The 285,865-nt window shown below is 45.4% G+C and overlaps 5 protein-coding genes across 19 annotated transcripts; 3 read left to right on the forward strand and 2 right to left on the reverse strand.

Annotated features, from left to right (window-relative positions):
• The first annotated feature begins 42,631 nt into the window (after positions 1 to 42,631).
• LARP1 (La ribonucleoprotein 1, translational regulator) lies at positions 42,632 to 121,597 on the forward strand. Of its 4 annotated transcripts, none has more exons than XM_081134369.1 (19): positions 42,632 to 42,763; positions 100,142 to 100,203; positions 100,437 to 100,502; positions 101,435 to 101,609; positions 102,512 to 102,640; positions 102,715 to 102,921; positions 103,021 to 103,183; positions 103,998 to 104,142; positions 106,486 to 106,660; positions 106,784 to 106,953; positions 108,416 to 108,808; positions 109,604 to 109,727; positions 109,844 to 110,049; positions 110,516 to 110,622; positions 111,407 to 111,558; positions 114,179 to 114,323; positions 116,451 to 116,560; positions 116,715 to 116,842; positions 118,600 to 121,597. In XM_081134369.1, the coding sequence occupies exons 4-19, from the start codon at positions 101,486 to 101,488 to the stop codon at positions 118,807 to 118,809; spliced, it is 2,688 nt and encodes an 895-aa protein (XP_080990495.1). In that variant the 5' UTR covers positions 42,632 to 42,763; positions 100,142 to 100,203; positions 100,437 to 100,502; positions 101,435 to 101,485; the 3' UTR covers positions 118,810 to 121,597. The 4 variants fall into 4 exon arrangements, with proteins under 4 accessions (XP_080990495.1, XP_080990493.1, XP_080990494.1 ...); XM_081134367.1 differs by lacking the exon at positions 42,632 to 42,763 and adding an exon at positions 69,069 to 69,915 and having other exon boundaries at positions 102,545 to 102,640; XM_081134368.1 differs by lacking the exon at positions 42,632 to 42,763 and adding an exon at positions 69,072 to 69,915 and having other exon boundaries at positions 102,715 to 102,822.
• A 1,515-nt stretch (positions 121,598 to 123,112) lies between these two features.
• FAXDC2 (fatty acid hydroxylase domain containing 2) lies at positions 123,113 to 151,457 on the reverse strand. Of its 3 annotated transcripts, none has more exons than XM_081136233.1 (9): positions 145,254 to 145,557; positions 134,836 to 134,883; positions 132,766 to 132,857; positions 132,569 to 132,672; positions 130,976 to 131,097; positions 127,475 to 127,680; positions 126,701 to 126,806; positions 126,147 to 126,313; positions 123,113 to 125,375 (listed from the first exon to the last, which is right to left on the reverse strand). In XM_081136233.1, exons 2-9 carry the CDS (start codon positions 134,881 to 134,883, stop codon positions 125,222 to 125,224), a joined length of 999 nt encoding a protein of 332 aa, XP_080992359.1. In that variant the 5' UTR covers positions 145,254 to 145,557; the 3' UTR covers positions 123,113 to 125,221. The 3 variants fall into 3 exon arrangements, with proteins under 3 accessions (XP_080992359.1, XP_080992360.1, XP_080992361.1); XM_081136234.1 differs by lacking the exon at positions 145,254 to 145,557 and adding an exon at positions 151,256 to 151,457 and having other exon boundaries at positions 123,427 to 125,375; XM_081136235.1 differs by lacking the exon at positions 145,254 to 145,557 and adding an exon at positions 150,934 to 151,035 and having other exon boundaries at positions 123,427 to 125,375.
• Positions 151,074 to 172,304, forward strand: CNOT8 (CCR4-NOT transcription complex subunit 8). 3 transcript variants are annotated; one of them, XM_081136237.1, is made up of 8 exons: positions 151,074 to 151,352; positions 151,466 to 151,574; positions 162,175 to 162,358; positions 163,354 to 163,547; positions 166,840 to 167,001; positions 167,733 to 167,877; positions 169,014 to 169,124; positions 170,850 to 172,304. In XM_081136237.1, exons 3-8 carry the CDS (start codon positions 162,242 to 162,244, stop codon positions 170,997 to 170,999), a joined length of 879 nt encoding a protein of 292 aa, XP_080992363.1. In that variant the 5' UTR covers positions 151,074 to 151,352; positions 151,466 to 151,574; positions 162,175 to 162,241; the 3' UTR covers positions 171,000 to 172,304. The 3 variants fall into 3 exon arrangements, with proteins under 3 accessions (XP_080992363.1, XP_080992362.1, XP_080992364.1); XM_081136236.1 differs by lacking the exon at positions 151,074 to 151,352 and having other exon boundaries at positions 151,385 to 151,574; XM_081136238.1 differs by lacking the exon at positions 151,074 to 151,352 and having other exon boundaries at positions 151,476 to 151,751.
• A 1,839-nt stretch (positions 172,305 to 174,143) lies between these two features.
• Positions 174,144 to 208,404, reverse strand: GEMIN5 (gem nuclear organelle associated protein 5). Of its 2 annotated transcripts, none has more exons than XM_081137019.1 (28): positions 208,133 to 208,404; positions 207,209 to 207,369; positions 206,346 to 206,527; positions 203,528 to 203,679; positions 203,192 to 203,311; positions 201,204 to 201,333; positions 199,877 to 200,042; positions 198,791 to 199,003; positions 197,604 to 197,689; positions 196,567 to 196,649; positions 195,502 to 195,638; positions 193,897 to 193,970; positions 192,877 to 193,058; positions 192,082 to 192,221; positions 191,007 to 191,178; positions 188,812 to 189,042; positions 187,502 to 187,615; positions 186,791 to 186,913; positions 185,664 to 185,759; positions 185,113 to 185,250; positions 183,985 to 184,132; positions 183,608 to 183,727; positions 182,871 to 183,081; positions 181,076 to 181,330; positions 179,425 to 179,587; positions 178,108 to 178,612; positions 176,727 to 176,823; positions 174,144 to 175,853 (listed from the first exon to the last, which is right to left on the reverse strand). In XM_081137019.1, exons 1-28 carry the CDS (start codon positions 208,296 to 208,298, stop codon positions 175,686 to 175,688), a joined length of 4,533 nt encoding a protein of 1,510 aa, XP_080993145.1. In that variant the 5' UTR covers positions 208,299 to 208,404; the 3' UTR covers positions 174,144 to 175,685. The 2 variants fall into 2 exon arrangements, with proteins under 2 accessions (XP_080993145.1, XP_080993144.1); XM_081137018.1 differs by having other exon boundaries at positions 185,664 to 185,762.
• Positions 208,405 to 208,424: 20 nt separating this feature from the next.
• Positions 208,425 to 231,268, forward strand: MRPL22 (mitochondrial ribosomal protein L22). 7 transcript variants are annotated; one of them, XM_081137020.1, is made up of 7 exons: positions 209,903 to 209,965; positions 210,044 to 210,086; positions 218,304 to 218,439; positions 222,281 to 222,346; positions 223,137 to 223,214; positions 224,985 to 225,054; positions 230,972 to 231,268. In XM_081137020.1, the coding sequence occupies exons 1-7, from the start codon at positions 209,938 to 209,940 to the stop codon at positions 231,181 to 231,183; spliced, it is 633 nt and encodes a 210-aa protein (XP_080993146.1). In that variant the 5' UTR covers positions 209,903 to 209,937; the 3' UTR covers positions 231,184 to 231,268. The 7 variants fall into 7 exon arrangements, with proteins under 7 accessions (XP_080993150.1, XP_080993146.1, XP_080993147.1 ...); XM_081137021.1 differs by having other exon boundaries at positions 209,906 to 209,965; positions 218,322 to 218,439; XM_081137024.1 differs by lacking the exons at positions 209,903 to 209,965; positions 210,044 to 210,086 and adding an exon at positions 208,425 to 208,587.
• Positions 231,269 to 285,865: the final 54,597 nt, after the last annotated feature.

Raw genomic sequence — 285,865 nt, forward strand, 5'->3', positions numbered from 1 at the left:
TACCCATCACCCCCTGTTTACCACACGGCGTACCCCAGCTGACCTCCCCATCCCTCTGTTGATGAATGTTTCCCCTTCTCACTATATTATCAGCTTTTTGAACAGAATACGCAGACACTGGAATCAGATTGCCTGGGTTCAAACTGCACTTCTGCCAGTTCCCTACTCCTCTGTCTCATCTGTAAGATGGGGACAATGATAGTTGAGACCCCATAGGGCTGATCTGAGTTACAGCATAAAAAGCACAGGAGCCTGGTACACGGTAGGTGCTCCATAAATGTTTGTGAGCTGAATCAGCAGATGAAGGTAGGCAAACTGCAGGCCCCAAAACATAGTGCCCCTAAAGAACAATCAAAAGTGCCATGGTTAGCAGAGGTTAGGAAACAGCTGGCATTAGAAGGCCTGTTTTCCACAGGCTGGGGCACAGAAGCTGGACTAGGAGGGAGCTCCCGCAGTCAGCATCTAGATTGAGCGAGCCTTGCCGTGGGCCTTTTAGTGCCCCTGGGACAGTCACCAGGACTTGCATAAGTCAGGGAGCCAAGGTTTGCCTGGTAGCAAAGGTCCAGCCTCAGAATCAGACAAATCCCAGACAGAACTAGGTTCAAGTCCTACTTCTGCCACTTGCTAGCTGCATTGACATTGGGGAAGTCACTTAACCTCCCTGAGCCTCAGCTTCTTCAACTGTAGAGTGGTAAAGTGATGTTGCTTGTTTGGAAGGATGTTATGAGGATCATGTGTAAAGAGCTTGCCTTGGTGCCTGGTATACTGATGATGTTCAATTTGTTGGGCCCCTGGATCCAGCTGTGCCTGAAGCTGTAGCCCCCTCAGCGTTTTAGTTAACAGAGCCAGTAGATATTTGCTTAAGCCCATTGGAGTTGGCTTTCTGTCCTTTGCGTCTCAAAGAGTGTAGCTAACCTAGAGTCAATTTTTGTTGTAAAGTTTCATATTCTGACCCACTATCCAAATCCCAGCTTCCACATGAAATGAATAAAACAGATATATACATACAGGTGGTCACTTCTGAACAAAATGAGTTCAGTGTTTCGTCTTTCCCATCTATCTCTTTCGTTTAAACTCCATTTCACATGGTCAGGGGAAGCAGAAATTATTCCTTCTAATCACGGTAAAGGCATAATCTTTCACTGAGCTTTCACCCTGGCCCTGGAGTGAAGGGCCAAAAGAAGGTCCTTTTCATGATCCCTTCTCCACAAAGCACCCTCCCCACTGCCTTCCACCTGAGGATCTGTCTGTGTCTCTCTGCTTCTAGAGGCATCACAGAAAGCAGGGGAAAGGGGAACTCTGAAGGCAACAGTGCTTGGTTTAAAACTCAGTGCTGCTGCTTACTAGCTGTGTGACCTTGAGCAAGTTACTTGCCTCTCTGCTCTACATGACTCTAACTACCAAAAAAAAAGAGAGAGACAATAATGCCTATCTCAGGATTTTGACACAAAATACATGTAATGCTAACACAGATCCTGGCAAATAGTAAGTTCTCAAGAAAGGGTAGTTGTTATTGTTAATAACAACAAAACATTGAGCACAGAGCAGTCAGGCACTCAATAAATATTTATCAAAGTGAGTTAACTTCAAATCAATGTGAAAATTGGGTGGTGTATTTTTAAAGACTATTCTTTTTTATTATAATTTTTTAGACTTTATATTTTTAGAAATTAAAAAATATTTAAGAGAAATAAGTATGATGAATAGACTTCATGAAAGACATGATATCTGAGATTCCAAAAATAATTAAAGGTGGAAAAGGTAAAACAAATATGGCAAGTGTAGATGGCCGTTAGAGCTGCATACTGGGTACATGGATGTTGGTTGCTCTCTGCTTTTGTGTATATTTGCGAATTTTCATCATTTAAAAAAAAACACCCTTAAAAACAAAGAAATAAGTTAAATTGACGGGTATCTGTCGGAGGGAAAGATGGTGTCTTCAGCTGGTCCAGGAGCCTGGTCTTGCTCAGCGTGAGGCTTGAGGCCAGTTCAATGTCATACACTATAGCCGGGAAAGGCCAGGAAAGGCAGACAAGGGGCACTCAGCCTCCTGGGAGCTGGGGTTCCCTGTGGGGACGTTTCTCATCTGGGAGCCACATGGGCCAACGCAACACCCACAGATCCTCTACCTGACTCACTCACACACACACAAAACCGGCCCAGGACTAGTGGAAATCAGGGCTGCTTCTGATGAGACCCCTAATTAGATGGGGGCTGATTTTAATTAAGCTTCCTAAGCAAATTCTTATTCAGGCTGGAAACCTGTGTAATGCCGCTATTTATGGCATTGTCTAGAATTTGTGGTCAGGTAAGAAGCACCTGATGTTCGAGAAGTTTGCCATGGACTCCAGAGGCTCCTGTGGGTCACAGGGGTCCCTGAACTGCCCCCGGCTATATCATGAGGAGGAAGCACAGTACTGGGTAGAGAGTCAGGGGCTGGAGCCCATTCAGACTCTGCAGCCTCCTTGTGAGTGACAAGGTGAGGCACTCAGCATAGGGATAGAGGGGACCTCCAGGGTCCCTCAGACCTGGGGCAGAGCAGAAGTGCCAACTACTGGGGAACAAAAGTGATGTCCAGGCTTCTCCACTCACTAGATGGGTGACCCTCAGACACCTGCTTTGCCTGTCTGAGCCTCAGTTTCCTCATCTGTCAAATGGGGAGACAGATCTTCTGGGTCCAATCCAGTGCCACTTCCCTGACCTCTCAAAAGAGGGCCCTGCTTGGCCTCTGTTTCTTGCCCAGTTTGCAATCACACATTGATTTGACTGCTTACTTACCTATTCCCTGTGTCCCTCCCTAGCCCACCCCCAACTCTAAGCTCCTGGTGGTTGTGCTCTGTTTAGTCTGCCATTCTACCCAGCACCCAGCCAGTGCCTGACATGATAAATATATCCGGATGGATCATGAAAAGGGCTTGACCCTGGGTCTGATACTTAGTAAGTGCTCAATAAAGTATAGCCACTACAATTATTACTGTAAGTCCTGAGCTTCTGCTACTTCTCCAGAGCATGAAGATACTCCTATTTACACCCCCAGAAGTGTTCTGGGGGCTGACAGGATTGGTGCTGGACTTTGATTAGCCCAAGTTAGTGCAGACTGCTAGCAAGTATCTGGAATGTGAAGCCAAGGCCTCCGAGGTGCAGGGCCACGGGCACCAGGGCACAGCAGGGTAGACATCTCTGTGAGATGGAGGGCATGGTCTTTCTTTGCTTTTCATTCTTGATGCAAGCGTTCTCATTTTTATACTTCGCACAGCAACTAAAAGTGATTTTTATATCACAATTTTTAAGTGTCTTTTAACCGTTCCAGCGTGTCTGACAGTTGCGGTTTCCTCCTCTAGAACATGACACGAAGGGGAGACTTCAGCTGTGCTTTCTGGGGGACCTGTCCATTCCCAGGGAAGGTAGAGGAAACAAAGGGTTCCCAAGGTTGTAGGAGGTGAAGGTCATGAGAATAGTGGAACAAACTTCTTAAGTCCTACCTCCATTATCTGTTCTCCCTTTCTCCTTAATAGCAGAACCCCAATTTTCATTGTGCCCCTTTGAAAAACTGAATTTTCTAGCCTGCTCTGCAGACAGAAGAGACCATTAATATCTAAGCATAAGTCATTGGGCGGGACTTATAGGAAACCTCTTCAAAGACAACTGGCTGGGCTGAGAAGTGTCCCGTTTCCCCTTCTCCTTTCTCTTGCACAGAGCTCTAGAACTCTGATGTGATGGCTGGAGCTCCAACAGCCATCTTGGACCATGGGGTGACCTCAAGGATGGAAGCCCCACGCTAAAGACGGCAAAACAGACAGACCTACGTTCTGGATGATAGGGAGGGCCGTCCCAGTCCTCGACTGCTGCACCCTAGGTGTCTCATTATGTGGCTCAGCGGATGACCATTGGTCTAGGATCCAGGAGATGGCGGTTCGATTCCCGGTCAGGGCACATGCCCGGGCTGTGGGCTCGATCCCCAGTCGGGGGTGTGCAGGAGGCAGCCGATCAGTGACTTTCATCATTGATGTTTCTCTCTCTCTCTCTCCCTCCCTCTCTCTGAAATTGGTAAAGATATATTAAAAAACAGAACAAAAACCTTTAGTCAGACTTTTGTAATAAGAAGCTCAACACAATTCTTTACAGGCAGAGAAATGATGAAGGAAAGGGCCGAGCTCAGCATCCAATATGTAGCGAGTGGCTGGATGAAATAAATTAGTGAGTAAGCCAGGGAAGGAAGTGGGAGGGAGGAAGGGGGAAGGAAAAGGACAGGAGGAGGGAAGGAAGGGGGGGCGGAGGGGAGGAAGGCGGCCGTCTGTGCGGCAGGACAGTGTCTCTCTGACCTGGAAGTGGGTTGAGGGTTTGAAATGAGGAATCTTGTCGGAAAATTCAATCCCAGACCCTCTCCATACCTCCCCCTTGGATCCCCCTCTTGGGAGAAGCCAGTGATGCCATCTTGTCAGTGCGACCCCCCAGGTTCTGGGCTCTGACTCCCTCGGGCTCACGTGAACAAGGAGCGGAGCCCAGACTAGGAAAGGCCTGGCCCTAGCTCGTGTCTGCCACAGAGAGACCCTGCGCACGTCTCCTTCCCTGTCTGAGTAGCTTCTCCACCTGGATGGTGAGGCAGGTGCTCTGGAAGGGCCTGTAGAGCTGTCACTCACCCAGGAAGATGTCCTCAAACTTGCCCCAGAGGCGGCCTTTCCTGTGATAACTGTCACCCTAAGTGCTGAATGGGCACGTTCTCTCCTCTCCTCCTCAGGGCAGTGTGGAGAGGCTGCCATTATTATAGCAGACATGGCAGCCCCAGCTCGGACCCCGGCTGCACTTCCCGCAGGGCAGCCCCAGCTCGGACCCTGGCTGCACTTCCCGGGGCCACACAGCCAAGGAGGGCAAAGCTGGCTTTGTCCCTTGATGGTCTGACACCAAAGCGATGCTGTATCCTCTGCATTTGACTCCCTTTCCAGAACTTTCTCTTCACTCCCGCCCCAAGTTGAGACCTCAGCAAAAGGAAGAAGCTGGGTGGGAGTCAGGGACAAGTTGAGGGTCCTCTGTGCCCTGTCACCCCCCACCCCCCTTTCCATCTCTGGCTCCAGTGGGGAGAGGGGGCCAAGCCGCTCAGCCCAACCCAGGCGCCTCTGGGGGAAAACAAATAAAAATAAAACAGTAATAACTCGGGCTGAGCAGGGACACGGCAACAGCTTTAGCCAATTAACATTCCTTCGGGGTTTGGGACGCCCCCCCCTTCAGCAGCACCTCATAAATGTCAGGAGGGGATTGGCAGCGGCCAGGATTTCTCTGTGGCCTGGCCGAGGCTGGCACCCTGAGCTGGGTCTGCCCAGGCAGCTTCTCCGAGAGGAGAGGGGCGAGCACAGCCCTCTCGGGGCTGAAAGGAAACCAGGGTGAATGCCCTGCCTGGCAGCGCTAATCAGCGTCACAGGGTCAGGGAGAGATTTATGGGGAAAACCAGAGAACCTGCCTAATCACGGCCTGGTGTGTGTTAATCCTTTCCAGGAAAGAGGGGGAAAGGCCCAGAGCCTGCCCCTCCCCAGCTTGACTCCCTCCCTATGTGAATACGAGATAACAAAGCCTCGCCCTGTCCATTCTCCTCACGTTGCCCAATGCACCCATTTCACAGATGCGCACTGCGAGGCCCAGAGACTGGACATGACTCACTCAAGGTGTCTGAAAGCCAGGTGTAAATGACAGGACAAACCATCCTCTGTGCCCTCCTTCCCTCTACTCCAAATGTCCACGCACCTTAGCTTGTGGAGAGGGGCTCCCCCGCTCCTCCTTCTCTTCCCTCTGAGCTCAGCTTCCCTGATGCCCCAGAAGAATCTGGACCCCCTGACTCCCTCCTGTTCTTCTCTGTATTTCTCTTTCACAGTACATCTTGCCTGGTATATTGGTTACTTTCTGACTCCCTCCCTAAGCTCTAAGGTACCAAGGCAGGGCAGGGTCTGATCTGCTCACTGTTGAGTGCCTGCATGGTGCCTTGTGAATGGATGAACAAATGTGGACAGATGTCCCACCTCTGCCTAAAGGTTCCCAGGTGCCTGGTGGGATGAGGGTTTCCTGAGGCCCCTGTTTGGGCCCTTTAGGGCAGCCCTTCTCACAGGCCAGGATCCCAGACCTACAGGTACATCAGAATCTCCTGGGACTGCTTATGGAAATGCAGTTTCCCAGGGTCCTCAGCCAGAAATCCTAAAGCAGGAGAACTGGGAAGCTGCACTTCAGCAAGGCCTTGTGAGATTCCCATGCGGAAGAAAAACAGTGCCCCCTGGAGGGGAGGAGCCTTTTCTGAACCCTCTCACCTGCCACAGGGCCTACCCCAGTGCACTCCCAGGCAGAGGGTCCCCTAAGGTGTGTGTAGATGGACTGGAAGTGAATGGAGGCGTCTGGACCGACCATAGACAGAGAGATGAGTGGAAACAATGGGACCGGATGTTACACGGGTCTGAGGCCCAGCTCCAGTTCTGCCCCGCGGGAGCTGCATAATCCCTCGGCAAACGGCTTCACCTTGCTAAGTTTTGGTTTCCTCATTTGTGAAATGGAAGGAAATAAAACAGATCCCAGAGGGCTGCTGACAGGAGTAAATGAGATTCCACAAAGGGCTACAAAGTCCTACCCGGTGTGTTACTGTTGCACTTGCCATTGTCGTCACGGTCATCGCTGCTGGTAGTTTTGGACAGAATGGAGGAGGCTTTGAATGCCAGGGTGAAAGATGCAAATTTAGATTTAATGTCAAAAACATATTTTTATTCATTCATTTATTCACCTAATGCTTAGTGAGTTCCTACCATGCTCCAGGCCCAGTGCTGGGCCCTGGGGACACAGACGCTGCCTCCGCCTTCAAGAAGTCTCTTGCTCAGACCAGGGGGCCACAGTGCTCCAGGGCCAGGCGGGTCTTGCGGGTAGGTGTCCAGGGCTGGATGGGGTGAGCAGCAAGCCAGGGCCAGAGCCCCCATCTGCGGAGGACTGCCACTCCTTAGCCCCACCCCTGGGAAGCCAGGGGGCGGAGCCTCCAATTTCACAAAAGAAGCTGGAAATTTGTGACTTTCCTTGTTTTTAAATGCTGACCTCCAACTCAGAAAATTAGTTGAAGCTGAGAACTGAAGAAGTGAGTAAGAATTATGCAGGGTCTGAGAGGGAAGCTGATCAACCTGGAGGGGTGTGGGGGTACCCTGCCCACAGGAGTGGCCTGGCCCAGGCTCCTGCCTACCGCTGGGAGCAGCAGGGGCGCAGGCCCTGGCAGTCCCTCCCTCCACCCCTCCCTGGACAGAGGCCCACGGGGACCAGAAGCCAGTCCTGGCCCAGCTTTGATGGTGCACCAGAAGAACACTGAGTTTCAGGAGGGACAGCAGGGACTTCCAGGCTGATCATCCAGGTGAGAGGTGACTTGAGGGTGTGAGCTTGAGGGGACCTCCAAGGGAGGCAGAGCCGGAGGTCCACTTAGGGCCAGACCACAGCAAGCGCCCCCAGGAAGGAACTGCCAGGCTGGGGGCAGAACCAGCCTGCGGGCTCCCTGTCCAGTGCTCGTCCCACTCTGCAGGAAACCTCGCAGACGACGCGCCACTGCGGTCTGTCCCCATCCTGGGGGGTGCTGGGATTAGCCAGGCCTGGTCAGAGGGCAGAGAGCAGGTATTGATCAGCACGGCGTGGGGGGAGTGGAATGGGTAACCGGTCAAAATACAAAAAAACTGTTGAGTTCCAGAAGCCACTGGAGGACGGGTGGAGTCTGATCTTATTTTTACTTCCCTCACCTACAGACACGCTCATGAACAGCGGGGAGCTGGGCACTGAGAGTCTCGGAAATGGAGCGCACGCTGTCAGACTTGCTCTCTGCCTCCGCGGCGCTTGGTGGGTGGGGTTTGGCATCTCCTCCGTCCCAGCACATCCACTCTGGGGAGCCCTGGAAAGGGGGTGGGGCTTTCTCCCAGCCGGTGTGTTTGGGGCACCACGGTCACCACCCCCTCAGTTGCTCTCGGGCCGGGGGCGCCTGCGGACCAGCCCCCCTGCGGCGAGGGTGTGACCCGCGCGCGTTCATCAGTCCCGCCAGGAGGGGGCGACAAGCACCAAGGCCGAGGCCGGGCCGGGAGGCCGGGAGCCTTGGGATTTGCCTGGTTCACCACTAGAGGGCAGCGCACCTGCTCAGCGCCTCGAGGCTCTCCCCGGGCGCCCCAGAGTGTGGGTAGAGGGGGGTGAATGGGGTGAATGGGGTGAATGGCCGGCGAAGCTCGTAGTCCCGAATTCTGAGAAAGGGGTGTAGCTTTTGAAAAGCTGGCCTGGCGGGAGGAGGTGCGTAGAAAGCGATGGAATGGGGGGGGCGGCTGCTGGTTTCCACCCTTCTCGCCCGTGTTTCTTTGTCGCCCCCTTGTGGAAATCAAGGGAGCTAAGATTCCTTTTTTGTTTTCCGTTTCTGTCCCTCCCTCCCTCCTTTGCTGCTTTACTGTTGCTTTATGCTTTGTTTGTTTGTTTTTTCTTTTTTTACTATTAAATGGCCACCAATGAAGACATGAAACAACAAATAAAATACCAAAATTTATCTAGTTCCTGGCCAAGTTCCAAGTCATACTGTTAATTTATAAAACCAAGTTACAGAATCATATAAACACATAACTCCACATGCATGCACAATTGTGTGCATGTACATACATATGAGTGTAAATGGCCTGAAAGTTTGGGGAAAGATCTGAAAGGATGCACACCCAGTAAACGTGGCGACTTCTGGGGAGGGAGAGGCAAAGAGACTTCAGCTTTACCTGTTATGTTTCCAATGTTAGATGAGAATGCGCTGTGTGAAATTGAAAATAATAGTAGCTGTTTTAGCATACAACTAATTTATGCTTCTTGAAAAAATTACAGCGTTCAATAGATAGTAAGTAAATGTTAGTTATGGAGTAATACATACGGTATGATTCGTTTCTTAAAATACTGTGTGTATGTGCACAGAAAAAAACACTGCAAAAATATAAACAAAATGTTCACCAGTAGTTATTTCTGAGAAGCAGAGTTAAGGCAATCTTGATTATTTACTCAATAATATATGACAGTGCTATAGGTCTATGCTATAATTTTTTTCCCCACATATATCTTTATTGATTTCAGAGAGAAGGGAAAGGGGGAGAGAGAAACATCAATGAGAGAGTCATCATTGATCAGCTGCCTCCTGCACACCCCCAACTGGGGGATCAAGCCCACAACCCGGGCATGTGTCCTGACCAGGAATGGAACTGCGATCTCCTGGATCCTAGGCCGACGCTCAACCGCTGAGCCACACCTGGCTGAGCATATGCTATCATTTTTAATAGTTTATGATGTTCTGTTGTATAGACTGACCATAATTTATTTAACCATTCCCTTATTGATGGACATTTAAGCAGCTCCCAATATTTTCTTATTATAAATGATGCTGTGATAAACACCTCTTATTACATGGGGATAAATACTACAGGGGCAACCTCTGGGTCAATAAGTACGGCTCATTATATTTTGATATATACTATTACCAGGCTGCTGCCCAGGAGAGTTTAACTCATTTCCACTTCCTATATCAGCGCACCTCCCCCCTCCACCCCCACCCACCATCACCATCCCCCCAGTGGTGTCAAGAGTCTGTTTTCCCACTGGAAATGTCATTTTAAGTTTTACACATCTGATAGCTATAAAAAGCTATCTCATTTTAATTTGTGAGGATTTTTTTTCATGACCAAAGTAGTAAAATAGGAAGACAGGTCTTCCTTATGCTTTGCTTTTTCTTAGTATGTATTCCTGGCGCAGTACTCTCTTAATTATATATAACAAATCTTTATTCTGAGTCTCGCTGTTTGATAGAAGTGTTCTAGGTCTTCCTGTTTCACAGATTTCTGTTGTTTACTCTTCCATTTCACTCTAGAATGAGTGCATTAAATTCTGCAAAAGACCTTGGTGGTGTTTTGATGGTATTGCCTTGCACTTACAGATTAAACTGGGAAAAACTGTAATTGGGATATATCTCGCCATAATTCAGATTTATTTTTTTACATCCCTCAGTAAAATTTTATAATTGCTCTCGTAAAGATGTTTTTTAGGCAGGTTATTTCTAGATGTGTAGTTTTGTTTTGTTTTGGGTTTTTGTTGTTGTTTGGGTTTGGTTTGCTTTTGAGAATGTGGTTTCTTTTCCGTTACATATTTATGGTTGATTGTTGTTGCTGGGTTTCAACAAGGCTACTGATTTTTCCAGATTGATCTCATATCTTGCATTCAGGAATAAGGATTTTATTTTATTTTTTTCATTATTATTTTTTCAATCCTCACCTGAGGATATTTTTTCCATTGCTTTTCAGAGAGAGAGAGAAAAACATCAACATGATAGAGTCACATCGATGGGTTGGTTGAGCCCAGACCAGGGCCAGGGATCAAGCCTGCAACCGACACTCTAACCACCGAGCCAAACCTGCTTTCCTTTTAAACCTGCCGGGGCCTCCTCTGGGTGCATGTCCCCACAGTCACACTGAATCACTCTGTGCAGGTTGCTTAACCTCTCTGGACCTGTTTGCTCAGTGCTAAAATGGGAAATGGCAGCCTTCTCCCTCAGCCCAGGGCTGTTGAGACTAAGGGTTTAGCTAATGAATGTGGAAGCGATTTGTGGCGAATAAAGTACCCTGCAAACATTAATCTCCATTCTAGCCCTGAAACCTACACCTATCACTTAGCCTCACCGGCCCAGACGCCTTCTCTGAGAGTTGGAGGTAAATGTGGCCCTTCTGCGTGAAGGTTTTCACTCATGTATTCATTCATTCAGCGGGTGTATTTTGGGGTACCAGCCACTGTGAGGGCTCCAGACACCCCATCCTCTCTGTTTCCCTCCTAGCTGGTGTGCATCCCACTCCAGGTGGGAGCTTCCCAGTCCTGGGCCAGGAGGCAGCGCACAGCCGTGTGAGAAAACTCAGGACCTTGTGGGGCATTCCCCATACAGCTATATTTATTCAACCACAGGGGACTATCCTTTATTCTGAGATTATCCCTTTGTATCTAGTTGTAAAAAGGTCCATTTCTTTTGAGAAATGATAGTGACTAGACGTGGGAGTTGATTTTTCTAAATGTTCTTCTTTGACGAAATGAAAACTCAGCAAACTCTGGTGTGTCCAGAAGGCTCTAGAATGGGCCCCTGTGTTCCTGTCTTCCTGACATTCAAGCCCTTGTGCAATCCCCTCCCTTGGACAATGTGCTGGGCCTGGTGACTTAGATTCTAGAATAGAATTCAGCAATAATCACTTCTGGGGCTAGGTTACACAAGACCATGACTTCCATCTTGCCAGGCAACGCCTGCTCTTGCCTTCTTGCCTTGCACACATGCTCTGATGAAGCAAACTGCCATGTGAGAGACACTGACCACGTGACAGCCGGGAGACTGGGACTCCAGCAGTCCTCAGGAATTGAACCCTGCTGGCGGCCACATGACCTTGAAGATAGTTCCCCAGTGGAGCCTTAAGGTTACTACAGCCCAGCTGCAGAGCCCAGACTAGAGAGGTCATCGGGGCACTTCGGACACAAAATAGGTTTAGGGTAATTTGTTATGCAGCAATAGATAACCAATACATTTGGGTATTTTTTAATGTTCCTGGTCTGTAAGATCCAAAATTCAGATGTCATGTGATGGTTAAAACAGCTCCTTACAACTCCTTTGCAGATAAGCATGTGAGATGGTATCTGTAAAGGTGAGGAGGCAGCCCCCCAGGGCAGACCTGATCCTCAGCTCAGCCCTTCCTCTCCAAGGTTAATAGCTTTGGGCAAGTTACTTCTCTGAGCCTCAAGTTCCTCATCCCTGAATGGGCTGCCACACAGCTTTCCTAAAGGGGATAATGTGTGTAAATACCAATAATTACTATTCCTAGAACATTCTTTTGTGTCAGGGCCAGTGTTCAATGCTTTATGGGCGTTATTGCATTTTGCCCCTGCAAATGAGGTGAGTTGTTATCACCCGCCTTCTTGAGATGAGAAAACTGAGACTCACAGAAACCTGGGACGGTACTGAAATCAGCCAGACTCCAACTGGAAGTCACAGGGCCTGTGTGAGGCTTTCTTTGAAGGCCTTCCGTCAATTGCTACTTGAATAAAATGCAAAAAGGGGGCAGAAGAAGTATGCTTTCTCACTCCTGACCACTAGGTGGCAGCAAAGACGGGCAGACGGGCCTCCCCCACCTACAGCTTAGCTAAAAATTGATTCCTGTATTTCCCTAAATATTTGTAGAATGCTTGCTATATGCCAAATGATTTTCAATAATTATAGTAACGCTCATCACAACCCTATGAGGTGTGTCATTACCAACTTACAAAACAGGAAGCTGAAGCCAAGAGTTAAGTCACTCCCCAGCCCGCTAGAAAATGGTGTGAATTAAGTTAATCGTTTGTCATGAGTTTTTCCAGAACTTCCCCATGCCAGTATACCTGAGTTGCTATATAATTTGTCAAGAAAGAAAGAGTAGTTGTGTGTGTGTGTGTGTGTGTTACATATTATCCTTCACGCTCCTCTTTGACCTGCTAGTGACTCTTGGAAACATTTCTGCAGGAGTCTGTGTCTTCTAGCAGCTGTATAATATTTCATAGTGTGGTTGGATCACAGAATGTCTAGGCACTCAACCCTCTGTGGGTACTCATTTGAAATTACTCCAATACTGTTATGCTTTTACAAAAAGAAGTGCTTTCACAAGCATCCGTTTGCAGCTGCCTCTGTGGTAGCATTTCTTCCCTGTATTCCCAGGAGTGCAATCCCTGGGCTGTGGGCTGTGTGTGGCTGTGTGTTGGCAGAGATGCTAATCGCCCGCAGGTGGGTTGTGCCCATTTCCATCCGCACCCTCAGTGTGGGAGGGAGCCTGGCTTCCGTGGCACTGCTAACCCTGGTGGTTATCGACGTTCACTTTTTGCCGGTTTAAAGACATTTTTGCTATTTTTGTAATTGACTGAGCTACCTTCAGCTTTCCCCTTCCTTGCAGGAGAATGGTCAGAGCTTGCCTGACCAAGAGTGTCCTGGCAGGAGAGACGAGAGAAGAGAATGTCTCCCGTCTTCTCCCAGGCAGAGACTCCAGCTGGTGCACCCGCCCGGTGGCCGCACACACATTGAAAAGTGCCACTTTTTTAAGTTTCGATGTACAGATCCCATCAGCACAACCAGACTGGAAGCCCCTAGGTTACATTTGTGCTTCCACTGACATAAGAAGTGTGAGTGATTCATTATATGGGACAAGTGGGGATTAGAGGTGGTGGTGAATGGTTGTGGGGGGAAGAGGGAATTTGAAAGCAGTCAGGAAATACCACACGGGGGAAGCCAAGGGGACAGGTGGGACTTCTGGGCCCCACCCATGACTATGAGGCTCAGATGGAAAGTCTCAAAGCCTCCTTACAGCTTACTGTGGGCTCCCAGCACGTGGAGCTATCACTAAAATTACAGACTCCTATATGAGGTCCTTTTCACTCACCTGACACCCCGCCCTGCCTTAGCTTCCTCATTTTTCTCTGCACCTTGTCAGGTAAGAGCTGTGATTTTCCCCATTTTACAAATGAGGAAACTGAAGCTGAGGAGGTGAAAGTACCCTGTGGCATAAAAGAAGTGGTGGGCAGGATAGAGCAGACATAGGCTCAGTAAAACAGCTAAGTGGCCCTGGGGGTGCTCCTAGACCTGCAGGGGAGGTAGAAACTCCCCAGGCAGGGCCCACAGCAGTGGAGCTGGCCCGGGCTCTACCAGAGAGGGCAACCTGGGAGTCATTCTCACCCGCCCTCTCCTGGGGCTGCCCTTCCCTTCCCCGGGCACAAGTTATCTGCATTCTGGACACACAGCTGCAGGCTCTCACCAGCTGAGGCCCTCCCCTAACAGATGGCATCTGACCTTTAGACGTGTAAACATGGCCTGGCCCAGGATGGCCTGGCTCGTCCTTGGGCCTGCAGGCATGACCATGCCCAGGAGGGCATGTGCGCATGTGCTCAGGGCCAAGAGAGTGGCTTTGGGCCTCCACATATCCATCTGGAGTTGCACCTGGAGGCCGAGAGCATCCCGTTGTCTGTTCATACACCGTGTACTGTCAAGGATGGTTTCAGGGCCCAAGTTACTTCCAAAAAAAGGACCAGGCTGCAGCTAAAGAATCCCAGGAGACTCTGAAAATCACAGAGGGGAGTTTGTGCCCAGAGCCACCCAGCAGACAGAGCCAGATCCACCAATATAGACTGAACAGGTCACACCTCCTCTGGGTCTCAGCCGCCTCCTCTGTCCGCTAGGGAAAGGCCTGCCAAGGTCCCTGGCTCACCACCCCACCTCCTTGCTGCAGACCCTGGCCCCACTGGTCCCCCCAATCTACCCCCAGCAGTCCTGTTATCTCCAAGTCCCTGGATCCTGCTGATTCTTGGGACAGGGCCCACCCTCCCTGGGGGGACCAGATGGGATGGGACTGCAGGGGCTGCTTGGACCTGATACGGGCGGGCCCGGCCTTTATCAGTGGCGCTTGGGGCTCTCTGCAGGCACGTGGCCCCGTCTGGGAGACAGAGCAATGAGAGAGGGTGCCCAGGTCCTGGGCAAATGAGATACAAAACAGAGACTTTTTTAGTAATTTAAAAAAAAAAAAAATCTATTTTGCTTTCTCTGATTAGCAAGGTAATTCAGGCATGTTACAAAAAATTAAACATAACAAAAATAGATGGTATTGAAAGTGAAAGTGCCTATCGTGATGTGGAAAAGAAAAGAAAAAAAAGAAAGTGAAAGCACCTATAAATCCATCCAGACGTAACCCTGGGCCCAGTCCGGGCTCCTCTCCCCAGATTTGCTCCTGCCCGTAAACGAACACTGCCATGCATTCACTGGATTGGGCCATACAGTAGAGCACAGTGTGGTGGCTCAGAGCCTGTCCCAAGTCCCGACCCTGTGGCTCCCTGGCTTTGTACCCAGGCATGCAGCTTCATCGCCCTGAGCCTTGGTTTTCTTATCTGTAAAACCTCACGTGGATATTGCCCAAATTTAAGCTAAATAATGCAGGTGAGGCACGTAGCCTGGGCCCAGCCCACAGTGAGCTCTCGATAACCATCAGTGTCACCGGTGTTGATCATTAAAAGTAACATGGACTCTTCATATTGATGCAAAAGAAGTAGCCCACTCCTTTCGACAAATTCACAGCCTTCCTTGTATGGATGAATTGTCGTTTATTTTTCAGTCAATTTGATGGTGGTATAATTGGCATACAATAAAACACACCCATGTTAAGAGTCCAGTTCAGTGACTTTCAAAAAAAATCATAGTGATGTAACCTCCACCATAATGAAGATCTACACCACTTCGGTCACCCCCAAAATTCCCTCACGCCCCTTGGTAATCAATCCCTCGTCCCCACATCCAGCCCAGGCAGCCACTGAACTGCTTGCTGTCCCTGCAGCGTAGATTCCCCTTTCCCAGGACGTCGTCTGAGCGGACCCTGCAGTCGGCAGTCGTCGGGGGAAGGCTTCTCTGCTCAGCATTCTAGCTTTGAGACTCGCCGCCGGTTGTGTTGCCATAGTCAGTTGCTTTCTTTGCTGAGGAATGCCCATCGCATGGAGGTACCAGTTTGTGTCTCCCTCCACCTGTTGTTGGACTTTTGGATTATTTCCAGTTTGGGGCTGTTAATCCCTTATTTTTAAAACTCCAATGAGAAAAGACATTGAGATTGTTTCCCAGTGTTTACTGTGACCTTATAAAGGAAACTGCGGTGAGGAGCTGTGCACATTTCTATGGTCATTATTGCCAGAGTAATATCAAACACTTGAAGTGCCTGATTAAAAAAAAAATAGATCCCCCTTGTTCCATCTGGGGACCCAGAGGCCCAGACATGGAATCATGCAGAGCCCAGAATACAGCTCTGCCTTTAACCAGCTCTCCCCAGGGCCTTGCACAAAGCAAGGAGGGCACTCTACAAGAACACCCCCGTGTATCCCCTAAGGGTGTTCAAGGCCTCCATGATGACAGTGAAGATGATAATGGTGGTGTGGTCACAGTGTTAACTACCAGCACTGAATCTGAATACTAAGCAGTGCTCTAAGTGCTTTGTGGGGATCAACTCACTTTTATCCACACAATAGCCCAATGAAGGAGATAAAACTATTATAAGCAATCTATGCATAATAAACTGAGGCACAGAGAGGTTCAGCATCTTGACTGAGGTCACACAGGCAGGAAGTGGCAGAGCCCAGACTCACTCCAGGCAGTCAGGCTCCGGAGCTGCTGCCCTCAGAAGCACGAGGCCATGAGTCCCTGCTGAGCAGGAAAGGTGACGTGGCACTGTGGATACTGCCTGAATCAGATACCAGGCAGCCTGGGCCTTCTGTCCCAGCTTGCTGTGCAATGTGGGCAGTCCATTCCATCTCTGGACTTAGAGAAAGGGGGCAGTTTGGCAAGATGTTCTCAGAACCCTTTGGTAATGTGGTTCTAGAGGGGTTTCTAGAGCTGGGCTGACAGGAGAAAGGGGGAGCTTGAGCTTTGTGACTTGACTCCCTGAACAGGGTCAGGAGAGGCAGGTGGTCTGGTGGTTTTGGAAACTGGAGGCCAGGTTTTGGTCTCCAGTGGCTAGGCTGGTGACCCTGAGCAAGGGATTTGGCTTCTGTCCCCAGGGCAGGCAAGGCTGGCCTACCTGTCACACCCCATCTCACTGCTGGCTTGGACACCTGAAGTCCATGGAGTCGAGCATCTCTGCCTCCCTGAAAGCAACATGTTCCCAGTCTCACAGCGCCTCCTTCACCCTGCCTTCAGGACCCATGTTATAGGTACCCTCTGCCTCTCTCCAGCCTGTTCTCAAATTTATACCAGCTAAAATGTATACTTTATACAACATTTATTGAGCACTGTTATAACTTACATGAATTAACATTTAACCTTTTTAAAGGCCCTATGATATAAAGATCATATCACATATTACAGAGAGAATATCTGAGGCTCAGAGGGGCTGAGTGCCTTGTCCCAGCTCACACAGCATGTAGGGGTAGAGCCAGGATGTGGGTCTAGGCAGACTGTTTCTGAGTTTACACCTTAACCACCACACTATATCTCCCTCCCCTCTTTAGGGTACCCCAGAACCTTTGGCTCCTTCCTCATCCCATCCCTCCTGTCCAGCCAGAAGCTGGAGTCCACAGTTGCTATTAAGAAAACAGTTCCCCAGAGTTGATGGTCTTGGATTCAAATCCTGACACAACTCAACTGGCTCTGTGTCTTTGAGCAAGCCTCATGACCTCTCTGAACCTCACTTTGCTCACCTATGAAATGGGAATGACAACAGGATCCACCTCACAGAGTTGCTGTGAAGATTAAATCAATAGTGTAGACCAGTGGTTCTTTGAGTATGGTCTGGGGACCTCCGAGGATCCCCAAGACCTTTTCAGGGGACCCATGAAGTCAAACTTGTTTCCACTGTAAGACTAAGATGCTGTTTGCTTTTTTTACTCTCCTTCTGTCATGAGTGTACAGTGGAGTTTTCCAGAGGCTACGTGTCATGATAGCTCACAGCAGGTTGAGCACAGAGCAGATAGGAAATCCAAACATCCTCTACTAGGTCACACATTAAAGACATTTGGGAAAATGTAAAAGTATACTACTCTTCACGCTAATTTTTGTTTCAAAAGTTATGGTTATTTTTCATAAAATAGATTACGTTAGAGTGTTATTTTTACATTCATGAGTTAATATTTATTAAACATCTTAGTTTCAATTTCTAATACAGTAAATGTTGATAGCTCTAACCACCATAAACAAAGATCTCGGGGTCATCAATAATATTTGAGAGTATATAGGGGTCCGGAGACCAAACACTTTGAGATGGGCTAGGTGAGCGCCAGGCGCTGGCTACACTTGTGGAAGGAGGCGCCCTTGACCTTGGGCTCTCAGATGCATCATCTTTCTCCAGGGCTGCATCTCCCTCCTCTGCCTGCCCTGCTGGAGGTCATTGCTAAACCACAGGTGGTTGATCACCCGCCAAGAGACACATGTCTGACCTTGGCCCCGTTTCCACCATGGTTGACGGCTATGTGACCCTGGACTAGTTCCGGGGGTGCTCTGGGCTTCCCCTTTCTTCCACCTGAGCTGAGGATAGGCATGGTCAGTGAAGCAGATTTCTGGGGCACCTTGAACTGCTCACCTGTGGAGAAAGTATGAATACACCCGAAATCTGCCAGCCTCAAGGCTGGAGCCTTAGAACGCGGCGAGGAACGCAGCTTAGGGAGGTGGGGTTGGCTCTTCGCTGGTGCAGTGGCAGGACATGAATGTAGGAGGAGCCTGCAGTGGTGTCACTGTGTCTGGGTTTCCAGTCCTGCAGCTCTCTGTGTATTTCAGTGATGACATCTGTGAAATGGTAAGGCTGAACTCTTGCAGGCCAATGTCTAGCTGGAACTTAGAGAGCCCTTAGTGACCCAGTCCTCGCTCCCTGTGTCTTCTCCTCTAGTAGGCAGCAGGGTGCAGTGAGGAGAACACTGAACAGGGGAAGGGGCCTTATCCTGGCTCTATGCACAGCCCTGGTGGCCTCAGGCAAGTCTCTGTCCCTCTCTAAATTTAAATTCTCTCCCAGGAATTTAAAATGGGCACAGCCTGTTTGAACTCAGAGTTGGATTCTACCTGCCCTGCAAGTCTAATGGCTGGTTGGGGGTTCAATTCAAGGTGAAATGAGAAAAATGAATATGGGAGGAAAATCTCAACTTATTAATAATCTCCATTTTCTTCTGTTTATCTTTTTTTCTAAATCCCCATTAATATATTACTTTTACAATAAGAAAAAAGGAACAGTAGTCATGTATAAGTTAGAAATACACCATGTATATAAAAATATAAAATAGCTGAAATGTTAAGAGTCATTACCCTTCTGGGTGGTGAGAATAGGGGTGGGTAATTTTTATTCTGTTCTCGATAAATTTTCCAAATGGTTTGCAATGAGTATGTGTTTATTTTACTAAATAAGTTATTGGAAAACAAGAACAAAGTTTTATTTTACTCTTTTCTGAGATTGTGTCCTTCCCACTAATTTCATGTTAAAACGTTTCTTTTTATGAAATCAGGATCAGAAGAGATGGCAATTATTTTTTTTAAAAACCCATTCTGGGAAAAACTTTAAAGAGACATCTCTCTCAGTTCCCAAGTTTTTCCCCTCCCCAAATGTCATTGGTCTGTAAAGTCTGTTGTCTGATAATCACTCACGGTTCTAGATCTACTGCCTTATTTTAGAGATGGGAAAACTGAGACCTCTTTTTCATTCTAAAAACTTAAAAAATACAAACAATAATATCATGTGCATCCAAGTTCTACTACTCAGAATTGACAGCTGTTAAAAGTTTGTTACATTTGCTTACTCTTTTGTGTTTACTCTTTTTAGTTACAAATAGAGTAGAGACCCCACTGGTCCCCCCATTCTCTGCCCCAGCCCCTCCTCCCCACTCACCCGTCCACTGTCATGTAGCATATGCATCAAGAACAATACGTGTAGTATTTATTGTTCAGTGTGTGTGTTACCAAATTTCATAAACGGTATCAAAGTGCATGCATCACTTTTTTCCCCTCTCAACATTGTATTTTTGAGGTGTATCTGTTTAAGCCCGCGATCATTTCTCTTTAGTATTTAGTATTCCGGCTGGTATATTAAATCCCCTTTGAGGTACATTTAGGTTGCTTCCAGATGACTTTTCCAAGTTTTGACACTGACTAGAGTCAGATGTCCTTTCCACTGCCCAAGGTCACAGACGCATAGTCAATCTGTGGCCAGAATTCAGAGCTCCACCCACACTCACCCACATCAAGGCAGAATCCAACCATTTCCCTGGGCCCACGTCCTCTGTTCTCCTTACTTCCTGGAGCCGCAGGGATTCAGGGACGTGGCCTTCACCTTATGGACAAGAGAGGGTTTAGAAGCAACAGGCTTTCCTCCAGGGCAGAATTCTCAGAGTCCCCCAGGCACTTGTGGCCTGGACTTAATTGTTCCAAAATGTGGTTAGGATCATCAGGCGTTTTTTTCTAACCGATCAGCAGGAGACAAGGCCTGTGGTGGCCATCAGCACTGTTCACCAAATATTCCAGGGCTCTCCACTCTGGCACAGGATGGGATGCTCATCCCTGCCCTGGAGAGTTAAGAGTGCCTGTGGGACTTGCTTTGTCAAAAAAAAAAAAAAAAGGTGAGAGGAAGTAATGAGTCACTTCAGGGTGAAGTTTTAAGAGCCAGTTGACTACATTCTCTCTTATCCCCTGGAATGGCCATTGGTAGTGTTCCCGTTGGTGACTGCTCTGCCAACTTGGGGCCTGGAGTAAGGGCAACACACAACAGAGTCCATCACAGTCCCACATGGATGTTTTAAGCCCCTATCTTGGGGTTGTTTGTCACTGGAGCATAACCTGGCCTATACTGACTGATATAGAGCCGTGTCTGGTGAGCCCAAGCTGTTGTGAGCCTGGTGATAACCCACCGAGAGCTGTCCGAGTCTGCAGACTCCAAGCCCTCCATTCTTTCAGTGAACCTGCTGCAGAGGAGTAACAGGCACTCACTCCTTGGGGGCCCTGCTGGGATGAAGAGCTTCGGGACTGAGAAAGCAAAGGGACTGTCAATCCTTAAAAGGCAGTCTGTGTTAGACAAGAGCCTGAAAGGGCCATGGCCTGGCTGAGTGTCCTTGGGCTTGTGGAAGATTAAACGAGGTACAAACGTCAAATGTCCAGCACAGCCCCTGGCACATGGTGAGATCTGGGCAAATGCCTGGCCAGCAGATGCTCCCTGAGGCCTCATTGCTAATGGCAGAGAATTAAAAACTAGTATCAACAGTAGGAAGAATAGTTAACTAATGATGATGGTATGTCCATATACTACTGAGCAGCCAAAAAAGAGGGGAGGAAGGAGGTAGAACCCTGTAACGCGTGGATCATTACAGACTGTGAAGTGAAAAGAGAAAGTTATCCAACAGTTTAGCTCTGAAGACAGGCAGACCTGGGTTCAGGTCCCAGCCCTCCCAGCCCTCCCAGCCGTGTGCCTTAGGCACGGAGCTTAATTGCTCTAAGCTTCAGAGACTGACAATAATAGTTGCTCAATAAATGTGAGCTGTTATTATTACTTTATTGTTATCACTATTAATAACAAACCTATGAGTCAGTACTGGCAGAGCAGAGCCTAGGAAGCAAAACCACTCCTGAATTCCTGAGTCACGGGAACTGTGAGATAGTAAATACTTGTTTTAAGCCACTAAGCTGTGGGGTAATTTGCTACATAGCAATAACTAACTAATACAACTACGCAATCACAGTACAAGGAAAAAGGTCTTGAATTTCTTTAAAAATAAAACCGTTATCATATGGCTCTCTGTGTCCTTTTTGGCACACGTGTTGGAAGAACTAACCATTCCACACATATGTACTCACCTGGCCAAGTTCTTGCATATGTACTCACCTGGCCAAGTTCTCATGACTCCTGGTGAAACACCATCTTTTTCTTTCATTAACTCTCAAGTGTTGATTCCTCTGACTTACAGCAAGTTAAATGCCTTTTGGCAGCTTTCTTAAAATCCAATTCAAACATAAAGCTCTGGAACACCATACGCCCTGGCTTGTAATAAAAATAAAAGTTATGCACTAGTAAAAACCTGGAGACACCTCTTGGAGGTCATGAGACCACGGCCCACTGTGGTAGGTGGTTTCATCAACAGCTGAACAAGGGAGACTTCACAGTCTTTGAGCACAAACCCCTCCTTCTTCCCAGCCCCTCACTGCCGTCTTCTGCTGTGGGCCTCTCAGATTTCCCTGGGACACACCAGCAGGAGAGGAGCCCCCCTTCCTCTGTGAAATCTGTTTGTGGTGGGGATCAGGGAAGTTAGGCTTTCAAGTGACAACACACTTTGGCTCAGATTCTTCTTGGTTCTGTCACCCTGGGTAAATTACTTAACATCAGTGTGCCTGACTTTCCTCTTCTCTGCTGTGGGCCAAATAGTAGTGTTTTTTCATAGAGCTGTTAACGAGATGGAATGAGAAAGCTGTCAGGGGCTTAGCACCGTGCTGGCAATTAGAAAGCTGGGGGTGGTGAAGCAAGGAAGGGCTTCGGGTAGGAGAGACACTAGGCGGGGCTCTCTAGATACGCTATGGGAAAGAAGTGAGCCAAGGCAGGGCTGCTGTCAGCTCACTGGAGAGTCAGAGAAAGGGGGCCCTTGGGGACAGGGTCAGGGGTTTAGCCCTGGATTAGCTGCCACTGCCCACTGCTCCCCTGGTTGCAAGTTCCGTGGGGTCCCTTACAGTTTAGGGGGTGCACTCCTGCGGGGGAAGGAGAGGAGGAAGGGAAAGGGAAGGGCAAGGGAGTGCTCCTCAGAGGGAGAGCGCGCTGGACTGTGCCATTTAATCCTGCCAGGCAGAGCCCTCGGTTTGCCCACTTCAGAAGTGAAGAAGTCAGGGCACAGAGAGGTTAAATGCCCTGCCCAAGGTCCCACACTGCAGTGATGAGGCCCCAGAATCCTCCCCCTTAGCTATTCTGCTCGGCAGCCCCACAGCAGGAATGAAGGGAGGCCTCTGCCAGCATCAGGGGCACTGCAGGGACTGCAGGAAAGCAGAAGCGGGGATGGAGAAGAGCAGCGAAGGAACACACAGTCAAGAGAAGAGCTCCCCAGAGGCAGAGGGGTGGCATGGAAGTCCTCCATGGGCACGGTCGCCTGTCTTGTCTGTAGCAGGAGTCTCAGGCCCCTGCATGTGGTCGAGCTACTGTGCTCCTCAGGCCCTACGGAGCCAAGGTGGCCAGCCCCACGGCAGTATGGACACCCTGAGGGGGCCTGGATGTGCTGAGAGCCCTGCGCCTTGCCCTTCTGAGCACCTGCTCTGGCTACGAGGCTGCAGTTGCTCATTACAATCCGGCTCTGTGGGTGGGGAAAGTCTGGCTGTTTCATTTGCAAAGATGACACAGCATAAGATACAATAGCGTCAAATGGGACCAGCTTTGGCTCAGCACTGAAGCATTCTCTTCTCACTGAAAGCAAATTCGCAGAACCTGCAGTGTCCACAGATCTGGACCAGAGGAGGTCTGCTGGCTCGGGGCCTTCCCTCCTGGCTCTGACCTCAGGGAACCCCTGTGACTCAAAGGATAATAATAAGAGCTGTAAAGGTGTCTATGAGGTGCCGAGCCCTGTGCTTTGCTTGGCTGAGGCTCAGAGAAGTTGAGTTTCTGGTCAAGGGGGCCCAGCTGGTAACCCTTTTGTTTGTGGCAAAGTCAAGGAGCCACCCGCATGGAAGTAGGGATCACTGTGAAAGAAAAGGGATGGCCAAAGCCCTTGGGCAACGTGGAGATTGTACAGCCCCTCTGAAAACATTTCTCCAGGGAGGCAGTCAGTCCTGGGCAATTTTGTCTCCAGGGGACATTTGAAAATGTCTGGATACGTTTGGTTGTCACAACTGGGGAGGGAGGTGCTACTGGCATCTAGTGGGTAGAGGCCAGGCATGCTGCTGAACATCCTGCAGTGTGCAAGACAGGCCCCACAATGCTGAGTTCCCCGGACCCAAGCGTCAGTAATGCCGAGGTTGGGAGACTGAGACTGGGCCTAGCTGCTGAGAAGGCTCGCCGCTGCTGGAGTCTGAGGCACCCTTACTAGCCCTGTAACCAGGAATGGACACTTTACTTCCTCACCTCCCCCTCTGTAAAATTGGGGGTACTAAGTTTCTGGCTCTTAGAGCTGAACCACTGCTGGTTAAGTGCTTTTCAGGGGTAGGCATACAGTAAGTGCTCCATAAGTTTCTACTGTTAATTGCCAAGGACATGTGCTCTGCAGAGGAGCACTGACAAGGTAGGTGAGCTGGCCCACGAGAGAAGCCAACCAAGTGCTTGAGAGGGCAGAGGGGTCCAGAGGAGGCCAAGATGAAGGTGTCTGGCCTTTAAGGCCTGCCCTGGTCTTGCTTCAGTCTACATTGCTCTCCCCACCTTCCACTGCTCTGGATGGTCACTGGGCCAGCACACAGTGGACTTTTTCCTACCTCCACAGTCCCCATCCCCACAAGGATCTCCTCCTCTAAGAAATGCCTTGGCCAGCCCAACCTTTAAGGATCATGTGGTCCTCATGACAGATCAATAGGATGGTTACAAATATATATCTAGATACATACAATGCTATCCACATGATATCATTTATACACACACACAGACAACCTCAAGGCACACTCCAACCCTGGTCAGACTCATAAATGTATCCCCCCCACCCCCCACACAAACACACACAACCAAAAAAAAAACCCTAAGGGAGGTTAACCTTGCCTGAAACAATCCTTTCTTTTTGCTAACTTTCTTGTTCAGCTCAGTTTCTACCCATAAAAACCTGTTCCACATTGTACAGCTTCTCCAGGCTCCTCTCTATTTGCCAGAGGGGATGCTGCCCAATTCATGAGTAGATCAAGAAAGCCAATTAGGTCTTCAATAAACATACATATCGGACATACGTGTTCAAGACATACAAATGCACTCCAATACATCATCCCAAACAGACATTCAAAACTACATTTTAAAAAGCCCCAGCTGTCCGCTCACAGACATTCACATGCTCCCATAGCACATTGCATTCATTTATCGATTCATTTATAACACAAAAGCATTGCTAAGGAAACTTCCTAGGGGCACCTTCCAAATTCAGCCTTGTGTTATCACTACTCACGGAGCCCGACAAAATGCGCCAGTGGATCATTTCTGCCTTTAAATTTCCACTTGGGGCTACGCCTGTGGGTTTTCTCCCTCCCCGCGAGCCCCCCACCCCCAAGTAGGGCTCGGCCTCACTCGCCTCTGTCGCTTCCTAACGCCCAGTCCAGTCCCCAAGGCCTCCACCCGGAGGTGCTCCCTAAAATCCGTGTCTAAAGGTGCGTCCCCAGTTTGGCTCAAATGAATTATTTAAAATTTTTCTTTAAATAAATAAATGAAGGTGCGTTTCCCCAGCACTAACCCAACAAGGGCAGGGTGGGCCTGTGGGTGTGGCTAGAAACCACGTGCTCACTCGGGAACTCGGAGATGCGGGGCGAATGGAGTCTCGGCACCCCGCCCGCCCTTCTCCGCCCCAGCCCCACCCCCAGCCCCACCCCCACCCCCACCCCCCCTGCGGTTCTGCGTCCCGCTTCCCCTCCCTCTATCCCCTCACCCCTCCGCCCTCTCCGCGCCCCCAACCCCCAACCAAGGCAGCGGGCCGGGGCAGGCGGCGGGGGCTGGGGCTTCGGGCTCCCAAGAGCCTCCCCCTCCCCTCCCCCGCCCCCTCCCCCGCTCCCCCGCCCCCCTCTCTCCTTTCCCCCTCCCCTCCCCCCTCCCCTCGTTCCAGGTCCCCGACGAAGCCCCGCCCCGCCCCTTCCTCTCGCCCCGCCCACCCCTCTCCTCTCGCCCCGCCCCGCCCCTTGCGCCGGAGGCTGAGTCATCCCCGCGTTGCAGCCGGGGAGCCCGCCCGCAGGTAGGGAGGGTGTGAGGAAAGCGACGCCGAGAAACCCGGCTCCGCCGCCGCGGCTCGCGCTCGGCCTCCCTCCCCAGGGCAGGCCTGGGAGCGGGCGCGGATGAGGCCAGGCCCGCGCGGGGAGGGGTCCTGCCCCCCCGCTGCGGCGGCTTTGCGGCGCTCTCAGGGCTTCACCTAGGGCGGCCTCATGCACACATAACATTAGGGGGACCCCTGGGCCAGGCATCCTAAAGAGCGGCCCACGGGCAGGTCTGGCCTACACCTGATCTTCATCTGGCCCACAGGGTGTTTTTGGTTTTGCTTTTTAAAGTTTTAGCCAGATGCCAGTATTTAAATACCATAGGCTGTTTCATAGGGGAAGTCAGATTCCCAGCTCTGTTAAAGAGTGTATGCCAGCCCTGGACCCGCACTACCCATGACAGCAGCCCCGTGCTGCCCGGGCTGCCTTCTTAGCCAGGGCTTTGCATCCTCTTGTTTGCCATAGGTCTCCACTACTTCCCATTCGCCCAGGTCGCTGAATTTCCTTTATGCTACCTGCCAAGCCCTTGAGCTAGTGGTCCTAATGTAATCCATCCTATCATTTTTTTCAGGTGGAGATGGGGAAGTGGAGGTGGGTGTTTCCCAAAGTCACACAACGTGTGGCCTTAGAAAAACAAAAATACTGAAGGAGAACCCGGCATTTCCTCATCTACTAATCTTTTCTACCAAGGCATTCTGCCTCCTTTGGTATGCAACTAAGAAAGGGGATTGTCTTGTGAAGGTGAGTCCCAGAAAATGATCTGGTGATCAGAGTGGGCCCCAAATGGAAGATGATTTGGAGCAGTAATTAACCAGGAGAAGCTCTGACCCTTAGGTGAGGGCAGATTGAAACTAAGAAATTGAGCAGAAAGAGTGTACAGCAGCCCTCCTCTGGAGTTGATAGTAGCTTCTCACAGCCTTACCCTTGGAGTTGCAATAGAAGACAGAACTGGGGCAGGTGGATAGATAGGACTGTTGGCATATCTGGCAAATTGAGCTATAAGTTGTTTTCAAGCCACTGGAGACCTGGCCTTTGAGACACTAGACTGTTGTATAAGGGCTGCAAAGGCAGTGACCGCTTGACTTACTCTCTGCCACAGTGCTTCTCAGCCTGTAGTGCATAGAGAATTCCTGTGAAGTGCAGATTCTGACTCAGTAGAATTCTCAGTAGGTTCTGGGGTGGAATCAGAGATCCTGCATTTCTGACAAGCTTCCAGGTGATACCAGTGCCAGAAGCCCTCAGACCCCACTTGGAGCAGCAAGGCTCTGGACTCCTACCTTCTGTTTATTCATGAGGGTCATTGCTACTTGGCAACCAAGAGGAGGGGCTCAGATCCCACAGACCTGGGCATGGTTCCCAGCCTACCCCTTGATACCCGGGAAACCTTGGGCAGGCTGCTCATCCTCTGTGCCTTAATTTTCTCGCTGTTCACTTGGAATCAAAGAATACTCACTTCCTTAGTAGGACATGGAAGGAAGAATGAACGGCTTGTGGGCCCAGTGAAGTGTGTGACTCATGGTAGGTGCTCTGTAAAGGTAGTTTCAGTCATGCACTCTGGGAGTGTCCATGGGCAGTGACATCCGTAAGCAGCATGGTTAGGAAGGGGAAAATTTAAGACATTTCAGGATAAGAATTGAACCCTTTCGTGGCCATACGTGGCCTTCCAGGTCATGTATGATATGGTCACTACCCAGCACAACCCATTGCCACTCTCTCTGTCTACACTTCATCCACACTGGCCACTTACTAGCTCCTTCGGCCATGGTACTTGCCTCAGATACCTGGCCCATGCTGTTCCTCATACTCCTGCCTGCCTCGCCCCTTCTTATCCTTCAGTCTCAGCTCCTATGTCACTTCCTCAGAGATGCCTTCCTTGATCCCCAAAGTCTCTGAGGATTTAGTGGGTATATTCTGGTAGGGAGAGCACTAGACATCTGCTCATTTTGGGGGGACCTGGGGGATCGGAGGAACTAAACACTGCCCCTGCCACGCTACAGATTAGAAAACTGTTTTTCTGCAAATCAGAAAAAGGCGCAGCTTGGGCCAGCAAGCAAGGCCTGGATTTTAGGTCTCGTCTGCCCTCTCAGCTGGTTACCTTTGTGCAGTATACAAACTATGCAACCTTATGTGGCTGCCCTAGAGCTAATGCTTCCCCAAGTTGCCTCGTGGGCTGCTTAATCCTGCCTGGATTAAGCTCCTTTTATAATCCTTCTTAACTCCGTAAAACTCATCACAATTGGAATTATTATATCTTGGGAGTGATGTATTTAAAATCAGTCCCCTACACTAGCTCTATATGACATCAAGGCAAAAACTATTCATCTTGTTCTAGGCTGTTTCCCCAGTACCTAGCCTGGTGCCTGCAACAAAGCAGGTGCTCCACAAATATTTGTTGCATGTTTCAGGAGCTCCTGATCTTATCAGTGGAGATAGGACTCGTGACTATGGCATGAGATGGACAGGATCAAAGCTGAAAGATTGGTGCTGCCCCAAGGAGGAAGGTGTCGTTTCTAGCCAAGGTCATCCAGGGATGCCCACGAAAGAGGTGGTGTTTGGACTGGGCCTGACAGAATAGGTGGAGTTTATTAGACCCAGATGAGTGGGAGGGTGTTTTTGGCAGTGGGAACAGCAAAAGCAGAGGTACACAGGGAAACAAGTTCAGTGTGTTCCTATGGCAAGTCACAAATTGTGATCAGCAGACTGGCCAAATGTCTTTGGTGAATTAGCTACCAGTATTTGAAAATCAGGAGAGTTTACATAAAGATCCAGATTTCCTAATTCTCTTGCAAAAATTGGAAGATTCCACCAGGCAGCAACTGACTGGCACTGAGAAGTGATGGTCCCTTTAGAAAGTCTGTGGTTGCTCCACTTTGCCACAGCCCCCACCTTTCCCCATTGCATTCTTCCACCAAGCTCTCTTCACTCATTATTGTCCCTTCCATCCTGGCTGTGCAGCTAGCTAGCAAACTGGTTGACACATGGGAGTTGTCAGGAAAGTTGGTTCAAATCCTATAGGCTGGTCGTTAAATGCTAGACTAAGGAAGGTGGCCAATACCCAAGCTGAAGGAAATGAGCCATTGAAGGTTTTTGAGCCTCTAGTTTCAGTAAGGCTGTGGGGGACTCTAAGAAGGTCCTCATGGATTATAGAGAACATACAGCAAAGGTAGATAACTCAAAGCCAGGGAGCACGAATGCCACAGCTTGTTTTTAGACTGGCAGATAATAGGCCTCCTCAGCTGACTAAGCAAGCTGGTAATGACAGGGACTTCAAGGGTCCTCTCCAGCTCCACAGAGCACTGCCCACTGCTCCGCTGGCCCAGCCAGACCTGACTTCAAATGAGGAACTTCAGGCCAAGGAGACTGGTGATGTTCTGGAAGCTGGAGGAGTGGGGAGTTGTGCATGAGGCTTTCAAAGAGAAAAATTCACGGACTGACCCATGTTTGGGGAACAGGGTGCTTCTGAAAGGCAGAATTGTAATCTTAACCTTTAAAAGACGGCATTTAAAAGACAGCATCATACAAACTCCATATATTTTCCAGGATCAACTGTACAAATAATGGTTTCTTTCCTTTTGCCTGTAAAGAAGAACATATATGCTTAGGTTTCTGAGTATTTAACCTTTAAAAGAAGGCATTTAAATTCCATCAGCATTTAAATTTGGCCAGCAGGACCCACTCCTTGCCGGGAACTAAAGTTCCCTTTCATCGGATAAAGGTTAAAGGTTTATTACTCACACATAGGTGACATCTACATTGCTTTGGCTGAGCCTTGAATGTTTTCAAAGACATTATTTTTCTTTAAAAATAATAATTTCCTCCTTGGATCTGTGTTCTTGGGGTCCCCTCACCAGAAGGGGAGCCCAGTCTTCCACCTGCTGGGGTAAGCAGTGAGAGTTGTTGACTCCAGCAGCTCTCCACTCATTCTTCCCCTGGTAGCCATTGAACATTCTCAGGCACACCCTGCCCACCCCTAGTGCCACGGGAATAGCACCCAAACTCAGAATGGCTAAGGCTTGCCTCCACCTACACCCAAGCTGCGTTTCCAACTTATTTGCCGTTACCTTTACGTAGACATCTGTGATCTTCAAGGCAGAGGCTCGGGAGTCAGGCACTCAGATTCAAATCCTGAGTCTTACCGTTTCTAGCAGTATGACCTTAGGCAAGTTACCACATATCACTAAACCTTGATTCCCACACCCTTAAAACGGGGGTGGTAGCACCCACTCCACAGATCCACTTGGGGAACCAAATGAATCATTTAGCATAGTTCCTGGAACATAGTAAATCCACCCCAAGTGCCTATTAGTATAACAATTCTCAACCACATTTGCCTACCACCTCCTAGTTCCTCAAGCTCATTACTCTCTTTCCCAGCACCAGCTCCATGCATACCTAGAAAACCCTTCCTCTACCTCTTTCTCCACCCGAAGGCTCCTACACACCCTGGAAAGCCCTATTCAAACACCACTGCCTATGAGGACTTCCCCGTCACGCCCAGTTCCTTCCTCCTCTATCTGCCCATCTCCACCTTAACCCAGGGACTGTACTTAGCATTCCCAAAGTTGGGACAGACAACCAAGCATTATGTGCCTCCCGATAGGATGCAGTAGACTATACAGGTTCACCTATTTTGGCTTCTGCCAAAACTGTTGAGTCTGAATCTAAGCAGGCCATCAGAGGAATTTGAGAGGGTAGAGCAACATGTTAAATAACGAGCAATCAGGCAAATCCAGAACGTGGGGCAGTTTATAAGACAAGTGACATAATCTCTTAAAAGTCAATGTCATCAAAACAAAAGCAAAAGCAATGAGGCAGTTCTAGATGGAAGAGATCTAAGAGTCTAACACTAAATGTAAGATGTGATTTTTACCCTGGCTGGTTTGGCTCGGTTAGAGCACTGGACTGAGGACTGAAGGGTCCTGGGTTTGATTCCAGCCAGGGGCACGTACCTTGATTGCAAACTCGATCCCCAGCCCCTGTCAGGGTACGTGTGGGAGGCAACCAGTCAATGTGTCTCTCACATCAATGTTTCTCTCTCTCTTTCTCTCTCTTTCCCTCCCCCGCCTCCTTCCCTCCCTTCTACTCTCTCTAAAAATCAATGGAAAAAATATCCTCTAGTGAAGATTAACAAAACCAAAAAAAAAGATTATAGGTTATGAACTCCTGAGAGTAGGATTCAGGTCTGTACTTCTCTTACAGTGCCAAGTTCATAATAGATACTCAATAAACATTTGTTGAATGAATGATGACTTTACTATTGCTACAGTGCGTGGTTTATTAGTAAACCTACTCACTCTTAGTAATCTCCAGAATGGAAATGATAATGGCAAACTTTCATCAAGCACTTAGTATGTGCCAGGGTTGGTGCTAAACCCTGGACGCGCGTTGTGTCATGTAATCCTCACAGCAGCCCTATAAGGTAAGGAAAATAGTGATCCCCTTTTACCTTTGAGAAGATGGACACACAGAAAGGTGAAGAAACTCGCCCCCAGGATCATTCAGTTAGTAAAGGCAGAATCCATGGTTTTAACCATCGCACTCTGCTCCCCGTTCTTCTCTTGCAGCATCCTATCAGCACAGGTAATTATGCGGGTACCTGTTTCGGTACCTGTTTCAGTACCTGTATCCGCTAGACTAGGAGCCCTTCAAAAGCAGAGGAAGGAAAACATGTCCACTCACACAAAAACTTGTACACAAATGTTATAACAGCATTATTCAGAATAGCCAAAAAGTGGAAACAACCCAAATGTCCATGACCTTGATAAATAAATAAATTGTGTTATATCCACACAATGTAATATTATTCAGCCATAAAAAGGAAGGCAGTACATAGTCCTGCTCATCTGTGGTTTCACTTTCCATGGTTTAAGTTACCTGTGGTCCAAAAATATTAAATGAAAAATTCCAGAAATAAACAGTTTATAAGTTTGCACACCATTCTGAGTAATGTGATGAAATCTCCAGACATCCCACCCAAGATATGAATCATCCCTTTGTCCATCACCTCCACCTTGTAGATGCACCCCACCTGTTAGTCACTTAGTAGCCATCTGGATTATCAGATTGACTGTCATAGTATCGAAGTGCCTGTGTTCAAGTCACCCTTGTAGTACCTAATGCTATGTCACAATGCCTGTGTCATTAACCTCACTCCAACTCATCACGCAGGCATTGTATCATCTCACATCATCACAAGAAGAGGGGTGAATACAGTATAATAAGATATTTTGAGATAGAGAGGGAGACCACATTCACATGACTTTTAGTATAGTATATTGTTATAATTGTTCTATTTTATTATTGTTATTAATCTCTCACTGCATCTAACTTAGAAATTAAACATGTAAAAAATCGTTATTGTTGCCGTAGCCGGTTTGGCTTAGTTGTTAGAGCGTCAGTCTGTGGACTGAAGGGTCCCCTGTTCAATTCTAGCCAAGGGCACGTACCTTGGTTGCAGGCTTGGCCCCGTTCAGGGTGCATGTGGGAGGCAATCAGTCAATGTGTCTCACATCAATGTTTCTCTCTCTACCCCTCTCTCCCTTCCACTATCTCTGAAAAACAATGGAAAAAATATCTTCAGGTGAGGATTAAAAAAAAAACTTTATTATTGAGAGTATTACAGGTGTCCCCCATTTCCCCCCCCCCATTGCCCCTCGCTCCCAGGCTCCTGTCCCACCCCAGGCCTTCACTGCCCTATTGTCTTTGTCCCTGGGCTATGCATATAAGTTCTTTGGTTACTCTCTTCCCACCCCACTCCCCCCTTCCCTCTGAGATCCATCAGTCTGTGCCATACTTCCATGTCTCAGTAACTATTTTGCCCATCAATTTATTTTGTTCATTAGATTTCACATATAAGTGAGATACTTATCTTTCTCTGGTTTGTTTCGCTGAGCCACACCAGCTAGGAGTGTATTCTCTTTCTTTTTTAAAAAAATAATATTTTTATTGATTTCAGAGGGAGTGTATTTTCAATCTGTGGTTGGAAATCCAAGAATGCAGACGCCCAACTTAAGTTATACTTGGATTTTCAACTGTGCAGGTGGTTGACACGCATAACCCCCACGTTGGTCAAGGGTCGGCTGTATATAGGATTCAGTACTACTGTGGTCTCAGCAACCGCTGGGGGTCTTGGAACATATCTCCTGCAGATAAGAGGGGACTAGTATACCCATACATGCTATAACATGGATAAACCCCGAAAACATTATGCTACCTGAGTTAAATGAAATGTCTAGAATAGACTAACCCATAGAGATAGAAAGATTAGTAGTTGTTCAGGGCTGAGGAGATGGAAGATTGGAGAGTGATAGCTAAAGGGTATAAGGATTCTTTTTGAGGTGATAAAAATATTCTAAAATTGATCATGGTGAAGGTTGCACATTCTTAATATACTAAAAACAATTGAATTTACATTTTAAATGGGTGCATTGTATGGTGTGTGAATTATATCTCAATAAAGCTGGGGGAGAAAGCGGAGGAAGTATCTTATGCACCCATGAATCTGTCAGGCTAGTTGAATGGCAAAAAAATGAGTGAATGAATGAATGGCTCTTTCCCTTACTGTTGACAAGAATCTACCATATTTCCAAAGTCGAAAATGAATTCTCTTGACAGTTTTATGGGCGTGCTCACTCCTAGCTCCCAGGAACCCATTAATGTACTAATAAGAAACCTGATAATTCAATAAATAATCCCTGAGGTTTCGAGTGCCACTTCAGAAGAAAACAAAATGCACAGATAATTTCTTTTGGATACAAATTATGGGATTGCAGAACAAGGGGCTGCCAGGATGTTCTGTTTAGGAAAGGGTTCCTGGAGATCTCACTGTGATCTGTCTCTGCTTAGCAAACCTTGATTCATTTATTTGGGCTTATCTGACTATTCCTGTGTTTGTTTTTTCTCTCCCCTCACCCTGATCATTCAGAAGGACAGTTGTAATGAAAGCTCCAGAATAACTCATGAGGTTCTGTGGAAATAATTGGGGAGGACTCAAACATTTCAATGGACGTCCATCAACTGCCAGGGAAGGTGCTTGTTCATAATGCTGAATCCTAGCCTGGGCCCTGGAAATTCTGACTCAGGAGGACCAGAGTGGGGCCATGGGAACAGCATTGTAAATAAAATAGCTGCGGTGTCCCTGATACAGGCAACTATTGGCAGTTTGAGAAACATCTAAATGAAGAATAGACAGGAGGCATTGAAATGTAGAAAAACGGGTTTGCTTAGGGATCTTAGAGATCATTGAATTTAATGGTTTTCATACTGTACCCCCGTGGAACTCCTTAGGGCTCCATGGGACACTTGGAGGGGGCTGTTGAGTGGGTGGAGGGACAGAGGTGTGGATGGGTCTACCCCAGCGCACATGGCCTTCAACAGCTTCACTTAAATTTGATTTCTAATTGGGGAATTGAGTTTTGTCGCTTGCAAACATCTAATTGTGCCCGGGCCCTCCTATGCAAGTGGAAAAACTGAGGACTAGAGAGGAAAACATTTTCCCAGGGTAACAGAGCTACGGCACTGGGACGGCAGAACCGGGCTGATTCCAGGGCTACTCTTCCCACCCAGAGCCCCTCCCACAAGGGAAGGCCAGTTTTGGATTCACCCATTCATTTCAGGGTGGTTCTTCCTCTGCCTCCAGCAAAATCCCACCTAAGAAAGCTGGCCCGAGACAAGGGTGAGGGGAGTGAAACATCCACCTCAGGCACAACATTTAGGGAGGTGCCAAAAATTCAGTAATCAAGATAACATTTTTAATGCAACACTTTAAAAATCAAAATTAATGCCAAAAAATTCAGCGTGAACAAAATACCAAAGTTTTAAAGAAAAGTGGCATCAGGAATTCTGATTTTCCATTTTGCTCCAAGCTCCAGTGTGGCTCTCCGTGGCGTTCTTCCTCAAACCGCTTTCATTTCAAGTTTTGGTATTTTGTGTATCATCGAGTTTTTGCGTTAGTTTTGACTTTTTAGAATATTGCATTCAAGTATTCTCTCTCTAGGGTACTAAGTTTTGTGTGCCTCCCTCCATGTAGTGCCTGGGCCCTACGAAGCGGGGTTTTGGGCTGAGTAACGCCCCGTTGCCCTCGGGGAATCCCTCCAGATCCTGTCCCATCATTTGCCTGACAGAACTGGTATTTGTTTGGGCTTACTGTGACACTGCCCTTTCCACCTCACCTGCAGAGAGGTCTGCAATCTGCAGTGGAGCTTTGCTTTGCTGACCCAGCAACATCCTCCCTTCTGCGGAGACCGCAGCCTCCCATCGCCTGGGGAACCTTCTTCCCGCCCAGTCTGTGGAGCGGATTCCAGCCCAGATGCTGGAGGTGGGCATGTGACTGGGCTCTCTGCCAATCAGAGCCTCGCATCCCCTGGCCATATGATTGGTCCAGGCGTGATCATGTGACTCAGTGACAGCCAATGAGGCTGAACCCTGGGGTTGTGGCCTGAACTTGGGAGAAGGGAAGCGCCCTGTTTTCTGTGGTAGGTCGCTGAGAGGGTGGGCGTCAGCCGCGTGCCGGGTGCTGGGCCTCTCGGGATCAGGACGGCAGTGTGGGTGATGGAGGCAGGGAAGAGACATCGCGATGACGTTGCTTGAGGTCCTGGATCCAGCTGAGCAAAAAGCAAGTCTACTCTCCAGACTTAAGGGGCTTTTGCCTCAGACAGTTTGAGTAGCGTCCCTGACACTGAGGTGATTGGCTCCCTGTTGCCTGCAGCCTGGCCGTGTTGGCCCCAGGAGATGCCTTGCTGAAGCCGAGCACCTATCGGCAGACTTCCACCCTGAAGGTGGTCGTCGAAGTGGCGGTCTCCAGGGTGCCCTTCATCCAAGGGCAGCCTTCGAAGGCAGAGCATTGATAGCAACGACAACTCCAGGCAGCATTACTGAGCATCAGCGCCATTGTCAGGCCCTGCAGTAAATATTTGCACGTCTACTAACAACTCTGTACAGAGTAGATTCTATTATTAACTTCAGGCTGAAAGTCAGGACATCTCCCCCGAGGCCAAACATCCCAAATCACCAACTAGAGGCAAAGGGAAGGCCCTGGCTATCTAGCAGGTGAGGCCGCTCTCCGCTGCACGTTGTCCCTCTTGTAAACCAACAGACTTCCTAGGAGGCAGACTCACTGTAAGAACAGCTGAGACCCGGCATTACCAAACACCCATTCCTCCGCTTTCTTATTTTTTAATATATCTTTATTGATTTCAGAGAGAGGAAGGGAGAGTGAGAGAGAGAGAGAAACGTCAATGATGAGAGATTTGTCTTTGATTGGCTTCCTTCTGTACACCCCAGTCGGGGATTGAGCCTGCAACCCGGGCATGTGCCCCGACCCGGAATTGAACCCCGATCTCCTGGATCCTAGGTGGATGCTCAACACCTGAGCCACGCCCGGCTGGGCTCCTCCACTTTCTGATGACACTGTTGACATCTTGAAGTAAACAGCCTTAGGCCTGCTTCCTTTGGCCTGGTAGTGGGGCCCAGCACTTAGGGCAGAGCAGACCTTCAGGATTGGCAGGTGGGTTGGCCCACTGACCATCCATGCTCATTTATTCATTCAACAAACATTTATTAGAGTGCCAGCTATATGCCAAATCCCATTCTAAGCACTGGGGATACAACTAGGGAACAATACTGGAGGTCATCCTTGCCCGTAGGGGGCTGACTGTAGTGTCAGGGAGGCACATATTAAACAAATAATTACATGCGAAGTTATTTAATTATAAGTATGATAAGAACCGAGAAGGGAAAGTACAGGCTGTTATGAGAATGTGCAATAGAAGCATCTAAACCCGTTGGCTGACTAACTAAGCAACTTGATTCATTTGGCAGATATGTTTGGAGTGACCACTCAGTGCTAGGTGCTGTGTTTGGTGCTGAGTGCTGGGCCGAATGGGGAACAAAGCATAGTCCTGCCCACAAGGAGTTCACTGTACACAACAAATAAACCATCTGACCAGCTGTCCCTGCTGCCTGCATCCTGTAAGCAGCTGCCCGTTTTACAGCTTTGACATCCGCTTGAAAGAACAGCTGTATTCCTGCCTCCACAGGTGAAATATACAGGGGTGGACAAAAGTAGGTTTACAGTTATGAGTACGTGAAAGTTTATTCTTGTATTGTTATTTATTGATAAATTGATTTTATTTTAAAAGTATATCTTTATTGATTTCAGAGGGAAGGAGGGAGAGGGGGGGAGAGAGAGAGAGAAAGAGAAAAGCATCAATGATGACAGAATCATTGATCGGTTGCCTCCTCCTGCATGCCCCCCAACTGGGGATCAAGCCTGCAACCCAGGCATGTGTCCTGACCAGGAATCAAACTGCAGTCTCCTGGATCCTAGGTCTATGCTCAGCCGCTAAGCTATGCCCAGCCTGGCTTGTATTATTATTTATTGATTATTGTATTATTTTCCATAGGAACAACTGTAAACCTACTTTTGCCCCACCCTGTATTTAACTGGTTCCATTTGCTCAGATTGTCTTACCATGTCTTTTCTCTGACCCTCAGTGGCTTTTGCTCTCTGTGGTGGGGAGAATTGGTACAAATGGTCACTGGACCTACTGAGAATGTTTTGTTAGGCTCTGTAAAAATGCTCTCATTGGAAGAAGGCATTAGTAAAGGGAAGGAACTGGGTATTGACCTTCCCTGGGCCCAATGGTTTCAGTGTCCTGGGGACAGGAGCCTGGCTTTGATGGCAGACCTTTTGTGATATTTCTGGCTGCCTGGCCCCCAGGGAACTTTCTAGATGGCTTTATTATTCAGAGCATATGATGCTTTGGCTTCAGCAGCCAGAGACATCTAGCACTTCTGCAGAGCTGGGAATGGGGTTCTCACCAGCAGAGGTGAGCATGTGGGTGGTTTCAGACAGAACGTTTGGCTCGGTCCTTCTTAGAGCCAGCCTCCCTGCAGAATAAAGCAGCCAGAATCATTTGGGCCCCTGGTCCCTGACCCCTGCCTGAAACATGACAGCATGGGGTGAAATGGGAAGGATGGAGTGGCTTCTGACTGTATCCCCACTGGACTGAAGCACTCTGAGGGTAGGGTGTGTGGTTGACCCTTTTCTGTATCTCCGGAGGCTGATACCTTGGGACAGGTGTCTTGCATCATCAGCATCATAGCTCCAATATATTGAGGGCTTAGTATATACTAAGCATTAGTTCTTTAAAACCTCACAACAATCTTATGAGGTAGGTTTTATTATCCTCACTCTAAAGGGAGCTGAGGCTCAGGATGGTAGAGCAGAATCCATACAAATTACAGAGCTGTGCTTTCCTTTCATTTCTTAGCAAGGGCCTCAGAGAGCAGTCAGAGCTGAGTGGGCGAGTGGTGAGGAGTCCCTTACACGTGCCTGCTTGGGGAAGGGCTGGGATAGACAGCAGCTCACTGACCTGGTACAGAGCCTTGGCCATCCTGGTTCTAAAGAGTGGGGTTAACTATTTTAAGAGCAACATAGAATGTAGCAGTTTATCCTTTTGCTAAAGACCTGATTCTGTATTAATAAATAATAATAAGAGTAAGTAACTTATCCACTGAGGTCTTATTCCTTTTCTGTCACAACGTCAAGGGCTTTATTTCATCCTTAAATTTCATTCAATCCTCACATCAGCCTAAGAAGTAGGTGTTATTATCCTTCTTAGGAAAGAGACTTAAAAAACTTGGCCATGGTCACAGCTAGTGAGATACAGAGCCAGGATTCAGCTTAAGAATGTGTAGCTTCAAGATCTGCCAATTCTCTGAGCATCAGAAACCTAGCTCAATTTTTGGTTCAGTTCCTCCACAAACCAAATGTGTGCCTTGGCAAGTCATTTAACTTCTCTGGACCTCATTTTCCATGTCTGTAAAATGGGTAGCTTGGGCTAGATGGTGCGTCAGGCCCCCTCCAGCTCTGATATCTAGACTTTGAACCCCATGAGGGACATCACCTCTGTATCCCCAGCACTTAGCAGAAGGTCTGGCCCAGAATGGACACCAGGTCAACATCTGTTGAGCTAAATCTATCCTCATGGGGCTCCAGCTCGTACTTCCACATGTAGTTGCCATTTCCAAGTGTCTGCATTTTAAAGCCTCTCTTCACCCCTGTAGTTCAAAGTGCAAATGCACTACAATTTATCCATTTTGGTATTTTCAGTTCCAATTAAACAACGCTTCTCTCTGTCTCTCAATGGACTAAAGTTTCTCTTGAGTATATATTCAGATGCGGAATTTTTGGAACATGAGGTGTACACAGATTGATCTCAAAAGTTGTTTTAGGAATTAACATTCCCCCCAGGTGTGAGAGCAACCCTTTCCCCATATCCTTTCCAAAATTCGAGTTTGTCATATTTTCAAAATTTTATTAATTGGCTGATATTTTAACTTTTCATGGTGGACATTTTCATGTATTTACACAGTAGAAGAGAAAATAGTATAATGAACTTCTCTGCACCTATCATTCACCTTCACAATTACCAGTCCTTTCCAATTTGTTCCCTTTATATCCCATCATCCATTATTTTTAACCAAATTCCAGTCATCACACCATTTTATCTATAAATATTTTAGCATATATCTCTAAAAGATAAGGATTCCCCTTTTTAAAACATAACCACAATACATCATCAAACACCTCCAAATGTCAATAATTCCTCAACATTATAAAATACTTGAGTCAGTGGCCACATTTCTCCAATTACCATACACACACACACACACACACACACACACACAGATATATATTTATATTTGTTTGAGTTAGGATTCAAAAAGGTCCATACATTGTGATTGGTCAATATTGAAGGGTCTTTTAATCTACCCCTTCCATCTTTCTCTCTCTTCTTTTAATATCTTGACATTCATTTGTTAAAGAAATCAGGTTGGCTTTCTTGTTAGGCTTTCCCCCGGTTTGGCTTTTGCTTATTTCATCCCTGCGGTGTCATTTCACTCCTCAGTCCCTGTATTTCCTGTAAACTGGTAGTGAGATCAAACTATGGTCCACGGGCCAAATCCAGCCCCACCCTTTCTGTATATAGGATTTTATTGGAACACAGATATGCCCATTTGTTTAGCTATTGTCTGTGGCTGTTTTCTATGCTACAACATCAAGTTGAATAGTTGCAACAGAGACTGTGTAGCCTGTGAAGTTTAAAATACTTATTACCCAGCCGTTAGTGAGAAAGTTTGTCAACCGCTGCTCTCAAGGCTTGATCAGATTCTGGCTTGATTTGTGGGACATGATTTTTCCCCAGGAGGTAGTGTTTAATTCCATCAAGAGGACTATTATGTCTAATGTTTTCTCTTTTTGTAATATCGTCAGTTAGATCAGCCATTTCATAAGGAGTTGCAAAATGGTGATATTCCGAGTCAGTCCTCCTTCATTCCTGTTTCATTTCATTGGTTGGAAGGCTTATGTAAAGAGCAGCCTCCTCTTATCTACTGTTTGGTTGCCTGAGGCACAGTTTTTATAGGAAAGACAATAAATGCTCAATTGTTTCCCTTTATTACCAGTTTTCAAAATAATAAGTTGATTTCCTAATATCTTCCAAGATGATCACTGAGGTTTTGTTTATTTTTAAAGTATCATTTTGAACTCGTGGCTTTAAATATATTTGATGTTTTTCAACTCATTACAGTTATTTTCTTTACTGATGCTCAAATTATCCTGACTTTGGCCAATGAGAGTCTGTTCGGGTTGTTTTTCGAGCCCCTTTGCCATGACTCTAACTTCCTGGGTTTGTGGCATTAAAAGATAGTCTAAGTATATATACATTTTCTGCACCAAAGCTGGAATCAGCTATTGTTGTTTTTTTGGGCTTTTTTTTAGGAGCCCTGGTTCCTTTAAGTGGGAAGTCATTTAGAGACCACAGTCTGGGCATTAAAGGTGCTCACCAAAGTGTTGGTCATTATGTCTAGGCCTGAAACCAGTAGGCAGAGCTAGGTTTTAAGGTTTGTTTGTTTGTTTGTTTGTTTTCAGATCAGCTACATTAAAAATTCATACTGAAATTTCCAATTCAAATTCAGAATTATAAGGTTTTTACTTAATTCCTTTCATCTTTCATCTGTATCTCCTTTCTCCCACACCAAAAGTCATGGTTCTCAACACTACCAACTCATTGCTTTATCCCACACTACCTACTCAACAGTTGCAGAATAACAATCCCAATGCTACCACCAGTAATATGATGACTGAAAACAGGCCGCCCTTTTGAAAGCTCAAAGTAAAAAAATTTTGAAAATGAAAGTGGGAAGGAAACTCAGCAGGAAGGGCCTGTGCCAACCCCATGTGACCACCAGCAGTTTTCATTACTGTTGGAATTTTTAATACTATATTCTGTTGGTCAGGACTTTGTTCTTCAATGTGATAAACTCTTAAAATCATAGCTCTTATCCTCTTGGAATTTGTACATGTCTGCAGAGTGGAGAAGTATAAGGTTATGGCATTGTAGGCTCATGGAATGATTGTTGGGTCGGCAACCCAAGGATGCCAGTGAGCTCCAGATTTCAGTCTCCCTCCCTAATTCAAAAGATAGATAAAGGAAGGGGGTAGGAGGAGGAAGAAGAGGGTAAAGGGGGGAAAAATGGTGATGGAAGGAGACTTGACTTATGTGGTGAACACATAATACAATATGCAGATGATGGATTATAGAATTGTACACCTGAAACCTATGTAATTAATCAATGTCACCCCAATAAATTCAATTTTTAAAAAAGAAAGGAAGGGGAAATTTATAAGAGGGTGTCTTGGGTGAGTCAACTCATCTCTCTGAATCACTTCTTTATATATTAAAAAAGTGGTGCAGGACCCTGGCAGGTGCAGCTCAGTTGGTGGGACATCATCCCAAGCACTGAGGGGTTGCCAGTACAATTCCCAGTCAGGACATGTGCCTGGGTTGCGGGCTCGATCCCCGGTAGGGAGCGTGCAGAAGGCAGTTGATTAATGTTATTCTTTCACATCGATGTTTCTCCCTTCATCTCTCTCTAAAAATCAATAAAAATATTTAAATAAATAAATAATGGGTGCAGGGATTGGACTACACTGTAGCCACAGCAGTTTTCTTTCTGTTCTCCAAATATACCTGCCCCAGGGCCTTTGCACTTCCAGTTCCCAGTACTTAAAACACTTTTGCTCCAGTTCTTCCAGTGGTTGGTTCCTTATCATGATTCATCTCAGCTTCAAGATTACCTCCTCAGAGAGAGTGTCCCAGACCACATAATCTAAAATAGTCACCTCCCCCCATTACTTTGTCATATCAGCTCATTTCGTTTTTTCAGGGTGCTATTACCTATCTAATCTGTTTACTTGTTTAGGTCTATCTCCCCTTTCTCCAGAGTGCAAACTCAGTAAGAGTAGTGTCTTTGACTTTCTTGTTCATTGATATATGTATCCCTCGGACCTAAAATAGGCTGGACACATAGTATTTGCTGAGTAACAATGCCTGCTGAATGAAAGAATGCCTACTAAATGAATGGGTGGACTAGATAATCTCCAATTCCTTTTTAGCTCTGAGTCCAACAAGATACACTCAATACTGTGAGTGTAGACTCACATACAAGCATGACTATAACACTTTACAGATGTGGAAACTGAGGCGTGAGTCATGGCCAAAGGCTTCACAGAAAGGAAGGTGGTGTGGTCCAGTAGCACTGTTTAGGAAGTCAAAAGTAGGAGACTTTGGTTTGGATCCTCACACCATCCTACTCTGTCCACCTTCCTTCCTAGAGCTGTGTGAACTGGACAAGGCATTTTACCCCTCCAAGGACAGTTTCTCCATCCCAAAGAGAAGGCATGCTAATAGCTCTGGTGTAGGGTTACTATGAGATAATGAAGCTTTGTGAACTGAGCAACACTAGGCACTTTGCAGAATGTTTTGCCTTTTCTTTACCCCCAGATTGTCTCTGGGGTTGCTGGTGGGGGCAAGGAAGGAAGCAGAGGACCAGGGCATGGAGGAGGGGAGAGCCAGCAGGTTACCATGGTTTGTTTACTCACCTGAGTCCCTGGCCTGCCCCTAGCCTAGCTGCTTTCACTTGCTCAGGTAAAGAGGTAGGGGGAGCCTGGCTCAGCCAATGAACTGTGATCATTCTCTTAAAGGCACCCAGCAGCTGGCACGAAAACCAGCCGTGCAACCTGGAGAGCTCCCTGAATGCCAGGAAGCAGCTGTGCAAGCTTGAGTAACTAAGCCCTCCATGGCCACACTGTGACCCCAGGGCCTGGCCACTCCAGACCTCACAGGGTGCTTGCTCAGAGAGGCCTTCACCTCACCCAGAGCTGGTTTTCCAGGAGGCTCCCAGGCCTAGCTGCCCTGGCAGACACCCAGGGAGGAAAGACAACGTGGCCTTGGCAACTGCCCGCCAGGAAAGAACCCACAGGTGCCAGGGAGAAGACGTTTCCCTGTCCTGACCCCCTCTGCAGCCCTGGTGAGTCTTGATGCTCTGGCTTCTTGAACCTCAGCATAGCAGGGTGTGGTGTGCAGATGCCTCTCCCGAGGGACAGACACTTTGGGTGCTGATTCCAGCCCTGCTGTGTGACCTTGTAGGTCACTCCAGCTCTCTGAGCTTCATGGTCCCCATGTGGGAAAATTAGGAGCTCAAACTTCCACTTCAGCTTTCTCTCTTATTATTTTCCCCTGTCACACCCCCTTGTTTTGAAAGATTTTTGACTGCCAAGCTGTACCTGTTACATAATAAGTTGTTAATTGGTTTCCCCCCTTATATGTTAATTGGGGCCCTGTGATAGCCAATCAGTGGTTTCTGGTCAGCAGGAACAACCATGCTAATGCTACTGAGCTGCTGTAAGTTTAACCAAAAGCAAAGAAATGTTGAGTTTTAATCTGTCTGTGAGATCTTATCTAGAGTCAATGTTTGGTTTTCATTTGGCTTTTTGAAATATGAGAAATAGGGCAGTTGTGGGTAATTTCCAGAGAATGGGGACCCTAGGTGTGGGAACCCTAGATCTAGCTTGCATGGTTTATGGGGGCACTGGGCAGAAATACTTCCTTCACACCCCAAACCCAGCTTTGGTCTCTATAATGCTGCCTCATACATGAGATGTATTCTTGAAAGTGGAAGCCTTTGGCCTGAAAACTTCCCATATGGGTCTGGAGTCTCCACACTGGATTCCTCCCACCTCTGACTGAGGCTGGGGAGCCTGGGTGAGGGATCTGCTGTCTCCCTCAGGCCTCTGCTGGAGAGTGGCCAGGGGCGATGAGAACAGGTAGCTGTGAGTGCAGGGCCTGGAAGCCAGGAGTATATGGTGAACATAGCTTGTGTTGGGAAGCAGGAGACAGGACTTGACCTCAGGCAAGTTGCCTAACCTCTTTGAACCTCAGTTTTCCCAGCTGTAAAAGCGGGGGATGTCATCTTGGCAATGCTTGTCTACCAAAATTATTCTTAGGGCCAAATAAAACAGTGTATTGCATGGAAACTTAAGATTCCACATATTTTCAGATGCATCCAGATTCAAATTTTTTAAAACTTACAAACATGCCTTGCCCAGTGTGGTTCAGTGGTTAGAGCATTGGCCAGTGCACTGAAGGGTCTCAGGTTTGCTTCCTGCCCCCCAGTCAGGGTGTGTGCGGGAGGCAACCAGTCAATGTGTCTCTCTCACATCAATGTTTCTCTCTCCCTTCCACTCTCTCTGAAAAGCAATGGAAAAAAATATCCTCAGGTAAGGATTAACAAAAAAGAATTTTTTAAAAAATTCACAAACATGCATTTTAGAATTGATGAAATAGAGTAATGGATGTTTTGTAAAATGTGACCTCCATGATAAAGAATTATTCAGATTATGCTGGAATCACAGCTGCTTAAGTTCTTTTACTTTTGAAATACAACTTCTTGGGACTTTTTGAAATATAGACTCATATAAACAGAAAGCAGGGGAAAAACAGCTCACAGAGTGATGGTATTTTCTAATGATTCCTGGAACTGAAACCCAGGCCTGGAATGTGGCCCCGATGCATGAGGCAGTATAATAGGTACTTAAAGCGTGGACTTTGGAGTCAGACAACCTTGGGTTCGAATGCAGACTGTAATCCCTACTGGTGACCTTGGGTGTAAGTCACTTTCCTATGTCTCAGTCTCTTTTAAATTCTACAGTGGGGTGGGGGTGAGGGAATGTCAGAAGTGCTGGCTAACTGGTAGCCCTGTTGTTGTTGTTGTTAAGTTGAGGTGCAGCCTAAGACTGGAACTCAGAACCCCTTGCATGTTCTACTAGAGATTCCCAGATCTTGGAGACTTGAGTGAGCTGGATAAACTGATTCAGAGCAAGAAACTTGTGTCAGTTTCCTCTCCATGTGTGACATGGGGCCCCTCACACCCTTGCACCATCTGGGGCAGCAGGAAGTTCCAGGGAGACACTAAATGAGCAAGTCCTTTGGAACCAGTGCAGTCCCCCAAGTACATGAGGCTATGGTTGCTTCTTGCTTCCAGGGGCTGATCAAGGTACCGAGCACCTTTCATTCAGTCATTTGAGCTTCCTCCCCTGTTCTCCCTTCCCCAGCAGCTCCCTGCCAAGCAAGTCGATTTCAGGGGATGCTGGTTTCCATGCTTGTGACAGTGAGCCCCCTCCACACCCAGGGGAGCTGTGGGAAAATGAGATGGAATGAGAGAAGTTTCCCAGGAACAGGAGAGGTAGACACTCTTGCCCAGGGCTTTGGGCAGATGGTGCACATAAGCATGTGTGAGTGTGCACAGGAGCTAAAAAATTAAAGTTGAAACATTCTGGTGCTATAAATACCCCCGAGAGGCCATGTTAGCCAGCCCCCTGCTCTGGGAGAGGCCTCTCTTCTAAACAACACTAGAAAGTTGCAGGGAAGGTACCCCAGGGAAGCCTCCTAAACACCTTTCCTTGGTAACCAGCCTTGGCATCTCTAAAGCTTCCCAAGGGTGTGTGCAGGGTGTGTGTGAGCATGTTTGAGGGTGTTGGGTGTCTGAGTTAGAGTTCATGGACATGGAGTACCCACACGTTGGAGAAAATTAAGTTGAGATGCATGGACTGGGGATTGACTATTCCTCCAACCACTGTGAAGCTTAGAGGCTCTTTGGTGGAGGTACTAGGTGTATTGAGCACCTGCTATGGGGTAATGATTGCGCTAGGTGTTTTAAATTCATTACCTCATTGAATCCTCACAGTAGCCCATTATATTACTCCCATTTTACAGATAGGAGCATTGAGGCTTAAAGAGGCTACAAATCTTGAATAAGATTGCTCAGCTAACAACAAGTGGCTAACATGGGATTCAGATCTTTGAATGTCTAAATCCAGGGCCTGGGCTCTTACCCATCCCACCAGAAGTTGCAAAAATGGCCAAATGCTAAAGTCCCCAGATGCGTTTTCTTTGACATACGCAGTGTTTTGTTATAACATTTAAAAAACTTAGATGCTGACATTTGAAAATGGACTTTTTAATATAAAAATCTAGATTCGGACTTCTATTTAAAAATCAGCAGGAAGACATGGCACTATGGGTCCACCTTCTCATATGCCAACAATCTACTTGAACTGATTATAAGCTGCTGCCTTTAAATGGGACATGTGACCTCTAGTTTGCCACAGTCCCCACTGCTGCCTACTATTTTCCACCCAGCCCACTTTCTGTTTATGATACCAGCCTGGCCCTGAGGGCCTGTGGAGATTTGGACTCTGGTCCTAGTACTGGCTTAAACTGGCTATGACTTTAGGTAAGCCACAGCACCTTTCTGGGCTTTAGCTGTAACCTGGACAAGTTAGCACTCTGAAATAACTTCCTAAGTGGCTTTCTGTGCTGCTTTGGGAGAGGCCACAGTCTCCAGCACATCCTCATGTTGGCCACCTGGCTGTGTGTGATCAGAGTCTGTGTGAATGACACCAGGATTTGGCCAGTATTATTCACTCTTTGTCACCATCATACCTCTGCACTGCATGTCCAATGTTCCTTGTGACACAAAATGCTTGGGGACAGGTTGGGCCTGGTGGCACCAATCCTGGTGTGATGCCCATTCCCAACACTTTGATAAAGAGTCCTACTTCCACGTGCCTCTTCATCTCTTTCAGGACACTGAGATTTCAGCATGTGAGTGTCCTATTCTGACCCCATTTTTGCTGTAGGGTGTGAGAGAGAAAAATCTATAGCCCAGCTGAGAACGTTCTCTTTCTCTGTTACACACATATACACGCAAGTACACGGCTCAGAAATAGCCCTGCTTTATAGGTCTTCACATCTATCTACCGTCTTAATTGGGGTTCTGAGATCAGATCTTTAGAGCCCTGGAATTGTAGAGATGGAAATGTAGATGGTGCCTTAGTGTAGATCATTTAGTCAAATAATAGCAAATACATTTCACTTCATTCTCTTATTACAATCAAAGGTAGAGTGTTTAAAAGGCTTCTGAAGCTATGTAAGGGCATGGAATGATCATACGCTGAGATCCATAATCAGTGTCCACTGAGGGTATGGCAAGGGATTGTAATAGTACTCATGCCCAAAATTATACAGAAATGAAAACTAGTCTGGGAAAGGGAGATGACTTGTCCAAAGTCACTCAACTGGGCAAGGCAGAGGAAGATCTAGAAGCAGGGCCCCTCTTGACCTTGAAGGCACTGTTGCTTCCACTATATTAGCTCAGAGAAGGAAACTGAGAATGGGAGGAGAAATGACAGAAGCAAGACTTGGACCCAGGAGTCCTGGCTCCCCTAAGAAGCCTGGCTGGGGTTGGGGCTAAGGAATTCTGTTCTGTCCCAGTAGACTGAGCCCTGCCAGCCTAGCCTGTTGGCTTCTGCTCCACTTCTTAGAATCCCTTTGCTCCTGCCCCAGTTTCCTGTCTCATTTTCCTCAGGCTCAGAGAGTGTACATCGGAGCACAGGGGCCCCAGGGATCCTAGGCCCTACATACCCTCTTTTGGCAGGCTTCAGCAAGCTCCCCAGCCCCCTCTGTTCTGAAAGAGAAGCTCCAGAACAGGGGTTCTTAACCTTATTGATGCCATGGACTCCTCTGGCAATCTGGTGAAGCCCTTCTGAGCATGTTTTTAAGTGCATAAAATAAAATATATAGGACCACAAAGAAAACCAATCACATCAAAATACAGTTATCAAGATTTTTTAAAATGTTTATGATAGACTAATATGTACTTCCTTATTAATACATTTAAAAAGAGATCTGGCAGCAGATAAAGTAACCATTGTAATTTTAAAGTAATGAGAAGCATAAATGATATTTTGAGAGATCTACAAAGACTGTAATATGATATGAAAATATCAGTGACTTCTGTGGATGACAGAGTCACAGGAACTGTCAATATTACTGTGGTCACTGCATACATTCATAACGGAACACAGTATTTAACTTGAGTTAGAGGTTAGTGAAAATGAGAGATCATTTTTTTCCATCCAAGTCCCTGAATTCTACCTGCCATCACAGGCTGAGAGTTCCTCACTCTAGGATGTTCAAGCAGGAGTTGGCTAGTCCAGGGGTTTTCTTTCTTTTTTTTTTAATAAATATATCTTTATTGATTTCAGAGAGAGGAAAGGAGAGGGAGAGAGCGAGAGACAGAAACATCAATGATGAGAGAGTCATTGATCGAGCCCACAACCCGGGCATGTGCCCTGACCGGGAATCTAACCCTGATTGCCTGGATCCTAGGTCCATGCTCAACCGCTGAGCCACACCCGGCCGGGCTAGTCCAGGGGTTTTCAAACTGTGAGCCAGGGAACCCCGGGGGTTCTGGAAGTGTCATGACAGATGCTGCATGGTGGGGGCAAATGAGACAACCATCCAAGCAGATACCTCTGAGTCAACCACCTCTGCCTCAGCCTGAGCAGGTTCTTGTCTATTTGAGTTCATTTTAGTGGTTTATATAAGATTCCTCTGTAAAAAAAGGGATCACCATCTGTGTTCGAATGTCAAAACCCTTTGCTTGGCCCATCCACCTCTTCGTATGACATATAGCAAAGCCGAGGTGGAGGGCTGTGAAGGTGTTGGAGCAGCGATTTTCAACCTTGTTCGTCTCACGGCACGTAAAATAATTACTGAAATTCTGCAGCACAGCAAAAACTACATTTTTATGCTGACCTGACAAAAAAATAGGTATAATTTTGATTCACTCACACCAGATGGCTATTGTTGTGTTGGCTGTTGCCATTTTTTTATTTGACAATCTAAAGGAAAAGAGGTCAGTGCCCCTGACTCAACAGTCAGGTATTGCATGTTTTAAAAATTCCTGTGGCACACCAGGTGAAAAACACTGTGCTAAAGGCATCTGCCCTTTGGTGGCTGAGTGGGGCTGTGGAGGCAGGGTGGGGGGAGGAAGGGTGGTGGTGGAGGGGGGTATGGGGGCCTGGAGGGGAGCAAACATCCCAATACCTCTGTCTGTCAACCATTCAGGGAAGCAGTCTTCTGAGGCCAAAGGTGGGACCAAGAATCAGGAGACCTGATTTCAAGGTCCTAGTTCTGCCACTACCTCGAGTTTCTCATCTGCTAAACAGAGACAATAATACACGGTGTTAGAGACCAAGTAAGAGAAAGTTATAAGAAGCATCCAGAACCACTGAAGGGATTTTAATGTATTTGTCTCTTAACCTGAGACCCTTTCTCGACTCTCTGTGGAGTCTTTCTCCCCATACCAAGAAACCAGATGGGCCCCTCATACCACAACAGTAGAATCCTGGTCACTCAGCACAGTGGTACAGTCAGACTGTGGTTGAATAGGCAATCGGTCAGTCACCCAGTCTGCCTAAATTCACTCCCAAATTCCTCCTCTTTGCTGTCCCTTACTGCCACGTCATCTCTCTGGCCTACATTTCTCCAACAGCTCCAAATTCTCACTCACTGCTCCAGTGTGCTTCCATGGAGCCCAAACGCTTCCTGACCGTAAATTCCAACCATGTCCTTCTGCTTCAAGGCTGTGGTGTTTCCTCACTGCCCACAAGACCAAGTCCAGCCTCCAGAGCATGGCAGCCAGACTCCTGGGGATCTGCCTCCAGCCTCCTTCCCTCCTCCTGAAGGAAGGCTGCTGCGCTCTTGTTGCTAGAGCCTCCCTGCCTAAGAGCAAGCATTGCAGTGCACAGAGAGCAGTGCCAGCCCTGGGAGCTGTGGGAAGGAGATGATTTGGGACACTAGGAATGCTCCTCTCCCAGAGGCTGGTGGAGTAGACGGGGAAGCTGGACAGGCAGAGGACTCGGAGGGATTCTGTTGACGGGCAGGGCACATGTGCGGCTTTACCCTTTGTCTGGACCAGATGGGTTATTTTCAGAAACCAGCCAGTAACAGTAACAATTGGAAAGAGCTGGAAGGACCTGCGCAATTGCAGGTGGGGTGAGGGGAGTCTACCACTTGCTACATTTTATGAACCAGAGACAGGAACCAGGTCACCAGGAACAGAATATGGCCACGCAATGGGGAATTCTTAGAATTCTTGATTCTTAGAATATCAGAGCTGGAAGGGACCATGGGAATCTTTCTTCTAGTCTCACTCCTTTCTGCTTCAGACAGAAAAGTAAATCCCAGAATAGGGGAATGACTTGCCTAAGATCACATGAGTTTGTGGCACAGCCTGGACTGGAGCGAACATCTGATTTTCTTCCCAGTTTTCATGTCCTGGGCTCTGGCCTCTGTATTCCCATTAGGAGACTGAATAACTGGCCCAAGACTGATGAGTTAATGTGTTACTCTGGGCACTGCAATGCTTGCTCTTACCAGAGGTTGTCAACACTTTAACCCAAAGGTCCCCAGCTAGGGGACAGTGACAAGTTATAAGTGTGTCAAGAGCTACAGCTCTCAGGTCTCAAGTGGCCAGGTAGAGCCTGGGGTAGCCAGAGCCCCCAACTCTGATGGGATGGTGACCTTCAGGCTTCAAACAGCATCATTAATTTAAACCAAGGGGTATCAAATCATGTACTGTGATGGGAAAAGTTGGGAAGCACTGTCTTAATCCCAAAGCATGAATAATTTTAGGGGTGGTGTAGACAAAGGTGGTGAGAGGGAGACTCTGAAGGCGCAGGTTCTAGTTCTAGCTGTGCTATTGCCTCCTGACTTGTATATTCTAGGGGGAAAATAACATGAGAAAAAGTCAGAGGTACTATTTATTGTGCCTCATTTAATTTTTCCAACAGTTCTTTAAGTAGGCACGGTTATCAACTCCATTATACAGGTGAGGAAACTGAGTCAGGGAAATTACAGGATTTAAGCCAAGTCTCCACAGCTAGGAAGTCGTGGAGCTAGGATTTGAAACCAGGTCTATCCTCGGGATTTTGTGCTCTTAACTGCTCTGCTATATGGGCTTCTGTGGGGACTAGTGGGAGAGAAAGATTTGGGGTCTTTCAGCCCTGCTCCCCTGATATCAGGGCTGGGGATTTTCCATCCGCCCCAGACTACCAGGCTTCAGGAAGGCCGTCAGCAGGAGGGAAGCAGGCAGTGGGGTCCTGAAGACCCCTAAGGGAGTAAGGACTACCCCAAGCCTTGCCTTCATTGGTGTAAGATTATCAGCAGGATTTAGGGTGGGTGTTTTGCACAGAAAGAACCATAATCCTCTAGGAGCAGAGCCCCTAGCCCTAGGGGAGAAAAAGATGGTGAGATATCCCTGGCTGCTGCCCTACCTCGGAAACTCATAGGAAAAAGGCCCCTCATTCATTATGCTGACCCTCCCTTAAACAATAACTCCTACTTACAGATCCAGCAACTCTGCCAGGTACTTTATACACATTGACTCACTTTAATTTTCACAGCAGCAGTATCCTGAGTAGCTACTATTCTTATCTCCACTTTATCAGATGAGGACTCTGAAACTCTGAGAGTTCATGTAACTTGTCCAAGGCCACACAGTTGGTAAGTGGGAGACCGGGATTTAAACTCAGGTCTATGTGACACCCAAACCCATGATGCTCTCTACCGTTACACTACAGTACAATCTGGCAGAGGGAGAAGCGCTGTACTGGGTCTGGATTAGTTCAGGGTTCTGGTTAGTCAGGGAACCTTTGGGCAAGTCTTTTCTGGATCCAATATCTAATACTATAGGAAGGTAATTCTTTTCCTGCCTGCATTTTAAAATTATGAAAGTGAAAGCAGTTTACAAACTGTTATCCATTTATTCAAGTGGTATCTATTAAGAACTTAAAGCAAGGGAGCCCTGGCACTACAGAGAGGAATAAGGCATGGTTCCTGCCCACTGAAAAATATAATATAAATGTTAGGTGAACAAGAGGTTTTTATTTTAAATGATTATAGACTAGCTTGTTGAAGACCAACTTCCCACTGGGAATTGTTGGAAGAGCTGAATGCTGAACAAATAAATGTGTGTGTGTGTGTGTGTGTGTGTGTGTGTGTTTGAAGGCATTAGAGAACTACCAAAGCAACAAAGACCTGAGAGTGCTGAGATTCCAGAGATAAGGGAAATGCAGGGAGGTAAGCCCCATATTCAACTGCCACTTTGCCCTTCATGGCCTATGCTGTTTCCCAAGAGACGATTAAGAAGCTGAGCAGAACATGTGGAGGTATTATAAAGCTGGGGTATAAAAATTGGATTTCAGGGCCCACCAAGGAGGAATTCCTTAATAAACACCCCAGGCTTTCAATGGAACCCCCAAAGGGCTACACCCTAGGAATAGAGGTGAATTAGAAATAGACTAGCCCCAACAAAATTGAATAGCATCTAATCAGTTCAGTTTCTTTAGGACTTAGGTTTGAATGTCTGCCTGAAGCAAAAGTAAAACTCTCTCTGAAAAAGATAATACCATTCAGGGTCTCAAATTTTTCAAAAATTTTTTCATACATAATGTCAGGCATTAAATCAAAATTTACCTGACATCTCGATAGAAAAGACCAAATGGCTGAAAACCAAGAGAGAGAGAAAAGACAACAGAAATAGGCTCGTAGAAGGTCCAGATATTGACATTATAAGACATAGACTTTAGCCCAGCCGGGCGTGGCTCAGTGGTTAAGCGTCGACCTAGGATCCAGGCGATCAGGGTTCGATTCCTGGTCAGGGCACATGCCCTGGTTGCGGGCTGCAGCCAATCAATGACTCTCTCATCATTGATGTTTCTATCTCTCTCTCTCTCCCTCTCCTCTCCTCTCTCTGAAATCAATAAAGACAAAAAAAAAAAAAGACATAGACTTTAAAACATACCTGATTAATATATTCAAGGAATTGTATGACCAGATAGAGAATTTTAGCAGAGAATTGGAATCTATCAAGGAGAATCAAATGAAAATTCTAAGCCTGGAATATGATAACTGAAATTAAGAACTCAATAGATGGATATAACAGTACAGTATATTAGCGGAGCTGAAGATAAAATTAGTGAACTGAGACAGGTCAGTAGGAAGTACCCAGACTACAGCACATAAAATACCGAAAAGAGTCGTGGGGAACATGTTGAAATGTCTAAATATCTATAGTTGAAGTCTGGGGGCAGGCGGGGGTGGGCGATAGAGTGGGAGAGGAAGAAGATGAAGGAAGGTGGAAGAAGGTGGGGAAGGGGGGTGGGAGGGGGAGGAAGAAGAGAGGAGAGAATTGAAGAGAAGAGAAGCAGTATTTGATGATGGTCAGTAATTTTCCAAAGCTGGTGAAAGACATTAAGCCACAGATTTAAGAATCACTTTAAACCCAAGCAGAATAAAGAGAAACCCCAACTAGGGCCTACTATGGTGTAACTGCTGAAAACTAAAAATAACAGGAAAATCTTTTTTTAAAATTTATCTTTATTGGAAGTATTACAGATGTCCCCCTTTTTTCCCCATTGACCACCTCCACCCCACACCTGCCCCCCAAGGGGAAAATCTTAAAGACACAATAATAAAACTGATAGGTGGTCAACAGAAATAATGAAAGCCAGAAGGCAATAGAAAGATATCTTCAGAGTGATGAATGAGAATAAATGTTATGTGAACATCGATGACTAGTTCTCAAGTTTTACTGCTTATGAATCAGCTGGGCTGGGGTAGGAAGAGGAGGAGTGTTAAAATTTTAGATTCCCAGGTCTCACCCCAGATTCTTGGATTTAGCAAGCTCTGGCGTAGAGTCAAGGAATCTCCTTTCAAAAAGTATTCTGCCGTGTCTGATGCCGTGGGTCTGTGGTAGATTGTTTGCAATGATGGCTGTAACAGTTCCTCCCATTCCCGTACCCATGCTCATTTGCAATGTGACTTTGCTACTCCTCCAATCAAGAGACAGAGTTTATTTTTCCTCTTTTTGAATCTGGGCTGGCCCTATGGCTTATTTTGGTTAACAGGTATCAATTGAAGTGATATTATGGGACATCTAAGCCTTGGCCTTAAGAGGCCTTGCATTTTCAGCATTCACCCTTTTGGAACTCAGCTGCCATGCAAAGAAACTGAGTCTATATGTACATAGAGAAAGGCACAGCCAGCACCAACCACCAGATAGATGAGTGAGGTATGGATCAGTCTGGGTCCAACCAGGAGAGAAACCACACAGTACTTTGAATAAGGAAAATGGAATATAAAGAATTGTTACTTATACTTTCAATAATAAAGATACATTAAAAAAAAAGAATTATTACTTGCCTTGGCCGGTGTGGCTCAGTTGGTTGAGCATCACCCTGTGCCCTGAAGGGTCACCGATTCAATTCCTGGTCAGGGCAGATGCCCAGGTTGTGGATTCAGTCCCCAGTTGGAGTGCATGTGGGAGGCAACCAATCCATGTTTCTCTCACATCGGTGTTTCTCTCTCCCTTCTCTCTAAAAAATCAATAAAGACATATTTAAAACCAACAAAAGAACTCTTGTAAAGAAAAAAAAAAAAGAATTATTATTTATAACGAGGCTTGGAGTAACAAGGAAATGACTAATAAGGAGTAAAGAGAACTCTAAAGAAAGAAATAGCAGATAGAAGGAGCAGTCCCTATCCCTAGGGCTAACACAGGGTAACAGGAAAAGCACCCCAGGACTGAGATCCGGATGTCACTGGAGAGGGCATTGCTGTGTCTGCCAAATGGTGGAGAAGTCACTAAGGTACCCTGTCATTCCGGTAGACTTGGTGGAAACGATCCTCTGAAACTTGCTGAAAATGTGCCCTCTCAGGTGCCAGGAATTCACAGAGAAATGTCTCACTAGAAACACTTTCCTTCAGAATCACTTAAGAGAAATTCCTGGGGAAGCTGCTGCCTGCCAGGTGCTGCTGGTCACTGTGGAGATGGTGGAGAGCCATCCACTGCAGGAGCTGGGCATGGGGGACCCACTCGCACTACAGGAGCCTAGTGAACCAGCCCACTGAAACCAGGAAGCAAACACCCTTTCTTACTTTAAGGTCTCTCCAGCTCCCTCTATTGACAAAACAGAGCATGCTGCCAGCTGGCAAAAAAAAATGGATATTTAAAGGGCCCAGATCCATTTTCCTAGAGCAGGCAAAAAGGGTAAACAGCGCAGGCCATCTTGGACTCTCCAGCCCATCAAGCTTCATGACTACAACTACATCAGTGACCTTAGATGAGACCAGCAGCACTATGTAGCTGAGCCCAGCCCAAACTGCCAACTCAAGAGTTATGAGCAAATAGATGTAATTGTTTTTAAGCCCTAAGTTTTGGGGTAGTTTGTTTATACAAAATATTGTAATACCAATGTTGCAAGCTGGATTGTTTTACACCGCCCACTCCTGAGACTTTTTCTGTGCTGTTCCTTCTGCCCAAAGTGACATTCTTGGCCCCCTCTGCCTGATGGATGTATTTTCCTACAACTTAATTAAGGTTTCATTGACCTACATGTAGCACATATATAGAAAAGCACACAAGTCATAAATGTGTAGCTTGATACATTTCCCCAAGTACTTATACACAGAAATTTAAGCAGCAGACATTTCTCAAAAGACCATGCCAATTTACTAGTAAGAGAGGCAGGAATATGAACCCGGATTACCAGCTCCATTTTCAACTTGAAAACAACTGACGCTGAAAGAGGTAAAGCAATAGGCCCGTTGCCACTCAGCAGATCACTGGTAGAGGTGTTCTAAACAGCTCAATCAAATGTATTTTGAACATAGCAAAGAGTTGGGTGGAGATTAAGATAAAAGCAGGGAGCCTGGCCGGGCGTGACTCAGTGGTTGAGCACCAACCTAGGATCCAGGAGATCGAGCTTCGATTCCCAGTCAGGACACATGCCCAGGTTGCAGGCTCATCCCCAGTAAGGGGTGTGCAGGAGGCAGCAGATCAATGATTCTCTCGTCATTGATGTTTCTATCTCTTTCCCTCCCTCTCCCATCCTCTCTCTGAAATCAGTAAAAACATATTTAAAAACAAAACAAACAAAAAAAACAGAAACTAATCTTTAAAACAAACAAAAAAAGATAAAAGCAGGGAGACAACAAGGTGGCGGTGTAGGTAACAGCAGTTACCCACCGCTTTCCACAACCACATCAGAATTACAACTAAAATACAGAACAACCATCATTCAGAACTTCCTGAAATCTAGCTGAACAGAAGTCCTACAACAAAGGAATTGAAGGAACACATAGAGGCTGGTAAGAGGGGTGGAGATGCAGAATGGAATCGGGTGGAATCATGGACACATGGCTGTTGTCCCACACCCGGCACCATAGTTTAAAACCAGGAGGGATATCTCAGCACTGGAGGTTTCCCGGAGAAGTGAGGAGTCCCAGCCCCACATCGGGTGCCCAGCCCAGGGTTCCAGGGCCGGGAAGAGAAGTCCCACAACTTTGGGTTGTAAAAACCAGCAGGGATTGTGGCTGAGGGACTAGGAGGCTGCAGGAGTCCCAAGGCTTTCCTCTTAAAGGGCCCACATAAAGACTTATTCAAACACACTCCCTCTGAGCTCCAGTGCTGGGCAGCAGCTTGAAAGGAACCTGGGACATTCAGGGAGGAACCATCTTGCCTGAAAACAGGACGAGAGCTGGAGGGGCAGTTTTCTCCCAGACAGAAGAGCTGGCAGAGGCCATTGCTCCTTTGAAAAGCCCTGCCCCAACAGAGCTGGCAGGCAGGTGCCTTTCTGAATCTCCAACCTGACTCACACCTTTTGCCCTGCCCTGGTGATTCCCGGAGACCCAGCCCCTCCCTACTTGCAAGCTCATCCAGGCCATTTCCAGTAGCTTTTCTATGCAAGTGGTCTCTCTAGCCTCATGCTTAGGACTTTCCTAAAATCTCTCAAACAAGCAGCAGCTGGCCTCAGCATGCCCCATACCTCTCAATAAGTGGCCTCAGGCCTCGCACTAGTGGCAGCCTGCATTGGTTCACAGCTTGGCCTCTCCTGGACACCTCCAAGCCCAGCACAAGTAGCTGCCATCTATGGATTGCTATGTAGCTCATGCTGGGTGACCCTGGGCTTTGTACCTGGGTGAAGCTGACTTTGTACTTCCTGGGAGACCCCAGAGACAGTGCACCTGGTGGTCAGCTTCAACCACGCTGGATTACAACCCTACCACATCCACGAGTAACACACTCAAAGGGCAGACTCGGTGAACACTAAAGCTCCATTAAAGTAAATCCTGCTCCATAAGGGTGTCTCCAGCACAGCAGCTCTTTGGCTGTAGCTGCAGCTGGTCCTCACAGCTGGTTGGCCTGGGGGTCAGTTCCTCCGGGTGATGCCAACAACAACCAAGCCTCAACTACAATAGGACAGTGTACACAGTCTACACAGGGAAGCACCTAGAAGGCCCAGCTCAGGTGACGGGAGACTGAGCCACTGGACCCTACAGGACACCTACTACACAAAGCCACTTTACAAATCCCAGAAGACATATCAGCTCTACCTAATACATAGGAATAAACACCAGGAAGCAGCCAAAATGCGGAGGCAAAGAAACATGTCACAAAGGAAAGAACAGAAGAAATCTCCAGAAAATGAACTAAATGAAACAGAACCAAGCAAGCTACTAGATACAGAGTTCAAAACAATGGTTATAAGGATGCTCAAGGATCTTAGTAAAACTATTAAGGAAACCAGTGAGATCATCAATGACATAATAAAGTACCAGTCAGAAATGAAGGCTACACATACTGAAATGAAGAATAATTTACAGGGAATCAACAGTAGAGTATAGGACACCAAGAATCAAATCAGCAATTTGGAACATGAGGAAGCAAAAAACACCCAACCAGAAGAGCAAAAAGAAACCAGAAATATGAATATAGAGTAAGTTGTTTCTGGGACAACTTCAAGTGTCCAGCTGGGTGTGGCTCAGTGGTTGAACATCAACCTAGGATCCAGGATATTGTGGTTCGATTCGCGGTCAGGACACATGCCTGGGTTGTGGGCTTGATCCCCAGTAGGGGGTGTGCAGGAGGCAGCCAATCAATGACTCATCATTGATTTTCTCTCTCTCTCTCCCTCTCCCTTCTTCTCTCTCAAATCATTAAAAATATAATTAAAAAAAATAGACTAGTTTTCAGGATGGCAGATTGGGTTCAACTCTAATTGGGTGGTGGTGGCTGCCTAGAGTGCTACGATGAGAATGATTGCCTTAGTGGGGAGGAGTGCTGTAATTGATTAATAATGCCTGTATGAGCAGGGGATTTTATTGTGCTTATTAGATATTTGTTTTTCCTAGACAAATTGCTCTTCAAGATCTTTTCCAGCCCTCTGTTCAGAATTCTCAGTTTTAGATCTATTCATGTGTCTGGGGGGCTGATATTCATACCATAGGCAATTCTCTGAATTCCAAAGGGGAAGGAATTTTAATTATCTTCTAAAACTATAGACTTTGTCTCCAGCAATGTATGTGATCTATATTTAAATAATCTGTAAGACACTCAGAGGTCCTTAGAGATGAAAATGTCTGAATACAAAGTGTTAATTACATAATTGTAATCATTCTTTTGAGATAAATCATTTTATTACAATTCCCATATTTGATAGCCTTTCCTGTCTGTCCATTGCAATAATATACTATACAGATTTTCAGTATACAGCTCGAGTTTTGAAACTGTAAACCTCTATGAATTATAAGATTTTGATACAAAATCAGCTAATTTAGAGAAATTGCAAGATTCCATACAACTGCTGGAAAGAGAATGGAGTTTGGAGCCAAGAGACCTCCAGCCAAGCCTCTGCCATAAACCAACTGTGTGACTTTGGGCAAGTACCTTCCCCTCTCTGGACCTTGGTTTCTGATCTGTACAAACGAAAAGGCTAACTCTAGGGGCCCCCTCCAGCCTTAGGTCTACATGTCAGGCTGGGCATTGAACAAAGGTCACACAGGACTTCCTGAAATTATGCAGCGTTCCTGTGTTCTGCTGACATTTGCAAAGCGAATGCACCTCACCCGGATCCTTCTAATCAAATTCCTGAAGAAGAGAAAGTGAAGAAATAATAACAATAAACAAAGATGGCAGAAATCAGCCAAGCCAAGCCCTGCATCCTGTAGGAATGTACCAAATGCTTACAAATAAACCCTTCTCAAATGTTTGCTCCGGTACATTAATGAAAGAAGCTTCTGAAGGGATTAGCTTCAAATTCACAACAAGTACTAAAAACACACAGTTTGCCAAATAGGTTGAGCTTAGCTGTTTTGCTGTTTGGAAGTTAATGTGCTTTGCTAAAAGAGGAAAAGGCTTCTCCAACAAAATAAGATGAATCCGTCACATTTACACAGCATTTTTCACTTTTCAAAGCCTTCTTGTTCCATTTCTCATTTGGTCTATACATGGGTTCTAGGGTGAAAAGCAAGACAGGGATTATGCGTGCTCCTTTTTTCAGGTGAGGATCCTGAGGCCCAGAAAGATGAAGTGAATATTCTCATGGTCAGTATTGAGCCTACTCCTCTGAATTCCCAGACCTGTGTCTTTGGGCTGGATCCCACCGCTGTCTTTTTTGCAAACAAACCAACCCATAAAACAGAGTCCAAGAAAGTCTAACTACAGTAATAAAAACAATAAGAACACTCATAGGTAGTAGTTATTGTTTACTGCCTTCCTGCTAGGTATTTTCACTTGTAATTTTCCCAACAGCCCAACAAGGGTTCCCCCTCTTTTACAGAAGATGAAATGGAGGCACAGAGAGGGCTCATGGCTGGCTCAAGCAAACACAGCAAGTAGGTTGCAGAAGTGGGATTCTGCCCAGGCCACCTGGCTCAGAGCCCAGGCCCTTTGCCCTATGCTGCACTACCTCATGTTTCACGATGCTGCTGATTAAAGAACTTTCTAAACAAAGCTATTCATTGGTGAGGTGAGGGCCCTGAGAGCTGGTAAGGCCCTTACTGAGCACTTTAAGTAGATCACTGCTGAGCAGTGTTTAGAGGGCAGTTAGGCACAGGGCCAGCCAAGCATCCTGGAAGGTCCCTTCTAACGAGAGATTAGAGGATTTGATGAAATCTCTCAAAAATTCCAGTCTTTCAGTTCAGGACAGTGACAAGTCCTCCTGGCCCTTGGGTTTCCAGATTGAACATCCTCTCCCAGTCCACCCTGCCTGCCAGCTGGGAGAACAAGTGGCTGTGCATGGATCATCCTGGAAATCTGACAGCATGGTCCCTAGTCCAGGGACTGGGGACGAGGGACAGCAGAACACTAAATTACAAGGTGCCTGCTGCCTGATTAAATCAGTGCACTGTGTGCAGTGCTATGGAAATACAGCACGCCAGGCTCACTCCTGGGCCTGAGGCCCAGATGTTAGTCACAGAACCACAGTCAGAGCTCCAAGGGCTCTCAGCAGCACCTCATCCAACCACTTCATTTCACACATGCTCTCCCCCTGAGAGGGAGAGCAACTTGCCAGAGGCCACACAGCACTCATTCAGCAAAATATTAAGTACCTACTATGCCAGGCACAGTGCTTAGGACTGGGGATACTAAAGAGTGAACAACAATAGAAAAAAAGAGCCACAAGCTCCAGTCTCACGGAGTTTACACTTTAGGGGCAGAAATGGGCAAAAAGCAGGTAAGCACATAAAATCAGAGATTGTGACCTGTGATATGAGGGACATAAAGTAGTATATCAGCCAAGTTGGTCAAGGGAGGTTTCTCTGAAGGGGGCCACTCAAGCTGAGGCTTGAAGGATAAGAAGTGTATGGTGTTGGTGTCTGCGTGTGTGTTGGGAGAAGATGTTTCAGGCGGTGGGGACTCTATGCCCCAGAGCCCCCAGGCTCGGATGAGCTCTATGTGTCTGAGGAGCTAGCGCATGGCACAGGCTGGGGAGAAAAGAAGGGAAGCTGTAGGAGAATGGGGTCTGGAGTTTGCAGGGTTTTGTGGGCCAAGGTAAGAGGTCTGGAGTTTATTCTTGTTGCAATATGAAGTTATTGGAGGGGTTTTGCAGGAGAGTGGCAGATATGCTGTCACATTTCCTGCTTTTCCCAGTTGGGGGGCTGCCTAGGAGTCCAATCACCCTGGAAGCTTGTGGAAAACACACCAGACAGTCCTGCCTACACAAAATGAACTGGGCATTTATTCCTTGTTTTTATCTAGTGATCTCTATGCACTTTGCCCACATTAGCTAATTCGGCCACTCAATAATTTTAAGTTCCCTTATCACATGTCACAGATCTAGACACACTCAAGTGCTGTGGGACCCCATGGGAATTGGCAACCCTCTCTGATCCAGTGACTGTTGCTGAGATAGGCAGCCAGGCAGCCTCATCACCTTGCCACACTCTTTCCCATCTCACTCCTGTGACCAGCACTCATCCTCTTTGCCGTAGAGGTATGAAATGCTAGAAACTGCTGTCAAGACTGCTAGGATGGAAAGAAACTTCCAGAATATCCAGACTTTTTTTAAAATGGGAAAACTGAAGTCCAGAGAAGGGGACTTTTCTAAGTCTCATAGGAAGTAGCAGCAGAGCCAGAAATGGAAGGCAGACCTCTTCCTAAATTCCACTGTCTGAAAGGGAGGCACCTGAGTCAGCATTTCTCAAAGGAGGTTCCACAGAATACCAGACCCAGATTTGGTCTGTGTCATGAGTCTGGGGATGCTGTAACCACTACCTCCTTCTTAGAGATTCACCATGAACATTAAGGGCCCTGAGACATCTTACAGCAAAACACTCATTAAACCTTGCTTAACCCAAATTATTTCATTTCCCAGAAATGATTCTGTGAAAGAATCCACTTTGGTGGGCTATCTCTTCACATTCTGGGAATATTCCTTGGGAAGTGCTACCCTAAGCAAAAAGTCCCTGTTCACAGCCCCTGCCACTATCATCATCATTCTTGCTGTTACTATCCTTGAGGGCAGGGGCCATAGTTCATACTTCGGCACTTGTGATCGCACCTCTCTCCAGGCGCCACGCACAGTGCTGAGTCCTCAAGGATGATGGCACAGATCAATTACTCAATCAACAAACACTGACAATGAGTATTGTTTCTGTACCTCCTGAATCACGTCGCCTTTTCTGAGATAAAGGGCAGCTCATTTTTCCTCTCGTCTATCAAGAAAAAGGCCTGGGGAAGCCTTGACAGGGAAACTCAAAAACATCCCTGAAGGTTACCAAATGCTAAAGCAGTCTGCCCTACCCCCTACTCTCCCTTTTAATCTGGACACATCCCACTCCCCAATTTTTTTAAAAAAATATGTTTTTATTGATTTTAGAGAGGGAGGGAGGGAGAGGGATAGAGAGATAGAAACATTGATGAGAGAGGACCATCGACTGGCTGCCTCCTGCTGGGATCAAGCCCACAACCCAGGCATGTGCCCTGACCAGGAATTCCTTGGTTCATGGGTCAACACTCAACCACTAAGACACACCAGCTAGGCCCACTCTCCAGTTTTAAGTCCTAATTCAAATACAACCACCTCTAGGAAGGCTTCCCTGACTACCTCTTCCCCATCCCTCTGGCCTGTGGTCCTCTCTGCTTCCCTTATAGTCTCCTCAACTTTACTATACCATCTGTGTAGTGAATGGCATGGCATCAGCCTGTGCAGAGATCTAAATGAGGGTAGTTGGCTGGAGGCAACTAATGTACTAGTGTGTGCTGGGCCTATCTAATCACAGTTAAATTCAATTTGAAAAAATACTGTGTGGGCCAAACAAAACATGTGTGGGGGCTGCAACTGGCCAGAGGGCTAACAGCTTGCAGCAGCTAGAATATTATCTAGAGGGGGAAAGCACTGCGTTTGGAATCTTTAGAAATCTTAGAGCTGCCACCAACTAGCAGTGTGACTCCAGATAAACACCTCATGTTTCTGAACCTCAGTTTCTCCACTATAGAATAGGGTAGCACATGCTCTGCTTTCTTCGTGAGATCTGAAGAATGTTTCTCTTGACTCTATGCCAATAACCACCATCCCCTTTATAATAATAGTGAATGTTTATTGCACACTCACAATTTGTCAGGCACTGTTCTGAACACTTTGCATGTATTAACTCAATTCTCACAATAACCCTAAGAAGTAGATGCTGTTTTCATCTCCATTTTACAGATGAGAAAACAGGCTGAGAGAGATGAAAGAACTTGCCCAGGCTTAGAGAGCCGGTGGATAGTAGAGCTGGGACTGTAAAACCCTTTCACAAATATTGGTTCACTTAAGTTCTCAAAGGCATACTGAATTTTATCAGGCAAGTACTTCCCTTTTCACCATTTTATAAATGGAGACACTGAAGCTCAGAGAAGTGAAGTAACTTGCCTGATATCACACAGCTAGGAAGTGGGCAAACGTGAGCCTGAACCCAACTCTTTCCATCCGGTACCTTTGCTTTTTTTTCTGTGGCACAGGCAAAGGACAGGCAAGTGATCTGTGAAGAGAGCAATGTGCTGGTGTAGAGAGGTTTGTTCCCTGGGTCAGAGAGCATGTCTCACCCTTTGTTGTTTTCACTCTAGTCGCTAGGTCAGGGCCCTTCTGCCCTGGGAGCTCAGTGCCGGTGACTAGTTATGGTCATGTTGCCAGGAAAATTGCCTTCTGCTTTCATTTTGGCCGCTGATAATGAAGTTGGTTGTTTTCTGACCCTGGAATGGTTAAACATGGTTACCCGAGTTTGTCTGATTATGGGGTTTTGCATTTTCCACGTGTGCTTTGTCTCCTATTGTGTGATGTAAGGGCCTGGAATGGGATGGGTGACACCTGGGTTCTGATCTTGATTCTGCTGCCTGGCATCCAGGAATAAGTCACTGAACTTCTGTGGGGCTCTGTTCCTCAGCTGCCAACTGGGACAATCACGTTTGTCCTGCGTCTGTGAAAACCCTTTGGGGGCTACCTGTTCGGGACCCCTCTCGCTACAATGGGAACTTTTGTCTCTCCTCTCCTTCAACAACTTTTGCTTTCCCTTAAAAAAAAACACACAAAAAAACAACCCTTTGGGAAATGCAGTGTGATACGAATAGGAGATGGGTACTGCGAGGTAAGGCATAGGTGCTTTTTAAAAATATATATATATTTTTTTATTGATTTCAGAGAGAGGAAGGGAGAGGGAGAGGTAGATAAAAACATCAGTGATGAGAGTCACTGATCTGCTGCCTCCTGCAAGCCCCCTGCTGGGAATTAAGCCATAACCCGGGCATGTGCCCTGACCAGGAATCAAACCACAATCTCCTGGATCATAGGTCGATGCTCAGCCGCTGAGCCATGCTGGTGTAGGTGCTTAATAGACGACACTTAACTGACTGTATGGAGGGGATTTGCAATGGTGTGGAAAAAGTGCTCACAATACAGTATTGGGGGGGAGCAAAAAATAAAACTGCTGACTGTACAACATGATCTCAATTTTGTAAAATGTACATAGAAAAAAGACTAGAAGAAAATACACCAGCACGTTGCCAGTGATTGCCTCTTACGTGGATTTTGCTTTGCTAGACTTAACATTTTTTTTTGTTTGCTGAAGTTAATATATTTTACTTTTATATTTTATCATTTAAAAGTACCTATATAGCTCTAGTCGGTTTGACTCAGTGGTTAGAGTGTCAGCCTGCGGACTGAAGGGTCCCAGGTTCGATTCCAGCCAAGGGCATACTATCTTGGTTGCAGACTCCATCCCCGGCCCCAGTAGGCACGAGATCAGGAGGCTACCAATCAATGTGTCTCTCTCATATCGATGTTTCTCTCTCTCTCTCTCTCCCCCTCCCCCCCCTTTCCACTCTCTCTGAAAAGCAATGGAAAAAATGTCCTCAGGTGAGGATTAAAAAATAATAAAAGTACATATGTAATATATATATTTATTATGCATTATATATAATGTATATACAGTAGTCCCCCCTTATGCATGGTTTCACTTTCCCCGGTTTCAGTTACCCACGTTGAACCACGATCTGAATATATTAAATGGAACATTTCAGAAATAAACAATTTATAAGCTTTGAATTGTGCACCATTCCGAGTAGCATGATGAAATCTTGAGCTCATCCCTTTGTCTAGAACATCCACACTGTATAGGCTACTCAGCTGTTAGTGCCTTAGTAGCTGTCTCAGTTATCAGATTGGTTATCACTGAGAGAGTGGGAGGGGGGAAGAGGGAGAGGACACAAAGTTATATAACTTTTATTGCAGCATATTGTTATACTTTATGTTATTATTAGTTATTGTTGTTAATCTCTTACTATGCCTAATTTATAAATTAAACTCTATTTTAGGAATGTATGTATAGAAAAACCAGTACATGTAGGGTTCCTTACTCTGCATTTTCAGGCATCCACTGGGGGTCTTGGAACACACCCTCTTTGCACCCTGCCTGTGCAAGGGAAGACGATTAGTGGGAAGCCTATCATGACACTGCCTGAGAAGTTCAGGAATGCCAGGGAGGGTAGCAAGGCTGGGGAAAGAGGCTGAATAGGTAGAATGGAGGAGAAAGGGGCTAGGATGGTGCCTATCTAACTCAGAGTAGTGAATGTGTTAAACGTTCTCTATCAAACCATTTTCACTGCAAACCCATCCTGTTGCTTTACCAACTCCCTTGAGCGGCTTGGACTGCCTCTGAGCCTGCCTCCTTATCTCTAAAATGGGGGTAATCATACTTACAGGGAAGGGTTGCCCCAGGGGCCAACCAGGTATTATGGGAACTGTCAGCAACCTCCCTCACCTTACCCATTAACTACTGCTGTCTACACCTACCTCCCAAGAGGAGATCTAGGCTGAGCCTCCTCCCATGAACTGAAGTAAGTTTCTTGGCATGTGTCAGAAAGCCCAAGAGTCTTTAGGGTTTGGAAAAACACTCCCCAGCTGGCACTGTTTGTTTTGGCCAAGGCCCCTGCCTTTGCCGACCCCACCCACTCCTCCATGCCAGTGTAAAGAGGCCTCCTGCCTAGGAGCCCCTGATATCAGAAGCAGATAAGTGATACAGCCCAACTTCTCCCAGAAACACAAGGTCCTTTGGAAAATCAAACTCAAAGAAGAATAAAACTGCACATTCAGGTGTGTTCAATTTTCCTTCCTAATAAGCATAGATAACTCAAAGAACCACCCCACCCCACTTTTACCCATTCCTCCAAAAGACAGAATAGTGTCATGGAAACTGTATTTTCTTCACTCATAAGCTAGATGGGCAGGTATTATGCTTTTCATTTTGTGGGTGGGGAAAAGGAAGCCCAGGAAGGAGGCTGCCTAAAGTCATTCAACAAAACCAGAGATGAGACCTAGGTTATAAACCAGGACTCCCAGGTCTCTTGTCCCTCATTTGGCTTCCTCTCACTTTAGGACATTGTCAGCACCAGGAGCACAGGCACTTAATTAGTTACAAATAGGTATTTGGACCCACTTGGTCATTTTTATATTTCAGGTTTGATTTTCTCACTCTGTGTGTCTGTGTATTTTCAGCACATGATGTGTCAAAGTGATGGGTATAGTACTGATCCTTGTCCCTTTCTGCCTAAATCATATGTTGTCTTACCTCTTTTTGGGGCCTGAGGTCACCTATTGCTTATTACTTGGTCCCCCAAATTAGTATTTACCTTTTGGAGAGACAGGATTCAAGTTTTCAGCATCTTCCTGGGGCCTGTGTATTTGATGGGTTCTTCATAACTACCTGTGGGTGAGGCAGTGGAGGGAAGCGAGAGAGGCCTTGTGTGGTGTGGTGGGAAAGAAGGCCTGTGGAGTTAGACTGCCCTGAGAAGGCCCACTCTGGTTTTTAGCTGCTGTCTGTAACCAAGGCATTCATCTCATTTTCCTTTCTGAACTTTATAATCATTTGTAACTAAAGATAACACCTGCAGGGCCCAGCCTAGTGCCTGACACATAGTAGGAACTCAATAAATATTTGTGGAAAGAATTAATAACTATTTCACTGGATTATTGTGAGGATTAAAAGAAATAATGAATATCAAGTATTTCTCATAGAAGCTGGCATATACTCAATAAAAGCTACTCTTAACTATTGATTCATTATTAGTATTTAGAACTAAACACAAGCATATAGAATGCCGTGGTGGGTTAAGAATAAAAAAACCCTGAATTCAAATCCCAATTCCATTATGTAGAAAAAGAGACTGGATTTAGGATCAGGATCCTCAGGTGTGAGACCTGACTCTGCCATGGACTAGTCGTGTGACCTGGAATAAGTAACTTCTCTCAACTTTAGTGTCCTCATCAACAAAAAAAGGAGACTGAGTAATTATTAAGATTCTTTTTTTCTAGCTCTAACAACCTTAGTGTAAGATATAATCTCGTGCAGGTCTCATCTTCTCTGGCCCCAGTTTGCCCATCTGTAAAATGACACACAGGTGTTTAGGGGCCCCTTTCTGGGGCAGGGCAGACCCAGGGTGTGCAGATCCCAATGGCCCTCCAGCTGCCACACAGCAGGTCCTGGCAGTACTTGTTCAGCTCAGACTGCTGAGTGGCATGAACCAGTTACTTATCCATACATAGCACTGGTCCCCTCATGAGTTGTATGGGCACCTTTCCCCTCTACCTCCAGTTACAGGAATATTGAAAAGAATGACCAACAATGACCATTATGTCCCTTATTAACAAAGTTTAAAGAGGGCCTAGTGTGAAGAACCTCTTCAGAAACTATTTATCAATAAATACAATAAAAAATAATGCATTCCAGTGGCAATGTGCAATAATTTACCTTCTGATTAAAGGTACATATAACACAATTATGAAAAATCCTGCTTAAATTCACTGAGATCCCTTTAATTATTACCTTCCTTAGAAGCATTGGCCTCAGTCTCTATAATTTACACAGCTCTTTGACTTACATTGTTTTACTTGACTCCTCACAAAAACTCAGAGGGTAGAAGCAAGTCAGGCGTTATTTATCCCCATTTTTTCCACCAGCAAAAGGGGCCCAAGGAAGTGTGGAGAACTGGCCACAGTGACAACTCTTACAGAAGAGTTGGGATTAAACACCAGATTGCCTGGCTGTCCCCACCAGGACCTCTCCTGAGTAGTCCTGGTTACAACAGCCCTACAACCAGCCTTGCTCTGTGGGGTAGTTTCAAGAGGCTTTTCAATAAGCCTTCTCCTCCATCCGGCAGGTTGTGGGTTCTAATTGTCTTGGAGATGGCCAACATTTCTAGGCTGTTCTGTCTTGAGCAGGTGGGATCACAGCCAGTCAGAGGCCAGAACTTCTCCAAGTGAAGTGTGAGACCACCTGGTGGGTAAGCACCCAAGGAGTCTTATTAGACATGCAGATTTCTGGATTCAATCCCAGACAGGCCTGATTCCAAATGCTTTGGAATCTGCCTTCAAAGTTTTCCTTCACCGTCCAAGCTAAAGTAGCTGAAATAGTCTAACCTATTACTGTAGTCATTATTGCCTTCATAGATATTAGACAGGAACTTGTTTATCACATAATTTGTTTGTCTCCATCTCCGCCTTAGAATGTAAATTCCACGATAGGGACTTTGTTAGCCTGGTTTATTGCTAAACCCCGGTTTTCTAGAACCCAAAGGCTCCCACAGTATGAGGTCAGTAAATATTTATAGAATTGAGTGTGCACTAAAGTTTGAAACCACTGTCATACACCAGTCCTTTGTTTTACAATAGGGAAACTGAGGCCCACTAAGTTAGTGACTGCTGCAGAGTTGGTAAGGGGCAGCACCAGGGCCAGGATAAAATCTCAGACTTCAGGAGTTGGTTCAACTCTGCCCAAAGAGTTTCTTTAGAAAAAACGAAATCCACTTGAAAGAAAAGACATTTCCTGCCCATAAAACCCCAGTTTCGGGGGTTTGGCCGGGTAGGGGGCTGCTGGTAATTCAGTTCCCACTTCCTAAGCGCCCCCAGCCTCTAAGAGTTAAGGGTCCGCCTCCTGGACCTTGCGTCGAACCCATCCCGGGCAACGTCCCCGGGTCGGCGAGGAGGAGCCGAGTACCGCGCGCAGAGCCGAGGGCGGCTCGCCCAAGGTCACCCGGGCAAGGCCTGGAGGGGCCAGGCGCATGGGGTGCCAGAGAACCCGCGGCCTTGGCGCGTCTTCGGGGTGGATAGGCACCCCCTTCCATTACCCTGTAAGTCGAAGGTGACATTAATGGTTCCTTTCTTGGAACCTGGCGCACCCAACCCGAGGAGCGTGAGCAGGCCGGGCCAGCCGCGTGGCCCGCTCCCATGTGCTCCACCTGCGCTCGCTCTCAGGCGTTGGCCCTTTAAGACACCTCCCCCTTTTCACCCGTCCCGCCCCCCCCCGTCTTCTGCCTCTCTCCTTGCCCCCCCTTCCGAATTGCATCAGGCACGTGCTCGTCCCCGTCGGGTCCGAGCACCCCTCACCCCGTAGCCTGGGAGGTGCTCCGAGGAATCGGAGGCGAGGGGCGGGCCCGCGAGGGGCGGGCCCGCGAGGCCGTGCGCGCGCGCTCCCGCCTCCGCCTGCCCATCGGTCGCTCAGGGTAGCCCCAGCGGGCGCGCCCCCGCTGCGCCGTCCCTCCCCTCGCCCGCCGCGTCGCGAGGCGCGCGCCCGCCCGCCGCCTGCCGCGATCGCGTGGTCTGCTCGGCTCGCCGCGCCTCTCCCCCGTCCGTCCATATTGCTGCAGCCCCCGAGCCGGGAAGCCCGGGCCGCCCCGGCGGCGGGGGGGAGGGAGGGACGGGACGAGAAGCCTGCCAGGCTCCGGGTGGGGGTGCCTCGCGAGGAACGGGCGGGGGGGGACGCGCGCCAAGGAGGCCTGGACCGCAGAGTGGGGGGCCTTCCTCCCCCCCCCCCCGCCCCGCCAGCGGGCCTCGGACCTACGGCGGCTGCATCCAACCCGGAGGGAGGCCGCGCCTAGCGTGAACCCCGACCCTTCTCCGCAGGGACTGGGGCCCAGCGCCCCGGAGGAAGGCGTCCCGGGCGCTCTGAGAGCCAAGTTCGAGGCGGGGGAGGCCGCCTCTGGCGCGCCCGGCTTCTCCGGGGGGGGGGCGGGCGCGCAGATGGCCACTCAGGTGGAGCCGCTGCTGCCGGGAGGCGCTCCACTCTTGCAGGCCGAAGAGCACGGGGGGCTGGTGAGGAAGAAGCCGCCGCCGCCGCCGCCCGAGGGCAAGGGCGAACCCGGGACGAACGACGTCGGAGGCGGGGAGCCGGACGGCGGTGGCCGGAGACCTCGGCCGCCTTGCGCCAAGCCACACAAGGAGGGCAGCGGGCAGCTGGAGCGCGAGAGCCCGCGGCCTCCTCAGCCGCCCGGCGCCGAGGGCCTGGCCTTCAGCGACGGAGAGGAGGGCGGCGGCGGCGAGCCGGGCGCTGGCGGAGGAGTGGCCGGAGCCGCGGGCGCCGGGCGCCGAGACTTCGTGGAGGCCCCTCCGCCCAAGGTGAACCCGTGGACTAAGAACGCGCTGCAGCCGGTCCTGGCCACTGTGAACGGACAGTCCCTACCAGGTGGGTCTCCCTGCTTGCTATCCTGGGTACGGGGGCCTCTTCCGGGGACATAATCGTCCCCTCCCCCCAGCGGCTTCAAGGGCCCCGGGGTCCGCCGCTGGTTGTCGTGACTCGGGATTTTTTTTTTTTTTTGATTTTTTTTTTTTGCTTCCTGGCTAATTCGGATCGCCGAGCACTCTCCCCAGACACAGTCGGGATCCTGCCCCTGCCGGAGGGCCCGGCCTCCGGGAGGCCCCGGCGACCGCCTGGGCCTCAGCGGTTAGTGGGCAACGGCGTGGTCCGGGCCTACCTCGCCGGGAGCGGGTGAGCCCTGGTTTCGGTGAAAAGGGCTCTTACCACCGCGTGTTGGTGTGAGTTCCTAGCCTAAACCTTCTTGGGGAAGTCACCTCTTCCCACTCCGCCCCGTGCTCGCCGTTTTGGTAGCGTTGCGATCGTCCCCATGGTGTAAATGTTTAATGAGCATATGTCATGGACAGCAAAGCGGCCGGCGGTGGGTTCATACCGACCACACGGGTTCGGGATTTAAAAAGTTAACAACTTTTGTTCTCGAGTAGATATTAGGCGGTAGAATCGCCATTGGTGACGGGTTGAGGGTCGGTTACGGAAAGAATGGGGAGAAGAGGAAACCCAACGTGTCATTGAATTCGGTGGTTTCCCTCCCCGATCCCGGGGACCTTCCGCCTTGAGAGGGAGCCGGACGGCGAGTGTGCGGGGAATCGAGTTAAGGGGTTGGCGGAAAATGTGAGGGACTGAGGGGGCTGGCGGCGGCACGAGGGGCGTGTGGCGGCGGGGGAGGGAGTGGCCGGGCTGGGCGGTCGGGTGACAGTTGGGCGCCATGCGCCGCCGGCCCGCGGGCTGCTCGCGGCCGCTCGGCCTGTGCGTTCGGCGCCGGCAGCCGCGCTGGGGGTGGAAGGCGGGTGCGGGCGGGAGGCGCGGTCGGGAGTGTGCGTGTGCGCGAGTGTGAGTGCGCGGCCCCCCTTCCCGGCATTCCTCCGCAGCCGGGACAACGTGGTGCCTTCCCGCGCGGGGAGCCGCGTGTGACTGCCGACCCGCGCTCGCCCTCGCCCCTGAATTTTTGGTCCTTTTGGGCCCGGTCTCTGGGGAGGTGGGGGGTGCAGGGAATCCTAAAGGAGCCATGTCAGCGTGGGGGGAGAGGTAGTGCAGAATATGGAGGCTCGTCTGGGCCTTCCTTTGCCGAGAATAGACCGCCGGCTTGGTTTGGGAGCGCGCCCTCTCTGTTCCCTTTGCCGGCGCGTAGGGGCATAATGCATCTGGATTCTTTGGTTTTGGGTTCTTTTGAAGTTGGCCTTTATAAAAACCCGATTGTAGCTAGAATGATGGCCTGTGGCCATGGCCCTAGTGCTTTTTCAAAACTACTCGCATTCTGTAGTCGCTGGTTGAGGCTGACTGGTTTAAACCATCAAAATGAGGAAAGTTGAAGGGGGAATCTTAATGCCTTCACGTTCAAGGGAATAGAATTATTTGTAGTCCTAGGAAAACCAGAACAGCTAATTCTGAAAATGGCGTGTTGCAATTTTTATTTCTTTTAAGGTTGCTTCATTTGGAGGAGGGGACATTTGGGGTTTACTGAAGTACCTCAAACCGTGCTCTCTTCCTTCTGCCCTCCCCCCTTTCTCTTCCAAAACCCTCTTATGCAAAGGGCAGTGCTGAAACCTCCATTTTCTTGCATATCCCTCCTAATCCACCCACAGAGGGAGGGAAAGCAACTTTAAGACACTCTTTGGTCCTTCCCCCTCTTTAAACTCAAAGGGGTATAATCATCCCCAGGAGAGAGCACTCCTCAGAAGTTTAAATGGGGCTACTCACCCTGGCTGCTGCTGCCGCTTAGCCAATGGTGAACCTGCCTTGTGGGTTTTAAATCAGCCATGACATCAGGTGGTATTGGGTGCCTGAGCTGGTATTTTGTGCAAGTCCAGGGGCCCTTGATAGGGTGTGTCACTGGGCTTATTGATCGTGGGAAGAAGACAATTTGGCTGACATCTTGCCATTTCCTCTGAGTGGAGAAGCCAGCTTGCTTTAAGTGCCCAAAGCAAAATTCTGAGTTGGTAGATTTGCTCTGTTCTTGTTTCTCTGGAATCTTAAGGCAAGAAAGTGTCGTGTCTCCTCGTTGGTTTTGAACCTTTGGAAAAGTCTCTGACAGACTGAACTAATTCATTAGCTTCTGTTTAAGCCTGTAGTTAGGGCTTGGATCCTTTTTGAGGGAGAATTTTGTGATTGACTTGTCTGTCTGGTAAGGTAGATGACTTTCTTTGCAGTCTACATGGATGGATCTCTAAGGCCCTTTCCAGCCCTGATTTTATTTGCAACTTGGACAAGTTTAGTTGTGACACCAGTGGAGTGGCAGTGTGGTCTTGGGAATTTTGTGTTCTGTGTGATGCATATGTTTTTGGGAGTCTACAGAAATGAGTGCCTCATAAGCAAGTTAATGCTTATGAGGCACTCATAAGCTTTCCAAAGCTTGCTGCAAAAGTCTATTTTTAGCCCTCCTTTTGGCTCAGATGCTAGTGTTTTAGTTCTTTAAGGGACACATGCAGTAACTAGTAATGAAAGATGTTTTTTGATTGTCCACCCTTGTTTGTGGGATTCTCTCTAATGGTTTAAGCTTCTGTGTCTTACATTTGTAGTTTCAAATCTTGGGATTTGCATTTTGGCTTTTTATGTTTCCCTCCCCTAGAATATTTTGAAAACATTTACAATTTTTTACTTATCCTAGCCACAACTCTTTAAGTATAAATACAAGAGACATGGGACATCTTAGTTAAAAGAAGGAATGATATATAGCAAAGGTTCTGGGATCAAAAAACTACATGGGTTCAGATGCCAGCTCTTAGCATTTGCTAGCTGTCCTCCTTGTGCCTCAGCTTCCCCATTTGTATACTAGGGATTAAATTACGATTTATCTGCCTCTTGGGGCTGTTGTGAGCATTCCCCATGATATGTGTAAAGTATTTAGCCCAGTGCCTGGCACATGGTAGCTGTTAATACCATGTCTGGGAGACTGTGGGACTTTCTAGTACTTTTTCTGGGTCTCCGTTTTCTCCACCTGTAAAAAGAGGGGGTTGAAGAATGCAGTACTACTTTCCTTTTCTGGTATTGTATCAGCAGTCTATGAAATAATACGGGATCATCTCCTTAAAAATGGACTTTTGCTTATCCGCAGACAAAAAGAGCATGGTATGGATAATCTTAAATGTTGGTTACCCAAAGAATTGGCTAATTTTGCTTTGGAATGTGGTATGATGACTTTTAAAAATAAGTTTTAACTTGTTTATTTGCCTTTCATTAAGATTAGTTTTTGGGAGAGGGCACATGTGCTCTCAGGACTGTGGGGAAAGGCCATTTTGACTGAAGTAAAAGTTTACTGTGGCTAAGTGCACGTGCAGTGGGTTGAGACTTTGAGAGTGTATCATCACTACAAGCTTCCACTCACCCCAGTGTGGGGAATCAGTGGGTTGGTTGTGTAGCACCTCTGACGTAAAACTAACCAGTGCTGCAGTCTTTTTCTTGACTTCTCTTTAAAGGAAAGTCAGGGGCAGGGTCCAAGACTTGAGTGTTTATGTTCTGGGCATCACTTTTTTCTCTGTCCCTTTGAAGTATAACTTACTGATGGCACAGAATAGAAAAGGGTTATAATCTCACCTAACCTAAGACAACCCCAGAGATCCTCCTCCCCACTGAACTGTCCTCAAATAAACCTCTGCTCCCTTTCTTTACTTAATCTCCTGGGTTTGGGCCCTTCCTCAGGTCGCTCTACCCCATTGCTCTAGGTGGGGCATCTGTGGATCTGTGTGAAGACCTCATAGCCTTATACCTACTTCAGCCCCTGCTTCCTCCCTGTGACACTAGAAGTATATTGGATGCAAGTAAGAGGTCTAACCTGGAATCATCTAGTCTGCACTTTTGAGCCCCAGCTTTGCTGCTTTGGCTGCTGCTGCTTTTCTTTATTGAGATATAATTGCCGTGTAATATTATATTGGATTCAGTAGTACAACATAATGATTCCATATTTGTATATATCGAGCTTTGTGTTTTAAGTTGCTGTGCAATCCTGGGTGAATTACTCGGCCTCTTTGAGCCACCGTTACTCTCAAAAGAAGAAAATGATAATTACTATTTCAGAAAGTCATGAGAATTAAAGAAGATAGTATTTATAAAATCCTTTGCATAGTGCCAAGAACAGAGTATCTGTTAAGTGCTTCCTATTTAATAATTGCAGTTAAAAATTTTTGTTTATAATAAATGGATTGCCATTATTAGGACTGTTCCACTTCAGATTCTACTTGTGACCAGCATTGTGGAAACCAGCAACCCCCATGCTTTTCTGTTTCTTCTGTAAAATGACGGAATTGGGTTAGGTCTAAATGTCGTCAGTTTTTAGTATCAAAAACACTTTTTAAATAAGCCCTCTCCCCACAAAAGAAAGAAACCAAAGCACAGCTCCTTTTTTTTTTTTTTTTTTTTTTTTTTTTTAACGTGTGTGTTTATACCTGCTGTTGCAGTGGATAAAACTCCAGTTTTGAATCCAAACTCTGAGGGCTGGAGTGACTCTTTTGGCTTCAGGAACCTGGGCCGTTCACTTGGGCATATCAGACATTGTGGAAAACCAGACATTATGTGCCTTACAGTGCTATAGTAGAAAGTACACACAGCACTGTCTGAAAATTTTCCCCCACCAAATAAAAATAGAACTCAAACCTAATAGAACCATAGATATGTGGGGATAGAGGAACACACTTGATTGACTGTGAGGTAGCAGTTATCCTATTCCTGAATGTGTGGAATCCTACAGCACAGATTATTTTATCAGTTAGTAAATGGCATTTTTTAAAAGGGAACTGTCACAGATGAAAAGAGTTGAGATATACACCAGATGTACTATGTGGGTCTTGTCTGGATCCTGATTCGAACAATGTCCAGTTATAAGACATTTTGGCGACATTGAGGAAATCTGATCACTTAGATTGTATTAAAGAATTATTTTTCAGGGGTGATAATGGTATTATGATTGTTTTTTGTTTGTTTTAAACTCCATAACTGGTTATATTATACACTTCTGGCTAAGAACTGCTGGGTTAGCCTAGATAAATGAGGGCTTAAAGCTCTTTTCCTGTAGTTCAAATCACTTTTTCTCCTCTAAAGAGTGCACACAATTAGGACACCTTCTGAAGGGAAGAGGTGGGGGAGGTCTCCACAGCAACCTTCAGCTCCCCTTGCCCCTTCTCCTCTAGGAGTTTGAGTTTTATGGTAGCTGGGAGGTGAGTGCCTTTTAGGGAGGAAGAGGTTAGCAGGTGGTTCCAGGTCCTTGGGAGGTGGTGGGTAGTCTCATCTGTCTTGAACTCTGACTGCCCCCCCTACCCCCCCAAGAGGCAGAGTCCCTGGCTGACCCACCTTATTTGCAATGGGTCCTAGAGTAAGAGTGTTTTATAGCTCTTACTCAGCTCAGCACTATTTCCCTCCCTTTGGGAGGTGGGTAGGGAGAGGAGGTGGGGCAGGCCTGAAACCACAAAAACCTCTTTAAAATGGAGAGCTTGGCAGATGGGCGTGCCCCTGTTTGCAAAATCCAAGACAAGCTCAAAGGGGGTAATTAGAGTTTTGGGGCCTCAAGAGGGCTCACAGGTGCTTCAATCTGGGCTCACAAACCTCCCTGGCTGGTCCAGAGTGATGTAAGGGAGTGGCCAGGTGAGAGGACAGCCTTACCTTCTGGTTCATGATGGGAAACACATTTTGATAGCTAATTGAAAGTATAGGAAACAATGGGACAAAGGGGGTAGGTGATGGGATTTAATTCAGAACATGGGCAGAATATTTCTTTCTGCTCTCACTTAATGACCTTAGCTTGCCTTACCTCTGTTTTTCTTATTCACAGAATGGGACTAACCCTTATGCTGAGGTTGTTTTGAGCATCAAATTAGTACTGAGTATGGGAGTAGCCCAGTTCTTAAGTTAAAATGTCTGACCCAGGCCCTGACCAGTGTGACTCAGTTGTTTGGACCATCATCCCATAGTACACCAAAAGATAGTGGGTTTGATTCCCAATCAGGGCACATGCCCAGGTTGCTGGTTCAATCCCCGGTCGGGGTGCATGTGGGAGGCAACTGATAAACTTTTCTCTTCCTCCCTTCCTCTCTCTTAAATGAATAAAAAAAAATAAAATGTCTCACACATATGTCAGTGGTTTATATTCTAGAAGATGCATTCCAAAGCTAGATAGATCTAGTTTGAGGTAATCACCTGTTCTGAGGGGTTATCCATGTCTTTCCTAAGTGAGGATGGATAATCAAGAGTTAGCTTAATTTTCAAGTAGCAGTATTTGTAATAGTTACCAGGACGAACTGGCCAACTTCTTGCGGCAGATAACTTAGGGCATCTTCCCGAGGGAGTTTCCCCATCAGGACAGTCTTGATACACTCGTACCTTTTTTTTTGGCTGTGCCTTTGGACTGGCAAAGCTGGGGGGGGGGCAGTGAGGAGTGGGCCTTGATTGATGATGAATTTTGTAAAGCTTGGTATATGAGTGTCATGTATGGTGAGGGGCTTTCCCATCTCAGTTTGGGGTACTGTTAGTAAACTCAGATGACGCCTCCATCAGAGGCCTTGTTTACAGGGTGCTTTGTAATATCCTTCCAAAATTGTGGTGGTAGCCACCTTACTCTCCAGACATAATGCTTTTCAAGCCTTTTTTCTGCCTTGCTTTAAAATTAAGTTGTAAGCTTCTCAGAGGAACTGAACTCCGACAGTGGCGGGAGTCACCTGGGTGAGTGGTCCACCTGGGCTCTATGGTTTTTGCTTTCCTTGTCACACACACTAGCTTATTGAAGCTCCTGATAAACCCTGAGATTAATAATGGTGATATCATAGTTACCATTTACTTGGTGCTTTCCATGTTCTGTCCCACAGATGAGGAAAGTGAGACTCAGGAAAGGTTAATAAGCAACTCTGTCCTTATGATTTCTTAGACCAACCCTTGGGCTCATCCTTGACTATTCCTCTATTTCTCTGTCCCCACACATCTAATTTATATCCATTTGGCTCCTTAAAAAAACTGCGTCCAAAGCTAAATGCTTCTTACCACCTCCTCTGTTGCCAGCATGGCACACACACCATTGCTTTTCACCTAGATTGTTGCAGCAGCCTCCTAACTGGTCTCCTGTCACTCTTGCTCAAAACACTCTTATGGCCACTCAGAGGGGAATAAAATGCAGAGGCCTCAGCATGGCCTCTAAGACTGTGCTTGCCCGGCCGGGCGTGGCTCAGCGGTTGAGCGTCGACCTGGGATCCAGGCGATCGGGGATTGATTCCTGGTCAGGGCACATGCCCGGGTTGTGTGCTTGATCAATGACTCCTCATTGATGTTTCTATCTCTCTCTCTCCCTCTCCTTTCCTCTCTCCGAAATCAATAAAGATGTATTTTTTTAAAAAAAGACTGTGCTTGATCTGGGTCCCAACACCACCCTTCTCCCCAAGCTCGGACATATTTCACTTTTCCCGCCAAACCACCTTGCTTTTCCAGAGGCACGTTATACTCTCCTGCTTCATGGAATGCTCTTCTCCCCAGATAGCCACATGGCTCACACCTCGCTTTGTTCTGGTTCCTTTTCAGATATCACTGATGGAGACGTATTCCCAGAACCCCCTATATAAAACAGCTCACTGCCACCCGTACTCTGCAGCCCCGTCTCTCTTACTCTGCTCCTTTTCCTTCTTGGCTGTTACCACTGTTGGGTCAGAGGCTTTGGTATTTGACCACTGCTGTATTCCTAGCACCTACAACATGCCTGGCACATAGTAGGCAGCTTGGTGAACATTTAATTAGTGAATGAGTGGATGAATTTCATACTTTAACAGGAGCATTCATACATTTTGAGTTTGGCATACAGGATGCCACAGTAAATAATAATAATCTGTTTTGACAAGGAACACACACACTCACAATCCAATATGGATGGAAGGTTCTGTGTAAGAAAGGTATGGGGTTCTTCAGGAGTATAGCAGGGGCACCGAATCAATATAAGTCATAGAAGTCTTTCTGGAGGAAGCAATGCCTAAGCTGAAATGGGAAGGATGGGTAGGCGTTACCTGAGAAAAGGCCTGCAAAGAGCTCATTTTTATTTTATTTTTTATCTTTATTGGTTTCAGAGAGGAAGGGGGAGAGAGAGAGACAGAAACATCAGTGATGAAGAGAGTCATTGATTGGCTGCCTCCTGCGTGGCCCCGACTCCGCAACCCAGGCATGTGCCCTGACCGGGAATCGAATCGCGATCTCCTGGATCCTAGGTCGATGCTCAACTGCTGAGCCATCCCCAGCCGGACAAGAGCTCATTGGTAGAAGAAAGGCCCTCAGGTTCAGAGAACTGAGTAATTCTCTGTAGTTGTAGTGTAAATGATTGGAAAGGTAAATTCTGATTTGAACAAGAAGGCAGTTGAGAGCCATTGAAGATTTTAAGTGAGGGAGTGGCATAGAATTTTTTTTTTAATATATCTTTATTGAGTTCAGAGAGAGGAAAGGAGTTCAGAGAGAGAGACAGACAGAAACGTCAATGATGAGTCATTGATCGGCTGCCTCCTGCACCCCCCCGACTGGGGATTGAGCCCACAACCCGGGCATGTGCCCTGACTGGGAATCGAACCCGGATTGCCTGGATCATAGGTCGACACTCAACTGCTGAGCCAAGCCCGGCCGGGCCAGAATTTTCTTTTTGAAAAATTATTCTGGCCATGTGGCAGAACCTCTTAACTTAAGAATAGATGGTTTGGGGTTTCCTTTCTGATCCTTTGGGGCAATGCTCCCAGATTATAAAAGAACAGGCTTCCAAGTCATTCCTGAATTGTAGGTCTTGGGCAGTTATCAGCTGTCATCCTGTAGGGGTAGGGAGTGGCTCTGGTTTATGGGATTTCTCTGACCTTTCAGAAGGCCAGATTAGCTGTAATCCATTTCAGTTGCTGGAAGAAGCACAGCTACTGAAGGATTGGCCTAGGCTGAGCTCATGCATGAGCCTAGAGCCCCTAGCCTGCTTGCCCCTGCCGCAGCTGGCTAGGGAGGAAGAGGAGGTGGCCCTGGAAGTAGTGGCAGGGAGTCTGGCTTACCCTCCACCAGGGAAGGCACCCCTGTGGCAGTACTCCTAGGCCCACATCTAAGCTGCCTGCTACCAGCCACTCTGCAACTTAGCCCTGCAGATTCTTAAACAGGTAGCCATTTGCACAGGGCTTTTTATCTTATCAGAGCCACCTCTCGTAGACTGAATTCAGCTGTTCTACACCTGTGCTGAGAACAGTGGGTTTGCATTTGCCCATAGATCAGCTGTTGTAGGGAGTTTCTGAGAATGTGGGGTATAGAGAATCAGGCTTCTGCAGCCCAGTATCCAGTTGTCAACTCTGTTCCCATTGCTGTGCCCTCAGGGGGCTTGGGTTTCCTGAGGAAGGAGTATAGAGCTGGAAAGGACCTTGGAGGCCATTAAATCTAAATCTCTCATAGTTGAGGTACTAAAGGCCCAGAAAGGAAATAGGAGTTGCTCAAAATCAGTTCAAAGTAAGGCTGAGCCTTGAACCCAAGTCTCTTGGCTCCCACGCCAGTTCTATTTTCACAGTACCTCTGGAGGAAGAAGCAGAATGGGGTGGTTGAATGTGAACTTTGGATTCAGTCAACCACAGTTTGAGTTTACCCAGCCACTTACCAATTGAGTGCCCTTGGACAGACTGGTAGACAGATCCCATGTACTGGGATCATTGTTGAAAGTGAGCTAGGTGAATATGAGTGCTCAGCCGGAGTCTGGCAAAAAATAAATAATAAGCAGTAATTGTAAGAGTGTTGATGGGTTTTTTGAGGCCCAAATTTGATCCAGGTCTTCAGTTTGCTAAGAGGTCAGGTTCTAAAGCCAGCTTCCCTGTCTTCCTGGGTCCTCTGCCACTGATCCCTTCTGTTTGGTCCTGAGCCAGGAAGGCAGCCCATACCACTTCTTAGAGCCAGCTCTTCTGACCCTGCCCTGCGCTGTCATGCTACTCCATAGTGGAGGCGGGTAGAGTGCTGCTGTGAGAAGCCCAAATTGTGGTGCTTGGGAATGCCCTGGTGATAGAATGTCAGTGAGAGGTGGGCTCGGTGCTCTGTATGGAAACCCTCCCATTCCATCTTTGGTGTCTTTCTGCCGTTTTGAGTTTGTCTGGGGCAGGGGGTCTCTGCTCTTCCTGTTTTGTATATATATTAACAGCGATATGAGGAAAAGAGACCAATTACATGGATGGAATAGTAGCCTGGTTTGGGTTTTGCCTGAAGTTGAGCCTAGTGTAGGGGGTGAAACTTAGACGTTGTGAGAGCAAGGTTGAGTGGGAGACCGACTGCATGCTGCTTCTAGGGAATGTGGGAGGGAGACAGGAAATCAGGAGTACACAGAGGAGGCGGCTCACTGGGACACATGCACATTTCTATGAGGAGGGAACAGCTGAGGGAACTAGGGTTATTTTGCCCAGAGAATCAGAGCTTGGGGTGGGTAGAAATGCCAGTCTGAAAAGCATCTAAGTAGACCTGCTTCATGTAGCCTTGTGGGTGAAGCTCTGGTGGCAGGTGGGAGGTAGAGCATTAGTAAGTTTTGGCTCTGGTCAAGTAGCAACTTTCAACAGTCCCCCCAAGTGTATTCAGCTGCCACAGGAGGTACTGATTTCCTTGACGTGGTGATAATATTTAAAGAGTTTGGTGGCCCTGCAGCTGCAAATTTGCAAAGTGCTTTCCTAAATTTGTTCATTCAGAAAATACTGCGTTAGGTGTCAGGCCCCAGAATTCAGGGGTAAACAAGACACATTACTGCCATGATTGGGTTTATATCCTAGAGGTCACAAATGGGCATCTTCCACCTTATCTCCTCAAGCCTAGTCCATCCTACTGACAGATTTTGGCCTTGCATTAAAAAACAACTTAAAGTGATCACCTCTATTTTAAAATCAAGAAAATGTATCTGGAAACCTAGAGATTACCATTGTCTCTTTAAAAGACTGAATATACCAAAAACAAACAGGTGAACGAAAAACGATTGAATTGTATACTTTAAACGGATGAGTAACACAGTTAATCAATAAAGCTGTTACGGAAGAAACAATGAGAAGACCTGGCCAAGCTGGATCTCTGTCCAATGGTAGGATGCAGCCTGCCTATATTTTATTTTTTTAAAATATGTCTTTATTGATTTCAGAGAGAGGAAGGGAAAGGGAGAGAGAGATAGAAACATCAATAGTGAGAGAATCATTGATCGGCTGCCTCCTGCACACCCCCTGCTGGGAACTGAGCCCACAACTTGGGCATGTGCCCTGACTGGGAATCGAACCTCGATCTCCTGGATTGTAGGTCGATGCTCAAGCGCTGAGCCACGCCAGCTGGGGCGCAGCCTGCCTTTAAACAAGGGATGCCATCATGAGACCTATGGGCTCAGACTTTGTATGTTTTATTGTACAAAGGAGAGGGGGAGACAATGTTTGTCCAGCCTACAAGCTGAGGAGCATACCCTGGGAGAAGGGTTTGAGAGGTGAGGGAAGACTTTAAGGCCTAGGGCAGGAATTATAGTTCCTAGAGGGAACTTCTTACCTACCTCTTTCAGGGAGAATGAGTGTGCTGGGCCCTGGCATTGAGGGCTAAGGGATGGGCTGCCAGGGAAACTGGGTTATGTAAGGCCCCAGTGAGACTTTGCCCCCTTCACCCATCTGTGAAATGGGTACATTGTCTTTGATCTGCATCTTTAAGGTCCCTTCCAGCTCAGAGACCCTGTTAGGTATGAGACCAACTAAGGCCCATCTCTTGGCAAGGATATTATTGAAAAGATTCTGGCATATTCTGTACCTGGTTAAATTGGGTAGTTGCTGAGACACCCCCCCTCCCCCTGGCCCTGAGGTTTAGACTAGGTCAAGAGGAGACTAGGGTCAAAATATCAACTCTCTCACTAGAAGGGAAGTTGACCCATCTCAAGGAACTGAGTATTCAGAGTCCTCAGGCTTAGATCTAGAGAAACACCAGGGCTTGAGCCTAACCTTTGTGTGAAAGGAACTAATTTGGCTACCACCAAAGTGAAAATCGTTCATCTCACACATTTATTTGATAAACTACTAAGTGTTAGACCATGGAATTCTGGTGGCCTCATAGTTTACATTCTAACGGGGAGACACAGTAAACCAACAAGGTAGTTCTGGTTATCACTGCCAAGCAAATCGCCCCCAAAACTTGGTACAACCATTTCATTCACTGATTTGTGGGTGAGCATTTGGACAGGGTCAGCCAAGTGATTCTTTTCTACATGGCAGTGGTAAAGGTAGCTGGTGTTCTGGTTAGAGGACCCACCACAAGTTTCACTTACATGTTTGGTACTGTGGCAGGGATGGCTGAAAGGCTGAGTTCAGCTGGAACTGAAGTGCCCTCTCCAGCATGGTGGTTTCATAGTAGTAGTACCATATAGTGTTCCAAGAGGCAGGGAGTAGATGCTGTCAGTATTTTAAGGTCCTGGGCCTATCCACTGGCACAGCATCACTTTTACCATATTATGTTGATGGGGGTGGGGGTCACAGATCCTGCAGAGGGAAGGGAAGGGGACATGGGTCCTGTCTTTCATTGGGAGAAGTGTCAGTTTGTGGCCATTTTTAATACTCCACGTCAGTTTCTGATAGTGGTAAGTGCTTTGTGAAAGAAGCAAAGTAAGGCAACATAATAGAGAAGTGTTTTGGGGGCTCTGTGGCTGGGGGCCTCTTCAATCAAGGTGTCAGAGAATAATGCCTGTAAGGGTGAGCCAAGATGGGATTGATACGGAGCCTGGAAATGAGCATTCTAGCTTGGAGGAACATCAAGTACTAGGCAGTAATGAGTTTTGGGGTTCTCTAAGGAACATACAGAGGCTTATGTGAGAGAGAGTTGGGGGGCTCAAAAAATCAGAAAAGCAAGAGGCCTTTGGAGGCCAGCTTAGGAAGTTTGGATCCTATTCTGAAATCAGGGTGGTGGCATGATCTTATTTCTGCTTCAGGATTACTCCATTCTGTTGAGAATGGACTGAACAGGAAGAGGCCAGGTTAGAAGCAGGGACACCCCTTTGGAGGCTTCTGCAGTAGTCCAGGAAAGAGGTGGAAAGGATGGATGATGGCATAGTGACTTGGGCCTGATTTTTTTTCCTTTTTCTTTTTAAGCTTTTCCCTCGAGACTGGGCCACTTAAAGAGGAAGTTTTCTGATTGCTATTTCTTACTTCCTCCTCTCTTCTCAAACTGTCCAGAAGCTGAATTTGTTATACTGTGCCCATTAATCAGAAAGGTGGCCTGAGGCAGGCAGATGTTTATTCTTCAGGTTCTGGGTCTCTTGGTCCCAGAGCCAGGGTGCTGATGTTTACTTGCTTAGACCAAACTTCCTCTGTCCTGTCCCAGGCTCTATGCCCCAACATGGAGCTGGAGTGAGGGTGTGGGTGAATATTGTGGGGACACCAGCAGGACCTGGGAGTGGGGAATAAGCCTGACCTGGCCTTTCTGTGTCATACTTATCTATTCTTGACTTCTTGTCAGAAAATGTAGTGGCTTTTAATTTCAAGTAAGACTTCTCAGGGTGGGCAGGGAGTTGTCAGAGCAAGCTGCCTGAGCTGAAAGTCTAGGGATCCTGGTTCTGATTTCAGTTCCGCTCTCTTATTTTTCCTGGCTGGACCTTCATTTTTCACAACTCATGTGAAGGGATTGGATCTTGTGCTCATGAGTGCAGTTGCTCATCCATTGCTAATTTGCCATTATCATGTCCCTGGCGTAACCAGGTATCATAGAATCTATCTCAGGGGTAGCTTGCCTTGTTAAGGACAGATGGACCCTGGGGAACCAGGCCAGACTGCATCAGACCCTCCACTTCTCATGTAAGTGTCAAACTTCTGAGCCATCACACACATCTTATTCATTATTTTGGTTCATTTTCACAACACCTTTATGGGATCTAGCTATAGTTGCGATCCTCTATTTACAGGCAAGAAAACAGGAGTTCAGAGAGGTTCAGTCAGTAATTTGCTCAAGGCCGTGCAGTAGTTAGTAAGTAGCTGGGATTCTAGCCAATAGCAGACTGCCTCTAGAGTTCCTGTCTTGTCATCTGACTTTGCATTCTCCTAGACCACAGAAGTACACATACCCCAACCGGAAAACTTTCTGGGAGAGGACCCACACAAATCTTTAGACAGCAGGAATCTCTGGACCCCTGGTGGCTCAGCCTGGAGGTCCCAGCTCTGCTCCTTTGGCCACTCTGAGTATGAGCCAAGCCCTGGAACTTCTGGTCCTGCTGGGGAGCCCTGGCCTCTCTTCCTCCAGAAATGTTCCTCTTCAGCTCTCGTCAGACCATGTGCAGCCTGCTGGAAAGAGCCATGCTGACCATTATAGTTTCTCAGGTGTGGCCAGTGTGAGGGGGTCAGGGAGTAGCTCTGGGTTACCAAAGCGGAGGTGAGAAACACTTATGTGTTGGGCCTTTTAACTTCTTTTGAAGGGGAAATCTTTTCAACTTAAGTCCAATTCGTTGTAGAAAAATGTTCAAATACATTTTAGCAAAGAGAAAACAAATCCCTTTATAATCTCTCCCACTAACTACCGTAAATACTATGAAGCAGCCATACCCTTTTAGACCAGTGCTGCCTATAGAAATACAGTGCAAGCCACATATATAATTTTAAATTTTCTAGTAGCCATATTTTAAAAAGTAAAGACAGGTGAAATCAATTTAAGTAATATAACCCAAGATATTTTTTCAACATACAATCAATATAAAAATTATTAGTGAAATACTTTGTATTCTTTGTAATAAGTCTTTAAAATCTAGTGTATCTTTTACGTTTAAAGCACTTCTCAGTGTGGGCCAGCCGTGTTGTAGGTGCTCAGTATCTACATGTGCTAGCAAATACTGTATTAGCACATTTCTAGACTGAGTGTGTGAATACACACACACACACACACACACATATGTATACACACATCTTTTTATAGTATGAGATCATATTTTGTGAGCTTTTTTTTTCCCCTGCTTAGAAACATGGGCTGCCGGTCAGAGTGGCTAAGTTGGTTAAGCATTGTCCTGTACACAGAAAGGTTGCTGGTTCAATTCTCAGTCAGGGCACATACCAGGGTTGTGGGTTTGATCCCCAGTTGGGGAGTGTATGGAAGGCAACCAAACGATCAGTGTTTCTTCCTTCCTCTCTCTAAGCATGTCCTCTGTGAGGATTTTAAAAGGAAGGAAGGAAAGAAAGAAGGAAGGAAAGAAAGAAGTAAGTAAGTCTGGCTTTCAAGAGCACTTATCTTCTTGTAACCCTCAAAGCAGCCTTGATGAGGAAGGTAGCGCTTTCCTGAGAAAGGTTTAGGAGCTGCTTCATTGCGAATGCAGGCACACACCCCAGTTCTGCTGCCTGTGAGGCCTCGGCTCCTTCACTCTCACCTGCAGGCCCCTGTTGTTGCTCTGAGACCACTGAGCCCAGTCCAGAATTCACATGTACTATGTGCCCATGCTCACACACCCACTTTGCTTAGGGAAGCAGGCCCACATAGGGAAAGCTCACTGAGGCTGCCATATAGGGATGCAGTTCAGTGCTCTTTCCACCACACTCAGCTGCCTTCCAAGAGCTTGCTCTTGGGTTTGCAAGTAGCCAAGGTACAAAGAGGAAACCAGTGAACGTGGGCAAAGGCCTCCACATTGGTTTGGCCTGGGGTGCCACTAAGTCCACCAGACATTCTTGGTAGAGGCCAGCCAGCAGTGGGAAAAAGACCAGCTGGGCCAGCGTGGAAGCAGAAAGGGACATGGGTTGGCCTTGGTGAGCTCGGGACTTAGAAATCTCTGAATAATTTGATAGTTTGTCCAACAATCCTGCCCCCTGGTTCAGGGACATGTGTGCTTTACACCAGGCCACTTTTGTGCAAGAACCTCATTCCTTAGCAGGTCAGATTTGTGGGAGCCTGGTTTCTTTTTTTTTTTTTTTCTTTCCCCCCACACCCAAATCTGTGCCTTAGTTTTTCAGCCTGTAAAATGGAGTTGCCTTCTAGGTGTATCACTAGCTTGCTTCTGGCCAACCCCTGCCCCTTCGTATGAGGGTTGAGGATGAACAGCAGACCTTGAATTAGCCTTCAGGTAAAGGGGACTGGATTACTGAAGATTGGGGTTTTTGAAGACTGGGTGGATCCAGGGAAGGTGATCTTCCCATCACAGCAGCATAAGTCTGCACAGTCTGGGAGGGGCCTGCCTGCTGCAGGAACAAGGAGGTGACTTGTTTTTTGTTGTTGCCCTGAGGTGGGACATTTGTCCAGGATGGTGGCTGCAAGACCTGAGGATTCTAATTCACTATCTTTTGATTTTTTCCTGGGGTCTAGTCTTACTCATCAAGCCTTGGATTGAAAGAGTTGGTAACTGCCTTTGGGATAACTCTCAGGACTCCAAAAAAGTTTACAAAACCATTTCTTTATTCATATCTCACTAGTGCCCTTGAGGTGGGTAGTAGGCTTCCTTTTGTGGAGAAATTCCTTCTCCATCGGCTTATGGAGATTAAGGGATCTGCCCAGGGTCAGATTTAAAAACTGGCCGATTCTCCCCTCCCCCCTTTAAAGCACAACTAATAAGAGAAAATCTGGAGAGTAAAAAGGAGATAAACATCAGTCTTCCTATTAGGTAGGATATTGCAAGGGAAGCACTTAGCATGGTGACAGATCATACTAAGGGCTCAATAGTAGTTCCATAAACTTTTAAAAAAGGGGTGTGAGGAGAACACTGGCAGCTTGGGAATGCCAGGCTGCTGGCTTAGGATGGAGAGGCTGCTAAAGTTCCCCATTGGCTGCAGCTTGGCTTGGCTTGTAGCTGCTCTAGGATATTCTCCACCATTCCAGGGCTTCCCGCTCCCTCCTGACGTGCATCATCACTGGCATTGCCCCTCTGAGATGGCAGCTCTTTGGAGATCCTAGACTTGAGGAAGGCTGGAATCCAAAGGGGCTTTGGAAGCATCTGGTTGCTTCTCATTTTATAGGAAACTAAGGTGGTTTCTTGGCCAGAGTTTCCAAATGGGGATTGTGATGCCCATGTTAGATCTCACTTCATTCTGCCTTGTTTCTTCAAGAAGAAAGAAACAGGAGCCCCTTGGAGTGAGTGGTGCTGCAAGAGTGCAGATTAGAAGAAGACTTAGCCTGGCAGCACAGACACCAGGGCGGACCCAGTGCTGATGCTGTCGCTCCTAGTCCTCCAACACTTTCCCCCCAACATGCTCTGGGCCAGCCATTGAAACACCCTGAGAAGGCCAGGGAAGACCTGCCCAAATGGAGGAGGTGTTGCCCAGAAATGCTCTAAATTTCCTGAAAACCAGCCCACCCTTCCACTACTCTGCCTTACTGATGAGCTCTTCAAGATGATTTTGGGAGAGGGGGGGGGGGGGCACTAAGCAGACATCTAGGACTAAGTACCTAATGGGAGGTTCACCACTGAGCTTGGGGTGGGGTGGAAAAATTTGTCAGTGGCTTAATCAGATATTTGGAGGCATCTATAAACTTCCAAAATAGCTAAGAAAAAGTATTGAGTGCTTTTTATGTGCTAGGGCTTTTCCAAGCACGTTACAACTGTTTAATCCTCATAATCCCATTAGGTTAGAAACATTCCTATTTACAGAAACCCAGATCACCAAAGTAGAAGTAGCAGAGCCTGGACTCCTGGCCCCAGCCCTTAACCATTGCACCTCCCAGCTGCTGATTGTACAGTTGGGTGATGTAGGCTGACCTTGGGGAAATAGACAATTTTCTTGACTTCCAGCCCAGTGTTCTTTCCGAAGAGGCATCCATTCCATAATTCTCATTTGTGTTTCTGCATTTTGTTCTTCCTGGGCCTTGCCTTAATCCCTCGGGAAGACCTGGACCTAAGGGTTTCAGACCTTGCCTGAGGTGATGACAGATTGGCCCTTGGAGGGAAAGAGCATTGAACCCACCATCACCCATGTCAGCTCTCACATCAGTTGTTCGTTTCATGACTGGACCCTTGGCAGTTTTACCTACTCTCTGTATCCACAGTACACAGTGTGGGCTGTTGAGATGATGAGCATTTTCAGTCATTGCCAAAGTGGAAATATAAATATGTTTGTAGTTGCATCTTTCTGCCCACAGCTGACATTGCTAATTGATCCCAGGCAGTAAGGATCAACCAGTCACAGGTGGAGTTTAAGATTAAAGCCCTTAAATAAACTGAACCATCAGAGAATAGTGACTGTCTTGTTCATCATTACTTCCCCAGTGGCTGGCACACAGACCCCTCAATAGCCAAGTTTACCCATGGTCAAGTTTCATGATAGGGTGGCAGGGGCCCAGGGCTGGGATTTCAAAAATACAAGTTGGTATTTTGGGGACAAGTCAGGAAGCTCGCTGTGTCTCACTATCTACACTCTGTAATATGGGGAGAACCACCACATCCACCCTTCCTACCTCAAACCATTTTTTGAGACTTAGGTGCCATGGTTGGTGAGGAAGTACCTTATGAGCTGATTCACCCTGGTCACCAGTGATAAGGGAAGGTAATTTACCTGGGTGAGTGGTTTATGCTCTGTTCAGCCCTCCCCCTCCTCCTTCCCCCTTTCCTGCCTGTCCTTTGTCCTGTACATAAGCTCTGCACTTGCATTCATCCTCTCTTTTCTGATCTGCTGGAGGAAGCACTGTTCTCCTGGGTGTGGTACTGGCCAGAGCCCGGGCATTTGGGTTGCAGGTGGCCCTAGAGCATTGTCTTTGCAATATACAGTGCTTTGGTTCCTGGCTTGGCTTTGCCCTTCTGTTGTGTTGAGTGGCGTTATCCCCAGCTGGCAGGTGAGCTGATAGGCTCAGAGAAGTAGATTCTGGTGCCAGTGGCCACCCGATAGGGTGGGTCTGCAGGCTTGAGCTGGAGCCATTTGGGGGGACCTGAAGAACCTAGGGTTTGTCTACTGCAGAGCTGAGAGAAGGCTAGGGTAGCCTGGGATTTCATACCCTTGGGGTCAGATACTTTCACACTATGTGACCTTTGACTAGTCACTTAGCCTCTGAAGTGTCCTCTAAAACTGGAATAGCCTTTGGAGGGTTAAAAAACCTAATGCATATAAGTCCACAGCAGGAGGCCTAGCCATTCCTATTAACGGACCCAGACCTCAGAGCATTGGGTAAGCAAAATGGCCTAGGTTAAGAGTGGAGGCTCTTTTGGCTGTAAGGAGGAGGCAGGCAGACAGTTTTCTTCAGAGCCTTCATTCTTCTCCCTCTGGCACTGCCATAGTTTGGAGCTTATTATGAAACTAACCCCTGAGCCCAACCCAGACAGATCCTTTGTGACCTCATGTCTGTCAAGTCATTTAGCTTGTGGCTCTTGACCTGACCAGTCTTCATTCCTGATGCTGGAGATTGGACTATTGAGTAAATGGAGGGGATGTGCTCCTCATGCACCCCTCCTGGCTGCTCTGTGTGTGTGTGATTGAAGCATGCTACCTTCTGCTCTTGTGAGCCTAATAATTCGTCTGCAAGCATTGGACCCTGGACTATTGGGGGTTAGAGACCAACAGTCCCTTCCTGGTGGTCTCATCTGCAGCTCAGTTCTCAAACATCAGGTGACATCAGCATGGCACAGGAAACTTGTTAAAGCTGCAGATGCCCTAACTCTGCTCTTCTCCTCAACCTGATTTCTGGAGCTTGGGGGAGGACAGGAATCTGCATTTAACCAAGGCTACCCCCACCTCCACCCAGGTGTCCTCAGGTGACAGAAGTATGGTGTTGCAAGCCTGCTAGCACACTGGTCCAGTTTTCACAGCTGTGAAGTGAGGGTTTTTAATATTAGCTTCTGCACAGGAACTTTAGCTGAGTGGGAGATAAAGTGGCGAGTGGGCTTGGGTCCCATTTCCATTGGTACAGCTCTACTATTTATTTTTCTTTTCAAGAAACTTAAATATTTACTACAAAAGAACATAAGTGTAAAAGAAAAGATTAAAATGAGAACCTATGTATTCACTACCGGTGTAAGAAGTGCAGCCTAGAAAGCTGGCTTCATCTGAAGTTGTGTTTTGGGTGATCAGTGAGCATGAGGATTAAAATCAAAGGATGTTAGGACTAGAAGGACTGCAGATGACAGGTACCCCCCCCCACCCCCCGCTGCCCCAACCACAGGCCTCTGAATGAAGAAACTGAAGGCACCCAAGTGGGAATTTTTGCCCAGCTCCCACAGCAAGGGCTGTAGGTTCTGCACCCTGACTGGCATCCTGTCTGCGACTCCTAGTCCAGGGCTCTGTTCACTACCCCACTGTCAGGGAACATGGGGCAGGTGATGGTCCTTCCTTCCTATGGTAGCCAGATTTAGCAAATGCATTTGCTAAATGACACAGTTACATTTGAGTTTCAGATACACTAAATGTTATAGTATACAATATCCCAAATATTTCATGGGCCATACTTATTTTTAAGAAATTGCTTGCTTCTTATCTGAAATTCATATTTAATTAGATATCCTGAGTTATTTGCTATGACCATAGTTCTCCATATATATATGTATGTATGTATGTATTTTAGCACCAGGTTCAAGAATTGCCTCCAAGAGACCAAAAAACAAAAAAGACTATCATGCGTTTATGCTAATTCTGTGTTTATGATCTCATTTAAGCTGCTTAAATCCTATGAACTAGCAGCTATCATGAACCCCTGTCATAGTTTCAGAAAAACATTTATTTTTAAGTCTGACTCTTCTAAGAGCTTCCATGTAAGGTGCCTTTCTGCTCCCTCACCAACCTGCTTTCTTGGCCCTTGTCCTGTGTGGCCCAGTTAATGCCTATCAAGTTACAGGCTGCATGAGAGGTTGGTCGTATTTGACCATCTCACCCTGCCTTGTGAGTTCCTTATTTGATGGCGGCTGGTGTTTAGAAGTTCTTCGAGTGGATTCCAAAGTACATGCTGTTAAACTGCCCTGTCCTGCCTCTTAGCCGTGTAGGGGGTCAAACCTCTTCTACATTTGCCAAAGGGGAAGGGAGTGGAATAGGGTACCTGCTGGTGCTTTGAGGGCCTCTGTGAGCAAGGGTAGGGAGTCTGCAAATGGGCCAGCTCCTGTTTACATATCCATAATGTCCCAGGGCTCTGCTCTTTCCCAGTTGGGATATAACACGTGGCACTGAATCAGGGGCTTCTGGGAAGCGAGGCCAGCCTGGGTGAAGTGGATTGAGGAAACTGGTCTCTACCCAAGCACTCCAACTCCTCATCTGCTTCTGGCGCACCAACGAACCCTTCTATCTCTGGAGTTTTTGGTAACAAGTATCCCTGGTTTGCAGGGCTGGAGCTGTTAGAGATCATTCATTTCAGAGAGCAAGAAACTGTTAGTGAGGGTGCCTTACCTGCCACACATTGGATAGATGGCTGCTCAGGCCTGCCTGCACCTGATCTTCCAGAGAGAGCTGAGGGTTGGTCTTCCCTGGAGAAGTGTGAAGAAGTCAAGTTGGGAGTGAAAGTGGTGCCCGCCCCCCAGATCCACTTCACCCAGAGCACCCCTCCTTTTCTGTCATGTATTCCAGTTTCATGTGAGAAGTCTGTTTTCTTAAAAACGGGCAGCTCTAATGCTTGGGTCCCTGAGGTCCTGCCCTCCACCCTGTGCATGGGTGCAGTGGTGCACAGAGCATATTTGTTTACAGGGGAAATTGCTATCCTGTCTGTGGGAAAAGCACTGGGTCTGGAAGCAGGAACTCAATGTTCAGGGCCAGCATCACAACCATTCACAGATCACTTTGGGCACAGCCTGGTCCTTCCTAGGCCTGTTTTCCTGTGCAAAAGTAATAATCCAGACTAGTTTCTTAGGGATTCAGAAGCCTCTTCAAGCAGAGAATGCTCTACATTTAGGACAATAAAAATGAGTTTTTATTACCTGAGGTGGTGGGTGACCACTAGGGACAGGGGAAAGCCAGTTTTAAGGTTATCTGCCTCCCACATGAGGATAATGGGGTCAGGCAGGCAGCAGAACATTGTATGTGCCTAGGAACCTTCCTGAGGTAGGTGGCTCCTGAAATCAGGGCCTACCCACGTGATGACTGGCCTGTCCCTCAGGCCTGGGATAGCCCACAGGCTGAATATGGTGTGTAGAAGGGTTTTTTTCAATGTGAATTTATTAACAGGATTTGGAAAGCAGGAAATTTCTCTTTGTTACCTGCTTCGGTTTTCTACTTTCCTTGAAAACTCAGGAGCTCTGGCAACACTAATCCTATGTTTGAGGGTGGAGCCTCTGCTGCTCTTGAGTGGGTACTGCCCCCTTAGCTGGTGCCTGTGATTCCCAGCCCCCTGGGTGCCAGCCAGCCTTGTGATTTATAGTACAGCCTGGGGCCTAGAGGCCTAAGTCTGAGACTTCTGGGGGAGTCCCTGTGCTGTTTTGTCGACTGCACACCTTCCCTGACCTCTGGTTCCCAGAGCTGCCCCCTGGTGTTTGGATTGAAGCACACTGGTTCCAACTCTGAGGAGGAAAGAGCATAGGTCTGAGTTCCAAACGGGGTTGCGGCTGCTGCTCTGTCATAATGCAATGGGGTAATTAACCTTCCTTCCCAGAAGAGAATTTTCTGGAAGTTCTTTGAGAAGTACCCATATCTATGTAAATTCCTTCATTTGGTAAATATTTACTGTGGACCTGCTATGTACAGGCTACAGTACTAAATTCCAGGGGCCCAGTGGGCAGGATAGAAAAGATCCCTACCCTATGCAACTCCCAGTTGCTCTCACCTAGGGCATGGTACAGGCTGGGGTGGGGGCAGGCTGTATCTGGGTTTCTAATCCCATCTCTGCTACCTGCTAGCCTGGTGACCTTGGACAAGGCATTTAGCCTATCTTCGGAGCCTCAGTTTCCTCATCTGTAATCTGGGAATCATTCATCACACCTACCTCCTAGAGTGGTGGTAGAAAATAACTGCTAGTTGAGCAGTCAGGGAGGGACTCCTTGGAAGAATCTATGCTGAGATCTGTGAGTAATGTCACATAGAATGTATGCTGTGTGACCTTGAGTAAGTCCCTTCCAAACAACTGAAATAACAGTGTTTTTGAAACAATTAAGTGAATTCACACATCGAAAGCAACTTAGACCAGTTTTTGGTACCTTCAGCACCCAGTAAAAAGCAGTTATTATTATTACTCTTTTAAACAGAACCAAATGTGCTGTTAGGAAAGTCTGGGTTAGGGAGCTGGCACTTGGAGGCCAGGGACTTCACTCGCTGCTGATATATTTCAGCTGTGGTGACAATTAGCTTTTGGGTAGGACTTTAGGGACTGGTACCAGCAGTGGGAGTGGCCACAGCCATCTTAGGGCAGTAGGGTCCATGTCTGCAAAAGAGTGTGGACACCAGGCTGCTTGGGTCACCAGGGGCTAAAGATAGTTGACTGCGGCTGGTCCTGGGCCCAGCTGGGTGATATCATGTGACCGGAGCCCTGCCCCTCCTCCCAAGCCTAGGGGCATAGACTCTGCAGTCCTGGGCTGACTGCTCGTTCTTTGAGTGGAGCCTCAAGATGGTCTGACCTTCTGAAGGTTTCTCTCCCTCTCTCTGTCCACCCCTCCCCACAAGGGCATCCTTCACCCCCATCCTATGTTTCATCTGCAGGACTAGGGGAAATTTGGGGTCGGAGGGCTGGGCAGAGAGAGGCTTCTGAGGACTAGTGGCAACAGCAACTGCAGTAGAAGAACTGGTGAACAAGGTAAGGAGGGTTAACCCAACACTCTGTAGCAGAATGTTCCTGCTTAGGAGTGTTAGGGTCAGTAGGGATGGGATGAAAAGCCTGTGGTCTCCAACCTCTTTCTTTGTGACTCCACTCCATCCCCAGGCTGGGTGACAACTAAGAATACACCTCGCTTTTCAGACACTGCCTCAGGCTGTCCTGAAATGGACAGGCACCCGTGGGTGATGGAACCCAGACTTCCTTTTCTGCCTGCCTCACCCTCCCAGCTTCAATGATTCTTTCCATAGTCAGGGTCTGGGCAGCAGCTCGGGCAGACGGTGGGGGCAGAATCCGTGTCAGGTGGGCTGGAAGCAATGCCCCTTTCCTCCCAGAGCTCCTGGGGTGCCAGAGGTAGGGACTTCAGCTGGGTATGCTTGGTGGCAGTTTCCCTTGTCCTCTCCCTGTGTAGGGGAGAAGGGGATTGTTAGGTTGCTAGCATTCAGTCCTAAGAGTGTCACTTGCCCTGTTCTGTGTGATAGTTTTTTTTGCACTGGGCCTTGGTTTTCCCCAGTGTGTAGAATGATACCTCTGCAGCCCTCCCATTGAGTGCCTTGCCTGTTGGCCACTCTGAGGAGGTAACTTGGACCCTTCTCTGTGTTAAGAACACATATTTTAGAGTCAGACTGCTTGACTTCAAATCCTGTTCTACTGCTTGCTGGCTGTTGTCTTAGCAAAAAAGCTCACACCGTTTGCCTTGGTTTCCTTGTTTGTAAAATGCGACCAATTAGAGAAACTAACTCAATGTTAGAACAGGGTTTGGTATCTGGTAACTGCTCACTACATATTATCCGCACTTGTTAATGTTATTACAACCACAGCTTGTTGTTAGCATCTCTCCTGCTTTGATGAGAAATCTCAGTGGTTGAGATCTTGCCTTCTCTTTTCTCATACCTCCAGATCTAATACTACCACCTTTTGTTTAGTTGAGGAAGGTGAGGCTCAAGGAGGTTGGTAGATAGTGTCCCCTAGGTGATAAAATCGATGAATGGAGTCTGAACTAGGACCCAGCATTGATAATAGGTAATCTGTTGCCTCTGAGTTAAGGCAGGGCTAGGGCATGGGTTCCTCTAGGAGCTAGCATTGCCTAGGATACTTCAGCCTGGGGAGGGCTCCCTGCTGAAGACTGAGGGTTGAGGCCATAGCCTCAGGAATTAGTACTTGGAAAGCAGTCCCTTTTCCCCCTCTGGTGTGAGATGGTGTAGAGGAAGGAGATGAGTGTGTGAACTTGCCATTAGTTAAACAACTGTCCTCTGTGTTGCCAGGCCCTGAGCTAGACACTGGGATTACTGCTGTGAAAGCAGCCTGGTTTCTGCCCTCAAGGAGCACGTGGTGGGGGGTAGAGTGGGGGTTAGATATGTAACCAGGCAATGAACAATTACAGGGAAGGCTGTGAGAACGCCTAGCAGGGGTACTTGACCTGTGATCTGCGAGGGCTCTGAGGGCTGCTCTGTCCAAGGAGGTTGACCAAGTGGTCAGGGATAGGGCAGCAGATGGGTGAGTATGAACACAAGCAAAGCCTAACAAATTACCTGTTTCCCAAGGTAGAAGTTTTTTTGCAGTCAGGGTAAACTCAGCCTTTTCAGATGCCAATCTCCAGGAGATTGGTGCCAGCCCCAAAATAAACATTTGGCCTTCCCCGTTCTCCTGGCAGTAAGGCCCGAAATCTCGTAGTCCTCTCGGGCCACCACTCTCAATCCCACAGGCTTTCTCCTTAGCCCAGACCCTTCTCACCTTTCACCCACACTGGTCCCTCAGTTTCAGTCCCAGCTTCTCCTTGCCAGTTCTTACCACAACCTGATAGATGAGTTTTATTCTCCTGTGTGCCTCTCCCCCTAAAAACCTTCACTAGTTTCCCCTTGGTTGACAAAGTTCTTGCTCCTTAGACTTCCTAGATCTGACCCCTCTCGGTAGCTTTTATTTCAAAAGGTGTCGGCAGCTTTAGGGATCTTTCTGGAACAAGACAATGTAGAAAACATTTTGTCTTTTCATCTGGCTTTGTAACAGGTGTTTATGGGTTTAGCCCCTTTGTAGGCTGAAAGAGACTATTTGAGGCTCTCTTCCTCTTCCGTGCTGAGTGAAAAGTTGAGTGACTAAATTTCAACTGAAAGGGAACTCTAGGCCTTCCCTATGCTCTTCCTTCCTCTAGCATGGCAGAGGTTTCTGCCAAAGCCTCCGTGGGGACTTGCAGTAAATTCCCCTTCCTTCTTTCCCCTTTCCTCTTTCCTGGGGAAACCTGCCCTGGAGCCCAGCCCATCTCCGAGGGCAGTGTCCTGAAGAAGAGCCAGGCTTGGGAGGGGGCTCATTTGTCATCTGAATCAGTGAATTGAGCCTGTTGATCCCCAAGAGTTTTTTCACACATACTCTGACTCTTCATGTTGAGAGATTATTTTATGGTTTCTTTATTGATGAGGATAGGGATTGCTTGGAAATATTAAACTTCCTTTGTGCATTTAAATTGTAATATTTAGCATTTACAGTTGACCCTTGAACACAGGTTTTTGAACTGCATGGGTCCACTTATATGTGGATTTTCCCCCCCAATGAATGCCTGTACTGTTTCAACCCACAGATGCAGAGGGTCGACTATATGCATTGATCTACACCATTTTATATAAGATACTTGAGCAGCTATGGATTTATCTGTGGGCAGGGTGGGGGTGAAGTCCTAGAACCAATCCCCTGTGGATACCAGAGACGACTTAGTTTGGGGTGAGTCAGAAGTCATATGTGGATTTTCTCCTGCACAGGGGTTGGTGCCCCCAATCCCTGCATTGTTTAAGAGTCAACTGTATTTAGCATTTGCTGTATGCTGGACACTACTATGCTCTGTTCAGTTAACTGTCACAGAGGCCCTCTGAGGTAAGGGATAGGACATTGAAGTTGCAAGGGGCAGAGTATGCAGGGACTCCGACCGAAGTGCCTCACATAGCGAAGTGTGTGCTCTTAGGGACTTGAAAGTGGAGGCACAGAGAGAATCTCAGGTTAGTTAGTGGTCAGCTACCGCACTTTACTGGGAAGCTCCCCTCTCTGCCCACCTACATCTCCCCACCCACCCCGTTGTTTCCTGTCATCCTGCATTAGCTGCAGTAGTTAACTCCTCTCTTCCCACCACTCTCAATAATATTAAGTAAAAATTGTGAGTTGGCCCGGCAGATACAGGATCCTGGAAAGTCTGCTTCCCCTCCCTCCGCCCCCCAGTGGAGATTTTGGTGAGCTACACATAATATACAGATGCATTTGGGGATTTAGGAAGCCCTTGGACCCCCTGGAAGTAGAGTCAGTGCTGACTATGGGCCTATGTGACAGAAAGCAGCTTTTCTCCTTTCCCAGATTCCCATTAGCTCCTAACTTGCCTTAGTCAAGGAAGAAGACACTCTGACAGCCTCTGTCTGCCATTTTCCTCCCCATGTAGAATGGAGTTCCTGTGTAAGGCCTGCCTCACCCCACTTCTTCCTCCTTCTCTACCTGAGAACTTCTCCCTACCATCAGTAACCCTCTTTACCAGGAAATACCAGGGAAATACCTAAGATTACACCAAGAAGGTTTTGGATCCATTCTGCCACCAGTGGACACCCTGAGATTTCTGGTGAGCTGAAGGAGCACTAGACAAAGGGAGTTGAGACTTCTAGCTCCCATTCTGGCTCTTCCTGGGGAAGCCCTTTCCCCTTTGGGGGCCTTGGTTCCCTGTGTGCAAATAGAGGGCATTAGGACTTAGAACTTATGGTCCTTTTTGCTGCTGTAACATTTTACAACTCTTTCTTAGGCAGGTGCAAGGTGGTGACTTTAGTGTTTCCTGAGCACTGTGTCTGGGAGCGGCTGGTGCAGGTTTCAGAATTCAGAGATGGGAGGTATGGGGCTGGTGCCTTTGCAAAGAATTGGTTTTCATTGGGAGCCCTTTCAGATTCCAGGCCCTATATGTATATTGGGGACATGTTTGTGCACTCACATGCACCTGGTAAAGGTAGGTGGGTGGCTAGGAGGGGACTCTGAAAGAGCTGTGTAATTGAAGTCAGTAAGCCTAAGTCTTTTTTCCATCTTCCTGAGGGGCCTGACAGCAGCTCATCTGAGCCTTCCTGGGTTTCCGTAGGCCTCACAGGATATGAACAGATCCAGGAGTAGTGTTTAAAGTAGTTCTCTCTCCCTAGTGGACTTTTCTGTCTCTTGGGGGACTTTGTTCTTCCTTGGGGCAGGGCTCCTAGTTGGGAGCAGAACAAGAGCAGGCCACTATGGGTGCTTGGGACAGAGGGACATTAGCTAGGGATGGGCTTTTTCATCAGACTTGCTCAAAACTAATTGAAGACTATTCTGTTTGCCCACACTAACCACATTTCCCAGTCAGCTTGGGATTGGTGGGCAAGTAGGGAGTCCATGGGATCTTTTAGCGGCAGGAGGGCTCTCCCATTAACTGGAGACTGAACTTTCAGTACTTTATTATATCCCTTTATGATATTGGTGAACAAAATATCAGGTAGGATGATCATAGGATCTGACTTCCCGGTTTAGAAGGAACAGACAGTGACCTAAAAAACTTTGCCTTGCTTTTTCCAAGATCTTTAGGAATAACTTAACTGCCGAACCTGATTCCCTTTTCCAACTTGTTAATGTACTTGATGTTTCAGGCCCTTGCCTGTGTTCCTCCTGGTAGCATTCAGGGAGTATTGGGGCCTACATTATGGTTCCAGGAGGAGTGATTTCCGCCATGTCTCAGGTGTAATTGAAACTAATCCTGTAAGAAATAGCTGCCTCTGGCAGGGTCCTGGTTCTGAGCAGCCTAGTCAGGGCACTGGGTGGTATTAGGCTTCTCTGGATCAACCCAGTATTAGCAAGACAATCAGTAAATAGCTCTCTGGGCCTAAGGGTTCCATCCTGTAGGGACTGAGATTTCTGGCTCTTCACTGCCCAGCACTGGGGATGGGGGGGATGCTGTGGGCCTGGGTTCCATGGCTTCATGTCTCAGAGGTGTGTGGGGTGTCTTGAGAGGCCAGTGGTTCCAGTCTGGAGTGGAAGCCAAGAATGCAGTGACTTCACAGAGTCAGGCAGGGACTCTTTCTACTCATTAAGGAAACATGGGTCTGATCAAGGAGTAGAACATTCCTTTTGAGACCAGCCTTGCAAATTTCTCTGCTCAGAGACTGGGGGCAGCTCTTGCCCTGGCATGGCTGGCCAACAGTGGAGACAGAGTGATTGGAGAGAAGTGGGTGAGCGGAGCCTTATGGGTCTCTGGGGGAGGAAGGGTTTAGAAACCCTTCAGAACCGTGTTGAGAAAACAAGTGTAGGTGTAGAAGGGATCAGACCTATTAGAGCCACTTCCTTAACACACACACACACACCCTCTCTCTCTCTCTCTCTCTTTCTCTCTCTCTCTCACACACACACACACACACACACACACACTTTTCTTTTTAAAAGCTCATGACTGTCGTTTTTGAAATTGCTAGAGAATTCCAAACAAAATTAAATTACTATAAACATACTGCTTAACTCCATAACTACTTAGTTATGTGTCCTTCCAGAGTTTCTACTATGTATATGTGCATATGCACATTTTTTGTTTTACCAAAATAGGATTGTAACTTTTCTCATTTATTATTTTTTTTTATTGATTTCAGAGTGAGAAAGAGAGAGGGAGAGAGACATAGAAATATCAATGATGAGAAAGTCATTGATCAGCTGCCTCCTGCATGTTCTTGCTGAGGACTGAGCCTGCAACCTGGGTTTGTGCCCTGACTGGGAATCGAACCGTGATCTCCTGGATCATTGGATGATGCTCAACTGCTGAGCCACGCTGGCCGGGCTCATTTATTTATCTCTTCACATCAGTAGAGATCGTTACCTTTTTAATGACTAAAAATTATTAAACAGTACTTTGGTGGACATCTTTGTAACACTTTTCTAATTTGTATCATTAGGAAAAATTCCTAAAAGTAGAACCATTGAGTCAAACGGGGCCTCACTTTTTCTTTGGAAACTTGGAAGGTAGACAGACAGAATTTTTCCTGAGTGTCTAACTTTCCCATTGACCACAGGCCATTGAGGACAGAGCTGGCCCTGGTGTGTGAGGGCTTAGAAGAGGTCCCTGAACTTACTGATTGCCCAGTTAGAGTTTTTATCTTGCCTTCCCTGTGATCACTAGCCCAGGTCTGCTCACACACAGATTTCTAGAATGTTAGAACCAGAGAGGGTCTTTTACCTTTCCTTTAGGAATCTGAGAGTTAACTCTGGCATGGACTCAGTCTGCCATGGACCTACTCCAGGTCTCAGTGCCCTTTTTTCAAGGGGATATAGGGCTATGAGAGCCGTCCCACCTCAGAGTCAAGTTCCTGGGGTTTTGGCTGCTAATTGTTCCATGAGCTCACTTTCCATGATTTCCTCAGAAAGGCTGGTAAGATTGTTATTGGCATTTGAGCACGTGTCCTTTATGTCTTCCTCCTTTGGGAACCTACAGGTTGCTTGGTGGAGCGGGAGTGGTGATAGGAGTGAGGAGCTGGTGGTAGTCCTCTCCCATGGGCTCTGCATAACCATCTCTCCCTTGTTCCCACAGAACATTCTGTTCCTGCAAAGGTGGTGAGGGCAGCAGTTCCTAAACAGCGCAAAGGCAGCAAGGTAAGGAATAGGAGTAGGCAACCCAAGGGGACTTTCTGGAGATGGTGACCTCTTTCCTATTCTAGTTGAGTGCTTCTGAGCTGCCAGGTAGTTCTGGATTCTCTTTGTGTTGATGATCCTAGTGGGAAGACTGATTTTGACCTGTGATCTCTTGATGGAGCTGTGTTTTGGGCAAGGGGATGAATGGCAGAGGCAGGGTCACACCAGAGCCCTCACAGAATGTGATTTTTCAGGTTGGTGACTTTGGAGATGCAATCAACTGGCCCACACCTGGAGAGATAGCCCACAAGAGTGTGCAGGTGAGTCTGAGGAGAGGGATGGGTAGGATGGAACTCTGTCTACATGTATACATTTGGCTTTTCAAGCTTTCAAAGCTTTAGGTCTTGCCTTAAAGGGAATGGTTGGTACAATTTGGGCAGCACAGAAATAGCTAAGAGTCATCGTTTGAGCCCTGGCTGTGTATCAGGGACTGCCAGGTGCTGTCTATTCATTTCATCTAACCCTCACAGTGACTCCAAGATAGGTGCTTTAATGATTCCTGTTTTATAGATGAGGCCACTAAGGCTGGGAGAGATTAATTACTAGTCCTTAATGGCCAAGTGGGGATTGGAAGTCAGATATGTTGCATTATTCCAGAACCTGTGTTCTCCATCACTATACTTGGATTGCCAGAAAGTGGTCATTGGCCAGGTACCGCCTCTAGACCACATGTCTTGGGGAAGCTTTATAGCTCTTCTTAGTCCCAGCAAAGGAGGGGCTTCTGGCCAGTCCTCTTCTTCCCCATGCTTTTGTTCTAGGCTGACGGTCTAAGTCCCTCCCTGGTTGTGGCTACTCGCCTTTAGTTTGCAGACAGGGTTGGTATGGACGGGGCCGAAGGCCAGCATCTTCTTCATCCCACAGACTACCTGGATGTGGTCCTGTTGCAGGGAATAAATAAACATTTGGCTTTGTGAGCCTCAGCCTCTCTGTCCTGGAGGTTGTCTCTTTTGCTTAGATTTAAGGAAGCCAGAGAGGCAGGTTGTCTCCCACCTTCTGTCTGTGTGACCACGCTCCCCAATGAAAGCATCTCAGGCATGAAAACAGGACCTTTAGAATGCATCCAGCCCAACCTGCCATCGCATGCCTCAGCTACTCCTGCCCTGTCTTTCTAGTGACAGTGGCTCCCTTCCATCTATCCCAAGAGACTTGCAGACTTAGCACACCCCCCTGTCACTTTACTTCCTGCTTATAGCCACAGCCCCACAAATCTCAGCCTGCCCGTAAGCTGCCACCCAAAAAGGACATGAAGGAACAGGAGAAAGGAGAGGGGAGCGATAGTAAGGAGAGCCCGAAAACCAAGTCGGATGAGTCGGGGGAGGAGAAGAACGGGGACGAGGACTGCCAGCGAGGGTGTCAGAAGAAGAAAGGTGAGTGACTTGGAGCACGGCTTGGGAGGAGGTGGCAGGGCAGCACTACAGAATGACAGAATTTGAGGGCTACAGAGGAATTTCAGGAGCCCCGAGAAATCCTTTGGAGGCTGGCTGGTGTAGGCCTCTGGGCCAGTAGTTTCACTTCAGCCATCAGTCGATCAGATCCTTCTCTTATTAAACAAGCATTTGGTAAGCCCTGTTCTGAGCAGTGAGGCTCCAGCAGTGCACAAGACAGGTGAGGTCCCCACCTCAGTATTCTTTGTGTGTCTTAATATATTGCTGTCCCGTGAAAGATTTCATTTGAAGATAAGAGTTCCCATTGCTCTGGCTGAAACTAAGGTTAGGGCACAAGTTTGGCTGCTCTAATAGATATCCAAAGTAATAGTGATTGAACAAGACGGACGTTTCTTTCTCCTGATAGCGCAGTGTAAGTAGGCCAGGCCCAGAATGGCAACTCGTTGATTCCTTTTTATCTTGCTGTGGTGTGTTGGCGCTTCTCGTCCAACATGGCTTGCTATTACCCACTCATTTCAGCTAGCAGGAAGGGAAAAAGGGGAGAGTGCCTTTATTTTAGGGACTCAACATGGAATTGACTACTTTCAGCTCCCATAGCCAGAACTTTGGCATGAGTCTAAAAGGAGCCCGGAGAGTGCAGTCTTGATTCTGGGCAGCCATGTGTCTGGCTCCAGAAGGGAGTCCTCTGACCATGGAGAAATTGGTATTGAGAGTCCCCCAGGAGTGTCCATCAAAATGAAGTCCAGCATGGGAAAAGAATTTGCCCAAGGTCACCAGATTGTTGTTCAGGCCTGAAGCCCTGGGCAGGGGTAGAAGGTTGGGGCTAAGTATAGCTGGGAGGGACCTCCTTCAAGCCCTTCTCGTGTGCCTATGCTGTCCTCCAGGGAACAAACACAAGTGGGTCCCATTGCAAATAGACATGAAGCCTGAAGTGTCCAGAGAGAAACTGGCCTCCCGCCCTGTTCGCCCGCCAGAGCCACGACACACACCTGCTAACCGCGGGGAGATCAAAGGTATGTGCCACCTACTATGGAGGGCCTGGGTATTGGGGTCACCCTCAGGCCTGACCCAGAGCCCTCTCTCATAGGGTCTGAGCCTGCCACCTACATGCCTGTGCCTGTGGCCCCCCCCACTTCAGCCTGGCAACCAGAGACCAAACCGGAGCCTGCCTGGCCTGACCAGGATGAGACATCGAGTGTGAAGAGTGATGGGGCTGGTGGGGCACGGGCTTCCTTCCGCGGCCGTGGACGGGGGCGTGGTCGTGGCCGGGGACGTGGCCGGGGTGGCACTCGAAGTACGTGAGGCCCCTTTGGGCTCCGGGATGTCCCAGGGAGTGCGGCGGGGGCAGTGGGCAGGAATCGCCTCTCCCTCATGACACCCATTTTTCCTGTAGCCCATTTTGACTACCAGTTCAGCTACCGAAAGTTTGATGGTGCAGAGGGTCCTCGAACCCCCAAGTACATGAACAACATCACCTACTACTTCGACAATGTCAGCAGCACTGAGCTTTATAGTGTGGATCAGGAGCTGCTCAAAGACTACATCAAGCGCCAGATGTGAGTTGGTGGGAATTTTCTTTCTGGGTAGGGGTTTGGGGGCTGCCTGAGTTTGGCAGCTGGGCAGAGTAGGGCTGGACAGGCCTTTCAGTTGCTCCTCTAGCTGGAGCTAAGAAAGATAACTTTCTCTCATCTTTTAAGCTAATTTTTCATAAAGTTATTGTTTACTACAGAAGTAATACCATATTTACCTTAAGAAAATTATAAATTGTCACTAACCAAATGGAAAGAAGATATATGGACTACCCCCTTCCGTGCAGAATGCTAGCAAGCATTGAGTCCTCACTATTGGTGAGGCTAAGTGCTTGACAGGCATTCTCATATTTAATCCTGCAGTTGTCAACTTAATTCCTCTGAGCTGGTTTTATCCCCATTTTATAGATGAGCAAACAGGCCCAGTACTTTGCCCAGTGTCTCACAACTAGTAAGTAACAAGGCACATAGTTGAATCCGTTTCTGTCTGATTGTAAAACCTTTGCTCCTAACTACTACAATATATTGTCTCTCAGTCCAGTGGGGGAGCCATACAAGGAAATAGATCATGGCCCATAGAGTTCAATAAGTGTTTTTAGGAGCCAAAGAGGGAGGGAGTTTTCTAGGCATGCAAAGGGGCTGAAGGGCAGAGGGAATGGTTTGAGCCAAGGCTGGGAAGCCATGAGAGGATAACATTTCTTTCATTCCTTAAAACCATTGTATGTACACTAGGGACACAGAGGTAAGTCAGGCTATGTGAGGTTGCTGGGGTGTACAGAAGAACAGGGAAGGCCTGTTTGTAAATGATAAAGCAATCATACCTGTTCTCCCCTCCACCTAGTGAATACTACTTCAGCGTGGACAATTTAGAGCGAGACTTCTTCCTGCGACGGAAAATGGATGCAGACGGTTTCCTTCCCATCACTCTTATTGCTTCCTTCCACCGAGTGCAGGCCCTTACCACTGACATTTCACTCATCTTTGCGGTATGTCTCTTTCCCTGAGCCTGGGGTGCAGGGGAAAGAACGGTCTTGACTTACAAAGCTGGAGTTTGGACCAAGGCAGGAAACCTTGGAAGAGAGCCCCCATTTGATTACTTCTGCTAAAGTTCCAAGGCCTCTCTCCCTATCTCCTTTTTCTTCCCTCCATCCCTCTGTCCCCCTTTTATTACGGAAATTTTCTCACAGGTACAAAAGTAGACAATGTATAATGAACTCATCGCCCTGCCTCAGCAATTTGCAACTCATGGCCAGTTTTATTCCATCTACCCCCTAATTTGTTTTCTCTCCCAGATTATTTTGAAGAAAGTATCCGGTAACCTGACATTTCATCCATGTTTCATTACCTGTCTAAAAGATAAAGACTTGTTAAAAAATACATACATAATCACAATATCATTATCCCATGTAGAAGTATTAATAATTCCTTAAGATTACCAAATACTTGGTCAGTTGCAAATTCACTCCACTTGCCAAAAAAATTTCTTCTAGTAGTTTATGAGACCCATGTGTTCTCATAAATGTCCCCTCCCCTCATTTTTCCTTGTAACTTATTATTTGAATAAACAGGGTTGTATATCTTGTGGACTATCTTGTAGGACACAGTAGTGTCATTTAACATGTTCTATACTCCAAATTTTTTGTAAATTGGTGATCTAGAGGCTTGATCAGATTCAGGTTTGGGGTTTCCTCCCCCCAACTCCTTTTCAAGAGTACTTTAGAGATACTTTGATTCTCCCTCTTGTGATAGAATCTTCTCTTGGTGATCATTGCCTTTTATTTCATTGGGGATTGCAAATGCTGATATTCTCATTCTGTCAATCCATCTTCATGTGTTACCTGAAATACCTTTTAAGGAGAATCTTTGCTTCTATTAAAATTCAGGACTATAAGGTCTTTACTTAGCCCTAAAGATCTCTGACTTATTCCATGCCAGAACTCTGATGACATCAGCATTAGGATTTTTACTTCACAGTTTATACACATTATTATTATACCTACAAACAAGTGGGGGGTTTTTTTTGTTTGTTTTTTTGGTTTGTTTTGTTTTTTCTCTACTTACAGAGTCAGATACTGTATTTTCAATTTGTTTGAAATAATCTTTGGGTATTGTGTCTTTAGCTTGATATAGTTTCATTTTGCTCTGCAGTTTTGTGGATTGCTTCCCCCCCACCCCCCAATTTCTAATTTATTTTACATTCATGTAAAACATTTACATGATTCCAAATCTGCATAGTGATATTCAATAGAAATCTGACCTAAAATTCTTTCGCTTCCACCTTTTCCCCTCTCTTCCCCTGTAGGTAACCTTTTTGGAATCCTTCTATTAAAAAATAAGCACGTGCCTCTATATATATATTTGTCTCCTTCCTCTTCCTTGCATGCATGGTAACACATAACGCATGTATTTCTCCACCTGTGTTGTTTTCACTAAGTATATCTGGGAGCATAGTAGTATAGAATAAAAAAGATACTCTATCCTTTTTACAGTTGGATATATATCTCTTCATTATTTTGTCATGTGTCTTTGGTGTAAATTTCTAGAATAAGATTGGCTGAACTAAAAGACAAGTGCTTATGTAATTTTGCTAGCTGTTGCCTAATTCTCTTTCCAGGGATGGGCCTTTTGTATTCTCACCAGCAGTATGCGAGAGTGCCTCTTTCCCCAGCCTCACCAACAGAGGATGTTGGGACATGTTGAAATGTTTTCCTCATCCATTTAAAATATTTTTAAAAGAAAACTCTTCCCCTCTCTTCTCTTCACCTCTTTTCCTAGAGACAAACACCTGTAACAGTTTACCTGGGAATTCTAGAAAAATTTGTATTTGTATGTTTTTACTCAAGCACCAATAGGATCTTATACTAACACACCTAGACCTGTTTTTTGTGCTTTTTCCGCCTCAGCACTTGTGTGAAGCTGTTTTTAATGTCTGAGTAGTGTTCCCTTGAGTGGCTATGCCATAATTTATTTAAATTGCCTGTGTGGTGGCAAGTTAGGAAGTTCCCACATCTTTTTCTGTTATGCACAATGTTGCTCTAAACCGCCTTTTGTGTGTGTCTTGTCACCTGTTTGTGCAAGAATCTCTTGGGCAGATTACTGGATGTAGAATGGCAGGGTCAGAGGGCAGGTGTGTTTTTCATGTTCATGCCCCCTACGAGTTTGAACATCTCATTTGTCCACCAGTCGTGGAAGGTGGTGCCAGTGTTCTAATACTCCTACCAGCCCTGGACTCATACCCAAGCTCGTGGGGGCGCAGTCATCTACAGGCTTCTAAATCTCAGTCCGTCCAAGACTTTCCTCTGCATCCTCTCCCTTTTTCTCTCCTGCAGGCCCTAAAAGACAGCAAGGTGGTAGAGATTGTTGATGAGAAAGTCCGCAGGAGGGAGGAGCCGGAGAAATGGCCTCTTCCTGGTCCCCCAATAGTGGATTATTCCCAGACCGATTTCTCCCAGCTGCTCAACTGCCCTGAGTTTGTCCCCCGCCAGCACTACCAGAAGGAGACAGGTATGTACGCTGCTGGCATATTGGTGCCTCCCTTTGCCCTTGCCCTCCGGCCGGCAGTCCTCCTCAGGGCCAGCATCATGAGGAGGACTGGAGGAATGAGGACCCTACCTTTCCACCCTTCAGAGTCGGCTCCTGGCTCTCCTCGTGCAGTCACCCCAGTGCCAACCAAAACAGAGGAGGTCAGCAACCTAAAGACACTGCCCAAGGGCCTGTCTGCCAGCCTGCCTGACCTGGATTCCGAGAACTGGATTGAAGTGAAGAAGAGGCCTCGGCCCTCCCCAGCACGACCCAAGGTGGGTCGGCCTGTCCTAGGGCCCAGGCTGGAGTGCTTGGAGGGAATATCACATAGAGCTCTGGGCTTTGAAGGGCTGTCGGGCAAGCTGGTGGCTCAGGGTGTAATGTGAGCTGAGGTCACCAGTGACTGCAGGGGGTTGATGTGACGTGTTTCCATTGTCAGTGGTCCCTCAGGACAACCCTAGCTGCGTGAGTTCCTGAGTGGCATTTTCATAGGAGGAAATCATGTAGCTTCTGGCAGCAGTGTTCCAAGTTTCTTGATGGTTAGCTGTTCTTTTTGCCCCGTCTGAATCTCTGGGACTGCATTTTAAGTGCCTTTTCCCTGAATTTGTCTTCATTGCACCTATATAAGCCCCTCAGGCCCTCAGAAAAAGGAAGAGACTGGGAGCAGATTCATAGCCTGGATGTAGAGTTAGTCTATGGACTAGAACACAGATCTCATGTCACTGATGGCCAGTGACTTTCGGGCCCATATTTAATATCTCAAGGCTGCAGTTTGCCTTCCCCGCCTTCAGATGGAGGGATTCGACTGCTGTAGAAATAGTAAGGCAACGTATGAATAGTACACATTGAGGTTGCTGTTAGAGAAGTGTTTTGCTCTCAAACTAAATTACTGCTCCCCTTTCCAGGAGCAGACTTTGCTCCATCTACCTCCCCACTCCCTATGCCCTCTTTAGTCCAGGGCTTGTGAGAGGGCCTCAAAGATGACCTTGGACTTTGGGTCTTTAGAATTCTGTACTCCCTTTTCCATTGTACCACTATAGTCACTTCTTCCAGGGAGTCTTCCCTGACTATCCTCATTGGTTAAGTGCCCCTCTCCTTATGTACTCCCACAAGTCCTATTTATAGTCTTCACCATACCACCTGCACTTGGATGGCTTGTGGTTGACTTTTTCCTTTTTTTCCACTAAACTGTGAGCTCCTTAAATTCAAGGACTTTGTCTTATTCATTACTATGCTTTTAGGGTTCTTCATACAGGGCCTGATACCAGTGGGTTTGCTCGTTCATCAAATAGTTGAACTACTATCACTAGGTCCCAACCTAGGTACTGAGGATAAGATGAAAAGCAAGGCAGATACGGGTCTTGCCTCATGAAGCTGTATGGAGAGATGAATAAATGGATGATTGAACCTGCTGAACTGCTGTGTGCCCCCTCCCAGGTTAGGTGCTGTGTAGGATATAGAGGCAAATGAGAGTATAGTTTCTACCTGTAGGGAACTTGTCATCTCATTGTTGGTGAATGACTGTAATGTGAGCTGTATGTAGAGAAACCTGGAATCCTGTGGGACATCTTCTCCCCATGAAGCTGCTTCCAAGGCACATGTGACTTGCTGGCATTATTAGAGCACAGTTGTGACAATATATTGTTGTGGGGCTGGGACCTCTATTGTAGGACAGCTATAGAACCTGATCTAGGGCACCCTGGTGATTCTCTTTCCCCTTGTTTATCCCCGTGTTAGAAGTCAGAGGAGCCTAGATTCCTCCACCAGACCTCTCTGCCTCAGCAGCTGCCCTCTCAGCAGCTGATGTCCAAGGATCAGGATGAGCAAGAGGAACTAGATTTCCTGTTTGACGAGGAGATGGAGCAGATGGATGGGCGGAAGAACACCTTCACTGCCTGGTCTGATGAGGACTCTGATTATGAGATAGATGACCGAGATGTCAACAAGATCCTCATTGTCACTCAGACACCACCTTACATGCGCCGGCACCCAGGGGGGGACCGCACAGGCAACCACACCTCCCGTGCCAAGATGAGTGCTGAGCTGGCCAAGGTCATTAATGATGGGCTCTTCTACTATGAGCAGGACCTGTGGACTGCAAAGTTCGAACCTGAGTACTCCCAGATCAAGGTAAGTTCTAACGTAGCAGTGAGGGTGGGGCCTGGGGTGCCAATAACAAATGGGAAGAAAGAAGGCTAATTAGCCATGTGACCTTGGGCACAGAACCTCACTATCCTCAATATGAAAAGGCGGTTGATAATTGACACCTGACTGGGACATGGACAGCGAAAAAAGATGTTTAAACACTTTGTAAGCTGCCAGTGTGCAGGATGGTTACTGTGCCACCTGCGTGTCCATATTTAGGGTCGTGACAGTCTAGAATAAAGATTAGATTGACATTTTTATTCTAAAATATTTAGGCACATATAAAAGTTTAAAAGTCTTTTAAGAAGCTTGCTTTGAGCTTGGAAGATGGAGAAAAGATAGGTCTTTTATAAAATCGTTGCTGCTTGGAGCAGTCAAAACCTCTGTTGCAGGTTTTTACAGAGTAGGTATATGTGGAGGTGGGTGGGCCTTTGGTAAGCCTGTGTAGTAAGTAGCAGTGTGTTTAGTGGAAGTGAGGAGAGAGTAGCAGCAGTGAGAGATCTGGGGGAGTCTGCATTGAGTTCCTGGGGAGCTGGAGTCCTAATCTGTCCTGTTGCACATAGGTCTGGGCAAATACTACCCTTCTGGGTTAGCACACTTGTGCCCAGGTAACTGGGGTTGAGGAATGGTAATGGGGCATCTGAGAGCCTGGGGACCAGAATTCCACGTATGTGGATGTGGGAGGTACCCTCTCCAGCTTCCTGCACATCTTGATTCCTAAACAGGCTAGGGCAGTCCTCTTACTGACATCTTTCCCCACCCATCTCGTATCCTCTGCAGCAGGAAGTCGAGAACTTCAAGAAAGTCAACATGATCAGCCGGGAGCAGTTTGACACACTAACCCCTGAGCCCCCTGTGGATCCCAACCAGGAGGTCCCTCCTGGGCCACCTCGATTCCAGCAAGGTGAAGGGTGACACTGGGGACCCTGGCCTGGGTTGGAGGGACAGGGGAGGTGGCCTTCCAAGGATAGACAGTCACGGGCCTACCCCTGCTTGCTGACCCTGCTCTGCCTCTTGCAGTTCCCACTGATGCCCTGGCCAACAAGTTGTTCGGTGCTCCTGAGCCCTCTACCATTGCCCGCTCTTTACCAACCACTGTCCCAGAGTCTCCAAACTACCGCAATGCCAGGACCCCCCGCACTCCCCGGACACCACAGCTCAAAGACTCAAGCCAGACGTCACGGTTTTACCCAGTGGTAAAGGAAGGACGGACACTAGATGCCAAGGTGAGGCGCTCCTGCTGAGCTACTAGGAGTCTTGGGCCCACTTTGCTGCATCCCATTGCTTTGCTTCTCTCTCTTCAGCCTTGTCTAAACCAAGAGAGTACCAGATTCCCCACCTGCTCTGTGTTCTTAGGCTGGTGGGCCCAACCTGGGACTGAGTGACTACATTCTACAAAATGGACTGTATGTGGGAGTGGTGGCCCCATGGAGCTATGATAAGACCTAAGGAAGACTGACCAGGTGTAGGTCCTTGGGCAAATCACTTCGCTCCCAAGCCTCGACTTCTTCCTCTGTGAAATAGGCGTATCATCTCCTAGCTGTGGACATTATGAGATAATAGATATGAAAATGATTTGTAAATTGTGAGACGGCACACACATATGAGGGGATCTTAAACCTACAAAATGCTTGCTGCTCCTCACAGTTGTATGAGTACAATAAATAACGAGTCCTGGACTGACCTTTGCAGATGCCTCGGAAAAGGAAGACAAGACACAGCTCCAACCCACCCTTGGAGAGTCATGTTGGCTGGGTGATGGATTCCCGAGAGCACAGGCCCCGGACTGCTTCCATCAGGTGCGGGGCTTTGGGGAGGAGAGATCAGGTTGACTGGGGTGGGTGGGAGAGCCATGAGATCGATGGGACCAAGAAAATAGAACCTCTTTGGTAAGAAAATTTAAAGAAAAGGACTTTCATCTAAATCCAAAAAAACCACTAGTCATCTAGAAAGCTTCATCCAGGTTCTGGGAAGAGGAAGGCTTCTTTCTAAAACAGCAGTGTCACAGCCACTTGGGACCAGATTCTCAGAGAATATCCTTGAGTTGTCTTCAAACAAGGATATTTGCTGCCCACCTCAGGATAGCCAGGTAGTTGAATAAAAATACAGATTCCTGGGGCTTGCTGGGGTTAGGACCTAGGTTCTTTTTTGTGTATTTTTAGTAAAATAGCCCAGACCAAAAATAAGCATGGTTTTAAGGAAAATATAGATGGATTAACCCATAGTAGCTCGTTGAGGGAAGGTAAATGTTAACTCAGGATAAATAAATGGTTAAATGCTCAGGTTTGGGTTTGGGCATTGGGCATATCTCAGCCTTTAAATAGCTTCATGACCTGGGATGAGTCTCCCAATCTCTGTGAGTCTTAACGACCTCTTTGTAAAACTCTGAAGGTTGATGCAAAGAGCAAGTCAGATCCATTGATATAAGTCAAGGGCCCAGCACAGTACCTGGGTCTCCTTATTTGTTGCCCTGTGAGAGGCTGGATCTTGGCTAATGGAAGAGACCTAGAGGGGTGGCTGCTAACCTGACAGCCAGCTGTTCCGGGGAACCTGGTGACACTATCTCTTTCATGGCCTCTGTAGCTCCAGCCCCTCAGAAGGGACGCCTACGGTTGGCAGCTATGGCTGTACCCCTCAGTCGCTGCCCAAGTTCCAGCATCCTTCCCATGAGCTGCTCAAGGAAAATGGCTTCACACAACACGTCTACCACAAGTATCGTAGGCGCTGCCTTAATGGTAAGAAGCACAGGGGGAAGGGGCTGAGCCTCTGGGGCCACTACTTAGATCCATAGTATAAGTGCTGGTGGAGTAGGTGACTATTTCCTTTGACCTCAAAGCAAGAAGTGGTGTGACATAGCAAGAAGGAATAAAATTAGACTCGAGCCAGGTAGTTTTAAGGAGGCTAAAAGAATCTGGTACTCAAAACATTCCTGCTCCTTGATCTTCCTCTATTGATATAAAAGATATCAAGAGTTTTCCTATTTCTGGTAAGACTACCAACTCAGCCATTGTCCAGCGTGGTCTACTGTCCATTGCAAAAGGTATGTGTGAGGCAGAGTATGTTCTTGAGAACGGGTTGCCTAACTATGGGTAGGCCAGATCCAGCCAGCAGCCTATTTCTCTATTAGAGTCCTTGAGCTAAGGGTAGTTTTTACATTTTTAGAAGGTTGTGGAGGGGGAAAAACGAATTTATGATAGAATTTATGATATGTGGCTTGCAATGCCTAAAATATTGATTCTCTGACCCTTCACAGAAGAAAGTTTGCTAACCCTGCCCTAGATGATAGTAAAGGAAAGAACCACTCTAGGTGCTCTCACGTTTCCTTTTATCACAAAAGGGGATGCCTTTTAACTATAGGTTTCTGTCATGTTCGCTGTAAAAGTACTGAAACTAATCTTAATACTTCTAATTATTACCTCATTTGACCCCTTTCATTCAGCAGAGCATGGCTGCTAAATGCTTGGTTCTTCACCTTACTTTCCTCTTCACTTCCTCTGCATGCATGTGTATGTGGAGTAACAGCTTCACTGAGATACAATTTATATACCATACAGTTCACCCATTTAAAGTATTGAATACATTACATCTTGGCCTTTGGGCTAAGATCAAGTGTAGTATCTGTTCTTATCAGTTTAATATCTGTTACGTCCTCTGTCCGAGGATAATATATTAAATGGATTTTTTTTTTTTTTTTTAAATGGATTTTTAGAACAGGGAGATGGAATAGGAGCTTGTTCTATCCACTCTTCACATCGACCTGGTATTGCAGTACTTCCATGAATGGTGCACGCACACACACAAAATAAAGTGTACCATGCAGTCACCAGAAACAATTCTAGAACATTTCATTCCCACAAAAAGAAAGCCGACCCCTTACCTGTAACTCCCCAACACCCCCTTTCCCCTAACTCCTCCCAGGCTTATACAACCCCACCTATTCTCTATCTCTGGACTTTTTGTATTAATGGAACGGTACATTGTTTTCAAGGTTCATCTATGATATAGCATGTATCTATCAGTAGTTCATTCTTTTCATTGCCAAATAACATTCCATTATATGGATATAGCACATTTTGTTTATCCATCCATAATTGATGGGCATTTGCGTTTCCACTTTTTGTCTATCATGAATAATGTTGCTATGAACATTTCTATACAAGTTTTTGTGTGGATGTAGGTTTTCATTTGTCTTGTGTGAGAGAGTGGAAATTGCTGGGTCTTATGGTAATTCTATGTTTAACCTTTTGAGGGAACTCGAAATTCAAAAGTGGCAGCACCGTGCCCTGGCCAGTTTGGTTCAGTGGTTAGAGTGTCAGCCCTCAGATTGAAGGTTCCCACATTTCAGCCAGGGACACGGCTCATACCTCGGCCCCGTTCAGGGCCATGCAGGAGGCGGCCAGTTGATGTGTTCCTCTCACATCGATGTTTCTCTCTCTCTCTCTCACTTCCACTCTCTCTGAAAAGCAATGGAGAAAATATCCTCAGGTGAGGATTTTAAAAAAACAAAACAATGGCAGCACCATTTTATTTTCCTAACAGCAATTTCTCCGCATCCTCTCAACACTTGTTATTGCCTGTCTTGATCATAGCCATCCTGGTAAATATGAAGTGATACTTCCTTATGGCTTTGATTTGCATTTCCCTGATAGCTAATAATATTGAACATTTTTCCTTGTTGGCCATGTTTATTCTTCTTTGGAAAAATGTCTATTCAGATCCTTTGCCTGTTTAACTGGGTTATTTGTCTTTATTATTAAGTTAGAGTTCTTTATGTAATTTTTAGATACAAGTTTCTTAACAGATATGAGATTTGCAAATATGTTTTCCCATTCTGTGGGTTGTCTTTCTTTTGTTAGTATCCTTTGAAGCACAAAGATTTTTAATTTTTTTTAATGATAATCAGATTTATCTATTTTTGCTTTTTTGTGTACTGTTTTTAAATGTTACCACTTTGTACTTGTTAATATTGTAGAACTCCTGGAATTATTATTGATAATCAGTAATGAAGACTATAACTTGTCAGAATGTACAAGTTACTTGTTCATGCTTTTCTTTGTTCTAACTGTGTTTGAGTGCAGTACTGTTTGAGGTGAAGAGCTAGACCAGGATGACCTGGTTCAGAAGCTCCTGCCACCTGCTTCTGGTGAGGCACAGGCCCAGAGCCCTGCAGCAGGGCCCGCACAGGGTAGTTAGTGCTCCATGATATATATCCTGAAAGACCGAGGGGCAGGCGATGAGCAAGGGAATTGGGAGGTGCTGGAGAGAGGACCATGGTCCTTGAGCTCTAGGACCCATTTGTCCTCTGAAGCACTGGCAGCCTGGTCCTGATGTCTTTCCGTCTTTCTCTCCCATCAGAGCGGAAACGCTTGGGCATTGGCCAGTCTCAGGAGATGAACACTCTCTTTCGATTTTGGTCCTTCTTCCTCCGAGATCACTTTAACAAGAAGATGTATGAGGAGTTCAAGCAGCTGGCTCTGGAGGATGCCAAAGAAGGCTACAGGTGAGTGAGGTTGGGGTGGGGGCTCTGGCTGGTGCTTGGTGGGTAGTTAGTGGTCCCTGGTGGGTCCCTTCCAGAACTGTAACTGGAGATCTCTTGTGTATATACTTCATTTAAAATGTATTATTTTTTAATGGATAGTATATTCACTGGTTAAAGTTTCCGAGAGTTCAAAGATTATATAATGAGAAGTCTCCTCATCCCTTTCTCCTGCCATCTATTTCATTTCCCCATAGTCCCCCAGTAATGTTAGAATCTTGTGGGTCCTCTCTGGAAACATTTTGCCCATGTAAGCAAGGACATACACCTATGTAGTCTCACCTCTACCTCTTTGTTTACACAAAAGATGTCCTCTATTATATGTGCTTTTGCACCTTGATTTTCTAGTTAATGCTATATTTTAAAGATAATTCAAGCCCGGCCGGGCGTGGCTCAGCGGTTGAGCGTCAACCTAGGATCCAGGCAATCGGGGTTTGATTCCCGGTCAAGGCACATGCCCGGGTTGTGGGCTCAATCAGTGACTCTCTCATCATTGATGTTTCTATCTCTCTCTCTCCCTCTCCTTTCCTCTCTCTGAAATCAATAAAGATATATTTAAAAAAGAAAAGAAACATCTCTTAAAAAAAAAAAAAAAAAAAGGATAATTCGATATCCACCCATAAATGACATTCTTGTTCCTTTTATATAGTCTGTATGTTCTTACACTCTATGGATGTACTGTAATTTATTTAACCAGTCTCCTAATAGATACTTAGGTAATTTTCAATATTTTACTGTTTAAAAATCTTTTTAGACTCTTCTTTCTTTTTCCCAAGTAAAATGTGTTCTCTAAGGAATTTGAGAAGTATAGATGTGCTTAAGGAAGCTAGGGGGAAACATGCCTCAGTGTTAAAGCTCTGCCGTATTTCATGTTTTTTAAATCATCCTGTGAATGCCTTTTTGTATTTTATTTATCATGTATAAGCATGAACATGTTTCCATGTTGTTAAAATAATTGACTTTTTTGCCTTTTATAGAAGTTATGTGTTTTTGTCTGAAAGTTTAGATAATACACATAAGGTCACTTGAAAAGTTCCAACTCCCAAAGATAACCAGTGTTGCTATATTTAAGTGTATGCCCTTCTAGACTTTGTGTGCATGCATAGATGTAAAATTTACATATTTGTTTACAAAAATGGGCTCATTCTACATTTAACACTTTGAAACATGTCTTCCACTTGATAATATCTCATAAGCATTTGTCAGTATCATCAGTGTTGTAATTTTTAATAGCTTTATATTATTCTATTGAACAAATTTACCATGTTTTTTTCTTTCTTTCTTTAAAAAAAAAAAAAATTATTGATTTCAGAGAGAGGAAGGGAGGGGTAGAGAGCTCTAGAAACATCAATGATGGGAGAGTCATTGATCTGCTGCCTCCTGCACGCCCCCTACCGGAGATTGAGCCTGAAACCCGGGCATGTGCCCTGACCCAGAATTGAACTGCAATCCCCTGGATCATAGGTTTTTGCTCAAATGCTGAGCCACGGTGGCCGGGCACCATGTTTTTCTTAACCACTTCTCTATTCTTAGACATTTAGATTTTGTTTAATAATTCTACTATGAACAGTTTTGGTATTTCTGTAAAATCTAACTGCATTTTTGGCCGTTTCTCTAATGTGTTCCTAGAAGTGAAATTTCTGAATCAAATAAATGAAGACCTACTAATTGGCATGTAGTCCTTGCCATGCAAATGTCTTTGCAAAGAGCTTATCTCAGGGATTGTCAAGATTTTTCTGCAAAGGGACAGACAAATATTTTATGTTTTGTCATCTCAGCTGCAACTACTCAACTCTGCTCTTACAGCAGAAAAGCAGACAATGACACTTCACAAATGAATTGGAGTAAACATGGTGTGATCAGGGGGCTGCTGTTCATTTGACTGGAGTTTGCTCACCCCTGGCAGACTGTAAACATTTAATGTAGGACCCACTCAACTAGCATGAAATATTAGCCTTCTTAAAGAATTTGCCATTTCCTTGATAATCCATTGTGTTCAAACTCTTTCACAGTTCATCTGTTACAAGGGTTCATTTCCCTGTTTTAAGATGAAACTGAGTCCTGATTTCCCTGACTTGTGTTCTACTGCAGATATGGTTTGGAGTGCCTTTTTCGATACTATAGTTATGGCCTAGAAAAGAAGTTCCGGCTGGACATATTCAAGGATTTTCAGGAAGAAACCGTGAAGGACTACGAAGCCGGTGAGAGCCACAATTGGAGCTCTGTGAGCCCTGGTCATCTAGGCCTTCTTCCCCTCACTCCCCATTTTGGCGTGGGTCTGTCACATCACACCTCAGTCTCCTCTGAGCTCCTTTATTCTCAGCTTCTCTCTGCCTCTCTCCTCTTTCCCTACAGGTCAGCTCTATGGGCTGGAGAAATTCTGGGCCTTCTTGAAATATTCCAAAGCCAAAAATTTGGATATTGACCCCAAACTTCAAGAATACCTCGGCAAATTCCGACGTCTCGAAGACTTCCGAGTGGATGTGAGTGAAAGTCTTTCTCATTCTGGTTGTCCTAGAAAGAAAACTGGGCGGAGATCAGGAAACTTGGGTTCTGGCCTCAGCTGTGCCACTGGCCCGGGGACACAGCCTGCTCTAATTTGGTCCTAGTGTCTTCCTCTGTAAAATCCAGGGTGAGAAGTAGACGGTGGGGGGTAGTTGGAAGGGGTTATATGGTTGCTCCTCCCTCTCCCTTCCCTTGATAGAAATGGCTAAACCATCATAATGCTCTTCCCCTTTTATCTTGCAACCCTCCTTGTTTACTGTGCCCTAGTTGATCAGAATGGGTACCCAAAGTAAAATGTTTATGTTCTTTCTGGAAGAGGCCAGTTCTAACCCCAAAAGTTTATAAATTATGTTCTGTTTTTCCTGTACCTCCACCCCACTCTCCTGTCTGTCTGTCTGTCTGTCTGTCTGTCTGTCTATATCATCTATCATCTATTTATAAGAGATTGGGAACCGGGGAGAGAGGGGGAGAAAGAGAGAAAGAAACATGGATGGGAGAAACATCGATTGGTTGGCTCCCCTATGGGCAGCCTGACCAGGGATCAAACCTGAAACCTGGGTATGTGCCCTGATCAGAAATCAAACCCCACCACTTTTCAGTGTGCAGGAAGACTGCTCCAACCAACTTAGGGGCACAGGCCAGTGTGCCCCTGTCTTCTTGGAGCACTGACTCAACAGTGACATCCAGTGGTGGATTGGGGTTATTGCTACTGGATTTTTTAAGGAAATTGGTAGTTGGAGTAATTGGATGTCTCTGTGCGAGGTGCTTCAGGGACTAGAGTTAATAATGTAGTGGGGACATGCCACTACATTATTAGTCCCTTGAGACCTTTTAGGAAAAAGGCAAGTATGTTTTTAAAACTGCCATTGATTGAGTGCTGTGTGCTGTACAATTTGCATTGTCCTCATTTAGCCTCTACAAAGTGGTGGAGTAGGCAAGGTTTATTGTTAAACCTGGGCCGTGACTGAAGCCCATGGCCACCAAGTGAGGCAGTGGCTGCACTGCCTAGGTCTCCCAGTATGAAGAGGAATAGAGTTTTTTCCATCCTTAAGTGTACTCCCTCCTTTGGGAGGGACATGTGCAGAGAGCCCTTGTAATAGGAAGACCAGTTAGGGTAGAACAAGATTTAACACCCAGAAAGGGAAGAAAACCTCCTCATGGTTACAAAACCTTTGGTAGTGGTGCTGCCAGACTGGATCATGGTCTGACTCTTAGAGCAGTGTCCTATTTGGGGCCTTGAAGGGACGAGACAGTCCCCAGGAGCCTCGGCCTTCTGAGCTGAGACGTCTCAGCCTGTTGCATGCCACACTGCAAGTGTCATCTCCTGAGCAGTGACCCTTTGCCATAACAGGAACAGAAACTCCTGTGGATAACAGCCTGGGCTTCAGCAGGACACGCCCAGTCCATATCTGGTCCTTATCGATTACCAGCTATGGAACCCTGGGCAGCTTACTTTTCAGTGCTTCAGTTTCCTCAGTTTACAGTATCAGTGATCATGTCTGCATCCAAGGGTGGTATAGACCCCATGACCAAGTGCATAAAGTAGTACAGTGCTTGGCACCCTAGCATGGCAAACATGCTCATTAAAACTGGTAGTTCATTTTTAGGGCTAAACCTATTATCTATATAGCATTTGGAGGTGGGAAATAGGAGTTTTCTTATACAGACAGCCCTGGTGGGGGAGGGTGTGTGGGTAGTGCCCCCTAATTACCTGTGACTCCCTCCTCTGTTACAGCCCCCCATGGGTGAAGAGGGCAACCACAAGCGACACCCAGTGGTAGCAGGAGGTGGTGGCGGTGAGGGCAGGAAGCGGTGCCCCTCCCAGTCTTCCAGCAGGCCCGCTACCGTGATCAGCCAACCCCCCACACCACCCGCCGGCCAGCCCACACGGGAAGATGCCAAATGGACAAGCCAGCACTCAGACACACAGACTTTGGGAAAGTGATGAAAAACCCCTTAGCCCTGAGGGTTTGGAGGGAAGGAGGGTGGGCAAGAGTCCATGGGGGCGCCCAGTCCCAGGAGAGGGGACAGAGAAGGGACAGGCCTAGAGTCATTAGGATGGGCCTTTGTGCTGAGTAGCAGTGTGTATACCTTTTGGGCTATCAGAGGTACCCCTGGGCAGGAGCCTCCACGTATCCCCTTCCTCCTCTCTCCATGACTCTTCTTCACATCCTGTCTTCTTCTAAGGGGGGAGGGAACGGGGGGAGATTTATATATATATATATATATATATATATATATACATATACATATATATATCAAGTTTTAAATTATTGATAGTTCATTTGGATTACCAAAATTACTCTGTAGCCCTGCCCACGGCTGATAGGCCGCAACCCTGGTCCCTACCCCACAGCCTCCTGCTCCCCCTCAAGCCAACTATGCAGCCCACAAGAAGGACCTGTGGGCCCCATTGCCCAGCACTGTCCCGTGGAAGGCTCTGCAGCACCACTGGGCCCCACGAGCACCGGCCCTTGTCACCTGGGCCTTGCTATCACCATGTTCTCCCTGCTGTCCCTACCATGCCCTTCTGCCATCTTCTGGGAGAAGGAAACCAAAGGATCTAAAAGGAGGTGGAGGGAGGTTTTGGCCTCTTCCCTCTCTCCACGCCCCCTGCTCCCAGCCCAGAGAGACGCTGCTCATACCAGAAAAAAGACTATTGAAAGATGATTTATTTTATTTTTCTCTGACCTTTCCATCCTTGGGGAAGAAGGAAAACAAAAAAAACAAAAAAAAAACCAACCATAAAAGACCAAAAAAAGAAAATCAGAAAACCCCCACCTAATCCACAGCAAGCGATGTTTTTCTCCTACCCTTGGAATTTGTTTTGTTTGTTTTATTTTGTTCTTGGAAATAATATTTTTTTAAAAGTTGCCTTATTGTGGAGCGGGAAACTGAAATACCCAAATGCCTGTTTTCCTCGGTGGAGCCAACTCAGAGCTCCCACCTTCTCTGGATGTGCCTGGGCTGGATCGACTAGAATCTTCCTCTGGACTGAGTTGCATGTACAGTGCCTCCTGCCTTGGAGGCAAGAGAGTTGGGTGTGGCTCGAATGAGAGCCATGCCCGAAATATCCCTGCTGTTGCATCGTTTGAAGCTGACGTCCTGTGTCTACACTGCTGCCACTGTTGTGTCCTCGCTCTGCTTGCTGTTGCCTCACTCCAGGCCCCTTCCCCGCTGCGACGCCCTTTGTCCTACCCTTGGAATCCCAAGGCCAAGTTTGCTTCAAACTGTTGGAGAAGAGCCTTGGCCTGGGTCTGGGACACATGTCCTCAGTTTGCCCGTCTCCCCACCTCAGAGGGGGAAGGTGAACACCTGGCAGCTGAGGCTTGGAAGTGTTTCTCATGTTGCCCTGGAAGACCTGAGACCTCAAGGAGGCTTTGTCTGATAAAGGTGGAGAAAGATGCCTTTCTCCCCGCTAGGGTCTGCTGGGGTCTCCCCATCTTGCACCCCCCTCTGCAAGCCCGGGAATGAGGAGTGGAGGAGTTGAGGGCTGGGGAGAACCCTGCCAGTTGGAGAAGCCTCGCGGCAGGAAGGTATATGTGGACATAGAGTATACCTGACTTCTCCAGCCACTGACTGCTTGGATTGGGCTGTGAGTGACAGTGGAATGGCTGAAGTCTACAGGCATTTGAAGCTGGGGAGGGTGATGAAGGACTGACCCACGCAGACTGGGCTGTGTTGGGTGTGGGATGGCAATACGTTCACCCCCAGCGGGAACCAGGCAGCACTGGAAAGTTTGTGGTGGTGGTGCTCGATCGCTGGCACTTTCATGGCCCTCTTTTTCAACTGCTCCCATGTTGGGCCCAAAGGTTGGGAGGAGGGGACAGCATCCCAGGCTGGCAAGGGCTTGCCTCTATCTTGGGCACCTCATTGCTTTTGGCCTGTCCCCCCTCATCTCTGCCCTCCCAGTGGTGAGTATGTTGGGAAACCCATCTCAGTCCTGTGACCCAGTTGTCTCAAAAGCCAAGGATGAGTGTCTGATCTCCGCTCTGACAGTGGGATCTGAGGCCTTTCTCTGCCCAGTCTGGTGCCTGCCCCACATTGTACCAGACACTGGACTCCTGCGCCCGCCTCCTTTTGCTTTGTCTCCCCTGTGCTTCAGGTCGCTTAGCCCTGTACTGTATCCAGCACCACAGAAACCTCAGTGTTTGTCCTCTGCTGGGTTTGGGGCACAAGGAAGCCTTAGGGGTGTGGGGAGAGGCTGTGGGTTCTGATCTAGTTTATTCCTAGGTCAGGGGCTGCTGTCTTCTCCCTGACCCCTCCCCACAGACACCCCAGAAAGGAAGCCCCTTGGAGGTGATGAGGTGAGGACTTCATCTCAACACAGGCTGAGGGTGGGGAGAAAGGAGACTTTTTTTTTCCTTTTTTTTTTTTTTTTTTTTTGTAACATGTTAGGAGTTGATGTTGCAAAGAGTAGTTTACATCTTCACTTTCTGAAGACACTTGAATTTAGGACCGATGTATCTGTGACAAGCATGCCAGGAGTGGCAGGGCCATCAGGGCTTGCCACTCCATACCCACCATCCTCCCGTGGGGATCCAGGGTCTGAGACACAAAGCAACAGTCTGCCCAGATCCTTCTGCTCGTCCTGCATCCCTCCAGGATTGGTCCATGCCAACAAAACCTTTGGGCATCAAACACCAGAAGGGCTGTGTGTCTCAGCCCTGCTAGGGACAGGTTTCTCTCACCTCCTGAACCTGGGAGCAGATGCACCACCAGTAGAGAGGGGCTGCCAGGCCTTGCCCCATCCTGGACCCCTGGGGCTCATATTGAGGTGCTGAGCCCCTATGTCAAAGTTGTTTTGTTTTGTTCAATTGTAGCCCCCCTCCTCCCCCCTTTCCTGGTGATTGATTTTAGAAAAGAAAGCTGCTCAGAAGGCCCTGGAAGTGGGGAGGGAGGGGTAAGGAAGACAACTAGCTAGGGAGGGTTGGGGTGGTTTTTGCCAAAAGCCTGGGTAGAGCAGTCTGGATCATCTGGTGTCCTCCAGAGTGGGACCCCAAAGTATCTCCTGTGTGGAGGGTCCCTGGACTTGCCCCAACCCCACTCTCCTTCAGCCATGTTGCCGGCAGAGGCAGAGAAGATAGGAACTTACAGCCCATTACTCGCTGGAGAGGAAAACTTGTTATCTGGCTTTGCGGAGAAGGTTCCACCTTACGCTCAGTACATTATCTTTACCATGTGCTAGGATATCACATTTAAAAGGACAAACAATGTAAAATACTTGAATGAGCTTGTATTATAACATTAATATTATTGAGAGTATCTGCTTTCCAGGCTGAAGTGATTTCATTCATTATTCTAGTCTGCTTTAGTCCTTTGTAATTTGTGGTAATTATGCTTTTCTTTTTAATACAAAAAAATGTACAAAAATAAAAACTTGAAAAGGCACAATCCTGGCTGGTCTCCCATCTTGGGTACAGCTGTTGCATGTGAGGGGTGGAGCCTGGTGAGGGAAGAACCCTGCCCTGCCCTGCCCAGCCCATGAACCCTTTGCTGGGCTCTGCCATTGGGCTTCTGGGGAGTCTGCCTAAGGCAGGGGCTCCGTAGCTTCCAAGGCCACTAGTGTACCTGTGTGAGTTCCTCAGTGGTCATGAGAGCTGCCATCCTTGAATTCGTGTTCACCCTGTGTATTAAGATGTGGGAGCTAGCCGGGCCGGCTGTGGCTCAGTGGTCGAGCATCCACCTAGGATCCAGGCGATCAGGGTTTGATTCCTGGTCAGGGCACATGCCCCGGTTTTGGGCTCCATCTCCAGCAGGGGGCGTGCAGGAGGCAACTGATCAATGACTCATCACTGATGTTTCCATCTCTCCTTTCCTCTCTCTGAAGTCAATAAAGATATATATTTTTTAAAATGTGGGAGCTATAGCCAGTGCCATACAACAGACTCCAGTCCAACAGCTGGAATTCCAGGGTTTCCTGCACTGGCTGAGGCCTGGCATTGTGGACAGACAGCCAGGAAGATGGAGGTTGCTGTGATTTCTCACAGGAGGGTTGGCACTGCCCCTCACTGAACAGATTGCCCTGCTGGGGTACAAAGTTCAACACTGGCCTTAAGGAATCCATGTCAGCCAGTGATCCCTGAGGATGCTAGGGAGGAGCACCCCTCTCCCCCCCAAACCCCGTCATGACTGGCTTCTGGGCTGTTGGTTGCTTTTCCCCAAACCCCTGAGGCCAGTTGGCTGGCCTGGCATAGTAACATTCTGAATGCCAGTCTGGCCTAGATGTGTAATTACAAAACTAAAAATGAGCTGTGGCTTTATTTATTCATCTGGCAGCTGTTGCCAGTGCCTAGTTTTCCAGAGAATTCCATGGTTTGTCAGGTGGGCAGGTGCTTTAACACCTGCAGTGGCCTCCATAGGCCAAAGAGTAGGCAATGACAATAGTGGCCAGGGCTTCTGCAGACTGACCTGGACAGGAAGACAGTTCATTCAGCCTCACCCCAACAGCCTGTTAGGAATGGTTGTGAAAGGCCACTGATTGTTTTGATTGCACCCAGAATCCACATGACCATGTGTTGGAAAGAGCTGTGCAGTGGAGAGAAAAAACTGAAGTAGCTAATGGAATTAAAAAAACAGTTTATTTTCCATGCTTCCTCCTTTCACATTCACATTTTTTGCTGCAAATTTAGAGACCTGCCTTTTCTTGAGCCTTGTTTACCAACCATAGGGCCCTTCTGTTTGATGCAGAAGAGGATAGGGCTGGGCCCCTCTGCCAGGGCCCAACCACTTTCCTGCCAAAAGCAGTGAGTGGAGGACAGCCACTTGTCCCCCTAGGTGCCCTGTTACAACTTCAAAATCTCAAGATCTTAAAGGGAACAAAATGTTTCCATTCTTCCTCTTTCTTCATGTTCCTCACTTCCTACCCTTCTTAGTATACTGAAGGTGGGCTACTGTCCAAACGTTTAGTTATAGGAACAGGTTGTGGGTGCAGGCCAGCGGCTGTGATAACTTAGAGCGTCAGTGCATCAGAAGTTGTACTTCAGGTTAAGGGTTCAGGTCATCTTAGGGAGGGGCCAGATGCACCAACTGCAGAGGCGGGTGGGGCTTTGCAAGGCCTGGGAGGACTCTGCCTGGCTAGGGCTTAGTTGGCCGAGTGGGCAGGTTCTCTGGGTCGCTAGGGCTGACGGGAAGAAGTCCTTTTTGATGGTTCTGCCTGGAGACTTGGCTATATCATATGTCAAAGTATTTTATAAAGCTACCGTGGGTAGTTACCTTGACATACAGGAACCAAAAGTTCAGGAATAGACCCAGGTATGGGTAAGAATTTAGTAACTGATAATGGTGGCCTCTCAAATCAGAGTGGTCTTCACGTGGTTCTTGGGAGCCACAGGGTCCCTGGCAATGTCAGTGGCTGCTGAGGGAAAGCCAGGGTGGGGCTTGCTTCAACCCAAGCAGTGGTTTGGTTTTAATAAGGTTCCTGGTAAGATTTAATCTGAAAAGGCATCACTGCTACAACTGGTTAATCTTTGTGGGGGGGGGGGGCGAGGATTTTGCCCCTTGTTCAGGCATGTTTTTCTTGCCTTCTCTTTGGAGGGAGAGGGTTCTAGCCTCCTGTCCTGCTTCAGAGAGGGTAATTAGGGGCTTCATTCAAGTGTCCCCAAAAGGCAGCAACTTTGACCCTTCCCTCTGTGGATTAAGGAGCCCCCAGTTTAGCAGGTCCATGGGGTTTGGCCTTTGGTTCCCACGTGTGGCTGAAGGTACTGGCGTTTGATCTGCATCTCTGTGGTGTCTCAGCTGTAATCCAGGGAGGAGCTTCAATGGTATTTTTCTTTTCAGAGATAGCTGATGTTTATTTGCAGTGGGTCAGAGATAAAAGGGGGCCTTTGTCACTGACTCTGTGTTTGGGAGGGATGATGGGGACTTTACCCCTACAACTATTGCCAGGTGTCCGGGCCCTAGCCTGAGTAGGGTATGATAAGTTTTGGGGACAGGAAAGGGCTCAAGTGCTCCCTTCTGGTCCCCCCCCCCCCCCCAGGGCAGCTCTATGGAGCCATGTAGCCTCCAGGGAGGCTGCCCCCCTTTATGATTCTCTACATCTTGCTCACACGGGGGTCATCTGGGGTCCCCCTTCCCTTTTACACAGAGGACCGTGGGGACTAGCCATTCTGGGAGCTGTTTCTTGTCCCTCTTAAGCTAACTCCTGGTCCCCAGGGGCAGTCGGGGAACCTTGACCCCATCCTTGGCCCTGCATTTCCTAGAAGCCAGACTTCCCCCTGCCCTTCTGGTGCTACCATTAAGAGTGCGTTAAGAGAATGCATGGCTGAAGAAGTAAGTCCTTAGGTGCGGTCAGGAGGCCTCGGGCCACCTTAACAGTCCGCTGCTGAGGGGACAGCCAGGATGGAACTCAGGCCCTCTCACTCCATCTTCGGGGGATCGGGGATGCTCTCGGAGAGTGGAGTGAAGCCTAACAGGAGGATGTGTCTCTCGTAGGCCTTGGTCTGCTTAAACACGGTGTCCGTCCCATGGAGGTGGTCCAGCACCCCCAGCACCCCATAGCACTGGTTGAACCTGGAGGAGGGAGAGAGGAGGGTGCTGGAGGCCCCTGTGCTGACCTCCAATTCATTTGTGCCAGCCTCACCCATTTCTAAACCCTCCTGCTCCCCACCATGCTGACCACCTGCATCAGAGTACCCAGGGGAGATGTGGCACACATTTGGGGCCACTCCAGACTGGAAACCTGCAAGTTTCCTTTGAAAACTTCTCATTGTGATTGCGATGCACACAAGTCAGAACCTGTGGCAGAACTCGGCTTGTTCAGGTAGGTTCAGGGGACCACCTGAATCAGAATCCCCTGGAACACCTATTAAATGCAGATTTCCAGGCCCTGCTCCCTGCCCCCAGACACTGATTCAGCATATTTGGAGTGGAACCCAAGAGTGTGCATTTTGGCAAAGCACATCTCAGGTGATTCCGGTGCAGGAGGTTCCCAGACCACACTTGAGAAAGCCTAGAGTCTTTTGGTGCACAAGTCCCCTTGAACTGCATGCAGGACTTCTATGTATATATACATTTTCTGACAGTGCCCATAGCTTATATTGGGTACTCAAAGGGTCCAGGACCTAAATAAAGTTTAAAAACCCTGTTGCAGGAAGATCCAGAGTAAGAAAGAAGGAAAGAGCAAGGTGGTCTGGGATCCAGCATGGTCATTATTTTCCCCACCCCCAGACCTCCCTCCACTAGCCCCACATTTAAACAGACAGCAGTGTCTGCTAGCAGACGCTCCAGGAATAAAGGGGGAGCTTACTGCGTAGGGACCCACGGTGGGAAGGGGAGCCTTACTTGAGATGGTGATAGTCGTGGAACTCGGGTGAAGGCAGGAAGGGTAGGTGGTAGCCACAGTGGGAGATGGTGGTGACAATGAGGGTCAGGGAGAACCACACGACGATGGAGGACAAGTGGGAGCCCATGACTATGGGGCCCACCATCGCCGGCAGCATGTTGGAGACCTGCAAAGGGACGGCTGTTGGGAGGTGGGTCCCAGGGAGATGGAGAGGACTCAGTTGGGTGTCCCCTTTGCCCCACGGTGGTACTAGGAAATACTTCCTTGACTCAGGTCTGGAGAAGATGAAAGAGTGTCAGGACCTTGGTTTGCTGGAATCGCTCACCTTTGTAGCTTGGGACAATGTTAATGGTTTGAGCATCAACTTCCTCGTTAGTAAAATGAGGATTAAAAGGGTTCTTGGGAAGATTATGTTGGGCATCTAGCATAGCCTGGCACATGCTAAGTCAACAAGTGGTAGCTGTTTAATGGGAAGGAAAGGGCCAGTGTGGTCTGATTCTCTGGGGAGACCCTAGGGAAGGTGGCTGGGCCTGTGCCCCTTGCGTCTACTCACCACGTGCTCAATAGGGTGGGCATAGAGAGAGATCACACCAATGGGAGCCGTCCACTCGTGGTGTTTCTTATGGATTTTCTTGTAGAATGCTGGGTGGTGAAGGAGCCTGGAAAATAGAAAATAGTTAATAATCTTCCAATCTCCCTTCTTTTCCCACCAGACCAGGAGAAACCAAAGGTAGGGACCAGAGGTTACATCTGTGGAGCAAGCTTGAAAACACACAGACCTGCCTGGAGCTCTCACCCCACCTCTTACTGGGGGTGGGTTACTTTGCCTCTGTTCACCTCAATTGTATTAGCTATAAAGTGGGGATGATGCCCAGAAAGATCACTAAGGAAATGAATGGGAGAGGCCCCGCTGCACACACGAATGGAGAGGCTCACTCTTTTCTGGACAGTCTCAGTTGTCCTCATTGTCAGTTGTGGAACAGAGGTGTCTCCTGTTTACTACTATGTGGGAGGCTTTTTAAAATATATATCTTCATTGATTTCAGGGAGAGGGAGAGAGAGAAACATCAATGATGAGAGAGTCACTGATTGGATGCCTCCTGCACGCCTCCTGCTCAGGATGGAGCCCACAACCTGGGCATGTGCCCTGACTGGGAATTGAACTGAGACCTCCTGGATCCCAAGTCGATGCTCAACCGCTGAGCCACGCCAGCCTTGTGGGAGGCTTTTGAGGCCAGGTGGTGCTGGCCTGCAATCCCGAGGCCATGGTTCCTCGTAGGCAGGAGAGAGTGAGGGGCCGGCTGTGCTCAGGCAGGGCCCCACTCACCGGTGTGAGTAGTAGAACATGACCTCCTCGATCAGAGTGAAGACCGCCAGCTCCAGGAGGACCCAGTGGAAGGTGGGCAGCTCTCGGCGGCAGGGGTCTCTCCACAACTTGAGGGTGGGATAGAGGAAGACCACAATGGGGAGAGAGATCAGGAACTGGTTGAACAGAACTGTGCGCACGGACTGGCGTAGTTTCACAGGGTCCACCTGCCAAGGGAAGGAAACAGGGAGATGGATGACCATGTGGAAAGTTGTCTTCTCCTTCTAGAAACTAGGCTCCACGGTGACCTGCCAGGAGTGATGCCTGGCTGTAGGTGGCAGCCCCTGCCTGCCGCCCAGCCCTGGGGCTGAACCATGTGGTAATGCCCCTGCCTTAGGAAACTCGCCTCCCAGCAGCCTTCAGTCTGCCTGAACCTGCCTTCACCTTCCTGGTTCTGCAGCTATCACCACAGTCCTGTTTCTCTGGACAGGCCTTGGGGGAGCCTCCAGGTTGCTTGGAGAAGCTCAGCTCTCCGATTGACATCGTCATTCAGCCTTCTAGCCCCTCCTCAGCCAGAGAAACTTGACCGTGATCAGACGCAGAGATGAAGGCCCTCCACCTCTTGTGGTCCAGCCTCACAGGACTAGGCCCAGAGTGCAGAAGGAGGTGAGCCAGGGAGCTGCCTGTCCGGCCTCCTGATTAACTTCCTGTGACCCAGTTTCCTCGTTCTCACAGCCAGCATTTTCCCAAGAATCAGTAACCCCCCGGCCATTCCCTTCATGGGAGCACTGGGAGTCCCAAGAATAGCCCCATAACCACGGGTGACTTCCTGGGGTCTGAGGAACTGGCTTAGGATTGGTCGGAAGGGATTTCTCCCCGCGCTCCCTCTGCAAGCTGTAGGGGTTTCTTCCCCAAGGTGAGCCTGGCTTCATGGTGGTCCTCAGACTAAGCCTTCCCCTTCCTCCAGCCTTTCCAGGTACTGTGTCACCAAGAGATGATGATTTTGTGATTATTTTAGGAGATGCAGGCTGAAAGATCCAGGGTGAAATTTGGAAGTCTGGATTTTGAAGTCTGGAACTTTCAAATGCTTAAGCAAAAGAATTATAGAGATATAGAGATTTACATTTTTATACATTGATGAAGTAAATGTAAAATGTTTAAAATTGGGGAATCTAGGTGATGTGTAAATGAGTGTACTGCTTTTTCAACTTTTGTATATATGTTTACAATTGTTCATAATTACAAAATATTGGGGAGGAAAAAGTGGACAGAGAGGAACTGGAAACTGCAGACAAAGAGCCTTGCTGCAAAGGAGAGCAGAAATATGAGTGGTAGGGAGCATGGGAGACTGGGTCAAGGGTTTTTGTTTGGTTTGGGTTTTGTTTTGCTTGTTTTTTCGTTTTTTAATCCTCACTCGAGGATATATTTTTATTGATTTTAGAGAGAGAGGAAAGGAGAGAGAAAAAAATCACATTGATGTGAGAGAGAAACATTGATCGGTTGCCTCCCGTATGCACCCCAAGCAGGGATAGAAACAGCAGCCTGGGTATGGGCCCTGACCGGGGATCAAACCCATGACCTCTCGGTGTACCAGACGATGCCCCAACAGAGTCACACCAGCCAGGGCTGGTTTGGTTTTAAGATGGAAAAAATTATAGCATGTTGATAATAATCCAGAGAGGAGTAATCTAGGACAGGAAGGAAAAAAAGATACACTGAAAGAGAAGGGGGAATTGCTGGAACAATTTCCTGGAGCCAACACGAGGTCCTGGGCTGTGGTGCCCCTGTAGGGGGCGAGGAGAGCCCGCCTGCTGCATCGGGCGGGGAGGCGGGGCATGTGCTGGAAGTGCAGGATCGGGAGGAGGCGTTGGGGATTTGAGGAAAGAGGAGAGGTGGGAACTAGCTATCCAGGAGAGTGGGAGAGTCAACCGGCCAGGGACGGACCTCATGAATGCCTCCAGTGCTCAGGCGCCACCTGAGGATCTGTTTCTGATGTCCTAGGTGAGGGATCAGGCCTTTCTGGAATTGGCCGAAGACTAAATGGCCTCCAGGGCTTCCTTCTTTCTTGTGTGTCTACCTGAGGATGCACACAGTGTAGGAGCACTGGACCTGGAGTCAGGTGAGACTAGCCCTGGCTCTGTTCCCTGGGAACACTCTGACCTTGAGCTGGTCGCTGCTCCTCTCTGAACCTCTGCTTCTGCAAAATGCGACACCTTCCCTGTGTGGCTCTGCAGTCATTGTAGGCTGTGGAGTGTTGCCAGGTTAGGTGATATTCTTGAGAGTTGATGCGGCCTTGTGTTTAGCAACATGAACCCGGGCTTCAGAAAGCTTGAGTGAGAATCATGGCCTGCCCATGTCACATCTCAGAACCTCCGTTTTCTCATCTGAACCACGAAGGTTACTACAGCACGTGGCCTGGCAGATGTCAGCATCTCATCAATGGTACCTGGTAAGGAGACCCCCATGATGGACACGGCTCTCAATGGCCAAACACTGGCTTTGACACTTAGGCTCCAGTCCACGCCTACCAAGCTGGACCTGGGGAAACCCCCTGGCTGGCTGCTCTTGTCCCAAGTGAGGGGAACTGTGAGCCAGGCCAACAGCTCTGGTTCAGGAAGGGGCTTTCCAAAAGTCCGGGTCAAAGGCACTCTTTTCCAGCCATTTTTCCTTCTGGAGCGCAGGGCTCGGGCAGAATGCCCAAGAGCTGAGGTGATTCACCCAGGTACCTGGGCCGATCCCTCAAAGAGGATTGTCTTCTCTGGGAAAGAAGCCAGGGTGTGATTGGGGTGGAGGACCTGGGTTGGAGAATCATCTTCTTCCTTGTTGGATAGGAAAAGGCTCCTGGAGGTGGTGAGCTGGGCTCAGGGAGCAGTGGGGCTCTCCCGGCGCTGTGTGAGTGGGTGTGTGCTGGCCTTTGTCCCACCTGCGCCGGGAGTTTCTCGTGGGCAGGGGCTGGGCCTTGCTTATTTGTCATGGATAAACTAAGCACTGTGGGTTGAACTGAATAATTGGGAAAGAAGACCTGCTTGAAAAACCACCACAACCCACACATTCGGAATCCACACTACCCATCTAGCATAGTTGGGTCGGCCATTGTTTCCACAGCTCACTCCCTCCCTCACGACAGCTGGTATCCGTGGTTCATCTTCCAGCCATTGCTCATCCTGTGCCTGTGGCAAAGGGTGGAGCTTCCTGACATCTCCAGGACTCACCCAGTGCCAGGCTGAGCTGATCACTTCTGTCCCTAAAATGCTAACCCCAGTGCTGTGGGGAGACACAGGCAGGGACAGTGTGGGGCTGGCAATCACAAGACCACAACAGTAGTCTTCACTGGCTGGCTCTAAGGTTTGGGCCGAAATACTTCTTTCTAAACTTCTAACTTGAGGGAGCCTCATGCACCATGAGGGAGCCTTGGCTCAGCCTGGCCCCGGTCTCTCCCAGGCCAGTGGTGAGAATGTTGAGAGTGGGGCTTTAGCGCCTGCTTTCTGGGCTTTGACTGGGAGGAGCTGCGACCACTCTTACCGGTTCATTCTTGCCGACCTGAATCCGGTAGCGGGAGATGAAGTTAGGTTTCCCAGTTGTGTCAACCACTAGGAGAAGCCCATTGAAGGTCCAGAATGACAGAGTGGGCAGGTAGGTGGCACCTGAGGTTGGGAAGCAGAAGGGAACAATCAGGGTGACTTCAGGTTCTCACAGAAAGTACATGAATTCACTACACAACTGATGGTGACCCAGGTGGCATTGTAGACAGTCCCTTGTCAGGAAGGTCTTGGTGCTTGAAGCCAGGGGATCTACCTTTAGTCCTGGGTGACAAACTAGCCGAGGGGAGCTTGGACAGGTCACTTAAGGAGTGTCTTATTTTCATTTTCTTAGTTGTAATACAGGGACAACAACCTTCTAAGTGGTTAAAGATTTAAAAAAAAAAAGTATGTACACTAAAATATAAATCAACTCAGGCTGACATTTGAACCCTTTGAATTTCCAAGGAAGGGAGAAGGAAAGGAAGTAGGGTACGGTATGGCTCACAATGCGCACTGGACTAGGAGTCGGGGACCTAATCCCTGGTGCCCTGCTGACTGAGCAGTGCCACCCAGGCACCCGTCCCATCATCGTTTCCCAAAGTGGGAAACTCATCCCTCAAGGGGCGTGTTGGTTAAACAGCCTTCACACCTACTGTCCTGGAGGGTCACGGTCAAGACTAGTGTGCTCAAGGCTCTGAGAATTCCTGCAGCAAAGAAACCTGTTTGATTTGGTCAAACTCAACCTTTCCCAGGCTTTTTTTTAACCCCTTTTTTTAACACTTCTCATCATTGTAACAGAAATATGTAAAATGTTTCCCCACCACTTTCCCCATAGACATTTGCAATCCACACTGTTCTTTTCGATGACTGCTTAAGATCCCTTTGAACCAGTCATACTCATTCAGCCCGTTTTCAGAGTTATCCATCCGGCTGAAAACAAGGGGCATTTTATTTGTACTTTTGCTTTGTGACAACTGACACTTTTTTATCTCCCCTTCTAGACTGGGACATAGGTTTTTGCTGGGGGAGACCAGCGCTTCGTCTTCAATATCTCTCTTCCATGTAAGTCTGGCACAGAGTCACGTTCATAAGTCTTATTTGAGTGGATGGGGACATTCGTTATGTAGACAATGCTGTTATAGTTGAAATGGCTATTTTCTCCCATGATGTTTTCTCAGGCTTGTTTCCAGCCATTCACACTGTCAGTAAATATTTGAGTGACCTCTTGCTGTCCAGCCCCAAGAGCTAGATGGCACCAAGTACAAGGACACAGCCTCACATGACATTGAGCAGCTGTCTGCACTTGTAGGCCTGACATCTAGAAGCAGGAGTATTGTTCTAAACCTGCCTTCATTTTCACGCAAACGATTTCTTTCTTCATTTTTCTATTTTCGGGGGGCAGGGAGGTCTCTATTTCTCAACTTCTTTGGTTAGATATGCTTAGACATCCATTCCAAATTGCCCATAAGTTGAGCACTGTCTTAAACTTTAAGTCCTTACTCCTTGTAGTAATGAGCTGAGCAAGATAAAAGTAAAAGAATTACGCCATAGTCGTGTACCCAAACCCCCAATGCCAGTGATCCAGGAACCTCACCTATCACAAAGAGGGTCCACTCCTTCCCTTCGAATGTGAACAGCAGCCTCTCCCACTGGGTTTGCCAGAAGTAGCCAGAAGCACCCCAAAATCTCTGAAGATGCCTTGGAAGAAAAATCACTCAGGTTTCTGGGTGGGGACTGGTGGGCGCTCTACCCAGACCCCCACCACAATGCCCTCAGGTCCAACAGACTCACCATGTGACTGAGTTCCAGAAGGCCACAAGCAAGAGAAGGCCAGAGCCCAGGATGAAAGCTGTCTTCCTCATGGAGCCCCAGATGTGTCCCTCCTGGGGGGGATAAGGCAGTGTCAGGCCCCAGCAAGCCTGCCTTCCCACGCAGCTCACTGCTGAAGCCTGGCAGGCGTGATATATGATTGGGATCTCAACCACGCCAGCTTTGCGGACCTTTCCCCCGTTTCTACGGGAGGCTCATCCTTATCAAGAGCTCTGCGCTGCAGATGGGTGTGTTTATGGAAATTAGAGCTCAGGGTTCAGGGAGGGAAGGGAACCAACCTGACTCGAGGGAAACTGGCAGGCAATTCCGTCACCCAGAGAAAGGCAGGCGAGCCTTCCAACAGCTGTGGGGTTTTGTCACCAGTCCTCTTGTTGAACAGCAATGCACATTATGTAGGCATTGGAATCACCTGGGAGCTTTTTTAAAATTCAGATGTACTGGCCCCTCCCCAACCCAATTATGTAAGAGCCTCTGGGGTGGAGGCTGGGCCTCTGGGTTTTTAAAAGTTCCCCAGCTAATTCCAAGGCTAAGCCAGCATCACAGAAGGCCCTGCAGAATCCTTAGTGAGGGCACGGGGACTTCACTGTGCTCACGGGCCAGGCCTGTTTTCCCATCCCCGTGACCCTCTTGCCCTTGAAGAAACGAGTAAATGAACATATGTTCTGACTTTCAAGGATCCCTCTGCCTTCCAGCAAGACTAGCCAAGGTTGCCAGCTGCACAGACGCTGAGCAGTTCTAGGGGCAAAGAGCAGACCACTGGCAACCCCTGGGAGGAGCTTCCATGTCCTCCAAGAGCCTAAAGCAGAGATCACTGCAAGCCTGCTGCTCACACATGAAGGTCCCAGCCTTGGGGAGGGAAAACACTGGCTGCCAGGTGAGTCACCAGTTTTCTTGTGCCGTGGACAGGAATTACAAACATCCCTTACATCCCATGTTTCCAAGCCCAGATGGAGTCAGCTCAGATTCTTTCCTGGAGGAGACCTGCAGGTGCTGGGCCCCGTGTGCCTGGGGCTTATCTGCAGTTCAGTGAACTGCGCCAGACACCAAGGGTCAGGGGGTGTGGTGGGGGAGGAGTGGATTGAATAGGACGCTCCATTTTCACCCAGAGACCTGAAGGAGCAGATTGTTTTGATTGACCCATTCAGAGCAACCTGAGTCTGCACTGAATCATTTCTTCTCGGCTTACCTGTCCCACCTTTGATCAAATGACCAAAAAGCAGCAGGTCATTTTCCACGGCCAGTGAACAGTTGTTGAAAGGCTAGTGCTCATCGGGGCCTTGAGCTCTGGAAATGAGCTTTTCTCTCTCCCTCTCCCTCCGTGAGGGCTGGATCCACAGGATCAGAGGAACTTGCTCTTTTACACAGGCCGTTCACTCCGAGGTCAGCCCCTGGCTCGTCACACAGGTTATCTTGGGCTTTTGCAATTATCCGTTTTCTAGGACTCAGAGGGCCCTGCTCATGAGCTTTTCTAGACTCACTAGGAATTTTTCATTTGCGTTTAATCAAATCAAGCTAAGTCAAATTAAAAACCTCAGCCTCACATTTAGGGTTAGATGTTTTTTCAGGGATTGAGGTGATTTCTCTCTCCAGCAGCCCAAGTGAAGGGACTATAAACAGAACATGGACCTCTGTGGAGGGCGGGGGCATGCAGTGGTGCAGTGCAGAAGTTAGCTGGGGTCAGGAGCTGGCTCCCAGCCCCCGTTTCCAGTCCCCAGTGGGCCTCTCTCTTCCCCAAAGCAGCTCTAGAGAGGGGTGGTTCTGAAGGCCTGAGGCATGGGGCACTCTAAGGGCCAGCAGACAGTGGTAGGGTAGCTTTCGGGCTGGCTGCACCCAAGTGCAGGTAAGGGGGCTTTGCTTACAAGGCGGCTTGGAGTCAGGTGCTCTTGGCTCAGCTACTGAAACGAGCACATCACCAACGTGTCAGTTTCCCCTAAACCTTGGGGGAGACGTCAGATACGCGGCAGTCACCCAGATGGGAAGAGTCACTGGCTGTGCTCCCACCAGTGCGGTGGGTGGGGAGCTGGCATTTACCTGCTTTGGCCTCGCATCGTGGAGTCGACTTCCAGCTTCTCCCTTCATCTGGAATAAGAAAGTACAGGTGAGTCTGGATGTCATTTCACACACAGCCAAGCAAGTAGGGAACGGGGAGAGCCAAGGGGAATGGCTAGCAGCGATTTTTAATGCTGGCTACTCATTAAAATCACCTGGGGAGTTAAGAAAACTTGCTCTGGGCATGAGTAATATGAATCAGGGGCTTGGCAATGGGACTTTGTCTGCCTGGAATAGGCTTTCTCAGAGATGAGACAAATCCTTTTTATTTATTTATTATTATTTTAGTGTACTGATTTTTTTTGGAGAGAGAAACTGATTAGAGAGAGAGAAAGAAACATCGATTTGTTGTTCCACTTATTTATGCATTCATTGGATGCTTCTTCTATGTGCCCTGACCGGAGATCAAACCCACAACCTTTGCATATCAGGAAGACGTGCTAACCAGCTGAGTTCCCAGCCAGGGCCCAAATCCTTCTTTTTGAAGAGCTTCACTCTCTGCCTCAGCATGACTCTCTCATACAGAAGAAATCTCTGTCCTCTGAACTAACTGTCCCCTCACTGCCAATGACCTATGGCCCTAGGAGACAGGGCTGACGCCAGGGCTCTGCCTCTGACTCACTTGGACAGCTTCCTGAGCCTCTGTGAAGTCAGGTTACCACACATGGACTGGATTTGCCACACTGACTAAAACTGAAGCATTCTGGAAACGGTTCAACGTGATTCAAACAATAGGTATATTTATATATAGAAATCATTAGGACAGTGAACCTTGAAACCGGATACCTTTCTCAAGGTCACATCTCAAGGTCACATTTCAGTTGTAGCTATCACTTACTAGTCCTTGTGACCTTGGTCAAGTTATCCTCTCTGAGCCGCGGTTCCCTTAGCTATAAAATGGGAATAACTCGAGTGTCTCTCACTCATGTGATCTCTGCTGGGTGGCGGTAAGTGCCAGGAGGACGGGCTCTCTGCGGATCCTTCCTGGGCCTCCACACAGCAGGTGCTTAGCGCATGTGCAGTGGATGAATTGAGCAGAGGCTTTGGTTCAGGGGTTCCTACACTGGGGCAATCACCTTGGATTGCTGTCACCTTGTGACTATTATGAAAAATGCTATTAGTATTCACGTATACAATTTTTGGATCTATTTTTACATTCCTCCTGGATATATGCCTAGGAGAGGAACTGCTGGGTCATATAGTAACTATAGTTCACCTTCTGAGGAACTGCCAAACTGTTTTCCAAGTGGTTGCACCATCTTACATTCCCAACAGAAATGTCTGAGGGATCCAACTTCCCTCCATCCTCACCAACACTTATTATTACTATCATTTTAATCCTTGCCCGAGGATATGTTTCTATTGATTTTAGAGAGAGAAGAAGGGGGGGAGAGAGAGAGAGAGATGTGAGAGAAAGAGAAACATCGACTGGCTGCGTCCCCTGCACGCTCCGACTGGGGATTGAACCCACCACCTTTTGGTGCACAAGACGACGCTCCCCCCAGCCAGGGCCTTGCCAAGATTTATTACTGTCCCTGTTGAAAAGTGTCATCACCTGGCCGAAGAGAAGCATGATAGATCACCTGGACCTGCCATGTGACCAGGATGAAGGAACCTAGACAAAGGAGGCTAGGTGACCTCTCAGAGTTTACAGACGGCAAAGCCAGGATCCGGGCCCAGTTTCCTATATTTCTAAGGACATTTTGTTCTTTTGTGTTTGATGACTGTACTTGGTTTTATAATTCTAAGTGCACGTTTACCAGCTACGACCTTAGGAAATGCTGCTTCCCTGGATCCACATTTCTTATAGGTTACTTAGGCCTAAAGAAGGAAGAAAGAATGGTGATTTATAAAGTTGGGACAGCAGGAGGTGACAGGCAGAGGTGACAGGAGATGCTCACCATCTCCATGTGAATCACATCACAGCAGGAGGGGTGCAGTCAGCTCAGAGAAGAAGCCTGCCAGGGAGAAGTGCTGGGACATTGGATCAGATCAGGGAGGTAGCATCTGATTTAAGAAAAGGAACCCAAATGTTTGGCCTATTGGCCCAACTCCCACCTGGAGGCCAGGAATGGATTTCCGCCATTCTATAGCCACCCCTCCCCCTCCCCTAACCCAGCCCGCCCTGGGCCTGCTTTTTGCCATCCCCACTCCCTCCTCGGCTCCTGCCAGCAGGGCGATCTGATCTGTAGTGGTCTGTAGGTGTGGGATTCTGCCTCACTGGGAGTTCCCATGAAAACCAAGCAAAGAGAAGTAACAGAGTGAAGCTGCAGGCGCTCAGTCTCTGCTCTGACACAGGGCGGTAGTCAGGCTCCTCTGCGTGCTTGGTTGTTGGGGTGATGTAGAGTCATAGTCTGTGCCACCTGAGGCTTCCAGAGGATAGCTGAGCAAGCATTTCAGGATGGGCAGCCTCAGCCCCAATGGATGGAAAACACTCCTGCCCCACATCTGGGACAACAGTGTTACTTGAAAATCTGGGTTTAAAAGGATTCCAAAGCATTCTCCTTTAAATCACGATTTTCTGCTCCTTCACTGTCCAGAGCATTTCCAGTTGGCCCGATCCTGAGTCTGGCACACATTGTCCCAGAGTTCAGAGAAGCCACCCTTCGCACAGTGACAGGATTCTGGGATGAGGCAGGTCACTGTCAATCCTGCAGTTTGCCTGCTGCCTGGAGTCCCCCAAAGCATGGATCGTTACGCATGAGGAAGGCAGTGGTGCTAGGTACCTTTGGGGATAAGCCTGTCAAGGGTCTTAATAACAAGGAAGCAAAGATGAAAGGAAACACCGCCAGTTGGGAGACACGGAGAGCTAAATATCTGCAACTGCCACCTGCAGACAGGTAGAACCATCACACCACCAGGGATTTCCCTCCTTGGAGGTGGTTGAGAAGAGCGAAAGGCTCTGGTGACCCTGTTGAGATAAGCATCCTGTTTGGGAAGGAAGCTGAGGGGCTTGTCTTTTAAGCTTTCAGGACTTTTTTTTTCTCTTTAATATGTCTTTATTCCAGAGTGAGGAAGGGAGAGGGAGAGAGAGAAATAGAAACATCAGTGATGAGAGAGTCATTGATTGGCTGCCTCCTGCACGCCCCCTACTGGGGACTGAGCCCGCAACCCGGGCATGTACTCTGACTGGGAATCGAACCCCGACCTCCTGGATCCTAGGTGGATGCTCCACTGCTGAGCCACGCCCGGCCAGGCTCCAGGACTCTTTTTTGCTATGCCATGCCATGGGAACTTCACTTACAAGTCAAAGTCTCACTCCTAGCCTTTTCCCAGAGTCTTATTACCACTGTCTTTGCCAAGAGCTTGTGAAACAAATAAGATATGATCTTTGACCTTTTAGAAACTCATTCAATCCTGAGATTATTTATGAAAAACTTAACTCTGTGCAAGGAGCCCTGGAGATGCAATGATAAATGAGAAGCTCCATCTAGAAGTCCAAAATCCATGTAGAAAGTTCTGGGCTAGAGGTCTGGGCCAGAGCTGAGAAAACACCGAGCAGGGCAGGAGATCTGGCACACCCACAAAGGAGGCCAGTGCGCAGGCTTTCTCTGTGCTCTGGGATACATGGTCTCCAACCTCAGAACGGAGCCTTCCCCTCCCAGACTGCAGTTTAGCCTGTCCAAGGAATGCTGAGTTTTAGTTAGACCATATGTTTGGGTTTTTTTTTAAGCAAGATAGATGTAGAATCTGCCACATGAATATAAAAACTGCCATTGAAGATTATTCCTTACTCCCCAAAAGAAGCAGTGCACTTTTAATGGGATACAGATGATAAATTCCTATGGAGAAATTAGTGCACTTAAGTTTTTCTCTTTGGAAGAAGTAGTATGCTTTCTTGTGCAATGCAAAAAAGAAATAGGCAGTCTGTCTCCCTCCACCCCCCCACCCCCTTTTTTAGAGAGAGAGAGAGGGAGAGAGAGAAACATCTAATTGTTGTTCCACTTATTTATTCATTGGTTGCTTCTTGTATGTGCCCTGATCCAGGATCGAACCCTTCACCTTTGCGTATTGGGATGACACTCTAACCAACTGAGCTACCCGGCCAGGGACCACCATCACCCATTTTGCTTTGGCTGCCAGTAAGCTCAGAGTTTTAGATTTAGTGCTAAATTATACCCCTTGGGGTTTTTTTCTATTATATAATCCTGCACATAAAAAAATGATATGTGTACAAGGATGTTCATTGTGAAATTGTTTTTAATGGCTAAAGATTGGAAACAACTTAAATTCCATCAAGAGAGGACTGGGTAAATAAGTTAAGAGTACATCCAATAATGCAACCTTCTGCAGCCAGTAACGAAATAAGGCAGCTTTGCCTGTACTCTTCAGAAGCTATCAAGTGAAAAAAGCAGGGTGTGGAACATATGCAGCTGTGCATGTGTGTATTTGTATGCTGTTTATGCATAAAATGATACATATAATATTAGACTATTACTGGAAGAAAACCTGTGAAACTGGTTACAGTGGTGGCTTCTGGTGAGGCGAACTGGGCAGCTGAGGGACGGGGCAGAAACGAGGCTATCTCTTTACCATGTGCCCTTTTTTACTGTTTTGAATTCTGTGCCAAGAGTATATTTTACCTACTCAGAAAATGACGGAAACATTGAAACATTTTTAAATGAATTCAGTGCCCATTCAGAGGAAACATTTTACTGACGAGTCCTAATTTGCTCTCGTTTTACTCTTAATCAGATTAACTTCAATTCCTGAAGGGCTTTGAGAAGTCTTTGTCTCCCTTGAAATTGGATGCCAGTTTCCCCGTGGTCATTTTTCAGGGAGGAAGGATCCACGGCTTTCATTAGATTGCTGAAGGGAACTATGATGATTAAGAAGCAGGGCCCCTCCCCTGGCCAGTTTTGCTCAGTGGTTAGAGCCTTTGCCTGAGGACTGAAGGGTCCCGGGTTCGATCCCAGCCAAGGGCACGACATGGAGGCAACCGATCGGTGTGTTTCTCTGATGTCGATGTTTCTCTCCCTCTCCCTTCTGCTCTCTATGAAAAGCCATGGGGGAAAAAATGTCCTCGGGTAAGGGTTAGAAAAAAGGAAGAGCCAGTGCCTAGTTTTCTTCTCCTTCCCCACCTCCTCCTCTATTGTTTTGTTGACAATTTTACAGGATCCGAAAGCAAAGCAATAGCAGGAAAGCACCTGGTTCTTTCCTCTACAGATCACACCCTTTCCACGCCTGTCAAAGCAGTAGGAAAGGTAGTTCCTGAGTGCCTGGTGGTTTCCAATCAGTTTTTATTTATTTGCAGCTAATCTGTTGTGTATATCCTTTTATCAGGAGCTACCTCAAATTCTTTTGAAATGGACGCTGGGGATAAAGTATAAATAAACAGAACCAGATATTAAAATTAAGAACAGCCTGGCCGGGCGTGGCTCAGAGGTTGAGCGTCAACCTAGGATCGAGGCAATCAGGGTTCGATTCCCAATCGGGGCACATGCCTGGGTTGTGGACTCGGTTAATGACTCTCTCATCATTGATGTTTCTGTCTCTCTCTCTTCCTCTCTCTGAAATCAATAAAGATATAAAAAAAATATTTAAAAATAAAAAATAAAAAAAAATAAAAATAATAACAAAATTAAGAACAAAACCTAAGAGAGACTAGAATGATGCAAGTACAAAAGACCTTGACCCTGGGAGGAGGCGGCTCTGGTTGGTTTCACAAGGCCGGGTGCTGATACCCATCACGTCCATGTTATGAAAACTGCCTGTTGCTGAGACCGAGTGATTTAGGGGCTGATATATAAATTTGACCTTGGAACCCTCTGCTGCACGTAAACCTTCTGGCCAAAGGGAAAATGACTCTTTATTTTCTCTTGGTGAAAGGCCCATTCGGCTGCAGGAGCCTCAGCCAATTATCTGTTGACATCTGATATCATTAGAAGTATTTCCTAACCTGCCATTTGTTCCTTGGCTAAGCCAATAGCCCACGTGCTACCTCCCAAGAACCTTATCTAGGTTGCAGGACTCTCCTGAGCTACTCAATCCTATCATTCAGCTGAATATTTTATGCTGAAGCAGCTTGTTTTCTGTACCTCCCCACCCGTGTGCAGACGTGTTTTTGGTTCTACGTGAACCGTCAGAAAGATTCTGGGGGAGACCTCACAGCGGGAGGATGCACCTTCACCCAGAGGAGTTCCTTAACATTGTTTGCCAATGGCAGGGCTCAAGTTAGAAATTTTGGCCAACAAAATTACCAATAGTTATTAAACATTTAGTATGTTAAGGTACCACAATCATCACATTTTTATTGTGCGTCCTCTGACTTTTTCTCTACCCTTTGAAGTCTCTCATCTAAGAACTAGAAGTTGTCCTAAGCTCATCCGTTCTAATGGCCCCATTTTCCATCTGAAGAAATGGAGGCCTAGAGATACTCAGTCTTCAACTGCAAATTACAGTTATGTGGTGGAAGAACTTGAATTCAGTGCTCATTTTATCAACTGAGTCTGCAAAGAAGTATAGAATGTGCCGATGTGAGTGGCTGCGGAGTGGGCATCGGGACTGTAAAGGGATACAAAGGAATGAGATCAGCCTCCATTAGCCAGAATAGTGGATTAGATATTGTGTGAGTGTCTTTAATACCAAAGGAAAAATAGAACATATTTCTCTAAGTACATAGGAGGAGATTATGAAATAGAATTTATGATGAGAATGCATTCATGGAGGAGAAATGAAATGCACTAAAAGTAAGTATTCTGATATTTTACAACAATGAATTGATGCCCCCTTAAAGGGAATTTGATGTGTATTGTGAGATTATCCAAATTAGGTACTTTTTAGTGTAGTTCCTTCAGAAGCAGATGATTCTGACTGTGCAAGCTTTTTACTGCAGAATCCCCCAATTTAGGTAAATCACACAGCAAGGCTACAGCTGATGTTCATGACCTCAGGGATCTGAATACAGGACAGTGGAATGGGGTGAGGGTGGCAGAAGTAGACAGAGTTTAAAGTTTCATTTGTCCACATCTCAATTCTTTCAGATTCTAGGTTCCTGATATAGAATGTTGCCATTTTATAGGTATTAAGATTTGTTATCTTTATGTGAATGTGCAAGGTTTTTTGTAAACATCTTGTGAAATTATAATAATTATTTGCTTTTAGAGGAGAGAAAAGAAGGGGGGAGGGGAAAAAACAAACAAACAAAAAAAGACCTTGTGGATCATCTGGTCTACCTTTGCCATTTTATAGCTAAGGAGAGAGCAGAACTGACTTGTTCCGAATTCCACACAGTTTCTGGCAAAATGCAGGCTTCCTAACACTCTGCCTAGGGCTACATGTGGTTTTGGAGTGGCACAAATTCTATTTCATCAGAGGGAAACGACACAGGGTGAGGGCTGCTGATGTGAGGACCGGAACTCCTAGTACTGCAGGCTGTTCGTATCTTAGAAAAGCTGAGGCATCTGCCTGCGGGGCCGAGACAGACCTGAATGCAATTACACAGCTTAAAGCCTCTGGTAAAGAGGGTTTTCAGGAGCCACTATGACCAGGGTCTGTGCCTAAGTGGGGCTTTTAAGGAAAAAGATATTCTTTCAAGAAGATGAAATGCATGAAGGGAAAGGTTAAACTTAGGAGACAAAAACAACTCCCTTGGGACAGTTTAGTCATGCTCTCTCCTTGAGGTTACAGCCCCACTAACTGCGTGCCCTGGAGGCTGGAAGCCTATTTTGTTTACCATGTCCACAGCACCAAACACAAGCCTAGCCTGTAGCAGACACTCAGGAAGTATTTGTTGAACAAATAAAAGAAGGGGAAATGAATAAAGCGCATTTTTCTTTGCCCTCAGAACGTGTCCAGCATTTGCTACTGAACATCTCAGCACCTTTCCCTGTACTAACGATTTTCCTAAGGTCAGATGTTGCCGCTCAGAGCATTTCTGTTTTACCAAATTGAATTGAGTCTATCCCCACCAGAGACATTTAGCTGGAAAGAAACTGAGGCAGCCCACAAGTCGGTATCTTGTCTATCTTGCCTTGCTTGCCATAAGCCCCAAAGGCCTGGATAGGACCCAAAAACTCCCGGGCCTACTGTTCACAGCCACCTTACACACTGACTATACTCCCCTCAACCGGTAACCTTTGTGAAGCCCAGATAATAGAACTGACTTGTCCTGACTCCACACAGTTTCTGGCAAAAGCCAGGCTTCCTAAATACTCTGCCTGGCTACATGTGTTTTTGGAATAGCACAAATGGGTAGTACCTGCCAAAGATACTACAAGGCCACTGGCCGTTCTAAAACCGGAGCCATTGTTGATGAATCTCGGTATGTTGCATCAAAACAGCTTTGACATGGTTGTCCAGCTCCTGCCCACACATCTATCCTGGGCCTTTACAATTTTAAAACTGTTGTCACCGGCCCCATCCCTTCTAAGTGACTCTGGCAGGTTAGAGAGAAGCAATTCGACCACAGTTGCTTCCTGCCAGTCTCTTCCAGTTAGATTTTCCTCTTTTGAGTTCTCACTTGGGAGTTTCTCCTACACATGGTTTTGAAGCCAAACCCAAATCCATATGATAGAGTTATCTGTCAGTTGCTACCAAAACAAGACTAAGAGAAGGTAGATGGTATAAATAGAGGCAGAGGATGCAGACATTAGTGACACGTGCAGGGTACTCTGTACACTAAGAAAATGTCCCAGCAGCCACATGCAAAAGAATGAAGCTAGACAACTATCTTTCAACTATACTAAAAAATTAACTCAAGATGGATTAAAGACTTGAATGTAAAACCTGAAACCATAAAATACATAGAAGAAAACATAAATGCTAAGTTTCTGGACATCAGTCTTTGTGATGCTTTTGTGAATTTAATTCCAAAAGCAGGGGAAACAAAAGCAAAAGTAAACAAATGGGACTCCATCAAACTAAAAAGCTTCTGTACAGCAAAGGAAGCCATCAACAAAATGAAAAGGCAACCTACAGAGTGGGAAATATATTTGCAAATCATATACCGAATCAGCAGTTAATATCCAAAATAAAGAACTCAAATATCTCAACAACAAAAAATAAACCCAGTCAAAAAATGGGCAAGGGATCTGAATAGGCATTTTTTCCAAGAAGACATACAGCTGGCCAACAGGCACATGAAAAGATGTTCAACATCGCTAATTATTAGGGAAATGCAAATCAAAATCACAATGAGATATTACCTCGCACCTGTTAGAATGGCTATAATCAAAAAGACAAGAAATAACAAATGTTGGCGAGGATGCAGAGAAAAGAGAACCCTTGTATACTGTTTGTGGGATTGTAAATTGGTGCAGCCACTATGGAAAACAGTATGAAGATTCCTCAAAGTATAATAAGACCCAGCTATTTCTCTTCTGGGTATTTATCCAAAGAAAATTAAACACTAATTTGAAAAGATATATCAAACCTATGTTCATTGCAGCATTATTTACAATAGTCAAAATATGAAAATGGCCCTGGCAGGTAGCTCAGTTGGTTAGAGAATTGTCCCTATACGCCAAGGTTGTGGGTTCCATCCCGGGTCAGGGCACATACAAGGATCAACCAGTGAATGCATAAATAAGTGGGACAGCAAATCGTTGTCTCTCTGTCTGTCTCTCTCTCTCCCTTCTCTGCTCTCTCCCTAAAATCAATAAATTAAAAAAATTTTTTTTTACAGATATGGAAATAACCCAAGTGTCCATCAACAACTAAAGATAAAGTGTGGTATATATACAATGGACTATTACTGCCATTGATGGATGGACCTTGAAAGTATTCAACTAAGTGAAATCAGTCATATGGAAAAAGACAAACACCATATGATTTCACTCATATGTGGGATATAAAAACAAATGAGCAAACAACAACAAAATACACAAAAAGCAAACTTACAGAGGCAGAGAACAGACTGGTGCTTACCAGAGGGGAAGGGGGTGGAAGGAGGGCAAAACGGGTAAAGGGGGGTCAAGTGCATGGTGACGGGTGGAAGCTAGACTTTGGTGGTGAGCACGATGTAGTATATGCAGATGCTGAATTATAATGTTGCACACCTGAAACTTAATGTTATAAACCACTCTTCCCTCAATCTAAAAATTGTTTATTTAAGAAAGAAGGGGGGAAGGATGGAAGGAAGAAAACAGTCTGGGGCACACTGTTCAGATGCAGGTGGCAGAGGTGAGAACATACTTTGCCTTTTTTTTTTTTTTTAACCCTCCCCCGAGGCTATGTTGATATGGAATGGAGAGAAGCGTCGATTGGTTGCCTCCCCAACGGACAGGGACAGGACCTGCAGCCTAGGTGTATATACCCTGACCAGCGAACCCATGACCCTTTGGTGCACTGGGTGACGCTCCAGCAGAGCCACAGGGCCCAGGGCTTGCCTGCTCTCTACAGGAACTCGGGCTGGCCCTGACGCTGCCTAAGAGCTTCCCTCCCCAGCGCTTCCCACTCACCTCTGCGGTGGCTGCTTCCCAGCTCCTCCAAGGTCCGGCCACAGCTCAAGGCTACTTTTACTTCCCCTTCAGCCCCAACCTTGGTAGCTGGCTGTCGCCTAACCCTGTTTTGTTACTGGAGTGGGTCAGGAGGCTGGCCACGGAGATCAAGTTACACAGCAGCCCACTGGCCTGAGCCAGGCACGTGACAAGAGAAAAAAAGTATGGGTCTGGGTGGAATGGAGACAAAAATGCTCTTCTAGCCAAAGGCCACTTCCTTAAAGCCCGGAGGAAATAGGCAGTTCAAGGAGGAGCTTGAAAGAGCGCATTTGGCCAAACTCTGGGCTTTTTTCCTTCTTTTTAAAAACTTCCTCTGTCTTCCTCAACTTAAAAAAATGCCACCATCCCATAGGAGGCAGGTTCAATAAGAGACATGGAAAGCAGAAGGCAGGCAGTCCAAGTAGATAAAAAGGTTACATGAACCAGAGGACCTCTCTTCTTTTATTGCTTCTATTGCTGCAGAGGCAGGCAAGGGGAAGAGGTGCGCCAGCTAATACTAGTGAGTGTAGAAAGGGACACCTGTGTAGGTGAAGGTTACGTGTTGATTGAAACAGGTGAACTTAGGATCCAGGAGCCAGGACATGAACTGGTGAGCACCTTTGAAAAAGAGCTGAGTTTTTATTTTGAAATTTTATTTTGAAATTTCTAAATGTTACTTCTGAACAGGCAATATGTGCATCTGATACGAAATACAGAAGGGGCAAAAGAGTGACCAGGAAAAAGTTAGCCTTTTTTCACTCCCCTCCACCCCAGTGTTTTTTCTCTCTGCCCAGAGGTTGTTTATGTAAGTACACACACATATATATATATATATGTCTGTCTTCTTTCGAAACAGCATACAGAGGTACTAGTTCTGCTCCCTGCCTTTTTGACTTAACACTCAAACGTGGAGATTGTTTCACCTCGTACCCATAAGTAATACCACATTCTTTTTAATGGCTGCAGGCTGCCACATGGTATAGGTGTATTATACTTTACTTGGCCAATAAAGGACCACTTCTTAGTTACTTTTCCCTGCCTGATTGCTGGCACAATGCAAGCACTCAATAAACACTGAATGCTTGCTCACAAATTAATTACATTTTGTACAACTTGTTCATATTTTTCCTCATCTCTCCTTGCAGAGGTACTGATATTTTTTTCAGTATTCCAGGTATTTATATAATGTATATATTCCCTGGCTGAACAAATTTGTCTGGGTACTGATCAAATTTTGCTACCTGACTTCCAAGGCCCATCTTCATCTAGCTGCTCTCACGTAACATTATTTCTCACTACTTCCTGCTTTCTAACACCCAGAGCATCGCTGTCAAGTGCACACATGTATTGTTCACTTGCCAAGTGCAGACATTTTTTAAAAATTGATTTCAGAGAGAGGAAGGGAGGGGACGGGGAGAGACAGAGAGAAACATTGATTTGCTGTTCCACTTATTTGTGTATTCATTGATTGATTCTTGCATGTGCCCTGACAGGGGATGGAACCACTAACCTTGGCAAATCGGGATGAAACTCTAATCAACTGAGCTACCCAGCCAAGTCCAGAAAGTGCTCTTGAGGGGTCCTCAGATCCTAGAAGAAGGCAGTTCTGGGTTTAACCGGAGAGCTGCCACCCGGCAGCTTTGTGAGCTTGGCCTCTCTGAGTCTCAGTTTCCTCATCTGTTCAAAGAGTGAGATGGATTAGTGGATCTCTGAGGCCCCTCCCAATTCTAATGTCTGACAACCTGGAGTTGAGATTTATAACTATGTTTAAATTTTTCTGGAATATATCCCCTAGCTCACACCCCAAACACATACATCTGGTTAGACACTTCCAAGACACTGAAGCCTTTGGGTCCTATTGCTCCTAGAACATTACAGAATGTTAGAGAACTTCAAAACAAGATTCCTAAACTGGTCATATAAAAAAAAAAAAAAAATCAGATTTTTGAGATCTGGCTGTAACATGAGAAATGCTGGGTTTGTTGTAACACCAGGGAGAGGGAGAGCGGGAAAGAGGGAGAGAAAGGAGGTTCAAACCTGACTAGAGAGTTCCAAAAGACAAGTTTTACTTTCATCTCTTTCCACTGGCCTGTATTTTTATTTGCCTGCCTGTCGGAAGGATTCTATAGCAGAGATCAACTTTCTTCTCTGTAAAGTACTGAATATTCAGTTAGCAGCCTTGGAGAGTTCCACAATAATAATCATCAAAAGGATGTAGCGGCAATTAAATCTCAATCAGAATCAACTAGTAAAATTACCTAAATTGTTACCTAATACTTCCATAGGCAACATTTACCATACCTGGGAGAAGCTATCTTTTTTTTTTTTTTAAATCCTCGCCCGAGGATATTTTTTCCATTGCTTTTCAGAGAGAGTGGAAGGGAATGGAAGGGAGGAGGGAGAGAGAAACATGAATGTGAGAGACACATCAATTGGTTGCCGCCTCCTGAACACACCCCAGCCGGGCCGTGGCTTGAGCCTGCAACTGAGGGACTGTGGCCTTGGCTGGAATCAAACCTGGGACCCTTCTGTCTGCAGGCAGACGTTCTAACCACTGAGCAAAACAGCCAGGGCATCTGCTTCCCTCTCCTCCGTTTGCCTTTGCTCCATCTCTCCAAAGCTGTCCTGACCTCCTTCTACTACCTCAATGCTTGTTTACTTGTTTTCTTGTCAGTCTCTGCCACCAAATGTTAAGCTGCACAAGCCAGGAGCCATGTCTGTTTCGTTCACCTCAACATGGGGCTCTGCCCAGAGCAAATGGCCCATCAACAGAACTGGATAAACACCTAATTTCATATTAGAAGACTCGAATCCTGGTCTTATATCTGGGAGCTCAGTGACCTTAAATTATTTAATTACTTTCTGTGAAATTAGAGGAATTCATTATTTAGAACATCTTTATGGACCTCTCAGGTTAGGAACTTTGAAGGTCTATTATTATTATTGGTAAATTTTGAAATGTTACTTTAGTAGACTCTAAGGGAGAAGGAACAATCAAAGAAAATCAAATGAGATACAAATAAAACCGATTTGATATCTATTTCTGGATTTTAAAAATAAAGTGTGTTCTCATCAGAGATCAGAATGTTTTTCAGGTGGTAATCAAAAGATCAAAATAATATTCAAATGCATAATCATGAAATATGATATATGTTTTATATTTAGGGGAGTTTGATGATCTGTTGATAATTTTCAAGAGTCAGGTTTTTTCTATTATGTAGAAAAACAGGGACAACACACTGAGCAGGAAGTTAACCCCAGCTATACCAAGAAAAAAAGCCAGCTGGGTGCATTCTTCAGTTGAATGTAAAGATAAATATATAATCTGATAAAAGACATTACACAAAGTGACAGACCTTGGCTACTTTGGGGGTGGGGGCAGGGGGACTCTAACAATGGAATTAATCAATTGTCAGGCATCTAAGTGTGTTAGCACGCTAAGGGACACAAAGGTGTTTGAGAATTGGGCTCAGAGGGTGATTTATTATAGTACTATATGCCTGGATGTATTTACCGTCTCCATTTTAAAAATATTTCAAACCCAAATATTTTTATTACATTTTATCTTTGTACACATATTATACTTTAAGAAATGTACCGTTAGATTTATTGAGAATTGGGAATAACAGAAAGCCTTGGCTAGCCAAGGATATCACCCTGACTGGTTCTTGAAAAGATCCATTTTACAGCTAGTGTTTCTCAATTTTTTTTAACCTATACCCTCCCAGATAAGAAGTTATGATTAAGCCTTAGTTTCTATACTTTGTAGTTCAAAAACAATAGTTATTAAAAATAAGTATGAGATTATATTCTTGAATATATTCTCCATCTGCCTTCTCATTTGTTTGGGGCCTTCCTCCCAAAGAGAATCAGTGATTTTGTTCTAATTTTGAAATAGCATAAGTATGGCACAAAATCCATTGTTTACAACAAACACTCCCAACACCTCCTGAAATAAAGCCACCTGTGTTTTACATTTCCCTTCAATAACCTGAGAAATAAACACCATGTTCTAGGTGAAGGGGTTGAGGAGACAGAGAGGTTTCCTGTTTGATTGTTTCAGTGTACACCAGGCCTGAGTGCTCAGGAAATAACAAAATTCCAAGAAAGGACTGTGAAGGCGGCTCTTCAATGTGACTAGCTCCTGGTAGGGCTGTCCTCCCCTGAACCTAAGTGTAAGTGGGTGAAAGGATATTAGAAACCCTCAGGACAAGAGCAAGAGAGTGTCTTGCCTGCCTTCTCATCAAGTATTGCTTAACGGAATGACTGAGTGTTAAGTCTGCAGCAGAGCTAACAAATCTTGAGTATCTCAGGGAAAACAGAGACTACCAGAAACAATTGAACACACACATATATATATTTTCCTCAGTGCAGGGCACTTTCTCCATTTATTAATGCAACCATCTTGTGAGATAGTTACTCATATCTCTATGTTAGAGATAAGGAGACACCCTCATTTGTAGGGGAGAAGAGTTCAGAAAGGGCATTTGATACTCTATCTACCCTGGGGGCTGGAGTGGGGCTTTAGCTTTTGGGAATCCATTTGAAACTGCTGCTGAAGGCCAGCTCTGCCTCCAGCCTGGGAAACGGAAGTAGGATTTTGGAGACTTCCCTTAGAGGGAAATGTTTATATTTCTTTGATTTCAGAGAGAGTAAGGGAGAAGGAGGGAAAGCGATAGAAAGAAACATCAATGATGAGAAGGGCACTGATCGGCTGCCTCCTGCACGCCCCCTATTGGGGATCGCGCCCGCAGCCGGGCAGGTGCCGTGATGGGGAATCGAACTCCGATCTCCTGGATCCTGGGTCGATGCTCAACTGCTGAGCCTCGCCCGCCGGGCTAGAGGGAAATGTTGAAAAGCAGGAAGGCCCAGGCCACCGCGGGGCCAGCCCGGCTGCAGGCTCCACCCCTACGGGCGTGCAGGAGCCGGCGGATCAATGACTCTCATCATTGATGTTTCTCTCCCTCTCTCTCTTCCTCTCTATGAAATCAACAAAAACATACTAAAAAAAAAAAAAAAAAAAAAAAAAATGAAGGGAGGCCCAGTGACGGGGTGAAAGCGTCTAGGACTCGCATCCTGCTTTGGGCCGCCCGCGTCCTCTCTCAGGGCTGGGAATTGGGAGCCGCGCGCAGATGTCAGGGCTTTGTCTTCCCCCCACTGGGGCCACGGGCGGCGTGGCATCCCGTCCCCGTGAAACGCTGCCTGGGGACGGGCTTTGGCAAAGGGCCTTTTTTCCAAACAGGATTTACAGGGAATTGGGGGGGGGGTTAAAGGGCCTTAGGGACCTCCCAGGCGAGACCTGGGCCCCACTGCTCGCGCAATGAAAATCTGCCAGGCCTGCTCGGCGTCCGCGAGGCCTCGGGGCTCGCCCGGGAGGGAGTCCGCGTCCCCTTTGTCACTGGAGCGGGGCCCCGCGGGCCCGTTGCTATGGTAACGTGGCTTGCCCAGCTCCTATAGGCTGGGAGGAGGGAGGCGGGCCTCGGCGGACGTCACCCACACTCGGTTTGGCTGTACTGTCCCCACCCGTAACTTAACCGTTTGCCAGGAATGAGGCCGTGAGGTAGAGGCTTTGTGAGGGGTCCCGGGTGTGGGGGGGGCGCATTGGTACAGAGTGAAGGGTCAGGATCTCGCCCCACCAACCAACCCCAAAGTCCGCTCCTACCAAAGGTGTGAAGGTCCTTCCAAGCAGGGAGGAGGAGGTGTCGTAATTTGGGGTTCGGTCTGGCGGGCCAAGTCCTTTGGTCCACCTAGGCCACGCCCACCAAGGGGGGGGGCGCCAATCTAGACCACGCCCCTTCCCTGGGCGCAGGGAAGGAGAACCAAAATGGAGGAGTAGGGATCTATATTAAACTGAGTCAGCGCGACTAATCTCGTGAAGGCCTGGGGCACGCCGTGTTCCGCAGGCGTCCTCCGAGGCCACCCCGCCCCGCCATTTTCGAGGCGCCCTCTTAGTTTTGCGCCTGCGCGCTTGCTCCCGAGCTCACCGGTTGAGCCGTCACTCACGGAATCGCTGGGGTGCGCAGGAAGGGAGGAGTAGGCCTGACCAGGAACGCGCGCGTCGGGAGTGACGCGCAGGAGCAGGCGAGTTGGGAGGATCGGGTGGGTAGAGTGGTGCCTCCAGGTTGTTTGGTGGGCGGTGCGTAAGGCCGCTCTGGGTATGAGGGCGCCCATCTCACTTGCCCGCCCGATCCTAGGAGCAGATCCGGGGCAGAGGGGAGAGAGCGCCGGGTCAGGGGCCGCAACCGCCGCTCCCGCGGAGTCCGCCCGCCAGCCCGCCAGCCTTCGCGGGCGCCGCCTGTCAGGGTAAGCGGGCCCGCGCTTACCTGAGAGGAACGTGGGGCGAGAGAGTGTGGTAGGCCGTCTGGGCCTGTGGGAGGAAGGGGAGTGGGGCGTGTGGAGAGGCCGGCTGTGTGAGACGAGAAAGGGGCCCACGGAAGAGTAGTACTACAGCCACCACTGCCACGGGACAACAATATTCTCGTGAGTGTGCCAAGACTTTACAAAGCACCTTAAATATGCTTCATTCTATTTAGCCTCTACTAGAGCCTTCCGAGGTGTATACTATTATTAAACCCATTTTATACTATGGGCAACTGAGGCAGGAGAGGGGTTAGGTAATTTATGCAAAGCTAGTCGGTGGTGTGGCTTCGAATTTAGGTCTGTCTGCCCCTAAGGCCTGTAATTTTAATTGCTTTGCACAAAAAGGGGGAGGGTGGAGGAGGCTGAGGAGGGGAGGGATGGGTGCGAAATGGGTGGGTAATCCCGGACGGGAAGAGAAGGGTGACGGGAGATTGTGTAGGAGCAAGGCCTGGAGTTTGGAACCTTGGTTCTTGTGGCCCCGCGACTTTTCCCTGCCGGAGCTGTTGCTCTTGAGGAGCCAACTCGCGCCTGGGCCCCATGAGTGGCTTTATTGCGGTTCAGCTCAGGGCAGTGTCTTCCGACACTTTTGGGGGAAGAGGGGAGTGCGGGGAAGGCGGCGGCGGCGACCACCACCGTCTGTGGTGGTTTATCGACAGGACCCTCTTCCGAGTTGTTGCCATGTCTTCTAACGTGCTTCTGCTTCCTTTTCATCTTATGCATGCGCTGCAAAGCCTTTGTTCAGCGCAAAGAGGGGTGTGTGTGATGTTTATTGTTTTCTTGCACACTTGGGCTTACCACAAAACCAGAAATATCATTCTTTTCCCAAGCTCGCTCTGGGTTGCTTGCGGAGAAAGCTTTCAGGTGGCTGTATCATTAGTTGTTCTTCAGAGCTTTTCTGGGTAAACAAGGAGCTTTGTTTCGGAGTTGTTTTACACTCTAGGGCGTCAGGAACCGTCTGGACAGATGGCACTACGGACCAGCACAGGGCAAGGACCTCAGTCATTCCACGTGCGTGTTTATGAGAGAGAAAGAAGGACCTTTTATTCTTTCACAGTCTAGTGCTGGGAAACAGGTACTAATTAGTGCTTGTCTTCTACTTTCATAGGGAAAGGAGTAGCTCTTGTGGAGTCATTTCAAAGTTAGCCTGTGAGGCAGACATTGCATGTGATCAAACCCATCCTTAAAAATCCCTCAGGAAGTTGCAGAGTTGGAGATGGCAGGCCTGTTTCTCAGAAAATCCAGCAGACTCAGTTTTTCCTTCAGCTTTGAAACTTGTTCTTCTTTCTTTGGTTGTAAACCAGATAAAGTACTTAGGTTACCTTTAGGGACTGCGCTGCACAAAAACAGTATTTGGAGGGCATAGTCTTTCTGCACTGTGAGGTACTCTGTGAGATACAGGCACTGAGAGGCTTAAAAGTAGGACTAACCAAGGGGAACAGGGTGTGGTTCCCACCTTAGGCTCATTCTGGAGCATGTGCTCACTGAATGGAAAGTGGCAGTCAGAATTGCTGGCATTATTTATTATTATTTTAATTTATTATCATTATTTCCCTTTTTGGGTAATATATCCAGTAATGTATGCTAAGGTAAATGTGCATAATATGATTCCTCTTCAGTTTTTGAGTGGCACTACATTTAGGGGCTTGCAAGCTATTGTCTATTTCCCAGCAGTTTTCCTAGATGAGGGTTTGGTGCAAGTGTGTCTTACATATTTTTGCCAATAGTCTGCTTTTGTGTTCCCCATTTGTCAGGTATGTATAACAGTGGTTAGCTTTTTAACAGTGGTTATCTGTTTGAAAAAACATTCTCTTGGAAATGGAAGTCATGATGCTGCCTTTTTTTTTTTTTTTTTTATCCTCACCTGAGGGCATGTTTTCATTGATTTTTAGAGAGAGAGAAACATCAATTGGTTGCCTCCCAACTTGTGAACCAGCCCACAACCTAGGGGTGTGCCCTGACTGGGAACTGAACTCACAATTTTTTGGTGAATGGGACAACGCTCTAACCAACTGAGCCACCCACCCAGGGTATGATGCTGCCTTTTTAAATTAATGTCTCTGAATTTCAGTTTCTTATCTGTAAAATGTAGAGGAAAACATCATTGTAAAAAGTTATGAGGAGTTTTCTCCACTGTTATTTGTAAGCAGAACCCCACATTTAGTATCAATCACCTATATTTTGCATTATCTCTAAAAGGTAAAGACTCTCTTTTAAAAACCATAGCCACAATATAATGTAACACCAAAAAAGGCGGGGAACCCTCACAAGACCCCAAAACAAAAAAATAAAATCAGCCATTCATTGTTCAGACCTCTAATGGTCTAAAAAATGTGATAGCTCCTCTCCACCCTCCAACAGTTTATAAAGCAGGATCCAACTAAGGCCTATACATTTAAAAAAAAAAAAAAAGTTTAATCTTTATTGTTGAAAGTATTACAGATGGCATCTGCCCCCCCCACCCCCATTGGTCCCCTCCAGCCAACTCCTGCCCCTCCCCAAGCCTTCCCCACACTATCCTTTGTCCATGGGCTATGCATATAGGCACATAAGTTCTTGATTAATCTCTTCCCACTCTCCCCCCTTTGATCGGTTGATAGGTCTCCTGAGTCTTTTACTTTTATTTAAAATTTAAATATGTGTTTATTGATTTTATTTTATTTTATTATTTTTTAAAAAATATATCTTTATTGATTTCAGAGAGAGGAAAGGAGAGGGGGAGAGAGCGAGAAACATCAATGATGAGAGAGTCATTGATCGAGCCCACAACCCGGGCATGTGCCCTGACTGGGAATCGAACACTGATCGCCTGGATCCTAGGTCGACGCTCAACCGCTGAGCCACGCCCGGCTGGGCATGTATTTATTGATTTTAGAGGGAGAGAGGAAGGGAGAGAAACATTGATTTGTTGTTCCACTTATTTATACATTCATTGGTTGCTGCTTGTATGTGCTCTTACCAGAGATTGAGCCTGAAACCTTGGCGTATTGGGATGACGCTTTAACCAACTGAGCCACCCAGCCAGGGGCTAGTCTTTTATTTTTTGCAATTTGTTGAAGATGGGTGGTTCTTTAGACTTACACAGTAGTTTCTGGATTTTGCTGATTGCATTTCTTTTTGTCTTTTTTTTTTTAAATATAGATTTATTGTTTCACTTATTTATGCATTCATTTGCTGACTCTTGTATGTGCCCTGAAAAGGGATCGAACCCACAACCTTGGCATATTGGGACGATGCTCCAACAAACTGAGCCACCCTGCTATGGCTGGTGTCATTTAATGTGTACCTTTGTCCTCTATATTTCCTGTAAATTGATAGTTAAATCTAGAGCTGTGGTCAGATTCAAATTAGGTTTGTTTTGTTTTTTGGCAAAACTACAGTCATGTGCAACGTAACATTTTGGTCACTGGTGGGTCCCATATACTATGGTAGTCCCATAAGATTATAAGGAAAGGGAAAATCCCCTACTACCTAGTGATATCACGGTTGGCCTTATATTGAAGTGAAACACATTACTCATGTGTTTGAGGTGATGCTGCTGTAAACAAACCTGCACTGCCAGTCATATAAAAGTATAGCATATAGCTTTGGCCAGTGTGGCTCAGTTGGTTGGAGGGTCATCCAGTACACAGAAAGGTTGTGGTTCAATTCCTGTTCAGGGCACATACCAGGGTTCTATCCCTGGTAGGGGCGCTTACGGGAGGCAACCAACTGATGTTTCTCTCTCTCCCTCTCTCTCTCTTGAGTCCTTGGGTAAGGATTAAAAAAATAAAAAGTATGGCATTTACAATTATGTACAGTACATAATACTTGTTAATTATAATGAACAACTATCTTACTGGTTTATGTACTTAACTATACTATACATTTTATTGTTATTTTAGAGATACCTTTCTACTTATAAAAAAGTTTGCTCTCAAATAGTATGTCGTGTTACACCTGCAACAGCCTCATACATCTGGTGTTGACTGAATCTCTTGATTGCATCCTTTTGTGCTTGATTTATCTTGTGTTGTTTTGTACTGTAATATATTGTGCAGGTTTATAGCCTGGGAGCAATAGGCTATATACCATGTAGCCAGGGGTGAAGTGAGTTATGCCATCTAGGTTTGTGTAAGTGCATTCTGTGGTGATTGCACAATGATGAAATTGCCTAATGCATTTCTCAGATGTATTCTCTCCTTAAGTGGTACATGACTATGTTATAGTGGTGGTGTGTTTTGTCAAGAAGCACATACCTGATTGTCTCTTTTTGTAATAATAGCCATTATGATTATTTTAAGTTTTATTGAGGTATAATTTGTGTATTATAAAACTTGCCCCTTTTAATGTAGAGTTCAGTGAATTTGGATAAATTCCATCACCTCAGTAAGATATCTCATGCTCATTTTCTGTTAACCCCCATTCCTGTTCCCATCCCACCTCTGTAGCCTACTTTCTATCTTTATAGATTTTGCCTTTTTTGCTTATTCCATGTAAATGCCATTATGATTATTCATTAGGAGTCACAAAATAGTGATGTTCTATCATTTTGTATTCATTTGTTAGCTGTATAACTTCTCTGAAGAGAAACCCTCAGCTATTTGATTGCTTTGAGTACAGTTTATAGTTGGAAGGACAAGATACATTTTGTTTTTAAAAATTTATCTTTAGCCCGGCCGGGCATGGCTCAGTGGTTGAGCATCGACCTAGGATCCAGGCGATTGGGGTTCAATTCCCGGTCAGGGCACATACCTGGGTTGCAGGCTTGATCAGTGACTCTCTCATCATTGATGTTTCTATCTCTCTCTCTCCCTCTCCTTTCCTCTCTCTGAAATTAATAAAGATATATTTAAAAAAAAAATTATCTTTATTGTTGAAAGTATTACAGATATCCCCCTTTTCCACCTATTGATCCCCTCCACCCCACATCCACCCCAGCCCCAGGCCTTCCCTGAACCAGTGTCTGTGTCTGTAGGTTATGCATATAAGCATATAAGTTCTTTGATTAATCTCTCCCCACCCACTCCCCCACCCACTCCTTCCTCTGAGATCTCTGTTCCATGCTTTTATGTCTCTGGACCTGTTTTGTTCCTCAGTCTATTTTGTTTGTTAGATTTCACATATGAGTGAGATCATGTAAAACTGAATCAGGAAGAATCAGAAAACCTGAGTAAGCTAATAACAACTGATGAAATTGAAGCAGTAAAAAAAAAACTCCCAGCAAGCAAAAGCCCTGGTCCAGGCAGCTTCACAGGGAAGCTTTCTAATTCTTCAAGTTGTAAGGTTAGATAGTGTTGACTTTTTCTCTGGAAGATCTATCCAGTGAAGTCAGTGGGGTGTTAAAAGCCCACAACTATGACTGTATTGCTGTTGATCTCTCCCTTAAAGTCCTTACGGTTATTCTTGATAGGTCCTTATTTATTGCCATTTTAATTCTTTATGCCTATGTTTCTCTCTCTATTTCTTTTTATTATTATAGCAGTCCCTTTAACATTTCTTGCAATGATTCTATTTCTAATTACAGCAGTCCCTTTAACACTTCTTGCAATGCTGGTTTGGTGGTGATAAACTTGGTTAGCCTTTTTTTGTCTGAGAAGCTCTTTATTTCACCATCTATTTTGAATGATAGCTTTGCTGGATAGAGTAGTCTTGGTTTCAGATCCTTGTTTTGCATTACCTTGAATACTTTATGCCATTCCCTTCTGGCCTGTAAAGTTTCTGATGAGAAGTCAGCTGACAGTCTTATGGGGGCTCCTTTGTAGGTAACAGATTGCTTTTCTCTTGCTGCCTTTAAGATTCTCTCTTTGTCTTGCATTCTTCGCATTTTAATTATGGGTATGGGCCTCTTTGGACTCTTCTTGGTTGGTACTCTCAGTGCCTCCTGAATTTGCTTTTTCCGTGACCAGGTTAGGGAAATTTTCTGCCATTATTTCTTCCAACAGGTTCTTTAACCCTTGGTTACTTTTGTCCTCCTCTGGCACACTCCAGTGATGTAAATATTGTTTCATTTCATGTTGTCCCACAGCTCCCTTAAACTGTCCTGTTTTTTAATTGTTTTTTCTTTTTGGGTCTCTGATAGAGTGATTTTTTTCTACCCTGTCTTCTAATTCACTGGTCTGATCCTCATCTTCTTCTAATCTGCTGTTTATTCCTTCCAGTGTATTCTTTATTTCTGCTATGCCACTCTTAATTTCCTTCATAGTTTCTTATCTTTTTTAATGCTCTTGAGCATCCTTACAATCAGTATTCTGAACTCTATATCTGATAGATTGCTTATCTCCATTTCATTTAGCTTTTTTTCTGGAGACTTCTCTTGTTCTTTCATTTGGGGCTTGTTTTTTTGTCTTCCCATTTTGGCTGCCTATTTGGGTTTCTTCTATGTATTAGGTACATCTGCTAGGACTCTCAGTCTTTTTGGAAGGTCTCTGGTGCAGGCCAATGTCAGATGCTGTTTGTGACTGGCCTTGAGTACCCTGTTTGGAGCTATCAACAACCCACAGCTTGAGGTCCCCTCTGTTGGGGCTGGGTGTGTTTGGGCATGACCAAGATGCCCACCAAAGTCTGCTTTTCCAAGGTCCAGGTCCAGAAGCAGATCAGGCAAAGACTCGAAGCACTCTGAAATCTGCCTCTGCCTGCAGGCTGATTAATCTGATTCTCTCTTTTTTTTTTCTTTAATATATCTTTATTGATTTCAGAGAGAGGAAAGGAGAGGGAGAGAGAGACAGAAACATCAGTGATGAGAGAGTCATTGAGGAGCGAGCCCACAGCCCAGGCATGTGCCCTGATTGGGAATCGAACCTGGATCTCCTGGATCCTAGGTCGATGCTCAACTGCTGAGCCAGGCCAGCTGGGCTGTTATGCGTCTCCTAATGAGCCTCGGGCTGTAGAAACTCCTTGTGGTAGTGTGAGAGGGTTTCCAGCAAGGTGGGGCAATTGCTTCCCCCTCAGGCAAAAGCTGCTTGGAAGGTAAATGCCTCTGCAGTATAGGGGAATGACTCAGCACAGGAGTCCAGATGGGTGCCCTCTGAGCTCTATTTCCAGAGCCCACTACCCTAGATCTCCTCTCACAGCTCCAGTCCACTCCACTCTGCGCTCCCTCTGCTGGAGCCCAAGGTGAGTGGCTGCACACGAAACTGTGCGTTGGCTCTTTAAGAGGGTGTCTGCATTTCCAGCTGTCTCTCCCTGGCAGACAGAAACCCGGCTGCTTTTCACAGCCAGATGTTATGTGGGTACCTTCCCAGTTTTGGTGCTCTGAACTGGGAAGCCCAGCCTGGGGTTTAGGCCCAGAGTCCTCAGTGGGAACCCCCCACAGTTGAGATCTCCCTCCACACCTTCAGCTGCTGCCTGTGGGAGCCCTGCCAGCCCTCCTGTGCCTCCGCACTTCCTACCAGTCTCTATGTCATCTCCACTCTTCCTCCTTGGTTATGAGAGTGCTTTCTAGCTCGTCTTCGGTTGCAATTGATTATTCAGGATGGTTTTTCTGTATTTTAATTGTAATTCCAGTTTGGTCCTGGGAAAGTGGCAGTGTAGCTTCCACTCAGTCTGCTGCCATCTTTTATCTCCAATTTTTAATTTTTTGATGAAACTCTATGCTGCTTTCCATAGTGGCTGCACCAGTCTGCATTCCCACCAGCAGTGTACTTGGGTTCCCTTTTCTCCCCATCCTTGCCAGCACTTGTCATTTGTTGATTTGTTGATGGTGCCATTCTGACAGGTGTAAAGTGATACCTCATTGTGGTTTTAATTTGCATCTGTGATGATTAATGACTGAGCATTTTTTCATATGTCTCTTGGCCATCTGTGTGTCTTCTTTGGAGAAGTGTCTGTTTAGGTCCTTTGCCCTTTTTTTTTTTTTAATATATATATCTTTATTGATTTCAGAGAGAGGAAGGGACAGGGGGAGAGAGAGATAAAAATATCGATGATGAGAGAGTCATTGGTGGACTGCCTCCTGCATGCCCCTGACAGGGGATTGAGCCCACAACCCAAGCATATGCCCTGAGCAGGAATTTAACCTCGATCTCTTGGATCCTAGTTCGGTGCTCAACTGCTGAGCCATGCTCGGCCAAGCCTTTGCCCATTTTTAAATTGGATTGTTTTTCTTCCTTTCAAGTTGTATGAGTTCCTTACATATCTTGGATATTAACCCTTTATCAGATGTGTCATTGGCAAATATATTCTCCCATATAGTGGGCTCCCTTTTGGTTTTGTTGATGGTTTCTTTTGTTGTGCAGAAGCTTTTTATTTTGATGTAACCCCATTTGTTTATTTTCTCCTTTGTTTCTTTGGACAAGATACATTTAAAAAAAAATTGATTCACTAGCATTCTTCACTGGTGACCAATTAAGTTTATTTTCTTAGTTCATTATGAATTCATGGATATAAGCCTCTCTGAAAAGTTTTAATACACTGTAGTAATTATCCATAATGATGTTCATTCTGTCTTTGACCACAGGGAGTCTCTTCAGATTGTTTCTTGAGTTCTTTTGACACAACCATTAGAGTGTCTTATCTGGGGAGTCTGGTTCTAAGGGTTTAGTTTAAATACCTAATTGAACTCTTTTTAAGCCTGCTCTTTGCTGCTTGGAGACCAAAGGCATTTTTTTGCTTGGGTCCCTTATGTTGCTTTTGCTTTTATGGAAACATCTACAGGAGTGATACTCACTTCCCCTAAAGTAATTTACTGTTGTGTTTGAAATAACACCAGAAAGGAAGTGAATTGTTTCAGTTAGGGAAATAAGGAAGCTAAGTGGTACTGATTTAACATTAACGGTCATAGAAATGGTTTAAAGCCCTTTTGCTGGAGAAAACCTTAAGATGGTATTAGAACCTAAAATTCTGAGTCCTGACATTTTCTCAATTGTGATCAGATAGTAAAGTCCATATTCAGTCTGAATTTCTGTGCTTTTCTGATGTTCTTTATTTGTTCATATGCAAACCTTTCATTCATGCCCATTGTGTACAGAATGAAAACGATAAGAATGGATTCTGCCTTTAAGGAGTGTCCACCAATGTTTGTTAGGAAGATACCGCTCTACTTAAATTTCAGAGTACTTACAGAAAGTCTGCTATGATTTCAGAGAAACACCTTGAAGTGTAAGGTGCCTTAAATAAATGGAGTCTTCAACGGTTGTCGACAAACCAAAATATTAGTTTCTTAGAAGTTTCTCAGAGAAATGATGACACTTGAGAATGCCGGTTTTGTTCTCCAGATTCTTACTGGATCTTGAAAGTAGAAAGCAAATATTTTCCTTTCTCTGTCCTTTGGAAGACAGGGGCATTTTACTGTTTCTAGGAATTTCCCCCTGAGCATATACACTGGCGCCCACTCTTACATTGTGTTGAGGATCCATGTGGTGGGGTCGCCTTTTAAGTAAATGCTCTTATGATAACCTCCTTTTAGTCTTTTTATAACTAAGAATCTCATGTTGAGTTTGCTAAAACAACAGCATTACTCTTAGACTGAACCGTGTTGAGGTTTTTTTTGTTTGTTTTTTACAACTCCAAGCCATTTATTTTTTTCAAAAGCAAAGGGTGCTCACTTTTTCCCATTTAACTATCACATAATGAAAATGTCTCCCAGACATCATCAGAGTCGATTGAAACTCATAACCCCCAAGCTCATTTTTCACTCCATTGCTGGCTGGTCTATTTTCACTTCAACTTAGTGTGTCCCTCCCTCCCTCCCTCCCTCCCTCCCTTCCTCCCTTTTTTGTTTAGAGTTTTATCTTGCATAATACTTTCCCCTCCCCAGTTTCCTCCCATAATACCATTCTGATTTTGGTTGAATTATTTATACCTGCTATCTTCTCTATCTTGATTGTTGAATTGCTGCTTGGTTTCTTTACAGTATTACATGTTTAAAATTAGACATTAATAACTCAAATTCAGATTTTTCTTGTGGTTGTTAAGGTTGAAATTAGCAAGTGTTTTACCACTTAAATCCCTATTTGCACAAATCTAAAGAGTCACTATATTTAGTTAATTGCCTCTACTTCTATTTGAGTTTTGAATTGTAAGGAAAAAGAATTTCCCCTTTTGGGGGGAAAAAAGGGGGAGTCCCATATCTGTATTCATCATATAGGTATAAAGACTTTTAAGTGTGAGAATTTAGGTCCACATTCTTTTAGACTTTCAGAGATCCCAGGTACATTTTAACTGGCTAAAGTGATTCCTTTAGAAATGTTTGCATGATTGATCTCTGAGCAAAGTGCTGTGAAAGTTACAGATATGGGCATATTTTTGGTCACGGGGAACTATTTCAGTCTGTAGGTATTCTGGAGAGAATTGAAAACTGGTTTAGGGTAGTGATTTTACTTGTGTGCTAAAGGGAAGCTTGGGGAAAAGTTTCTTCATGTTTCTTAATAATTTTAGTTTCTTTAGGTTAAAGAACTGTATGTGTGCGTGCATGTGTGTGTGTGTGGTGTAAATAGTATAATAGTCTCAATGTTTTAGCTTAAACTGGTGAAGTGATGATAAAATACTGTTTTGATGCCTTTGTTTTATTGACAGCTTATACTAATGTGTAAATTTATGTGATTGCAAAATGTGTTTTTGTATCTAGATCAGATCAACCATTGGCTTGCCTTCTATCATAGTCAGCTGAAAGTGACTTTTCAAGTTTCTTCAGGATGCCTGCAGCACTTGTGGAGAACAGCCAGGTTATCTGTGAAGTCTGGGCCAGCAATCTAGAAGAAGAGATGAGGAAGATCCGAGAAATTGTGCTCAGTTACAGTTATATTGCTATGGTAAAGAGCTCTACTCTACTCTATTTGACTCACCCTCTGGTATGGACTTTGGGAATTTTTAATGTGAGATTTTGAAATAAATGATTACATTAAAGTGATGGCACATTAAACATGATAGAAGGTTATATTGCTTTATGAAACATCAAGGTAGCCAGTGTGTCTGAGAAGGGTATAACCTCTAGTGGCTTAGATGTTTTGTAATGTTACTCTGTGTTTGAAAGTCTTTAAAGCAGAAGTATGTCAGCCATAGGGCTCATCTTTCTCACAGATATGGTAAATTTATATAGTGTTTAAAACGATTTTAAAAAATTAGTTGATAGCGTTTAAAAATCAAGAGACTTAAATTCTAGATTTTTGCCGTCCCTGGAAAAATTGGGAAGATCTGGCAATATAGGGGCCACATTCCTGCCTGACATCAAGTGGCTGGAGAGGGAGACTGCATATCATGGTGATGTCAAGGGCCTCTTTTATAGGAGGCATGTAAGCCCCCATAACTCATAACCATTTTCATACCCATTTTGCTTTACTCCTTTACATGAGCTGCTTGGAGTTTGTGACTCCTACTGTAGAGAAGATAGAAGTAAGTCTTTAGCTTGGTATTTAGTATTCTCTATGATCTTGTTCTTTTCACTCAAGCCAAACATGGCTATTTATTATTTTTTCTGAATAGCATTTTCACTTCCCTATTCTGTATTTTTATTCATATATTGGTCTCAACCTAAAATGTTCTTAATTGCCTGTATATCTACCTAGAATTAGTCACCTACTTCTATTTACATCCTGCTTAGGCTCTCCAAGTTGTTGTGCAAAGCTGCATGATTTTAGTGTTTCTATAGGTGTCAGTAAGATCAGTATTTTAAGATAGATTTTTCTGCCCAACCTTGGGGTTTGTCACATAACTTTTATAAATTGAAGTAAAAATTTTGTTGGTGAGTGATCAATTCAGCATTCACTATTTTGTGAATCCTTGTGATAAGAGACTTTTTCTTTTCCAGGACACAGAATTTCCAGGTGTTGTGGTGCGACCAATTGGTGAATTTCGTAGTTCCATAGATTACCAGTATCAGCTATTACGGTGCAATGTTGACCTTTTAAAAATTATCCAGCTGGGCCTTACATTCACGAATGAGAAGGGAGAATATCCTTCTGGAATCAACACTTGGCAGTTCAACTTCAAATTCAACCTTACGTAAGTGTCTGAGACACTTCTAAGTGTTTTTCTTAGACCTGCTACATTTTTGCAGGCTGTGATTTCTAACTGAATTTATTAATTTTAAGTTTTGTTTCCACTGAACCCCAGGTAAAAGTGTTGAACAGTCAAACCGAGGATGGAATAAAGAATTTCAGAAAGTAAAGTTCCTCTTAAAGCACTCCTACAAGTCAACAATAAAAAGACAATCCAATTAAAAATGATCAAAAGAGCTGAATAGACATTTCTCTAAAGATGTACAAATGGCTAATAAGCCCATGAAAAGATGCTCACAGTCATGTCAGTAGGGAAATGCAAATCAAAACCACAGTGAGGTGCCACTTCACACCCACTAGGTGATTATAATCAAAAAGACAAAAATGTGGCAAGAAATTAGAATACTCAGACATTGTTATTGGAAATGTAAAATGGTACAGCCTCTTTGGAAAACATTTTGGCTGTTCCTCAACAGGTTAAACATAGAGTTTTACCATATGACCCAGCAATTCCACTCAGGCATATGTTTAAGAGATTTGAAAACATACATACAACCAAAGCCATGTACGTGAATGTTCATAGCATCATTCATAAAGGCACAAAAGTTGAAGCAATCTAAATATCTGTGAACTGACAAATGGATAAATTAAACAGTGTATATCCATGGAATTGAGTGTTATGGAGCAGTAAAAAGGAATAAAGTACTGATATATACTATACATGGATAAACTTTGAAAACATGCTAAGGGAAAGAAGCCATACACAAAAGGCCACATATATGATTCTATTTATTGAGATGTCCAAAATAGGCACATCTATAGAAACAGAAAATAAATAAGTGGTTTCTAGAGCAGTGGGTAGGGAGGTTATGGGATAATGGCGAGTGATTGCTTAATGGGAACAGAGTTTCTTTTTGAGGTGATGAAATGGTTTATAATTGATGGTGGTGGTGGTTGCAAATCTGAGCTTTACTAAAAACTGTTGAATTGTATATTTTAAATGTGTGAATTGTTTAGTATGTGAATTATATCTCAATAAAGCTATTTAAAGTCAAGTGAATATCCCAGTTAAAGATATATATTCTCAGATATATATCCCAGTTAAGAGATCGGTGTTTGAAGTTCTTCCATTTCTTCACTGGTTGACTTTAGGACAATTATTTTCCCTTTTGTAACTCAGTTTTCTTATCTATAAAAGAGGGTTATTAGTATCTTTCATAATAAAAATAAGGTATAGAGTAGGTGCTGATCAAAGGTAGTTGAAACTGAAGCCTATCTGGTAGTGGGGAAATTTTGATGTAATTAAAAAAAAAGTGGTAAAATAAAATTTATTGCTTTGCACTGTTGTGAAACAGACCTCCAGAACTTTTTCATCTTGCAAATCTGAAACTTTATACCTATTAAATAATTCCTGTTTCCTTTTCCCCCTAGCTCTTGGTAACCACCATTCTACTTTCTGTTCAGGTGGAATACTGTAGTATCTCTTGTTTTATGACTGGCTTATTTCATAGTATAAAGCCATCAAAATTTATCCATGCTGTAGCATGTGGCAGGATTTCCTTCCTAAAACTGAATATTACGTTGTATGTATATGCCACATTTTGTTTATCCATTCATCTGTTGATGGACATTTGAGTTGTTTTCACCTCTTGACTATTGTAAAGAACGCTATGTGAATATTTGCACATGGATGTGCAAATAACCTCTTTAAGACCCTGCCTGCAGTTCTTTGCATATGTGGCCAGAAATGGGGTTGCTGGGTCCTATGGTAGCCCTGTTTTTCAGTGTTTGAGGAGGATGTAACTTTTACGGGGAAACTGAGGAAAGACTGTTATGTTGCTGATGGTTCTCAGGTGGTGGTAGTGTATTTCTTTTTTCTTTTTTTAAAATGTTTTTATTGATTTTAGGGAGAGAGAGAGAAACATCAGTGAGAGAGAGAAACATTGATTGGCTGCCTCCTGCATGGCCCCCCACTGGGGATCCAGCGTGAAACCCTGGGCATGTGCCCTTGAATGGGAATCTAACTGGGGACCTCTCAGTGTCTGGGACGATGCTCAACCAACTGAGCCACACCGGCCGCGATAGTGTATTTCTTATTATGCTCCAGTTCTTTTTTTTTTAATCTTCACCCGAGGATACGTTTTCCATTGATTTGAGAGAGAGGAGAGAGAGAGAGAGAGAGAAAGAAAGAAACATAGAAGCGAGAGAAACATGGATTGGCTGCCTCCTGTACTTGCCCCAACCAGGGATCAAACCCAAAACCTGGGTGTGTGCTCTGACCAGTAATCAAACCCACCAACCAACTGAGCCACACTAGACAGGGCTAGACTTCAGTTCTTCAGTACTGCTTTGTTTAGGCACCAGGAGCATTTGATAGCTCAGGAATACTTTTTTGACTATTTTCCATGTGTTTTTTGGAGATTTCTTTGAGTTTCAAAGAATAATTTTGGGAGATAATCTCTATCTTTCCTTTAACTGCATTTTTCTAGTTCATTGCCAAAGCCTGTTATTTGTTCCATAATGATAATATGCAAAATAATGTAATATTTTTATTGCAGGGTTTGTGTATGTGTTTAAAATAATGTTTATTTGAGGTAGAATGAAAGATTGTAATTCAACACCGGTTTTAATTTAATGGGAAATATTAAAATTGTGGTGATTTTCTTTCCAGTTTCCTAAATTTATGTGAAAAACAAAAGAAAGGAAAACAATGAAACCTAGTGGAAAATGAGTTATTTTCCTACTTTTGTGTCCTGTATATTTCCGTGTTTAAGTTAAGGGATTTAGCCTTACAGTGAAATACTATGCCAGAGTTACAAAGGCTGTGGTATGTCTTAGTATTGACCTGGAAAGATGAGCTGTGATATATAGATGTAAAGATGGAGGTATGTGTATGTGTAGGCAGAGAAAATAGTCTGCAAGGATATATAAACCGAGTTGTTAACAGTTATTTCTATGGGACAGCATTATAAGAACATTAATTTTTAAGAAAATTTCTTCTATTTGAAATATTTTTGTATTGGTTGATTCTGTTTTTCTTTAAACAATGACTGAATGTGGATATTTTATAAGTAGTCCATTTATTTTAAGGGGAAAATCCCATTATTGTATCTGTTACAGATATAAGATCATCTACGTTGCTTGCTTGCTGGAATACTGGAAAAAATGAATTGTTCTGTTCTTAAATTATGAAAGCATTTAATGAAAACTTGTTCTATGATAAGTGTGATAATACTGTTACCCACTACTTCTGTTACATTATCCATCAGCTAAGAAGTCAACACCTTCTTTTTCAGAGAGGACATGTACTCCCAGGATTCCATAGATCTCCTTGCTAACTCAGGACTGCAATTTCAGAAGCATGAAGAGGAAGGGATCGACACATTGCACTTTGCAGAGCTGCTTATGACATCAGGGGTGGTTCTCTGTGACAATGTCAAATGGCTTTCATTTCACAGGTCAGCTCCAGAAAATGTGTATTTCTTGATTTGGGAGCAGGGAATAGAATTCTTGTTATTTCTGAAGTCCTGTTGGGTCTCTTCTGTCGGTAGTTATGAAGTTGAAATGGAAACTGTTACTCACGTTTGTTTTTCAAAAACACTTTGGAGCTCATATTGGTTTGTTACACAGTATTGGGCTATGTCATGTGGCTGTCAGTGAGTGTATTAAATGGTTGGCCTTGAGTTATCTATGTACTTGAAAGCCAGATTCTCCTAGGAGATGTTATTTTACCTTTTCAGTACTTCTGATTTTTTTAAAATTCTTTTTTATTTATTTATTTTAGAGAGAAGAAGGGAGGGAGGGAGGGGAAAGAGAGAGAGAGAAACGTAGATTTGTTTTTCCACTTATTTATGCATTTATTGGTTGATTCTTTTATGTGTCCTGACGGGGGATTGAACCCTCAACCTTGACATATTGGGACAATGCTCCAGCTGACTGAGCTACCCGGCCAGGGCCAGTACTTCTGAATTTTTGATGAATAAAACCCACATTTGTGAACCTTTGGCCCTTGGATTAATGTTTTCTTACATATCTTCCACATTAGTCTATGTTGTTTTTTAATGGGAAGTTCAGATTACAGTAGGATAAACTACTTTGGAAGACTGAAAGGTAACATCATAAACTTTGAGAAATAAAGTGGTTGAACACTGGGGCTTTTTTACCTTAGTACCTCCTTCTCTCATTGTAGTGGCTATGATTTTGGCTACATGGTAAAATTACTTACGGATTCTCGTTTGCCAGAAGAGGAACATGAGTTCTTTCATATTCTGAACCTTTTCTTCCCATCCATTTATGATGTGAAATACCTGATGAAGAGTTGCAAAAATCTTAAGGTACAATATTTTTCTTAATACTAGTAACAACAGCAAAAAAAGTCAAAAAAGCAGACATGTCATTTTGCTTTGTTGTTTTGTTCAGCATGCATTCTTGAGTGCCTACTAAGTGCCAATATTGTGCTAGACAGGTTGTATATAAAGCTGATTGGCACAGGAATTTGTGTGATAACTGTCTTTAACCTGGGCATGAAGGGAAACCTCTACTTCTCTCATCATAAGGCTTTCTTCACTTAAGGTCCTTGAACCTAGTGAAATCATTGGTAACATGAGTTGTATGTGCAGTTTGTCAGGAATGGGGTCTATAGTGTTCCAGACTCAGATCAGAGGAATTCTTAACCCTAGACCAGCAATTTTCAACCGGTGTGCCACAGGAATTTTTAAAACATGCAGTACCTGACTGTTTAGTTAGGGGCACTGATATCTTTTCCCTTAGATTGTCAAATAAAAAAATGACAGCAGCCAACACAATAGCTATCCAGTGTGAATGCCCTGTCTTGAACCATAAATATATATAGGTCATTTAATAGAGTTGCATCTTATTGGTCATGTCACATAATAAGGTTGCATCTGATTAATTCTTGGTACTAGATATTCTTACATACAAGTATAGGCACCTGATTTTTGAAAAAGTCACTTTGGAGCAAAAAGGGTAGATAATTACTATTAGTATTTTTTTTGGTAAAGTAATCAAAATTATATTTTTTGTCAGATGCACAAAAAATATATTTCTTGGTGTGCTGCATAATTTTAGTAGTTTATGTGTGCCATGAGATGAAAAAGGTTGTAAGCTGTTGCCCTAAACAGTTTAAGAACTCACTACCCTAATAAATTATTGACGTGAGAGGTTTGCTGTCTTGAATTAGATTGGCATTTCCTATTTCTTAAACCTTATTTTACAGCAGTTAGGATTTTACGGGGCAGAGATCTGACAAAATTAATGATAAAGAGAAGAAAGGAGCGAAAAGTAGAATATAACACAGTGTATCATTTGGAGTGCCCTGGGTAAGGCCTGTTAAATAAATGGCCTGTTTCCACTCCTCATCACCAAAAGTAAACTGAAGAATGAACTTAGTTGACTCTAGTAGGGGAGTGTTAGGTCTGTAATATTATTTTTGTTTTCCTTACATCTCCAGGGAGGTCTTCAGGAAGTTGCTGATCAGTTGGATTTGCAGAGAATTGGAAGGCAGCATCAGGCAGGCTCAGACTCGCTGCTGACGGGAATGGCATTCTTCAGGATGAAAGAGGTAAGGCTAAGGGGATGGATGGCCTTTGTGGGCTGAAGTTTGTTGAAAATTTATAGTTTCTGTTGGAAGTTGATGACTGCATTGAAAGTAGTTTTTGTTGTTGTTACGATGTTCTATGTATTAAATATAGTTTGGGAAGCAAAGCAGCATTCTGAAATGGAGGCCACTCAGCACGCCCACGTCTGGAAGTGTATTTGGTGTTCCTAGCAGCTCCAACTGTTACAGTTATTTTTCTTCTGGTTTCTATGATGTGAACACATTCGTTAGACCACCCACTTACCCCACAGCTAACATAATCGGCAGCTTTCTCTCTAAGGTCAGAACAAGACAAGGTGTCCACTCTCGCCACTTGTACTGGAGGTTCTGGTCAGAGCAGTCAGGCAAGAAAAGGAAATTGAAGGCATGAGGATGAAAAGAGGATGAAAGCTGTCACTGTTTGCAGATAACACGGTGTTATCTGTGGAAACCTTGAAGACGCCACCAAAAGCTGTTAGAGCTAATAAACTCAGTGCAGTTACAGGGTGTCAGCCCTGGCTGGGTAGCTCAGTTGGTTAGAGCGTCGTCATAATACACCAAGGTTGTGAGCTCAGTCCCCAGTCAGGGCACATCTAAGAAGCAACCAATAAATGCATAAATAAGTAGAACAGCAAACTGATGTGTCTCTACCCTCCCACCCCCACCTGTCACTCCCTTCCTTCCTCTCTAAAAATCAATTAAAAAAACATTGCAGGATACAAAACCAATTTACAGAATTCTGTATCAGAAAGAAAAGTTAAGAAGACAATCCCATTTATAATTGCATCGAAAAGAATAAATTAATAAATTACCTTGGAGTAAATTTAACCAAAGACCTGTATATTGAACACTGTAGGATACTGATGAAGGAAATTGAAGATAACACAAATGAGTGGAAAATATTATGTGCTCATGGATTGGAAGAATTAATATTGTTAAAATGTCATACTACCCAAAGCAATCTACAAATTCAGTGCAATCCCTATAAAATTCCAATGGCATTTTTCACGAAATAGAGCAGACAATCTTAAAATTTGTATGGAACCACAAGACTCCAAATAGAACAATTCTGAGAAAGAACAAAGCTGACAGCACTATTCTTCCTTATTTTGCCTCCTGAACTACTTTTGGCAGTGTCTGGAGACATTTTTGGTTGTCCCATCCTGGTGTTAGGGCTTGAGGGGCAGTGTGCCTACTGGCCAGGGATGCTGATAATTGTCCTACAATACATTGGACAAGCCACCCCACCCCAGCAGAGTTATCCTGCCCAGTAGTGCCAGGGTTGAAATAGCACCCTGTTTTGAGCACTTAATGCCCATTATCTCCCTCATGACAACCTACATAATATTACTCTGTCTTATAGATAGGGAACAGTGGCATAAGGAGAGTCAAAGTGACTTCCCTAAGGTCACACAGTGAGTCAGTCTGTAGAGCCCAAGCTCTTAACCACTGCACTGCCTGTTAAAGAGAAAGGATGAAATGGGACATTTGTACTAAACAGCAGCAGCATCACAGGAATCTTGGCAGTAAAGGAACTCATGGAAAATAGAAGTCTGTTCAGAAGGGAGCATGAAAAGGTTTGGAGCCTTTCTTTATGGAATTTATTTCTAGTTGGCTAGATTTTCAGGGCTCTGAGAGAGCTGGGAAGTGCTGATGTGGTGTTGAGACTTGACGTGATTCTTACTACAGGTTCTCTGTCCCATTCTGCAGTTGTTTTTTGAGGACAGTATTGACGATGCCAAGTACTGTGGGCGGCTCTATGGCCTGGGCACAGGAGTGGCCCAGAAGCAGAATGAGGATGTGGACTCTGCCCAGGAGAAGATGAGCATCCTGGCGATCATCAACAACATGCAGCAGTGATGGCGGCGAGGCTCTGCCGGCGGCCCGCCCGAGCGGTGCTTACGGTGCTGACTGTGTACACTTCCTCGTCAAGAGAAGCCTCTTTTGAGCAAACTGTACTTACCATCTGCATTGAGCAGAAAGACTTGTTTTACTGAAGACAAAGAGGTCTTTTAGATCCAGAAGAGGGGAGTTTGCTCTGAATTTGTAAACAAGTCTTACCTACTCCTCTTCCCCAGGCCTCTTCTCCAGTTGCCTCCTGCCACCAGCATCCATGGTTCATTTGACACCTTTTTAAATATACAGGATGAGTGACAAACAAACTAGTAAAGTGTATATAACTCTTACCTGTGGTCATTCTTTTTCTTTTAAATTTGTTGCTAATCTCTGAGCATGAAGACTTCTTGCTATTATTCTCAGCTGAGCTGAGGGCTTCCAGGGAAAGTGGAACAAAATGGTATTCTTGTTAAGTGTGGGTGGTAGGTGTTGAGTCTTTTCCTTCCTTTTTTTTGGATCCTTCTCGAGGACATTTGCTTTCCTCATGGAAATGAATTACATGCTCAGTGCTGAACTTTGAAGACCAGATAATGAAAACTTCTCTTAAAAAAATAAAATTCTACTGAACCTGTCTACTCTTTATTCATGAGGAAGCCATCAGAGTGGGCATAGAGTTAACCATTTAAGTGTCTTTATGTCCTATCGTGCCACTGAGATTTGCTGTCACATGCACATCATCTGAAATTTTACGTTTTCATATAATAAGATAATGGATTTGATTCTGAAGGAAATTAGTTAAGATCAGATTTTTGGATCATAAGTCTTGTGGTTTCAGATGGTTATTTGTATTCCCCCACCTCTTTTTTGTTTTCCCTTTTCCTTTCAGCAAACCTGAGGAGTTAGGGAGATGGATTGATGTGAGTACCAGGAGTGTGAGTCTTTAAAAAGTTGTGGTGGTTCATATAAACTGGGCAGGAATCTGGTTTATAGAGTTCTCTTGGAGTAATATCTCACAACTGGGGTAGAAAGCTCAGGACTGATCCCCCCCCCCCCCCCGAAACTAGTCATTTAAAAAGTACACTGTTTTTGTTTGTTTTTTTTGAATGAGTACAGTATGGACAATTTTGAAAAACCCAAAAACCCATTTGCTATGGTGGAAATGAAAACTAGTAACTCACTGAAGTGGAGGAATAGTCCTGCATTTTAAAAGCTTATAGAAAACTCAATTTAAAATGATTCAAAATGTCAAGTATTATAAGCTGGTATTTAAGATGCTTGTAAATATATTTATGTTTTTAATTTTGTATAATAAAGATTTCTTTTTAACTACTTGCATGCAGATTTGGTCTTTCATACCTATGAATTTCTGGCTCTGGAAATGGATGCTTGCTGTTGGTAACAGAAGCATCTTGTCTATCCCCAAACTCTTGCCTCCATTTCCCACAAGGTGGCTTGCATACAAAACGTCTCACTTTGAAGGAAGCTTTTAATGAGCAGCTATGTAAATGGAGCACTTCATACTCATCGCTGATTATGGGGTCTTACTTGAAAACCAGTCTTAACTCTTGTTTCCTGGGGCCACTCTTATATATGATAAATTAGCTTGTTAATTAGTGGAATTCTTTTATACAAATTGAACTGATATCCTCAGAACTTTGTTTCTGACCCTTCCTATTGGCACAAATTGTGGGTTTTAAGATGTCAGGTACAGGAGCAGACCTAGGATTTTGACTGGGATATTCACATATAGGATGGGAGGTATTTATCAGTAAGATTTGCGGTAGAAGCAGCATAGTTCAGTGGTTCTTAGCCAAGGTGCTTTGGTATGCTGATGACGGAGCTCTGCACAGACCTTCCTCATTTGGATTAAAATAAGAATTATCTTTGCCACAACTGAGGAAAAGACTGACTTGTCAGGAGAAATGTTGAGATGAAGGGTTGAGGAATTCTGTGTTGAGTGGGGGTCTGTGGGGTGTGTGTGTGTGTGTGGAGAGAGAATGTGTAGGGCTGTATGAGTGGTTTGTGTGTGTAGAGAATGTGTAGGGCTGTGTGAGTGGTTGTGTGTGTGTGTAGAGAATGTGTAGGGCTGTGTGAGTGGTTATGCTCGGAAAGGGATGCTCCTGAAGAGTAACCAGGAGCATGCTAGCTGGGTGTGACTCTCCCCCTCCACATATAAGGCCAAATGTTCTTGAATTCGTGTTCTGCTAACCCAGTAAGGTTGAATACCAATCACAAGCCTAACTGCCAGCTAGTGTTGGTGTGAATGAGCAGTTTCTAGTCCTCTAAGTCCAAGCTATTAACGAGTATTCTTTCATAATGTATTCAGTCAGTAAGTTCCCATTATGCATTGACATGACACTGTAAGAAGGTGCTAGGGATAAAACAGCACATGGAAGGTAGTCTCTACCCTCACTGGAGTTTGTAATCTACTTGTTACCAGGCAGTAAATAATGAACAGAAATATAATTTGTGAACTGTAAAGTATAGGTCACTGATGTCCTTGAGTTTGAGGTTCAGGCACAGTCTTTTCAGAGAAAGGACACTGAAGCTGGGATCAGAGAGATGAGTAAGAGTGGGTCAGGCGGAGGAAGAACACAGGCAAACCCCGAGATGACAAGAGGTCTTATTTGGTGGGTTCCAGCAACTAAGAGACCAGTGTGGCTGTAATCTAGAAGCGCGGATGAAAGTATCTTGACATGACCAAGAGGTAAAGGCTGGGATCAAGTAGGACCTTGTAAGCCACACTCAAGATTATTTTTTTCCTAGGAGGAATGGGAAACTGACTTTTTAAAGCAGGGTGTTGACAAGACTTGATGTGCAGTTTAGAAGTCATTGGTGTATAAAAAGGAAGAATGGAGAATAATTAGAAAGTGCAGATTTAGAGACATATTGGGAGGAGACTGCAGCCACCCAGGTAAGAGGATGGTAGTTTGTGTTAGATATGCCTATCGGATATAGTTACTTTGGATGGGGTAATGGACCAAAACTAACTTTAGTTGCTTAGTTGATATATTTTATCCACTCAGAACTTGAGTTAGCTCCTTGGTGCTGTGGCTCTTTGTGGTTTTAATAATTGGGGAGATAGAAATGAAAACTATTCAAATTAGAATAGCTTGAGTATATTATATAGTATTGAGAGGAGGATTTGAAAGGAAATGGAATTATCTTATGCTTTTGAGTAGTTTTATTACTTGGTTGTCAAGTAGTAATTGTACCCACAGGTGATGGCTTTGGTAAATCACAAAGTTTAGAATTTCTACCTGAATACTACATACTGCTCTTGACCCAAGTGGAAGGGAATCTTCCCACCTCTGCAAGCAAACATTTTTCATTGTAGCAAAGACTGTAGAACTGGTATGTAGTTCACCATTTAGCATGCCTTGTTTATGTCTTTGCAACCAAGAGATCTCCAACCTCAACTAATGTCCATCTTCTAGAATTCACTTCACTGTGGAAAGAACTATGAGGGCTGATAGTTCCTTTTTTGAGTTTAGCATTTTTAAATTCTAAAGCTAGGTCTAAAATAAAAATCTCAGTAAGTCACATCCTTGAAAACTGCCTCTTAAATTTTTTCCTTCCTAGAGTTCCTGTTAGTGAATTTCATTATTGCTGCCCACAACAATCCCAACCAACCCTAAGGAAACAAAGGACACTCATGGAGAAAAGCCTTCACAATGAATCCCAAAAGCAAATAGTTCAATTATTGGGAAAGAATGCTCCCTGTCAACCCTACCCAACTGCCTAATTTTTATGTCCTAGCAACTGGGATATTCCGGAAACATCTGTTCCGACATTGTTCAACTACTTAAATAACCAAAGAGAAGAACAGACCTCAAAAGAATGCTCATTAGTTAAAATAAGTAAATGAACAAGGATTTGTAATTAACATATAGGGTCCATTATGCAATGATCCAAAAGTCAGAGTCCAATGATCCAAACCTTACATATACAAAATTAGGAAGGAATATGCATTTTTCTTCGAAGATCATCTGTGGCTTCCATCTAATTCTCAAAGAGTCCTGTGAATTCAAAAAAGATTAAGAACAACTGAAACAGTAATTTCTTTCTGAGCTATTTTGATCACCAAAACTGAAGGGATAAGACACATTTGAGTTCATTATTTGTTCTTCTAACACTTTAGTAAATGATTTGTTCAAATACGCAATTACATGAAACAATAAAACCAAAATTTTGACCTAAAGTTCAGACAGAGGGTAAGGCTTATTTCACATTCAGTAGTAGTAGTAATAGAGTAGAAGGGGAGAGCCCAAGTTAACAAAAACAACTTAAAAAATGATACCAGTAGTCAGAAACTGCAGCAATTCTATCTCAAACAAGAATGACATGTTTCTGATCAGGGGAAGCATTTATAAAGGTAGCTTGTGTATAAGAACATAACACTTCGGGCAATTAAAGTTTCTCCTCTTTGGGTGAAATCTACATAAGGCTTTAGAGATGACCAACAATTACTCTTGCAGGTGTTCTAATGTCTACTGCTGGCTTTTGATGATCCTTCGGTAGGAAACCACAACTGAGTCTCAGGTCAGATTCTGCTGTTTTTAAGGGTAGAGTTGATTCAAACTTGACCCTCATTTTGTATTATTTGGATCATTGCAAAAACATCTACAGATCAGAGCGAATGTCTGGCAAAAGTGAAAGGTGTCAGATGTTTTGAATTTGACACAATTTATTTTAAAGGTCCTTGAAAGTTCACGTGCAGAAGGTCTGGCAGTGTCTTTGGTAAACTTTCGTGTTGCCATATTTCTGAAGGAGCTCTTGGGCCTGTCGTTGCATTTCCTGGGTCACGCTGCCAGGACACTGGGACCCGATGTGAAGCAGGACGAGGCAGCACTCCAGAACATCTGGGAAGGGCCAGGTCTGAAAGATGACGTGAGAGTGAAACGAGGAAGCATTTGCAAAAGAGCCACAAACACCTGCACAGAAGGCACCAGTAACTCAAAAGTCTCATCTCCTGCCACTTCTCAGGGCACAGCTGAGCCATTCCTCTCATGATGTCTTGTGAGAGAAGACAAGCAATGTCTTACTCATCAGTTACTCTAAGGAGAGATGATACTCAAAACTGGAATGTCTACTGGGACGGCCTTCTCCAACGAATACAATCTTCTAAATCTCTGCTCCAATTAATTTAAAACGTGATGTTTCTGTTACTACCAGGGCACATCTAAATATGCCTATCCACCTGTAAGCTATCAAATACATGGCACCAACTTTAATTTTACTTTACCTCCCAGTTACAAAACTTGTTAGATTTCTCTGAAGACTGAGGTATATAAAATTGCTTGTAGGTATATAAAATCTACTCTCACAAAACATTTTAGCTAACCAAAGGCGAATGGATCCTAACTTTTTTTTTTTTAAAGAAGTATGTTTTTGTTTTGTTGATCCTTACCTGAGGATATTTTCTCCATTGATTTTTAAAGAGAGTGGGAGAAAGGGAAGGAAGGGAGGGAGGCAGAGGAACATCAATATAAGAGACACATTGATTGGGCGCTCCACCAAGCTGGGGATCAAACCTGCAACCCAGGTACATGCCCTTGACTGGAAATTGAACCCATGACCCTTTGATGTGCGGGCTGACACTCTAACCACTGGGCCACACCCATCAGGGCTGGATCCTCTTTTTAAGCACATTCAAACGTGTAGAAAAGTTGATGACCTTAAAGAATTTGGTATAGTCAACTGATAATACAAAAAGCAATGTTTTACTGAATGAACTGCTATAAATCTTACCTTAACACTTTCAGGAAACTTAGCTATTCTCTCATTCGCCTCCGTAAGCCTTTTGGTTAATTCAGGTAGAGAAAGTTGCTCATTTTTATCTTCTTTACTAGTAAATAATAATAAAAAATACAAATCATGTCTTGTCCTGGGTAACTTTAACTCAATTATCTATGAATAAAATTCCTTTATCACCTGGGTCTTTATCTCCCATCTTTAAATACAAAGTTTAAGAGGAGGCAATTTAATGTGATGGGACATGAAGTTTTCAAAATGCAATATTATTCCTTATCATTTTCCAAAACCCCACTTCTTAGACACACAGCTCCAATGAAAATACAGGACCCTTAAGGGGATTCAACCTGTAGCCAAGAACAGAGGGCCTAGATTTATTGGGGGAATAGTTAGAGCTGAGCTGTTATCCATGGGGTATATTGATGCATTTTTTTGGGTACATGTGTTAAGCTTTTCAAAGGGATCCTGTGATACAAAGGTTAAGAGCTGCTGGGTTAGAGAACTTTCCAGTGTTTTTCTTGCTATTAAAACTAAACCTAAAGCTGCTTAAACTATGGTAGCTTCTTGGGGAAGTAAAAAAAACCTGTGACTCAAGATTTCAATGGGAGTAATTTTAGAGCAATAAATAAGAGTGCTTCAAAGCTTCTTAATTTTAATTTTTAAAGTTAGTAACGACAGCTTTAAGTTTATCAGTGTTCTCATTACTGTTTTAGACCCTGTACTAGGGAACTTAAGGTAAAAGGAACTCATCATAATAACCAATCAGTAACTTAATCACTGCAAACACCCATAGTAAAGTGCCCTGTAATAATGCAAGTGCTACAGTGCCTGGTGACGGGCTCCTGTCATCCATCTGGTCCCTCTTCTCTATGGAAGTGATTGGGATTCTAGAGCATTCAATCATTTGGAATTCTTTCAGTTCAGCAAGCAGTTGTACACTACCCTCTGGTGTATTTTTTGTGATAGTACGGAACAACTAGAAAACAATGGTTTTCATTGATGATGCAATAAGACAACTCACTTTACATGACTGATTTTTTTGGGGGGATCTACTTATTGTAAAAAAGTAATATTTTACTGTACTATTGTTTGGAATAATATTTGTGACTTCATTTAACTCTCAAAGCAAGCAAGGTAGGAGTTAGGACTCCCATTTATAGACAAGGGACCTAAAGCTCAGAGACATTAAGACTCTTTCCTGAGGTATCTTGGCAGGGTCAGAATTAGAATGTGTATTTGACTCCAGAGCTTGTGTGTTCATCACTCTATCATGCTGCTTCCAAGTGTTCTGATCAGTCCATCACGTACTGGTTTTTATGATTACATGAGAATCCAGCAGGGTATTTTGAATTCCATCTTGTATTGACTCAGTACTTACCCCTGGCTCTGAGGACTAGACAGGGACTGTTCTGCTTCCTGTTCAGGGCCACTTGTATCGGGACCATTTGCTGTGGGTTTACAGAATTGACTCTTCTGGTGTCGGCGGATCATTTCTGCCAAGGTCTCCTGAACCTCAGCAACGGTTCTCTGTGAGTTCTGGAAACTGGCGTGCTTTTCTGAAAAGAGCTCCTTACAAGTATTCAGCATTCGCTCACTTTCTTCCGTGAGTCTCATGTCTAGTTCTGGAGGCCTGCTTGGCTCCAGCTGAGAGGCTTGGGGGTCAGTGTCTTCAGGGCTGGCACTGTCCAAATTCTGGCTTTGTTCAACAGAGGTCGTCCTTCTGTGAGCAGCCCTTACCCAGACACTGGATTTGGGGCAAGGACTGGAGAGAGACCACCAGAATTCATACAGACGTCCATAAATAAAAAAGGCCTCCAAACTTTTGAAAGCTGGTGTGGCGGGGGACGGATGGTCACCCAGCCTGAGTCTTAGGAGGTCACAGCCTAGAAGAAGAAGAAAAAGAATTAGGGTTGTGCATTTCTCTATCTGCCAGAATCTGGCCTCCAACCCGCATGTTTCCTATCGCCTAAGAGGCAGACTCCAAGAAGAAGGACAGCAGTGATCCATGGGACCATGTGCCTTCCACCAAAAGCCAACCAAAGCTAAACGCTTCCTGGCTTAGGACAGTGTTCTCGTTGCTACAAGCTACAGTCAATCAAAGCCTGAGAGAAAAAGTATTAAACCCATCCTATCGAAGGCTCTGGGCATCCTACTGTGTCTGTGAAAATAATCACAGTAACTTAGTTCAGTGACTAATTATGCAGCTCAGGAACATCCATCTTTTTTTTTTTAATCCTCACCTGAGGATATGTTTTTATTGATTTGAGAGAGGAAAGGAGAGAAACATCGATGTGAGAGAGAAACATTTATCAGTAGCCTCCTGTATGCACCCCGACCAGGAACTAAACCTGCAACCTAGGTATGTGCCCTGACCAAGAATCAAACCCGCAACCTTTCTGGTGTATGGGATGACACTCCAACTAACTAAGCCACCCGGCCAGGGCAAGGAATGTCTATCTTTTGTGCTTTTCCAGTCCTAACTTATGAGTAAAATGCTTTTCTCTTGCTCTTAAACTGTGTGTAGGAAAGTAAGTAGGAGGCAATAAGGTGGGTAGGGCCAGGTAAAGGAAAACAGCTCATTCTGGCTACCTCTTAGGAGCCTAGGTAACAGAATTCAAACTTTCTACTCAGTGACACAACTGGCCAATAACTTACGCACTCCCAGACCCATCCCGTCGGCGTGGGGCTCATTTACCCTCAGGAAGGAAGGCCGAGTGGACTTCCTGCATGACGGTGAAGTTCCCCGAGTCGTAGCTCCGGACCACAGCCCGAAGCAGAGCTTCCACAGCCTTGTCCCAGGAGGCCACCTGCTGGCTCAGCACTGCCAAGGTCAGGTCGTGGCAAATGTGAAGCAGGAGCTGGAGGGAGAAGCCAGAGTCTCAGTTAAACATCCCACAAATGTTCTTATTAACTGCACTTGGACAGAAGTACACACAGTCCACACTTAAGAAAGGTCCTCCTTCCACCATCCATTTTTGCCTCCCCATCTGAAACTTTCATATCTAGGTGCAGGGCAACATACACTGTCTGAGTTAAAGTCTGCTCATGCCAAGAAAATGCCTTCACATTTGCTTTTAATTAAAACAAAAAGTGAGTTTCTGGAACTAAAAGCTGTAATTAAAAACAACAAGTAAACCTGAAGTATAATTAAGAAAATTTCTCAATTTTAAGTGAGCAATTTGACGAGTTTTGATAAATATATATATCTATACAGATATCTATGCTAAAACTGCCACCAAAATCAAGACAGAACATTTCATCATTGTAAAATATTCCCATGTGCCCCTTTGCAGCCACAGTCTCCTTTCCCCACCCCATGGCAACCACTGATCTGGTTTTTGCCACTATAATTTTATCTTTTCTAGAACTCATATAAATGGAACTGCAGAGTACGTAGTATTTTGTGTCTTTGTTCTTTCGCTTACAATGCTTTCGAGATTCACTGCTAGTATTTGTGCATCAGTAATTTGTTCCTTTTTATTGTTGCACAGTACAGTATTCCTCTGTATGGACATACCACAGCTTGCACATCCATTCACCAGCTGATGGACATTTGGGTTTCTAGTTTTTGGCTATTGTGAACTAAAGCTGTAATCAGTATTTGTGCACAAGTCTGTGTGGAAACCCGATTTCATTTCCTTTACCTAGGCAGTGGGACTGCTGGGTCATTGGGTACGTGAATGTTTAACTTTATAGAAAACTTCCAAACTGTTTTCCAAAGTGTTATACCATCTGAGGAAGTCTCATTCATCAATATAACAATGTTCCCTCATTTTCAAGAGAGAAATAGATAAGTTGAGGTATATTCACAGGATGGGTAGAATAGTTATAATAAATCAATATGATCTCTTTGCATCAACATGGATAGATTTACAAACAATGGTCACTGCAATAAGCAAGGCACAAAATAATATACATGTGTTTGGCGCCTAGGCTAGGGAAGGGGAACGGGACTGAGGAATGGAACATGAGGGATTTCAACTGGATTCTATTTCTTTTACCAAAAAACAAAAGAAAATACAAAACAAACCCCCAAAATATGATGAAGCAAAAATGACAAAATGTAAACATTTGTTAACTCTGGCTGACGGGTACTCACACTTTTCTCTGTGCTTTTCTAAATATTTAGACTTCTTTTTTTCTTTTAAAAGGGAATGCCAACGTAAATCTAACTTCAAAGCTAACGGGCTTTAGTCTGGCGAGATCTTTCCAGGTTGCCTGGGCCTGCCTTAGTCTTTTCTGAAATGCAAACTGGCATTGGACTTGTTTCCTTATTACACTAGACCTGGGTTAAGGAATTCCTTCAACTCAGTGATTAATATCAAAAGCTCACGCCGACTGAGTACCTGTTTGAAGGGAGTGTTATTTGTAGCAGACGGGTACTTGATAGTTTGCAGCTGCTGAAATGCTGCCTGATACTGCTCTGAGGTGTCCAGGCTGAAGGCGCTCTTCCATACAGCAATCACTCTCTCCGAGAGGGGCCCTTCAGTGTCTGTGGACCAGGCGTTGTAAGAAGAGGAAGAGCTTTCACCCTCTGACAGCTGCCTTTCCTCCCAGTGCTTAGAGAGTAGCTCGAGAAGGCAAAACACCAGTCTCTGACCCTGGAACCCAACAACAGAGGAGGAACTGTTAGGCAGGGGAAGTGATTATCTAGACAGCTTTCCTAAGTTTCTCACAGTGGGTTGCCCTTTACATCTGCAGCAACCGAACCCCCTTAGTGGGCTGCTGCCCACTGTGAGTCATGTATGAGGGGAAAAGAGGTGATCTAGCAGACAGTTTTTCCAGATATCTTTTGGAGGAATTCCTATCTGTAGCCTTTGGAGCTCAAACAACCTTTATATAACATGGGACCCCAACTACAGCCCTGCCCACTGCAATTTAAGCCACATACAGATCAGCCAAGACTTGTGCCCCTGTCTGAGAAAAGATGGCCTGGGCTCATCCAGTTCTTTCCCCTGCCTACACTGAGACTAAGGAATACAGAGAAGAGCCTAATGGGCAGAAGGTGCTGGAGCTGACACACTGTGTAGATCTGAGCTGGGGCAGTGGTTAGGGGCCATGTCCAAATAGGATTAACAGAGGGAGTTGGCTGGAAGAGAACAGAAACACAGAGAAAGGCCTGAAAAATGGCTACTTTTGCTGGGTTTTCAGTTGCCATGAGATTCCCTGTGTGCTCCTGTAAGTACTGTTTTCTCAATTAAGCTTGGGAAGGTCTCTGTTCCATACTGCCAAAACAGCCCTTATCAGACCAACATTTAGCATAAACTTGTAGGTGCTGTTTGGGAGAAAAAATAATGCTAAATGACCATTCTGGAAACTTTTTGTGTGGATAAGTTAAAATCTCTCTAGATTTGGTCATTTTGAAAATAATGTACCAAGTGACACTACCTTCGAGGGTGTACTACTTCGCCTCCTTTTTTATTCTGCAGTTTCCAGAAAGCTACTTGCTCACCTACCATTTTCCTTGGGCTTTCAACATTCAGCTAGGAACTATTTTTAGGCTCAGCTGCTCTACAAGGGAAAGAGGAACTGAAAAAGTTCATGTTAGTACCTGACAAAGCAAAGCCATCTCACATGGACCAAATGTTTATGTATTTTGAAAACTAGGTGAGAGTGATGCAGCTTTTAAAGTAAGCTCAATTTTAATGTGTCAAAAGGCAGTGGGAACAATAAAAAAAAAAAGGGCATAGAAGTTACTCATTCCTGACCAGGTGGGAACAAAACATTTACCAAAATGTTTCAGTTTCACCACACTTCTTTATGGCGTGCAGCTGAAGAGGGTGCTGCAGGCAGAGCACCATGATTTCTGTTGGAGGCCAGTCCCTCTCCCTCTTCCCTGATATGCTGATGACATCAATGAACCAGCACTAGGCTGCCAGCCCAGGCAGGGGCCCAGCTGACCAGTCTATTCAGGATGTTGTACACGAACCGATAAGAAATGGGAATTAATGTGAATGACATATTACCTCCTACTCCCAATATGGAAACTGACAAGCCACGGTCCTTCAGTGGGACAGTATGTCCAGGACACCTGCCAAATTGGTACAGCTTGTGCAACTGGGTTACTCACCTGGAGTTTGACGAGAAAAGGCTTCGGGGCCCTTCCTTCTTAAATATCAGGAGATGCAATAACAGACTGACCTTCAGACTTTCATGGAGCTTCAGGACTTCCTGGGCTCCCACCCAGTTCCTGGCCAGAAGCAGCTCTTGGGCACATCTGAGCGCCAGGGATGCAGACAACTCATCCTCTCCCACGATGGAAGCCAGCTCTGCGGCCGTTCTAAGTGACGCTGCATCCCCCTTTTTGGCCAAAACTTTGGCTGCATCATAAGCGGAAGCGGCCCCTAAATAACTACAATACAAAAGAAAACGCAAAGTGTCATAAACAAATCTCCTATTCCTCCCCAGAGGGTCAAATCATTTCTTCGGTTGGCGTTTCCTTGCCTCTGTGCCCTCCTGTGGTCCCAGGTACGCGACTGCCTCCAGCTATAGCCTGAGCCCAGCGCAGCAGAGCGCGGGAGGCAGCACCACTTGGGTTAAGGATATAGAGGAATCTCAGTATCTGCTGAACTGAACCCAAGCAAAGGAGTCCTTCTCTTCTACTTTTCTTGCTGGATGGTGTAAGACAGACATCCCTAGAAAAAGGTGTAATTTCTTACAGCTACTGGAGTTTCTGGATGAGTTATGGTGACCTACATACACATCAAGGAAGCAGATCTTGATGAGTCTTACAAAGCTGGGTTTAATACACACATGCTTTTTTAAGTTTTCTAGTCACCTGACCTTCACCTCTAAGCTGATCACTTTCATTCTCGCGCTGCTCTTCCGTGTCATAGCTCTTTTGTGTCTGGGTGCACTCCTGCCTCCTTCAGGCTTACCATTTAGCAGCCACGGCATAATGGCCATCTTTTTCAAGGACGGCTCCCCAGCTAAGGTACAGGTCCTTCAGGATTGGGTCCTCGGGGCGCAGACGGGCCTTGGCAACTGCAATAGCCTCCCTAGAGGCAAGAACAGATAATTAGCCAACCTGGAGAGGCTTCTCTATAAGGGGCCCCTAGGAGGGGCTGCAAGATAGGACAAACTATCCCTTTTGTGTTGTTCCAACTTATTATAAAAAATGATGTTCCTGCATACACGGGAAGCTAAAATCACGTTTCACATGTTTGATTACCATAAAGATTTTATGCTAGAGCTGTTAAGTAGAGTAACTTCACATTATGTCCAACTACTAGTTCAAATGTAGGGTAATACAGACCTATAGAAATGGTTTGACTTGAGCAGCTCCACAGCTTCATACACTTTGTGGATAGAAAGTAGGTGAGAGGCAGCCTTGACATACTGATCCTGAAAACACAACTGTTTGGCAAAAGCTTCCACAGCCCACAGCCACACGTGGTAGCCAGCTTAAAAAAAGAAAAAAGAAAAATGGTGGTCAAATAAGCAGGTTTAAGGGGGGGGGGAAGCATGTACACATGTACATTTGGGTTGAAAATGCCTTCTTAGTCACTGTATTAAGTAGAAAATTTAGATAATTCAATTGCCACTAGAGATCATTTGCTTTACCTATCCCTCCCCACACCCACATTTTGAAACATAGTTTCTTTGACTATGTGATACATACAAAATTAAAAAGGTACAAAAATATGGAAGTCAGGATAGTGGTTACTGTTGTTGGGGTGTGTGGATACTGATGGCAATGCAGCATGAGAAGGGTGCTGGTAATGTCTTGTTTCTTGATATGGGTGCTGGTTACAAGGGTGTATTCAGTTTGTGAAATCAGTGATACACTCATGACCTGTGTGCTATCTCTGTCTGTATACGTGTGTGTGTGTGTATGTGTGTATCATACTTGAATAAAAAGCTAAAAAAAGGCATGGCATAAAAGGTTTCCCTGTATCCTAGCACCCTCCCACCCATATTATCCAAATTCCTTTCCCTAGAGACAATCATTACTAGTTTCTTTGGAAATACAGTCCATGAATACAGAACCATACATATATAAGTGACAGAGTACTAAATATTCTGTTGTGCATCTATACCTTGCTTCTTTTTACTCACTATACTCAAGTTCAGCTCCATATTAGAATGCACAGAGCTGCCCCATTCTTTTGTATCTGTATTTGTATAGATGTAACCAGTTTCTCACCGATGGACACAGAGGCTGTTGGGATCTTTTGCTATTAAAAAGAATGCTGCAACAATAGTCCATGAATATTTGTCATGTTGCAGGTGTGAGTACAGTTGAATTCCTACAATTAGAAGGGCTAGGTGAAGGGGGATGTGCATTTTAAATTTATTAGACATGGCCAAATTGTCCTTCAAGACTCTGTTCATCTTTAGTGGACATCTAGAGATGATAGCGCTTTTGCTGAAAAGAACATACCAACTGGTGCCATAGCCACAAGATTGTCGGTCAGCTCCCCTCTTTCCGCTGCAGTCTGGAGAACACCTTTTAGATCTCCTTTCCAAAGCATGAGCTGGTGATACAACTCAGGGTGGCCATTTTCCAAGTGACCCTTTCCTATGCGGAGAGAGAGAATGTTTGGAAGGTGTTTCAGAAACATCTGTCTACACTAACTTCTGCAAAAAGAAAGGCAGGATAGGATAAAAGAGAGGAACAAACTCCTAGAATACGAAGCACTCGCTGATGGGGAAGTCACCTCCCGGCATGATCACAATTGGGCCAGAAGCCCACCCAGTCACTTGTCCACCCCACTCGCTTTCACTCAGCACTCAGCGGGAGCTCTGTGTTTAGGGTCTGTGACAGATGCAAGGGGTCTGTGAGTATGGAAACTGGGGAGCTCATAACCTAGTTAGTTGACATGTAAAACTAACCATTCCAAGGCCCCTGGGTGGCAGCCATAAAAGAGGTGCATGCAAAGCATTAGGGAAGCATAAAGCTGGAGGGGACTTCGTTAGCTGGATGTGCCTCACCTTCAACCTCCATCATTCTGTACAGGGTAGCCCTGTCTGTGAACAGCCCCAGGTGAAATCTTTCTTCAAGATCAGCAGACACATCCTCATTTAGCTCTGCTAATTCAAAAAGATAAAAAAAGAAAAAAAAAATCAGATGAAGTGATTACACAGGTTACTGTTTTCTGTCTAATAACTTCCGAATGTTATGGCCAGAACACCAATTTCAGACCCTGAGAAAGAGTCCTATGCCCCTGTTTACCCTAACAGAGAGACAGACACCCCTGCTGGTTACAAAGGTAGCAAAATAGGAAAATATTTCCAGTTTGTTAAGCTGAGCTTGGGCCAATACAATGAGACAATTTAGTTTACAGAAAGATTTTGGGGGAAAAAGGAATGTAAAAAGCCAACCCAAAATTTAACATGTATTTAAATGCAGTAAAAACCAAAAAACTAACAAGTAAAGAAATGTCCTTAATGTTCACTAGGATCTAGCACAAAGGGATTCAAAATTGATTCTGTTTTTAATCTCTGGAGGGAGAAAAGAAACAGATAATAGTGTGGCTTTGGAGAGAAATGGAGGAGTGGGTGTACAGATGGGAAGGAGATTTACTTTCTTTTCATACTGTTTGAATTTCATTTTATCACCTCATCCCTTTTCAACATGTAAAAGTCAAAATAAAAAAAAAATAAACACTGCAATATCAAAATAACAGTCATTAGATGAGGGCTTTGGAAAATTAAAACCTTCTGTAAACAAAAACTCCCATTAATTTTTCTTAAAGGAATTGCCATATTGTGGTATATTTCCAATAAGCAAATAATTCTGTTTCTCCATGAAGGCACTGTTGATTCATGCCGAGACATTTAAGCCATTACACCAATTCTAGGACGTAGATGGCTGGTAACAACTTGATTGATAACAATAAAAGCAGAGCATTCCATATCAGATGCTGGGGAGTACTGACAGTGGTTAGGGTCAGGTAAGGGAGCTTGGCAGTGGGGTGTGGGAGAGGGAAGGATGGCAAAGAATATAGAAATACAAACAATTTTGGATACTTGCACATTCATTCAACAAATAAACAAGCACCTCTTGTGTACCAGTTCCCAGAAGACTACAGATGGGCCAAGGAAGTGTATTTTTGTACCTTTGAAGTGCTTTGCTGTTGCTAGTACCAAACAGTCCTGATGAAGCTCTTCTTTGGACCTGTGGTCCAGGCTTGTACTCAGTGGAAGCATGGAACGGGCTTTTCGCTTCTTGACTACGGCTTCTGAAATGTAATAGAAGTAGACTGTCTAAAGAATAGCTGATCAGAAACAAACTGAATGCCCACTGTGTGAATGTAACCTACTGGAGGTATACTGTTGGGCATAGAAAGTTCCTACTATTATAAAGCAGCTTTCAAGTTAAATTAGCTCGAGGCAATATTCACACACACAAACACAACCCTGTGAACACTTGTGAAGCAGTATCAACAACTATAAAATGACACATTATCAAGTACTAAAAAATGTTTAAAAAAGCATGCCCTGCCCTGGCCAGTGTGGCTCAGTTCATTGGAGCATCACCTGTGCACAAAAGATGGCGGGTTTGAGCCCTGAGCTGGGCGTGTGCGGAGGCAACCAATCGATGTTTCTCTCACATCAATGTTTCTCTCTTTCTTCTCCCTTCCTCTCTCTAAAAGCAATAATAAAAAATAAAAAAGCATGACCTAAAATTGATATATAATCAAAACACTCACAAATATTTGCAACTTAATAAAAACACAACACCCCCAAAACCCACTACTTCTGAGTTTTCAGTTGCATGTAACATTTGAGGATGCTTTAACAAAGTATTTTAATTATTAGATACCAACCTGGCTTGTCTTTAGGTGGTTCCTTTTTCAGAAAAGTGACTTTATTATTCACGATGACTTTTGGCTTTTCTAAGCCTAAGGAAACTGGAGGGCAGATAACTGGTTCTCTAGAAACTGCATCATAGGGAAATAGAAAAAAAGTTTGGATAAGAGCAGTGCAGAATCTAGTTCTTTTTAAAAATTAAGAACTATAACAGGCTTAATGGTGCAATTTTATCTATTACCCAAAATATGAGATCAAATACTTTGGAAAGGAAGCATGGGTGGTCTCCCCTTCTCACCTTATAGGCTGAGTTTCAGGATTCTGTAAGTTTGTTGCTTATCACTTTGACTAATTGATCTAAGGAGAAGTTACAAGCTTCTAGCCTCCACAACTTTATACCATAGGCCCAGAAGTTCCCAAACTTTGCTCAGGTGACAAAGGACATTTTACATATTTAGATGACAAAGTACTAACTGCATGTTTAATTACACAAACAAGGAACAACTTAACTAATAGAAAAGATTGAGGGCATGTGATATGGAGTCACAATCCAGCGCCTACCACAACCATGAACTTAAAAAACAAAACAAAACAAGCTGTTGATGTACAGGGGTAAAGGATGTTTTTTGTGTAGCCGTTTTTATTTTTAAATGTATCTTTACTGATTTCAGGGAAACATCAATGATGAGAGAGTCATTGATTGGCTGCCTCCTGCATGCTCCCTGCTGGGGATCAAGCCCGCAACCTGGGCATGTGCCCTGCTGGGAATCGAACCTCGATCTCCTGGATCCTAGGTCGATGCTCAACTGCTGAGCCACACAGGCTGGGCTCATTCATAAAATTTTTAAGAAAAAAAATCCCATCAGGTACAAACCTAAGTAGGAAGGTGAAAGCTTGCAAGGTCCTAGAGTGTTGGCAGCTTCTAGGTCAGACATTTGTAAGGGAGAGGTGGTTTCTTTCAATAAGCATGGATGACAATGTCGAATTGTTAGAACTTTTCCCATGGAGGTTTCTAAGTATACCCTCCCCAGCTCTGCTTTGTCCCACAGGCTTACCCTGCCCAAGTTAACTAGAAGTTTCTCTGCAGAACTTCACTATTTCCATCCCAATCACCCACGAAATCCCCTTTAACATCTCAAAGGTGTTCAGAAGCTTAAAGAAGTCCTTTGAAAAAACCTGAAGTAGCTTGCAAGGGCACCAAAAACACCACCCAATTTAAGGAGCTGGGAAACCAGGTAGGTCAGAGGCAGAGAAGTTTCACACGGAATAAGAACGTGCTTTAGTTTTCGAGTGTTTAGTCCTAGAGAGTTAGTGACACGGCACATACCTATGGAGGCGACACTGCAGGGTAACTCTGGCTCCCGGGCCTCCTCCTCTCCCTCCTGGTCAGACAGGCTGCCGTTCTCAACAGGCCCCGCGCTCTCCCTTACACTCTCGTCTTCATTCCCGTCGTACAACTCCTGCTTTACAGACACTCTCGAGGTGAGCTTTTTCTTCTTTTTGGGCTTTGGCTTGGGTAGAGAGAGTCTTTTTTTCTCCAATTCAATACTTTTCTTGCCTATAGGAATCACAATAAAAAAAAAAAATGGATAGACTAAAATATACATTTTGATTAGAAGCACCCTAGGAGATAATCTCCAAGGCCTCATTACTCTTTTTTTCATAGCATTCGTACCCTTTCCCTTCCTTCACAATGAACCTTTAGTTACATTACCCAAATGGTAACCAAACGAAACCAAACCCTTCTGGAATTCCATTAAATCATAAATACCACGGACAATTACCCCTGAATACTTCAGTGAGTATCCTACAACCACGACACTCCTCCATCACAGCACATTCAGATCAGGAAACTAACGCGGCTATGTCAGTGCTGCCTGCCGCACTCCATGCAGGTTCCGCCGGTTTCACCGAGGAGGACGCTTGCGCAGAGGCATCACACGCTGCGCCTGCTCGTTGTATCTAGTTTCCTTCAGCCGGGAACAGGCTTGGTCTCCCTCTGACTCCTGACTTGGAACTTTTGAAGATTACAGGACCCTTATTCTGTCCAATGTCCCCCAAGCTGGGCCTGCCTGATGCTTCTCATGACTAGATGGAGGACATGCGTTTTCAGCTGGAATTCACAAAAGTGAGGCTTTGTTCACCTCAGTGCAACCCATGAAGTAGCATGTAATTTACATTTTTCTCATTATTTGGTTGTTTACTTTGATCACTTAATTAAGGGGGTGTCTTGCAGGTTTCTCCCTGAAAAACTGTTTTTCCTTTGTAATTACTATCTGCATCCATTAGTTTTGGTATCCACTGATGTTTCTTGACTAAAAATTGTGACTATGGTGACTGCTGAGTAGTAGTTTTCAAATTCCATCATTCATGCTACAGATAAGTTGGCATTCTACTGTAAAGAAGCTTTTGCTTTTCCCCACTTATTTAGACATTATTGATTTTTGTCAGTATGGATTCATGAACTCCTATTTTATACTTTATTTCACTATTGTTACTTATTTTTTAGTTTTAAAGTCATCTTTATTGAGGTATAATTTAATAAGCTATATTCACTTTTTAATACGTTGATGAGTTTTGACAGACAGTACATTTCCATTATCTCAAAATGCTCCTTCATGCCTCTAGTAGATGCACCTCCTTCTGCAGCCCAGGCAGCCACTGCTCTGCTGTCACTGCCGTTCAGTTTGCCTGTTTCAGAATTTCATATTACGTATAATTATATGTCATGCTGTGTATTAGAATTAACAGCATGGAGTCTTTTTTGCTGGCCTCTTGCTCAGCATAGCGTTTTTTGAGATCATCTACTTTGTTGTGCTTATCAGTAGTTACTTTCTTTTTATTGCTGAGTAATTTCCCAGGTAGGGACACACCACAGTTTATTTACCAGCTGATGCTGTTTTCAATTTGTGGCGTTTACAGGTTAAGCTGCCATGAGCATCCCTTTACAAGTATTTATGTGGATGTATCATTTCATTTCCTTGGAGATATTTCTAGTTATTTAATATCTTGTTTACTTATCTAGCTGTTTATGGTGAGTGGGCAAGTCTGATACCAGTTAATCTTTCATAGCCAAAAATAGAATTCTCCTGTTAGTTATTTTCAGTTCAGATTGTCCCAGATTTGGTTAGTGGAGCCCCTTCAGGCTGGCTTCTTTGTCCTTTTGATGTAGCTCATTCTTTGAGCACTTCCCTCTTTTGACGTATAAAAATGACGTTCCAGGTTCATCTTGTCGATTTCCTGTCCCAACCTGGAATTAGCCATTTCTCCAGGAGGCCCTGGCTGGTCCCTTTTAACAAAATGGTATTTAGAAATCCAGATCTGGGTGCCAGGTATAATTGTTACTACTGGGGTGTTGTCTTCAGGCCCGTCATGGCTGCCTTGCGTGCACAGGCTCCAACCTGCTGCTGTATTGTCACAGCTGCCCTGCAACAGTCTTCCTTGCTTGTCCCTGATCAACTTTACTGAGGAAGGAAGAGAGGAAAGAAGGCAAGCACTTATGGGCTCCAGGTTCTGACTGACCTTGAGGAGGCCGGGAATGTTCTTGCATGGAAGCGAGCCACTTGTACACACAGAAGTCGTCTGCCCCTGAGTAGATGCAGTCTGGGTCCAAGGGGGACCATGCCACGCAAAGTAGTCGACCTCGATGTCCTCGGAAATTGCATAGAGGCTCTTCCCGGAGAGTATCCCACACCTGAAACCAAAGGTCACATGACAGAACAGACAATTTCTGCTTGTTTTATTCTGGAGGATAAGCTAAAAACAGTAAAAAAAACCTGTGCACACTTATTTCCTCTTGTGATTTGTCATTTTCTCGTAAGAGTTCAATTTCAGAGAGTGCTATTTCCAGTGGGGGTGGTTTTGCGTGAGCTTCTAATGGTGGCCTATGGATTCCATTATCCTGAAGTAGTGCTGCATGTTATTTATGAAGAGAATTCTAACTCAGACCACCCTGCATGTGTGGTGCACACTTAGGGTTCTAATTTCTCATAGGTGATTCTTTTGTCTCCAAGTACCTGAGCAACTGATCAGTGTCATTGTTGTTTCTTAAGTTACACCCGTCCCCATTTCACAGAGGGCAGTGCTTCCTTACAACTACACACTGGGACAGACACCACCACAGTTCCTAAGGTCTGTTCTGGTTCTGATACCCACAACTCCTACCTCATAGTTCTGGCTGGGCAGCTCATCATTATTTTTTAGAACTTGGAGATTTCTGACTTTCCAATTTATTGTTAGAAACTGTTTTTATGATTTATTAGTCACAATTTCTGTGTTTGAATAGCAACAAGTACTTTTCACATCAATTTATAAGTCCATCATACTGACCATAAGAAGTCAGAAGAAAATCTTAAAAATTATTAGAATTTAGCTAGTTCCTATTAATACTTTCCTTATCATCTAAGTAAAAACAACCACCCAATCTAAGCCTGTCAAGGGCCCAGATACGTGGGATAAAACTAAGATGCCTTCTGGAACTCAGAAGATCCCTTTCTGTAGATCACAGTGAGGGAAGGGAACGTACACAGCCAGGGGAGAAGAGGAAAGAGTCTGAGTTAGAGCAGAGTGAAGAAGCCGGGCAGAGCCGCGGGAGTACCTGAGCTGTGCCGTCGTAGGAAGCGGACACCAGCCTGCCGTCATGGTGCGGGCTCCACGCCAGACTGGTGATCTTGGCTGTGTGCCCCGAGAGGGTGCGGTAGGGCTCCGTGATGGTCACGGGGGGTTCAGGACTGCTCTCTAGAAGACAAGGGGAAGATGAGGATCCCAAACACCACCTCGCAGGACTGTGAGAATCGCGTGGTGTGTAGAATCTCAAACGGCCCTGGCCGCTCTGGCTCGGCGGTCAGAGCGTCGGCCCGCGGACTGAAGGGGCCCGGGTTTGATTCTGGCCAAGGGCACGTACCAGGCTCCATCCCCAGTCCCGGACGGGGCGTGTGTGGGAGGCAACCAACCAACGCCTTTCTCACATCGATGCTTCTCTCTCCCCCACTTCCATTCTCTCTGAAAAGCAATGGAAAAAAATCTCCTCGGGTGAGGATTTAAAAATAAAATACTCAAACAGTACAGAAAGAAGGTATAAAATGGAACAGTTTTTGGAGAATCACTTGGCAATAACCATTCTTTAAAATATCTGGAGAAAACATGCACGAAACTGATAGCACTGGTTATTACTGAGGGATGAGATTACAGGAGGAACTTTACTTTCTTAGTTACCATTTCTGTCATATTTAAAATTTTTCTTATTTTAAATAAGATGAATATATTACTTTTGAGAACAGGAAAAAACAAGAATAACATTTATTTTAATAGCAAAAAGTAAAAAGATACAGAGATTTGAATGGAAAGTAGCTAAACATATGATTGCACCCCCAGTATGGAAGAAACCAGTTACCTATGACAGTCTTCAGGTTGTGCACATAAATGACTGCATTGTTGGACCCGGAGGCCATCAGATAGCTTAGCTCTGGCTGGCTGCCATGCTCGTGATGCCAGCTAATAGCATTCACAAGCTTGTGATGCTGCTGGATGGTGCAGATCAGTTTCAAGTTGGGAGCCTGAAATATTTCTATTGATCTGAAATAAGAAACATACCAGGACAGGAAAGATGGATAATCAATTTACAGTCAATGAATCTCCTTCATTCCATTAGCCAAGGAAAGGTGAAATGGACTAGGATAACCCTATCTATCACTACAAAGGCCACTCTGTATTTTCAGCTTTAAAAAATACCTAAAATCTCTGGAATGTGTTTATTAGGCTCTTGTAATAAACAGTGCTAGGGAGAAGCTAAAAGAATGAATGAACCAATGGCTGAATTAGGGCTATGTTACTATGAACAGCATGGAAAGGACATGGTGAGGCCTAAAGAGGACTTGTGCCTAGGCTTACTTTAAAAAAATGAAGGGAGCCCAGCCGGGTGTGCCTCAGCGGTTGAGCAGCGACCCAGGATCCAGGAGATCAAGGTTTGATTCCCGGTCAGGGCACATGCCCGGGTTGAGGGCTCGGTCCCCGGGAGGGGGCGTGCAGGAGGCAGCTGATCAATGACTCTCTCATCACTGATGTTCCTATCTCTCTCCCTTTCTCTCTCTGAAATCAATAAAGACATATTTAAAACAAAACAAAACAAGGGAGATTTAGGTAGTTCAGTGCAGGAGATGAGCATTTTGTGAAGCATCAAACAGCCAAACACAGATAGGCAAATACTCCTTGGAATGAAAATATCCAACTTATTTTGCAATTTTCTAAGATGCAGAGAGCTTCTGGATCGTTCACAGATGTCAAGGATAAATCAGAATATCAAATACAACTGGGCTTCCCCAACTAACAGTACAGACGGCATCAGCCAGCTTGCGATCAAATATATGTGCAGTTACGAAGTTTTGTTTTTTTTTTAAAAGAAACAAACACATACCCATCTTCATTGCCAAGAGCCATGATTTTGCCATCTGCTTTCCAGCTGATCTCTGTGTGTACAGGCAGTTTGTACTAGAAACAAAACAAACCAATCTTGACTAAAAACATTGTTCTTCTCTCCATATAGCTTACAAATCAATGATGACAGCATTAGAAAAAACAAAATCCCTAGTTTAAAAATGTTCTAATTATACAACAGCCATTCTTGTAAATAATCTACATAATTAACCAAAGAATTACTAAGAACAAATGTTCTAATTATAATTTCCTAATTGGGATGAAAAGAGGCCAGTAAATACTAAATGTCTACAATGTCTAACCTTGTGAAATGAGCTTCATTAAAATGATTTTTATCCCACAAGGAAGAATGAAACATCTACTGGCTTTGACAACATAGGGGTCATGGTCTCCTTGGCAAAAACCATACACACTGCTTTTTTTCTTCCCATCTCTTCTGTTTCTTTTCATTTTTGTCTGAACTTTGTATGTTAGTGTTCCCCAGGGCTGCCTGGGCCCTCTTCTTTTCTTTCTTGTCTCTCTAGATCACCTCGTATGTGCCCACAGGTTCTTTAGCTACCATTCATGTTAAGGGATTCTAAATTTCTATTTCCAGCCCAAACTGTATGTGAGCTTCTCCTTTCTCTCTCTCTCTCTCTCTCTCTCACACACACACACACACACATCGATTGGTTGCCTCCTAACTGGGGCCAGGGATTAAGCCTGCACCCGGGGTACGTGCCCTTGACTAGAATCAAACCAGTGACCCTTCAGCCCGCAGGCCAATGCTCTAACCACTGAACAAAACCAGCTAGGGCCCCTTTTATGAGCTTCTGATCTATACATTCAACTGCCACAAAACTCAAAGTTCATTAGGAACAGGAATTTGGTCTCTTTAATCATTGCTAAATGTTAATGTTCAGATAATATTTAAGACGATGCAATGGAGGAGTGTAATCAATAAAAATACTTCAGTTTATGATTAAATGTTATTTTTATGCTAGCTATACAAAAATAATGAGCAACAATGAAAAATGCTCATTTGAAAGAGTAAGGAAATCTCAGCATTTATGATTTCACTTCAAAAGAGAGTTCTGGCATACAGAGAGACTGATAGTCATCAAGCAAATGTGATTAAACGCAGGAATCTGGATCAAGGATAACGGAATTATTTGTATTATTTTTGCAGTTTTTGTGTAAATCTGTAATTACTTTATTAAAAAATTAAAAACAAATGACAATTCTGTCTTGAGCAAATACCCTGCAGCCACAGGTGGACACCATATTACAAAGTTATTTTTACCAAGGCCCCATTCTGGAGGAAGCGGCTGGCTGGAAAAGGGTGCTTTATATTCAAGATCTGAAGTTTATAATAAATCACCAATTCAACTGAGAACTTTTTTTTTTTTTTTGGTTAAGTTCCTTGCTTTACTCAAGGATAAAGAATTCTAAGATATGTGTTATAACATAAATTCACTGAGTTTTTAAAGAACATCTAAGAAGTCTGACTGCACATAATGGATATCTCTAATAATGGGATTTATTATGTAAGATGGGAAACCAAGATACAGAGACCCAGAGAAGACTTTAGACCATAAGAACTTACTTTGATTGAGTTGGTGTCCCTGATGAGTTTGTTTATGTCAAAGGCCTCTCCATTAAGCTTCCAGGGGTTATGCTGGAAGACAAGTCCCTCCCCTCCACAGCTGTATAAAGTCAGGGAAGGCTTGTCTCCTTCTCCTCCTATGTGACATAAGAAAGCTTATCAGTTTTGTACTGTCAGCTACAGCCTGATTATATCCTACTATCAATTGTTTAAAAAGAATTACATTAATAAAGCCACAGTTTTTCGCATCTGAACATAGTTGTTGGGAGAAGTAACAATGGTTTACTAGTAATTCTACATTAATATTTACAATGTAGCACATTTGTTTTAAACATTCTTCTGCCATTCAAAATAGTAAGGGTGCCAACGCTGGAGTCAGAAAAGATGTTCTCAAGTTTCTGAAAACTTACCTTTTCTTTCAGAAATAAGTGGTCTACTCTTTGGGTATTTAAATATATGGAGCTGCAGGACTTCCTATGACTAAAGCAAACAGTGGTTCTGATGGTTTTCTATAAGGGCAAGTTTTACTTGCACCACTGTTAAGACCTCTGCCTGGCACAAATCAAGGATCCGATAAACATTTGTTGAATGAATGAAAGACTATTGCAATGCTTTCTGAGTTCTGATGATTTACATTATCCTCTCTATGTAATGAGTTACTGTGGAAATTTACAGATGTTTCATTATAGAAGAGTAAGAAAAGTTTACCAAAGATTTTTGCTGAACACACTCATTTTAAAAGATACCTGAAAGAACTATCACTTGAGGAATAACAGAGAGAAAGGCAAGACTGAGGGGCTAGAAGAGGGACAGAGTCAGAATACAGTGAAAGGCAAAGAGAGGTCATTTGAGAAATTCACAGTTTGCTTTGGAGTTTAGGGAGGCTTATTATGGGGGAATGCTTTCTGACTTATCACCCAGCACGCCTGCCCTCATGGACCCCTAGGGATATAACAGCCACGTGTAAGCAGTCACTGTACTAGAATATTTATGACTCTTGAATATCTAGGATTAAATTGAAAGACAATACTCTTGTGTTTGTAAGAAAATGGCTCAGACACTTACCAAGTGACACGGAGGGTATTGGTGGCCCCCAGGCTAAACTGTACACAGTCTTCTTATGATACGTGCTAGAAATCTGTGGAGGTCTGGGAGGAAGGGGGATTACAAACAGAAAGATTTAAACAGAAAGGCATGGTTGAAAAAAACGCCACCCCCCAAAGGTCCCTATTATAGGCTTAGTTGCTGATATTAGAGAAAAACAATATAATAGTACCCTTTTCCAAAGAGCTGACTGTAAAGGAACAAATGCTTAAATAACACACCATGTAATGATATCTACTAACAAAATGAGTAAGTCTCAAACACACTTTACTCAGAAAAAAATGTTACCCTCCTCCCCCTGCCTGACCCACTCATCTGGTCAGTTTGTAATAATTTTCCCATCTCTCCCTCTGAGTTGCCCACTTCGTTTAAATGTCAAATATTCTAATATTACTGTAGTTATTTATATAGCAGCATATAGGCTATCACAAGAAGAGACAAATAGGACTAGATATAAAATGCAAACTGCTCAGCCCAGAACTAAGGTTACTGGTAAGCATATATTATCACCATGTATCCACTTCATATTCAAGTAAAAGACTGTAATTTTAGGTTTACCCTGTCATTAATATCACACTCTTAAACTAAGACAAGATTTTAGATAGATTTTAAAGTTTTTTAAATTAATTTTTTTAGAGAGAGAGGGAGAGAGAGAAACATAGATGTGAGAATGAGACACCAGTTGGCTGCCTCCTGTATGCCCTCTACTGGGGATGGAGCCTGCAACCCAGGCATGCGCCCTGACTGGGAATCGAACCAGCAACCTTTTTTTTTGGTGCACGAGATGACGCTCAACCAACTGCCAACTGAGCCACACTGGCCAGAGCTGAAAAATATTTTTTAAAATTAAATTCTGAGTTTTAAACCCCAGTGTCAGAGTCAGACTCTTAAAGATGCTTCCCGGGCCAATTTTAATGCATGTCCAGGTTTCTGAACTCAAACTCCATCACTGACATTTTGGTCAGTGGCCTGAACAAAGAATCATTTATTTCTCTTACTTGTTCGAGTAGGTGTCATACAATCCTACTTTTCCGTCATCAGTTCCAAAAGCTAAGCAGCCTTCCTTGGTCGGGTGCCAGCACAGCTACAAAAAAACATGAGGAAAGGGGTAGACTGTTAAGGGAATTCTCAGATTATCCTTCAGGCGTTTAAATGGAAAACTCTTGGTGTCTTCTAATACAATTGAAAAAAAAAGTCAAATAGGTTCAAACATGTACATGATACACCATTGAGTGGGGATAAAAGATGCCAGAACAATTTAGGAAGTATGATTCTATTAATAATTAACAAAATTTGGAAAGATACATCATAAATTATCAACAATAGTTCTCCCGATGTGGAAGGGGGCAAATGGAGTGGAGGGCAGAGTAGGAAAAAGTTTTTGCTTTCTACACTCCTGTACTATTTGGTTTTCCTTTTAAACCATAAACATTTATTGCTTTTAGACTAAATGGCTACAACAGAGGTCTCACTTTGGAGAAAAACAAAAAATTTATACATATGGTTTTATAATGTGCTTTCTGTTTTGTTACTTGCATTCTTCATGAGTCATTAACATCTTTTCACGTCAAATAAAGATCTGCATTATCCTTTCTAATGGGTTTTTTATTTTTTATCCTCAGCTGAGGATTTTAACCCCCATTGCTTTTCAGAGAGAATGGAAGGGAAAAAGAGGGAGAGGGAGAGGGAGAGAAACATCGATGTGAGAGAGACACAGCAACTGGTTGCCTCCCACACGCACACCGACTGGGGCCGGGGATCGAGCCTGCAACTGAGGTATGCGACCTTGGCTGGAATCAAAACCGGGACCCTTCACTCTGGGCACCGATGTTCTAACCACTAAGCCAAACTAGCTAGGGCTCCTAATAGTTTGATACAATTCCAACATGTGGTTATACTATAACTTAATGTATCTTTCAGGAATGCATATCCAGGTTATTTCTAATTTCTTACTATTAGACAACATGGTGACTTGAACAAAGCTTTAATTTTAAATCCTAAATCTGGAGATAGTGGGTTTGGCTAGAGAGGGTCCTTCTCTTTTCCCAGTTTCAAACTTTACTGAAAATACCCTTGAACAATCTGTGATTCCCAAAAGAGTTCCTTTAAGTGAAAAGGTAGTCCCTAAAAGAGAATTCCTTACTTGGAAAAAAGTTCATAGCAAGCTCAAAGAAAGCATCCTTACCGCTGTAACCTTGGACTTGACACCCTGCCAAAAATGCTTCACGTCATAATTGTTCTTTATGGAGAGTGTATTCCACACGCGGATCATGCCATCACCAACGCCTATGGCCAAACAGCCTGTGTCCACAGGAGAGAAAGCCAGACTGTAGGCAAAGCCACCGAGGGAAGGCAGGGTCCAGCAGCACTCCAAGGTGGCCATGTCCCAGCATTTTACCTGAAAAGGTTAAGGGTTAGGACCTAAATGTAAAAAAGATCAGAGAAACAGGAAAAAGAACCAGCATTTCAAATACAATGGGTTCAGAGAGTAGGTAAGGATAGTAATTTAACTATTCTAATAGGAAAAGGAAAAGCATCGCTTAGAAAAGACACACAACAGTAATAAACTGTGGAGCTCAAAGGGATCTTAGTATAGATTTATCCCCAGAGATGCCACGTGAACTCAGGGCACACAATGAGTAAACCAGAACCCAGGCCTGCAATTACAAGCTCAATGGCCTTGCCCCTCTGTTGTATTAGAGCACCCATAACTTCCTCATCTGGCAAACTCTAAGCAATAAAATGGCCTCAGGACAGTGGAAAAATCAGATGTTATCTCAAGAAGCAAAGTATCTTACCATACTGAGGGGAAGAGCAATGCTAAGTTTTTAGTTGTCACTTGTTGAACAGAGGAACTTGGGAGAAAAAGTCTATCAAATGAGTCTAGCTTAACTGAAAAGAGGAAGGCCATAGACTCAAAGCCAATTCTCCCTTAAAGAGAGTCGCCAAGAGCAGGTGATTCTGCGACCTAAACTACAGACAAGGACATGCCAAAGCCAAAGCATGATGACCCCACAGACCCTTCCCGGACACGTCTACTCTTCTGTATCACATCTGCTTTAACAAAAAGGCATCTAGGTGGGCCCTCACCTTTCCCCTCCCACTCTGCTGCTGGTGTATTTAGTGCAAATCAGTAACAGTAACTGTGACACTGGAACTGGAGGCAAGGAGGGGTCTGAGAACTGATGGATGGTTTGAAAAAGCCCTCTAATCCCATCTAAGTCATCAATCACTGCTCTTCAGTGCCCGATGCAGAGTAAGCTGTTCTTACATCTCTGTCCATTGATGTGGAAAGCAGCAGCTGCTTGTCATCCTCAGTTTGTAACGGACATAAATTAAACACAATTCTTGAATGGTTCTGTCCTTCTGATGAAGCACTGAAGAGGGTATATTTCCGTCTCCAAGACTGAGTGAGATCCCACAACAGCAGTTCACCTCTGCGAAGGAAAAACGGGCATTAGTTCCCTTTCACAAGCAGCTGAGAAGAAATTCTGAGCCAAAGGGTGGGTCCTCAGTTGCAAAATTACTGCTGTTCATTGTTCCTCAAGGGAGATAATTTGCATATTCTGAAGTATGCAAAGAACATCTCTGGAAGCACACACAAAAAGAGTCACTCCATGGGGAAGGGAACCAAGTACTGGAGGAATCAGAGGTGGAAGGGTTCTTTATTGTAGCTTTTCTTCTTTTTGGACCATGTCACTGTGCTTGATTACCTTTTGAACAGGTTTTCCTAACAGCTTTAACTGGAAAATGCCACATTTTGCATAGCCCCAAAGGATTTAAGACACAGTACCTCTTTTATGGGTCAGTGGGGGGGGGTGGGGGGGTGTGCATGATGGGCCATGACTAACTTTTTTCTTTTTAATCTGCAACCAAGGATATTTTTTCCATTGCTTTTCAGAGAGAGCGGAAGAAGGGGGAAGAGAGAGAGAGAGAGAAACATCGATGTGAGAGAGACACATCGATTGGTTGCCTCCTGCACACACCCCGACCAGGTCCGGGATCGAGCCTGCAACTAAGGTACATGCCTTTGGCCGGAACTGAACCCGGGACCCTTCAGTCCGAGGACCAATGCTCTAACCACTGAGCCAAACCAGCTAGGGCCATGACTAATGTTTTGGTGGGATTTCTACATGCTTTACCTGTATTATTTTATTTAAAAGCAGGGGCCTATTATCGCAAGCAACTAGAAGCTGGCAGTCAAATTTTGTTTAATGAATGGCTATAATCATCCTAAGAGATAGGAAATTCTGTAACCTCCCCTTCTTATATGTGAAGTAATTGAAGTTCAGAAAAGTGAAGGGTCTTGCTCATGAACATATAGCAGGTAAGTCACAGACTGATTCTGAAATTCAATTCTGTCTGACTTCAGAGTCCACACTCTTAATAACCAGGTTATACTTATTTGATCTTTTCCCAACTCTGTTATTAGACAGCACAGGTATTGGGCCAGTGATTTTTCCATTACAAATGGCCTGTCATAATATAAGCTTCAGCCACTGCTTTTTCCACCTTCTGTGTCTAGAAAAAGAAGTCTAGGAATTCCTGAGGCTAGAGAACAAAATATGTCAAAGAGCATGACCAAGAAAAACACTTACCCAAAACAGCTAGATACCAGCTGTGTGGGCTGATCTTTGGGCCAATGGAGTGTCAACCACAGACGCTCTTTAACAGTTGGGTCTATGCCGCCTCTTCTCTTCAGAAAGGGCAATTTCAAAGTCATCACACCTGCAGATTAAAGAAGGTCCATGGGTGCTCCAGACAGTGAAACTACATGCATAGAGTCATTAGCAGTTCACAATACAGTAGTCACCCTTTGTCTGCAGTTTCAGTTATCTGTGGTCAACCGTGGTCCAAAAACATTAAATGGAAAATTCCAGAAATAACAATTCATAAGTTTTACATTGCACACTGTTCCGAGTAACGTGATGAAATCTTGTGCTGTCTGCTCCTCTGTCCTGCCCTGAACATGAAATCATCCCTTTGTCCAATGTATCCATGCTGTATGTGTTCCTGTATATGTCACTTCATAGGCTATCAGATAGATTATCCTGGTCCCTCAGTGCTTGTGTTCAAGACACCCTATTTTACTAAATAACGGCCTCGAAGTCATTCACATGACTTACTGCAGTGTATCACTATAATTGTTCTAGTGTATTATTGTTGTTACTCTCTCCCTGTGCCTACTTTATAAATTAAAACTTTAACATAGGTATGCAGGTAAAGGAAAAAGTATAGTATATATAGGGTTTGGTGCTACCTGGGGTTTCAGGCATCCACTGGGGCTCTTGGAATGTATTCCTCTCAGATAAGAGGGGACTACTGTGTAGTTTGTGGTTTAAAAGTTTGTTAGTTTGGTTACTTAGAATTCAGACCTCATTTTCTCATGGTAACATTATGCACAGTGGTTAATACCAGTCTAGCTAATTTAAGTCAAAGAAGCTTTTAGAGGGCGGGAAAATGAGTTTCCAACTGGAATTGAGCACTCAGGTGGTAACACAATCTGATTCTCCAAAGCTGGAAGCACAGAGGGTGGGATTCTTCCTTCTAGTCGCCAAGAAATCCAACAAAGGGGACAAGTCTGGCAGTTAACATGTTGCGACAGGGAAGTCCCTCCACTTATGACTTGCGACTAACCAGTGGTCCTTAGTCCTCATGGTGTATGAGAACCACTGGTGGAATTTCTAAAATGCATATGCCAGGACCCAATGCTGAGATTCTGAATCAGTAAATTCCAAGATTGTTGTCCATAAGTTCATTTATTTATTTAATTATTATCTTTAAATTCCTCAGCATTATTAAAGTGTTGTCCATAAGTTTATAGGTTACCCTTCTGGATGGATTCTTAGCCCGATGTACTCCCACTTGGGAGTATCAACTGAAGTATGTCCAAAAGCCATCCACAAACCCTAAAACACTGTTTTCCCAAATGATACTAAGAGCTACCACTGACTAAGCCCTAACTATGCTACCTGCTTTACATGCACAAATGCTTTTGAACAAGGATGACATAGCTTCTATGGTTTTCAATTAAGCAGAGAAAAAAGACTGCTATAAAGAGAAAGGCTAGATTTTTACTATACAGGTAACATCCACTCTGCTGGATTTTCTCTCAATCTTAAGGTAAAAGTTCTGCTCAAAGAAATGCTTAGGAAAGCTTAATGACTGAGGGGCTCTGTACTTTGGATAAATGAGCTTTCACATTTAAACATGCACTTCTCTATTGGGTGTATATTATTTATTCAGCATTTGTGCATGAAAACTTCTAGTGATCTTTTCCATTCCTCTGATCAAGGCTTTGCCAAGTTCCAATAACCCCAGTTTCCATAACATCTTATCTTCCATACCAAATAGTGACCCTTCAATGAATGTAGCAGAAACCCTCACCTCCGACTCCAATGCCAGATGTTAAGAGCACAGAGTTCTAGTCCAGGCTAGGCTGGGAAACAACTTTCTGGATAGAAAAGTAAAAGAACTGCTTTTGACAGGTGATAAGCTTTCAGTACAGGGCAGAATAAAAAACCTTCCACCTCTACTGGATCAATAGAAGTTATACCGTGAAAGAAATATCAAACATCAATCTTACCTCGGCCTCTAGAGCAGCTCCAGATTCGAATGGTCTGATCTTTGCTTCCAGTGGCTAAGTAGCAGCCTTTTGTTACTGGAGTCTGTGCTATAACTTTCCCATTAGGAATTTCAGGTTCTTCTAGGATAGAGATGGTAATTTTGTTTTTAATTTGCATGAAACAGGCACTTATGTCAAAGAAAAAATAGTTTGCAAGGGTTCCTGAAACTTAGCTATCGCTTTCATAGATCTGATCTGTAAAACCTAATATTTTAAATATAATTCAAACGATACAATTCTACCCATTGTGTTCTTTAGCTCTAAAAAGTACAGAACCCTCCCTTAAGTGACCGCTACCTGCATTTTCCCCTTGATTGATGGACAGACAGTCTTCACCAGGCAGAGGACACCAGGCTATGGAGTGGATCTCATCATCATGGCCCCGAAACCTGTGAGTGACTTCTCCTTTCCTGCTGATGTCAATTATAACCACTATGCCATCTTTGTAGCTGAAAAACAAGAATAGGAAATGCTTTGTTTTTCAGTAAAATTCTTGGCTTAGGAGTTACTGTGCATTTTTAAAAGTGCAGTGTAGTGGGGGTTGGGGAAAAGGGAAGACAAGAAATAATTTTGTCCTTTGTCCAAAGTTCATTTCATGCTTCCTGACCTTTCAAACGCTCCTCCACTGTCAACTCTGGTACCTGAGAGAGTGCATGCGGCCCGACACAAAGCTCAAATGGTTGCCGCTTAAGTTCTAAGTTCTTATAGGGGCTCGGCAATTCCTCTCATTAGAGACGAACTGTCCCAACACACTAAAAAACTCCTCCTTTTTACCAGCGATCCTGCTTTTCGAACTATAAACTTAACAAAAACTGCAGAACTCTAAAATTCTAGATCTGGGTATTCCAAGGCTATCATTTAGGGAACTCAGAAGAGGCTGAGAAATTCTAATTTTTTAAGTGAGGAAGTATTTCAGACACAAAGTATCTACCACTCTGCCTAAGAAAAAACTAATGAGCAATATACAGTGAAGTCCTCTGTCCCTCGCATCCTAAGCAAACTCTGCCCCCCTCTTCCCCAGAGGGAAATTCCTCCCCATGAATTTTGCATTACATCATTCCCAGCCTTTCTTTGTTTACATTCCTAAATAAGATACAGAATTATTTTGTATACAGTATTTTAAAACTTCATATAAACGATGTCATTGTGGCCTATTTTTCTGCGGCTTGTTTTCTTCAATCATTCTGTTTGTGAGTCAGCCACATTAACACATGTAACTCTGTTCCTGGTCAGCCATTTACACTGTTGTGTAGTACTCCAATGTGCGAATATACCTCATTTCTTTATTTATTTTCCTTTCAAAGGGCTCACATTATCTGTTACACACAGAACATGCTGCTATTAATGTTCTTATACACACCTAAGACAATGTCTGGTTCGATGCCTAGTAATGGAACTGTCAGGATGTAAGATACGCACATCTTTTGCTTTACTAAAAAGTGCAAAACTGCTTTCCAAAGTGTGCGTACCTATTTGCATTTCCTTCATACTACATAATCCTACAGGGAAAAATACCATTGACAGCTTTATTTATTTAGTTTTCTCCTTTTATAAAAATTTCCCCCCATTATAGCTTTATTAAAAAAAATGAAATCAGAGAATATATCAATCTTTGAAAACATGGACTTTGAACACCACCCAGTTCTGTAACCTAATAGTCAGGCAATCAAGCTTTTAGGGAACAATCACCATTTTTAAGATCCTTGGAAAACAATCATTCTCATTCAGTCCTGCGTCTGACTGTACCTGAAAGTCTTCTCTTGTGAATTCCAGCTCGTCTTTCAAGGTCAGTTTGATTTAACCTTTTCTGACCCCTGCCTACCACCCTTTCTGCTCCCTCTTTCTAGCACCCTCACTGCAACAGTACTCCCACTGCACAGACTGCCGATCCACAGACCCCTTCCATTCTCACTGTTACCCCTTTAAAAAAACCCTCATCTCCTTGTCCCCCCTCTCTCAGGGGTATTTACTCCACAAAACCTCAAACCTGGCTGAATTCAACCATCTCCTTTCTCAACCAGTGTGAACAGTTGAAAGTCATGACCATGATCCTTAGCTTGGTGCTCAAAAGGGCCCACTGGGCCTCCAATTTCTCTAAGTTCATTTTCCTATTCTCTGAGATGATTGTTTTCATACCTTATTCCTGCACCCAGTCCCACCCCCACCTGAACTTGACTCCATCTCCTCTCTGACTTATGCCTTACTGAGAAAATCAGAAGCCATCAGAATGAAGCACCCTCCTCTTTCAACCAGATCTACAAGCCTACCTGTACCTAGTTCCATAGTCTCAGCTGTTCTTTCTGCTCTGATTTAGATCCAGTTCCCTCTTGGCTTCTCCACATCACTACTGTATTTACCATGGCTTACCCCTGCAACAAGCTCTCCCTTTTCTGCCTCATCTCCATCAGCATAAAAACATGCCCTTGTTGCCTTCCGGTTAACACTCTCTTGACCCCCAGATACCTCCTGGCTTCATGTCTATGTACATTTTTTTGGGTAACAAACTGAAAAAGTTGTCTCCATGTATACTTTACTACCTTATATTCCCCCTCCCTGTCTCTTGAATCCTGTCCTCCAACATCCTAATGCTAATCAAGTCTTCAAACCAGAGTGAATGGACATCTCTGGGAGAGAAGGAGAGTGGTGAGGGAAAGGGGGAGGCCCACTCAGGCGGCTTGTGTGAATCAACCTTTGTGATCAGTGAGGAGACAGATCCCAGTGCCAGGTCACTTTCCCAGTCTAGAGGGAGAGCTGAGGACCAGAGAGACAGAGCTGAGTCATTTGACTCTCTGGGAGTAAATGTTATATCCAAGGGCAAGAAAAGAGGGGAAAAAGGTGAAAGAGGACAGTTCTCACATTTGGAGGCTGACTGGAGAAATCAGGTATGAAGACTGATGAAACTACAGTATCATGGAAACCAAGGAATTAAAAACAGAGTGGAAGAGCTAGTAAGGATCTGGAGGTCACAGGACTAAATGATGCCAAGGTCTCGGGAGGTGGTTAACACCTGTAAATGGTTTCCTCTGAGGAATAAAGGGACAGAAGAAGGTAAAGCAAATGCAAAATATGATCATAAGCAAAAATAAGTGATCAGTACACATAGTACGGTACTTACCCAATGGCTACTAAATCTTCATGATGAGGTGAGCAAGTAAGACAGAAAATTGTCCTGGGTTCTATAAAGAGGTGCTGGCTGTCATTTCTGTTAAGCCAGTAACAGAAAACCACTCCTTTTTCATCTCCAGATACTACCAAGTCCTTTACTTGAGGAGACCAATGCAATGCTGATATTGTATGCTTTAAAACAAAACAAAAATAGATTTGCTTCTCCTTTGTCGGTGCTGAATTTTTACTTCGTTTTTAACCAGTGTAATACTAGGCACATTATAGGTACCTAATAAATACTGTTAGTACCACTTGTATAACAGGGCTATGCTAACCTAAAGCTAAGAGAATTTAGGTTACTGAGGATGAAAGAACCATTTAAAATAATTTCTTACTTTAACAGTTTAATGCAAAGTTCTTACTAGGATTAAGTATTTTTTTCTTTTCTCTCAAAGGGCAGGCACATCAAATAATCATCTGGTTTAGAAACAAGTTTCATCAGCGGTGTATTTCATGTGAAGAACCAGGCAGTAAATATTTTAGATTCCGTGGGCCACACTGTCTGTGTTGCAACTATTCAACTGTGTGGGTGTAGCGCTCAAGCAGCCAGTAGTTAAATTGTGGACAATACTCAAATGAATGACTGGCTATATAGTAAAACAATTTGCAAACACAGGCAGCAGTGTAGTTTGCTGACCTTTAGTTTATAAATATTGCCTCCCAAAAATGTTTCTTATAATATAGAATTTATCTAATTAATGAACACAATTGTAAAAGTTACCTTGCACAGATGAGCTAGCAAATCTATACTTCATACAAAAGAACCCTTGGCACAGATAGATAACAGTCCGAGAAACCAGTAAACCATGGTACCTGATGGAGTGCATGTTCTGTCACAACTGTTTTTGTCTCTACATCCCAGATTTTCACAGTCCCATCGTCGGAGCTGGTGGCACAAAGGTTGTATTGACCCGGGTGATGAGAAAACGTGAAGCCAGACACTCTTTCGGTGTGTCCCACCAACTCTCCTATGACTTCAAGCAAAATCAGATTCCAGGTTAAAGTGCTACCTAAGATTTGTGGCCGAATCATACTGCCATTAGGTGATGAGTGGGGTCTCACTTATCCCACGGTAAAACAAAAATATCCAGGGACTCACCTGGATATTTTGATTTCAATCAAAAACTCTTAAGTGCTGGTACTGGCTCTGCCACATGACTATAGACAAGTCATTTCATCTCCTTGAGCCTCAGCCCTCTCAACTATAAAATGCTGTTGATATTCCCAGATGTGCCTGGATCACAGGCTGAGGAGCAGCCCAAATGAAGAATGTAAGTGATCGTTTGGAGTAGAGTATCTGGCATGCCATATCCCAAGGTACAATCAAAACCTAGTTTGGAGCCTAAAAGCGCCCGGCTGCACTCATTCATCTTACAGAATTGAGTATCATGTATTTGTAGGATCTTGCTTAGGGCCTGTGTAGGCAGCCCCAACTCCGGGAAGGCTCCTAAGGGATCGCGCGCACTGGGTGGGGGAGGGGGCCACAGATGATAAAAAAGCCTGGGTCTAGGCAGGGGCAACTTTCTCGCCGGCGAGCAGCCCCACGCGAGCCGGCGGCAGGAGCTCGTCCGCGGCGCGGTGTAGCTCGGCGCTGGAGGTCGGGGTTGTGAGCGGACTCTCCCCCAGCCTGGGCCTCAGTTTCTCCATCTGTAGAGGCGGGTGGCTGGAGACGTAAACTCGGCGCCTCCGGGGAACGCAAGAAGGGCAGGAGAGGTGGGGGCAGGGATAGGGAGTTACCTCGAAATGGGGGCGTCCCGGGGATCGCGCCCGCGCTCGGGCCCACGCGGACAAGGAAGACCGAGGTCCGCGCCGCGAACCCGAACAGGCCCCCGGGCACAGCATCGCTGCATCGGGCGCAGTACCAGTTAGGGGAGGGCGGCAGCGTGCGCGGCTCCTGGCCCATGATCACGAGCCACAGGGAAGCGATGAGCAGCCACTGGGACGGACCGTTTGCAGTCCCACGCCGTAGCCGGGAAGGGGGCGGGGCCAGCCCGCAGCCCCGCCTCCCCGGGCCCGCCGCTACGGCGCGCGCGGAGGCCCAGGCGGCGCCGCGCGCTCGCTCGCGCCACCGCGGGGCGGGGAAGGGTGGGGTCGCGTTCGCCGCGCTCTGCCTCCCAGCCTGGCCCCGGGCACGGTCGGCCGCTGCCTGAGCCCAGCCCCGGGGCTAGACGTTCTCGCCGCCTACAGCCAAGGTACATGATTAACGGGTTAGACTGGCGGAGTCGTTTCCCGCACTGCCGGTTTATCCTCTGGCCCTGTTTGACGCTGTCCCGTGAAGTATTTTTTGAACGCTATGTGCCAGGTCACTTTGCTAGCTCTGGAGATGCTTTAAAACAGCGATTTTCAACTGGTGTGCAGAGGCAACAAGAATTTTAACAACATGCAATACCTGACTTTAGTCAGGAGCACTGATCTCTTTTAGATAGTCAAATAAAAAAAATGACAACAGCCAACACAGCAATAGCCGTTCGGTATGAATGAATCAAAATTATACCTATTTGTTTTTTGTCAGATTGGCAAAAAATGTATCTTTTGGTTTGCCGCAGAATTTTAGTAATTACTTTGTGTGCCATGAGATGAAAAAGGTTGAAAATCGCTGCTTTAAAGTTATCTGCAAGAAGCCAATTAACAGAAAGACAAAAGTCCCAATCAGAACTCAAAAAGGAAAGAGCTTGTGCTATTGGGTGGGAATTCTGGCCCGGGGTTCTTGGTAACTCGAGAAGCACCGGGTGACTCAATTTGATTGTCAAGTCTGTGAAAGTGTATGTGGTAAGTGCTGTGGAGGAAAAGGAATGGAAGTTTCCGTCCAACTCACACGTGCTAAAGCGCTCAGATTTCTGCACCTACACTCTCCTGCTCCTGTACTGCTTGTTTGCATTGGGTATCTGGCACTCCTGCCTGTTACCTAAGAGACTTTATTTAACCTATCCTAAATCCGTTTCTTTATTTGAAGAAGGAAGATGATAATCTATGCCTTGGATTGCTGTGCAGAATACTGAGATTTAGTGAAATGCCTGCTGGACATATATTGTAGCAAGTGCCCCATGATTATTAACTTATATCTCTTGTAGGTCATCTTGGAGATTAATAGGGATTTGGACATCATACTTTATATTTGAACAGTTTGTTTTATAAAAGAGCTTTCCACATGATCTCTAGTGATCTTAAAAATGCTGTAGGAATAATTATTCTGACTATTTTACTTGGCTAGAAAACTAAGGCCCACTCAGGTTAGGTGCCTTGTTCGCGGTCTTTGTTTTCCTAATCCTTTCAGACCTTTTGTGAGGTGAGGTTTCGTAATTTTTCTGGGTCCCGATGAATTTCCGGAAACTGACTAGTTTTCGGTCTTTGTTAAGTCATTCATTCCGGAGGAAGGTTGGGCGGACCACGCCTTAAGCGCCGGCCGCGCGCTGCAGTCTCCATGACAACACCGCTGGTGTAGGTACCGCGGTGTTTGGGGGGGGGGGAAAGCGGAGAATTGCGCATGCGTCTAGTCCTGACGGTGATTGAGCGCGGAGGCTTCCGTAGAGGGAGGGAGAAAGATGGCGGCGGCAATACTGGACCGTTTGGGTGAGGAGATAGTGGTTCAGGGGCAGTAGGAGGGAGTGGAGGTGGCAGTCTGAGTTGACGGCTGTGTTGCTGTTGCAGGTGCGTTATGGATGCAGAACCAGAGGGGGAAGCTGGCCTTGGGGTAAGTCGCCTCGGAGCTGCAGAAGGGCCCAAGGCCTCCTTCCCAGTCTGTGAGTTACTGCGAGCCTCTGTGCGGGACTCTGTTTTAGGCTCTGGGACTGTAGAGATGACAGCCAGAGGCCGCTTTGTCACCCCATCATTCCGCCGCCGTATGACATAGCCCTCAGGGGATCAGTCTTACCTGTTACCCAAGGGGTACCGTAAGTGTCGTTTCTGAGCAGTCTCTTCTGATCTTTCCCAACACGGTGAGACCCTCGCGACCTTGCCGCGTGCGCCCCGCTTTCCCCGTCTCCGCGCCGGGTACTTGCTTCCGCGAGCAGGGCCCTGTGGTAGGCAGCGCGGCTCGCGTCGTCCCCGATACTGTGTTAATCGCTTTCAGTGCGTGGTCTCATTCTCATAACGTCCTGTGTCGTGTATATACCCATTTTCCAGACAAAGAACTTGAAGCTCTCAGAAGTAAAAACTTGCCTAAGGTCCCTCGGTTATAGGAAGTTTTGAAGCTTTATACTGTACTCTCCAGAGCGTTTTTGACCTCTGGACCGAAGCATTCTTTAAGGTTAGGGAATGCAGCTGGGGTCAGGACTGGCAAGAAGCCTTTCCCGCTCCCTTCTTATGGCCCGTTTTTGCGGTACAGCGATTGATATTTGCGAGATTGATAATCTGATTGTAAATTTCCTGATCAGTACACTTCTTAGCCTTTATTTTGGCTTATAGGCTTTGGAGACAGATAAGTTGGGTGCAAATCTACTCTATAACTGTGTGATTTTGGGAAAGTTACTTATCCTTTCTAAGTTTCAGTTCTCATATACTGTGAGAGGAATACTAGTACCTACCTTGTAGATTTTTTAATGAGGATTAAATGAGAAAATGCATATGGAATGTTTAGTACAGTGCATGGCATATAATAATTCATCCTAAATTTTAACTGCCATCACTCTTTTTGTGATTATAAATTATTACTGAGCCCCCCCCCTTCAGGTTTTTGGGGTTTTTTTAGCTCTGCCCTAGGTTTTTGGTTCAAGGAGATGAAGACGTGGGCTAATGAAAATAGGGAGCACAGCCATTAGGATTTGTCTACACTTTACTTCCTTCGGTTACCTTCTATCACTCCGCTCCAGCCATGTAGATCAACTTACTTCTGAATATGTTGAGCATTTAGTTGTCTCTCGGCTTTTTCATGTTGTGCCCTCACTTCCTGTCTGTAACAGCAGTCCTACTCATTATTTAACCCCCTGTTCAAATATTTCACCTTCACCCCCACTGGTGTGGTTCAGTGGTTGAGCGTCCACCCATGCACCAAGAGATCACCATTCACCTCTGTCAGGCACACATGACTGGGTTACAGCTCCATCCTCAGCAGGGGGTGTGCAAGAGGCAGCCCATCGATTTTGTTGTTTGTCTCTCCTAATGTTTCTCTCTCTCCATTTCCCTTCCTCTCGCTCTCAAAATCAATAAAAACACTTTTTTTTTTTTTTTTAAGAAATGCCTGTTTTCCCACATTAATTTTTTAAAAAAATGCTTCACTTTTAGGAGGTTTTCTCAGGTCTCACTAAAAATGAAAGAAATTAATTTCTCCTTCCTTTTAGCATGTGTGCCTTGAATAGTTGCTTCATGTATATGTGTCTGAGCCCTTTATAGCTGTGAATCCTGGACAGTTAGGGTCAATTCTTGTTTCTCTTTGTAGCTCCAGCATAGGGTCTTGAACAAAGTAAAGATTTTGTTAATGTTTGTTGATTTAAATTGTCCTGCACTGATTTATACTGGGAGAATCTGAGCCAAGTAACTTAAGCAGTTTGGCTTCAGTCTTTTCATCTATGTCATACAAGATGATTGGGTTTTTCTAGATAATCTTTTTTTAAAAATGTATCTTTATTGATGTCAGAGAGAGGAAGAGAGAGGGAGAAAGAGAGAGAGAAACATCAATGATGAGAGACTGAGATGTATGTAGTTTAAAATTCTCCACAAGAAAAATCAAGTTGCAGATGTCATAAATTAGCAGTTTGGTGGAAAAAGGACTACAGCCATGTGATATACATATTTGAATAAACACTGGGCTGTAGAAGGTAGAGGTGGTCTCTGCCAGGGACAGATGTTATTTCCTAACATTTGCTGAACATCTCCAAGGCTCAGTTTCCTCATCTCAAAAAATGAGGATAACGTCTACGTTAGAGGATGGTCGCAAGAATGAAGAGAATTAGTAGTGAAATGTCTCTTATAGTGCCTGGCACTGTGGAGGTGTAGTGATGGGGATGGTAGGGCCATGAAGTTCTTTTAAAGGAATCAGATTTTATGCTGGAACCAATCAGAAACCACTTGAAGCTCTTAGATGAAGTTACATTTTTTATGTATCGCCGTACTTTTATAGAACAGTTGGCAAGAAGATAAGGAACTGAAACATAAATTAGCCTACTTTTCTGTTTAGTTAAGTTGCTCTTAAGAGACTTTTCCAAAGTAAAGGGTGAAAATTATCTCTGATTTTTGTTCAAGTCTGCTTTCAGTCTTCTGATAACGCGACCAGCAAGATTTGACAGCCACATTGATTTTGTGCTCTTTTAGTTAAATCTTACCCTGTGATCTGAGGGTTTGTGATTTCTTGCTTTTTAAGACAGTGGTTCTTAAATTTGAGTCACAGTCCCCTTTGAGAGTATGAGGAAAGCCACAAAGCCCCTTCCCAGAAAAATGCATCTTATAGTCATAGTTGTGTTTAATAATTTCATAATCCTCAATCTAGGAATCTCTGTACTTGGACATCTCAACTAAACATAAGCATTTGTTTGTGATGCATGAGGTGCTGTAACGCTAGCCATGCAGTGAGGACACAATCATGAGTAGTGCAGTACACGATAGAGTTTTCGGCAGTAGCTAGAAGACCTGGTTAGGGGAGGGTTGGTTTTCAGTTGGAAGACGTTGGAGTATATTTGTTTGCTGATGGGAGTGATCCAGTAGAGAGGAAAACATTGCTGATGGAAAGAGGGAAGAAAGACTTGCCAGAGCAATGTACTTGAGTAGGTGGAAAGAATGAGATCTAGGGAACAAGGGATGAGAGTGGTCCTAGCCAGGGTGTAGACAGCTCATGCATAATAACGAGAGAAAGCAGTATGTATGGGCATGGATTGCAGGTAGGTACATGAATGAGGTGGTGGGAGCTTGTGGAAATTTTCTTCCAATTGTTTGATTTTCTTAGCTAAGTAAGTAAGCATTGTTATCAGTTGAGATTGAGGGTGTGGGAGGAGATATGGGAGGTTTGACTAGCAAGAAGAGGTTATGATATTTGTTTGTAGGGGCTAGGAGAGGAAGTGGACAAGGGAATGCCAGGCAGCCTTAAGGGTCCACTTGGAGTTCATGAATAAAAATGTAAAATTTAGCCTGGCTGGACATGGCTCAGTGGTTGAGTGTTGACCTAGGATCCAGGAGATCTCGGTTCGGTTCCTGGTCAGGGCACATGCCCAGGTTGTGGGCTCGATACCCGATGGAGGACATGTAAGGAGGCAGTCGATCAATGATGACTCTCTCATCATTGATGTTTCTTTCTCTCTCTCTCTCTCTCCCTTCCTCTCTCCGAAATCAATAGAGATTTATTTAAAAAAAAAAAAAAAAAGTAAAAGTTAGCCCTGGCCAGTGTGGCTCAGCTGATTGGAGTGTTGTCTTGTACATCGAAAGGTCCCTGGTTCGATTCCCAGTCAGTGCACATACCCAGGTTTCAGGTTCGATCCCTGGTCAGGGTGTGTATGGGAGGCAGCTGATGGATGTTTCTCTCTCACATCGATGCCCCTCTCTTCCCCGCTCCCATCCTTTCTCTTGCTAAAATCAATTAAAAAAACAAAAATATATCCTCAGGTGAGAATTTTAAAAAGCATGTCAAATTTAGGCACTTAGTTATTAACCTTGGCTTACATAGTGAGAAAATCTGGCTTATTAACCATCCACATATGTATGACATAATAACAGGAACCTTTTGGAACAAAGAACTCATGCTCTGTTTTTGTTTGTTTGTTTTTTACTGTCACTTTAGCTAATAGTATCTTTCAGCTGGGGGTAATTTTGCCACCTAGGGGACATTTGCCAATGTCTGGAGACATTCATTTTTGTTTCTTGCAACTGTGGCAGGGTTTGTTACTGGCATCCAGGGGGTAGAGGTGAGGAATGCTACTAAACATCCTACAAGGCACAGGACAACCTTCTACAACAAAGACCCAAAATATCAGTAGTGCAGAGGTCGAGAAACTCTGATCACATCTTCATCCAAAGTTGCTGGAATTTCACTTTTTTTGTTTGCCAAACTGTTTACTTGTTTGATTGTCTGTGACTTTCACAAAGTAAGATTATATCGAGTTATGAGAATATGCATATCACTTCAGCCCTTTATTTTAGATTTTAAATGAGGCAAGAGGGAGGCTGTTCTTTTATTCAGTCTCAAGTGTAGGATAAACTTAATGTTATCAGAAGTAAATTTGGAACGAAGAATTTTTTACCTTGATGCATATAATTGCATGATACTCTCAAGATTGAGCCTGAGGCCAGTCTTGTCTTCACTTGGGAGTTGGGTATACCTTGTTCTGAATTTCAAAATGAACTTTGAATAATAAATATAAAGTATTAGTTCTTTCTTTCCATTGTGACTTTAGAAAGTTTCAGAGTCTTGTCTTATCTGAATTCTTAATTCAGTTGCTACTCTCTAGTGCCCGAAGACTATGGGTAAAATTTAAAAAGTGATACTTAAACTTAATCCTCAAGTATTGGTAAATAGGAAACATCAGAATACTGAGAGTAAGAAAATGCTTCATATGCTAGTTGCAGCCTCTCACCTGCTTTCTGCATGGCTCTGGCAGTCTCACCTTACTGCGGGCCACCTGTGTGTGTGTTGTGTGTATAAGCACTCTGGAGAGTTGGTTCACCTACTCGCCTTCACCCAATTTACAGAGACACAGTGAAGCTAACGGGATTTGGGATTCCTAGTAAATGAAAGGCTGTTATTAGTGATGATACTTGAATTTCAAAATGACAAAAATTGATCTTAGATGTCCTTCACTGTTTTGTTTTTTTTTAAAAAGGTTTAATTTATTTTGATTCTTTAGAATGCTAACAGTAAACTGGAGCTCTAGGCAGGCTTAAAATTTAATGTTCATCCTGGCCAGTGTGGCTCATTTGGGTTTGATTTCTGGTCAGGGCGTAAACCCAGGTTTCAGGTTTGAGCCCCTTTTGGGGTGCATACAGAAGGCACCCAATTGATGTTTCTCTCACATTGATGTTTCTTCCTCTTCCTTCCTCTCTCTAAAATCAATTAAAAAAGTTTTAATGTTTATTTAATGCCACTGTTTTTTAATTCCACCAACTTGAGAAAGTGACCCTTCTTCATAGGCTTTCTCGCATAAAAAGTCATAAAAGCCTCATTTGAATTAGTTTTATTTTCAGTTTTACCTCATGATTGCTTCATTTTATATTTTTAAACTTAGTGTTATTCTAACAGCTGGCCAGGAGAGGGCACGTAAGAACTCTGGATTTAATACACTTTCGAATTAAGTACTCAATTTGGAATAATAATTTAATTTGATTACAGTAGTTTTGTATTTACTTGATAATTCATTTTATGAACCATTTGAGACCTGAAAGTGTTATAGGTATTCAGAAAGCTTTGTCATTATTAATTCATAGTGTTTAATTTATTAAGCATCATATTTAATTCATCAAATGTGTATTGAGGATTGAGTGCAAGATACTGTGCTAAATATGGGGGATTACAATATTGTGACTTGTAAGAAATATATGTTTGGTCATTCAGATGACCAAACATATATTTCTCATGTGTATTTGGACTGGAGACAGAATTAAGGTTTGGAGAGACCCTAGAGATGACATAGTTCAATTCCTCTTTTCATAGATAAAGAAACTGAGGCCCAAAGAGGTGACAAACTTAGTATATCTGGAAGTTAATTACAACCTTGTGGAAATATAAATGATCATGACTATAAACATGAGAAAATTTGAAATTGTATAATATAAAGCTTACAGTTCACAGGATTTATTTTTTTGGAGAATGGGAGAGAATGAACTGTTCAGAGGGCCTAATTTAAAAGTAATACCAGCCATCAGTGTTTATCATCCAAACACTGTATGATACGGCACATTGATGATTAATCTACCCCAGCCGAGCAAAGTAGGTACTATTCTCAAAATTTATTGCACCCTATTAAGTGTCAGGTTAAGTATTTAACTTACAGTAACTCAGATGAGATTCTGAAGAAGGCTATGAAGTAATTACTATTATTACTCCTTTTACTGTTGAGAAAACAGATCTAGAAAGTTATGTGGCTTCCCCAAGGCGATTCATTAGTAAATTAGAGTTAGAATTTAGACCCAGGTCTGCTTGACTCCATAGTCTCTGTCCTCATCACCTGGTTTATAGTTTCATTAGGAAATCCTGCCCTCTAACATCATACATCCCAGTTTTGTGCTTTTCATTTAAAACATTGGAACCTAAATGTGGATGGCAAAGGTATGGATTTTGTCAGGTACTTTTGTCAGGCGCTGCTCTTAATGTTATGATGTAAAATGGTTACTTGAGATAGGAGAAATGAGCACCTAGGAGAAGAATCCATTTTAAAAATTCTTTAGCCTGGATGGTTTGAGGGCTAAAAACAAAGGCATTGCCAAGCGTATCATCCAGTTGCATATATTGTGTGAGAATCTGCCAAGTACAACAACTTTGAATATTGAAGTCTGGGTTAAATATTTACTCATTACCTACCCATCTGCCAGATGTTGTCCTTGGTGCTAGAACACAAAGGCTGTTAGACTTGTTCCTAGAAATTTCAGACCTGTACCCTTACTACAGGAACTCCTTGTACCACTGCCCGTTTACTATGTACAGTTGTCCGGCTCATTGCCGCATGGCTGGCGAGAGCAGCGGACTGAGACAGTGGGGGAACGGTTGTCTGGGAGGTGGACTAGGTGATGTTTCATACTGAGGTGACATTGGAGGTGGAACTTTACAAGGGTAAGTATTTCATTCAGGAGGCAGTAAGGGAGGAGAAAACAATATAGCACAAGGGCAGCGGTATGCAAGTACATGCGTTGTTCAGGGAGCGAAGACGGCCTGTGGGGCTAGGCCGTGAAGTGAAGAAGCTGAAAGGCCTGGTTGGAGCTTGGCTATGAAAAAGGCCTGTGTGTCTTGCTGAGGAGGTCAGCCTCTATATTATAAGCAGTAGGGAAACACCAGAGGTTGTCGTGTTACTTGGATATACCCAGACATACAAAAGTCGACAATATGATGAACGCCCATGAACCCATCACCCAGCTTCAGCAATTGTTAACACATGGCTAATCTTATTTTATCTATAGCCTCTACCCTCCCATCATATTTTGAAACAGATCCCAGCCACTATATTATTTCATCCATGAATATTTCACTATGTATCTCATTAAGAATCAAGTGTCCATTTAATGTTCAGATTTCCAAAGGTTAAGTAGCTGTCATTCTTTTGAAGTGATAGTAGTCCACACATTGAAATTAATGATCTCCCTTAAGTCTTTAGCTTGTAGGTTCTTTATTCAGCTCTCTTTTTTCCCCATTCGAGTTTACCTGTTGAAGAAAATGGGTGTTTGTCTTGTAGAGTTTTGTACAGCTTGGATTTTGCTGAGTGTATTCTCCTGATGTTTGATAAGTTCCCCTGGTTTGTATTTCCTGTGTTGAATCTAGAGGCTTGATCAATTCAGGTTCATTTTTTTGTGGAAAGACTACTTCATGGATGGTGGGTGGTATGCTTTTTGATTAGGAAACACATCATGCCAACTTTATCCGTTAATTTCCTAGTGATTATAAAATGATGTTATTTGTCTTTTTACCCAACAAAGTTGAGGAAATCCACATGTCAGATCAGGGGTCCATTATGTCTTTAAATCTGCTTTAGGACTTTAAATCTGCTGACGTATACTACAGACTCAATATTTATTGGCCAGTGAGAGCAAGAGATGATGGGTGAATATCTGTTTCACCCAAGTCAAGTAAGTCAAATAATACAAGCTATTAACTTTTCACTCTCTTTAGCCTTCAATCAACTAGCTCTTTGTGCTATTTTATATAAAAGCAGTCTCTATTAATGAATATGTCTAGAATGTTTCCACTCGTGATCCTTAAATAGTTTCTGCCAGAGAGGAACCAATACGGTTCAGAAGGTGCATAGGCTCTGCAGAAAGATTCTAAGTGTCTGTTGTTTTACAGGCTTCTTTCATCTTGCAGTATTTTACCCCAATCACACATCCATGCAAGTGCTTCTCTTGACATTTCTCGAAAATGGGAGAAGAAGAATAAAATTGTTTACCCTCCACAACTGCCTGGAGAACCTCGGAGACCAGCAGTAAGTTTTGATAAAGCACTCTCACTCTTATGTGGATTTATTATGCCATGTTAAGGAAAGAAAAAATTATACAACAGTTGGCATGATCCTTTAATTGATAAAGAAAATATACTAGATTTATCTCTTTGGAAGTTTAAAAAGATTGTACTTGTTGTATCTATTTGCTTGTCTTACTTCACCTCCTGGATAGGGGCCTTAACTCTAAAATTAAACTGATAGTTTGAGACTTACTGAATTTTTTTAAAATATATTTTTTATTGATTTCAGAGAGAGGAAGGGAGAATTTTGATTTCAAGAGGCTTGCTAATGAATTCTTGGTAGTGGAGCATGAAGAATTGGCTAGAATGACTTAAACCATTGGCCTCTATTTAAATCATATATGGTTTTTCAATGTTTTATATTTGAATGTAGACACACTTGGTTGTTTTACACAAATGTTTGAACCTAAGGTTTGAATTTAATTGAGTTTTATCTTTAGCTGCTCAGAATTCTTTTACCCTCTTCAAATTGCTTGTGATTGCTCTTGTCTGAGATATGACTAATTTCCAGCTTAATGTAAACTTGCTGTGGAATACATTTACATCTGTTTAGAAGTTTAAGCAAGTAGTGATAGCATAAACAAGACAGGAACATTTGAATCCTTAGGAAAATAAACTGTGGTAAGTACTTTAGAAGTAGAATTACTGTGTTAATTATAAATCATTCAGCTCAGCAAACATCTTTTAAAGGCCTTTGGGATTTAAGGCTCCTGGATAATCAATATCGCCTAAGTATTGTCATTTGCTTAGTTTTTATATGAACTTGACAGCATACATTTTATTAAGATTCAATTGCTGTCTAAGTATTGGTCTGAATTAGTACAGTTTTATGTTTTATTTTTCTTATTTAAGGGAGTTAATTTATTGATTTGAAGAATTCCCATCTAATTGGGAAATATGAGGAGAAAGAGATGCTAATAGTTGAAACAAATTTTTAATTTTCATATTTTATCATGCCATCAGAACTTAAAAATTAGATTTGTAACAGCATCTGTACTATTAAGTATTTTTTTCTCTTTATTTAAAAAATTGTTTTTTCCATCACCATTTATACCCTCCTAGATACAAACAATGGTAGACCCATTTTTGCTCCACCCTATATATCAAAACTGTTTTAAAAACCATTCCTATAAGAGCCATATTTTATTGATAAAAAGTTATACTTATCCATTACTAATGTGGATTCCCATAGGCTCTTATAAGGACTTTTAGTAGGTGACACTTTTTCATCATTTGAGTTATATGCATTTAAAAATAAGTTAACTTCTTTAAAAGTTCCAGGCTTTGATGTTTCATAATTTAGACTTACTTTTACTTCATTGGATAACTATTTTGTGTATTATATCTTAACTTTACCTCATTTACCATATAGGTTAGTTAATAGCAGTGATACTTAACCAGGCCTCCTGACCTCCAACTTTTCCACTTTATTTGCCATGATAGGTTTATACTGAGACTTTGGTTTATCGTCAGAAAATATCCTTAGGCATTGCACCTGCCTAAAGTAAATGTTGAGCTTTTTAGTTTTAGAAAACTATGGTTGAATAACTTTCTCCTTTTTTATAAACTCTTGATTCCTTTTTTCCCATGCCCTTCCCATGCCAGGATTACAGTATCTTTTTTACAAAATGTAAAGATAATTATATACAATTCAGGTTTAAAGATAGCCTACCATGGGATACCAAGAATTGAAATGTTTTTATATAAAAGATTTTTTTGAGTGTATTAATTTTTGCAGATTAATATGACCAGTCATGACAGTTCTTCTTTCCTCTCCCGTGCTCCCCAGGACACTTTATTGCTGAAATGTAATTAGGGTATTGCTACAGTTTTCAGCCTGTTAGCTTCCATTGCAACTGAAATGAAATCTGCTACAGATCAAAAGATGGCCACTTGAGAAAACTCTGCTATTTCTAAGGCATTTGAAAATCTCCTGCAGGAGTCAGAATGTTAGAAAATTCTGAGGTCTCCTTGCTGTTGCTTGCCTTGACAAATATTTCCTAAATTTTTTAAAGTGGCAGTATGTAGTTACTGGTTTATAGGTTTCATAATTTAGACCTACTTTTTGCTTCATTTGAATAACTGTTTTGCACGTTATATCCTAACAACTTTACCTCATTTACTGTATTGGTTAGTTAATAGCAAATAGTAGTAGAAAGATTTTGGGTTTTAGAGTCAGAAGGGGAACTTTGAAAATACATCTGCCAGACATTGTATTAGGAACTTTGCATACTTCCCTGTACGGCACTTTAGCTTCTAGCTTTTTCTCTCACAAGCTTTGCGGTCTTAGACAAGTCGATTGATTACTCTGATTTCACTTTGTAAAAGGATTATAAAATGTTTCCTCTTCCAACTCATAGAGTTGGATCAAATGAAATAATGGGCTTGATAATTGCTTTATGAACTATAAATTATTTAATGGGTGATTGATTTTAAAAGAATTAAATAGAATATACCTACCACTATAGATAGAAGATAACAAAAGCTAACATTTACTAAGATTTTGCCATGTGCTAGGCAGTGTAAAGTGCTTTTTAAGCATAAGTTACTTTATTTAATCCTTACTTACAGTTTTATGAGGTAGGTAGTATCTTCATTTTAAAGAAGGAGAACTTTAGGCAGAGAGAGATTAAGTAGCTTGGGCTCTGTAGATAATAAGTGGTAGAGCTAGGATTCCAAGCCAGGCAGTCTGATTTTTGATCAAACACTTAGAATTTTGGCTTTCCTACGAAAACCATTATTTCGTCCATTTTGCAGTTGTTCTCTTCACCAACAGAAACTCTTTTCTTCTTCTTGTGCCTTTTCTTGTTTTCTTTTTAAAAAATATATATATCTTTATTGATTTCAGAGAGAGGGAGGGAGAGGGAGAGAGACGGAAACATCAATGATGAGAGAGTCATTGATCGGCTGCCGCCTGCACACCCCTGCTGGGGATTGAGCCCGCAACCCGGGCATGTGCCCTGACCAGGAACCAAACCGAGATCTCCTGGATCCTAGGTCGATGCTCGACTGCTGGGCCATGCCCGGCTGGGCTTTCTTTTCTTCTTTTAGCCAGCTAAATGTTTAAAATACTTTCACTTAAATCTTTTTTTTTTTTTTTTTTAAATATATCTTTATTGATTTCAGAGAGAGGAAAGGAGAGGAAGAGAGAGAGATAGAAACATCAATGATGAGAGAGTCATTGATCGAGCCCACAACCGGGGCATGTGCCCTGACCGGGAATCGAACCCCGATCGCCTGGATCCCAGGTCGATGCTCAACCGCTGAGCCATGCCCGGCCGGGCTCATTTAAATCTTTTACCATTCCTCTGGATAAAAATATAGCAAATATTGGCACAAACTAGCCATTTTTTAGTTTCTGTATTTCTCTTAGTAATTTTTTTTAATAGTGAGACTTTGGAAAATATATAACTTTGTGAAGGGAAAAATAATCTGCAAATTCTTAATAATGTTTTTATTTCTTACGGCACCATTTTCATTAGGCATAGAAAGTCAAAACTTCATTAACAGCATTTTACTGCCTTTTTTTTTAATCCTTACTCGAGGATATTTTTTCCATGGCTTTTCAGAGAGAGTGGAAGGGGGAGAGAGAGAGAGAAACACTGCTGTGGGAGAGACAGTTGCCTCCCACACGCCCCTCGACCGAGGGCCTGCAACCAAGGTACATGCCCTTGGCTGGAATTGAACCTGGGACCCTTCAGTCCGCAGGCCTGCACTCTAACCACTGAGCCAAACTGGCTAGGCTGTTACTGTCATTTTGATAAAAACTTGCTAAAGTTGTTTTTTTTTTTTCTATTTGTAAGGAAATCTACCATTGTCGAAGACAAATAAAGTACAGCAAAGACAAGATGTGGTATTTGGCAAAATTGGTAAGCTAAAATGACTCTTACCACGTAATACTTAAAGAAGCTAAGCTATGACTTTCCCCCGGGATTTGAAAACTCAAAGAAATTTGCCCCAGTTTCTCTAATAAGAAGTGAGGAGTATAATTGCTTGTTCAGACAGTTGGTAGGTAGTCCAAAAATGATTGCTCAAAGGTGAGTGATTTTGCTTAATTTTTACCTTTCTTCTGAGAAACTGTTACATTGGATACATAGATATTTAGAACAACGGCATCAGGAATCTGGCTATAACCAGAGAATCCAGAAAGCAAGTTTACTCACCTGGAAGTGTTGATTCAATCTGTTTCAAAATGGTTGCTTTCTAAGTTTTTTCCTCAGGAAAGTGAAATTTAGGTATGAGAGGAGACAAAAGCAGCAAATATACATGTAATATACTTGTCCTGTCAGAAAAAGAGATGCCTTTAATGCCTAGGGTGGGCTTGGCCAACCATGATCTCTCTGTGTCATGTCTGCTCTCCTAGTACTATTGAAACTATTAACAGTCTAGGTTTTATGGTTAACATGTTTAAGCTTGATTTTGACTGAAAGAAAGTGGCATCCCTTCTGAAACTTCTTTTGCCTGCATTTAGTTAGCTATTTTAATTTAAATCTCCCCCCCCCAGTTTTCTTGAGATTTAATTGACTTAAAACTACTTGACTCTTTTTAAAAGTTATTTAGATTTAGAAGTTATTTAGATTTGCTTTTCATTGAAAAGGGAACATTGACTTTGTAAGTTAATTTGTTTATCTTCTCTTGTATGTCACCCTTTAATTCTAGATTCGAGGAATGTCCATTGACCAAGCTTTGGCTCAATTGGAATTCAGTGACAAAAAAGGAGCCCAGATAATTAAAGAGGTAAACTAAGATTTGAGGTGAGGGGGTGTTTTAGTAAGCTCAACCTGAATTCTGAATTTGGTGTAGTTTCTATAATACAGATTTAGGGTGCTCTGTTTCATTAATGTCCTTATACCTTCGGAATGTCATGTGCTTTAAGCATTTTTTCCTGAGATGCTTTTATCTGCACCAGATATTTATATTTAAAGTGATAAATCTTATTTTTAATGATTTGGGGCTTGATATATTTTTTAGAAGTTTTTTTTTTTTTTTGTCAATTCCACTCTGAGAGTTAATGATTTTATAACTGGTTGAGTAGAAAGAGCATTGGACTGGGACTCCGGAGACTTGGAGTCCTAGTCCTTTCTCTGATATTTCTGTTGGGACCAGACACTTAATCTATCTGGTCCCATTTTTCTTATTTGTAACTTAGGTGGGGTTGGGTGAGGTGATCTTTAAAGACCCAGCTCTAAATGTAGCTGATTCACTATGTATAAACGTGCTGATGGTAATTGTGGTAACTTGTTTCAAAAAGCTGGGTTGAGTATATCTGGGGGTATCAGCAGCATTATTTTCTATACTTCAGTTAAGTCTCCCACCTAAAGTCAGATCTTATCTTTTCAGTTTAATAGGTGAATAGTTAAGATTGATGGATTCAGACTTCTAAGAGGTTCCATTGTAATGCCTATATTTAATTCAATTAAGAATGCGGTTACTAAGCATCTCTTGTGTACCCAGCCTTGTGCTATATTCTTTATCTAAAGGAGTGGAAGATCTGGTTTCTGCTATTTCTGACAAGAATTGTCCTGTTTTAGAAAAATGTGCTCTGAAGGAAGTTAACTTAATTCAAAATATCTATGGAGTTTAAATGTAAAAATTATTTTTTATAATGCTTTAAAAAATGTTTTTATTTTATTTATTTATTTTTAGAAATATATCTTTATTGATTTCAGAGAGAGGAAGGGAGAGGGAGAGAGAGAGATAGAAACATCAATGATGAGAGAGTGGTCATTGATCGGCTGCCTTCTGCATGCCCTGGACGGGATCGAGCCTACAACCCGGGCATGTGCCCTGACTGGGAATCAAACCGTGATCTGCTGGATCCTAGGTTGACACTTAACCACTGAGCCACGCCTGGCCTTGCATTTTTATTGATTTTCAGAGAGAGAGGAAGGGAGAGAGGGAGACAGAAACATGGATGAGAAGCTTCATTGATTAGCTGCCTCCTGCATGCCCCCTACTGGGGATCAAGCCCTCAACCCGAGCATGTACCCTGACAGGGAATCGAACCAGTGACCCTTTGGTTCCTGGGTTGATGCTCAGGCACTGAACCACACCAGCTGAGCTAAATGTAATAATTCTTAAAGGATATTTTCAAGTATGGTTTTCTCTACTTGTCTGATGTTCTTAATGGTTACTGTGGATCTGAAGTTAAAGTATTTTCAATAAGATTTAGCTCTTGAGCTTCTTAAACTTTTTGACAAGTCTGAGACTCAAAGACATGATATAACCAAGAATACTGCTGCCAGGGCTGCTATCTGCTGCTTCACAGCTTACACACTCCACTCAACAGCTAGCTGGATGGACTGTCCTCGCATTTGCAGTTCTTTCTGAGAAAGGAAAGCTCCCTGTATCCTTTCCCTTAGTACTGTTATCTGATATTCTTCTTTAAATTGACCGAAGTGGAGGTGCGTGATTAGCAGTCAGAGAGAGAACAACAAGAAATGAGAAGTTTAATTTCGTTCTGGTTCAGGGTCAGCCATGTGAGCACCTTTCTTTTCCTTGTTTAAGATTCTTTTAGAAGCACAAGACATGGCGGTGAGAGACCACAATGTGGAGTTCAGATCCAACTTATACATAGGTAAGCTCTTAAAATTTTTAGTGTTGGAGATTGTCTTCTCATAGCAACACCAGGTTCTTTATCTAACAACAGTCTTTGATATCTAATTACTTAGGACTGGGTTTGCCCGTGAAAATTGCTGGTAATAGCTGTTCAGCCTTCAGCATGCTAATGTTAACCTATTGTAAATGGTAATGACCTTACTGCTTTATTGTTACCTGTTCTGTAATGAGACTGAGATTATGAAACTATTGCCAGTAATTACTGAATAATGGATACCAAGGTGTATATAGAGTGATCCTTAAATCATAATAAAACTAAGAAAGAACAACTGATTTTGTTTTAAATGAAATATTTGTCAACCCGAAGGAGTTAAATAAAAGGATCATAGGTGGACTTAAAAAACATCTTTATTTATAATGTGCCAAGCCAGGTACCTTACCCATAAGAGGTGTCCTGTAGGTTAACCTTGTAATTACCAGAGTGGAAAATCTGTTGAATTGTAAAAGCCGAGGGGCCTTGGGAGACTCAGATGACCTAGATGTGTTAGTTTCCCTTTGGTGTTACATCCTGACGCGCTGTCTCTGGTTTTGCATGCTTGTTCCACATCAGATTACACTCATGTGAGTGAAATGCTTTGGGAGGCATTTGTACAAAGTGTGAGGGATTTTTTTTTGGTAGTGTACTTTCACACAGCTCTTTTTCCAGGAAGAGATCAACGTTTATTACAGAGTTCTCTTCTTACCCCCTCCCAACACCACAGTAAAGTGGAGTAGTAGCTGGAGTTAATGTTTTTCTCTCACTTCAGCAGCAGTTACTCCTAACTTCAGCAGTTTTGTAATCAAACAAAGATGTTGATGTCAAAGCAAAATTTTCTCCATCTGCCAAACCTATATATAAGAAGGATTATTTTATCAAAGCTATTTTAAATTCAAGATATCGGGAACTGCTACTCTTCAAATAGAAAAAAGGCTGAACCATTATGGGGGAATTTAGTTGTATCTTATAATTTTTCAACAGTTAGAGTAAAAAAAATTGTCTAAATTCCACTATGTCACATAACCTGTGTCTTAGTGGAGATACTTATTCTGGTTCAGTTGAAATCTCACCTCAGCCCATGTGGAATTGGTGCCGCACCCACACCTACTTCTGAAATTCAAATGAGTGAAGATTTTCAGTTGAAATATTTTATTTTAAAGGTGAAACTTGTATAACTAAATATATTCTGATATATGCATGGATACAGAGGAAATCAGTGTGACAACTCAGAAGATACAGGACCGCAGTAGTTAATCATAAGCGTTTTCTTCTGGGAGCAGCATGAATAAATAATGCTGGGAGGGCCCAGAATTATTGGACAAGATGAAATGGATGAAGAGTGAGACTGTTTGCTTAAAACCTTGGTGACCTTTCCTGCACTACGGCTGAACATCAAATCAAATTTAATTAATTTTTTTCAATTTCATAGGAGTGTGTGGGCTTCTTAGCTGATAGCACTTTGTAATGGAATTCAGATACAAATGACATAGAATTTGTCTTTAAATCCACTTTAATAATTGTAGTAGAGACAGATAGGGTGAGGAGGTTAATCCTTTCCCCCCAAATGAATGAGTAAAGTCCATTGCTGCCACTGAGCAAAAATAAACGTAACCAATCCTACGTGAATGGGCCTTCAGTTCATTGGTCTCCTTATGCACATTTCTGCTGAAAAATCTCTGCCCCACCTGCACCCTCTTTTCATCTAGCTCCGTGTAAAAATCTTATGAGTAGAGCTGGTAGTTTGGATTTGTCTTATAATTTTAAAAATTTATTTGCTAAGTATTTTGTTGCCTAATTCCATTATGAATGAAAAAGAGATAAGTATGCTTGGGAAGATGAAGTATCTTACCATGACGTATCAGACATTTTATCTCTGTATTTGCCAAACTTCCCTGGTAAGCATCATCTGAGAAATACAGATTTCCAGGCCTCACCACAGACTCATTGGATCTGAAACCCTAGGGGAGAGGCCTGGTAAGTACCCTAGTGATTCTTACCGATAAAATGTGGGGAATGGGTTTTATTGTATTTTTGGAAAAGGCCTAGACATTTTACTCCATAGACTTCTTTTATGATTTGAAAGACTAGCTACTTATTGGCTCCCATTTCATGTCGGCGGTGGCCCTTTCATCACCTGAGATAAGGATGGGTGTTTAAAGGAAGTGCTTTGTGGTCGCATATGTTCTCATTATACAGTAATTCCTTCAAATGCCTGTCATCAGTCTAAAGCTAATACCTGGTGTTGCAGGACCACAGACTTTGAAAGTTCATTTCCCTTTCAAACTTATAATGATGACTGATGACACTGTGAATAGCCTTAACAAGTGGACATGGACTAATAAAATGTCACTGCTTAGTGATTCATAGCATCTAAAGTGATTCACTAGAGAAAGTGATCGACCGACTTTGTAAATCAGTCTTCTGGGCTAAGAGTGATGAAGTGGGGAGGGGAGGGTTTCTAATGTTAAAATGTCAAGGTTCTCATTTACCTAAATGCTAGTGATAGGAAGTATTGACATTATTTTAAATGGTTTCTCTTGGGCATTACCTTTAGAAGGTTGTTCCCACTTTTGAGATGTCTTAGTGTTTTTTCATTTATTCAAAAAGTACTTGAGTACCTTCCATGTGCACACCTGTATGTCTCAATAGCAGGTCACATTTAGCACGCCATCTAGTTCTTTGGCGGCAGTAGCCCTTTGGAAGGATACATGAATTGTTCATCTGAGTTGGAACAGAACGGTGTACACTATTAGTATTATATGTCTTAGAAAACTTTGAAACTTATTTTAGAATTTTAGTAGACTTACCAGAGATGTCTGTATTGAAAAATATGATATTAATTAGCAGGGGATGTATTTTTAAATCACTTCTGTTTCTTGTGGAGCATGAATTTCTGGGGTAGTACAAAAGGAGTAAAAGTTTGGTTGAAGAAGTGACTTTACAGGGGAAACATAAACACTTGTACAAGATAGCATATGGTTTGCGACCAAAAAGAGTACTATAGATAAATGGTATTAAAGCAGAGAAGAAGAGGTCAGTATGGGTTAGAATAGTCATGGAGAGTGTCTAGAAAAATTTTACTTTGAAGATAGGTTTTTAGGGGTCTGAAAAGAAGATTGTCACACTAAGGTAACCACATAAGCAAAGACAGATAGGTTGGAATGAGCAGCAATTGTGTGGTACTGTGAGTAGAATAGTGTGAAGGAAGTAGAGGGCTGACCTAGAGTAGACGGAACTGAAAGGGTGGATTGGGCCTTGGTGCCAGAGAGGCAGGCTGTGGCATTGGTTAAAACCGTATCAAAGAGGAACCATAGGAAGTTTTTGGGTAAGAGGTTTATGTTAGTAAGGCAATGTTTTGAGACTACTAACTGTAAGCAGTGGTTTTGAAATTGTGCTGTGGGGCCTTCAGGGATGAGGCCTGGGCAAACAGAAGGGCCCCTCGACATCTTTGTCACTGCTGTATCCTTGGAGACCAAAATAGAGCCTGGCACCCAGTAGGAACTCAGAAATGTTTGACGGGTGAATGAATGGTACAGTTTTGGATCTCTTCCCACTCATATTTCAATTGGAACAGACCCATGCGACAGTGGGCTTCTATGTATTGTTCCATTTTAATTGAAATGGTTCCATACAAACGCACTTTGAAACCCTTAGCATGCAGAATTGGGGTAGGAGACTGGAGGAGGGGAGACCAGAAACCAGTTTGGAATCTGCGCTCTAGGTCCCGCTTTCAGTCAGACCTCAGAGTGGCTGTGTTGCATATTCCCATTACTACAGCATATTGAAGAACCCTCATGTTTCACAATAATCAGTGTTTTTGTTTTGACATAAAAAAGATAGGCAGGTGATATTTTATGGCGTGAGCATGAAATCATGACTGGCATTTAGCAGGTACTGAGCATTTACTCTTCTGTGTTTCGGGGAAGATGGAAGGAAGATGGTAGTTGACAGACCCTGACGGTGTTGATCCCTGTGCTGTGATACGTTGTGTAGTGCTGCACTGTTAGCTAGTTTTGGTGTTTCTCTCATGGAGCAGTGTTCCTTATCGTCAGAGCATTTGGAAACTGGTGCTCAAATTGGATAGAGTAGCAATTTTGAATAGATGCAGCCATCATGTTTGTTAGGTGCCCTGTAGAAGTTTTCTACTCTTCCCAGTGTCACTGTTCTTATTGGTAGGTTTTCTCCTGACAGGTGGATCCAGGGAACCTCTGACACTTCATTATAAAGTGATAATGCTGCTTTCTCTTTGGAAATTCTTTTAAAAATGTTTTTATTGAGTTGTAATTGACATACAACATTATATTAGTTTCAGATATACAACATTCAGTATTTGTGTATATTGTGAAATGATCACCACAGTAAGTTCTACTTAACAATTCACCATACATAGATACAGAGGGTTTTTTCAGATGATGAGAGCTTTTAAGATCTACTCACTTAGCAACTTTCAATTATGTAATACAGTATTATTAACTGTAGTTGCCATGCTGTACATTGCATCCCCATGACTTATTTATATAATAACTGGAAGCTTGTAGTTTTTGACCACCTTAGAAATTCTTAAACTCATTTCTTTAATGCCCAGTAGATGGAGCGGATATAAGGGCAGTAGCTCTCATCTCACTGAGACCCTAGGCAGTTTTCTTAATCACTTTATCCTTAGCTTTCTCTTTGGCAAAGTGAGGATGCTCGTGCTGAGACCCATTTTATGAGGGTTGTAGTTAGAAAGTTGCCAAGTACATATTTTCATATAGTCCCTGTACTGATAAAGTTATATCACAGTAAGAATATACAAATGGAGAGTCTTGAAGTGGATTAATTTGTTATGTAGTCTACAGATTTTGCCTTTTTAAAATGCGTATTAAATTAACTAAAAAAGTAACTAATAAATTCAGAAAATAGCAGAAGGTAATTACTCTGATTAACTGTGGGTGAACAGATTTCTTCTTATGGATTATTTAAAAGATTTCTTCAGATTTTATAAGGTCAAACTTTAACATGCAGAATGGGGAATGGGAGGTGAGGGGGCAGTTGTAATACAGGAGTTCCTAAAACTGTCTGGGAATCAGAATGAGGGGTGGGAGTGGTGGTGTTTACTCAGAACATAATTTCCAAGGCCCACCTCAAATGTACTAAATTAGAATCTCCAGGCATGGGGGTCTTAGCATCAGAATTTAAAATATGTTCCCTAGGTTAGTTTGATGTAGCTAGTCCAAGAACAGCATTTGAGAACCATTGGTTCCAAGAGCTCCTCCTCACAATTAGAATAAAGTAAAAACTTACCTCATCCTACAGGGCTGTATGTAATCTTGCCTTCATCTCTTATCTCTCCCTTGTTTGTACCACTCTTAGCCTTACTGTGCTTTAGCGGATTGGTGTTTCTGTTCTAAAACAAGCCAAGCACATTCCCACCACAGGGTCCCTTCGCACTTGCTGTTCCCTCTGCCTAGAACACCTTGACCCTAGATGTTTGCATGGATGATTCATTCTGGTCTTAGATCAAATGTCTTCCTCAAGGATGCCCCTTGACACCCCAAATCTGAAGTTGGCCCCCAACACCCCATCAGTCTCTGTCACATCACTTTTATTCATAGCTCCTGTCACTAACTGAAACGATCATGCTTATTTTCTGTCTCCTCTATAATGTACACTGCCTGGAGGCAGGGTCCTTGCTAGTCTCGTTCACTCTTGTTTCTCCCGACACTAGAATAGAGCCTGATCCTTAGTAAGTACTCAGGAGATACTTGTTTTTAGATGGGTCTGCTCTAGCCAGCCATCCAGAAAGCTTGTGTAGTTTTAGAATACAGTCAAGGAAAGGACAGAAGTTGCTCAACTGTTTGAACTAGAGTCTTGTGAGTATAGTAATTTCCTATAATTCTCTTTTTTATTCCCTGTCTAGCTGAGTCCACCTCAGGGCGAGGCCAGTACCTGAAACGCATTCGATACCATGGCAGAGGTCGCTTTGGGATCATGGAGAAGGTTTATTGCCATTATTTTGTGAAGTTGGTAGAAGGCCCTCCACCTCCACTCGAGGCACCAAAGACAGCAGTCGCCCACGCCAAAGAGTATATTCAGGAGCTTCGAAACCGGACCATCATTCACACTCTGTGATGGGGAATTCAGACTCCACAGTGTATATAGTTTGCCATTTATTTCCTAAAAAGAAACAATAATTAAAGACAAAAGCTTTTTATGACTTGTAATTGAATTATTGAAATACGAAGTGCAACTGCCAGTTTTGTATGAGTATGAGGTTGCCCATCTTTCTGAGCCTCTGGATATATTTTGTGCATTTGTGACTCAAAAGGGGAAGTCAGCGTTAAATATAATAACAGACTATATTTCACTAGGCTTTTTTGAGTACCTTTCGAAGGGAATGTTAACTTTCCAACTAGTGCCCTGCAGGTGGAAGTTTTGATACTGGACTTGAGTAAATTACAGGATAAGGAGGCCTGTCTTTATTTCCCTGTTTTCCTTTGGGAATGGGGGAGGGAGTGGTGGAGGTGGGCATAGCTGCATGTTGTTTCATTGCAGTATTTTAGGGCATTCTGTGGTTCTGTTATTACTTTCACTGTTGGTATAGGCCAGTGGGGGAGAGAGATTTTCTTTTTCTGTTTGAGTAGTAACTTGAAACTACAGGAGCTTATTAGATATATTTAATATGAAACTCCAAAACCCTTTAACTCAGGAAGTTTTCTTCCAGATATTAATAAAGTCTGCTTTCCTGTCTCCTGCTAACAATGCTTTCTAATGCTTGGATATCTTGTTTAGGATTGATTCATTTTTCAGAGCGAATTCAATTACAGAGGGAGGAATTGAAGCAATCTCAGCATTGCGCTCTAAAATAAGGCAGTAGGTGGTGCTCATTTACCTCTTTTTAGCAGAAAATTGTTAGTATTAGATTGGTGTTCAGTACTACCTGGTTCTCACTGATACACTTGTTTTCATTAACAAGAAGCTACTCTGTCCACAGCCCTAGTTCGATGTTTCTCAGACTTTTGTATGCAGAAGAAGAATCTGGGTGTTGGCTTGTTAATGCAGATTTCTGGGTTTTGCTCCAGTGATTCTGATTCACTTGTTCCAGAGTTCAATGTTTTAAGGAAGCACTTCAGGTGATTGTGCTATAGGGGACCACACTTTGAGAACACTCCTCTAATCGAATGAGGAATGTTTTTTTAGTGCCATGTTTTAAGATGACATTAATCATAGCTACTATTTACTGGAACCTCATTATTTGCCAAGTTCTGCTAGTATTATTTTACATGATCTTCATGACATCCTGCAAACGTACATATTGTTTTGACACTTTATAAAGGAAGAAACCAAAGCACACAAAATTGGAATAATTGTCTCAAGTTCACAGAGTTTGTCAGTATTGGAGCTATGATTTATTTTTTATTTTTATTTTTTAAATATATCTTTATTGATTTCAGAGAAAGGAAAGAAGAGGGAGAGAGAGAGATAGAAACATCAATGATGAGAGAGTCATTGATCAGCTGCAGCCGGCAACGTGGGCATGTGCCCTGACCGGGAATCAAACCCGGGTTGTCTGGATCCTAGGTCGATGCTCAACCGCTGAGCCACGCCCGGCCGGGCAGGAGCTATGATTTAGACTAGGTTTCTAAAGTACCTGGTTCCGTATACCTAACAAATATGCAGATGGGTTTTTGTGCCCCTTCAATGATGTTTCTCACATCAGTGTTTCTCTCTCTAAAATCAATTAAAAAACAAAAACCAAAAGCATTTTCTCGGTGAGGATTAAAAAAAAAAAGTGTGTACTTGTCACACATCCAGTTGACCAGGATTAAAAAGAATGGAAACACCTGGTATTGGGAAATTGTAGGAAAGCAATTCAGCAACATTAAAAAAGCCTCAAAAAAGTCAATTCCTTGATTTAACAAGATTATGCACAAAGATATTATAATTGTGATAACTGGAAATGACTTAAAGCATTCTAGTTACAGGAAACTGGTGAGGTTATGTTACTTTTGTGTACCTGAGCATTTGCTAGCCACAATGGTGCCTATGTGACTTAGGAAGGATGCCTCCTCTTACTCCAGGAGGCCCCCACCCCATGCCAGGCCCATGGCTTGTGTGGGCAACAACTTGTACATTGGATGCCAGGGTTCTGGTATACACAGTGTGATGCTGTACTATGTAGCCATCAAAAGACTTTTTAAATAATTTTGAATGACATAGGGATATGTTCACAATATGCTATTAATCACATAAAACATGGAATGCTAAGAATATTTTCTCCTATGTAGTAATTGAAAAGGTAAATTTTTAAGTGTATGCAACATGAACCAAATTTAAAAGAGTAAGTCGTATATGCATAAAAGACCCCCCCAAAAGACCCCCCAACTAAAATACCAATATTTTAAGATTATGGGCAACTTTTATTTTTAATTTTTGTGTTTTTCTATACTTTTGCTATTTTCTAGGTAAATGTGTATTACCTACAGAATTAGGGAAAAAAACCACACACACAAAATAAAAAAATAAACCTAATTTAGAGAACTGAGCAGAACCAGATCAAGAATTCAGGTTTCCCAGGAGAAATGTGTGCTTTTGGCTTCCTTCATTACCTTGAGTTTTCACAGAAAAGCTAAAGTTTTATAGATGGAGAGGAAATCAGTGGAGAGCAGCTCTTTAGAATGACATTCAGTGATGGTAGAGAAAGTGACCACATCAGAATGTCTAAACAAGATGAGGTTGTGTGACATGGGCCATCCTTGGTGTGCAGGTTGTAATCTGAGCAAAACTCTTCTGACCCAGCCCTGCACATCACAGATGTTGCGGGTCTAAAAAGAGCTTGGCACAGGGCAGGGGACAGATGGAGAACGCAGTGGGAAGCTCTGGTTAAGTCACAGCATGGGTACCCATTGTCCAGGGATGAAAGTGGGAGCTGAGAGAGTGTCTTTCTGGAGTTTATGCTGAAGCCTAGCTTGACTTTAGTATGCAGCTGGTTACTTTATATCCAGTTCCCTGTTCTGATAAGGTGTTGGGTGCAAAGTGAGAGTGTTAAATGTGGCATTCCTTTTGTTTTCCCTTAAGCCAATGGTGTTAATTATCTGTGTTAATGGAGAGGAGAAAGCCCATTACTGAGTGAAATATGCAGACATCTATGTACCTAAAACCTTAGTTTAGTATTAGTGTTTTCTCCCCTCCCCTCTCTGCTGCCTTCTCTAATATTTCTCTACACTGTTCACAACCCTTCAGTGACTTGCCACAGGCTTCAGGACAAAGTTTAAAACTTTTATTTTGGCATAAAAGACCAGATTTTCATCTAACATCACTGCTCATCACCACATATGCCGACAATACCAAACTAGCTTTAGTTTTCTGAATACATATGGTATGTTATTTTATGTCTCTAGGTAACGGTAGTCTTGCTAATACTTTAAAATGCCTACAATGTGCCAGGTACTGTGCTAAATGTATTATCTTCCTTCTCGTCACAATCCTATCTTGTAGACTTGAATATTGTCTTTGTTTTATAAATGAGAATCCAGAGCTTTAAAGAAATTAAATAATTTGCCTAGGGTTGCACAGCTAGTAAGTGGCAGAGCAGAATTGGAACCCGGGTGTGCTTGAACTACTTTATTGAAATATGATTGATACACAAAAAGCTGTAGATATTTACTGTGTACAACTTACTGTGTTTGAAGCAATCATCACTATCGTGCCATTAACTTACCGCCTCCAAAAATCTCCTCCTCCCTGATCCAGGTTTGACTTTAAAGCTTGAATTCTTTTATATTTAAAAAAATTTTATGGATTTTTTTGGAGAGGAAGGGAGAGGGAGGGAGAGAGAAATACTGATGTGAGAGGGAAGCATCATCGGCTGCCTCCTGCAAGCCCCCTCCCAGGGTTCGAGCCCGCCACCCAGGCATGTGCCCTACCTCGAATTCAAACTGGCAGCCTTTTGGTGAACAGGATGATGCCCAGCTAACGAGCCACACTGGCTCTTTTTTACAGTGCTGAAATATATGCAACGTACAGTCTAGCCCGTGAATCATTGTAAGTAGATGCTTCTGTGGCATTGGTTACGCCTGCATTGCTGTGCAGCCATCACCACCGTCCATCTCCGGGACTTTGAATCTTCCCCGTTGAAACCTTGTCCCCATAAAACAGTAGCTCCCCATTTCTCCTTCACCCCAGCCCCTGGTAACCACCATTCTACTTTCTGTTTCCATGAATTTTACCACTTTAGGTGTCTCGCACAATTGGAACCACACGATACTTGTCTTTTGTGACTGGGTGGTTTAATTTAGCATAATATCTTCAAGGTTCATCCACGCTGTGGCATGCGTCAGAATTCCTTTCCTTCTCAAGGCTGACTGATATTCCAGGTATGTACACAGCACATGTTGTTTGCCCGTTCAGCCGTCAGTGGACACTTGGTTTGCTTCCCCCTTTTGGCTGCTGTGTGTGAGTGTACAGGTATCTGTTTGGGTCCTTGCTTTCACTTCTCTGGAGTATTTACACAGAAGTGGAATTGGTGGGTCGTATGGTAAGTCTATGTTTCATGGCCTGGACATGGTTGAAGATTGTAGGCCAGTCGTTTTGTAGAATTTCCCTCAATTTGGTCTTGGTGGTCAGACTCATGTTATGCGTTGTGACTGGAATGTCACAGATGCTGTGTTTTTATTTTTTCATTGCACCCCTATGGTGGCACATGATGACTCTGGTTGCTAGTGTTTTAATTTTGGTCACTTAAACGTTGGTGTGTGCCAGGCGTCTTTACTGTACAGTTACTCTAAAGTCCTTTGATAATTAGTAAGTATCTTGTGAGGAAATACTTTAATATCTCTCATTAGCTGTTCACCTGCTAGAGTTTAACATTCACTGATGTTTGTTGACTGAATTATTACTATACTGTTGACCAAGGGTGACTCCCTAATACCAGCATCATTCCTTCTGCATTTATTACCTTTCTTCTCTAAAGAAGAGCTTTCTCTTCTCATTTATTCATTTCTTTCAGTGTGGGTACTGACACTGAGTACTTTACTCACGGGATTACAATCTGTTATGATCCTTATTTATTTTAATGCTCAACATTTCCCAGATTTGGCCAGTGGGAGCCATTTCAGGTTGGTTCCTGTGTCCTCACATTTCATCGTCACTGAGTGCTTCCTTACTTTATGACTCAAAAAGATCGCCCAGGCTCATCTTTTCCCCTAGATTCAGCGACTTGAAGAGAGCATATTTATTTGTAGAAATAACGCTACTCCTAAATATGGAAATAAGACTACTGAATAATGCTACTCCTATAAAATGTAAAGATGCAGAAGAATGTTATCCAGGCGGCTTCACGTGCACCCACTAGCCACGCAGGTTTGAGATTTCACCCCTGGTTTGTTGCCATATTCGTTAGGTGTCAACCCCAACAGGAGACGTGTGCATCTGAGAGCCAATTAAATATTATTTGTAAACTTGAGCATCCCTGATGGGGCACAGAGGGGATGGCATCGATCTGTGCTGCAGGACGTTGGGCTCCCTCCTCTCATACTCGGGGGCCTGCCAGTACGGGAGGTCTGTCGAGAGAGAAAACAGTCTTTACATATTTCTCTTCAGTGGAATTATTGCTGTAAAAAAGACACTAGGCTAGACTACACCATATGGCATCGGGTGGCATTCGTCACTGCAGCTCCGAACGGCCAACCTCAAAACTGCCCGTATTTCTGCTTTGATGGAGAACTAGCCCCTGCCTGCCAGGAAACACCCATTGTAGCAGCTCTTCAGCCATGTAATTTAAAATGATTGCTAATTAAATGAGACTAAAATAGAGTCCATAATAACAATAATAATCACTGTGGCATTGGTCATTACCCAAGCTACCATTTGTTGGAGCGTGACCTGGGGGAAGATGGGTTGCCACAGGGAGGAAGAGCCCCGAGGGAGCCCCGGCTTCGTCATTTCTGCTGAGGTAAGGAGTCGGGACGCCCCGGGGAGCTTGGCAACTACACACCTAATTTTATATTCCAGCTCTGTTGCTGGTCTCATGTTGCTTCAAGGAATTTGTTCACTAACACAGCGGGGGCGTGGCATTGAAAACCAAGGAGCACGCTTAGCTGTGTGGCATTGTTGATGGATTTATGTCATCGCAGGAAACAAGCAATCACAGCACCTTGTCTTGGACAAGTACCACTCTTACCCCATCTCAGGAAAAGCAAGGCGGCCCTTTTGCGAGAGGGCCTTTGGGCATGGGATAGTGTGGGTGGAGCAGGTGTCAGACCACTGTGATGTATCAGTGCTGGGCACCGAAGAAAGTGACAGGAGGAGGCTGGGTCCAAGGCAGGGTTTCTGCCCCTCATTGCTGTGGCCTAAAGGATTGTGCATTCCTTCATTCATTCATCTGGCAAATGAGTACCTCCCTGGGCAAGGATTGCACTCAGTGCTGGGAACATGGATCGAGACAGACCCGGGTGCCGACCTGGGATCTGACAGTCTCCTGGTTGGGAGGAATATCCAAATTAGAAGTGTACAAAGTGGCCGGGAGAGTGCTTGGGACAAGATCAGGGATGCTTCAGAATGTCGCATCCATGAAGGGCCCTTGAGTAAGTGTCATTTATGCCGAGGCCTGACGTCAGAGGAGTCTCTGGCCAGGCCAGCAATGAGGGGAGAATGTTCCAGGCAAGGGGGTGCCATGGGTAAAGGCCCAGCATGAGGATGGAACCCGGGTAGTGTGAGGAGTTGGAGGAAGTACAGAGGGAGAGGCACGAGAAGTTAGAGAGGTCGACTGGCTTCGGGACAGGGAGGCTGGGAGAGGAGCCCGGGTTTGATTCTAAGGGCGATGGGAAGCTCTGAAGCTGGGGGGACCTGGCTCATGCCTGTCAAAGCTCTGTATGGTTGCTGGTGGGGAATGGCCTGGGGGGGGGGGTGTCCTGCACTGATCGGGAACCAGGAAGGAGGTCATTTGAGAATTCAGGTAAGGAGGTGGCAGGGCAACGCAGGAAGTGGCCTGGCCATTCACTTAGGCGGAGAGCTGAGCGGGCTGCTCAGAAGTGGGGAGGTGTCAGGGCCGCGTCCAGGCCTCTGGCTTGAGCTGCTGCATGAATGGATGTGCTATAGGCTCAGGTGGGAAATATCAGAGGACAACTATGTCCAGGGGTTGAAATACCCAGATTTTTGTGTGTGTGTCAAAAATAGCTAACAAAATTTACTATTTAAATCATTTTAAAATGCACACTTCTGTGGCAGTAAGTACATTCACACTGTTGGGCCACCTACACTGCCACTGTCCATCTCCAGGCTTGTTCATCTTTCCCATCTGAAACTGTACCCATTAAACAGTAACCCCATGTTCCCCTGTACCCCGACTCTTGGCAACCATTCACCATTCTACTTTCTGTCTCTGTGAATTTGACTGCTCTAGCTAGGTACCTCATATAATTTGACTGACTTATTTCACTGAGCACAATGTCTTCGAAGTTCATCCACGCTGTGGCATGTGGCAGAATATCGTTTCTAAGGCTGAATAATATTGCGTTGTATGACATACCACATTTTATCCATTCACCCACTGATGGACATTTGGTTGCTTCCACCTTTTGGCTACTGTGAACAATAGCTATGAACTTGGGAGTACAAATATCTGCTCAAGTCCCTGCTTTCACTTCCTTTGGGTATGCACCCAGGAGTGGAATTGCTGGATCGTACGGTAATTCTACATTTCGTTTTCTGAAGGACCACCAGACTGTTTTCCACAGTGGCTGCGCCATTTTACACTCCCACGCGCAGTGCACATCCTCACCCACACCTGTTTTTGTTTGTTTATTTGGTAATGGCCAGCCTAATGGGTGTGAAGTGGTATTTCATTGTGGCAAAACAGATTTTTAGGCGAGAGATTTTCACCTCGCACTGTTACGTAAATGCTCGGCTATACTAGGCAAGATTTCCAAAGAGCGGTCTTTCTGGCCCGCACGGCAGTATAAATCCCGCAGCAGGTTTTCATAAACGCCTCGTCGCTGTGTTTGTTCTTAAGGGGTCCGGCCCCCACCAGGACGCCTACTGTGTGAGGATGTTCACTTCTGGTGAACAAATACCGTCTTGCACCTGATTTTCTCTAATCTGCGTTGCAGCCCCAGTGGAAATTAATCGAGAATAAGTGAACATGAGCAGCAAACAGAAGTGGTAGAAAACCTCCAAAAGAGGGAATGTTTTGTCATGGTTTTGGAAGGTATATCTAGCTGAAATGAAATAGATCTGATGATCTTTCAGAGTGAATGGAGGCATTTTTGTTTGTTTTTCCTTTTTTGGGGTGGGGGAGACCAAGAAAGTGCAGCTTTAAAGTGTTTTTCAATTTCTCAGTTCCCTTTCATTCTCTGATTTCTTTACTCTTAATGGGATAATATAAACCACTTTTCTGTCATCTCTTATTCATCAAAGCTGTCGATTTACCCTAAATAGAAAGAAGGCGAGGATGTTATTAAAATAAAACAACTTCCAATTGAGCTGCTAATAAATGCTGAAATGCATCCACATTTCTCCTATTGATTATCTCCTGCCGACAAAGGCAAACACAAGCTTGCATTGCATGCTGCCCGTGGAAATGAAAGATTTAATTAGATGAAAACCGAAGGAGCTGGAAGAGGAACTGCGCTCTGCCATGCAATGATTGTTATTCATAACTGGCTGTTTGCGATGCCCCTGCTTCTTGGGTCTTTTCACTTAAAAAATTCCTTCCAGCGCGTTAAGAGGAACGCAGTCGTTAGTAAATCCCCCCAATCCCACCCCCATGCATTTGACAAGCTCAGGGTTGTGGGCTGGACTGAGCCCCGTCAGGCATAAATCAGCTGTAATAGAACATCTTGAAATCGAGAATTAGCGAGTGAGATCAGGAAGGCAGCAAATGCTGAAGGTGGGAAAAGAGGGGCTTGCTGGTGGGGAGGCCCATAAACTCAGAGTGGGATCTTTAGAACTCACTGGCTCTGTAAATGTGTGCCTGTAAACTTTAATGTCTGGTAAATGCACTGACATTATTTAGTGATGGGAGCATATTAAAAAGTTGGTATTCACTTTGCCAGGAATGTTTTAAGCACCTACCAGGTGACCTGCTTTTTAAGACATGGTGGGGAAAGGAAAGATGGACAGCGATCGTTGCCCGTGGCAGCACATGGCAGTTGGCCTATGCAGGTATTTCTTTTTGGAAGCCCGAGCAAGGGATTAATGTTTGAAGACTTTGCTTTCTCATTTGCACATGGAATATGAATTGCACCCATCTCATTGGTTTGTCATGAGGATTAAATGAGGTAATGCCGACAAAGCTTTTAGCACAGTGACCGGGCACGCAGTACATACCGAATGAATGTGAGCCGATAGCAATAATCGGCCTCCACACCTACAGGGCACTGAAGGGAAGACATTGTTTCTTCCCTTATATTTCCCCGTGTCTGGCCCAGTGCCTAACACTCTGCTCGCAATTAAAAATTTAAATCTGAATTAAAAGAAATGTCAATTTCTCAATCTTGAGGTTCTTACAGGTTCAGATGGGAGTTGACAGTCACTCACTCAATGTGTATTTAACATCTTAAATTATTTTAAAAATAATATTTTGTTTTTCTGATTACAGAGGAGGTAACCGCTACTCCTTGGCAGAGGCAGTGACCATAGTGGCTAAGAGGGCAGGTGCTGGAGCCACATTGACTGGGTGCACTTTCCTGGAACAGGGCCTAGCACATAGTATGTGCTGAATAGGTACTACCTAGTATTAATAAAATACAGTAAGAAACAACTAAAAGATCACTCCTTCTATTGCTCTGAGATAATCGCTAAGACATAGTTATTGAAGGTGTGCCTTGTGATTAACACAGTGGTAGGCATTGTGGGCATCTAGTAACAGCCCATTTATTCAATCCTTGTTGCCACCAGGCACTGCGCTCAGTGCCTGGCACATATTATCTCATTTAACTCACACAACAATCTTATGAGGCAGGCCATATTACTAGCCCCCTTTTTGAGACAAGAAAACAAGACCAGTGATGTTAGGTAATTTCCCAAGTGGTAAATGGTGGAGCTAAGATTCCAACGCAGGTCTCTGGTTCCAGAGTTAACCTTTAGGCTGCCCTCCTTGAGAAGCCTGATATTGAAAAGCCCCTCTGAAAGAGAGAAGCGTGGTCTAGTGAAGTGGGAGAGCTGGCGGAGGGCAAGGACATGGGGACTTATAATTTGCTCCATGCTGCGACTGGAACTCTTTTCACCAGGCCCCGACTCTTTCTCAACACAGTGGTTCGGGCATTAGCACAAAGCTGGCACATGGGATGAAACCCTTCTGCATCCCTAGCACAATGTCACCTGTTCAGCGGGACTCGGGAGCCCCAGGTGTGGTTTTCCACGAAGGGTTTACTGAGCTCTGGCCTGTTTGGGCCTGATTCTTTGTGTCCTATTGCACTAAATTTATGCTGTACTAGAAGCTCAAGCTAGACATGTTTTTCTTTACTATCTGGCCCCCTGTGGTCACTACTTCTGTATAAAAATACTGTGGTGTGTTCTTGTTTCTCAAGTGCAACTTGGAGTCAAGTGGGATAGATAAACACTGTCAATAAGAATATCCTGTAGACACTGATAGGACTTACCTGTCTTGAAACCAAGAGATAAAGGACACGTAAATGTTTAATTTTTCTTTGTGTGTTAATCTAACCACTGAACACCCTTGGTCCCCAAGCAAATTAATTGGCACAAAAGGAGCGTAAATGACACATGGCCTGTACTAAGCTGATACTACCCCTGGGCGTGGTATCACAGAAGAGGCAGGTCTCTGCAGCCGGCTGCAGCAGCAGCTGTGCTGGATCAAGCCTATCAGAAGACTCCTCAGAAAACTCAGGGCGCTGATCTTCTGGCTGGAGGTGGGCGTGTTTGTGGAGTGAAGGTTCCCTCGCCCTTGTGGAGGAGGTCCAGCGCTGGTCTCAGGAGTGCCGATGCTGAGGCCAGCTTCTCCAGGCAGTCGCAGCCTCTCTGAGCTTTATTTGGTTCACATACAAAATAGAATCGTGGCTATTATAGATGTAAAAATTAGCCACACATTTTATCTGTATAAAATTTGAATTAAAAAAAATGTTTTTATTGATTTCAGGGAGAGGAAATGAGAGGGAGAGAGAGGGAAACATCAATGATAAGAGAGAATCATCGATCGGCCGCCTCCTGCACACTCCCTGCTGGGGATCGAGCCCGCAGCCCGGGCATGTGCCCTGACTGGGAATTGAACCATGAACTCCTGTATTCTAGGTCGATGCTCAACCGCTGAGCCACACCTAGCCAGGCAACAAAGAGTTTTTTAAACTTTAAGAATGATGAGAGGCCGCTATAGGGTTCTGAGCAAGACAGTTATGTTACTTAATTTGCATTTTATATAGTCACTGTGCTTTCTGGGGAGTAGATGTGGCTTGCGGGAGCAAGAGTGGGGGACGGGATAGGGCCCTAGAGTGGAGGGAGTGAGTTGGGATTCAGGGTGCATATGAAGTGGGTATGAATATCACCCTCACCTTAGAGACGAGGGAGGCTTGTGGAGGCAGGACTAGAATGTCGGTCTGTCTGACTCCAGTGCTCTGCTGCAGGGGGAGGAGGTGGGTGAGAGGAAGGTCTTGCAGCTTTAAGAGACCACAGAGATCACGCAGCCCCTGATTCTGCCTTTGCAGCAGGAGCAAGAGTGGGGCGAGCATGGGACGGACAGGGCCACCCTCTCCCCCTCCCCCTGCATTCTTCCCAGCACCGATTCTGCCGGGGACCCTGGATCTAAGGTAATTTTGTTACTGGATTTACTAGAGTAAAATCTTGTCTCCTCCTCCAAGAAAAAAGAGAGTACATGCTCTCAGAAGTTGGCAGTTGTGACACCAATAGCAACGTAACCTCTAGAAAGAGGGAGGTGACTGTTTCATTCTCTGTGATCCTGGGGACCCTGGGTTGTAGAGGAAAGAGGCTTTGGAATCCGCCACACCTGGTCCTGAATTTCATTCACCGGCCGAGCCTTGGCTTTTTGCTTCTGTAAAGTGGGACCATAACACAGCTCTTCCACATGATTGCTGAGAGCATTGCGAGGGAAAGTGCGCCTGGAACTGGTCGTGCCCAGTAAGTGAGGGAGATACTCCTTTTAGGGTTTGGGATCATTTTGGTTCCAGTTTTCTTAGCACCATCCTTAATCTCTCCCCTCAATGACCCTAATCTTTCTGTCATTCCCCACCCCATTCCCTTGCTTCCTTCTATCCTTTCCTGATGTCTAGAACCCCACATAATGTGGCCTGGAGGGAAAATACCAGGAGGAGGGGCTCAGGAAGGCCCTTTCGTATTTCCACTATACTGTCTCTAGAATTGGAATATGAAATAGCCATTTAAGTCAAGTGAAAGACATTGCAAACTTGATGTTCCTAAGTTCCAGAAGCGCACTGCTGATAAGAAACAAATTAGAAATGCAAGCTTTGCCCCTCAAATGCTGTGAAGACGTGTGTTGATGGTGGAGCTGGGCTTCCCCCGAGGGTCAGTTAGGCTCTCCTTGAAGCGTAAATGCAGATAAGAATGATCACTGCTTCTGATGAGGCCGTCAGAGCCCCCTATCAGAAATTTGGGAAAGGTATTCGAAGTCCTGTTTATTTGAGTCTTACATAAACACACTCTGTAAGGCGTCTGGTTGCTCTTGGGTAGGGGTTTGTCTGCGGTGGATTTCAAATGCAGATCAGCTGGCTAGAGCCTTGGATAAAAAAAAGACTCATAGGGAACAGTTGTTTTTACAGATGAGGCTACTGAAGGCCAGAGAGGGGTGCTTGCTTGCCCAAAGTCACACAGTTAGCTCGAAAGTAAAGCATAGAAGAACTTTGGTGGGTTTGGGGTCAGAGAGAGTTCGATTCCAGTCCTGGATCTATCACTGTATTCTTTGGGTAAGTTACTTTATTTTCTAAAGCTTCAATTTCCTCACTTGTAATATGGGCCTAATTATAGTTCCTATTTCATAGGGTGATTATGAGGATTCACAAGCAAATTCATATAAAATAGCTAGCACAGAGCTTGGTATTTATGCTCAGTAAATATTGGTATTCTATAGTGTTGACATTATATTTTTTTTGGGGGGGGGGTGTCCCAGGAACTGACAGTAAGAAAATCTTTCCATTGTTAATATGCCACAGGCCTCTGCTTTGGTCTTCATTGGGGGATGCGGTGGAGTGTTCCAGCATTAACTCCCAGTGCCTGCGAGTGTGACCTTATTTGGAAGTAGGGTCTTTGCAGATGTAATCAAGTTGAAATGAGGTCACAATGGGTTAGGGTGGGCTCTAATTCTATGACAGGGGTCCTTATAAGAAGAGGGAAATTTGGACACAGACACACATGGAGGACACCATGTGAACACAGAGGCAGAGACTAGAGTGGTCAAATCAAGAAATACCAAGGAGCCGGGCCAGTGTGACTCAGCGATTGAGCATCGACCTAGGATGCAGGAGATTGTGCCTTTCAATTCCAGGTTGGGGCACATGCCTGGGTTGCGGGCTCGATCCCCAGTGAGGGGCGTGCAGGAGGCGGCTGATCGATGATTCTCTCTCATCATTGATGTTTCTGTCTCTCTCCTGCTCACTTCCTCTCTCTGAAATCAATAAAGATATATTAAAAAAGAAAAGAAAAGAAATACCAAGGCAACCACCCAAAGCTAAGAGAGGCAAAGAAGGATTCTTTCCCAGAGCCTGGCCTTTGGAGGGAGCATGGCCTAGCCAATGCCTTGATTTTGGGATTTCGGCCTCCAGAACTGCGAGGTGCTAAGTTTACGCTGTTGTAAGCCTCCCAGTTTGTGGTAATTTGTTCCGGCAGCCCTGGGAGACTAACACAGAGGATGTCAGTGCAGGGAGCGTTTGGGCTTCCAATTAAGCATCTAAGGTTAGGGTTGCTGGCGATAGAACATTCATTTCCTGATTTGTGAATGGAACCACTGAATGATGACCTCCCAAAGAGCTCCTGGGTGTTGCCCACTGGCTCAGAGATGCGTGTATGTGGGGGAGGGGACACAAAGAGTGCGCTCGGAAAAGACCGGAGGGGACACGGTTGGACGGAGGGCAAAGGCTGCTGACCTCATTTGTCCTGGCCCTGCTGTCAGTCATCCTTCCCTTGCCTTCCCTGTCATGTGAATAGAGGTAGTTTTCTGGTCGGGCTGAGATGCAGAGAGGCTGGGAAACGTCATGATTTCTAAGCCCTCGGTGAATCTTGCCTCGATTTCTAAGCCCTGGGTGAATCTTGCCTCGATTTCTAAGCCCGCGGTGAATCTTGCCTCTTTCTTCGAGTCAGGTGAGGGCCGGGGAATACTGCGAGGTTATGCGCCGCATGTCTGTACCGTGTTCCAAAGGCAGCCAGGTGGTCTCTGTGTTAATTCATGTTTCTGCAGGACGGCCTGAGAGGTTAGAAGCCCCTTTTCAGTCCCGAAGCCCTCCCTCCCCGGTTGACCTCTCTGGTCCTGGCCCCCCGTCACTCCTCTGCCTCCCCACTCTGCACCCGGGCAGCATCATTTGGAGCAGCCCCGAGGGTCCCTGCCGTCTCCCACCAGAAGGGAAGCCGGTCACAGACAGGAATAAATCGGTCTCGCCGCTCACCCCACAGTGGCTCTGGGAGTATAGAGCTGCTCACAAAGGAGAGAGAATACGCTATAAGGGTGTGCGCAGTTTTCAGGGCTCCCGTGCCAAGGGTGAAGGCTAATGGGGGTGGGGGCGGAGGTGACAGTTCAGTCCTGTGGTTGATTGAGGGTCCCCGTGCCCAGCCTGGGCCCCAATCAAGGTCAGTGCCATTGTGCCTTGGCCCTCTGGGGCCGAGAGAGGAGGGGTTGCACTGTCCGGTGGCCTAGTCAGCTGCTCAGGAGGAGGCACAGTTCCTAGCTCACTGGCTGGGAAGGTGTTTTCTAGAGCGAGTGTGAAGGGGAGAGTAGGGGGACTGGCCAGTCAGGGCCAAGCGGCAGCACTGGGGCGAGGGGGACGTCAGGGAAGGACGTGAAAGAAATCTAGAAATCTCTCTCCTCTGCTTTGAGAGCTCCTTTATCTACAAAATGAAGGAGTCGTGAGAGTTGCTGTCACCTGTGAGAAATCTCCTAGAGGTGACTCCATTTACGTGAAATATTCGGAATAGGCAAATCCACGGAGAGAGAGCAGGTCGGAGACTGCGGGGTGGGGGGCTGGGGAATGGGGGGTGACCGCCGAATGGCGTTTCCTTCTGGGGCCATAACGATGCTCTGGAACCAGATACAGGCAGAGGTGGCACAGCATCGTGACTGGACCAAACGTCACTGAACTGTCCAGTTTAGAACCGGGGATCTTGTTATGTGGACTGTCCCTCAGGAAACAGAAGCCACGTCCCCCCGTCCACACCCCCAGGTTCCTCTCAAGCACGCTGGTGCGGTTGAGGGGGCCTCTGGAAAGATAAAGGCGGCTGGGCTCGGCCTGGCGGAGTCACTGGGCTGAGTGTCGTGGGAGCTGGGGCTCCTCGCTCCCTCTGCCCCCCACCCCCTTGCCCCTCCCCAGAGGAACCACAGACCCCGAGAGGGTGGGAGGGGGCTTTCAGGGGCCTCGCTCTAAGTGCGAATCCTGCCCGGGCCGCATGGACAGTGTGAATCTGGATGTTACAGAGCCTCTCCGGGCCTCAGTTCCCGCACTTGTGAAGTGGAGGTGACAGTGCCCCCCTCACAGGGTCCTGTCAGCGCGGACCAGACGTTGAAGCGTTTAACGCGGGGCTGCCCAGTGGGCGCTGGCGGCTGTTACAATGGTTCCCCTGCGGCTGTGGCACCCCCCAGTACGGTTCTGGTTGCCCACATCCAGGGGTGGCAAGAAGCTTCCTTCAGCGAAGTCCCCTAAACAGAACCGCAAAGCCCGGCAGCCCGCCGTGGGCTGGGGAGGAAAGGGGGTCCCCGACAGTGGGGCTGTTACTCACTCAGTTGTGTTTGAAGGCGTCGGGCAAAGAGCACCCTTCCTCCCGGCCTGCGTCCGAGCCAACGCGAAGACGGGGCAAAGCCAAGGAGGAGGGGACCAAAATATCGCCTTTATACCAATCCAAACGCGACTTCTTATTGCTGAACCCCGCGACGAGACTTCTCACCCTGTCACAGAGAGGGGTCACTGCAGAGCTGCCCAGGCCAGCGTGAAGGGGCAGAGGCTCCTTCCTGAGCCCACAGTCAGGGCAGGCACCCCGCCTCTGCGGGAGAGAAGCCCGGAGCGCCCCAGATGGAGGGAAGGTCATGAGAGGGATGGAGGTGGCTTAACACTGGATGGCTGTGGGCCCCATAAGGTGCCCTGGCTGGGTCGCTCAGCTGGTTAGAGCATCGTCTGTGATATGCCAAGGTTGCGGGTTCAATCCCTGGTTAGGGCACATACAAGAATCAACCAATGAGTGCTACAGTAAGAGGAACAACAAATCTCCCTCCCTCCCTCCCTCCCTCCCTCCCTCCCTCCCTCCCTCCCTCCCTCCCTCCCTCCCTCCCTCCCTCCCTTCCTTCCTTCCTTCCTTCCTTCCTTCCTTCCTTCCTTCCTTCCTTCCTTCCTTCCTTCCTTCCTTCCTTCCTTCCTCTAAAATCAACCAGTCAATCAATCAATCAATAAAAGAGTTGTCTCCATGGCAAGGCAGGGCTTCCCCCATGTCCAGATGGCTCTCTCACCTCCTCCCCCACATGGTCATGTTGGGCACTCCAGGCTGGTGTCTCCTTTCTTTGCCTTCAGCAAGGAGTCCTTTGTTACAAAAAGAAACAATATCAAAACAACAAAGGCCCCCCCCCCCCAAACAGCCTCATTTCATCCAACATTTGGCGACTGGTAAATTATAGAATATCCATTCAATGGAATGTTAAGCCATTTTAAAAGGCTGTTTACAAAGGATTTGAAATGTGGGAATTAATTATATGGTAATGTCAGGTGAAAAAAACATGATACAAAATTGCACATATAATATGAACTCAGCTATATTAAAACCTCCCTAAGATTATGCATAGAAAAATGAAAAATTTAAGAGGAAATTTCCAAAACATTAACATTGGTGGTCTTTCTGTTTAGTTTTTTTTCTTAGAGTTTACAAATTTTCTATAATGAGTATGTATTTCTTTTGTAATGGAAAAACTCAACTTTATTAAAAAATAAAGCTATTTTACTATGGGAAGGATTACACATTATCAGTCAAACCAACAATTTAGAATTTTATAGATTCAAACAATTACAGAATGCTAATGCTGCAAGGGACCTTAGAGATTTTCCTAGTTTAAGGATTTTAAATCTTTTTTGGGGTCACAGATCACTTTGAAGATTTCCCAGGAACTATGGCTTCTCTCCTGAGAACATTTCACAAGTAAACATACTGTCTTTTAAGTTTCTCTTTGTTTCAGGTTATAGAAAGTCCTATTCAAAGCAGCTTAAACAGCGGAGGAAATTTACTGGTTCATGTAACTAAAGTCTTCAGGGGAGTCAGGTAAAGCTTGATCCAGCACTGTAACATTCCACCAAGACTCTTTCTTCACGTCTCTCTGCTCTGCCTCCTACAATGTCAACTTCAGCCCGAGCTGTCTCCCCCACGGCTCCCGGGACAGCTGGTGGAAGTTCCTGGCACTCCACTCTTACGTGTGTATGTCTAGCAGGAAAGAGTGTCTCTGTTTCAGCGTCCCCAGCAGCGGTTATAAGAGTTGATCTTATTGGAAGGTGTAGGCTCATGCTCATCTCGGCACCGATACCTCGGCCGGGAAAGGAAGCAGAGAGCACTGATTGTCTTAGCTGGGTCACTTGCTCTGCCATGGGGTTGATATAGAGTTAGCGTCTCTGGGGACGCTATTATTTTTTAAATAGAAACTAAGGACGTGAGTGTCCCTTACACCCACAACTTACTGCATGTGATTTAGGCTTATGCTGGAATTCCCCAAGGCTTGCCATGGGCCCCAAGTTAAGCATTCCTGGTTTATTCCAATCCCCTTATGTTAGAGACAGGGATCCAGAGCCCCAGAAGGAGGCCGCAAATGCTCAAAGCCATATGGTTGCCTCACCGTCAGACTCCTTCCAACTCCACATGCAGCAGTCAGCCAGCCAGAGATGAGTAAGTAAGAAACAGGACCCTTAGGAAATCCCGAAGCCCCTCGAGGCCCCAGGACGGATGCGTTTTGGTGAAGAGACGGAGAGGACCTCTTATTGAGGGGACAGAAGGGCTCAGAATGGGGTGGTGGCTGCGCAGAGCCCCCCTCTGAGGGAGCATGAGAGGGGAGTGGGAAGAGGAGGGATGATTATATTATTCATGTCCGCATCTTGAAGATAATCATTGTAATTTCCCCTCTAAAAACCCTGCTTGCTCCGAGGAAACGGCTGTATTCTAATAAGCGCTTGTTTATGAAACGTGCAGTAATTGGATGGGAATGTGAATTATTAAACTGTGTGCGGGGCGGCATCTCTCGCCAGGTGTTTAATGATTATGTTCGAATGTGCGGGGCTGGCTGCCGACCGGGAAGATAACGCTCCCGGGGGAAACTGTTAACTGCGAGGCGGGGCGAGGGGGCCCCTCACGGGCTCCTGAAACAGCCGGGCTGCAGAGGCCCCTGCAAGTCACATGGTTCCGCTGCCTCATTTCAGAGACGGGGAAACTGAGACTCAGCATGCAAAGGCACTTGTTGCCCGGCCGGCGTGGCTCAGAGGTTGAGCTTGACCTGGGATCCAGGAGATCCAGGTTCGAATCCTGGCCCGGGGAACATGCCGTGGTTGCAGCTCTATCCCCAGCAGGGGGCGTGCAGGAGGCAGCCGATCAATGACTCTCTCATCATTGATGTTTCAGCTCTCTCTCCCTCTTTCTGAAATCAATAAAGATATATTAAAAAAAAAAAAAGGCACTTGTTGAAGGCCGGGCTGGGATTACGCTGACAACTAATTCTTCTTTATGGTATTTCCCATATTCATTCGTCCCTTGTGGTGGAATCCAGGATTTGGCTTTCTCAACTGCCATTCCCCCTCCCTCCCACCCGGAGAGACTGGCAGGCTAACCCATCTTTCTTGCAGCTAGGATTTCAGATACAAGATAAGTTCCAGCAGTTGTCTCTCTGCAGCTGGGGCAGTTAACAGGGTCAGTAATACAGAAAATAATTTCAGAAAGTGCTATGTAGTCAGTAAATTGTCTATGAAGACAATAAAGCAAGAGATGTCCTAGTGATGGGTGGTTAGGGAAGAACTCTCTGAGACGACGGTTGAGCCCGGATGTGAATCACGGGGTAGAAGTGGCTACTCCTGGGGGAAAGCAGTCCAGGCAGGGGGAGCAAGACCCCGATGGGGACACAGCGAGCGCGAATGCTCACCAAGTCAGCAGAGTAATGGCATTTGAAATGTGACGCCCTCGTATCACAGAAATGGACACTTGAAACCCATATAATCTTATGAACCAATGTCGCCTCAATAAATTAAAAAAGAAAAGTGAGGCTCAGTCAATGGGCAAGGTTTCCTGGGCATCACAGAAAGATCCCGGAGGGCGGGTTTTGTCCCCGACTCCACCACAGTGCACAGGTGGGACACTGCTTTGCATGTGTGCAGCCTGGGGCACAGCACTGCCGCCAGTGCCAGCTCCCGGAGAGGATCACAGGAGACCATGCAGGCGGAGGCGCTTGGAAAATGCAATTTCCAGGTGGTCGTCATTTGAAAACATGTTTCCCGTGATTAAGGGATTTGGACATTGAATTCAGCAAGTAGCTTGCTGATCAAATTTTCAGAGGAGAGCTGTAGTCATCCCCGTTTAGGGCTCAAAAATGCTTGTGTCAGGCTTTTGGAAGCAAATTGATAAGAATTAAGTAGACTCTGCGGCAGTGATCTGCAAGCTGTTTTTGTGGGGGTTGAATTCTTTCCTATTTTTTACACCTAAGGCCTGGTACGGCCAATCACCTTGTTGGGGCTTTTGGGTGCCTATGAAACTACCTTGAGGTCAGGTCACTCTGTGTGTGTGTGTGTGTGTGTGTGTGTGTGTGTTGCATTGCAATAGAATATTCTGGAAAAGAGCCTTCTCCTCAGATCTTAAGCATTCCACTCCTGCCAGAAGTGAGGTGATTGAACACTGTACACATATTTCTGGAGTAGTGAAATTGCTCCCAAGCTACCTATAAATGACATAGTAACAGAGCATTCTTTTAAGAAGAGCTGATTACTTCAAAGTTCTTGGTAGTAAAGTCTATTTCCTTTGAACTTGTTCCCAGGTTTCTCCCCCCTCATCCCACAACCACCTCCCACGGCTTTCTTTCCCCGGTGGCATCTGCTTCGCCCCTAAACCCTCAGCACGCAGCATCCTGGAGGGTGCAGCGCCCCCCCCCCCCCCCCCCCCCCCCCCCCCCGCTCTGGCTCACTCTGCAGGCTGCCGGGTGCCGGGCCTTGGGGCTGGGCAAGGGCTGGGAAGGTCACCGAGGCTGCCTGTGAGCAGGTGGAGCTGTCAGGTACAGGGACGCGCTTCCTATTTTTATCTGTGGTCTAGGAAGGAGGAAGGGCCTGGGGCATTTTACCAAATCTGAGTTTAGAAAACAACCGGGTTGGTCTGAAAACCTTGCTGGCTGAAGCTCTGGGTGTTGGGGGCTGGAAGGATTCATTCTCTCTCTGTGTCTCCACCTCCTCCCTCTCTGTGTCTGTTGTTGGCCAGACTCTTGGTCTCAGTCTTCGTTTCTCTGTCTTTCTCCTGCTCCCCCCCCCCCCATCCCTTAATGATTTGCCTCATTGGAGTAAAGTTCTGTTCAACCAGTGGGGTCTCCATAATTGAAGCTCTGGGGCATTTCAAATGGAGCAGCAAATGGTGACTTTTTTTTTTTTTCAAGGCAGGTTATCAATTAAGGATGGCCAGGCGATCAGAGATCAAAAGAGGCCTGTTTCCCCAAATGCACTGGTGGATTTTAGAATGAGACGAAATGAAATAGAGCTAATAGGCAGGTTTTTAAATTTTTTTAAAGAGACAAGGCTGAGGGATTTAGAGTTAGAGGCATGAAGCTCAGAACTGTGGGGACTTCTTGCTCTGGTTCCAGAGTTTTGGACAGTTTGTACCCAAAGCCGGAGGGTTTTAGGGTGCGCGTTGGAATGACCGGGAACCCGAGAGCTTAGGTGTGGGGAAGATCAGCAGGCTGGCGGCTGTGTGAATGAATGGGCCTCGCCGTCTAAAGGGCTGTATGAACCGAACATCAGGGCCAGGACTGTGTTCTTTCCCTGCCTCAGCTCCTGTTAGCATCTCCATGCTACCCAAGCGGCCCTGGACTTGTGATTTCCAGAAGGGGCTGATGCTGGGAAGGTTTTCCGGACACGCCCCAGGAGGCAGCATCATTCTAACGGTATTATCTTTGCTGCTGCCCTGGGTTTACTGGTCCAGGGGGATTTTGGCAGCTGTTGTGATTAATCTCTGCCACTGTCTCTGTTTCTCTTTCCCTGTCTTTGCCTTCTCTGTCTGTCCCCCCCCCACTGCACAGTGGCTTCATTTCCCAGCATAGCGAGAAGGCCACATATTCTCAGCTACAGAGACAGAAAACCCGTGGAAGTGCCTTGGCTAATTAATTACTTAGGGAAAGTGACTGGTGCTGTACCTCCCATAACTTTTATGAATTCACTAGAAGTGAATTTTTTAGAAGTCACTAAATAATACATGTTCAACATAGAAAAATTAGAAAATACAGGTAAAAAAGAAAATGAAATTTACTCAGCGTATAAGGAAGATCTTTTTTATTAAATGCTAGTTTTTTTAATTGAAAAGGGAATCTGTGACAGTAAAAAATATTCAAACATTTCAGAAGGCCATGAACTAGAGTAAGATCCCTTCTCACTGGATCCCCAGAAAGACAGGAAATTCCAGAAATTTGCTATGACTCTACAAATGTATATCTCTGTGTATGTGAACTTAAAAAAAAAAAGGGATCATAATGTACATATTGTTCTGCACCTTATTTTTTTACCCAATACATTTTGACCCTCTTTCCATGATCGTACATACGGATAAGTTGTTTAATATGGCAAATATTCCTTAGTCACCACCTGTGATTATGAATATCATGCTGATTTGTACATATCCCTGGAATAACGTATTGAACAAAGAGAAGAGAAAAAAAAAATGGACACTCAGCACTACTGGGAAATGATGCTTCATTATTCAGGAATCTATCACATTTATGGTATCTCGGTGGAAGGATTAGACAAATTAATTAACTTGCCTTCTCTCTAGCCTAAGCACTCCCACTCCACAAACCCCTCGCACTCTGCGTTGCTGTCTGTCTTTGATATCGGCAGAGGTGCAACCCAGAGACCTCAGGGCCTTCGGACTCACGCATCTTCTGGTCAAGGGCACAGGGCAAGGGACGAGCAGAGCTGCTTCCCTGGGGCCCGAGCGGTGTTGGTCTTGAGAGCAGGTGTTTCGGGAATAGGTTGTGCGTGCAAGTGTTGAACACCGACCACGAAGTTGCCTATATTTAATAAATATATTTAATATATACTTTTGTGACATGTGATACCTTCCAAAATGTGGGGGCCATAGCAAGGATCCCTCCTGCCCAGGTCTGTGGATGGTATTGTAACTGGTATGACCTTCTGGTTGTTAAAATATTGAATGACGTCCATACGGTTGGTAGCAGATGCTGCTCTGAGACCCGAGGACCCCTCCCCAGCCCTCCTGCTGCCCCGATCCTCCCCATGATCAGGAAGAAAAGCTCAATGCCAAGCACAGTGAAGCCTCTGGGATACTCTTTGGGAGCTGTAGCCTGCACCTCTTCTGGTTGGATGGCAGATGTGCCAGTCAGGTTGTTGACAGCTTGCCTGTTACTCCTGTTTATGGGTAAATAATCCATGGACGCTATGCGTTGCTTCTGCAGGGACAGTTTGGTGAGAGGGAGACCAGTGTTGGTAGGAGCAAGGTGGGGATCGTGAGGAGACAAAGCCTAGATGATGGGCTGGGATGCTATAGGTCACATCCATTTGATCAGGTGGCACACTGAGGTCACCTTGACCGCTTTGGTTTCCCCAGTACAAGTGTCTCTGGCAAGAACCCAGCATATCGCTCCTTTTTGTCCGACATGAATGTTACAACCGCCCCTTGCCACACGAGCCTGAGGGTGATGCTTGGAATCTGCAAAACAGGCTGCTGGGACCTAGAGTCAAACATTTAGGGAAACACAGGCTTGATGTCAAGTCTTTATTTTTCTGCAAGGCCAATAAGTACGTCCCATTTATTTTTAAGAGACCTGGCATTTTGCGTGTTGAATTTAGTTGGGTAGATGGGGTGGAATTGGGCAATGTTGCTCTCCCTGCCCTTAATCCTGTTAGGCCACCAGGGGACCAGCTAGAATAAAACCATAACCTGGCTAACCAGAGGGGTATCTGCTAGCACGTTTTCTCTCCTTCCAGCCTGTTTCCTAGGCATATAAATATAAATATGTATCCATATTTTTGCAAAATTGGGACTATTATGTATTATATAGCTTTGTATTATGTTGTTTAAACTTAACATTACGTTGAAAGCAATGGTCAAATCATTAAATATTCTTCTCAGACAGGATATTTAATGTCTCTATAATATCACTGGGCTGCAACAGAATTGAGCACTTTTCCTATTTTGGGCATTTAGGTGATTTCTGAATTTTGCTAATATAAATAACTGTGTGGTGAACGGTCTTATCTTTTCATACATTCTTTCCTTAGAGTAAGGAATCTCAGCTTTAGAGGGATTCCTTTTTTAGGAATTCCTGCAAATTCCTGATTAGCAGCCCTGGCCCTTGGGTACCTCTGACTTGGGGATTTTTCAGACCATAGGACAGACCATTGCCAACAGCCCCTAAGTTTGTACGCATAGTACAAGCATCGGATAGAAGATGGGATCCTTCCCTCTTCTCCCCTCCTCCTCTTCTTGCTCCTCTCCTCCATATTCCTCTCTCCCCCTGTGTCCCTCGCCCCCTTTCCCTCTCCCTCTGTACCCCTTTTCTTTCCCTCCCTCCCTCCCTCCCTCCCTCCCTCCCTCCCTCCCTCCCTCCCTCCCTCCCTCCCTCCCTCCCTCCCTCCTCCCTCCCTCGTTTTCCCCTCCGGAAATGACGATTGACATAACCTGAGTCCGACGCTCACATCTAGACCTATCTGGAAGCTGCAGGCCAGGACTGTAGCAGCATCTACCACAGTTCTGTGCACAATGGGACAAAGAAGAGATTCCTAGAAAATAGACACGGGGCAAACAAAACAGTGGGGTCCACACGATTAGGCTTGTTAAGATGGGGTTCCAGTCCAGGCCTGGCTGCTGACTTGCCTGGACTTGAGCCAGTCGGCAGCCTTCTCTGAGACTCAGCGCGCCCTATTTGAAATGAGACGGTTGGCCCAGTTGATTCCAGGATTCCTTCTAGGTTTCTTCAGCTTGTTAGGGGAAAGTTGAGGCTCTAAACCAGGGCTGGGACGCCTGCAGCCGTCTCCATCCAAGTCGCTCTCCAAGAAGAGTTCCCCGACTTCCCCCTCTGCGCCAAGGGGCCAGAATCAAGACGTTGACCTTTGCAGTCACGGCCCCAGAAAGATGTGCAGTGCCTCTCCATTTCTGCGCAGCTGAAATGCGAATCAATGGACTTGGGGGGACGCATTTTCCCCGCCGACTTTCTGACTGCATTGTGATTCCATAGCTGCTTTTTCTCCAGAGAATCCAGAGGTCGTGAGGAATTGGAAAGCCCTTAGAAGCTCCAACGGGACATAAAGCATTCCGATCACTCCAGAAGGGCACGCTGGTGTCCTTTTTCATCAGTCCTCTCCCTCCTTCTGCAACCACGTCTGACTTCTCTCACTATAGATTATTATTTTTTCCTGTTTTAGAGTTTCACAGGAATGGACTCACACAGCCTTTCCTTTTTGCTGTAGTCTATTTTGCTCTTCACGATGTTTTTGAGACTCATCCATGCTCTTGTGTGTGTTAGTAGTTAACTCCTTTATATGCTGAGTACTGTTCAAGTGTATGATGAATATGTAACAATTTGATTACCATTCTCTCATTGATGAGTATTTGGATTATTGGCATTTTACGCTATTATAAATAAGACCTCTGTGAATATGTCTGAGTCTTTTTGTGGACATACGTTTTTGTTTCTCATGGGTAAATATCCCGGGATGGGCATTGGGTAGATGCGTGTTTGATTTTAGAAGAAACTGGCAAACAGTTCTTCCAAGTCCCTGCCGCCAGCAGCGTGTGAGAGCCCCATTTGTCCCGTATCCTAGACAACATTGGTCGCTGCCATTTTTTTTGGTAATTTTAACCATTCTCATGGATGTAAAATGGTATCTCATGGTGGTTTTTACCGGCATCTCTTCTATGACTAATGATACTGAACACATTTTCATGGACTTCCTGACCATTTGTAAATTTTCTTTTGTAAACTGGCTGTTCAAATCGTTTGCCCGTTTAAAGCCAGTTTGAATGATTTGTTATTTGCAAATGGAAGAGTGCTGATTTAAAAACATCCTTATGTGAACATGCAGATACTCTAGAGTATCGATTAGAAGGATCAGCACTTATCATTTGGACAAAGCATGGAAGGTGACGCTGGGTGACGGAGCATATGAGCCCAGCGCAGAAGTAAGGGACAGCCTATCCCAGTCCGTGGACGAACCATCCACTGGGATGGTGGAGGCAGGGAGTAGCTAGACGCTGGGCTGGAGAGACAGGTATTGGTCCCCCCTTCCTCCTACACGCCATGTGCCTTCCCACGGGAGGACCCTCGCACATGCTCTTCCCATCCCCTGGGATGATCTGCGTTTCTCCCTCTCTCTTTATTTCAACCAGAATTCAGGAACAGTTTGTTATAATGCAGATAAGATCAGATTAAGTAGCACTCTTAGTAATTAACATATATTCTCTGTTTTAAATCAAAGCAACCTGAAAGCTAAGTAAGATTAAAAACCCCTCTTATATAAGGTTCCTCTAATTCAGGGATTAAAATCTTAACCAACCCAGAAGCCCTGGGAGAGCATGGTGAGGGCTGGTCAGGGGGCCCTCAGAGTAGACTGTTCCTGGCTTCTATTCTTTGCCTCTTTCTCTTTTTCTGTCACCTATCTATCCATTCATCTGTCTGTCTGTCTATTTCTATCTATATCATCTATCTATCTATCTATCTATCTATCATCTATCTATCTATCTATCTATCTATCTATCTATCTATCTATCTATCTATCTATCTATCATCTATCTATCATTTATCTATCATACATCTGTCTATCTACCTACCTATCCATCCATCCATATCTGTCTCTCATTTTATTGAGATAATTTTATCACATAAAATTCACCGATTTTAAATATACTATTCAATGATTTTAATATATTCACAGAATTGTGCAACCACCAAACATAATCCTAGGACATTCCCATCCCTTCCAAAAGACACCTCACGCTCATTTACACTCACTCCCCAGCCCTAAGCAACCGGTAATCTGCTTTCTGTATCTATAGATTTGCCTCCCTGCGCATTCTGCATAAATGGAATTAACAATGTCACATTTCTTTTCATGGCTTTCCTTCCTTGTTCTCTGAGTCTCAGCTAAATGTTCCCTCTTCTTTCCTCAAACTTCACTGTTGCTCTCCATGGCAGCTCACTTGTTTCCTTTGTAGAACTTACTGCCGTGAGTAATTATTTTATTTCTCTGTCTCCTTGCATTTGTCTGTCTGTGCCACTAGAGGAGTATAATTCCCCTGAGGGAAGGAACCACTTCTGTTTTGTTTGCTGCAGGATCTAGCTCAGTGCCTGATACAGAGTGAGTGTTCAGAAACTATTTGCTGAATGAATGAAAGTTTAAAAAAGTGTTGGAGCCCGGCCAGGTGTGGCTCAGCGGTTGAGCATCCACCTGGGTAGGATCCAGGAGATCGAGGTTCGATTCCCGGTCAGGGCACATGCCAGGATTGGGGCTTGATCCCCAGTCGGGGGCGTGCAGGAGGCAGCTGATCAATGACTCTCTCTCATCATTGATGTCTCTTTCTCTCTCCCTCTCCCTTCCTCTCTCTGAAATCAAAAAAGACATATTTAAAAAAAAAAAGTGTTGGATTTTAAAGAGCAGCTCCAAACTTTCCCCTTGTAGAGGCCGTAAACTGTAATAAAGAGACTCACAGCTTGTGAAAGCTCTTTGGCTGTGTCTTTCATATCAGAAGGTCCGATGTAGCACTTGTTCCTGTGCTAAATGATCTGGAAGACAATGGAGACGGGAGATGGATTTGTAGGCGGCATCTTCCACCTTCTGTCACCCAGTCTGTGGTGTTCTGGGTTAGGGGCTTTGTTTATTTTTGGCACGTGGAGAGCTATGGGGCCTCCCATTGTTCTCTAGCTCCACTAATACCATTAGGCTATTTACTTGGCCCAGTATAGTCACTTTGGCGACTGGGGAGGCTGCGCCACAGGGCCGTCCAGGCCACCTACTGCACAAGGCCACACTACCACATCTGAGAGATGCAGCAGCTCTGCTTAACACATAGAAACAAACATAGGGAAGCCAACAAAGTGCAGACAAAGAAATAGGTTCCAAATGAGGGAACAGGAGAAATCTCCAGAAAAAGAAAGAAATGCAATGGAGGCAAGCAAACCACCAGGCACAGAGCTCAACACACTGGCAAGAGAGATGCTTGCTCCAGGAACCTAGTGAGAACGTCAGCAGCACCGAAAATAACGCAAAACCCAGGAAAGGAACCAGTCGGAAATGAAGGCCACACTAATGGAATGAAGAATACTTTACAGGCATCAGCAGTAGAGTCAATAAAGCTGAGAGTCGAGTAAGTGACTTGGGACATGAGGAACCCAAACCCACCCGATCAGAAGAGCAAAAAGCAAAGCGTCCAGCTCAGGTGGGCGGAGCGAGGGCTCGCCCTGCAGCGCTGAGGCCAAAGCAGAGAATCCCAAGCGGGCAGGGTGAGTGGTTCTTCCCAGCAGAGAGGATGCGGGGACAGACGGGGCTTTAAAGAGGTTTCCCCGAATCTGTCACAGGGCTCCGCCCTCTGAGGCTTTGAGGCAGACGGTTCCTGTTCTTTAGAGAAGCATTTGAAGCCTACACTCTGATACCGCTCCCCACTTCCCAGTTCCCTCGGCCATCTCAGATCTCTGTTTATAAAAATCTCTAGCTCTGCCCGGCTGGCGTGGCTCAGCGGTTGAGCATCGACCTATGCACCTCCGGGTTCGATTCCTGGTCAGGGAGCATGCTGGGGTTTCAGGCTTGATCCCCAGAAGGGGGCGTGCAGGAGGCTGCTAAGCAATGACTCTCTCATCATTGATGTTTCTATCTCTCTCTGCCTTTCCCTTTCTCTCTGAAATCAATAAAAACATATTAAAAAAATCTCTAGCCCTGATGATGGGATATGGATTTGTCAGCACGTGTGTGTCAGAGCTCCTTGAACTTGCTGGGCTTCGTGGCAGCTGAGACCTCCTGCGGTTAAGCCTTCTGGTTTTGGATCCTGAAAACGGCCCTAAGAAGCCTGCAGCTGGGTTAGGGGATAATTCAGGGCTGAGGTGCGGGAGGTGAGGAAGCAGAGTTCCAGCTGGGTCGGGCTGACTGCTGGCAAGTCATGAGGACACGCCGGTGGCCCTGTCCTTCCGTCTTCTCACCGCCAGCTCTCTCTTCCCAAACAAGCCGAGGGGAGCCAGCTAGTGGCGAAGAGCATGGGACCTAGAAAATGACAGCTCTGCCCTTTGCTCGCTATGAGAACCACTTTTATCTTCTGGAGCCTCAGTTTTGTCACTTATAAAATGGGACAGTCATCTCTACCTACTAGGGTTCTTCAAAGTAATGTGCAGATGTGTTTAGCACAGTGCCTTTGCTCAGTCAATGGTATGTGTTTCCAGGCAGGGCAGATTGGCGAGGCCAGCTTCACCGATGAGGAAGCCGAGGCGCACACACCCTGTCCCTGTACCCTGTGTCCTGCTCTCTCTTGCCTTGTACAATCCTGGGTCTTTCTCAGGCCCTGCAGGCTTGAAACCTTGGCCAGCCTTCGAATGCTTTGCTGGCCCACACTGAGCGGGGAGGGGCTATTTAGAGACTGTCTGTACCTCTGTCCATCCAGATCGGAGCTGCTCCCTGCTCTCCCAGCCTGGCAGGGAGCAGACTGGGTTGGGACTGAAAGGGAACCTGAATGGGGCTCCCGGGGCGGCATCCAGTAGGTAAGTGCCGACCTGCTGGGGGGAAAGCAGTTAAAGTGATTCTCTGGCATTTCCCTAAAAGCATTCATATGCAATCCAGGGAGGGCACATTTTCTAAAAGGCAGGTGGAAATGCATCCCTGCTGTTCTCAGGAGGCCACATTTGGAAGGCTCTTGTCCAATTAGCATTACGGAGCCCAACTGCTCCTCAAGGTTCTATGGGCAGAGGGAGGGGTTGTTTTTCACCTCCTGGTGGGATGGGGGTGAAGCCGGGAGGCCAGCGCCCACGGAGAACAAAGGATGCCTGTCTGTGCTGACAGCTGGCCCGAATCCTCTCTCCCTGCGAGTGTGAGTGTGTGTGCCTTCCCTCGTTGTCTGACTTTGTTCTGGAGCTTTCTCTCTCTCTGGTCTCTTAGTGGCTCTCAAGGTTCAGACTATCTAGGTGTGAATTGTCTGTCCTTGAGAAGATGGGGGTGATAATAGTACCTGTCTCATAGGGTTATTGTGAGAGAAACTGCATGTAAAGCCCTTAGCAGCGTGCCTGGCACGTAGTAGATGCTCAATAAACTGCATATAGTTTTCTACATCTTTTCTTAATATATCTTTATTGATTTCAGAGAGAGGAAGGGAGAGAGAAAGAGATAGAAACATCAATGATGAGAGAGTCATTGATCGGCTGCCTCCTGCACGCCCCTCCTACTGGGGACCGAGCCGGCAACCCGGGCATGTGCCCTGACCAGGAATCGAACCGCCATCTCCTGTATCCTAGGACGATGCTCAACTGCTGAGCCATGCCGGCTGGGCTACAACTTTTCTTTCTGTGTGTGCATTTCCCTACATTGTGGCAGGTGTAGGGGCTACACTGAAGGGTGTCCTGGGTTGCAGATAGCAGAGCTGGTTGCAGGGAGGCTCCATGCGATCAGGAATGTGTGCTGTGTTCACCAGGGCTTCTCCAGCACCAAGGGCAGCACCTGGCTCAGTGTGGATGCTCAAAAATAGCCGACGAGGGGATAAACGAGAGATTCTGACTGGCACTAGCTAACACAGGAAAGGGGAAGTAATGATGAGAACATAAAGTGTCACACGGAACTCCAGGGGGAGGTGTTGAGGAAGGCCACAGGGAGGCCTCAGGAAGATGTAAGCTGGGGTCTGGATGCCACGAGGATATGCCTGGCATCTCTCCACCTGTGTGCGGTTACTCTGTTCTTTTTCCCCATAGATTAGCTTTTCTGCTTCATCTGGTGAATTCTGGCAATGATCAGTCTGACCAATTTCCGATGCTGACTAGATGTCTCTGAATCCCAATTTCAAATTCCTAGGAGTGAGTCTGATTGGCTGATCCTGGGTCAGGTCTATTTATATCTGGTCTAGTCAGAAATGGCCAGGAGCAGGGCCCCACGGCCCCCACTCCCTCCCATGGATTGGGGGAGGTTTCTAGAGAAGGGACTTCTGAGTGGCAGGTGTCCAGTTCGATGGCTGCCTTGCTTTACCCATCTGTGGAAGAAGGGGCCCATCCACAAGACGGTGGGAGCAATCCGGGGGGGCATCATCTTCATTGTCAGAGCGTGGGTGGGGGGAAATGTATATGCAGAGTTCACAGGGCTGATGGGACCCCTGGTCCTGTCCAGGTGGCTTATACTGGGTGGTATTTGGGGGGATTTGGGGGAAACTTCCCAGTGAGGCCTGAAATTTTCTAAACACCAGCCATGTAACATTTTCCATCCCAATGGAAAAGATGAGTGCTAATAAATGGGAGACCGAGCAAGGCGTGCCCAAGATCATCGCACTCGTCCCTGCAAGGTACCTGCAAGCTTACCCCCGGGGAGGAAGAATTACATGTGCAGATCTGACTTAGAGTCCCCTAGGCCCTTCCTACTGAGCTGTGTTTTCCCCTAATCCAGTGCCTCTCAGAGAATGACCTCCCACCAACAATGTGGGCGGCTCAACCAGCGCCAGGCTTGGGAAGAGTTGTCATTCCTGAAGCCATGTTGGCCTGGAAGCTCCGTCTAGAGGCTCAGCTGTGGAGGGTGACCCTACGCCCTGGCCTTCGCCCCTCAGGGGAATAAGTGATATCAGCGAGAGGTTCCTGTTCAGACAACTGACACATCCCGCCCTCAGGCAGAGGGTGGTGTGTGAAGCGCTCTGAATTGAATTACGAGGGGCCGATGTCCAATTTCGGCCCTGACCTGTAAGCAGAAGAGAAAGGAAACGACTGACTCCGTGTCTGCATCCCTCGATCTCGCTCGATTCCTACAGTGGCCCCTGAGGTGGAAACTGTGATCCTCGCGGAAAAGTGAGACCGCCCGACCTCTCCGAGCGAGGGTGGCGCGGATCCGAGCCCAGGCAGTTGTACGCCCCTAGGCAAGCGTTACGGGCGCCTCTTCTGTCCCCCTGCCGCTTGCGGTCTCCCCATCGCTGCATCGCGCCCGCTTCGCCCTGCACCGTGTTCCCTCGTCTCCGGGGACGCTGGCCGGGGCTGCTGGCTTTCTGTGCTCCCGCGAGCTGACTTTAGGGGGGTGGGAGACTGAGGGCTTTCCAACTCCCGCAGCCCTGTCCAGATCGGACGAAGAGCCCTGTGTGTGTGTGTGGGGGGGACACCCGTGCTCTCCGTCGACCCGGGAGAGGGGCGCGCTGTGTCCTGCCCTGGGCGCGCCAGGAAGGGAGCGACAGAAGAAAACAGCGGTGTGGCGGGTCCCGGGGACCCGGGGAGAGCCGCTGGCCTGACGGAGCCCGTGTAAAGGCACTGGGGCGCCTTGCAGCAGCCCGTGTGGACCTGAGCCCGCTCCAGCACAGGCCCCCGTGAGCTTTGACAACGCTGCCCGATGCGTGGAAACGGGGTGGGGTGGGGACAGAGCCGGCGGTACTGTATTGACCGAACGTAAGTTTCTGCCCTCCTGGCAGAACAGGGGCTGAAAATAGAGGTTTAGCTGAGTTATAAAAAATAAGAGAAACTGTGTTTCTTGCACGAACAAGTGTGTGACCTGGGAATCATAGCCTCAGCACATACTCCGCTCGTTCCTCTCTCACAACGAACTGTGAGGTAAGTGGGGCCCCCGAGCACCCCTCTGAGTGACTAGTCATTTTGCAGCATTTAGCTTTGCAGACCATCACGTCCACCCTCCTTTTGCAAAACGGTGTATTTCCCTACTCAGTTTCGGTGTCTAAAATTCATCTGTTTGCCGCTAGGTGGGGTTGTGAATTGCGGGATGCTTGGGGTCCTGCTGGGACAGGTTGGAGATCACAGGATAAGCAGGTGAAAATGACAAGAAGTGAAGGGTGACCAGCTCTTGCTTGGTGCTCAGAAACAGCACTCTCTCCTCCTGTTAGAGCGCTTAATGTTCCTTATTTTGCTAACCTGGGTTTTGAAAAATTGCAACCGTAATGAGACTTTGTAAATAGTTCAGAAGTTTATCAATTTATCAATTTATTTATTTATTTAATTTTAATTTTTTAATTTTTAATTTTAATTTTTAATTTTAATTTTTGTTTAAGATATTACAGATGTCCCTTTTTCTCCCCAATGACCCGTTCTACCCCGTCCCTTCCCCCTCCCCAGTCCCTCTCCCCACCATTGTCCGTGTCCTTGGGTTGTGCATATATGCATATAAATTCTTTGGTTACCCTCTCCCCCTCCACCCACCCGCCCTCCTCCATCCCTCTGACATTCGTCAGTCTCATCTATGCTTCCATGTCATTGAATCATTTCTGTTCATCAGTTTATTAAGTTCTTTAGATTCCACATATAAGTGAGATCATGTGATATTTGTCTTTCGCTGCCTGGCTTATTTCACGTAGCATAATATTCTCCAGGTCCATCCATAAGAAGTTTATCAATTGAAACCATCACCATCCCATACCTCAGAGGGATTCCCTGGTAACAGTTTGGCCTGTATCCTGTCTGATTTTTCCCTTCGACTCTAAATCCATACTCATATGAATGCCCATATGGCCTACATAGGTATAGCTACATGTCCTCATACATTGATATATGCGGTACATACACTGTTTGCCAACTTGCCCGTTTTCACTTAGCATATTTTATGAACGTTTTCCCAAGTCAGTACAGACAGGTCTGTCTCATACATGTATTGACCTCATAATACTCTATGGTATGAGTGTACCATAATTTTAAAAACGACATTCCTCCCTTCCTCCTTCCTTCCCCCCTTTTTGCTATTACGAACAAAGTTAAAATGAATATGTTTATATCTATAACTTTATGCCCTTGCTTTAGTATCTGATGTTTTGGTTCAGTTTGTTTTGTTTTACTTTTACTAGTGCACATTTAAAATTTTTATAGCTACGGCTAGAATTGCTCTTCGTAAATGTTGTACTATTTAAACTCCCACCAACAGAGTTACAAAGAGCTGTGTTTCTAAACGCTGCCCTGTACTAACCTGTTTAATAATCATATTATCCTGCGGACTGTAAGACCCCAAGGGCACGAAGCTCTGCCTGCCTGGTCCTCAGCTGAATCCTGAGCGCTTGGCCCAGCGTCTGGCCACTTGAAGTGCTCAGTGTGTGCTTGTTGAGTAAAAGAAAAGGTGGAGGATGAATACCTGCCAAGGGCTTATTCTTAGTGGGGTGCCTGGGAAAGCTTTAAGGCAAGAACTTTGATGAGAAAATTATTCAGGCTTGGAGGACCATAATTTCCTAAATTCACTTGGGACAGTGAAGGTAGGAAAAAACCCTATGTCATTTTATTCCCAAATTTTAATCTGTTGCTTGACTCGTTAGTAATACAAAGAGGAAAAAACACTTTGGCTTCTCTGGATGTGCTCGACATGGGTAATATATTTGCACAAAGATGCAGGCATGGGCCACCTCTGGGAGGCTGGCCATCCCCCCGGCCTGTCACCTGGATCACTTGTCCTGCTGAGTGCAAGGCACATTACCAATGTGTGGCCTGGTCTCTGTGGCGGAGAGGCAGTGAGTGGGGCTAGTTTGTGGTGCAGAAGGCCTGGCTTCTGTCCTGCCTGTTTGCTCAGTGACCCTAGGCATTGCTTTGCCTCTCTGGGCCTTAGCGCGCTCATCTCCAGAGCAGAAGCGATCATTTCTGCAGCGCCTGCCCCTCGGCTGGTGGTGAGGCCCAGAAGCCGGTTGTAAATTGTAATGTGCTATGCAAATGTGAACCCTTAGTTGCTACCTTCTTGAGAAGACGGGACATAAACAGGTGAGAAGGTCACTGAGAAAAGCAAGAACTATCTTGTGCGAAAGGACAATGCTGGAGGGGCCGCTGGGGAGAGCACCTTAGACAAGACAGAGAGGATGAGAGGAGGGGAGGGGGCAGAGCGCCGAGGACTGGAGCTGCTGCAGGGGAGAGAGGAGCACAGCCCAGCCTTCCAGGGACATGAAGGACGTTGCTCTCTCCCCCCACCCGAAGGCGCCTGTCTCCTCGGGGCTGCTTCTGTTTCATTTGATGTGCGGGCAACCTTTGCTCGGCCCCAGGCTGTGGTTAACTTGGGGCCACAGGCAGGGGGCAAGGTCACAACAGATTTAGAGGGAGGCATTTTAAGTACCCAAAGCAATAAATCCTCTTGCACCTCGAGCCTGCCCAGGCTTCCCCAAACCTGGGAATTCAATTTCGTGCGGCGCGCACAGCTTGCCAAGCACGCAGTTGCCGGGAGAGCAGCTTAATGCATGGCTGTGGGGAAGATTGCCGTGCTCCCTTCTTCATTTGCTCTAACGCCTTTTCATACCGGCGCAGGTGACTGATCACCTGAGAATATATCCTGGCTCCAAGTGACTTGATATCTCTTCCTCCTGTGTTTCCCCAACTTTATTTTCAGGCCTTAAAAAGTCAAGAGGAAACATTATTATTATTACAGCTATAGACTCAGCACCTGGTTCACAAGCCCTAAGCCCCGGGGCCTGGCATATGGTGGGCATTAAGAAACGATGAATGAATGAATGAATGAATGACTAGGTTAGGTTGATGTCTGCAGGCTGCCCTGTTTGCCTCCCAGAAGGTCAGAGGAAGCTTTTGCTTTGTCTTGTGTGTGTGTGTGTGTGTGGTGGCTGCTGCATGCGGGACACTGTGGGCACTGCTCAGACGCCCCTCTGCTGGAGGACTTGTTTGGGCTTCTGAAATGCTGGTGGATCCTGAGGGGCTGCCTGAGTTGCAGAGAGTCCTCTTACCCAAGGTCAGTCCTTCCCGGTGGCTTGCATCCAATGACCAGCCCATGTGGGTTATGAAGTCCTGCCTTCCCAGCCCTAATGGGGTCATGTCTGAGGGGTTGGTTTCGCCCCAGACCTCTCCCTGTGGGGCAGCTGTCACTGGGCTGGATCACAACTCAGCTTTCTCCCTCTCCCTTCCCTTCCCTTCCCTTCCCTTCCCTTCCCTTCCCTTCCCTTCCCTTCCCTTCCCTTCCCTTCCCTTCCCTTCCCTTCCCTTCCCTTCCCTTCCCTTCCCTTCCCTTCCCTTCCCTTCCCTTCCCTCCCCTCCCCTCCCCTCCCCTCCCCTCCCCTCCCCTCCCCTCCCCTCCCCTCCCCTCCCCTCCCCTTCCCTTCCCTTCCCCGATGTTGACCTCAGGAGCACTCCTCATGACACCAGAATTCACCTGGGGTCTGCTCTCTGAGGAGCCCGCCCTGCGGCCTTCTGTTTTTAAATAGCGCCCACTCTGACCTCGTACTGGCAGTGATGTCAGCTAATGTCTGTGGAGTGCTCACACAAGCTGGGCACCCTCGCAGCCTTGTCTCACTCAGGCCTCATGACAACCCTGTGAATTCAGTCCTCTTAGAATCTGCGCCTTACAGGGGGAAGCGAAGGCTGGGATTCAGTGACTCACTGAAGGCCACAGCCAGTGAGTGCGAGCCCGAACTTGAACCAGGGGGATTCTAGAGCCAGGCTCCTAACTATTCCTCTGTCCTTGCTGGTAACTTGTGAGTGCAAGGACAGGCATTTGAGGAGCCCAGGCAAGCATTTCCCAAAGAGTTTTGTAAAACTCAGATGCTTCTTGTCAGAAAGGGTTCTGGAGTCAGTAAGTGAGAAATATCTCATGTCAAGGGGCCTGTGCAGTCCACCTGTGTGCCTGGTGTCGGGTGAGCAGATCTCTTTGGCCCCGTCCAACACCAAAGTTGCCTAATTCTTTAGTTTTCACAGAACTCTGAGTTCTCATGTGCAATTCCACTTTGATTAGGATTCCTGCCCACTCACCTTCCTCCTTCATGTGCCGATGGACCATTCTTTAGTTTCCGCGTGAATGGGTCTCCTTTACCTTCCCGGTTCTCCTAGCGGCGCGATCCTGGGCAACTGCTCTGTGCTTCAGTTTTCCCATCTGTATACAGGAGAAATAATAATGGTACCTACCTAATGAGGTAATCATGAGGAGTGAATGAGCTGGCATGTAGAGCAGTGCCTGGCATGTACTGAGTGCTCAGAAAGCATTGGAGATTACGAGAAAAGCAACGCAGCCTGGAGGCCAGGAGCGCCAGCTCTGGAGTTAGACTGCCTGGCTTTGGATCCCTGCTCCACTACTTGTGAGCCATGGGAGCTGGAACAAGGTGGTTTTACTTGTCAAGTGGAGAGAGTGTCTACTCTTGGGATTGCTGTGAAGGTTAATGAACTAATAATATACACAAAGCACTTAGAAAAGGACCTGGCATTTAATAAGTGCTCAAAAAATTAGCCCCTATGGATAGGTAGCTTTGACACCACTAAGTTTATCCTATGCTTTTGGAACCCTTTCCATTCATTGCTTTCTTGCCCCTGTTCTTTGCCAACGTTCCTCCTGCCTTGATTGTATTATTATTATTATTATTATTTTAACTATGTTTCCCTAGCCTTAAAGGTCGAGGTCTCCAGGCTTCCCTTCAAGGCCACCTGCGCCCTGCGTTCTTTCCATGGCTTATCCGTTCTCCTGGTGTCAGCTCTGTCTTCAGCCCCAGCCTTTCTCCATGCCTACTGGATTTGTCCGCCTGGATATTCCATGGCATTCCGCATTTCTGGAAGTGAACTTACCTCCTCCTGTTGTCATTGTCATCCATTTAGCCATTCCCCTTCTTTGACTGGTTCTCAGCACCCTGGCTCAGAGGACAAGCTTTGAAGTTACATAGGCTTTAGTATTCGAAATCAGGGCCGAATCCTAGCTCTGTGACTTAACTCCTTTGAACCCTAACCTCGGAAATGGGTGTAATAATAGCACCTACCTAATAGGGTTAGTTTGAAGATGGAATGGGGTCGTTAGGTAAATCACCAGCAGAGCATATGGCACGTGAGTGCTCAGTAAATGGTAACTACTACTAAAGTTACCCAGACGATGCTGATGCTGATGTTCTCCATCACTGGGGCACCTCTGCCTTAGTTTGGGCATTTACTCTCTGCTGCCCAAACAATTGCAGCGGCCTCCTAACTCGCTGGCCACCCTGCCTCCTCTGGACTCACTCACCTCCACTGACTCTTATTTCTGCCAGAATTTCCTTCCTAAAACAGCTCTGATCACATCACGCTACCACATAAGACCCTCAGATATCTCCTCGATGCCTAGATAAAGGCCAGACTTACTGGTTTCAGGCACCCCAACAGCGCTAACGTGCAGGGGTGCTCAATAAATATCTGTTGAATACTAATTTGCTTACTTACCTGTAACCCACTGTTGACACAGGCTGGCTAATTAGTGTCGGAGGGCTCTTGGCTACCCAGCAAGGGTTTGAGCGGGACTGGACACTGCACAACTCCAGGGGGCGTTTTTCACGTGATATTCTATAAGAATGGCACCCCTAGAACTCCACCCACCTGTCCTGGCGTTGGACAGTGCAGTGGCCAGGAGTCTCACACAGTCTCCAATCTTGGGCAAGTCACTTTGTGACTGAGCCTCAGTTGTGAAATGAGGCCAGGAAGGCCTGTACTACTTTTCCTTAGAGTTCTCGTGACTGAAGGGGCTTATAAACTGGGAAGTGCTGTCTCCCCCAAATGCTCCTGCTATTATTGCCATCAGTAGCGACCGTGAGGGGTAAAGACTATAAAAAGAACCTCACCACCAGCAATGTTTTCAAGATAGAAGCCCCATTATGAGCAGTGGCTGTGTGATCGGCCCAAGGATATTAGTTATTTATAATTTAAACTATCTTGTATTTCTTATGTCGATGGCAATACGCATAATAGCAGAAAATAATAGCCTAGCAAAAAAAGAGAAAATAAAAACACCCATAATCCTGCCCACACAGGAGCAAACATTATTAATTCCTTGATATATTTTCTTCCGGAATCTTTCCCAGGCACATGCGATATACGTACCATTTTATAGCCTGCCTTTCACCCACTTAATATACCATGAACTTCTTTTTACATTAATAAATGTACCTTCACAGCGTGATTATTAATGGACACATATTATTCTGGCAAGAGGGCACACTTTAATTTATTTAACCAACACACTCTTGCTGGCATTTAGGTTAATTCTTACTTTTCCCTGTTATAAGGGGGCTGCAAGGAACATCCTTGCAGTTAAATCTGTGTGCACACCCATGCTTATTTTGTCAGGTTAAGTCATAGAAATGAAATCAAAGGGTCAAAGAATAGGCATATATATATATATATATATTTTTTTTTTTTTAAAGGCTTTTTGCAAAGAACTGCCAATTGCCTCTAGTAAGGCTGTATGATCAATTGGATTTTGAAGGTCATTTCTGTCTGAGTGGAATGTGCAAAATAAATAAACTGAACTTTCAAATGGAATTAGTCTCTGCTGGACTGTAATAGGGGGTTAGTCAGAAATGTGGGGAATGGTGTTCAGCAATGGAGTAGGACGAAAGCCTTATTAACAGGTTTTAGGCAATTTTCTTTTCTTCAGATCTTCTTAATTTTTAAAAATTGGGGTATAATTTTTATAGGATATAGTTTTATTTGAATCGATTTTTGTAGAGGTGGGAAGAGCTCATGCATACCTGACTCTCCTCTCCTTCCGGGCATGTGGAAGGTGTCGTTCCCCAGTTCTTTGCGGTAGGTGGGGCTGGTGCCTGTGTCTAGCCAATGGGCTGTAAGCAGAATGACACCGGTCGCTTCTGGAGTGAAGGACTTAACTGCCAGCAGGAGACTGTTGGTTGAGGAGGCCACTTGTTACAGAGGGTGCCCTGCAGGATGGGGGGTCCCCCCCACCTGGGTCTCCGGGCTTCTCCAGAGCACAGATGCCCTGGACACTCACCTGTACTGTGGTGGACTTGGTGTGAGTAAGAACTGAACTTGTGCTAAGTCACCAAGATTTGGGGCTTGTTATTATTATTTTTAACTGAAGCATAATCTAATTAATCCCAACTAATGATACAGCGACATAATTTGACTGCAGAACTAAGTTATTAGTCATTTCAGAAACGCTTCTTTGAGTGTGCTGTGAGCAAGGGGGCATCCCCGAAAGGAACCGCTCTCACACGTTTGTGTCTTTCCACGATGTCAGGCTTATTAGGGGTGACTGCCGCAGTAAGCCAATAGTCACGCGCAGTTACATGCAGAATGGGGGAGCTCAGGCCCTAGATGTGAGCAGAGCAAGTGTCTGGTGGCAAGTCCCGGCCACTGGCAGCTTCTGGGGTGGAGAGGCAGGCGTTGGTCTCGAGCCAGGAGGCTACAGCGGCGGCTCGTGTCCCGTGGAGTGGAAGTCCCGCTGGGCGGAAGCGTGACCCGTGGTACAGCCAAGCTGGAGCTTTGAATGGTTGGTCTGAGCTCGTACAGCCCACAGTGGGCGGAGGCCCCACTCACATCAGTGTCCAGAATGAGTCTTTATCCACGTGTCCAGACTTGTGGTTTTGGGGGTTCTGGGCCCCTTCTAAGGACATCCCCATTACACCCCATTACCTCAGTTTGACATAGCACTTGACATAACTGTCACGGCTGACAGTGACCCCACATTCATTTGTCAAAGGTGCCCCCAAAGTCCGCTCTGCTCTTGCTCTATACAGAGAGTCTGTTCTGTGCTGGGCACTATGGAGGACAGAAGAAAGTATAAACTTCATCCGTTTGCAAAGTGTGAACAACTTACAGTTCATCTCTACCGTCTGTTGAATAACGTGTACATATTGAATATTAGAGACCTGCATAGGTAGGGGGTACTCGTTAAAGGGACTTTGCCATGCTACACTGACCGGTTCATGTATTAAAAACAGGTACAGCCTGGCTGGCGTGGCTCAGCGGTTGAGCGTCGACCTAGGATCCAGGAGATAGCAGTTCGATTCCCAGTCAGGGCACATGCCCGGGTTGCAGGCTCGATCCCCAGTTGGGGGCGTGCAGGAGGCAGCCGATCAGTGACTCTCCCATCACTGATGTTTCTCTCTCTCTCTCCCTCTCCTTTCCTCTCTCTGGAATCAATAAAGATATATTAAAGAAAATAAAAATAAAAACAGGTATAGCAAATGTCTGTTGTTCCTGTCTGCCAGCGCACCCGCACCCCTCCTCCTCTGTGAACCGCTCTCCTGCCCAGGTGGTTCTCATGGGGCAGCTGAGCACAGCCGGCACCCCCTTCCCTGGCCACCGGGAAAGGCACAGAACTTCCCTGGGATTTTTTGAATTGAAGGTGGAGGTGGTAGCTCCACCTTGCCTCCTGTGTCAAGAGAGGTAGGATTTGGTCGCTGAAACAATGTCCCCGAGCAGGCTGAGACAGGGAGGACAACCCATAGGCCAAAGCTGAGATGAAATCCAGAGTGTTGAACAGATTCGAATGCAGCCTGGGGCTGGGATCCTGCCTAGCCTGGGGCCAGTGCCACTGTGGGCCTCCTGGTGAGTCAGCCAGTACACTCCCTTTCTTTTCTTTCTGTTTAAGCTAATTTCAGCTGGTTTCTGTTTCTTCCAATAGGAAGAGTTCTCATTAATATAAAATTATATTTGTTGACAAAAATAGTCACACGCTGATAACCACTAACATTTATTGAAAGCTTTGCATACATAATCTCAATCCTGATAAGGTTTCTACCACATTTGTATACTTACGATCCCTACTTTACAGAGGAAAAGTGAGGCCGGGCCAACAGGAAACTTGCCCAGGTCACACAGTTTGTAAGTGTTAAGACGGGAATAAGACCAGCCAGCCCGACTCCCTGCTCACAGTCTTAGCTCTGGTCCCCGTGGGCGTGAGTCTCAATATCATGGTTTGTAGGAAGTGTATACTACTTTTTGTTTCTCTACCTGAAATTATCTTCAAAAGATGACAAAATAATTTATGGCTGTTTTGCAGAGGTATGCACAATTCCCTCTGCTTTGCAGAAGTGAAATACAAATCCTTGTAATTTTTTTTCCATTTTAGAAGAGTCTAGAAGAAACATTTCCTTATTTGGTATAATTCTGGACTTTGCTTATAAGTACTGAGTTTGGGAAGGTGACAAGTTGTGATAATAAAAATAATGAATTAATAGACGAATGAATTAATGTTTTCATCATAAAGCCCCTATTTTTTTCAGCTGTATTATCACATATTGCTCATGATTTTATTTTACTGTGTTCCCTCCTTCTGACTGTCAGGCCAGCTTAGAGACACCCATGGGTCTTTCTGGTAAACTGGCCATGCACTTGCCAAGTAGGTTTTAAGACTCTGCCGTAGATGAACTTGGCTGCCCACCCTCTCTAGTGGAGCATGCAGCAGAGGGGAGGGACTCACTCGGTGCTGTCAACAAGGGGCCTGAGGCTGAGAACAGGGCTGTCATTATGCGAATGGCGTCCTTGGAGCCAGAGCCAGTGACCCCTAGGGATAAGCAAGAACTCTTGAAGGTCCATGTGAAGTCTCTGAGCTCTCAGTGTGAAGGCTTGTGACACCTGTACCGGAGCCTCCTAATTGATTTTATTTTACACTCGCATAGAGAGCACTGCTCTGTTAAGGTGCAGACTCCTTGCAGACCTAAAGGGAGTTTAAGGAGACGCAGCGCATTGCAGGTGGTCATGGAGGGAGGGCACAGGCTCACATTGTGGACTCGGGACACGCTGTCTGGATTTGGATCTCAGCTTTCGCCTCTCAGGGCAGGTCGTGTGAGTTCAGGCAGGTGACTTCACCTCTCTGCCTCCCTTCCCTCATCTCTCCAGTGGAGGTGAGAGAAGTAGCCCCTGTAGAGGGTTGCTGAAGTATTAACTGATTGGCACATGTGAAGGGCTTAGTTCACACTGGACACTTATGCTCGTAAATGGTGGGGAAGATGCTGTGCGGGAGGCTGACATTTGCATGTGCAACAGAGCAGTTCCGAGCAAGTCCTGAGTAAGCCCTTAGCAGCCAGACCACCCTGGATTAGTCCTACGTTCTTTTTTGCTCTCGAATGTGATCACCTGAGAAAGCACCTTAAGTGGTGTCTGGCAGATCAGAGGTGTTCAGTAAATGATACTTTCCCCCCTCCTCGGCCTCACTTTTCCCATCTGTAAAGTGAAGGTGGTGGAGGTGCTTTCTGTCACTAACTACTTAAAAATTTGAGTCTCATATCAGAGGTCCTGAGAAAAATAGGGTCTCTGTGTTTGGGGCTGGTTCGGTGGACGAATGCCTCAGAGTGAACAGGGCTCCCTCAGTGTTCAGGATCATCACCCAAGGCAGGTATCACCCACGGTCACCCATGGCAGAAGGCAGGGTTCTGAGGGAATGGGTGTGGGAGGGAGGCGGCATGGAGAGGGGGCAGGGCCGATGGGTTCCAAACCAACTTTGCCATAGTTAGCTGTGGGACCTTGCCCTCTCCCAGCAATCAGCTACTCCAGCTGAGAAACACAAGAGGCCCCTTTTGAGGATTCTAAGGAGTGGAGGGTATAAGGCAGTGAGGCTGAGGGGTCTGGGAAATTTAGGAGAAAATGGGGGTTAGGGATGGAGGAGTGCCTCAAACATCATCTGTCTCATAGGCCTCTATTTTGGAAGATTGACAGTGCCAATGCTGTAATCCCAATTCTACAGAAGGGGAGAGCGAGAGAGATTTAGTGCCTTGTAAGGTCCCGCAGTGAGTCAGCAGCAGAATTGGGTCTTAAATCCAGGCTTACTGACTCCCAATCCAGTGCTCTTTCTCCAGAAGTCTGGGATAAGTCATAGGGTAGCTGGACACTGATACCAGTTCTGCCAAAAATGAGGCCTTATAAGTTGGGGAACAACTTGCTGGCCTCACCAGACCTCAGTTTTCTCATCTGTAAAATGGGAAGTTTCCATGAGATTTCCTCTAAAGTCCTTTTCAGGCTTTGAAGTCTAGAAACCTCTGTCTGCCTATCAGACTCACCTCTGCTGCCTTCCAAGGAGCAAAGCTGAACTTGACAAAGCCTCTCCATCGGGGCCCCGTGTGCTTGGAGACAGCGTGTGAACATTGCTTTTATTGCTGGATAGGGAAGTTGGTAATAAAAGCCAACTCCTTGGGTGCCCTAATTCCACTTTAGGAAGAATGAACATATTGTTTTAATTAATCATATGAAAGCAAAATTAGCATGATTGTGTGAAAGGTGTTGTAAATCATCCCGATCCACATCATTGAGCAAAGAGCATTTAGTTATTCCGGAGTTGTTAAAGATTTTATCTACCCAAGTGAAAATTCAATTAGTACTAGCTTCAGCTTATATAAAACCGAGGATTTTCAACTGTGGGAAAATACTCTTTGTGTGTGTGAATACCACCTTATGCCACTTTGATAAATTACTGTAATTAACAGTATCCTACGCAAGCTAAACAAAATTTACTGAACTGCTGTTGTGTAAAAGGATATCTTCTCTTCTCTTGTTTGGGAGATTACTTTAATCTATACATGATATTGCCTCAAATAGCATTCTTTTTGTGCTGAGTTTTGAAAATGTCTACAGAGTTCTAGCTGGCACCAGTAAGACACAGCTGGTTTTCATCACACCCCACCTTTCCCCCTCCGGGTGTAGAGACATCAGCTCTGGGCTTCACTATGATTCAATTAAGTGTGCTATGTTTAATTAGGTAGCTGGGGAAACACTGCGAGCAGAACCAACTTGGAACATCCTGAGAGCTTAGCCAAAGGGCTGAGTTATTTTGGGAAGGGCAGGGGGTGATGGAGGAGGCAAGGAGTAGAAGGCAAAGGAGACTTTTGCTCATGGGGCCCTGGCACAGGCTCCCTGCTTTGGCCATGTGTTGCTCCTTTTATTTCATACCTGCCTCTGTCCTGCCTCTGTCCGCTCACCCAAATCTTACCGGTACTTCAAGGCCAACCCCTTCCTCCTTCCAAAGAGATCTGTACGTGTGTTTTGCTTGTAGATGTTTGCTGGGCATGCCAAGTCCTCTCCCCTGATTTATTAGCATATCTCTTTATGGGTTCTCTGACCTTTTCTCCTTCTGTACCCTCCACGGGGTCTGATTCTCAATGAGGGAACCCCACAGAAATTGGCAGGATTTCCACTGGAATGGTCCAGCTTTCATGCTGAACTTTATCCTACCAACTGCCCAACTCTCAACTCTCTGTGGGAAAAACTCTGGGAACAAGGTCACTCAGAGCCAGAACTTGTCTAGTGTGCTGTGGTCATTGTTGAAGGAGTTTTCAAGTGATTTCTAGTAGCACTACTGCTGCTGTAATTAACAGTTACCGAACGCATGCTGCGTCCTGAGCCTGCTGGAAAGAGCGTTGTATGTACGCACAGCCGCGCTCTGCTTAATGACGGGCACGTCCTGAGAAACTCACCGTGAAACGATTTCGTTGCTGTGCAAACATCACCGAGTGCGCTTACACAAACCTAGATGCTACGGCCTAGTACACACCCAGGCTCTGCGGCATATCACCACTGTACACATGGTCTGTCATTCACCAATACGCTGCTATGTGGGGCCCGACTGTATTATCTTATTTATCCTTCCTGGGATATCCTATGAGATGGCGTTACTATTCCTAATTTACAAAAACTGAGGCTCGGAGAGGTAAATAAACTTGATCAGGGTCATGTCCGAGAAAGAACTAGAACCAACATTTGAAGTCATGCTCTGTCTGTCACTGAAGGCCGTGCTCTTAGTCACTGTGCAAAACTGCTTCCCACGCGAATCCTTGTGAAAAATGGAGGAATCCCAGTGAGTTACTTGCTCACCTTCTGACTTACTTGTGCTATTGGGTGCTTTCCTGTTCAGGCGAGAGAGTCATTGTGAGTGAGTGACTGGAGAGTGTGTGTGGCCCTGAGGGTTTTCATGGAGGTGTATACACACCTGAGTGTCATTCGTCACCTGTGTCTCAATGGGGAAAAGCTTGAGAACTCTCGGACCAGCCTGTTGGGCTTCCTGATCAGGCTGTTTGTGTGCCTGGCAGGTTAGCCTTCATATCGCTGTGTAGTTCCGAGAATCCCTCTCTAACAGCCTGGTTAAGTAAGTCCCTGATGCAGGTTTCTTCCTGGGAACAGAATTCTGTATCGTAGACATCACCACCTTTGCTGAGGCATCACTAGTGTGCAAGGTAAGAATGAATACAGTAATCCCTCCACGCCGGTTTGTGTTCAAGCCTCACAAGGGGCTTGGATGAGATTGCGTATGTGAAATGGCTTTAAAAGCAGTGAAACATTGTGCACGTGTACATTGCTGCTATGAGAAATCTTGGCTGATGGACTGGCTGTTGGTGTCCTTTTTGGCCAGGCAGCAGGCATCTTCTTTCTTAATCGGTAGCCACACCCTGATTTCCCCTCTGGGGAACCACCTTGGTTCAGGTGTTTTGGGTGCGGCCCCACTCCTGATAGATAGCTACAAGGCCAAGTTTATAGGGTTCAAAAGGTCATGTTGCACCCTGCTCCCCACTCACCATGCCCCACTGGGTCTCGAAATGCATAAAAAAGTAGTTTATTCTGCATACACCAGTGAGCAAATGTTTGACTCCCTTTTGGGGCATTTCAACAGTGTCCCTAGTTTAGTGATAAAAAGCCAACTGTAATTGTTGGACAAAGAGCATTATGTATGGCAACGGAAGCGGAAATGAAAGAGAAAAAAAACCCAAAACCACCCTCCGCCCTACCACCCTAGCAAGCCATCTGACTGTTTCCCGATTTCTTTGTTGACTTTGAAAAGTTTCTGACCCAGAGAGGTTAAATGACATCTCTCAAGAGTCTGCACTACGCCTTTGCTCTCTTGGCCGTTTTCCTGCAGGTTTCTCCAAATGAAAGTTTGGATGCTTTATTGGTCTCTGTCCTCAAGGTTTCTACTTACACACTATGCAGTGTCCTTCCATAGCCAACTGGCTGTGTTAAGGAGACTGCAAGGGGGGTGGAGGAGAGAAGAGAGTTGAATAACCCCGGCTTTATTAAAACTCCAGGAGTTATTACCTGGTTGTTCTTTCAGATGGCTAACGGGGGCAATACCAGGCTGGAAGCCCAGTAGGATTTCTAATTTGTCAACAGAACATAGCCCAGCCCCGAGGAGCAGCCCTGGGGAAAGGGGATTTTAAATGGAAAGAAAGAAGTTGGCAGGACTGAAGGGCAAGAGGAGGTTGCTCTGCCTGTTTGCAGCGGAACAAAATGAACTTCAGGCTTTATTTCAGGGTTGCCAGGGAGTTACAGACTCTCAGGGTGAGAAAGGGTCTTCGAGGTCGCTGTGTGAGGACCCATGCTCCGAGATGACTACCCAACCTCTGTCCCAGTGACTCTGGGGCTCGCAGCCATTGCCTCTGAAGATAGCTCATCCCAACAGCCGCTCACTTGGTCAACAAATATCAGTGAAGTGCCAGATGGCAAGAGCACCTGCCAGGCACTGGACCAGGCGCTGGGTGAGAAGATGACTGAAATCGACATGGTCCCTGCCTTGGTGGCTCCTACGGTTTAGCGGAGGTTACAGACACTAAACAAGTCAATGCGTGGGTAAAATAATCACAACTTACAATGTCTGTTATGGGTTAAATTGTCTTGCCCAAAATTCATATGTTGAAGTCCTAGCCCCCAGCCCCTCAGAATGGGGCCTTATTGAGAGATAGGGTCTTTACAGAGATAATCAAGTTAAAGTGAGGTCATTAGGGTGGACCCTACTCCAATATGAACGGTGTCCTTATGAAAAGGGGACATTTGGATACAGACACCCATAGAAGGAAGGTGATATGAAGAGACACAGGGAGGAAATGGCCATTGACAAGCCAAGGGAAGAGGCCTGGAGTAGATCCTTCCCTCACCTTCTCCCTCAAGTATTGGCTTGAATATCAGCTGCTCAATGAATCCCGCCGTCACCGTGCCCACCCCAACTCAAATGGCAACTTGTCTGTTACCAGCCCCACCTTGTGCCCCAGAACTCCCAAGCTGCCTTTCTTTGTTATACCTTTCTTTATATTCCTTAGCACTTATCACCTAACATACTATATTACATACTCATGATGTTCATTATTTACAGTGTTTATCTTTGGCTAGAATTTTAGTTCCGTGAGGGCAGGGATTTTTGTCTGTTTTGTTCACTGTTGTATCTTAAGAACCCAGAACAGAGCCTGGGTGGCACAGAGCAATACACAGTTGTTGAATGAGTATATGAGTGAGGCCTGTGAAGTGTCAGGAAGAGTATTTGAGGCAGAGGGATCTGCATGCATATGGCCCAGAGGTAAGAAAGAACTCATGGAACAGAAGGAAGGGTGGGGAGCCCATGGAGAGTGATGGGAGATGCGGTTGGAGAGTGGACAGGAGCCAGATCTTTGCACATTTCTGATTGTTAGGAATGTTTTTCTTTACAGTGGGTTATGATCAGTCTCCTGAGAGTTACTACCCCTGGTCTTCGTTACCTGCTTTGGAGTATCATCAAGAAATCTTTGAACTTGTGGCGGCCCATCAGGTATGTGAAGTTGAATATCATGATCACTTTCCACCTCCGAGTTTTCTCCAGGCTAATGGTTCCAGCTGCTTTGGCAAGGGTGTCTTTTAAACTTAATGAGGACAAGTTTGTTTGTTGCTCATATAAAGTTTAATGCAGTGTTTTTGATTGGCAGTAGGCTTGTCTCCAACCAGTAATTCAGAGACCAGGCTCCTTCCATCCTGAGGCTCTGCCTTCTTCAGTAGACGGTGTCCACGGTCCCCGTGGAAGGGAAGGAGCAGGAGGATTGCAGGTGGGCGGTTCCAGGGGCTGAGCCCAGCGGTCTGTTAGGTCACTTCCACCCACATTGCATTGGCTAGAACTCAGTCTGTGGCCGCGCTGACCTTCGAGGACAACTGGACAATGTGGTCCTGGAAGAAGAGGAACCAGCAATCTCTGACAAATGTTTGCTGGTTCAGCTTCATCTTTTCTGGCCTGATTCCTGCCCAACATGGGTAGCTTTTGAACTTTCCCACCATCTCATCATTCCTCTCTGCTTATGCCATTGATTTATCAGTGTTCCCTGAAAATGTCACTTCCAGGAGTGAGCGTGGCACCCAGGAGTGCTCTGAGCCAGGCAGAATGTAGGTGAGGACTCAGCGGGGAGTCGGGGGGCCCTCCCTTCTCTATTCTGCCCCTCTGGCTGCTCTGAAGGAGCTGTCTGGGGGAGGGGCATCTCCATTCCCCCCCCACCACTCCCACACATTTAGAGGTGACATATTGTGGTGCCTATAGCATGGGCTGCAGAATCTGATAGAACTGGGTTGGAGTTCTGCACCCCCCCTTTTTTTTTTTACTAGCTGTGCAACCTTGAGCAAGTATCTTAAACTTTTAAACCACAGTTTCCTGCCCTGTAACATGGAGATGATGATAATGATGATGGTGATGGTGATGATACAGAATTTCTATGAAGAGTCATCGAGCTAAATGACTTGAAATGCTCAGCATTGAGCCTGGCACACGGTAAATGCTCAGTGACAGCTAATGACGATGACAATAATGACCAACTTTCTTCTCCAGCCAAACAGACCTAGTCAGTGTTTTGCAAATAGCTCTCATTTCCTTCCTCTATACGTGTGTTCCCAATTTTCCATCACCCGTGATCTTCCCTCTCCTCTCTGTCAACCCAGCTCCGCCTTGGACTCCCAACTGGACTTTCCATCTCCCTAACTCAGAACCCCGTTGCTGCCCTACCTTGTCCCTGTTGAGAAACGAACACGAACAGACACTGCGGAATTAGGGGGAAATACACGGCGTGGGCTTGGCCTGAACCCCTTTCTCCTCCCACCTAGAAGCTGCTGCAAATGTCTTACCCATGAGGCTGAACCCAGGCTTCCCAGCCCTTCTCCACCACAAACCCAAGACTCCCTCTGTTTTCCGAGAGGACAGCCAGGGCAGGCGATTTGACGGCCTGACAGGCTGTTGCAGAGTATATTTGGCGATTCCTTTCCCTTTTGCCAAAACTAATTAGAGATGGATAAATTTAAATGGCTGTGGAAGCCAACAATGAAACATTATGTCCTCATTAGCTGAAATAATGCTGTGGCTTCCCCTCTCAGATGAAGGATCTTGACTCAGAAAAATCGGGCTCCGGCTGAGTGGGGTGCTGGAGCTGATGCCACCTGCTCACGTCTGCTCGTGTGAGCCCATTGCGTGCGTTTCTTCTCAAGTCCGCGTGCGGTGACATCATCGCGGTGGCTTGGAATTGGTCCTGGTGGGAGTATCTACTCCATGGAAATTGGTTGTTAAACATTTATCGACACACCACTGCTCTGGCTGGTGTAGAGGGACCAGGTCCAGCTAGCCTTGAGGCTAACACACATAAAGCATGAAGTGCCGGGCATTATTTTGATTAATAAAGTGTCTTTGGAGATAGCGTTTCTGCTCTTGGGCCCCGAGGCTTGTGTGAATGTCCTTTAATGCCGGAGGCGACTGTGGAGGAGAGGACATTCATTTACCTGTTCACTCCTTCAGTGAAAATTTATTGAGCTCCCACTATGTGCTTGACACTTTCCCGGGTCCCGCATGTTATGGTGAACAGGGTACACAAGATCCCGGCTCTCACAGAGGGCGTATTAAAGTCGAGGAGGCAGCGTATGCTTAAGCAAGAACTGGGATAACTCTAGCTGGCACTAAGTGCGAGGAAAGAAATGAAACAGGGCGACGTGACGGAGAGTGACGGGGCTTTTTAGACAGGGTAATCAGGGCAGGCTTCTTTGAGGAGGAGGCATTTCAGCTGAGCTATGAAGGATGTAAGGATTTCTTTTGAACCAAAGTCTGCCTCTCCTTCTGGAGCTACCTGTTTGGAGAGCACTCCTCCTGCCAGGGGCGTAGTCATGTGTCCCAAGTGTGGGTGTGCCCTTTAGACCCTCCGGCTCTCCCAGACAAGTGTCCCCAGGTCTTCAGGTTGTTGCTCATGTGACCCAATTTAGCTGTGCTAAGAATCATGTCAATCAATTCTGGGTTTATATCTATAATGTGGTGCCCGGAATGAAACATTGTGTCTGACCAGCACGGAAGGACTATATTCTGCCCTTTGTACTGGATGCTGTGTTCTTATACATTCAGCCAAAGTAGTACGAAGCCTTTTTTTATTTTATTTTATTGGGAACATCACATTGTTTTGTTAATTGAGCTTGCAGTCAAATAAATCACCCATGTCCTTTATGCATCTTGCAGCTTGTGCCATGGAATTTTGGAAAGTAAATGCAGAGGCTCACATTAATTTGTATGAAATTCAATCTCCTTAGCTCTGACCTAGGTCTTCAAGCCAGTCTGGGTGGTTTTGTTTCCTGCCGCTGTCAGTCAATATTTTTCATTCCTTCTGCAATTAACCGGGATGGCTAAGCGAGCAGCCAGGTGGGAGATGATGGCGGTTTGGCCTGTGGCGGTAGGAACGGAAACAGAAAGACAGGGATGGATTCAGGGTGTGTTTGGAGGTTGGGTTGATGGGTTGGAGGTGGTAAGGAAAAGAGAGAACAAACGTAATTTCTGAGTTTGGGGCCCAAAATGGGACCCGCATACTACCCACTAACTGACATAGGTAAGAATGTTATGGGCCGAATGTTAGTGTCCCCCCCAAATTCACGTGCTAGAACCCTAGCCCGCCACGTGGTGGTATCAGGGGGCGAGGCCTTCGGGAGGTGAGTGGGAGCTCACGGCGGTGGAGCCCCGTGATGAGATTAATGCTCTTATGAGAGTCACGAGAGCACCGGCTTCCCGTCTGCTCTCGGCCAGGGGAGGAAACAAGTCAGCCGTCTGCACCCCCGAAAAGGGCTTGCCCCAGAACCAGCCTTGGGGGCACCTGATCTAGAACTCCCAGCCTCCAGCTGTGAGAAAATCAATGTCTGTTTATAAACCACCCAGCGCACGACACTTTGTCACATCAGCCTGGACTGACTGAGATGATCGGGCAGGGGTCCTGTTTATGAGAAAAAAGTTATTTCACCGAGTGAGATTATAGTAATCTTTATTTTCTTCTTTCTATTTTTTGTATTTCCAAATTTTTAAACAATGGTATTTGGGGGCCAGAAAGACTGTGAAGGTGAGTTCTGACCATGGGATTCAGAACAGGACCCAGAGGGTGAGACAGAGCAGCGCCGTTTACGTGCAGAACCATCCAGGCACCTTCTTTCTAAACCAGACTGTAGAAACCAGATCTGTATTCCCCGCAAAAGCAGAGGCTCAGAGGTGACCCTATTGAGCTACACAAATTTCTGATGGGAATAGAGATGAAAAATGTTCCCAGCCTCTTGCAGCTTTTATCAAATAGGAGAACCAGGGGGCATGATCCGAGCTAAGGAAGGACTGAGCCCCGAGGAGTTATGGATGAGTGTGTTAACCGGGGGGCAGTTAATCCTCGGAATATAGTGCTTAGAGAAGGCGGCCATAAAGTAGCATAAACGCTTTTAAAATAGATTTTATACTTAGAAAACAAAGAGCTGGGACACAGGCATCAGTTTTATTGCCAGCTTCTAGCCTTGGGTTTTCTGTAGGAACTTTGCCAAGAGATTTTCCCTATAATCGTAGACTCTTGGTATATTAAAGAGAAGGGACTTCAGAGGCCCATCTTGGGCAGGGATGTTAACTAGGGATACACACCAGAATCATCCGGGAAGTTTTTTTCCCCTCCCTCACCAATACTTGTGTATTCCAGGGCCTTCCTGCCTTGGATTTTGCTGTTGCATTGGGTACGTTATTTTTGGCAAAGTTTCCCCGGTCATTTGCGGTATACCGCCCGTCAAGGCTCGGATCTGGTGTAACCCCCTCATTAGACAGATAAAGAAACTAATCTTGGAGAGATTAAGAGATTTGTTCAGTGCTCACAGAGAAGTACAGAAATTGCCCTGGGAGTCAGCTTCCTCAGCGGAGAGTATATAAAACTCAGACCATTTAGTCTTTTTCTGCCGTGTTTCAGAGACGAAACATTAAGCAATGAACAGTTAGCTAGATACAGTCAGAAGTGTAGGTCTGAAAAACATAGGGCTTAGTGAAAAAGTAAGAAACAGAAGGAGATCTATAGAAATGAAATATTTTATAGAAATTAAAACAACACAGTTATGTATTTTAGAAACCTACGTGCATATTTAAGGACCTCCATGAAACCCATTAGCGTGCACGTGTGTTGGGGGAGAGGACGTGGGAGAGGCTCCGTGGGAAGAAATGAGCCCAGCCCGAGAGAGGGGCACCTGCGGACTGAGGACAAGCGTGTGCTATGAATTGAGGTATGAAATTTCTCAAATCTCTGCCCTCAACGTATTAAAAAATAAACCTGTCATCAACGGATGAGTGGGTAAACAAAACGTGGTACATACATGTAATGGGATATTCTTCAGCCATAAAAAGAAATAAGACTCTGATACATGCTTACAAAACAGGTGACTCTTAAAGACAATGCGCTAAGTGAAGAAATCCAGATACAAAAGGACACACATTATAAGATTCCACTTATCTGAAATATCTGAAATAGGCAAATTCATAGAGATAGAAAGTAGAATAGAGGCTTCTAGGGGCTCCGGGGAGGAGAAATGGAGAGTTTTTACTTAATGGTTATAGAGTTTCTGTCTGGAGAAATGAACTGGTTTTGAGAATAGACAGTGGTGATGGTGGTGCAATATTTTGAATGTAACCAATGCCACTGAACCATACACTTAAAAATGGCAAATTTTATGATACATATTTTGCTACCATTAAAAAATTAGTAATGTAATACACCCCAAATCATTCGATTGTGTACTTTAAATGGGTAAGTTATATGATAAGTGAATGATATTCCAATACTTTAAAAGTTGGTAAAAAATTTACAGACATAAATTTCCTTCGCCATTCAGTCCTTCTGTGGAAAAACGCAGGAACTTAAGAGGACGGGAAATAAGATTTATTCAGCTAGGTGCTGCGACAGGTGCAGCCATTACAGTCTTCTCTAACGTACGATCAGTGTTTGCGGTAGGTTCTGTGTTGAGCCTTTTGGAGACTTGACGTGTTTCTGGCAATGAAAAGATCTGCCAAGGCTTGGGAACTGGGAATTTGTTACATAAACAGTGGCCATCATTAAGTACTTTCATTTCGTGTCTCCTTGGCACCTAGCATGGTTGTCGGTGCCGTTTGGACAAAAGTTTGAACAGGTTGCCTTCCTGGTCTTGGCAGGCAGTGACTTTGGCATGAGGACCATGTGTAGAATAGAAAAGATCTGAGTTTTATGCAACAAGGGTATTTGAAAAATGCAGTTGGGAAGGAACTGATGCTTGAAGAGTCATCCATTCATTATGCAGAAAATTTCAGAAGACCCCCCAGGTTTCTTACGTTTTGCCCATTTCCTACGTTCAGTCCTGGAAAGTAAGTTGAAAACTATTAAGCTCTCAGACCTCTAGTCTCTGGAGAAAGGAAGACAGTTGATAACTTTTTTTTTTTTTTTATTGGCAAGAAAAGTTTGACTTCTTTCAGCTTTGAAAATAAGTTTTGATTTGTATAGGTTGAGATCAGGTCCTGCTTCATTTGAAGTCTTGTCACCCAATCTAAATTATATCCACGTGTCTCACAGAGGCCCATCTTCTCGTCTCGTGGAATTATCATTCCAGCCAAAGGTGTGGGTGGGCACTGACAAAAGAAGGAGCGTCTGTCTTGTTGTCTCGCCGGGTGATAAGCTGGTGGCCCAGCCACCACCGGTCATTTGCATGCATAGTGGACCATTTCATTACAAATTTCATTAAGATGGTAATGTTTAATGTTTCCTGGGAAAAATGAGTTTTGGGCTTGTTCAATTATATAATTAAAGTCAGAGAATTAGGGGAGATTGCAAACGGCTTGCATAATGTGGGCAAGTGTAATGATAAAACTTGTAAATAAGTTCAAAAGAATCGAGCTCTGCATGAATCCCAGGGTTGAATCAGATCAGGAGGGTGGGCGTGTGGAAGTGGGGGCCGGACATTCAGCAGCGAGTTAATTCTGGCCTGCTGGCTGGGCTCCTTGCTCTTCGCCGGCTCAGGGAGACAGGTGACAGAGTAGAATCAGAGCCGGGGGCTGGCTGACCAGCTTCTGGAAAGTTCCAGGAACACACTTCTTCACTTTAAAATAGGCAGGAACTTCCGATATAGGCATGAACAAACAATGGCTTAGGCTTTGTAAGATTTCTTTTTTTTTTTTAAATATATCTTTATTGATTTCAGAGAGGGAAGGAGAGGGAGAGAGAGAGATAGAAACATCAATGATGAGAGAGTCATTGATCGGCTGCCTCCTGCACGCTCACTGCTGGGGATCGAGCCCCCAACCCGGCATGTGCCCTGACCGGGAATCAAACCCCGATCTCCCGGATCCTAGGTTGATGCGGATGCTGAGCCACACCCAGCCAGGCAGTCCCGCCGTTTTGAAAGAAGTAAGAAAGCTGTTTCTGCCCTTTCTTCCAATCTCTTCCCTATTTTTGTTCTAAGGAAGGAACGGTGACTTAGGGGTTCCGTGAGGTCAAGCTGACTATCCTGAAACACTGGGCAGGTGGGAGAATTTAATACTGTTGCACTATTTGTGATTTATGTGTGAATATTGAGCATTCCCTTTTTTTTTAAGACTATTCCCCACCC

The sequence above is a fragment of the Miniopterus schreibersii genome (assembly GCF_964146895.1).
Source record: "Miniopterus schreibersii genome assembly, chromosome: 4".
NCBI classification, from domain to species: Eukaryota; Metazoa; Chordata; class Mammalia; order Chiroptera; family Miniopteridae; genus Miniopterus; species Miniopterus schreibersii.

Excerpts from the sequence above, each read along its gene's own strand:
- LARP1 (XM_081134366.1), top strand. The coding sequence starts at position 69,474 with ATGGCCACTCAGGTGGAGCCGCTGCTGCCGGGAGGCGCTCCACTCTTG. Across the intron at positions 100,503-101,434 it reads TAGCCCACAAGAGTGTGCAG|CCACAGCCCCACAAATCTCA; the intron begins GTGAGTCTGAGG and ends TCCTGCTTATAG. Across the intron at positions 102,641-102,714 it reads TAACCGCGGGGAGATCAAAG|GGTCTGAGCCTGCCACCTAC; the intron begins GTATGTGCCACC and ends CCTCTCTCATAG.
- FAXDC2 (XM_081136233.1), bottom strand. The coding sequence starts at position 134,883 with ATGAAGGGAGAAGCTGGAAGTCGACTCCACGATGCGAGGCCAAAGCAG. Across the intron at positions 132,673-132,765 it reads TTCTGGAACTCAGTCACATG|GCATCTTCAGAGATTTTGGG; the intron begins GTGAGTCTGTTG and ends TTTTCTTCCAAG. Across the intron at positions 126,314-126,700 it reads CCCACCCTATTGAGCACGTG|GTCTCCAACATGCTGCCGGC; the intron begins GTGAGTAGACGC and ends GTCCCTTTGCAG.
- CNOT8 (XM_081136237.1), top strand. The coding sequence starts at position 162,242 with ATGCCTGCAGCACTTGTGGAGAACAGCCAGGTTATCTGTGAAGTCTGG. Across the intron at positions 162,359-163,353 it reads GTTACAGTTATATTGCTATG|GACACAGAATTTCCAGGTGT; the intron begins GTAAAGAGCTCT and ends TTTCTTTTCCAG. Across the intron at positions 167,878-169,013 it reads AGAGTTGCAAAAATCTTAAG|GGAGGTCTTCAGGAAGTTGC; the intron begins GTACAATATTTT and ends TTACATCTCCAG.
- GEMIN5 (XM_081137018.1), bottom strand. The coding sequence starts at position 208,298 with ATGGGCCAGGAGCCGCGCACGCTGCCGCCCTCCCCTAACTGGTACTGC. Across the intron at positions 207,370-208,132 it reads CGGGACGCCCCCATTTCGAG|TCATAGGAGAGTTGGTGGGA; the intron begins GTAACTCCCTAT and ends TTTTGCTTGAAG. Across the intron at positions 189,043-191,006 it reads ACATTCCCGGCCTCCTCAAG|GCAAGAAAAGTATTGAATTG; the intron begins GTCAGTCAGAAC and ends TGATTCCTATAG.
- MRPL22 (XM_081137020.1), top strand. The coding sequence starts at position 209,938 with ATGGCGGCGGCAATACTGGACCGTTTGG. Across the intron at positions 209,966-210,043 it reads GGCAATACTGGACCGTTTGG|GTGCGTTATGGATGCAGAAC; the intron begins GTGAGGAGATAG and ends TTGCTGTTGCAG. Across the intron at positions 222,347-223,136 it reads TGTGGTATTTGGCAAAATTG|ATTCGAGGAATGTCCATTGA; the intron begins GTAAGCTAAAAT and ends CTTTAATTCTAG.